This window comes from Pelecanus crispus, chromosome 11 (assembly GCF_030463565.1).
Source record: "Pelecanus crispus isolate bPelCri1 chromosome 11, bPelCri1.pri, whole genome shotgun sequence".
Lineage (NCBI taxonomy): Eukaryota > Metazoa > Chordata > Aves > Pelecaniformes > Pelecanidae > Pelecanus > Pelecanus crispus.
The window spans coordinates 27,979,729-28,237,691 of NC_134653.1; the positions used below are offsets into that span (position 1 = coordinate 27,979,729).

General features: G+C 51.3%; 10 protein-coding genes, 1 pseudogene and 5 gene segments (V, D, J or C); 9 read left to right on the forward strand and 7 right to left on the reverse strand.

Moving 5' to 3' along the window:
• Positions 1-1,611: 1,611 nt before the first annotated feature.
• LOC104033232 (solute carrier family 2, facilitated glucose transporter member 11) lies at positions 1,612-12,175 on the reverse strand. The gene is made up of 12 exons (XM_075719272.1): positions 12,152-12,175; positions 10,453-10,551; positions 9,297-9,457; positions 8,657-8,781; positions 7,626-7,755; positions 6,496-6,644; positions 5,508-5,695; positions 4,209-4,319; positions 3,457-3,558; positions 3,025-3,100; positions 2,566-2,693; positions 1,612-1,818 (listed from the first exon to the last, which is right to left on the reverse strand). The coding sequence occupies exons 1-12, from the start codon at positions 12,173-12,175 to the stop codon at positions 1,612-1,614; spliced, it is 1,500 nt and encodes a 499-aa protein (XP_075575387.1).
• A 3,167-nt stretch (positions 12,176-15,342) lies between these two features.
• Positions 15,343-28,037, reverse strand: LOC104033233 (solute carrier family 2, facilitated glucose transporter member 11-like; annotated as a pseudogene).
• A 10,172-nt stretch (positions 28,038-38,209) lies between these two features.
• Positions 38,210-56,633, forward strand: LOC104031642 (derlin-2). Of its 6 annotated transcripts, XM_075719210.1 has the most exons (8): positions 38,210-38,302; positions 38,443-38,508; positions 39,154-39,227; positions 39,729-39,822; positions 41,268-41,463; positions 41,972-42,062; positions 54,439-54,635; positions 56,600-56,633. In XM_075719210.1, exons 1-7 carry the CDS (start codon positions 38,210-38,212, stop codon positions 54,602-54,604), a joined length of 780 nt encoding a protein of 259 aa, XP_075575325.1. In that variant the 3' UTR covers positions 54,605-54,635; positions 56,600-56,633. The 6 variants fall into 6 exon arrangements, with proteins under 6 accessions (XP_075575325.1, XP_075575324.1, XP_075575329.1 ...); XM_075719209.1 differs by lacking the exon at positions 56,600-56,633 and having other exon boundaries at positions 54,439-54,665; XM_075719214.1 differs by lacking the exons at positions 54,439-54,635; positions 56,600-56,633 and adding an exon at positions 47,134-47,165.
• Positions 45,698-58,717, reverse strand: SMARCB1 (SWI/SNF related BAF chromatin remodeling complex subunit B1). 3 transcript variants are annotated; one of them, XM_075719206.1, is made up of 10 exons: positions 58,599-58,717; positions 56,769-56,880; positions 56,073-56,102; positions 54,631-54,760; positions 53,886-54,023; positions 53,083-53,210; positions 52,345-52,511; positions 51,711-51,901; positions 47,175-47,306; positions 45,698-46,214 (listed from the first exon to the last, which is right to left on the reverse strand). In XM_075719206.1, the coding sequence occupies exons 1-10, from the start codon at positions 58,689-58,691 to the stop codon at positions 46,175-46,177; spliced, it is 1,161 nt and encodes a 386-aa protein (XP_075575321.1). In that variant the 5' UTR covers positions 58,692-58,717; the 3' UTR covers positions 45,698-46,174. The 3 variants fall into 3 exon arrangements, with proteins under 3 accessions (XP_075575321.1, XP_075575323.1, XP_075575322.1); XM_075719208.1 differs by lacking the exon at positions 58,599-58,717 and adding an exon at positions 57,476-57,882; XM_075719207.1 differs by lacking the exon at positions 56,073-56,102.
• Positions 58,718-60,066: 1,349 nt separating this feature from the next.
• MMP11 (matrix metallopeptidase 11) lies at positions 60,067-78,741 on the reverse strand. The gene is made up of 8 exons (XM_075718937.1): positions 78,494-78,741; positions 69,108-69,358; positions 67,693-67,836; positions 66,493-66,626; positions 63,311-63,558; positions 62,763-62,976; positions 61,118-61,375; positions 60,067-60,200 (listed from the first exon to the last, which is right to left on the reverse strand). The coding sequence occupies exons 1-8, from the start codon at positions 78,611-78,613 to the stop codon at positions 60,067-60,069; spliced, it is 1,503 nt and encodes a 500-aa protein (XP_075575052.1). The 5' UTR covers positions 78,614-78,741.
• A 13,085-nt stretch (positions 78,742-91,826) lies between these two features.
• CHCHD10 (coiled-coil-helix-coiled-coil-helix domain containing 10) lies at positions 91,827-93,274 on the forward strand. The gene is made up of 4 exons (XM_075718882.1): positions 91,827-91,888; positions 91,970-92,147; positions 92,472-92,622; positions 93,019-93,274. Exons 1-4 carry the CDS (start codon positions 91,827-91,829, stop codon positions 93,036-93,038), a joined length of 411 nt encoding a protein of 136 aa, XP_075574997.1. The 3' UTR covers positions 93,039-93,274.
• A 7,484-nt stretch (positions 93,275-100,758) lies between these two features.
• LOC104024141 (V-set pre-B cell surrogate light chain 3) lies at positions 100,759-101,701 on the forward strand. The gene is made up of 2 exons (XM_009482781.2): positions 100,759-100,858; positions 101,104-101,701. The coding sequence occupies exons 1-2, from the start codon at positions 100,810-100,812 to the stop codon at positions 101,430-101,432; spliced, it is 378 nt and encodes a 125-aa protein (XP_009481056.1). The 5' UTR covers positions 100,759-100,809; the 3' UTR covers positions 101,433-101,701.
• A 1,318-nt stretch (positions 101,702-103,019) lies between these two features.
• On the forward strand, positions 103,020-104,752 carry LOC104023838 (vacuolar protein sorting-associated protein 29; the record flags this gene model as incomplete). Its single annotated transcript, XM_075718951.1, has 3 exons — positions 103,020-103,229; positions 103,781-104,016; positions 104,611-104,752. Coding segments are annotated over 3 exons (588 nt in total), but the record flags the coding sequence as incomplete, so codon positions are not given.
• A 608-nt stretch (positions 104,753-105,360) lies between these two features.
• LOC142594570 (Ig lambda chain V-1 region-like) lies at positions 105,361-107,910 on the forward strand. The segment is given in 4 exon segments: positions 105,361-105,378; positions 106,015-106,078; positions 106,213-106,589; positions 107,758-107,910. Coding segments are annotated over 4 exon segments (612 nt in total).
• A 10,827-nt stretch (positions 107,911-118,737) lies between these two features.
• Positions 118,738-120,756, reverse strand: LOC104031860 (Ig lambda chain V-1 region-like). The segment is given in 3 exon segments: positions 118,738-118,814; positions 120,274-120,576; positions 120,711-120,756. Coding segments are annotated over 3 exon segments (426 nt in total).
• Positions 120,757-128,093: 7,337 nt separating this feature from the next.
• Positions 128,094-129,987, forward strand: LOC142594571 (Ig lambda chain V-1 region-like). The segment is given in 3 exon segments: positions 128,094-128,139; positions 128,274-128,570; positions 129,716-129,987. Coding segments are annotated over 3 exon segments (615 nt in total).
• A 21,183-nt stretch (positions 129,988-151,170) lies between these two features.
• Positions 151,171-174,791, forward strand: LOC142594513 (immunoglobulin lambda-1 light chain-like). Its single transcript, XM_075718108.1, has 4 exons — positions 151,171-151,216; positions 151,351-151,634; positions 172,710-172,755; positions 174,442-174,791. Exons 1-4 carry the CDS (start codon positions 151,171-151,173, stop codon positions 174,765-174,767), a joined length of 702 nt encoding a protein of 233 aa, XP_075574223.1. The 3' UTR covers positions 174,768-174,791.
• LOC142594550 (Ig lambda chain V-1 region-like) lies at positions 162,112-166,828 on the forward strand. The segment is given in 3 exon segments: positions 162,112-162,157; positions 162,291-162,599; positions 166,641-166,828. Coding segments are annotated over 3 exon segments (543 nt in total).
• Positions 164,914-166,536, forward strand: LOC142594551 (Ig lambda chain V-1 region-like). The segment is given in 3 exon segments: positions 164,914-164,959; positions 165,094-165,492; positions 166,511-166,536. Coding segments are annotated over 3 exon segments (471 nt in total).
• A 13,383-nt stretch (positions 174,792-188,174) lies between the features above and the next one.
• LOC104029033 (carbonic anhydrase 15) lies at positions 188,175-195,412 on the reverse strand. The gene is made up of 8 exons (XM_075719204.1): positions 195,346-195,412; positions 193,563-193,598; positions 191,106-191,276; positions 190,640-190,800; positions 189,819-189,911; positions 189,412-189,478; positions 189,052-189,218; positions 188,175-188,393 (listed from the first exon to the last, which is right to left on the reverse strand). The coding sequence occupies exons 1-8, from the start codon at positions 195,410-195,412 to the stop codon at positions 188,175-188,177; spliced, it is 981 nt and encodes a 326-aa protein (XP_075575319.1).
• Positions 195,413-203,307: 7,895 nt separating this feature from the next.
• DGCR2 (DiGeorge syndrome critical region gene 2) lies at positions 203,308-252,174 on the reverse strand. 3 transcript variants are annotated; one of them, XM_075718571.1, is made up of 10 exons: positions 252,096-252,174; positions 231,088-231,210; positions 220,699-220,824; positions 218,209-218,419; positions 217,169-217,245; positions 214,388-214,564; positions 212,116-212,319; positions 207,942-208,094; positions 207,025-207,261; positions 203,308-206,237 (listed from the first exon to the last, which is right to left on the reverse strand). In XM_075718571.1, the coding sequence occupies exons 1-10, from the start codon at positions 252,172-252,174 to the stop codon at positions 205,996-205,998; spliced, it is 1,629 nt and encodes a 542-aa protein (XP_075574686.1). In that variant the 3' UTR covers positions 203,308-205,995. The 3 variants fall into 3 exon arrangements, with proteins under 3 accessions (XP_075574686.1, XP_075574687.1, XP_075574688.1); XM_075718572.1 differs by having other exon boundaries at positions 218,209-218,428; XM_075718573.1 differs by lacking the exon at positions 214,388-214,564.
• Between the last annotated feature and the right edge of the window lie 5,789 nt (positions 252,175-257,963).

The following is a 257,963-nucleotide window of genomic DNA, read 5'->3' on the forward strand; positions in this document are numbered from 1 at the left end:
GGATGGCTGTGCTGGGAAAGTCCACTGCTCTTGGTATTAGCTCTTGGCACTGCTACAAACACTGTTAGAGGACGGTGTGAAGATAAAATAGCAGGGGCCTTAGGGCTGTGAAAGAAACTGCCACTCAATATTCAGGTCCTTTTGCAAATTTTGTTGTGCAGCATCTGCAACAGTCAGTAGTGAAGCTCTCATTTCCAGAACAAGACAGACACAATATTCCTCGACCCCAACAACACACTCCCAGAAGATGGGCTCTCCTCTGTCCCTGACTCTTCAATCAATGAAAACCAAATGCAGGCATGAACAGTACAATGTGTTTTCCTAGTCACTGCTTTTTTATTTCTCTATCAGTAAACTGCAAAGCAAGACAAAGAGCAAGAGAGTGTCACATTTTGTAGCAATGAATACAAAAGTGAAGCCCTTTTTACCATGTTTTGTAATGAAAATGTGGAGTATTCAGAGACCTGGGGAGAGAAGCAAATACTCAGACATACAGATTGGGTTCTCCAGGAGAGGCACCACTCTTTTTTGTCTCATCAGTACCAGTTACTCTTGGGAACTCAGTCCCATTGAAACCCAGTGTTCCTCCTCTCTGACATGAAATAACTCCAGGCTGAAGAGATGTTACGTAGTCATTGCTAATGAAGGAGGAAAACCTGCCCACTGTGGATTACCCCCCTCATGATTTCCTGCAGCTCTGCTTTCTTCACTCATGCTTTCTTTCAGTGCTGACATATCCCTGTTTGTCCCAATAGAAGAATCTCCAAAATCTAGGCAATATACCTGATTACCAAGCAAGAGGTTTGGCTTGAGGTGACAGGTTGTGCTTGCATGCTTCTCTAGCATAGTAACTCCTTTACACCAGGACCTTATACCTCCTTTACACCTTTTTTTCTTCAGACGTAGCAATGACCTCCCCCCGCCCCCCCCCCCCAAAAAAAAAAGAAGACCATGCTGCAGGTCACAGAAGTGTGGTCATAAGTTCCTCAAGAAAGTCCTAATTGCCCCTATACCATGTACTTGCTCTCAAGTCTAATTGTAAGAGGCGGAAACACTGCATACCAGTTCTGCCTACTGATAGGCAAGGATTCTACTGGATTCTTCCACTGGATTAAAGAGCTAAACACTTATTTTCTTCTGGACTGAAGTTCCTTCTCTTGGAAGGCTCAGCAGCACTGACTTGTTCATCGGAGCAAATAATTTCAATGTGAAATTGTTTCTTCTGTCTTCTTTTTCTCTCAGTTTCACAAGTATGCTGTACATCTGAACCTTCCACACTCACTTCCTCCAATAACTGTGGTGTCCTGGTTTTGGTAAGAAAAATAGCAGATCCGGTGTTTTCAGCTTACACAGCTGCTAACTTGCAGGGACTGAAAAAGATCTTATTTCTTCATACACTGTGTTTATTTTTTTTCTGCAGAGGATTTAATTCAGCTCATATTTCAGCAGCTGGAGAGAACCACCAAGTGTATCCTGCACCCTGCACTGCAGGTGATTATTTTTAAAATACACATTTGCGCTGTTTATGGAGCAATGGATTGTCTCTTGCTTAGTGATGCTTCTGGGAACTACAGTAATAAAAGAGCAAAATACAGAGTGGAGAGTTTGTTATTAAAGTCTAGTAACAACCGTCACTGAACAGTTACTCTGCTGTAGGGCTGTCTGTCTTTTCTTTCCACGGTAGTTCAGGCGCTTGAACTCCTCCATGACCTGCAGCATGGTCTTTCCTTTGGTCTCTGGCATCACCAGGAAGACAAAGATAGCCATGGACAGACAGTATGTCAGGAAAATGATGAAACAGAAACTACCAAGACCTTCCTATAGGAAAAGAAAGAGACAAAATTTGTTCATATAAATTGATCTAGATTTCTTTCTCTTATGATATGGAGTTTCTGGTTTTGTATTTACTAAAAAACTTGGTCAGGGACTTAGTTGATGTAAATCCCGCTTGCGGCCACCTGGGGAATGGCACCGAGTGGCAAGATGAACTAATTCTCCTTTCCTGTTTTAAGGAGGAATGTTGTATGCTCAGCAGACATTGAATGTCATTGCTTGACAATTCAGAGAAGTACTGAGCTTCAGTTACTCTTCCTTTCTGCTCCATCCTTCTCAGTCAGAGCTAGACTGGGGAAAGTACGTAGCATGTTAGCTCTGTTCGTCCTTGCACAGTCCAAAACGGCAAAGACTTTAGTTTCCTGCTACTTACTAGTGCTGGGTGAGACCTCTGGGACTGCCCATTTTCCACATTAACCCCAAAGGAGATGCACATACAGGACAAGGGGGTAAAGAAGGGATCCCCTCATGACATTCAAATGACACCTGACAGCATTCGTGCTTCTGTCACTGCTTCCATGTTTGCCAGTGCCGCACTCTAATTGTGTGTAGAGTTAGCAGCATTTTGTGGTTTTGCTACGCTTTCACTAGGTATCTGGGCAAAAAGAAAGAGGTCATCAGAACTGCAATTAGTTTGGGCTCTGTCCTTTGCATGAAGTATTGAAAAAGAGAAGTATGCTCTGCGGGGTCTAACCTCCTCTGAACTGAAACAAAACACCCTACTTTGCTTACCACAATGAAAGGGAATAAAAGTCCAAGGATGAAGAGTTGGATCCAATTTGTAGCACCATTAAAAACATAAGCAGCTGGTCTGTATGACTGAATAAAAATTTCTGTGGGCAAGGGGCATAATACTCCAGCTGAAAAAAAATGTTGGGAAAAAAGGAAGTTTAGAAATTTTGCAAGATGCCTCTGTAACTCACACTTCATATTGCCACATAAGTTAATGGTTTTAACTGAGTTGGAAGTGTCTGAGGTGCTGCTTGGCTCTCCAGGAGGAAGGCATGTAGGAATGCAACATGAAATGCAGTTTTACCTCCTACCACAGTATGGAGGGGAACATCTACCCCTGCGCTGAATCAGGAATAGGGATTCTCACTAACTGTGGAACAGCTATGCCTGGGACCTCTCCTAAAGGCTGCAGTGAGGAAGGAATGAGTATATGAAACCATTCCAGTAGACAATACCAACCTGGCCCAATGCCAAAGCTCATGATGAAAATAAAGATGAGTGCAACAGAGCAGTATGGTACCCAGGAAAAGGAATCCTATGGTAGGAAATGAAAAGCAAACAAAATCAGAAATTAAAATTTTATCTACCCAGCTCCATTAAGAAACATTCATCACTGCTAAGTATGTCAATGTTAAACATACATCTGTTTCCTCTACTTCCAGAAACTTCACAAGGAGATAGTCTTGGCAGTGGTCATGGTTGTATAAAGCTATTGGCTTTAATCTGCATGGACATGTCTGGGAACAGATCTCTGTTAGTATGACGGTTAGCCCCCAAAATACTTCTACTTTCACCTAAAAGTGATTTGGGGGGCAGGAAATAGTAGCGATATCTGCCATACATTAAAACATGAAGATGGGACACAGCTCTAATGCATAAGTGGGGTCTTACCTGTAGTGAAAGCGTGACTGTGAGAAGCCCTAAAGCCAAGGCCATAACAGCGTAGCTTTTCCACAGTAGTGTCTTCCTCCCTGCACGCTCAATTAGGAAAGCCTGCAACCAGGAGGACATGCTATCATCTCCAAAGGACAGATCTTAAAGGCAGGCACTGGTGAGCTGCTCTGGTAGCTGCCTTCACCAGCCAGGCAAGGGATCTCTGAAGAGTTGGGGACTGGGATGTGGTACCTCCTCTGGGAGGGTGAGTAAGGGCATCTGAGGGTACTGAGCAGGACTGGGAACTGCAAGGAGAGGGGGGAAGGTAGGGACGAGCAAGGGTGCAGGGAGCATTGCCTGGGCAGAAGAGGCCTGAAGTGCTACTCTGCAGGCAAAGGATAGCCAGGGAGGACAGCAAAGTGGAAATGTTTGCACTGTTAATTGCCATGAATCCTACAGCCATGAGTCCTACTGACAAGTGGACATAGGGACTGTCATCTGCCCTTCCTACAGAGGGGAACTGGGACTCCCAAGGCTGGCTCAGGCTGGGTCATGATTTTGAGGGAAAGACTCCTCCTGTCCTCCCATAAATTGAATATAAATGCCCATGTTTGTAGGGTGTGTGGAGATGATTTTGCGTGATCAGTGCAAAGTACTATGGTTGATTTGTTGCAGAAGTTTCATTCCTGAAGCTCCTTTTATGGTAGTTCTAAAGATTGAAATGAACCATGCATTACAACAGAATGAAATTCAGCTGAAAAGCCACTTACACAGAGAACTGTGGTGAGGATCTCAGTGATCCCAACTCCCAGGGAGACATAGTGGATTTGAGCAGGGGGGATTCCAGCCTTTATAAAGACATTGTATGCATAAAAGTAAACCTGGAAAGAATAGAAATGTGTGAAGGCTGTACCCATGCGGCCATGTTTACACTAGCTTCTGTCTTTTTTGACAGCAAATAACTAATAAGGCTTTAACAAAAGGAAATCTTCTTGATTTCAGTAACTAATCCTCAAAGTTTTCATGAGCCTTATTTGTGCAGAACAGCTTTTACTAGCAGCTCTGTCTTGAACTCAGTAACAAATAGACACTTTCTCTTTTTTTGCTTGCTTTTAGCACTGCCTTTGTCTTATGTTACAGGTTATAATTCTATCTGACATCTTTCACATGTTTTAGCGTCTCGTACTTTGGATGAGGAGCATACAGAAATGCGGGCAGTACATACTAATCAAATGGTTTAAATTATCTTTCTCCATCATCTTTAAGCCTTTGCAGTGATTTTGATAATCACTATTTTTCCGGATGTAAGCACTCCTAAAGCATAAGAAATTCCACTGTTAATATGCTCTATTTCTACTGGTCCTTTGTGGTATAGTTACTGCTGCACTAGTGGAGGTAGAAAGGGGTCATATTAATCTTGAAGTCTTTCTGAATTTGAAAAATTAATCTAGATTTCGAAACTTTTATGCTTTTACTATAAGCTCATTTTATACAATAACTATTCCAATACTCAATACTATCTACTGAAACATAGATAGAGATATTTCCAGAGAAAAATCTTAGAGGGTATGTATCAGTCACTGTCACATATATTACTGGGATGTGGTAATAGTCTATAATCCAAGAAAGTGCAAAGTTAAAGGATTTATAAAGAAACTCAAAGAGGTAAGAGTATGGAAATGCACTGTCAGTGTACATTACAAACCTGACTCAGTTTGTACTGAAATGGCTGAACAATTTTGGGCAGTGCATTCTGGAGTTCAGAGACCCAGAAGAGGTTATGCTGTTCTTTACTTGTTCTGTATTTGAGATTTTATTTTATCCCCTTCCATTCTCTTATCATAACAGGGTAATCTATAGAGACGCCTTCAGATGACACTTGCTAAAACACAGTTCTCGACTTACCCCAGGTCCCAAACTTCCATGGGAAGAGTTTATAATAAACAGTAACAACAGATCCCCTCCTTACAGCCACTGTTGCAGTCAGCATTTTACTACTCATTGCAGAGCTTACTTTTTGCCAAGAAACTGTAAGCAATCTAGAAAGCAGAGAAAAGTAGCACACGTGCCACATTGACGCCAATTAACTGCATGCAGGAGCAGACAAGGAAGAGAGTGATGAGCTGCCAACGGACAGCTTTGTCACGAAAAAGATCACAAATGCTCTTAGCCTTCTCCCCACGGATGACTTCTTGTTCTGCCATCATGTCATCTATTTCAGCCATATGGTCACCATCTCCCCAGAGCTGCTTCACAGCTGGAAGGAGAGGGAGAGAGAAGATGACTCCTGGTCCAAGCTCATCATCACAGACATGAATTCAGAGGATTACTTGCTGCCTTGCAGAGTGTCTTATTTGAGCTTCAGGCTCTTTGCTTGTGTGAACTTCCTAGAGATCTGGGTTCAGATTAGACACAGATCCAGTTCATTGCTATCTGTTTTTACCCATAAATCTTAATCACAATCTCACCTTTGGCCAATAGCTGCTTACAGTGTTTCAATGTAAATAGTGTCTAAATTCTTACCAATCCTTCCCTGAATACCCTCCTGCTAAAGGTGCAATTCTAGTGCACATGCCAAAACACAGACAAGGAAAAAAGTCTAGACAAAAAGTCTCCATACAAAGAGTTCTCTCTTTTGATAGTTAAAAACCCACAATGGCTGTTTCTCTGTTTATGTCAGTAGTTGCTGTTAGGGTTACTGAAGAACTGGAATGCTTACAGATATGGCATGATAGTAAAGAGCATCCCTTTCTTACACAGAGCCAGAAGGTAACGTAACCACATGCTGACTGTTCAGGGTAGAATCTGTATTGATGGAAATACAAGCTCTGTGTGATCACAACCCTCAGAGGATCCTGGCAGAGGGTAAGGGAAATACTAGTGCCAAGACAGCACTAATATCGGAACAGAAGAGGCTGTCTTTCATTAAAGCTGAAGGTGGTTTCAGGGCCAAAAGACCAAGAGTCTTTTTCCCAGCTGTACTTCCGGGCTCACGTGGGGCTTTACTGTATTTTCCACGTTTTGCTAAAATGAATGCTTTGTGGCCCATTGCCTTACCTTTGATGCACCCCTCCTTGTCCTTTTTGTCAATGAGCAGGTAGCGGGGAGAGTCTGGGAAGAAGGGGAGGGTGAGAAGCTGAACGAGGGCAGGAAGCGAGTTGGCTGCCATGAGAATAGGCCAGAGAGCATCTACGCCAAGGACTTCTCTGAAACAAAACCAGCAGAGTGAGAAGAGCTGAGCAACCATGTGCGCTGGCCATGTGAGCACACGCAGACACAGGGTGGTCCCTCGGCCCTGCTGCGTGTGTCCTGGCAGCTCTCACCCAGAGTCTCTAGGATTTCTCAGCCCAGAAAAATTAGTATCTCAATAGGAGGCGGAAGGGAAGCACAGAGTGCTGCTGCCTGCAGCACACGAATTACACAGCGTTGCCACCTGTTGGCTCGGTTTTGAGTGCAGCAGGGCTAACTGCAATCTGCAACAGCCAAAGGCCCACGGGGACCAACAGCGTCCCTGCACAAGCGCTGAAGAAAGAACCCACAGTGGCTGATCCCTCTGCTTCTGATCCAAAGAGTCTCAAGTTACAATGAAGACAGGATCCACGGGTTATCAGCCTGGTACTGACTGTCCCAAATAGCAGCCGCTGAGTTTCCTGCAGCTTTGAGAACACCATGGCCAGAACGACACGTGTCTGGGAACGGGATGGACCATCTTTGCCACAGGACAGGCAGAAGGAGCCTGTGCTGGGGGGAATGAATCCTCCATAGATCTCTGGTTTTGCATGTGTGTTTCATGGGTGGGTGTGCCAGTTTGTGTGTATTTTCAAGAAAGTTTGGATGGATCTGACATTCCCTGCTCCTTAGAAAAAAGTAAAAATTAAAGGTCAGTTCTTACAAAAGATTGATTTCTTTCAAGCCCATTGAAATCTGTTAAAGAGTTTAATTATCTGTATTTTGATCTATCTTTGCTAGGAAGAAACGCTGTTCTTCAGGATTAAATATTTTGTATGACTTCTGTTTCCCATTCAATTAAGGCAGGAATTTGGGCTGAACTAATTCAGTCTGACTGCCTAGGATACCCTGAAAACATGCCTAAAAATAGTTACTGATTTGCCTAACCATAGGCTTTCATTGACATATGCGTATGTTTTAATAACAGAAGAAATAAAATAGGTCTCAGACCCCCTTACCTGAGACCCAGAGCAAATCCTACAAACTTTCCAACGGCAGTGGCAGTAGAAGCTGTTAAGGCAATCAGCCCACGAAGCTTCCGTGGGGCACATTCCCCAGCGTACATGAGATGGATATTCAGAACTAAACCTGCAGTGACAAATGATTGTCAGCGCAATTCAAACTCCCACAGGTCTGGTGTTTTGGAGGGGAACGTAACAGGCAAAGCATATAGGGTTAGGCTCTGAGATACTTTTTTAACCATGCTGGGTATGTGTCTGCCTGACATGAAGCATGTTCCCAGTACCGTGGCCTTGCGTCTTTGCTAAGCATTTCACTAAGCAAGTATGTTCCCCTGGAAAATCCATTCTTCATCAAGCTGGCCTTCTCTTACAATGTTTCCTACAGCCACATATACAGGATTGCTATTGCTCCCTGTAATCTCGGATTATATATTTCAATATCTACTCAGGATGCTATGTGTCTTATTTTGTGCTTGAAACCAACAAGTTAACAAATGCTATATATTTCATTTGCTCAGTGAATTAATTAATATTTATCCTCTCTCTTAATTTTTTTTTCTGGTTAGTATTATCTTTATCCAACTGCTCAGGGATCGAAAACACTGGCAGAATGTAACCTTCTGAGGCATCTAGAAATGTGAATTGCCCAGCTTGAAAACCATTCCCTTGTCTGTAATATGGAAGGCAGTATCAGCCACAACAAGCAGTAACAAAAACAACAGTGGTCAGCTTTCTATTGAGTGAGCATGGTTCCCTGAAATATTTCATGTTTTGGCTTTTTCACAAGTTGGCAGTACTTTTATATGGATTAGATGTAAAGATAAAAGAATGAGAAATGGAGATGTCACACATGATTAATTTAATTATGTTTGTGTTTTCTTTTTTAGTTAAAAATGCATTCAGCCATCAGGCCCTCTGCAGAGTGTAGTAAAAATCTGTGATCTGTATACTCAGTCTGGTAAATTCTTGTGACACTCAGTCACTGCTCTCCCAACTATTTAATACCATAGGTAGGAATGCTACTTTACCTCCACACAGTCCAGAAAGTAATCTTCCAGCGATGATCATCTCAAAGGATCCACACAGCCGGCTGAGTCCCATCAGAGTTGCACTCAGCAGAGCAGGGATATTGGTGAACAGCATCGGCTTCTTCCTGGAATTCATTTAAATTAATGTGACCATAAATATTGTCCATGTGTCATTCACAGCCTGACAGAAGTGGCATTGAATTGTACCATGGTTAAAGACTCTGTGCCAGCTTCTGAGATCAGCTGCAGTAAAGTAAATGGGAAATGGGAAGGAGAAAACTTTGTCACGGACTGATAAGCTAGTTGAAGCTTTTGATGCCTCTAGTGGACCCAATATCTCACTGAAGAACAAGCTTTCTGAGCGGTTGTCTGTGAAATTCACTTTAAAATGCATGCACTCCCCATGTGATTTCTCTGGCCTGGATTAGCTTTGGAATTTATAAGGGAGAGGGTATGATTTTCTTTGCGATCATTGGCAGATTTTGCCATTCTGTTTCTTCACTGAACTGATCCTTCATCTGAAGCAGCTCTGGGCTGCTCACAGTGCCACTTTACAAAGCAGTGTTTCTCCCAAGACACAGTCACTTATTTTTGCAGTTGTGGGTGTAAACAGAAAGACTAATGTAATCATTATTCCTACCTTCCAAATCTAACAGAAAAATATGCGGCAGACAAGGACCCCAGAAGCCCACCGATGCTGTAAATGGACACAACAAAGGACCACATCAAAGTGATCATCTCTTCACTGGGAGAAGAGCCGTATCTCTTCAGCCAGGTCTCACGGATGAAACTTTTGATGTACTTTAAAAGAAAAAGAGAAAGCAATGGACTCAGTCAACATAGTTTTCCATAACTGCACATCTTTTTTACTTCTTTTACCTACTTACTGGTCTTTTTGATACATTTCTATTGACATCTTGGTTGAAATCTTAGCCACAGTGTAATCAAAGGGAATTTTGCCACTAACATCCCTGGAGTTAATGTTTTAGCAACAAGGTGCAATGAATAAATCAATGAATAAATATATCAACAGTGAGTGCCACTAAGAGGGTGGCACATTGGTCTTTTGTTTATGTGCTAAACCCTGATAGTTTTGCTACCAAATCTTCCCCTCCATTCCCACTTGTCTGTCTGTCTCTCTTGTCCACCTGCTGCATCCTGTCTGATACCTTGGGTGAAATCCAGGTTTGACTTCAACTGACTTCAGTGAGATCAGGATTTGTCCCTTGATATGGCCCAGTGTGGGATCTCTCTGACCTACTATTCATAACCTCCATGGCACCTTCATTCTTGATGAGGGATCCCAATGTAGTGATAGTATGAGCTCAATGTCCTCAGCACCATTCAGGATGACAAACACCTCCCCTAATTTTCCTTTTCCAGATGCAGGTACCAGTGCTGACCTCAACTCTAGAGCTACAGTCCTTCCCTGTCCTATTTCACCTTACAGACAGTCACTTAGACTGGTGTGTGTGGCCAAGGACATGGTTCAAAGGACTCTCTGAGCACTGGAAAGAGGAGAATGTCTGGTGTGCAATCCATCTCAGTAAGGGGAAAATGGCTGACTTTATAGACATCACTCATCCTCCCCTTTCCCAATTCTGTCACACCAGACAGAAGTTAAAATCCAATGAAACACAAGAGCAATAGCAGCTACTCTTAGAACCAAGAAACCACAGTAAGTCTAGTTTTGAGAGCAGAAGGGAAAAAGTTAGTGATTGCAAATAGAGGCAGGAATGCATGAGAACATTGAAATCCATGCTGGTAGCTCAATTTTTTGAGCTGTCCATGCTTACCTCAGCAGGAGAATTGATAATGGAGACCTGCAACCCATACTGGAAAGTTCCACCAATGCCCAGGACAAAAGCCAGGAGGAAGAGATTGTAGCTCATTTTCTGGCAGGAAATAAAAACAGCAAACAAAGCTAGACATGTCCTGTTTTACCTTCAGGAACTCTTACAGCTTGAGCAATGTCATGCACCTCCCTCCTCTGAGACCAAGCAGGCAGCGCAGAGTGCAGTAGAAGACCACAGCTACTAAAGCACAGGACAGTGAGAAATTTGAGGAGAGACAAAGCTCATAGCTGTATCCCAGAACCCAGTTAAACACTTCAGTGCCTCTGTCTTCAGCTTTGGGCATCTTAATCTGCACTATCATAGGGTAACTAGTTGCAGGAACATGGTGCAATGGGCAAAGCATTATGTGCATGATTTGCATCTATTTGTCCTTCCTCCTCCTCCTCCTTTTCCACTTGTTATCTCACCTAAATGAATGTTTTGCTCAGTGACTTGGCTGAGACTAGGTAAACATATGGGGATTGAAGGGCATTCCTAGTTTCATAGTTTATTCACCTTTTCTTAGAACTGTATCTGATAGTAGGCTTAAGAATACCCCCACAATATAGTACTGCGATACATGCATACTCCATCCCTCCCACTCCCACTGCTCTGTTACTGAGTGTCTTAGTGATATTCCGTCCAGCAATGATGGCATGATGTTGCACTTCTATCTCTAGAACAGATCATATTCAAAGGCAACGCTGAACAATGACTGCCAAACATTTACAACCTGATTTCTAATGAAATGAATTGCATTGCTTGAATGGGCATGAAATTTATCCATGTTGCAACATTGTTGGCTTCAAAGGACTCAGCTCTAAATAAATTTGGTATTTGGCACATTCATATATTAAATTACAAAAATCTCCTGTTTGTCAAAGCACTAGGAAGAAACGAGAATCACAGTATCTACTGCCAGCCATCCCCACTATCCTCTGTGCTACAAAAAAGGCCTCACATCAGAACAAAACTCCCCATCAGCAAGAAAATCATTAAGCCCTATGCTAAGTGCAAATTTTATATTGCACCTGCAGCAAATTTCTTAGTCTCATCTCCATTCTGTATTATAACACCATTGCTTGATTTTTCTGTTGCATCTCTTGGGTCACCTTTCCAGTCTAACAGATTTTAAATTCAGGAAGATTTTTTTAAACTTAATATTAATCCTAAAATTGCTTTTTAAAAAAATCTTCATTTTATCTTTTCTGGGTATCTGTTCCTATACTTCCTTGACTGCAAAGGATTGTTTTCCATCCTTTGGTGTTTACATCTTTCAGATACTTCATTATTCATAACTCCTTTATTGTAGAGGACTTTTTCAGTCTTCCAGCCCTCGTCCATCTATTAAATCATGCAGGTTTTTTTCTGTTGTTCTGCTCTGAACTCCCTTGGTTTGTCTTCCTCTGTTATGTATCAGACATTAAATATAAATGTGCTCTTAAATCCAGTTTTCTTTGCTTTTTAAAAATAATTCCTTGCAAGATATTTGATATCTCTCAGATATGACCTCATACTATTATTTTAACCACATCTGATTCAGATTTACTTTTCTTTCTGTACTTAATTTATACAACAGGTATAATATATAGAATAGCAGAAAGGAAAAAAATATATATGCAGAAATTCTATTTGGGGGAAAAAAAAGAGAAACATATACCAACTTGCATGCAAAGGTGGTCATCTCAGCTTGCAGGCTAGGTCTTTCCTGATGCTTTCGTTGGTTACTTTGGAAAAAGTAACTCTATATATAGAGAAAGAGGAGCCTGAGATAATATTTCAACATGTGATTTCATTCTTTCTCAGTGTTTACACTCCCTTTGGTTTGTCATGAAGTTCTTGCTATTTGGTTTGTTATTATTGTGTTGGTTACTGATGAAACTGGGGATAATTTTGGTGAGCTGTGCATTCATGCCAGGTCACTAGGGAAGAGAAGCTCCAGCAGCAGCTGACAGGCAATAAGAGCTGCAGATGAGTAAAGGACAATAAAAAAGGCACTGATCAAAGCCAAAGTCCAGGGACTGGCACAAACTAGAGTGGACTGGCTTGGACTCCCCTAGTCATAGGTTGGATAATTAGTTATCACATTTAAAGGGAAAGTTCCTGACTGCTACTTTGAGCCTCAACACAGCAAAGCCTTCTGAAGCCTGACTTGATCAAGCCTGACTAAGCCTGTGCATTTAACTCGTGAATTATGGGGTCAGTTGACACTTTAAGAGTAATGGTCACTGCCTGACAAGTCTGTGTCCCTATAATATATGGTAGATGCTAGGAAAGTTGAATGTCAGTTTTAAATCCTGATTGTAAAATAAATAAATTACATCTTTACTTTTATGCATAATTCTCAAAGGGCCTCTTTATCCAGCAGTCTCCAAGATGGTTCTGTTAAAAGGCTTTTACAAGTTATTCAAACAGCTCAGGGGGAAATTCCTTCTTCTGGTGATTGGCTGCACTTGATGGTTCCCCAGGCTAGGATGCTTTGTGTCTTCAGTGTCTGGAAGAATCCCAACTGGATAGGCAGGGACTGAGCTATGCTGGAAGTGAGAGGTGGCTTGTGCAGAGGAGCACTGTTTGAGGACAGCAGCAGTAACTATTTTTCTCTGGTGTTGATGGTTATTAATCAATCCATCAGTGCATGGTGATTTGATTTGTAAACAATAATATGAACTATGAGTCTCTGAGGATCACTTTTCAAGATGTATTTGTGCTTAACTTCACATGATAAGAAAATTGACCTGAACAAGTGTCCTGTATTTTTTCAGTTGGAGTTGTTCTAATTCAGTAACAATTAACCAACTTGTCAAATGTTTAAATTAAAATGTAACCACTGTTTGTCTTTGCTTAATCAGTCTAAAGACACCTGATTTCAGGCCAGGATTTCTGACACACATACTCACAGGACTGGCTCTGAAACTCAGGAAGTCAAGTAAATGTGTATCATTTTGGAACAGGCATGTTTTATACTGTCAGGTGCAGACAGCCTCCATCCTTCCAGGGCTCTGGGGAAAGGCACAACAATATCAACTCATGGGAGTAGCCACAAAGGTGGCCAAGGTGAGAATGTCTGGACATTGGAGGAGTTCTCCTAGTTTTAACCAATTCTTCTCTGACCTGTACATCCTGGCAGTTTGTGCCAGGCCTCTCCCTCTGCCCAGGCAGTCTCTGCAGTCCATCCCCTGATTCCCAGCCTGCATTTTCTCTACTGTCTTGTCTTCTTTGCTTCAATTATGCCTCCTGTCTTTTCTCTGATCCTCACCAAAGGAATGACAGAATATTTTTACACCATCATGATGGTACCAGCACTTTTTTGCTTTGACTGTGTGTTTTACTGTTTCCATCTGCTCTCTCCAAACTACAGAAACAAAAACTATCTCTGCAGTTCCCAGCACCATGGAGTCCTGCTCTTGATTGCCTTGTCTCAAAATCCTGCATATTTAAAAACCTCAGTGTTGTCCAAGAGTGGAGATACCTGCTCTTGCTCATGTCTGTATACGAGTGACTTCTAAAATAGCAACCGCAAATGAACAAAAGTTCAGTTTTATTTTTCCTATGTTATAAACCTCAGATAGTGAAACATAGTTCTTACACAGACTCCTCTTCTGAGAAATAGATCTGCTGCTCCATTCATGCCCAGAATGACAGTAATACACTCTGGAAATGTTTATAGCCTTGTCATTCAAAAATGCTGTATTTTTTTTAAATGTAGTTAAAAAATATACCGGAAGAAACTTTAACTACTTATTTTGAAAATGTATGTTCTTCTTTGCGGCAACCATCAGTGGTTCCATGACCTTCATAGAAAAAAAGCCAAAAGAAAAGAGATGGCTTGATTATGGTTTTGAGAAGAAACTGGAAGAAACTTCACCAGTCAACCCAATGCCTATGAAAGGCAATATTAAATGAGGAGTGTTGCGCTGTTCTGTACCTAAAAGCTAAAAAGAATCAGTATCACATCTGGGTCTTTTCCAATGTGCTCTATGGAGACAACAAGAACATGCAGCAGAGAATGTTCTGCTGTGATCTAAATCTCCACATCCAAAATAAACTGCTGCCATAAGAGCTCCTCACCACACTAACCGTAGCAGAGTGCAAGTATAAAACCCTGCAAGATGCACCAGCAGCATCCATGAGAGCACTACAAACCGGACTAGAGAATTACTTGTGCTTTACAACATAGGACTGGAAGACAACAAACAAGCCATGAAGAAAAACAGTCCAGAATAAATAGTCTGCAAAACAATGCCCAAAAGTCAGTTGTATAACAAGCCACTTAGGAAGTACTAGAATTTTTCTTCCTAATCCATCTGTCACATGTTTTTATAGCTGAAAATAATTAACTGCTCACTACTGCTCAACAAGTAGGGGTCTATTTGAAATCACTTAATAACAAAACAATGGGAGCACCAAGACAAGGTACTGAGAATTTCATTTGGTGTCTGAAAATAGAACTTAATCATATTAATTTCTGTGTTAGAGAGCCCAGATTCAGGGGCAGGGAAAGAAAGGCTTCTGAGATGGAAGTTACTGTTTGGGTGGAGGAGAAATATAGAAGAAATTCAGAAGAAATTTGCTGAAGCATTGCATGGTGTTGTTTGATGATAAAAGACTAAAGCATCATTCTGTCACTCTCTAACATGGATTCTAAAATACGTATCCATTACTTAGCACTAAAAACTGAAAACAGATTATTAAACTTCTGTTGGGACCTATCCGTTCAAGTATATCTTTTCAAGATGAACTTAAGAATCTAAGAGTAATATATTGTCCTTAACCCTACTTCTCTCTTTGTGACCCTCCAAGAGAAAATAGCTACTGCTGAATTTCCCCAAGATACCATCCTGCTTTCTTCTGCTACAACATGGTGGATTTGATCTCTTCAGGGCCTTTATAAAAACCTGCATCGGTCTAAGCTTTGAAGTTGTGTTTCTTGAACTCCTCCAAAATTTTCTGGAAGGACCTTCCCTTTGTCTCAGGAAGGAAAAACCCAAAGTAGAGTGCAGTGCAGATGCAAGATCACAAGGAATGGGACGTAGCAGAAATGTGCTAGACTTTTCTGAGGAGGAGGAATAAAACAAGACAGTGTTGGTGATGTTCTGTACGATGACAAACAGGCCACTAATCCCTGTTCCTGCATGGACTAACTTCTCTCGGGGAGTATTTCTGGGTGCCTTGGTCAGGGCGTCACATGCCTGCATGCAACAGCTCCCCAGCATAGTTTGGGAGATTTGACATAGCAAGAAGAGTATCTCAAAATGTCTTTTTCTGTCTTTCTATATATAATTGTATAGAATGGGGACCCACAGTAGGAAATAAGTCAGGATTGAATATTGTGGAGTTCTGCTCCCTTTTGCTTCAGGAATCATAGAATCATAGAATCGTTTAGGTTGGAAAAGACCTTTAAGATCATCAAGTCCAACCATTAACCTAGCACTGCCACGTCCACCACTAAACCAATTAAGGGTAGAGTAGCAATTTCATGTTTCCTGGCTTGGTGGCTGGATTATTTTTTAATGAAAGTAAAAACTAGGAGTTGTTAAGATTGGAAAGGACCTCTAAGATCATCAGTCCAACCATCAACCCAACACCACCATGCCCACTAAACCATGTCCCAAAGTGCCATGTCTACCCATTTTTTGAACACTTCCAGGGATGGTGACTCCACCACCTCTCTGGGAAGCCTGATCCAATGCTTGACTACCCTTTCTGTGAAGAAATTTTTCCTAATATCCAATCTAAACCTCCCCTGGCACAGCTTGAGGCCATTTCCTCTCATCCTATCTCTAACTACTTGGGAGAAGAGACCAACACCCACCTCACTACAACCTCCTTTCACCCTAGGGAATGATGCTAGTGTCTGGCCAAGGGGAATTACATCACATCCCTAGTCCCAGCTGTTGTCAGCTGAGGACAGAGGAGGAATATCGGTCATCTATGCCTCAATCTGCTTCCAGCCTCACATCAGAAATCACCATAGGCAACATGGAGGAAGTTTGGTTTAGAGGATATTTGACCACTTTCCTCATAAAGGCACTTTTCATGGCAGTGCTATCTTGCTATGTGTCTGCAGCTTGCGATATTCCAGGCACTGTCTCTTTTCATGGTCACTATCAGACCCCCTTTTTTGTGTAAAACACTAAAGAGCTGCAGGTGATTGCTTTGCCTTGGGAACCCACCACAATGAATGGAAAGGCTGTTCTGACCAGAAATAGGTTGAACCAGAGCAGAGAGCCACAGATCATATAAGTAGCTGGCCAGGACATTTGATCAAAAACCTCTGTGGGCAGAACTGTTACACCAGCTGGAAAAAGAAATGGCAAGAAAGTTAATAATACTGTTGACATTATATTAAAAACAAGAAAACACATACTAACAAGCAAACTCAACATGAAGTGTATGAGAACAGTAAATTATTATTCAGTAAATTATTCTCACTAGTCAACAATGCCAGAACAAACCGTAATAGAGATTAACTGCAGTGGGGAATTTTTAGGTTAAATGTTAAGGACTGGCTAATTATTCATACTCTCTCATGTTAGAATGAACTGCCGGGAAAGGTTTTGTAATCCACATTATTCTCACTAGGACCCAACTGTGAGAATGGCTTATAATTAATTCAACCCTATGGTGCTGTAGGGACTGGGACAAGAAATTTCTGCCAACTCATGTCACATGTGACACTGGCAGCTTGGTTTTTTTTTTACCTGCCTTCCTGCAAACTCATGTAAGTGAAAAAAGCCTCACATCTACTCACACACCGAGCAAATGTCTGCACAAACAGAGCCTGTGTACTGCCCCCAGCCACAGAAACTAATGGATTCTGCCAAGAAAATGTATGTTAGTAGGCTAACAAATAGATGTGGAAATTGTGCTTCCAGGTATATGCAAGTAAATAATCATCAGATGACGTAGCTGTCAATCTCTAGGGTTAAAGTGAAGCATTAGAAATGCTGGTCTATAGCCCTAAAGGATTGGGTGGCAAATCAAAACCTTGTTGCCCATTTAAGACAAAAATCAGCTCCAAGTGCCATCACAAGATGGCTGTAAGGAGAAATAACACAGAGAATGGCACAGACTGTCCCTGCATAACACTGACTTACCAGGGGCATGCAAGCCCCCATGAAACAGCTGAAAACTGCTGGCAGAAATCACCTCATTCCTTTGAGTGTGCTGTGGCTAAAGAGGGTCTGAGAGTTTCCATAAGCTGCTTGCACACATCTCCAAGCCCCTGCAGTACCCAAAAGTTTCAGTGAAAACACTGCGGGAACTGACCTGATCCAACTCCAAAGCTTAGGGTATAGGCAAAAAGGCAGGCCATGCTGAGATAAGGCATCCAGCTAATCTGAATCTATAGCCACAGAGACCAACAGAAAGCCAGTGACGGTACTTACACTTATTTGCCACCACTAAACACTCCAGTCATATAAAAGGCAAAGCCCAACTCCATTCCGCTTAAATAATTAAGTAAAGTTTGTTACCTGCTGGGTCAGAGCGGCCATGAAGACAACGGCCCATCCTGACATGAAGACATATCCCCCCAGGAGCAGTGGCTTCTGACCAGCGTAGTCTATTATCATGTTCCGCACAAAGTAACACAGTGAAATAAAGCAAGATATTTAACTTGTGTTTATATTTCCCGCCTGCTCCCTCTTCCCATTTCAATAGTCTGTGCCTAGTTTGCTCTACAACCACTTCAAGGATGTTGTCCACTTCTTAGCAAAAAAAAGAAAAGTCAAAGGAAAGGGTCTGCTGGCAGGTGTCAGGCAAGAAGGGTGTTCAGGGGAGATGAGAATGTCCCAGCTGCAGCCTAAACTCTGCCACTATCCATATTGACATGAAGCAAGAGTTACACTTGTTAGAGATTTCAGACAGTGATGACGATGCAGTGTCTGACAAAATACTTCTGCGTTAACCTGTCTCAACATGAGTGCTGAGAGACTGCCTGACTCCTGTGCATAAAGGGTTTCCTTGGCATGAAAGGCAATGTAAATACAAAATTTGTAATTAACAGCCTCCTCACTGTCAACAGAGTCTGCATGTCAGCAGAGTGCATTGAGAGTCTCACACAAGTGACAGATGTGGTCATATGGGATTTTGTCCTGAGGAATTCCAGCCTCTTGGAACACCTAAGCTGCATAAAAACACAGCTGGGGAGAGAAGAGAGGAGAAAGCAGTAAAGGAAGATGTCTGAAAATACATCCCATTGTTTTTCCTGAAGGACCATGCAGAGAATGACTAATGTGCTGTCATACGGGCTATTTTGACAGAGTCCCTCTGAATCTTGCCATAATGCACATGTGTACTCTGGGAACCAAGCATCTGAGGTGTGAAGATCTTCACAGGCAGAGCAGACCACTATTCCTTCTTCTCCTGCAGTAGGAATGTTAAACCCAAGAGCTTGCACACGTGTCTTGCAATACAGTGCTGCCGCTGATAGCTGTGGCTGCCAGGCTGCTTACCGAATAAGTCCTGCAGAGCTGCATGGCACTGATCAGCACAACGATACTGATCAGCTGCCACCTTAAAGCTGGATTTTGGAACAGCTCCCAAGGGTTCTTCATTCTCTGACCTTTAACGGCAGCCTGTTCAGCCAGCATCTCTTCCAGCTCTGCACTGAGGTCACTGTTGCCTCTGAGCTTCTGCAGTGCTGCAAGGACAAGGGAACCTCTTATCCCCTGAACTTTACCTTCAGTTTGCCTGCTCTTCAGGGTGAAGGATTGAGCAGCAAGTGGTGGCTGCAGAAAGCTGTAGGACAGACTGTGTGATCATGGTGTTACCTTCACAGAGATGGCCAGTTGCAGTGCAGCCACTTGAAAGATCTGGGGGAAAGGGACTGTATATCCCTCACCATTGTTTGACAAACAATATTTCCAACCAGTGCCATTTCAGCAGCCATGCTTCTAACTCAGATCTCAAGTTACTTCCCTGGGAAATGCAGGCAATCAAGGTGGTCTTAGTACACAGCATGTATTTCTTGGAAACTAATTCCAGATGCTCTTTATATAGGGATTTGTATGATACAAATCTAAGAAAATCCCTTAATATGAATTGGCTTCAGATTTAGTCATGAGTTTCTCAGTCAGAATTTACTTCACTTCATAGTTACAAAACATATTTGCCATTGTGAATCCACTCTCCATCATCTACCAGCAGTCCTGGTTAACAGGGGAGGTCCCAGACAACTGGAGGCTTGCCAATGTGATACCCATCTACAAGAAGGGCCAGAAGGAGGATCTGGAGAAGTACAGGCCTGTCAGCCTGATCTTGGTACCAGGGAAGATTATGGAGCAGTTCATCTTGAGTATGCTCAACAGGCATGTGCAGGGCCCCTGATCAGGCCCAGCCAGCATGGGTTCATGAAAGGCAGGTCCTGCTTGACCAACCTGATCTCCTTCTATGACCTGGTGGCCTGCCTAGTGGATGAGGGAAAGGCTGTGGATGTCATCTACCTGAAGTTCAGTAAAGCCTTTGACGCTATCTCCCACAGCATTCTCCTAGGGAAGCTGGCGGCTCATGCTTATGCAGGTGTACTCTTCGCTGGGTAAAAAACCTAGCTGGATGGCCAAGCCCAGAGAGTTGTGGTGAATGGATTTAAATCTAGTTGGTGACCGGTCACAAGCAGTGTTCCCCAGGGCTCAGTTTTGGGGCCAGTCTTGTTTAATATCTTTATCAATGATCTGGATGAAAGGATTGAGCGTGCCTTCAGTAAGTTTGTAGATGACACCAAATTGGGTGGGAGTGCCGATCTGCTCAAGGGTAGGAAGGCCCTGCAGAGGGATCTGGACAGGCTGGATTGATGGGCCGAGGCCAACTGTATGAGCTTCGAAAAGGCTAAGTGCCAGGTCCTGCACTTTGGTCACAACAATCCCATGCAACACTACAGGCTTCGGGAAGAGTGGCTGGAAAGCTGCCTGGCCGAAAAGGACCTGGGCGTGTTGGTTGACAGCCAGCTGAACATGAGCCAGCAGTGTGCCCAGGTGGCCAAGAAGACCAACAGCATCCTGGCTTGTATCAGGAATAGTGTGGCCGGCAGGAGCAGGGAAGTGATCGTCCCCTCGTACTCGGCACTAATGAGGCCGCACCTCAAATACTGTGTCCAGTTTTGGGCTTCTCAGTACAAGAAGAACATTGAGGTGCTGGAGTGTGTCTAGAGAAGGGCAACAAAGCTGGTGAAGGGTTTAGAGAACAAGCCTTAAGAGGAGCATCTGAGGAAACTGGGATTGTTTAGAGAAGAGGAGGCTGAGGGGAGACCTTACTGCTCTCTACAACTACTTGAAAGGAGGTTGTAGTGAGGTGGGTGTTGGTCTCTTCTCCCAAGTAACAAGCAATAGGATGAGAGGAAATGGCCTCAAGCTGTGCCAGGGGAGGTTTAGATTGGACATTAGGAAAAATTTCTTCATGGAAAGGGTAGTCAAGCATTGGACCAGGCTGCCCAGAGAGGTGGTGGAGTCACCATCCCCGGAGGTGTTCAAAAAATGTGTAGACATGGCACTTTGGGACATGGTTTAGTAGGCATGGTGGTGTTGGGTTGATGGCTGGACTGATGATCTTGGAGGTCCTTTCCAACCTTAATGATTCCTAGTTTTACTTTCACTAAAAAATAATCCAGCCACCAAGCCAGGAAACATGAAATTAATTACTCTACCCTTAATTGGTTTAGTGGTGGACTTGGTAGTGTTAGGTTAATGGTTGGACTTGATGATCTTAAAGGTCTTTTCCAACTTAAACAATTCTATGATTCTATGATTCTATGATCGTATTTGGAATTTGATATGACACTTCCTACACGTAAAAGTTGTGGCACCATTCTCAAAAAGGTCAGGGCCCAACTCTGTGCAGAAAAGCAGGATGCAAAAAAGTATACATTCATCTGCATTCAGAATTACTGTGGTTGTTCATACAAATACATACCTAGCCACCACCTGGGCAGTATATAAGGGTCCAGCAGCTAATGCAATTGCAAACATTGATGGCACCGCATGTTTTGCACAGACCAAATATGGTCCTCTGGTTTAGAAAAACATTATCCATGGGACTAGTGACATAGCCATGGTATTGGGCTTAAAGCTGTTATATTCATTTAAGGAGGCTGGTAGAGTCAGTGAACAGAATATTAGTGTTGGAAAGAAGTCTACATTTCAATCTACTTTGGACTGAACATGCTGGTTTGTATGTTAAGAATATGCAATCAACCTTCTTTCTGTTTATCTGCCCAGTCAGTAGATGTCACGTGCTCAGTGAGAGGCTGATAGTCACCTTAAACTCACCAGATGCAGGATTCTTTATCTCCATGGTCAATCAAGAGGTATCTGGGACTTTCAGGGAACCAAGGCAGAGCCTTGAGCTGGATTAGGGCAGACACCACATTGCTAGCTAAAAGGAATGGCCAGCTTTGCTCTCCTTCTAATAGCTCCCTAGAGGAAAAAAAAAAAAACCACCATGATTTGCACAGTACATTTTACAACCTGGCAAGAGCCCAGCATCCTCTGCTGGATAGGGGCAGTGGAAAAGAAAGAAAAGAGAGGAGTGGTAAAGGCCAGGGGGGGAAGGAGGTGGGGGAAGGAGAAGAAAGATTTAATGAGTATAAACGGGGCTTCTTGCTCTACATTACCAGAGTCCAACAAGCTGCCCCAGCACCAACCCCAGGGCTGTAAATGATGCAGAAGTCAAGGCCACAGCTCCTCTGAGCTTCGCTGGGGCACTTTCCACCAGATACATGGGCCGAATATTCATGCTTACACCTGGGCAAGGCATACAAATGCTGACCTCAGCTTGTAGACAGAGGAGACGAGGACAAATGCAGTCAGACACCTCTCAATTTTGCCAGCTGGACTCTTCTGTTACAGGCCATGTGATGACTGATCTACCAGTGCTTTACCCAAACCTTTAATCTCCCTCATATTCATTGTATACACTACTAAACATACATTTCCATACTCGTAAGTAGTAGTAGATAATGAAACTGAAACCTGACAGGACCTCAGTCCTATGGTCTTTTCAGCACCAAATCCAAGGTTATAAGTGATGCTTCACTCTAGTCCCCCATTTTGGGGGGAAGATCATATTTTAAGTCACTTGGGTCAATCATTATTTCCTGGGATGAACTTCTACAAAAACTTTAAAGTTGGTGCTCATGCTGATGAGTGACTGATAACATTCTTAAAAGCAGATAAGGATCGATTTTCAGCTCAGTTTCTCCCAGGGCTTCCCTCCCAGTGTGTGGAGTGCACACAGATACTCACATGTATGACAAAAAAATGCCTGTGTATGCTTTAAAAAAAGTCCTTAAAAGCAAAATGTAAAACCTGTATATACAACTTCCTCATACATATACGTATGTGTGGTCAGACTAGAAGATGAATTGGTTTAATGCCTTGGATCATTAAATATCTTCTACTTCTAATTGATACTTGTTATCATGTTTGTCCTATTATGTTTCTCATGTTACCATACCTGCATTCACGCCAGAAAAAATTCTGCTGAGCATAATCATTTCAAAGGATTTTGCTATTCAGCTGAATCCTGACAAGACTGCGGCTGCTATGATCACAAAGATATTATTCAGCAGCAGGGACATCTTCCTTCAGAGAGAAAAGACACAGCTGTGAGCACATGTGTGTCAGGTTTACTTATCAGATAAAACATTTCACATGGCAGATTCAACTAGCCATGCCTGGAAGCTCAAGGTGGGCTGCACAGCTCCACCACAGAACATCTTGGTTACCCAAAGCCCTACATGAGGTGTCCATGTGCAGATGGCAGATCAGCTGTTTTGGTGTCTTGTTATGAAAACAGGAATCAGCATTGACAGATAATCTGCATGGCTGATGCAATTAGGGTCATCTCCAACTACCACCATGACCGCAGGGTGTCCCTGCCATGCTGACTTCGGACACACCGAAAGCTTCATGAGGTCCTCACTCGGATTCATGGCTCTTGCACTCACACACCGTTTCCCATTTGAATGGAGAGGAGTATGCCATCAGTAAGTCATGTGCGTCTTGGTCTGAAAATGCTAATTTGTTGAAACAGGCATTTTTCATATAATAATACAATCCTTATGAAACTTTTGTCAGAAAGTTTTCATGTGTTCCAGGAGGAATTTCTGTCCAAAACCAGGGGAAAAAAAGAGATCTATCGATCCATAATAGCCAGTAATTCTCTCTAGTCCTAACTCACTGCCATATCTACTCTTCAGAAGTCAGTCTTTTTCTCTCTTATTCATGATGGGATATGATTTTATTCCAAAGCAGTACAAGGTGAAATCTCTAAACTTTTCATTGGATAAGGAAGCCATATTCTTTCCAGATCTTCACAACCATGAAACAAGTGAGCCATGGGAGACAGTCCTCCAGCCCCACCCCAAACCATAAGCAGGCTTTGTCATATAAGAGGAACAAACCAAAGTGATAGCACATAGAGAAAAATTTTGGGGTCAAGAGAGAGGGAGGCAAAATCTAACTTCCTATTAGATTATGTTAGTAACACTAACAGTTTTTTTTTTTCTGAAGAGAACTGGGGGTAGACCTGTGTATGAAAGATAGGTGAGGAGAGACAGATATTTTTCAGAGACTCAAGTTTAGGGGAAAAAAAGCAACTATGGAGATTTAACAAATACCTCCTGAAATATTTCAGTCAAAAAGGTGGATACAGCCTGTGAGACATGAGGACCTGGGATGCAACAACTGCTCTTTGCAAGCACCCTCTCTTTTTCCAGTGTTGTTCCTACCAATTCCCACAGTTCATTTTGAAGAAAAATCCTTGGTCTGTTCCATCATGATTTCCTATTTAAAAGGATGGCAGAAAACTGGGCACAGAAATGACGGTGATTATGTAGGTGGTTACTGTGATACGGAGTTGAGCTGAAACCCTTGTAGCACTTCAGCTGGGTCAGAATATGATGAGAAGGTAATGTGGGGAAAAGAACTGTTCCCCATTGGGTTTTGAGACATGAAATACTGCCATATCAGGTAGTTTCTCCCTGCCAGCTCAGAATGCTAATGGCAGACTGATCTGTGATAGGAAACATGTTTTAATGATTTTTAACTACAGTGAGTATTGTGCTATAGGGCTCATAACTCCTCTTGGACTAATGGAAGCTGCAAAGCTTAAATTAAAATCCAGCACCCTCTTATGCTCCCAACCTGACAGCCATGGGACCAGCAACAACAACCCCAGTGAGTCCTGAGAGGGTATGCAGAGAGAGTGAAAGACCACAGCAGCAGTATCACATTGCTCTCCACAAGAACAGACACCTGTGTGCTCCAGCCAGGTTTTGTTCATGAATGTCTGGATGCACTGAGAGGGAAGGACCGTGCTGCATAACCACGACATACAGATGAAGGACACTAAGAAATGTAAAAGCTTCCTTATTAATATATCTGTTTATTCTGCGTTCATGCCTTCAAACCTTTGGTTGAAAATGGCCTCCAGTTCTTAGATGTGTTTTGAACAGAGGGTTAAGGGTGTAAAACTGTCGCTATTGAAAAGTTGTACTTGGTTTGTATCTGCATGTAGCTATCTTGGATAATTTAAAAATGTATTTCATGGGTCCAACTTTGAATTTAAGGGCAAAAGTCAATTTCAAAGGATGCAGGTTGGAAAATTTTAGAATTAGATTTGCTAAAGCAGTTGAATCAAGGCTTTTGCATAAAATCTTGTGACACTAGGTGCTGCTCAAGGGTGGCTCTCGACAACAAGGTCCTGTACCTCAGATGTGAATTATACAGAGGGAACAACACACCCTTCCCTTCTCACCCTCAGTATTAGCAGACTGCATATTTTCAGTGGCAGGCCACTGTTTATGGCCAGACTGAGGACACTAAGGAAGTGTCTGTCCCAGGAGGAGGCTCTCAGACTAGCAGTACTTACTGAAGTTGGAGCATTGATGATAGAGATGTTGTAACCACATTGGAAAGTGCCTCCAATCCCAGCAGCACATATTGTCAGAATCAGGATCTTGCTCTGAAGCTGAAGAAGATGGATAGAAAATGGGTGGCTTCCTTGCACAGAATAAAATGGCTTAACAGACATTTGGTCCATTTACACTTGAGTGGTATGAAGTGAGACTAGAACAGGCTACAAATGTTGTCGTAAAATGGGAAGTGCCAAAGACATGAAAACCCCCCAGATTTTTAAAGTATCTCCCTCTACTGCAGAATAGTCTTAATAATTCATTGCCATTCACAAAGAATTTGGGACTGCTTTGGTGCAAAGGCCTGCAAGTGTCTTTGGTTTAATATTTAATGTGTATGCTTACAAAAAGTCAGTGCAAAACCAGTAAATACTGGTAGAGACTGGTGTTATTGCTTCAATTAATTAAATTAATTACAAAAACCTGTACTCACATGACGAATTATTCAAGAGGCATTGCCAAGGTTTAATGACTTCTGTCTCATTTCTAGCTAAGCTCTATTAGATGGAGCTTCTCTGTGGTGTGGGGGATTTTCTCATGGCTGTTTATATCTAGTGCATTTCTGATTCATTGGCATGCTATTTCTTCTGCCTTTTCATGGTAATGACACATATTTTAGTTTAAAATAGAGTGCCTTTCCTATGCTGCTTCACACATTTACAGAGCAAACTGTTTCTCTCCTGAACTTTCTCATTAGACGGTTGTTCCTACACGTTCTTGTGTTTAGCAGTCTATAATTGCATATTCAGCCAGAATATGTTCTACATTTTCACTATTATGATATGGGTGAAATATATTGCAGACAGTGGGTCCTGTGCTGTGTTCTGGTCTCCTTGAGGTCACATTTTCATCAATATTGCCCATTGCTTATATTGCCATCTAACACCACTGCTATGCCTTTGGAAGCACAGGCAGGTGAATGGGGCTACTTCATGCAGCATCATGGGATCAGGGTGTTGGTATAAAAGTGAGGTCTCTTGCGTTTCTGAAGGGTGTAGAACAAGCTGTCCTGGCTGACACAGTATGGGAACTGAGAGCTCACTGGCAGGCTTGCAAGCAAAAAACATGCATCTCTTTTCCCCTTGCAGTAGGATGCCCTGAATGTTATAGTATAAATGGGTGTCCCACATCAGAACAACACTGGGGCTAACTGTGCAGAGCCAGGGACACTGTGTAGAAACTTTCAAAACAGTTTTGTTGATCTTTCCTCCTCTGTCATGTTTGTAAGCCTCAGGTCATTCTTGCCACTATTGCCTGGACACTTTCCTGTGTGACTTTGCCTGCAAATTGACCTACAGCTTCTGCAGAGGAGCGCAGCTGAGTGTCAGCAGCATCGTGTCTCCATGTTCACCTCACCATCAGTGAACATCCCTTCCTTGTTGCAGCCACACCACCCTGTTGGCTTGTCACTCTTTGTGTCGTCCCCCCATCCTTGTCAGTTCACACCTATTTTGTGCCTGTGCCTTTGGTTTCCCTATTGGTATTTGAGAACCTGTGACTGGCAAGCTGTGCCCTGATGGTGTCCTTGGACTGGGAGCACTGTCCCATGTCTCAAGACCAGTCTGAGCTTGCTGGAGGCCCCTGGCCTTTAGTCTGACACCTCCTGCATAATGTTCTAGGTGGCCCAGGGCCAGGATGGCTTTTGCCAGCCCCCTGCTTGCAAACCCCTCCCAGTGGGACAACTTTGTGGGTGACATGAAGAGCCCACGCTCTGTTTGCCAGCTAGTGCAGGGCACCTGAGGCTAGATTGTGTTTTGCTACATGAACATGACCCTACTGACCCAAAGCTAGGGGGCTCTTTCTGCTCTACCTGATCATTTTCTTCTTACAGAGCCATCTACCAAAGAAAAGGAAAGTTTTGCCTAGTCTCGCAATAGCTCTAAAAACACATATTCAAATAAGCTTAGATTTTTCCTTTCCTCAAAGCCTTTTCTTGTAAATAACTTCCATACCAGCCTGAGACAGGACAGAAATGAAGCCTGACTGTTCCCACCCTGCAGCAAGAAGAGGTTGAGCTCTCTCCTGTGCCAGGTAGAAGCAGGTAAGTTTTGCTTGTACTTTCCTTGGCTACAGCGGTACCCTGTCTTGTTACTGAGACCTGATCTAAGGATTGTGCACCTGATATCTCTGCTCTTCCAAGTTATTCTAGTTCTCCAAGTGAGAGAGATTTCCTCTCCCTATAATAGCACATTTATTTTTTAATCACAGTGCCTAGGGATGTAACACTCCTCCTGCTCATTTTCCTGTTTTCATTATAGAGTACATACCCTATCAGGTCCTGTATCACAGAGCTCTTTTGCGGCCATGAGCTAAAGGAAAATGGTTTGCTTCTCCCTTCAGGAGCCTCCAGACAGTTCTGTGCTCAGAACTGAGCTGTATTTACAGGGTGACCTTCCCAAACCTTCCTTAACACCAGGCTTCTGCACTATTGTCCCAGCCACTGTGGTGGCATGCAGCTGCCAGGAGAGCCATTAGTCTGTCAGCTTTATCCCTAGGACTGTGATGAGTTAGACAAATTCTTCTACAAGAACCTGATAGTACTTACACAACCTTATAAAATTAAAATTTAAAAAAATGATCTGTCAACAATAATAGTAAAATGGATGTTTTTTACCAGCCTCTGCAGCTTGTTCATCCTCTTTGGTAGGTTTTCCTCTGTCTGCCAAAGTTTCTGGTACTCTCAGCAGTGCTCTAAAGGATTATTTAAATCTCCAGCATAGGAATGTGTATTTAGTCACCCATTACATTAGGATAAGACACTTGACTTGGCAGGTGTTTTGCCAGCTGATTTACATTCTCAAAATGGCACTGCACGTTCATTAGCAAGACAGTTCAATTAATGTTTTTGAAAGCACATGACAGTCTGGGGAAATGATTCTGCAAGATCCACAGTTGCCTAAATCCTCGTGAAGACCAGTATGGTTTATGGCATAAATTCCCTCTCAAAGTGTCTGGCACAGTTGCCCAGTAGTGCTTGTCTGATTAAGTGTGATCAAAGCAGAAGTAAACTGCAGCTTTTTTTCTGACTGTCCTGGAACACAATCTAGGATCTGAAAGACAAACCAGACTATTTCCCTTGGTCCTGTCAGTGACAGGAATGAATGAACCCCAAACCTTTCAAATCCCTCATTATGCCAAGCCCTTTCTCTGTACGCCTGTCTATGTCCAGGTGACATACAGGCAATCCAGCTGTTGCGGACAAGGGACTGTTCACTGATGCACAGAAGGCTGCAGTCCTGTTCCCCCTCCATAGCCTGGCACAGAGCAAACAGCAACATTTACAGCACTCGGTGTTGTCACCAAACAACCATCTCTGGCTTTCATTTCACAGGAGGCAGAGGGCTTTGCTTTTACGTAAGCTGTGTGACTTTTTTTGCTTCTAAAGTGCATAATACATAATCTGTATTACATTATATATTATATTAAAGTGCATATTGCATAATATGTAATATATCTACATAATATGTAGTGTTGCAGGTAAACCTAGTGCTTGAGGTGGGCATGGGAGAGTAGCCTGCTGGGGGAAGAAGGAGTATCTGATCAAAAAAGTCTCAGTTCATTTTGAGTTGTCACAACCTCTTGCACAGCATTATCTTGCTGTTCTTTACTCCTTGTTCTCCCTACAGCCTCAGAAGGCAGAGAGAAGAGCCCTTGTGAGGGGAATGGGGGCTGACTATACTAAGGACTATAACTGGTTTTGTGCTTGGGAGACATCGATCAAGGACTCAACTGAGCTTCACCATAGTTGTTCAGAGAGATGGCTCTGTGGAGGTGGAGGAGCCTTCGTACGATGGATTTATGTCACACCCTGGGAGTACAAAATTGAAACTCAGTTCTTTTTTAATATCTTGGTTAAAAATTAAATAACCCTATGCAGTAGAAGGCCCTCCTGTACCCCCGGGAGGTTCCAGATAAATTCTAATGAGTCGAAAAGGTTTCATCCCACTGTAATAGCGGCATCTTCAGTGACCTTTCATCTTTGTCTTTTGGCTTATCTTTCACTAGTGTGTGAGTTTTATAACTTGTTCACTACCCATCATTTAATTGGGACAGAGTAGCTGACAGGCCTTGTGTAATGGGTTTGGCTCATGTGGTAGTTGCTTATTGTTCCAGAAATGGTTTCCTTTTCCATGTAAGCTACAGAAGGCAGCAAGGCAGCAGTAATAGCAATGACAGGCTTGCTTCTTTCTGTAAGATAGAAAGGCACTCCCCGGCAATGAGAAATGGCGTATCCTCATGAATCTTAGAGGTGAGGCCCAGTGGAGATGGAGGCATATTGCACTGCCAGCAATAATAGCAAAGCTGCTGTTTCACATAATATCTGGCCTTTAGGAGTAATCATGGTATTTTAACATACTTTCATCCTGCAGAGTGCAATTTGTGAGGGGCCTGACAGATTTCCAAGTATTAAAAATAAGTGAAACTTTTTTTTAAATGCCCCTTTGTCCCTACTCAGGTTTTACTACACCTGTGCGGAAATATAAACCTGTTCTTCATCACAGAAGGATTGTCTTACAAATGCGTTAAGTAGGGATGTGGTGCCGCACCAGCTGCAGCCACTAAGTGGCAGGAGAAGCACAAAATTTCATGTATTAGGGTCTGAAGCCAACATGCCAGCAGTTAGCTGCCTGTGGCATGGGACAGGGGTCAGAGGACTACTTCTAACAGCTTCCCAAACGATAATTTGTTTACTGGGGAAATAGACATAACTGTATGTAACTGTACAAGTTAACAGCCACTGATGTATAGTTTAGGCAGCATGTATCAAGAACAGTAATACATTCAAAAAGGAAAGCTCTAGTTCCTTCCTGCTCTCTACTCTGAATGAGACCAGGTTTGGGTAGATCTCTTCCAGGAAGAAAACCACATATTCTGTATTAGGCAAGAGCTTGCTCCTGTCTCCTAGCATCTTATAAGCAGGGACCACCTAGTGTAGGTCTTTGTCTCCTCAGACAATGGCTACCAGGTGAAGTGTCCCTGGTCGTTCTAGTCACTGAGATGTGCCATGGGAGCCTTTGAGGTAGATGGGGATTACTCCATTTCTAGCTCCTTAGACAGAGGCCAACATGTCAAAGCATGTCTCTAGTTGGATAAGAGGTGAAGGAACACAGCTCACCCAGGCAGCCTGGTTCCCATCCGTTCCCTGGGCTTGAGTACCATGAATCTGATCCATCTGTCTCATTTCTGTTGTAGTCAAACATAGAAATGCATCTTTCTGCAATGACCTGGTCAAGGACTGCCTGCTTAGACCATTGCATTGTCTTATTTTTCCAGGCAAATATGTGTACAGTCTTCTATTTAACAGAAGATGAAGGCAGTATTTGTCACAATCCAAAGGAAATCCTAGAGGCACTGGACACCAATGCACAAAGGCAGAATGAGAAAAAACTCATTCCTGGTGTTTTTATGCAGTGGTTAAACCAGAGAGCTTGCAAGCTGTGCAATGAATTGAAGCAACTGCCTATGGCAGTCTCTGGTCAGAGAAGGGAAATAGCAGGTGAGCTTATGGCAGCTCCAAGAGATGGGTGAAGTCCTGCAGGTAGGCAGTGAAATGCTGCGGACTGTGGCACAGGCTGTTCACAAGCCTCCCTGTTCCAGAAGGGGCATAAATTGGCTGTTGCTACAGCTAGATCTGTATGTGCAGCCAGCTAGCTGGAAATAGGAGTTCCTGGAGGTTGTCCTCTGTCTTTTCTAGTAACAGCCGCCTTGCTGAGGAGTAGATGCATAGATTTTTTTCTCTTACATAGCATCTATATGGCCCATGCTTTGGTGCTGACAGGTGTTCACATTGGTTGTTTCTAACTGACTTTCTGCTGCACCTTGAAAAAAACAGCATTCCCCATGTTCAGTCCTTAGGATAACTTCTCACAATTTCAGTTGCGGTTGGTGTAAACGAGAAATCTCCAGTCTCGGGTTCTGTCACCAGGGTATAACCACCTCACTGCAGTTACTCAAACTCCTGGTTTTGGGAGCCTTCACATAAACCCGGCAAGTTTCTAGCACCACCGCTGGAAACCCACCATTACCACCCTCTTCCCTCGCAGACTTTTTCACTGAACTCAAACCTGTCATAATCAAGGTGAAACATGACACCATGGCCATGGGAGAGCAGTTATTTGGAGAATGTGATGGCAGTCTCTGCCTGTAATTATCTGACTGCAGGAATAAGTAGTAATCCTACCATTAGGGAACACCATCAACACATGGTCTTTGATCTGCCATGCACCAAGAGGTTCCTATGTTTTAGAGTGTTTTCATCCCAGGATCCTCTGGACCAACTGCAATTACACTGCAAGAGGAAAAAAGGGGCCCCATTTCCATCTGTGAGGCTTGGATCTACAGGATGAATTCTGCCTACAAACACTACACTGTAAATCGCAGGAGAGATTTGGAGCTGTTCCCTGGCTGGTTGTTGGCTATCTCCCAATCTCTAGCCTGGCTGTTTCTGTAAACCCTTCTCTCTTTCCTGTAAGGACCATCACAGTGAAATACAAAATACCTCTGTCTGTTTGTCCTGACTCTTGCAGGACTCGCTCAGAATACAGAAGACAAAATGACATCATCTAGAAACAAGCAGCTTTCTCAAGAAACAGCCAGCAGGTCTGCTGTTTTTATGGTGAAAGCAGTGTTTATGGAACTTAGCTGTTAAAACAGATTTTCTTTATAGGAAATGAGAGTCCTGCTGTGACCATTATTCTGTTCACTAATGTTCCTTAGAAAAAAGCCACAATTTATGTAAGTTCAAGACCCTGTATAAGATCTTCAGGAAATGGGCTTCATTGCAGAGGTTTCTCAGGGCAGGGACCCAATGCTGACAGCTTCTGCTACCACACAGAGTCACTGGGATGCTTTCCAGACCAGCAGAGATACATAGGAGCTGAGTCCTCTGAGGACACGAGGGCTGATACAGCCAAGGGATCTAGCTGCTTTTCTTTGCCAGCTAGGATTTTTGGATGTCAGAAGAATGACTCTAAGTTCTGTGTGTTGGATCAGCAGTCTGCGTTTTCATCCTCCTGATAAGTAATAGAACTTCTCTAGGAAAACTGAGAAAGCCCAAAATACTAAAAATAATTGAAATACCCTTTTCTCAGTCAATTGTGACCTGTAGGTCATGCTGTGGCTGAACTATTCCCTTTCCTTCCTTCTTTGTGTCAGACACTGATGCAGGCAGTTAGTTGAAACTGGGTGACCTGAAGGCCAGAGAGAACAAACTGCTTGGCAGAACAAAATCTCTGTTCCTGTGTGCAAGAGAAGAGCGTATAGGCTCTGCCAAATGGCAGTAAATGTTGCTGAATGTTCCCATCAGTGGAGCGGAAGATATGTGCAGCAGTGTCAGACTCATCCTGATTTCCTCTTTAACACTCACTTCAGATAGAGCTTTTTATTAGAGCTGTCCCCTGGCTTATGGAGAGGCACCTGGACTAGGATACATAGTCCTGCCTCTGGTGAAAACCAAAGTACAAATACAGTTTCTGACTCCTTGCAGCAGTCTTCAACAGCTGACAGCACGCTCAGTTGAACGTGCTGCTGTTGTGCAGCTGAACATAGACCTCATTTTATAAGAAACAAGCATTGTTTTTCAGTTCTCTTGTTGATTTGGCCACCCTGCTTATGAAATGGATGTTACAAAATAAAGGCCCTTGAAGGATGTTCCCCACTGACAGCTGTGGGAGGTGACCTATGGTGTACAGGACAGATCACAAGGCAGAAGAATTTAACAAGAATGATTAAGCACTGGAAAAAAATAACTGCAAAGAGACAGACGTTTTCTTGCTTGATGTCTTCAACTCATGACCAGAAGCTGTTTTGGAAGAGGTGCTTTATTTGGATATGTGATCAGGCTCTGCTCAAGGAGATTTAGGTGAGATCTTCTTTCTCATGATACACCAGATGCAAAGCTGTATTTTTGAACTAAAAAAACCTAGGAAATAAACTTTGATTTGCAGCAAACCCTGTGCAAACCACATATCCTTGGAGGGCTGAGCTCTAAGTGCTATCTTTAGTTTCTTTCTAACAAACAAAAAAAAAAAAATCCCCCATCCAGTTCTGTATGATTCACCTTCTCCTGACTTTAGCCATTACACTGTGGAGTTAGCCGATTGGGACAGGAAATCCTTCAATGAAGGAGAAAAATTTATATATAGCCATTAAACATTGAAAAGTAAACATTTCAAGCGCCTCAGGCGTTTATGATTACACAGCTTATCTATGCACAGTGGGTTCCTGGAGCCTTGTTTCCAAAACTGGAGCAGAAACTCTTAGCGACTACTCTGTGGTGGATCCAGAGCTCTTGGCACCTGTTTTCCATGCCACGGAGTCTGAGAGCTGAAATAACCTTCCAGTAAGGTCTCTCTGGCTGTCATGGCTCACCTGCAGGGGAGCTCAGTGCTGCTCTTTCTGAATGTGTTCCTAGTGCCAGCACATCCGTCATGCAGCGACCTCTCGTACACTGGGGCTAACAGGGATCTCAGGTATGGCGTGTCCCGGGAAGCACTAGGCTGGGTGAGACCTTGTGCAGAGCTTGCACAGCCTCACATCCTGGGGGGTAGGGTGTCTCTCAGAGTGGGCAGTAGGGGTGTATCTTTGTTTTCAAATGAAGAAAAGAATTGGGGCTCTACTGCAGGGGGATGGAACATTACTCCATCCAAGGGGCTTGGGGTTAAGTGGCCAGGGAATGAACTCTCTCCGTTGTGTGCCCTATAGCCCAGCTGGAGGAGGTGCCGATGTGTCATCAGGCCAGGTACGACTTGCCACAGCAGGACATGTTGCAAAAGGTCATCAGATGAATTTACAAACAAAATGCCGATGGTGTCAAAGAGCAGAGGGCACATGTCACCGGCTGGACACTCATCAAGTGCATGGCTGGGGGCTGGTTTCCTGCCCCATCAGCTGCTGACGGGGGTGAGCACCCCGGCGAGGGCGCCGATGCTCGTTAAGGCCTGCGCTGACATGGCGCACGGCTCCTTTCATCCTGCGACCCCGGAGAGTGCTGTGCTGGGCAAAATGGGAGCTGCCGCCTTTAAACAAAGCATCTGTTTATTCTTTAAACAATTAGTGAGGGCAGTTAGATCTTGAACTCGTTACTGAGCCCAAAACAATTACGATAAAAACAAGTTCCAGATGGGCTCAAAAGGAGTTGTTTTTGTCTTTACTAAATTAGAATGGATTCCATGTCTTCAAGTTCCTCTGGCATTTATGGACAGGAAACATGAATTACACACAATAATTTACTACAAACAAAAGAGATGAACACTGCAACAGCCCATTTATCTTTGCTCATGTGCCTTCTTGAGGTTTATGTGCTGTTTAACTCATGGGGAGAGTTAATAGCTTTTTTCTTTGTTTTCTAACTCTTTGCTATTTTGGTTTGCAGAAACTGAGACAGGAAGCTGTTGAATTTCTGTTGCAGGCCTAAGCTTACCTGCAGCCCCAGGCAAAAGCTTGCTTGTTCCTTAAAAATCACCCCAGAAATGGGGAAAACAAAACCAGAGGTAACAGGAGGGTCCAGCAGTGATCTGTCACTGTGTATGTGCAAAACCATCCCCTTTCAGGAAATAGATGTATTTTTAAATCAAAGGCCAAATGAATCCATAGTGGCAAGTGTGCAACACACAGTAGTTCTTCTTTTCCAGGAATATTTTCTTCTGAATTGGTTTGTGAATTGTAAATGTTTACAGTACAGCAGGTTACTATTACTAAGCCTGCAGATGCAGAATGGGTAAATACTGTCTGGAAAAGAGAGCTGCCTCTAGTACCATCATGTTTCAGTCTTTCCTGTGAGTGATTTGAGCAAAGATTACAGATGGGAGTTCTTCCAATTCGTTCCTCGGGCAGCTCCAAGGGCCCCCAGACAGAGACCTTTTTCAAAGCCCACCCAAAATGGACTGAAGTGTGGGATTCAGACATATTTTTATGGAAACTCTGAGTTTCTGATGCCTTGAGTTTTGAAGCTGAGTGCACATTGCCATGAATTCAACTGCTTCCAAAAGGAAGGGGAACCCAGAAGATGGCAGGCAGCAATGGTACATCATTGCTGCTCAGACCTGTGCTTACATCTGCCTTAGGTCCCTGGGCAGGGGGAGGACAATAGGACAAGGCAGGAGGAAATCAGCAAAGGAACTCCTGAGCAGTGTTTCTGTTCTGGCAGGCCCTCATACCCTCCTGCAGCTGAGACAAAGAGTTTGGGTTTGCTTTTTTCAGGCTTTTAGTTGGATTCCATGATTTGATAGAAGGTGGCATATCAGCCACTACAAAGGTGTATAATGCAAACTCAGCTATGTGGCTAGGCTGATGTGAAGTTCTGGAAGGACATAATTCCCAAAACCCATAAAATGTGACAAGGATTGTAATAAAGACTAAAGCTGCCCCTGGGCGTACATGAAGTCAGCTTGGCTGAGCTCTGAAGGGAGTGAGATCATGGGCAGAAAGCAGCCTGGGAACTGAGATTTGTTTGGCCTCTTCCAGTATGAGATGGTGAGCTTCCCAATGCATTTCATCGCTTCCCCCATGAATCTTAGAAAAGAAGGCCTTAAGTAGAAGCTTGGACAAGTAGAGTTCTCCAGTTTGGGCTGGCAAACAAGGGAAAAGAAGAAAAATGGGAAACTGATAACTACTTTTTAGATTTCGTGCAATGTCTGATTTGCACATAGTCCTCCACAGGGAGTAAGTGGGATTGATCATTTGGATTCTCATCTCTGTGGAGCTAGTGGGACTGAGCTCCAGGATGATGACCTCCTTCCAGCAGAGAGGCTCCCAGTGTTCCTCTCTGGCCTTGGTTCAAACAAGGACAGGGCAGGAATCACAGTGCTTGACTGACTGAAGAAAAATGTGCTGGATGATATTGTTTACTGCTTCTCTAGAGGATATAAGATATATAACAGTTGGGCTTGATGATCTTAAAGGTCTTTTCCAACCTAAACAATTCTATGATTCTATGAATTCAGCTTCTGGCTGGCATTGCCCACAGGCAGTGAGAGCAGATAGGAAAGCTCTAATCCTCCATCCAAAGGAGCAGGATATTTATTCATTTATGTCATTCGTTATTCATTTATTCACTCTCAGGTCTTTGACTCGGTTGCCCCTTCTGCTGGGGCTGCGAGCTCTACGGCACGCTGAAGGGCTGAGCTGCAGCAGCAGGGCATTTGGGCTGAAATAGCCACATGAATGGAGGCAGCCCTTTGCAGAGCTCCTGGCCCCAGTGAGGAGTTGTCTTTCCTTGTAAGCTCAGCTCTTCTCACCTGCCAGAGCTCTCACATCCATCCCAGCTCCCACCAAAAGCCTGTAACAACACAGCCAAGCTTATTGACACTGCTGCAGTTCAAAATCCAAGTTCGCCCCTCGACTCCGTTCCCAGGACCCCTAATGCAGCTCTGACCTGGGGCGGTTTCGCCTTCCCCCGAGAGCAGCCAGGTCAGAGAGGGCTCCCAGCACCGCAGCACCTGGGGCACTCAGGAACCCGTCCCCAGGTCTCACAGGTGCCCGCCTGTCTCTTGTCTTCTCCTCTCTCCCCAGATATGTTGCTTTAACCTCCTGTCCCCTCATCTTCCAGCTGGGTTTTGTTCTTCAAAGGGCAGCCAGGGTGGAGGTGGTGGAAAACACAAAGACTCCCTCCCCCACCGGTGATTTCATTTCCCATTAACTGAGGGTTTAAAGGGAAATCTCAGGGCTCATTAAGGCTCTGATGACAGCTTAACCTTCTCCTGCAGACATCCAACACCAGGCCCATTCCTCCGTCTGAAACCAGGGTGGCGGTAACCTTAGACCTGACTGCTGAGCACGGCTGACAGCTCTGGAAAGCATAACCAGCACGAGAGCGGAGGACGTCAGGTTTGTGCAGACCTTATCAGCCCACCCTTTCAAAGCGTGTTTTGTCACAGATTTGACACAGCTATGCGGGGAGCAGAGACTCCGCTCTCTCCTCGACAGCTGAATGCGATCGCTCCCGCCGTTCGTTCCCCGGGGCAGCCCCGGGCCGGCGCCTGACCCCGCTGCACCCGCGGGGGCCACGCCGCCCCTTGGCCTCTTCCAGCCACCTTGCGCTGCCTCCTGCCATCCCGCACAGCTCAGGGAAGAGCCCCGTTGCTCCAACCAAGAGGAAGCAGAGGTTTTAGCACGAATTACTAAAAACCGAAAGCCCTCTGTGCATTAGCGAAGGCAAGAGCCTCTCGAGCAGTAAAGCGCCTGGCAGCCAGCTGAGGCTCACGCGGGCGCCCCAGCCCAGCTCTCAGGGGCGCGTCCCTGTTCCCCCAAGCGACCGGCCGTTCTCAGCTCGCAGGAGCGACCCGCTGACAGCCCCCGCCCCTCGCACGCCGCGGGCCCGGAGCCGAGCGCAGCGCAGCCCCCCCAGGAGGCGGCTCCCAGCGCCGGGCGGGCCCCGCCCACCGCCCCCGGGGGCGGAGCTGCCCCCGAAGCCCCGCCCACTCCCCCGTCCCGCCGCTTCACGCTTCTCTCCCGCTGATTGGCCGTCTCCTGGGAGGCACGTCATCTGCTTTGCCTCTTCCCCGCCTTCCCTGAGCCGCCTATCACTGGGGCCGCCCGCTGCCATTGGCCACGGAGGCTCGCCCCGCCCCCAGGGGGTGGCACCCCCGGGGCTCTCCCCCTCCCGGCCCGTCTCCTGCTGCAGCGGGTCCGTTCCGGGTTGGCGGCGGGCGAAGGCCGAGGGCATGAGGCGCACTCTGATTGGCCAGCTCGCTCCGCCTGTCGCGTCGGGATTGGCCGGGCGCGGCCCGTGGGGGCGTGGCGGCGGCGGCGGCGCGTGGGGGGGCGTTAAAGGGCCCGCGGCGCGGCCGAGCGCTGTTGCTGTGCACCATGGCCTACCAGGGCTTCGCGCAGGAGTACCTGGGCATGCCGGCCGTGACGCGGGCCTACACCACCGCCTGCGTGCTCACCACCGCCGCCGTGGTGAGGGGTCCCTGCGGGGGGAGGCTGCGGCGGGGAGGTCAGGGTCCCTGAGGGGGAGCTGTGGCGGGGGAGCCAGGGGGCTGGCTGGGGGCGGTGGGTGCCCGGCAGCGGGTGGCAGCCTCTCTGCCTGTCTCTCACAGCAGCTGGAGTTCATCACCCCCTTCCAGCTGTACTTCAACCCCGACCTCATCTTCAGGAAGTTCCAGGTGAGGCCTTGCCCGGGCTTTGGGGCCCCTCTTGCCCCTTCCCAGCGAGGGGTAGGTGCGGCAGGCTGGGCCCTGGGTGTCCCGCTCCCAGGGTGGGCAGGGAGTGCGGTGTGATGCCACGGGGCTTCTTTCCCACTACCCCAACCTGCTTCGATTGGTGGGAGCTGGGTCACTGTTATGGTGTCCCCTCTTGTCACAGATGCTGGGATGGAGATAACTTCTTCCAGCCTTTCCCTGCCATGCACCATCTTGGCTTTTCCTTTTTTCCTTGACTCAAAACCTGTCTCTTCTGTGACACTGAGATGTTTGGCCAGCTGATGTCAGGCGGGGTGGGGAAGGCTTTATTGTAGAGAGGCATGAACAGTGATTTACTTTGGCTCTGGGTGCTGGATCATGGCTGTTTGTCCCTTCCAGAAAAGTAGAGAAATCTTCTTTTGAGCACCTGGAGTGGCAAGATACTCTGATGTGGTCAAGGGAGGGAGGTCCTGCATGAAGATGGTGCAGCTGTCTGGTGTCCTGGGGTAGTTCTGAGTGGATGGGTGCATGACTGGGTGTCCCCAGTGGATAGGGTGATGGGCTGCTGTACATGTGATGGGGAGAGACCTGTCTGTCCACCTCCTTTTCTCTCTCTCTCTTTTCTTTCAGATATGGAGGCTGATCACCAACTTCCTCTTTTTTGGGCCCCTGGGATTCAGTTTCTTTTTCAACATGATATTTCTGTATCCTTTGGTCTCGGTGAAGCTCTCTGCTCCCTTTTTGGCTTAGGCGCGACTTCCCCCCATCCATCATCTTCCCCAGGCTGACTTGTCTTGCCAGCAGTCTAGGGCTGTGGATTCTTCCCTTGGCTCTTTTGGTCTGAATTGAAGCTATTCCCCCAACAACTGCGGCCACCTCCTGCACCACCATCTCTGCTTGCTGCAAGGCAGCCCCTGCCAAAAGGCTGAAGAAGCTGGCAGTGCTGCTGAGGCTGGAGAGCAGTGCCTGTTCTCAGGGTGAGGTCTGGCTGGAGCACAGCACATGCCTCTCTCTTTCCCTGGGGTCAGTGGTATGAAGTGAAGTTTGCACTGTTCTGCTCTGGGGCTTGGACACCTGGCTGACAGCTTCCTGTGATGAAATAGCCTGCAGTGGGCTTATTCCCTGTCAAGCTGTGCTGTGGGGACACAGGGTGGCCAGCTGTTAATTTCCTATACTGCAACCCCTCCCTTCTCTCCTGCTCTCAGGTACAGGTACTGCCGCATGCTAGAAGAAGGCTCCTTCCGTGGAAGGACAGCTGACTTTGTCTTCATGTTCCTCTTTGGAGGATTTCTCATGACAGTATCCTTTTGAGTTGGTTGAGGCTCTTTGGTGTCTTCTGAGCTGCTGTGGATAGTGTGGGGCTTCTCTGCTGGCACTCTGTATCCTGGCTGTATTGTATAGTCTGTAGCAGGCTTCTGCCTGCTGACCAGGACAGCTGGCTTGTGAACCTTCTTGGTGCCATGGGGCAGAGAGCCTTGTTGTGCCCCAGGCCTGCCAGGCTCATGCCATGAGGCTTGGGAGAGCTCTGTGGAGCGTGTGGTGGAGGGGCAGCTTCTGGCTGTATGGCACAGCTTGTACTCCTTGTCTTGCCCACCCTTGTCTCCTGGCCTGTGCCTCACCCAGTGTACTTAGAGCAGAAGCAAAATACAGGAAAAGCTGCCTGTACTTGTGTTGGTGTCTGCAGAAGCACTGATGCACCTGGCAAGGGGATGGGCTGCCCAATCCCAGAAGAGGACGTGTGGCAGTGTGCTCAGGAAGCTCAGCCTGAAAAAGGAAGCCCCTTGTTATGCTCTGTGAGAAACTGTCCAGCTGTGGCAGGGCAACGGTGTCTGAGCTCTGGTGGGTGGAGCCCACTGCAGCGTGGCTACGATTGGCATCACATGGCCTCAGAAAACCAAGCTGCAGCTGGAAGAACACTGAGCCATAAGGACAAGGAGTGGGGCGCCCACATACTGTCTGCTGTCAGCACGTCAGGCAGCGTGAGCCCAGCACTCTTTTATTGTAGGACAAAACAGTCTGGTGGGGAGAAATTTCTCCCTCCCAAGCATAAAACCTTTTCTGAATGTCTTGCTGCTGTCTTATGCAGATGGCTCAGAGCACTGCTCTCCCCACAGAGCTCTGCATGAAGCTGTGTGAACTCTTGTGGCTGTCAGCCATCCTCAGGTGTTTGGCTAGTCAGGTCCAGGTGCCTGCAACAGCCCTGCGCTTGGCTGTAGGTGGATTTGGAGTCCAACTACAACAAGGGCAGGGGAATTTTTTGCCTCTGGCTGTCTCCTTGTGTTCTGGAGAAGAGGGCTGTGACTTGCAAGAGCCATCTCACTGCTGAAATTCTTCTGTAGAAGGCAGATACTAGATGTGAGCTGGTTGTTAACATGTGCCACATGTCCCAAGTGCTGTAAGAATGTGAAGGCCCTTCTCTGAAGGTCACTTTTGATGGTCACTTTGTAGAGGTGACTATATGAGCTCCCTGGTCTCTGGTGGTTGTAGACAGCAGTTCAAGGAGTGACCAATCTGTACGTGCCACTCCAGAGTGTCTTGTTCTGGGGTGGCAGGGAGGGAAGTGTGGGGTGGGGGTTTCAGTACATCTCAGCCATCCCAGGAAAGGTTTGGTGGCACAGGCAATGTCTTGCATGCTGTGATCAGCTGCCTGTAGTTCTGGGTTTCCTAGTCACAAGGCACCCTATGCTGCCTGGAGGTGGTGCACAGGGTGGGTAGCTTTTTTTCCTTGACTCGGTAGTTCCTAGCTATTTGGACTCTTTGCCAGCCTGTTTTTCCTGGGCCAGGCTTTCACCATCATGCTGGTGTACGTGTGGAGTCGCAGGAACCCTTATATTCGCATGAACTTCTTTGGGCTTCTTAACTTCCAGGCTCCCTTCTTGCCCTGGGTCCTGATGGGATTCTCTCTGCTCCTGGGCAACTCCATCATCATCGACTTACTGGGTATGTCAAAGCTGGCAAGTGCTGGGAACAAGGACACTTTGCACTTTGCAGCCACAGTGCTCTCTATTGTCATAGATGCTACTGGGGCACTGGCACTGTCTCTTAGTTTTATCTTATTTAAGATGGGTGGGTTTCCTAAAGTGAGCTGGCTGAGGTTGCTGGGTGGCCAGCCTTGTGCCTGAGCTCTTGCTTGTGACCTGCATTTTGATGTGTCTTGCCCAGGGGCAGAAGTTGGGTATGGTGAGCTCTGCCTGACACTTGTGCTGTGTCTTGTTTCCTGGGTGCCTAGTGCTGCCTTCAGGCTGACAGGCTCCCTGCTTGCTTGTGTGCCGATCACAGCAAACAGCCTGGCCCTCTGGCACTGCAGCACAGGTGGCTCTGGTGGGAGATGGGGCATGGGTATGCAGCTGAGGGATTCTTGGAGCTTCATCCTGCTTAAGCTCCCAGCTCTGGTTCAGCTGGCAAAGGAGTCACAGCTGGGCCTGACCTTGGTGACATCTCTCCCCAGGGATTGCAGTGGGTCACATCTATTATTTCTTGGAAGATGTTTTCCCCAACCAGCCCGGAGGAAAGAAGTTGCTGTTAACCCCCAGCTTCCTGTAAGTAAAGCTGATTCTTTGTGGGCTTTTTGCTTTTTCCCAACCTGGGTCACTTTCATAGCAAACTGCAGTCTGTGACAGCGTGGGGTGACCACAGGACGCAATTGCATGCTGATAGTACCTCAGCTCAACAGTTTATGCCTCTGCTGCAGAAAGCACTGGCACTTTGCACACTATATACATAAGTACACAGGGTCCATAAAGTAGTTGCTGGTACCTTAAGCTTTGCTAGTTGAACTGGAGTGTTCTTACTGCTTGTGGAAATGCTAGGTGGAGGTAGGATTTTTTTCTGATGTATTTCTGTAGTTTAAGAAAGCAGAATGTGTTCTTCATGCTGAGGATCAAAGCTGACCTGGAGATCAAGGAAGCAGGTACTGTCATTGTTACATATTGAGCTGAGCAAAAGAACAGTTAGTGCAGGTGCAATAGGTAGGTGGCTGTGGCACACAGCCAAGCCCTGTGAAGGGCTAGGATGTTCCTAGGAGGGCTGGGGGTTTTGTCCTCAGCTGGCTTTCCTAACCTGCCTGCTTGGTGGGATGGGCATGTCCCTTGCCAGGAAGATGGTATTTGACACACCTGAAGAGGATCCCAACTATAATCCTCTCCCTGAGGATCATCCAGGAAACCAACCTAGAGACCAAGACCAGAACCAGCAGCAGCATCCACAGTAACACAGGGAACTTCTCCATGTGGCCAGATTCCTCTCTTCTGGCTGGACTTATGCTGTGGCCCAGAGACTCTACTGGAATAACACCCGTTGCCATTCTGATGTGTAATGATTCACTGTTTGTATGGGTAACCCATCTTCCCCTTGTACCAAGTGGTTCCACAGAGCTTTGTACATAAGAACGGATGAATGCTTATGGAGGTGTTCTAGGGACAGGGGCTGGAAGTTGTGATGGCTCCTCAGTTACGCAGTGGGGAATAAGTATCACATGGGGTGTTAAACCAGTTACTCCTTCTCTTGCTGTTAATGACTTGCTGTGTGCCCAGTCACTCTTGCCCTCTGTACAAAGACTAATGCTCCTGGCTCTCATTGTTGTGAGACTTCTTTGTGGGCTTTCAATGAAGTAGTACTCCCAACTCTACCGTGGTAGACTGCTGCTCAGCCTTTTCCTTTCCTCCAAGCCCCCCACTCCTTTTTTGTTGTTGTTTCCAAAGAGTCTTTACATTAAAGTCTTTATTTTTCAGTTGTGTGTCCATTTCTGCCAGGGGCAGAGGCAGCAATTCACCAGTACCCATTAGGACTTTGCTCAAAACTGCCAGGCTGCTTGCTTGGAGTTTTCTTTTTTTAGTGGGCAAAGCGAAGTTCAGGCTAGCTGGAAGATGTCCTTCCCCTCCTCTGTCAGCAGGGCTGCAGAGCATGAGAAGGGGGGGTGGGGTGGGGTGTATCTAGTTGGAGAAAGGGACACCTGGGAAAGAACAGGACACTTGATCCAGGCAGTGACTGCAAGAAACACTTGACACTAGTAATAAAGGCTGTCTGTCTACACATGCAGTGTAATTCCACCCTTGTTGAATTTTTTTAGTTCTGAAACTTAAACATCTGAATTTTAGGGGAAAACTAAACAAGCTAGTCCCTACCATGAACAGCTGTACTAAATGGATTAGATCATTCTTGCTAATGCAGTACATGTGTGTGCTTGTGCCAGACCTCAAAGCCTTTGGAGTAAATCTGCAAACACTGTATCTTGGGATAGCTCATTTGGTAATGTTGCTGTCTGCTCAGATAGACAAGCTTGCAAACCACCCCTAAAACTACTAAGAGAAATGTGAGTAACCAGCATCCAATTAAGAATGATACAGAAGCCTTATGGCAAAGGAAGATTGAACCACAGCTCCTGCCCTCACACCTCCTTTGTGTGCTTCCTGTGAGAGGTAAAAACACCTTTTCTTAGTGGAAAAAATCAGACTTCATTTGAACAAGCTATTTTGCTGCACTTAGTTTCCCTCTAGGAAGAGGATGAAAGAACTGTACAGATGGCAATCTTGTTCTAGAAGGTACAGTGGTACTAAGAGCTAAGCAGCCTCAGATTTGACAGGTACTTTGCTTGTGACCTAATAACACAGAGCTGGTGTTTCAATCCCTGGAAAAAGTTTGTCTTTAAAGTCTGCAGATGCTGTTTTAAATTGCTTCTGAGATGGGACTTTGAAATGCAAGAGCTGGGCTATGCTTTCAGTGAGAGTACTAGATTAACCTAAGGAATTGTGATTACAGAGCAAGAAAGCTAGTCCCAGCTGTTCCCTAGTAGTCCTAATACATGGAGAAAGCCAGCTGAAGTTCTCTTTCTGGGACTTGGCCCCCTGGACTGTCCTGCCTTGCCCCGGCTGCTTGGAAGGACAATTCCTACAGCCTCTCTGGGGCTTGAGAAGCAGATGGAGGTATCTGTAAAGCCACTACAGAAGCTGCAGTCCTTGTGTGGCCATACCTTGTTGTGAACTCTAGGATTAGGTAACCACAAGCTTCACAGCAATTCAAAAATTGCACCACAGATGCTAGTTTAAGGCTACAGCAGTTTCATGCTTCTTTTGGTCAAATTCCCTGAAGAGGCTGCTTGCAGAAGTACCTGATCATAACAAAGAGAGGCTGAAGTCTTCTCAGGAAGAGTTGGAGTTCTTATGTCCATGAGGCAAAATATGCATTCTACATAGGAGGCTAAGATGCAGCAGGAGTCCCAGGTTTTGTCTTGCTGAAATAACCTTTCAACCTCTCTAATAAGGAATAATGGCTAAAGTACCACTCTGGCACAGGAGCCTAGGATAAGATTGCAATGATATTATTGCTAAATTGCAAGGTTTTTTGTTTCTGCAGACTAACATCTGGAAAAAGTTCCCTCCCACCCAGGAATCGGAACTGGCTCTGCTATTACTCAAGCCTAAACACGATAAATTAAGGCCGGAAAGTGTTTTTTGACTGTGCTAGCAGTGTGGGTGGATCAGCACAGATCGTAAAACCTATTGGCTTTATCATAAAGGCCTGAACATAACTGTCAGGCTGCCAGCAAAATCTGCCCTGCTTGCAACGCTCATCAGTTCTGGCAGTGAATTGTAGGAACTCTATCAAAGAGCTGGTGTACCTCAACAGCAAGGTAGATTCTAATTATTTTTTTTAAGCAAGCTTGAATTTTTTTTAATATCACTTCAATGGATTTTCTGTTTTTAAACTCCCCAGGGAAAGACAGGTTGTTTCTACAGTTGCAAAATCCTGACACTGCAGTGCTAAGGGTATTTAAGAGACCCACTTTGCTTTGGGTGCTCTGTGTACTGTAACTGGCAGCTATGTGGCCTGACAATGACCACAGCAAAGCTCCTCGCTGAAGAGAAGCTGCAGTCGCAGTGATTGCAGGCTTCAACTTTTGTCCAGTTCAGAGACTTTGTTTTTTTCCAGATGCAGTCTTCACAGGTTGACATCTGACAGAAATGAATATTCAGTTTGTGGCTTCAGTTAAATTATTCTACCCTTGTCAAGGAAGCCAGCTGAACACCTCCCTGGGTTCATTACGGACTGCACCATGTGTGGTAACAGACCAGTCCTTTATGGAGTTGTGTGCTTTTTCTGGTTTTAAGTCTCATTCTCACTCTCCCCTGGAGCAAAAGGTGTCAGGCTGTTTTATCTGTTAAAGCACTCAGTTTCCACCATGCTTCAGGAAAACAGAATGCATGTAAGTGTTCAACATTATACCCAAAAGCATTAACATCAGGCCCTGGGACTATTCAGTTACCAGAATAGCATGAAACACGGTGAGATTCGCTACTCATTCAAACTTACTGAACTCAACCTAAGTAGTATGCATTCCTTTTATTTAAAAAGTTGTCCTAACAGTGCGTGTTGCACCTATACAAAAGAATCTTTACACTGTCCACACACAGGTATATAAGGGCTTCAACAGCTGCCACAGGTCTCAGCTAGATCACGTGCTAACGCAGTGTTCTTGGTACGTGGCATTTAGGTGGAGGGGTTGGGGGCAGAAGTCAGCAGTACTGGGAACTCTTGGCAAGTGGAATGTGTGTCCCCTTCAGGGACAGAAAGACCCCTGCCAATCCTAGATCCATTTGGGGAGAGGAGTAGGGATAAAGTCTGTAGGAAGAGCACCAGTGTCACAACAGGAAGATTACCAGGCTGGAGCAGTATTGGCCAAACGTCTCATGCGCCTAGGAGAGAGAAAGAGGTACAGTAAGTGCTGTGTTACAGTCATGTGAAGTCTTATTAAAATCAACACTTTTGGGGAGGCTGCTGCCACTTTCTGAACTCTGTAGACAGGTTTATTGTATAGGCAGACTTTTACCTGAGAGGACCCCTGTTGATAAGGCTAAGACACTATTTTCAGTAGCAGCTTTTCAGATGCTTTTGCTCATTAACTTGGATTGAACTGATCACTACTGAAAACTATTCAGACAGCCATAGCTAAGGAGCAAAATAATGATGAATCTGTTAATTAGCAGTAAAAAAAAGAAATCCTGGGAAAGAGCTGAGCCAGCATATTTACTGTTCCCACAGTGTATCTTTTGGAAAGATTCTAGCAGTTCATTTATATCTGCCGGGAGCATTTTCACCAAGTAGGAGCAAGTGCTCTCAACTGCTTGTTGAACACTGCTCAGTGGGTCTCTCTGGCAGGCAGAGCTCCTCCTGGAATCACAACAGTGCTCCCATGCTGGCAAACAGGTCAGCATCAGTCAGGCTGGACCTGGGAGCTTGCCCGTTCCTACATCAAACAGCACTTTACCCTACATAAAAGGAAGCCTTGTGGCAGGATTCCAGGTAGCATGACAGTGCATGAAACTCCAAACTCCAATATATTTGATGAATGCCTTCCTATAGAAACAAATCCCCCTGCACAAGCAGAGTGCAGGGAAAAGAAAAAATGAAGGGGGGGAGGGGGAAAGGAAACTTTGCTTCAAGCAGGAGATGGTTAAAGTAGACATTTAAACGTTTGTGTAGCAAGGTGATAACAGTTTAATATCCTGAAGCTAAAGGGATATGAGTTTCTGTTGTGGTATGCGAGTTTGAAATCCAGCCAGTTGGCTCTCAGCAGAAAAAGACAAACATCAAAGCTTTTAACTTCTGTCTTAGAGACAGGCCAGAATGAGAACTGTCTGAACGAGTGGCAGCACCTTGTATTTCTGTCCTGGTCTCTGATCTTCTTCTCCATCTCGGCATCTGTGAGGGTTTCCAGAAGAGGGCACCACTGGTCAGCATCCCCCGTGTTGCGAATGGCAATTTCCACAGTTGGCAAAGGGTTCTCGCTGCAAAGCAGGGCAGAAGGCAACGAAGCAATATTCATCAGTGGTCCCAGAGCACTCCTCTGGGTTACCAGCTCAGATGCAAGACACAAGGACAACAGAGCATCATTAACAGTGTTTCAGACTTAAGCATTCATTCTTAGCCCTGCTTAGTACAGTCTGGTTCCCAGAAGTACACCAGGGGCTGATGGTTACAGTCTTGTGGAGCCTCAAGTCTCTGGGAGACCGACTACAACCATCTCCTTTCACCGCCGGAGAGGGGTTTGTCGAAGCAACCGTGGCTGACGCAGTGCTCTCCTGCAAAGGCCATTATGGAACTGGCTGGCAGCATTCAAACCCAATAAGCACAGGCAAAGTTCATACCAGTTTATTAGTGCTGGGAGCACTTCTCCCAGAGCAGCAGCTGAGCAGGGACTGTTAACAGGGCTCTTTGTCTACCTTTGCCATTCTGCAACTCCGACTTTCTAGCTGTAGTTTGCCTAGCACACCTCTGACAGCTCTTCCCTGGCAAAAGTCTGGCTTTCTGGGAGCCTGGTGGGATGGGAGCCCGATAGTGGAACAAGCATTGTTCTCCCAATTGCCATGGAAAGGGTAGTCTTTTAGGACCTGCTATTGCAACCAGAGGCTGTGGCATAAGCAATGAAACACAAGGCTCTGTCCCAGATCACAAGATCTGCTCATCAGAGGTCTCTCTGCCCTCAGCAGCTGTATTACCACATGCACGAAAATATTTACTGCTTCACTAGCCACTTTTCAGTAAAAGTCAACAGGAACCGACCAGGAGTAGCTTCCCAAATATTGATAGTGGAGCCGGAAGCCTAGCATAAATACAGAGGAGCCTCAGAATGTAAATGTTTGCTTTGAATTCTACAAAGCGGCTCAGCCTGAGCTGCGCTAAGTGTGTCTGTGAAGAGCCCTCTGGCAGGTGTGCACACACATCCGGCCCCTTCCCCAGGGACATGCCTCCGTGCACAGGATTTCAGCACTCCCAGGCAGCCCTCTCATTCCCCCAGGAAGGAACTCAAATGCTAATCACCATGGGGACAGACAATGTCTGCATCAAAGCTATTAATCTAGAATAACAAGTCTTCAAAGTAATGCTACAATGGAAAGTTAATCCAGGGCCTTTGGTATCTGATCCTGGGAGGAAGCTTTAATCAAATCTACTTCCAGTATTGCTGATGTCCACTAAGCAACACTCAAACCCAAAAATTTCATCTTAGCCTGGGATTGCTACACATTCCAGACTAAATGCTACATCTTAACTGGCTTTTTTGACTTGATAGCGTGGTCTCTATCTCATTTACCATGCTTAACACTGAGCGCCCACTAGATGGGTTAAATGGGGGTTGGAAAGCCAGCCTCATGTGCATAACTTAATTGCAAGCCAACACAGATACCACGCTTCTATAGCACAGACTCAGAGATAAACTGAAAAAATCCTCTCTCATCTCCCAACCTCCAGAGTAAGACAGCTCCCCCTCCCCTGCTATTTTTTGATCAAGAGGACAGTGCTGCTGGCAGTGACTGAAATGCACTGTCAGCTGCAGGATTCCCAGTAGAGCAAGACACTCCTTCTGCCAGGATCCAGGCCTCGCCGTAGTGTCGTGGGCATGCCAACAGGGCAGGGAAACGTCTTCTTGTGGAAAGGGTAACTCCTCAGGCACGTGGGTTTAGTGTGTGAGAGAACCTGTGCCATCATTTGGGTCTTGAAGGCAAAACTCTGGCTATGAAGTAGGGCGTGCTGCCACTAGAAACACTCAGTTACCAAGGTGTGAAACATTGTAGCACACCATCCCCCTGAAAATCCCATAAGCATCAGTTACCTGTCTGCTTCCAGTCCTGCCCTTTCCATCCGGCTTTCAGGCTCTCCTTGTTTTGCACAGGGCAGGCCAGCTGAAAGAACTACCCTGGCTTTCATCAACTAGAAGACAGTTTCACCTCTCCCTCAGATGATTAAGAGGCACATGACTTCTCAAACCCCCAGTCCCTTGAGATACTAAGGTTCTTTTGATACATCTAAAGCAGACCCTTTCCTTACATCAGTGGAATGACTTTGGAGCAACCACCACTCCTGTGGTTTGGGAATTCAGGAACTAACCAACCACAGAACCCAAATATCATTAATCACTGTGAGGTTTCAAAAGTACTCCTTTGCTAGAAGAAAAAAGGGAAGAGGAGGACATGTTTGTACTATGACACAAAATGAGGTTTAAATTAGATGTTTTTTCCTCCCTGAACAGCTCATGTCTACATACTTTGTTCTGTTGGGGTCCCCTTCCTAGTTTTTTGTTCTTCCCCTTGCAATTATTGCCACAGTCTAAAGAAGTCCTGAAATCTGCCTGTTTGAACTACCCCTAAAAGGAAGCACTCTTTAATAACCACAGCCAGATACATGTTTTTAGAGAGAGTAGTGTGAAGTTGGCATTACCATGATATATTTGAGAGAGCCTGGGCAGCACTGACTAACACTTTACTTGCTGCAAGTTACAGAGACTGATAGGAAGCAAAGGGAGAAATGAACCCCCTCGCAACAGTTAACACGTACACAGATTAATTTCTTAACGCTGATATCTGCAATACATGGAGAAGCACAGGAAGGAGGGATAACATTTAGTGTCCGCTAAATGTGGACAAAGCCCACCTCTGATGCACCAAGTGACAAAAGTTAGGAACAAATGCCCTGTGGGTTGGGAGGCAGTATGCTAAAAAGTTGTTGAAGTAAATTAAGTGGAAAGGTAAATAAATTGTGAGTAGAAAAGAGGGCTTCCTGGCCAGCATGGTGTGAACAGGGCCACCTCTCTACTTCAAGGAGGATATAAGAAAGCTCAAACTCCTGGGAATGCTCAGGCAACAAGGAGTCCTACTAAACCTTCCAGAACTGAACTCGCTCCCTGCCATAGCTAGCTTAAACTACAGAGAAAGCCTACTTCACATTGGCTCCAAGATCTGCGTCTACCAGCGGGGACACTTTCATTCTCTGTTACTGGAGGCTACAACGCAGACAGGGCTAGCTCACTTCTGTCATGGTTATAATGCACCCAGCAGCAGGGAAGGAGAGGCAGTACTACAGGTATCAGATTCCCATCTACCACCCTCCAAGTTCCCCTAATTTCTCAGGAACGCACACCCACTGTTCTGTAGTTACAGTGTGATGTGGTTACACACTGCATCTGCAAATATCAGTCAGCTGTTGTGGATGGAATGGTAGAAGTCACCTCCCAAACTCAGTGAGGAGAAGGGACATCAGCAGGATGGACACACAGTCTAACAGTTTCAGTAAAAGAGTTTAATTCCCGTGTGGTAAAGACTCCCTTTCCATTTTCTAATATGAACCACTCTGGGGATCATTTGAGAACCAAGTAGTTGCTGTGGAAGATTTTCAGGATAAAAATAACCTCCAGAGGAAGCAGAGCGAGACTAGTGGAAGAGCAACAGGTCCAGAGCAGTTCAGTGCCCATTTTCCACAGAAGGTTGACCAGACAGGAAACCTTCGGACAGAGGAGGAGGAAGGAGCAGAGCTCATGGCAGCAGCCAGCTGCCCCACAGCCTCCAGATCCTCCTCACTTACTCCCACACCAACTACTCATTACCCTCTCCCTGAGACAGGACAGGGCTGGGCACATTTCCCTTTGCTGCCCAGGCAGGTCATCCTGCTTCCTTGAACTGACCTCTACAAAACTGGTGTCAACAGTACCATTCCCTCACTTCTGCAAATACATCATTTGCTGAACTCCCAAACCTCTTCAACTGTCACCATGACCTGAGATCAAAAAACACCCCAGCACACATTAAGGGATACTTACAGCCTGCAGACTCAGCAACATGCTGAGGATAACATCAGTACAGTAACTCACCACAGAACACTGCACAGCACAACTGGAAACGATTATCATTAGGAGACAAGTTACAAAGCTGACATATCAAACCTGACACTGCTGCATTCCAGCTGTGAGAAGGGCCTATGATCAAGCCAACTGTAACGTCAGATAGGGTAGAGAGCTACAGTTTCAATCAGTCTTAGTTCAAAACACCAAAGCTTGAGACAGTGGATGGCCCAAGTCAGGCAAAGCCAACAAAACAGAAAGGTATCTGGGGCTCATCATTAGCATACATTAGAAGAGGGAGACACAAGGTATTCAGTCACTGTTAATTACAACAGCCTTTCATTCTGCAGCAAAAGCTGACATTTCATCAATATTTGGTCGTGAAATGTATTACACCCAACAGGAAAAGACACTTGAGCACAAGCACAAAAAATTGTAAGGAGGACAGAATGGGCGCAAGCCGTAAGGACCAATTTCAAATGAAACTTTCTGCATCAGGTCAGCTGTTCTAAGACTCATTGATGCTAACGCCCATGAAGTACAAACACACACCCATACTAGGAAGATGACAGTTCTGTACCTGAAGGCATATGTCTTCTGATGCCAACTCAGCTGTCCCCGGATGCTGTAGGCAATAGTAGTGACAAACTCCCCACCCAGGCCAAGCTCTGAGCACAGCTTCAAGGCAAACTTCTCTGGTGAATTCTCCTTCTCTGACATGTCCCATTCAAACTGGTCTACAAGGGAGATGTTCCCTACGTGGATGTTTAGCTGGAGACAAGGAAAGAAACAGGTCACTTGTTTCCATTCTCGCAATAGTTTGTCAAAGGTAATTTAACTGAGGAGGCAGAGACTGGAGAAGAAAAGTAGAGAGGTAACTCCTAGTTCATTGCATCTGCAGAGCTCCTTAACCAAATCTTAATTCCAGTAGCATGAAGACAACTCAGCTTTGCTCACCAAGGTTCAGTTCTTCCAAAAGGACTCGACAATGCTTTCACTGAACTATCTCATCATCTCAGGGGCTGGCACATGAGTGTTTAGTAATCTGCCACCTTGGTTCTGTTCTCAATACAAAGAACAGAATGCAATCTGGATGCAGGACTGGCATTAAGAGCTCCTTTGCTCTGAGGGAAGCCTTTGTACTCTTCCTCTCCATAACATAACCAGAGAAACCCAAATGGTTCAGCTCTCATTCTACTGCCTTCCTGTATTACCTTAATAATAACTCGTTGGTCTGACTGATCTTCTAGGATACTGTCAGTTGGGTACGACTCAATCTGTTGTCGGATGGCAGAGGCAATAGCAGGGACAAAGGTCAGAGGATTCAAATCCAGGTCATCGCAAAGAATCTCAGAGAACATTTCTGGGGTCATTAGCTTTTCTGATACAGAACAAGAATGAACAGACACCGTTAACTTTCTTAGAAATCAAATGTCCGCCACTTCCAGAATACACAAAATTAATCCCACAGCATGACAAAGGGAATCCCAAATGCATCATCTTTTGCTTTTAAAAGGGTGTTTTGTATCAGGTTTGTAAGGACGTGCACACTGACAGAGGGACTTACCACCTTCTTTACTGGCTCCATGGAGACAACATAGCTACAGTCTAATAATCTACACACATAAAGGAGCCATACACATGAACTGTTTTGTATTTAAGGTACCTCAGCTATCAGAATAGTCTCAGACTGCTGAGCTGATGAACTGGGTCAGGAGAATAGGCCAGTTAAACTCTTCATATTACACATGTCCAGGAATGACTGCAACCCATAGAAGTGGCAGAGAATTTGCTAATAGACATGAGAGCTGAATACAGTCCAAAGTGGGAGAGCTTTAAAGTTTTGTGTATAGGGGGCAAGGACATGCACACTCATGCTTGTCCTCTCTTCCTATCTGGTGATGGATACAACTGTATCTCTCCAGCCTCAGGAAATTCTCCTTCCTACATACCGTTCATGTTCCACGTAAATGCATCTCTGAGTTTCTGCCCATCTATTTCCATATCAAGCCTGATTGGAACCAGAACCTCCGGCTGGGATGCATTCTCATGGATCACTGCTGGGTCATGGTCGTCAAAGCTAATGCAAAGAACAACAACATGGTATATGCAACTAGCACATGACACATCTGGCATCCACAGGGGGAAGACAATGTTTGTTGGAAGCAGTCCCCACACTCCAACTCCCCAATCAGTCTTTAGACAGACTCCTCAATGCAAGCTTACAGGGCTATGGCAACCAATACCAGTTTATCATCTTTATTGCTTCTATCATAATACATTCCTGCAAATAAAACAGGGAAGCTTTCCAGGATTACATTTTATCTTGGTTTCCTCAACTTTTATAATGGAAAATAAAACTTAAGTCATGAGCCACAGCAGCATTTTCCGTTGAATAAATTAAATCAAAGTTACTGGAATATGTCAGAGGCAGCCTATCCTTCACAAGGAGGGTCTGACTCCTCAAATGACAACTGCTCAGCAAATCAACAGAAAGTAGAAGGACCTCATCAGGAAAAGAATGAACCATTTTCCTGACGAAAGGAAAGCCTCCTCTCTGAGCCATGGTTGGCCACTGTAAGGAAGTGCTTCAAGATGCACAGTTTAACTAAGAACCTCCAAATTAGTGACCTGTAGGTCTTTTGTCAGTTTGAGATGAATCACAACATTGTAATAACACTAACACATCAGCACTACCCTGGCAGTGCATCATGTCAGTAACCATCCGCTTTTTGGAGGCGGGAAGCTGTCTTACCACAGAGGGAATGTCCTCTTCTTATCCCTGCCCATGCGGTTTCTGTTAATCGTTGTTGAGCATGGCACTGCATCCAGGTGATGAGAGCTGTTGGGCAGGGTTGGCACCCACTGGTTGTTCCTCTTTGCCTTCTGTTCTCTGAAGAAGGAGACTGTATGTTAAACTGCAGACCCTGAGCACCACTGCTACTACTTAAGGAATGGTATAATTTTAAACTGTAAGTCCTATTATGAGCTCCTGCTATTTTATTCTGGAACCCTCAACAATATCTTTCCACTGAGAACTCATGTTCCACACTAGCCTCTGGGAAGCCCATTCTCCGGCTCACAATTATTCACCAGATACGAATCCAGGTGCACCATTACAAATACTAGGTTCATATTTGGATTTTCCATCCATACTATAAAGGGACTGCTGATAAATGCGCCGTCTCCAGAAGACAGTACGTGCAGAGAGTGTTCTGCAACGCATCTGTTACAGCTGGAATGTAGTAATTGCAAAAAGAGCTGTATCATCAAACACTTATGTTTTTCTTCCTGTTGTACATGGGCAGTAACCCAGTCCTTACGCTCTGGAGATCTTCATTTGCCCAACACTGCAAAAGACTGTTAACACAGACTGGCAAGCACCCCCCTGCACAGTGGCCTGGGTTTATGCAATTATGCAATTTCTTGTGCTTCCTGCCCAAGCTGACAATCTTCCAAGCTGCTCTGTTCTGATCTTGGCCCTCACCGACACTGGTTACCTGAGGTAGGTGGGAGGTTCTGTGCTGATAGACACTGCCTTATACTTCTCATCGTTTCCATCCAAGATCTCTTCCACTTCAGAGGCCTTTAACAGTGTCACACTAGTGGCTAATGTTGTATAGCCATGATCTATTACCAAGAAAGATGCCAATAATTAACATGGAAAAGTACTACATAGCAATGTAGCATTAATAGGCTGCAGAGTGAAAAGCCCTCCCTGCCACTGCAGGAGGGACTAAAATAGGTTACCCAGTGGTATGAGTATGTGGCCCAAAAGTCTTTTGGGCTTCATTTATCTTCTCATAGACATTTAATTTTTGGGAAAGGTTTTGACATGGCATTTTGTACACATGGGATAAGTGGAGATGAAAAAACTTTCCACTGTCATTTCTGAATTGCCAGAAGCCTCCACTCTCCCAAACACACCAGGATGCTCTGCTACTGGGGTAGATTACTTGCACTGGAGTGACCAGAAGCCCAGCCACAGTGCGTGTCACAAAAGAAATATAATCTGGTTTTGACATCCATCTAAGCAGCAGGAATAAATGTGACTTTCCTGGGCGCAGGGCTGGAATGTCTTAGTTAATACATGGCAACCCCCACCACAAAGCCTAGAGAAGAAATACTATTCTAAAGACAAGTGCAGGATGACACCTCGGAATGGTTGCATAGTGATAGAGCAAAGATTTGCAAAAGGCATCAATATCTCTTTACCTCCTATAAACAGCTACCCTGTTTATTAAAACCATCTTTCATCTGGACTAAGGGTCAAGACACAGGGAGGGTTAGAATTACATGAGCTTCCCTCAGGTACTACCACTGGATGAACCTCGATCTTCCAGGGTACAACTGATTTATAGACTCTGGTAATTTCTGTTATGACATTTACTTAAGATGGAAGTGAATGCTACAAAACCAAAACTTCAGGAAAAGATCCTTAAATTCTCATAATTATTAGATAAACTTGAAATCTAACATGCTTTTACTTAAGGAGAGGAAGAGAAAAACAATTCTTTCCTCCCCTGAGTTGCCCTTTGCAATCACATGGTTTAGCTCTGCACACCTACATCTGCCAAAATGATGTAAAATCTCTTCCACAGCCTTCTGGGAGAAAAAGCCCAGAAAACAATAAATCCTCAGTGGACTTAAAAGGTTGGAAGTAGAGAGGCAATGATCAACAGAAAAGCTGATAAGACTTGGTAAAGGGGGAGAAATTTAGGACAGCTCTTGCTGCATTACAGACACCATCTGTATTTGAGAGTCGTGCTAAGGCTGTGAGAAAGAAAAGTTAAGCATGTGATCAGGATGCACAATTAGGGCGACCACAGGGAGAGATCAGAGGAAGAGGATTAGACATTAATATATATTGTAATAGCACAAAAGGTCACAGTGAAGATTCCTTCTCTAGCACAGCTAAGAATAACACGCAGATAAGACTTACATCTTCTGGGACTGTGAGACCGCTGATTTTCTGTGGGGGGGAAGGGAAGAAAAAAAAGCAACAGGTCAGCAGGATACTTAGAAGAAGGAGACATAAGTCCAGAATGAACAATTTATTTTTATTACGCTTTAGTCTAAAGAGTGTACAACGTCATATTGCTAAGAAATTTAACTGCTTGTTATTAGTCTCCCACCAAACATAATACCAAGGCAGCTATATTCTCACTGTGGCAGTCACATCAGTAGCAACACACCACAACAAGTTCTGGGAGGCATAAACATTCAGTCCCTGCAAGAAGCAAAGGTAAGCAAAGACGCACATTTTCAATGGGGCATCCTTGCAACATTCCCGCCTATTTGACAAAAGGGACAAAAATGCCCCTCTTTGTCTATAAAAGTCTCTTCTGGAATATGGTATTGATTTTGAGATGTGGCTTTTGCTTTGTGATGAATGCAGCCAACCCCAGGAAAACCATGAGGGCTGTTTCGATTTTATAACATTATTGATCAGCTGATGTTTGTTGTTAGGCTGAACCAGGAGCTACCAGTGCCACCACTGCAGAGTGCTCCATCACTGTGGCAATCTGAAGTGATTCGCCCAGCCCTAAACGTGCACAAACTTCTGAATCACCAGAGACAGTTTTTCAAGGCAAGATTTCAGATAAACAGTACTGGGAATGTTTACTCATCTTCTCACCATGTGAAGAGGCCACTATCTTCTTCCTTTCTTCCACTGTGGCTAGTCGCCTCCAGAGTGAGGGATATCTCTTGTACAGGGAACCCCGAAACATACGCAAGTAGTTTCCCACCTACAAGAAGAAATGTGGAGACGTGGCCTGCTGTTCCAGTATGGCCTGGTATTCCATTTAGGAGATTTTTAGCAGAAGCTGAAACAATTTCAGCTCTTTGTAATGACAAGAGGGACCCCCTAAGAGGATTTTTTTGTTGTTTTTCATGATTGACTGACTGCACTGGGTTTGGTATCACATAGCACTGCAATTCTTGCAGCAATGCAGAAAACAAAATTTTTATCAGCACTTATTTCACTAGTCTGATAGGAAAAAACTCCCATCTGTTGACAATAATCCATTTAATAGGAAAAAACTCCATTCCTTTTCATGTATTTTTGCACAACCTAACCTTTCTTTATTTCAGTTTCTGTTTCAATGCACAATGCTCAGTAGGAATTAAATCAAACCACATACCCAGCTCTCTGACAGTTATAATTTTTACTTTGAACCTCTGTGCCATCTAGACATCGCTCGAATACAGCAAATGCCCAGAGACTTGCATTTTGTTTTAAATCCTTTGAACATGTAAAGTGTGATCGCTGCCAATAATCCTCTTTCAAATTTACTGACCATCTGTAAAGCAGTTCCATTCTTGCTGGCACAAGATCCTCACCTGTGCTGAAGGCTACAGCAGGAGTTGCTGAACAGCAGAACTATTTCTATAGACTCTGAAATAAAATTTTTAGACTGGTAGTACACTGGCAGACTGCCACACAATAAAGTTTTTATTCCTTGTTTGACGAGACTCATTTTGATCTTAATATCTATGTTCAGGTAATTTTTAATCATATCTGTTGCCCTACAGTGCTCATCAAGGACAGAAATTAACGGTAGGTATAAAAGGCAACCCTTTTTCCCCTTCCATGTGTCTGGTCTGGCAATCTTGCATATTAGCTGACTGCAGTTACAGTTCTTCCTTCAAACGTCACATTTCACTTGAGAGAGCAGGAGCCTTTAGTCCCTGCTCAACCTATACAGCTGGCAATTTAACTTATCCAGTATTTCCTTTTTTGCATCAAGGGTGGGGCTAAATTCCCCCCACCCCCTGTTTCCCACTGTGATCATTTCCGTGGTGCTGAAGCACCAACGTTTCTTGCTTCAATAAGGCTGGTCTTCAGAGAGGCAGAACAGCCTCTCACCATGAGAGAATACAGCGTCAGCATATACACTGGGGTGCTAAAATGCTGCACCCTGGCATTTGTTGGCAAGACTCATCTGCACAAGGCTGAGAAGCTGAGCTGGCCGATGGTGGTGGGGTTATTGAGCACAAAGGCCTAGGTGTGGACTTAATTACCTCGCAGCACGTCAAAAAATGCAAAATTCTGAACAAGTGTGCTACAAAAATTCGTAAGTGGAGTATGAGGGAGCGGGGCCGCAGGCTGCGGTCAGGTGAGGATCTGGTCTCTACGGACTCGTGCGGGTCTCCCAGAGCCGCCCTTACCGGGAGCGCCGGCCCCTGCACGGCCGAGGCTCTGGGGCAGATCTCACCGCCCGGCCCCCAAGCAGAGCCCGGGACCCCGCAAGCGGGGGGGGGGGGGGGCAGAGAGGACCCGCAGGGGCTGGAAGGCCGCTGCCCCCCAGGCCCGGGACTCCGCCGCCCCCCATGAGGGCTCCCCTCAGCCCCCTCTCCACCCTGAGCCCACCCCCGCCGCCAGCTCCCCCAGCCCGCGGCCCGGCGCCCCGCAGCCTCCCCCCGGGCTCGCTTCCCGCCCGGGCCCTTGTGCGCGGGGCCGCACCTCGGAGCCGATCATGTAGAACTCGCCGTCCTCCTCCAGCTGGAACTTGACGGGCTTCTGCCCAAAGGTCTTGCTCAGCGCCATCATCATCATCGTGGCGGCGGGAGGGGGGCGGCGGGAGCGCCCGGCGTCCTGGGGGGGGACCTGGGGGACCTGCGGCGGCGGCGGCGAGGGGAGAGACGACGGGCGGCGCCGCGGCCTACTCCAGCCGCCGCTCCGCGCATGCGCCGCCGCGCCCCGCCCTCCCCGCTCCCGCCCCGCCCCGGCGCGGCGCTGGCTGAGGGCGGCCCCGCGGGCGGGAGGGGCGGCCCGGGCAGGCGGTGCTTAGAAAAGAGGCGGTTTATTGGCGCCCATAAATACAGACCGCGCTCGCCGAGGGCTGGGTACGCGCGGGCATCTGCACGCGTTTATCGGTGCGGTCGTGAGGAGCGGCCGGTACCGAGAGCCCGGGGCTGCGGTACCGGTCCGCCCCCCGGGCCGGCAGCAGCCCGGCCTGCTCGCTCGGGTGCCTGCAGCCGGTCACCCGGCGTGGGGAGCGGCACGGGTGGGTTGAAAGGTGACAAGGGAACAAACCGACCGCAGCCCCTTTGGGGTTTTGGGTTTGTTTGGCATAAGGTTATGTAGCAACGAGGGGTGTGCAAAGAGCTGGAGCGGGGCTGTACGGTGTCAGCCCGGTGTCCGGGCGGACCGGGAACAGCGGTACGAGACCGATCAGTGCAGTCACGAGCGACCCAGGGTGGGGAACCTAACTCAGTGCGAGCACCGGGAGCGACGGGGCAGTGTCCAGCACTGGCACCCAGCACCGTGGAAGGAAGGGGGCCCCTTGTCTATACACAAATCAGTATAAAATCCTAACGCATGCTAGTGATACAACGCAAAACTGGGAGTAGGGCTGCGGCAGGGTCCTGGCAGTTACCACTGCAGCCCTGGTGAAGTGGCCCCGGCAGCAGCCGCACGTCTGCATTTGGCCATGGGCAGTCAGCGTCCTTCCAAGCCCCTGGCAAGGCCGAGGGAGGTGTCTCCGTGGAAGGCCTTCTCCGTGGAAGCCCTCCTCCACCCAGGCCAACGTCTCGGAGCAGCAAAGGGCTGCTGTCGTGAGCTATGTAAACGTAGGAAATGCCATCAGATCAGTTCTACGTGATGAGATCCAGGTTAATTAGGAGAGCGTGATCCCATTCCAGGCTGGCTTGATGGTTTTTGGGATGCTATTGCTGGAAGAGCATGGCCACATTAAGGGTTTAGTGGCTGCTCTTGCCCGCAAAGAACATGGCCGATGCTTTTACATTGATAGCAACTGAAGCTGGGGCTACTGGAACTTGAGAGGAGCAAACTTTGTCACTTGGAACAGACACATGTTGTGTCAGATGCTGAGCCTGGAAGGAAGCCAGGAATGGCAGAGGGAACCCTCTGTGTGGCTGCTGGAGGTAAGGGTGATGAAAGGGGAGCGTGGAGGACACAAGCACCTCCCTCATCTGAAGGAGTTGGAGGAAGGTGTACAGCTGAAGAAGTCCTGGCTGATCTGGCGTGGGTAGCCCTCCAGCACTTTCACCTGGACTGGATCGAACTTCCAGTAATCTCGGCCTCTCAGGAAATAGGCAAAACCTGTGGGTGAGAGAGGAAGGGTTAGGAAAGACAGGGCTGGCACAGCTCAGAGCTCGTTCCTAGCATTTTTCTTGTCGACACTCTGCAACATGTGCGGTACCAAAAGAGAGCCTGGAAGAGCCAGGAGATGCTGCTAGATTCATTTCACTTGAACCCAGGTTTGCAGCTTACACTGTTTTAGTTTTGATGGGAGAGCAAGCAAGATTTTATTTTATATTCCTGGTGTTTTTAAATATGCTGTACTCAGGTAGTGGCCCAGCCCTAAGAGGGCAGAGGACATCTAGGACCTGAACAGGGCCTATGACAGGGAGCTTTGAAGACATGCTGCAGAGCATCTGCTGCTGTGGGGAAACTGCTCTGGGATTTAGGCTCTCGAAGCAGTGGGGAGCCGTTCTACTGCATCCTTTGGGAGGAGAGAGGCAGTCACTGCACCTGTCATCCCAAGCACCCTGGCTGTCCTCAGTGTTTCTGTGGCACTGCCCCGCTGTCTTCAGCACAGGGCATATCTGGGAGGACTAGGCAATACCAAAAGCAGCCTGGTCAGTCAGGACAGCTGCCTAGGCTGAAGTGTGGGCAGTGTTTCTGCTGTTTTCTCATCACTTTCTTTCATGAGCAGTAACAGCTGGGTAGGACTCTGTGACCATTTCTTGTTCAGAAGTTTGAATTCCTTCTATCAAACACTTAACTGTTGATTGTTGCAATTAATAATGACAAAACTTCTCACTTTTATGGGAGAAGCCTCAGTTCCCTACCTACTGGAGGGAGCTGCCTCTCTCTCTATACACTATGTGGCATGTACTATGGCTGGGAAGCAAACACTACTACCAAATGTCTAAATCTGCCCAGTTCTTCCAGCTGGGCAGTGGTGTCAGCCTGAGCATCCACCCCAGAGCAGGCCATGTCCTTGCTGCACTGACCAAACCCATCCTGAAAAGCCGCGTCGATCTCCTGAGGGACACCGCGCCAGTCGGCCATGGTCCGGGGGTAGATGTTGTCCACCTGGCGGGTGCGAGGGTTGAAGCGCCAGTAGTTGCCTCCACTGAAGATGTAGATCTTGTTCTTCTCAGCCCCCCACACCAGAGCTGCCTGCACAGGGGATGCAGGGAGGCCCAGCTCGCCAATTGGGGTGGGACCAGATACCCGTCTCTCGCCATCGTAAATCCAGTACTGAGAATCTGGTGAGGAGACAGAAAAGGGAGACAAGGGTTCAGAAGCTCTTTGACATCTGATAATTCGGCAGTGAAGCGCACAACTAGAGCTGGTGCCTTGGCAGAGCTCCCGGAGAAAGCTGTGCCTGAGAGGCAAAAACCCCACCAGTGTCATGGACACTGTCACTGACGGGTGCCCAAAGTGCCGGCAGCACAAGGAGTTGAATTCCCACCTCTGTCCAACCCAAAGGCTGTCAGTGGTGGGATGAGGAGGACTGTTTTAGCAGCTGTCTTTTCTCTATTTGTGGAAGTTATACTAACAGGCTTGGCTGGAGGGACCAGCCTCTACCCTGCAATCTCAGCTCTTGGAGGAAAACATATGTAGGCGTGCACAGGCATAAAGGGGCCGTGCGGCTGTAAAGGAGCAAGCTACAGAAACAGGGAAGAAGTTGCCAAGCTGAAATAGAGACTGGAAGCATATTTCCAGATTAGATTAAAAGGGGAATCTCTGTAATTAGCCTACGGCATGTAATACTTTCCCCTTATCTCATTTTAACTCATGGTAGGAGCCTGCCAATTTTAGCACTCTAACTCCTTGTGTGCAGGTCAGGTGCTAAGTAATCTGTTTATGCAGGAACACTGCCTGCAGAGCCACGTGCTGTGCCTTCTGGTACTCGGCTTCATGGTGCGCAGATGGGGCATGCATACCCAGGGCGGCTGGGTACCTACGTCATTCTGCAACCCCGCTATTAAATTTACACTTGGAAAGAGCATTAAAGAAAACAGTAGAGCTGAAACAGGGGTTGTTGCCGGTCTTGAACTGCAGAGATGGCCAGGGGGAGGTCTGGCCCCCCGTGGGTGATTGGTTTTTAATCCCTGTGGTGGCAGGAGGTTGCCTGGCTCTGCACACAGGCTCCCTGTAGGCTCATTCAGTCTGGGAGTGCTACAGAAGCTCTGCATCCAGGTCTCTGAGGAGCAGAGAAGATGCTGTCCATCCCCTGAGCAGGGCCTTGGGGGCACAGGCTCAGGAGTTTCACAACCTGTGAAAGTCGCTGGGGCTCTCTTCTGGCACAGGGCTTCCCAGGGCAGCTAGGGGGATGGAGAAAGGGTTTCCTTCCTCCTCCTCTGCCAGCAGCATTGCCGGGGCAGAGGCTCAAAATAAATGTTTGTGTTCCAGAGGAGGAGAATGGGATATCATAGCTGTGTCTAAAATAAAAGTGACCCCTCCTTCTCTCTTCCCCCCTCAATATCTGCTAAAAAGTTTAACCTAACAGAGAAGGAAACAAATAACAAGGATCACTGGATTGCTGAGGATGCCTAGAAGGTTTATCCTCCCAGGAACTTGTTGGGTCCTGAATACCCCTCAGTAAAGGAGATGCATTTCTGAGCTGTCTGATCCCAGTCCAGCTCTTACCTTGGAAGAACCAGATATTGCCCAGAGGGTCCTCGAAGGTGGCATCAACAGAGCTGGGGATCCCCTGCCAGTGGCGGGAGGCCAGAGCTGGGTAGCCGTCCTGCAGCTTTCCAGCTCGGAGTCGCCACACATAGCGAGACTTGAAGAAGAACAGCTCCCCTCGAATGGTCGATGCGGCGTCAAAAGCTGTGTCGCAGGCGTCGGGCTGTAGAGACTGCCAAAGCACAGTCGGTCAGGTACTTGGACTTGTGAGAGCCCCCCTTGCCCAGGCTGGGTTCAGCGGACGGGGAGTCCCTGTGTCCAGGCAACTGTCCTGCTTTCAGCCAGTTGTGGCTGGGTACGTGCTGCCCAAAGATCGCCTCCCCACACATCCCGGGCTGGCTGGCAGTGCCAGCCGGGGGGTCCGGACCTGGGCTCAGCAGCATGGGTGGAAGACACAGACACCAAACCACATGTAAGCCTGCTACTGGCCTCACGGTGAGGACAGTCCCAGCAACTGGGAACAAGCTGTGGTGTTAGAGGAGGACACAGACAAGTTGTTCACTCACCTCCACGTTGGTGATCTCGTTTGTTTCAAGGTCCGTCTGGGGAAGCTCTGCTGGCTGAGTTGGGGTTGGGTCGGGATCCAGTTTGGGTTTCCCATAGAGGTACTGGATACCTTGCTTGTCATCCTCACTCAGACTTAGTGGGTAGCGGAAGATGTAGAAAGGAGACATCAGTGACTTGGAGACAGCTGTGTGCTGCAGGCCCAGGACGTGGCCAAACTCATGAGCAGCCACTTGGAGGAGGTCAGTGCCTGCAAAGGGAAAAGATGGGAGATGCTTTTAGAATCATAGAATCCTTTAGGTTGGAAAAGGCCTTTAAGATCATCAAGTCCAACCATTAACCTAGCACTGCCAAGTCCACCACTAAACCATGTCCCTAAGCACCACATCTGCACGTCTTTTAAATACCTCCGGGGTGGTGACTCGACCACTTTGCCTGCTCGTGTGGGGGACGCCTGCCTCCTAGGCTCACTTCTACCAACTACCAGCCACTGACGATGCACTGAGGCATGTTGTAGGAGCCTAATGCAAGGGAAGAGAAATCTACCTCAACTACAGTGCTTGCAGGTTGTTGTTCCCAGGGTTTTCCTGGAGCACTGTGAGTGAATTCATACATTCAGGTACTAGCCTGGGCATGTTGGTAATTTGTAATTCTGTCACCAGGGGCTTCTATACCCCATCGGCTATCAGGAAGAAAACAGTTTTCTGTGTGCTTTTGGATAGAAGAAATTTGCCCAGAGAAAGAAGTCCAGCCCGCAGAAGTAGGTTTCAGGGTGGTAAGGTTGTTTTTTGTCCACCCAGCCTTGCAGCAGTTGTTGGCTACAGCTGTAGCATATCAGGTCCCATTTAGGTCACGTCCACTGTGGAAGACACCTGCGTTAGTGAGGATTAAAACTTGCTAATGGCCATTGTCACACAGACAGCAGAGGGAGCTCATTTATTGCTTGTGTGTGGACTGTAGCAAGAAGGTGACATTTAGAAATAAAACCATAAAAAATTATCCAGCGTCAAGGCCTCGGCCTTCTTTACCAGACTCAAATAGATTTATGGGAGATGATGTTTTAGGAAAACATGACCTTGGAGCATCTAGAAATGGAGAGGGGGGGAAAGTGGATTTCAGTATGCAAAAATGTGTCATTTGGCAGGTGTTGTTTATCTTCCAGTGGATCATTTTTTAAGTTGATAAATTTCAGGGAAAGCTGGAAGAAAGGCATATTAAGCAGCGAAACTTGTGAGCGGGGCTGTTTGTTGACAAGTCCCAGCGTATTCATTCACTTGCCTTCAGCCAGAAATCCTCCGAGCTGCAGCCCAAGTGATGAGAAGGGCAGGGATGTGAGTCAGCCAGCCTCGCTGCTCCAAGCAGGATTTCCCTGCTCGCTCCAGGGGAGCAGGTCACTTTTCGGCACCAGGACAGGACGGGACAGGGGAGATGCAGCTGGGAGGAACGCCTGGGACGGGTGGAGGCGAAGGCAAGCCCCTGTCTTCCTCCACTGGTCAGCTTTATGTTGAAGCGATGAATTTGCACAGCACTGACCCAATTAAATCGACACATCTAGGTCAGCTGAGAAAGTGGGATTTCTATGTCAGTGATTTATTACAAACTTTGAGACACTTCTGTTTAGTTTGGCAGGCTCCTCACTTGATGCTTTCCAGTGTTGGCAGATTGGCTGTGCTATTGTCAGATTCTCTGGGGGAGGTGAACAACAGCATGCCTGAGGGAGCTGTGCTGGGGAGCACCGCTGCGTCCCGCACAGAAAGTCCCTCCATGTGGAGTCCTGCTTCCTGCACGGCTCTGGGGTGACCCCGGGGCACAGACCTCCTCGTACTTCTGCTCTCCTGTCTGTAAACTGAGGCTAAGGATTTTCCCGTCTCACTGAGAGCTGAGATAAGGATTTATCCATGTTTATACCGTAAAGCTCTTTTCAGCATATTAAATGGCAATTAGCCGCAAAGAGCTTTTACAACATTTATTTATGGAAGACGTAGGTGGGGGGGAAAGGGCCATGGAATAGGGCTGGATTCTGATGGGAACTGGCATCCATTTTCAGTTCCTGGTTTGCCTCCAACACTGTGGAAGAATGTAGGAAATTCTTCAACAACACAGGCAACCCCAACGGAGGGTGAAAAACAGCAGAGCCCACCATTCCCTAAGGAGTAGAAACGCTTCTGCAGAAAGATCTGGTGCTCTGTGGTTCTTGTTTTGGGTCAGCATGAACAGGGTCAGAGACATAGCAGTCCTGTGCCCCACGCAGAGACTCAAGTTGGCATACAACTGGCAATAAAGTGGACTTTGGGGGAGCCCATCTGAGCCCTGAACATCAATGTGGACAAAATGTCTGGGAAACCCCAGAGAGGCAGGGGTTTATCTTGGACTTTGTGATTGTGTCTTTGTCCCTGTAGATAAACTGGGAAGGAATAGGAGGGGCTGACCTGGGTTAATTTTGGTGGCTCTTGCAGAAACTGATGCTTTGGGCACTGATTCAGATGGTCCCAGGCAGTACTGCAGTATCTCATGAGATACTGTGACACCAGACCCTGAGTGCCCAAGCAGAGAGCTAACAGATTGGATCTATTATTAGCAAAAAAAAAAAAAAAAGAAAAAAAAGAGTCTTGACTCGATGCGGCGTTGTTTATGGTCAGAGCATTCCCAGGCCGTGGGGGCAGAGCTGGAGCCTGGGTGGTTTCCCTTTATGGACTTGTTCAAAGAGAAAATACTTTGCAGGCAGGCGGTGAACAGTGCGTGCAGGGACTGGGACTGAGACTGTCCTTTGGAAGACAACTGTGTCAGCCAGTTCTTGAGTCCCGTTTTCCTTCATCCCTTCCCTGCTTTATTTCTAACGGCTCCTGTCAATACTGGGTGCAATTCCCAAGTGGCAGGGTGTGTGGCTGGGCAGAGGAGCCATCTCTCAGATGTGTCCCTCTTGCTCTCCCCACACAGGGGGAGCCCACTGGGAAACCAGGGTCCTGGTGCTGGACACAGGCTTTGCTGTGGCTGAAGGTTGACAAGAAAAGACCTGAATACTAGCAGCAGGGTTGTAAGTAGCAGGAGACGACCATGCACACCACAAAAATGATTGCTGCCTCTCAGTTTTACAGGGTCCCTGTTCACACCACAACTGAATCATTTCCAAGTGCCCTGATAAGCATCCTGGAGCGTTCACGCTCCCCCTGAAACAATACCGTACCCAGGTTGTTCCCAATCGTCCAGGTCTCATCATAGTCAAAATGGACATCTCCCTCCCGGTGTGTCTTGGGGAAGAACGCATGTGCTAGGATCCCTCCAGGCCCATCGAAAGGCAAGTTATCTCCATGCCAGTACCTGGAGAGAAGACACATTGCACCTCAGACAAACAGCTGTATACCTCCAGTGAACAGCATCGTATGGCCAAAGGTGGGGAGCCACTGCGAGGGGACAGCAGCTCTCACTCCCATCCCAAGTTCATCCCACCAGTGTGGATCGACTGTTTTGAGCCCTTTGGATTGCCACAAACTTGGTTCTGCATCAGGGCACTGAGGAGGCAGAGCTTGGTCACACCAAACACTGAGGAAGCAGAGCTTGGTCACACCGAGCCCTGGGGAGTTCCTGTGTTTTCTCAGGCATGTTTCTCTCCTCCCCCTGTTCAGCTTCCAGCCCAAAGCTGACCATGGAGCCTAAGGAATTAAGGAGGTAACTGCTTGAGCTGAGATTAAGTTGACATAGCTGAGCAGCGGGGGGATGCAGAGTGAGCATAGGCAAGCCCTCAGGTCCTCACTCAAGCCAAGCCTGCTGTTGACTAGTGAAGGAAACCCATGAGATATGTGGCCGCTTCAGATTGCTGAGGGAGGCACAGGCAAATACACAGCATGCACATCACATCACTGCTTGGATGGTCTCCACTGCCTTTATTAGTTTTGTGCAAACACGCAGCAGAGGGAAGTCTTTGCCCCCGTGCGTATTTTGCCAAAAGCGAATTTCAGGCTGGGAGCCAAGATTCATTTAACCAAGAAACTATATTTGTCTTTGGGCAGACAGTTACGTCGTTCAGTCAAGGGACAGGATGGAGGACCTGAAGATGGAAAGTCAAAACAAACGCTTAGGAAAACAGCCTGTGGGCAGAGAAATGTAAATGTACCAGGAAAATTAATGAACGATCAGTAATGGTACTGTGCACAGCCAGCACGGAACAGCTGCACTTACACCAAGCAGCCCACAACTCACAAAAAAAAAAACCAAACCCCAAACAAAACAAAAAAAAATCCTAATGTCTGAAGGCAGAAATATGAGCCTTCATTTAAGTGTCTAAGTTTGGTGCTGGCAGCTCTCTGCTCTGGTTAGAGGCTTGGGGTCTTGCCTGCAAGGCTGCTGCTCTGTCTGGGAGGAGGATGCTGCTGCCCACCGTGCTCACCTTGTGAAATCGATGACGATGTCAGCCCGGCCCTCCTGCACTTCGGTGAAGGTCAGTGGGGTCACATCGCTCCAGACTTTCAAAGCTTCCTCTATGGTCCTTCTCACTTTAGCTTTTACAAGTTGCCACGGGAACCTGATAATTCTGAAAAGCAACAGATACTGGATGAGGAGAGCATCAGCCGCTGTCCCATGGACACTGCTGTCATGAAGACACCAGCTGTAGGATCAGCGTCACTAGGGCTGCCACTCTCTGTCAGCACCAGAACATCTCCAAGCCATACAAGCACTGCTCCGGCACCCTCTTCCAAGCAACATGAGTTGCAGATAAATCCCATCAGTGTTGAAACCCTCTGGCTGTTGGGCCCAGAGGTGAGCTTTCTGGAGAGCTTTGCAGATCTGTGTTTTTCTGGAATGAAGTGATGCAGCATTTCCCAGGTCTGTCCCCCGTGAGTCCAGCCCCACAGAGGTGCCTGGAAGTGGTGTGATGTGATTTCTCCTCCTCAACCTCTGCATTTTTTGCCCCGGAAACCTGGACTCACTCAGAGCAGCTGCTGCCTCTTCTGCCCTCCTATAACATAAGCAGACTGTAAGGTCTGCCACAGAGGGAGCTTGCTTTCCCTTCCATTAACAGTGTTGGTGTGTGTTCGCCTCTGCTGTGTTTCTTTCTTTAACGCTGTTGACCAAAAAAAAAAAAGGAAGAAGCCTTTCTGTTATCTATCGCCTTCTAATGCTATGAGGAACTGTCTCCTGCACTTAATTAAACAAAAGATGATTTACGTGCTGTCAAAGTCCATACGAGTGTGCTCACCTCTCCATTCATCCCCCTGTGGGCAATGGGGGAGGCAGCACAACCCTCCCGCAAGCCTGTCGAGCGGATTTGCAACTGAGAACGTGTGGGGTGACTTGGGCAAAACTTTACACTGAAGTTGTGTTTATGGGAACATCAATAACAGCTGAATAAAAAGGTCTTTTTAAAATAAACTGTGAAGTGAGCTCACGGCAGGGTGGCTGGGGGCCGCAAAGGCACAGCGGGAGAGGGCCGGTGGTAGAAGCTCTGCTCGGCATGTATCAGGGGTTTGATGCAGGGAAGTGAATGCATGCGCATGGGGGTGCTGACGCGGGACTGACTGAGGGGTGACACGACGGGTGCGCAGAATGTGTTTGGGCAGGGGCGGGTGGGCAGCTGTGTTTATGGCAGCGTGTGCCTGAGGGGATGTGGAGGTGCTGGGTACGACCCTGCTGGTGGTTCAGCATGTGGCTCCCCTGCCCCACAGCTGGCCGTACCCAGTTTTAGGGCTGCCCTCCAGATTTTATGATCACGTCACAGCAAGCTGCGCTCCAGGGAACATCAGACTAAGGGGTTTGGGGGGGTAGAAGCAAACCAGCCTGACGCCCGTTTCGGGCCTCTCTTACTTGTAGGTGAGATCAGTCTTGTCCCAGCGTCCACCAGAGAGGACGAATCGCTTCTGCCGGTTCCGCCCATTCTGGCTGTCCAGTGACGCTGGGAGGTCCGGCACGCCGCACCGGGGCGGGTTCCAGCGTGCCACCTGCTCATCCGTGCCTACGGGGAAGCCCTTGGCAGGCACACCAGTCCCCACAGCGTTCACCAAGGAAGACAGCCAAGGACTCTGCTCCTTCCAGGTGTGATGCTTTCGAGACACGTCCTAAAAGGGAAAAGCAAAGCCATGGCTTCAGCGTCTGAGAAGAGAGGTTCTGATGCAGAGCGGTGGACGACTGCCCACAGCAGCCCTACAGCCCTGCAATGGTGAGTTCCACCTCTGCCTGGGGCTGTTCTCCCGCTGCTAGGGCACAAACTGCTTCCCACAAACATCCTCCGTTGCCTGGGCTCTGCTGCTGCCAGGCAGGGTCACACCTGGGAGGCACTGTGTCATGCTATGGCACCTCCTAAGCACTGGGCTATTTTTGGTCCGTTTTTCCTTGGCAGCTGGCTGGCAGGAAATGCTTTTGCAAACTGTGGATGAGAACCAGACCCTTCAAGAACGAAACAAATCACTAGGGAGTAAATTCTCTCCCTTTGCCCCACATCCTTTATTCCCTCCTGGCCCCGGGTAGAGGTGATATTAATGGGAGGAAGCCTTTAGTCCCCAGCACACAGTTGTGCTCCCCATTATTGCTCCCATGGCGTCCCCTTGCTGTCCTGGCATGGTGAGCAGGCTCTCAGCATGGCTGGGGGACAGTGCAAACTGGAGAGCAGGACACTTGGATCTTGGGGGTGACTTAGAGCCCTTCACATGGGGCAGAGAGCAGCAGTGACCGTCCCTGCAGCCCCTGTCACTGCCTGAGGTCACCGATTCTGCAGAGGGATGGACAGGACCATAGCCCCTTGCCTCACTGCGCCTGTGACTCTGCTTGGGGATAAGATCACCTAGGCTCTCCCACACTTAGTTGGAAAAGCACAGTTCCTCTTGGCAACATTAATTAGTGCTAATTAGCTAACTTCCATTGGTTTCCCACCTGACAGCAGGACTATGGGGCCACCATGAAACATAACCCAAGCGTGATCTTCAGCCTGCTGTGAGGCATGTGGGGGTCCCTGCGTCACCCTGCACAAACCAGAGGTCCAAACACAGAATTTTTGTCCCGATTCTGTGCAGGCAAATTCAAAGGTGTTTGAGCAGCAGGAGGAGCTGAGATGCCGCAGTGATACATCTCTATTCAGACAGGCAAGGCTCTGTCCCACAGGGTTCCAGAGTGAAGACCTGGGGTTTAGAGGTCCCCTTCCTCCCCCTGCAAGGAGCTGCCTTCCTCCAGGCCAGCCTTCCCGGCTGCCTTGCTGGGGACACGAAGGTCAGGTGGGCATGATGCCAGGGCTGCCATGATGCCGTGTAATCTGCGTGCTGCCGCCACTCTGTTCCCTACAATGAACCCATTCATGCGGGCTGGAATGAAGTGTGAAGCCCTTGGCATTAATTCCGCTACCGAGCTCCCGACTCTGTAATGGCCCCGTGCCTCTGAGCGACGCACGGATGGACACAGGAGCCTGGAAGGTCACACAAGGTGCAGTTTAGGTGTTTGGCTCTTCATGTGTCTGTCACCACTCCAGCCTGCTGGCTTGTCCTCCCCAGCCAAACAGACACTCTTGGTGGCTTGGCACCTGCCAGCCTTTGCCTTAGAAACCATCAACCCAGTCCTGGTGTCCCAGTGCACTTTCACACACCACGGGAACTGCACCCTCAACACGTGCAAAGAGACAAAGACATTTTACATCCTGAACAGCAAAGCCTGCCCAAGCCACCAGCTGTGGCACTGAAAATCCATCCAGTGCTTTGGTGGAAGTAGGGTGTATGGGCTGGCCTGTCCCAGGAGAGTCTGCACCGGGCTGCTCCTGCTGAATGCTGGAGCCCTGCCAGGTTGGAGGTACCTGTCTTTCTAAGAGGAGCTCTCTAAGAGCTGCCTGGCACCCTGCCTGGGCTGGCAGCTAGCACCTGCGAAGGACAGCTGGCAGGAAGAGCTGATAAGGTTCATATCCTGGCCAACATCTTGCTCCCAGCCCCAGTGAAACCCTCTGCCAAGCACATAATGGAAGCTGTGTCACCAAAGCCCAGCCTGGAGGGATGCTTGGCTCCTTGCTCCTTGCTCGAGAGCACCCACTGCCACCGGAGGCAGGTCCTGCTGCCCAAGGACATGGGGTGATTAACATGTCCGGTTTCACAGGACCAGGAGGTGCGGGACAGCTGCATCGAGGCACGTGGGAAGGAGTGGAGATGGACTCTGGGGAGAGCCCTCACTGTGGAACTGGGAGCACTGGGAAACCCTCAGGAGTTGCCCAGGTAGGTGAGTGGGCTGAGGCTGACCCAGATGGGCTTGCTCGTGTTTTTTTGTCTTGGCTATGCTAAGCATATCCCCCCATCTCCCAGGAAGGCCAGTTATTGCCTTCCAGGCTTGGGGGCACTGGCATAAACTGGAGATTATCACCCCGCTCCAGGCAGGGGCAAAGGAGGAACTGCCTGTTTCCTTCTTGCCCTGAGGGATCCCATGTTCAGGGGCAGACCTGAGGTTAGGTTTTCTCGCCCCCCTTTGCTTAACTCAAGGCCGCTGGCATGAATCCCAGCTTCCAGCCATCCAAACCCCACCTTGCCTTTGGCAGGACCCTCCCTGCTCCCGCCTGCCTGCCCTCTACCGAGACCCGGCCCTGGGAGGGGACACAGCTTGGCCCTGGGAGGCGACACAGCTTGGCCCTGTGAACGGCTCTGGGTGGAGGCAGGAGGCAAGACCTGCCCTGCTGCCCCGGGTGCTCGCTGTGCCCCTAGACAAACAGTGAGTCTCTCCCTGTCGTCACTGCACTGACATTAGCACCATGGCAGGAAAGGGCTGGAAAATGCCACTGCAGGCACAGCCGGCAAGGGGAAATGTGACGGTTAGAAACCACTTGCCAAACAATGCTCAGGAGACGTGTCAGGCTGGAGATTTCAGTCTCCTTGGCTGGACACACCTCGCTGCAGGCATTTCCCAAGGCTTAGATAACATGTCCTCTCGCTTAAGGTTGCATCCTTCCCACCCAGCGCTGAAGCCACCCTCTCCGGTGGAGATCCTGCTTTGTTCTCCCAAGCTGTGGTATAATGCCCCAAGTGTAAGCTTAGGGGTTTCCTTAGGGCTGTGCTGCTGCTGCTGCTAGTCCAGTCCTGTGAAGAGAGGATGAGGAGGGCACTGACTGGTGGGTAACTATCAAGGCATGCCCACTCCTCCCATCCCACCACAGGAGGGGAAAGGATTACCAAAGACCAAAACCAAAGGAAAGTCCCTGCAAACCAGGGCAGGCGTTCAGACCAGCTGAGTGCAGAGCTCGATCTGAGTCTCTGGCTAAGGCTGTGTGCAGCCACTTGCACTGCCCTTCCCAGTATAAGCAGCAGTTGGGGTGGCTGCCGTGCATGGGAACAGACAGCATTTAGCCACGGGAAGAGGCCAGGGCTTTGCAATAGAGACTGTGCAGCAAAATGCCTGCACAACACGAGTGCAGAGAGGCTGCCAGGCCTGAAACCAAGGGCTGAGGGCAGTGAGGACAGCAGAGGAGCAAAGCTGTATGCAGAGAGGTGTGCTGCAGGCTGGCCACAGTGCTTCTCAAAGTGCCTCTTCCTAGCAGCCTTGTGACCGAAAGGCTGAGAGGGAACAGGAGGGAGAGGACAGATCCCATGGGAAAGCAGAAACCACAGTGGAGGTGCAGGCTGCCTGCTTGGTTCCTCACAGCTTTATCAGCCCTCAAGTGCTGTGATACAACCACCACCACTTCTGGGTCTGCTGGGGCCAGATGAACACCAGCCAAGCTTCCCAGGAAGTGTCCCAGCCATCCCAAGGAGCCGGGAGCATCTTTAACCTCATTGTGTTGGGCAGCACTCGCCCTCCAGAGCCTCTCGGGAGGAGAAGCAGCTGGAGAAGCACAGCTATAGTGCAGTATCAGCAACGCTGTGTATAAAAAAACCTCAAGAGTGAGGCCAGTGCCTGGTACTGACAAACCCAGTGCTCTCCTCTGTCTGGGTCCATCCTCTGCTGCCTGTCCTGAACTTAAACTTGTCTCCTCTGTTGTATACCTAATTACCTGGGCTCCTGCCCGCTCCTGCAGCATGGACATGAAAAGAGACCCCCCTCCCTGTCAGACAGGAGTCACTGGACAAGTTACAACGCGAATCCCATCAGTCTTGGATACTTCCCCTGTCACTGGGGGCCATTTCCTCTTCTGCTAGGGGATGAGCTCATGGGTTTTCTCCCCACCTCCCTGTCCCTTCTGCTGCTGCTTTTCCATTTCTCCCTGCTTTCTCCTTCTGTTACTCAGAGTATTTGGCGAGGCCCTGGTGTTTGCTGCCTCTGGCTAGTAGCATTATCCTCCTCCTACCTATGAGCTTGCACCTCAGAGCAGTCCTGCCCTTAGTTCAACGCGTGGGGAAGGAAAGCAGAGACGCTTTCTCCTGCAGTTCTCATCTAAGACAGTTCTCACCCCATTTCTGTCCACTGTTTGGTTGCTGTGCCCCCAAGGGGCTCTGCACCCCCTTAATAGGCTGCAGCAATGTCCTGCCTGAGATCAGCACTGTTGTCGTGATGTACAGAGCACCACTGCTGGCTTTTTTGGCCAGTCTGCCTCAGCCCAGCATGGATTTGCAGGAGTTGGATTTCAAGGTGCAGCTACAGCTGATGGTTAGTGGTAAAACTGGAGCCAGCTCCACTCCAGTTAGGTTGTGTCCCAGAAGCTGACTGGCCTCAGAAGGTGCTAATGCTGCAGCCAAAATTTCATGGCAGGAACAGATTATGTTTGTGGTCTGGTCAGACCCTGAGCTAAGTGTGCTCCTGGTCGAGGCACTCTTAGTGGAAACAATGGAAACTCGGTGGAAGCAAGGCCTAGGCAAAGCCACCAGATTTATTGACCCTACCTCCCCCAGAACAAGGCAGAGTCTCTCAACCCCTCTAACTATCAATTCTTTGCATACACAAAATAATTCTGCTACAGGAATGGCTCCTTCATGCTGGGGTGCAGCCTGGTCCCATGGCAGACAGAGCCAGAGGGAATGCAACGGCCGAGGCCAAACTTTGGCCAAATGAGGCCAAATGGGAGGTGCTGCAGTGCCTGGCCGTGCATACACAGTTGGAGGTTCCTCTCTGCTCACTTCCCATACTCCATGGCACCATCAAGCACTGCCTCCTGGGGCTTGACAGTTTGTTTCCGGATTATTTGGTGGTAGTTGTTGTTGGCAACGAAAAAAGGAAAATGTTTATTTTTCCTAAGCAACGTGGAACATGAAACATTATGGGCTGCAAATGTTTATGCCCACAGACAGAATGAGAAGACCCAGGCTCTGACGTAACAAGAGAAAGCAAACGAATAAACACTGCAGGACTATTTTTATTATCAGAGACTTTAATTACGTGACAGTTTGTGAGTCTAGTCCATCAACAACACCACAACCAAGCTGCTGGTGTCACCCAAGCAACAGTTTGCCAGAAACAGGAGTACTCACAAAGCAAACAAGCCCCAGGATGCTGGGATAGCAAAAGGTTTCAAGAGCCCTTAATCTGATGACCTAGAAATGCCCTTGAAACCAAGAAAGTGCTTTAGGATGCAGCACACTCCAGGCAGAGGAGGAAGGGGCTTGAGATGTTTTGTTCATTGTGCAATTACATCTGAGCTAAGGTGAGCGATGAGCTATTGGTGCCCAGCCCAAGACAGCCAGGACATCTCCCACTGGATAAGGCCACCTGGCACAGTGCAGCCCTCTTGAGCTATGGGGGGATGTTCTACCCTTGGGGAGTGGATGCTGCTCAGATGTGCAGGCTGGGATCTCCAAACTCACTGTCCCCCTGCCCAATCTCCTGGAGATGTCGGGGGGGGGGGGTTCCCCCTCCACTAATGTTCACAGAGCCACTTTTATGAGCTAGTAATGCCTCTCTCCTGCCCAAATCCCACTAAGAAGAGGAGGTCTGCTCACCTGTCTCTTCTTGTGGGTCTTATCTGCACCAGGATCTCAGTGAACCTCTAAAAACATGTCTGTGGCCCTCAGTGAAGCCCTGAAGTGCCCCACTTTTCATTTTGCTGGACAGCTATGTGCAGACTCAGCAGTGCTTCCATTCACGTTAGAGGCTGAGCTGTCCCCTCTGTAAGAATATCCAGGAACGCTTCATTTACCTGTCTGCGTATTTGGGAGTAGTAGGAAAGAGCTGACAGCATCTCTGGTGTGAAGAATCTCTGCTGGACTATTTCTCCACGGAAGATCCTTTTTTAAACAAGACCTACACAGTGCACCCTGCCTCTGCTGAGCCCCCCAGGTTATGGTGCCAGGGCAGGATATGGGGGAAGCAAGCAAAGCGCTGTGTGAGCTGGAGCCGGGGATCCTCCCCAAAGTGCTTCTCTCCTCCCTGCTCCCTTCTCCCTCCCTGCTCCACTTTGCCAGCTGCACACCCCAAGTCTTGCCACACTGCAGGGTGTGCATGTGTGTTGCATGTGAAAGCACAAACACAACAAACCCACTGGAGAGTAACTGCTTACATGTGTCTTGAGTCTCTCCCAGAGCAGAAGATAAACATGCCTAAAATTACCCCAACACTCACTGCAGTATTTAAATAGCCAAACCAAACAGTGCAAATCAAACCCTTCCTGCGGGAGCTGTCTGAGCCCTGAGCGAGGCAGGCGGCCTCCCTGGCTCCTGGGCTGCAGGGAAGGCAGCACCGTGCTTCCAGGGGGGAACCTGCTGGGTTCAGGGCAAGAGCTGCAGGATACGGCCCCCCCAAGGGATTATGCTGGCAGCTGGGAGGGTGCCCACCACTTCTCCACGGAGAGATAGTTTCCCAGCAAATGGACTGACTTTGATTTCCCAGGGGAGCTGAAAGCAATGCAGGAATTCAGTGTCTGCGTATGCACTGCCCCGAGGACTGCAGATCTTTTGTTCTCAAGTTTTACAGTGGACACCAGACACAGCCTGTATTCTGCTCTCAGTTTTCTCTTTCTTTCTTTAGGTACTAATGTAAAAGTGAAGGAGATCTACAGAGTTTGCTACAAAGAATACAGCTCCTTCTGCAACTTGCCCTGTGTAGCCTGGCTTTAAAATGCATCTGAGCTCTTGATTCCCTCCCCCCTCAGCACTGCTGTTGCGAGTTGTTAGTGGAGCACCGAATAGTCCTGGTGCAGCATCCCGCTGCGCCAGGTGCTGCCTAGCATGGTCCTTGCCCGCCCCATCTACTAACACAGCTCGAGGAAGTCACCGTCATCTGTCTTGTAGGAGTGTGAGTCTCTTTTCCCAGTTCAGCCCCTTGGCTCCTTCCTCATTCATCACCCGACAGCAAAAGGTGCCCAGACAGGAAATTAGCTGCTGTTAGACATAGGAAAACATCTTTTTGTGCAGAGAGACTCAAGAGTAGCCGGGGAAGTGAACATGCGATGGCACAGCACAGGTCTCTAGTAAGAGAGGGTAGAGAAGGGCTGAGCCAGAAATGCATGCACGGGCCACTGTCAGCCCAGCAATCCCACTTCAGCCATTCTGTGCTGACATGTGTACCCCATCCAGGAGAGAAATGGGGTACACTGCTGTCGACTTACTTACACCATATGTGAGAGCAACCACTGTGATGCTGGCTTTACCTCAGAGGCACCAGAATGACCTTTAGAAGCCTTGACACCAGATAAGGAACCCATAAGGGCAGCTATCTGGGATGAGAGAACTGCTGTTTGAAAGGATGGGAAATCATCTGTCCCTTTCCAGCCCCCAACCGATGCAGCCATCACCTCTGCAAAGACTGAGTGAAATACATTGATTTGAAACCCCGAGCTCCACATGGCTGGTCAAACACACAAGCACAAGATGTTCCTGAACAAAACATACCTGTAGGAGCATCGCCTGGAGTTACTCCAGCCAAGAGGAAAGTATTAGCGCTCACGATGCAGAGCATTAGCCTGGAATAAGGAAGAAACCATCTCTGGGCAGCGGACTGCCAGCTGGGGGGACCTTCTTCAGGAGTATGGTGGTGGATTAGATGTACCAGGAGCCTGAGCAGACCTGGACCCCTGCATTAACTCTGTGCTCATCCAGCAGTTTGGTGTATTCTCCCCTGTTCAAGGGGTACTGGCCAAGGCAGATGAGCCCCAGCAACCTCTGCAGTCAGTCAGCAGCTGCAAGCACCAGCAAAAGGAGATGGACAGTGCATGTTGCAGCGGGACCGGACCCAAGTTCAGATGGTGTGAAACCCAGGCTGGCTCTCCCTTCCCTGGGGACCAGAGGCTGTGGGGGTCCCTCCAGGAGCAGCAGCTTCTCAGCTTGCACACAGCAGAGCGTGAGGCACACGGCAGCCCAGCCAGCGTCCCCGCAGGAACCAGCGGTCTCCAGCTTTACGCAGGTCCCTCCCAGCCCACCACTCGCTACGTTCAGATGGGGATGAAATCTGCGGAGCGGTGTCATAACGGGTGCAGAGTGCCACCGCCCGAGCGCTTGGCCTCACCTTCCTCAGAGGCAGAGTGGAGCCAAGCACAGTGACATTTTGTTTGGAATAATACAAGCACTTTGGGGGCCAAGGCTGCTCTGTGCCAAGTCCCAGCCCACAGCATATTTAGCAGCCAAGTTAGAAAGTACTCAGATGACAGGGCTGATAATAAAACCATCGACGGAACCTGAACTAATCCCCTTGCGCTGCTACTGGGCATTTGCTCTGTCATTATTTTATGGCACACTAGCGAAGCGCATGTATATAATAACCCAATTACGCACGCACACATTCCCAGCACAAGGAGCTCTCTGTCTTCTCCCGTCCCCTGAATCCCTCGCACGCCGCTGCTCTTCTCCGGCAGCGGCAATCCCTCCTGCTCGCAGCTCCATCCCAGGTGCTGGGATCTGGCAGGCATGTGCAGGAAGAAAGAGCCCTGCTGCTCCCCTCCTGCCTGCGCGTTTGATTCATCCCTTTAGTCTCGTCTCCCCATAACGCTCCTCGGAATTGCCAGCGCAGCATGCGGGGGGTGTTATTAGCAGGCAGCCAGTGCTCTGCTGCCTTTAAAGGAAGGGGGGATCCCGTGTCCTCTCGTAAACCCTCCTCCTCCCGGTCCCTGTTTTTCCCTTGCTCGCTCCGCAGAGGGGAGCACGCCTGTGAAAACTCCCCTAAAACGCCAAGAGGAGCCCGCGGAGCCGGGGGTGCCGGCATCCCGAGGGGGGATGGAGGAGGGGGGGAAAGGGGGGCGGCTCACCCCGCTCAGCGGCGGCTCTGCCGGGGGGCTGCTCCCCTCGGGGGTGCCCGGGAGACCCGCGGGAGCAAGGAAAGGGGTGGTTGGGACTTGGCGGGGCGGGACACGGAGGCACCGGGTGGTCCCGACTCACCGGCTTATGTCGGCGGGCGGGCGCGGCGGGCGCGCAGTGCAGCAAGGCGGCGGCCAGCAAGGCGGCGGCGGCGGGCAGCGGCGGACGGGCCATGCCGGGCGGCGGAGCGGGATCGGACATGGGGCAGGGGGGGGATCCCCCCCGCTAAGGCTTTTATCCCCCCCCCCGTGGCCGCCTGCCCTCCTCCCCGCGCCTCCTCCCGCTCCTGCCTTTTGTTCTCCCCGAGCCGCGGCTGTACGGGCCGGGGGGACACGGCCCCGGCGGCATCGCGGGAGGGGGGTCCCGCCCGTCCCGCCCCGCTCCGCCCCACCGCCCCCGGCGGTGGGGCGGAGCGGGGCGGGACGGGCGGGACCCCCCTCCCGCGCCTGCCCGCCACCAGCCCCTGGCCTCCGTGAATCGGGGTCCCGCCCCCCCCCGGCGCAAGCTGTGGAGGTCCCTGGGGCCATGCATTGCTCCCCGGGGGTGCTACTCTGCCTCGCCGCCCGGCTTTTGCCTCTTTTTTGCATGAGGGAGCAGCTGCTGGAGTCGCCTAAGCTGGGTGTCAGCGCTTGCAGTCCTGCAACTGGTTTCTAGCCGGATTGGGATGGCTTTACGCGGGTCGGTTTACAGGCGTCTTCCACCTCTCCTGCCTAGGGGTACCAAGGACTAAAAAAACCCAATCCTCTTAGACCCTCAGAGCCCACCGAGACCGCTCAGTCCCCATTGGGTTTCGAAATACCCGATCTCTGGGTTTAAATGCGTCTGCATCCCCGCTTTGCCTGTGCAGAGATCTGCCGAAGCCATCTGTGTGCGCCCAGCCCTTCGCTTAACCATTTGCAAGAAGGCTTTCCCTGCGCGGGATGCTGAGGAAAGGGAAGGAGGGGAACACCCCTCGTTTTGGGCATGCCAAAGCCTCCTGGATGCTCAGCCAAACGCTCAGCCAAATGCTCAGCCACCTGGAGATGCAGGCAGCAATGCACCGATCTGGTTTCTTGGTTCCTCTTTCTATGGGAGAAGCCCTGGACTGTGTCAGCATCCCCTCAGTAGACTGAGTTTAGCTGCAAATTGTTTCAAGAAATGTATGCAAATAAGAAAACTTTGATCTCCAGCTGCCAGGGCTGGTGTGCAGGGAGTGGGTAAGGCTTCCTGACATCCTGGACTGTATTACTGTTTTATTTGTCTGTGATCAGTTGTTCATGTTTTGTTTTATGGGAACCAGACTGAGGATGTAAATACTGGGTACGGTAAGCAGATGTGAGAAGAGCGAGCCTGGTCGTGGCCGTGCTTGGAAGGTGCTGCTGTGCTTAGCTAGTGGGCCGTTAGCTAGATGTCCTCGCACCCGAACAGTGTGTTTGGTGTATCCCTGAGACCTCACTCGTAAGAGGGGAGAGGGAAGGAGAGAAGAAGCAAAAGGGAAGAAGCGAGGAGCTGCTGTTCACAGGGCTCAGACTTTACACTGTGGAATTTACCCTCCTCCTGCTATTCTGGCTGTGCCCTGGGAATGCAGAGCAGATCCTACTTTCTTGCCTTGCTCTGAGCCAGACAGCTGGGTCTCAGCGAGAAAAGCTTTCCTGCCTTTGTCTCTCTTTTCTTTAGTGTCTTTTCTTTGAATGCTGGTGTCTCTGGGAGCTTGGTGCCTTCCAGCCCATGGCAGTGGACCCTGTTGGTGTCCTGGGGAAGTGGGGAGAGGCGTGGGAGCAGCCTGTGAGGCAGCGACAGGCAGCTTGGCTCTTCTTAATAAAGGGAGACTTTTGAAGGGGGTGTTCTGGGAAATACAGTCCTTGCAGAGATGGGACCGTGTGCGAGAACTGCTGGCTCCTGCCAGGGACTTAACACAAAAGAAAGTGCATGGTGTGTTTGGGATTACAAATATTTCCCAGCCGAACAAGTAGATGTTTAGCAGCGGGAAAATGGCCCATTGAGTGTTTTGGGGGTTTGTGTTCTCACCTTCTGCAGAGGGCTCTATGCACAGCCTGCAGAAGTCCTTTTTGCTAGTGCTCCTGTGCTGGGAGCCCTCTCAGCCACTGTCTGTCCGTGCAGCCCTCATCCCTACCTCAGTTTGCAGCTGGCTGAATGTACAGCGACTGCTGGCAGATGAGCACAGGGCTCCCACCCCAGCCCCAGAGTGCTGACAGCCTGACATCTGTCAGCGCAGGCGCTGTCTGCTTGCTTTCCTGCAGCTCCTGCCAGACTGGAGCCAAATTTGGGGTTCAAGGATCTCATGATGGCTGCAGGAGCTCAGTGGAAGCCTTCGTGATTGGAAGGTCCTGCCGGTCACCAATGTTGCTGATACAGCATCCCCATGCATGGCTCTTCTTGCTTGGCACCTGCCTCAATGCCTTCCAGTCCTAGCAAGTGGCAGAGCTGTGGTGGGTTTTCCAAGTCCTTCTGGACACAAGCGTTAGCTCTTCTTCCACTCCCCTAAGCCTTTCCAGCAAGGAGGGACCTTGCGAACACCTGGGCAAGTGAAGTGGCCTCGTGATGCGAGTCTCAACAGGAACCACCAACCGGGGCTAACTTCTGTCAGCAGCCCCCTCCCCAGCAGGTGTTTGGTGGAAAGAGACTGTGCAAGAGGGAGGAAGGGAACAGTGGGTCTGATTCTGCTCGGTTGTAAGCAGCAAGGAGGTGGAATAACTCTTTCAGTCCATGGGCCACTTGGGTGTGGAGCTGCTGTAAGCACTTCGGACTGAGAGGAGGTGGGGGAAGAGCTCTCTGATGAGAGCTAAGGGCAAAGGGGGGGAAGTGAGAGAGAAATTGAATTTAAATGGATTAAGCCTGTCTGTCCAAAGTCCTTTGTTTCCTGCCACCTCCCTGGTGTGACTTTCACAGCTGTGTTCTGTGTGGCTGGGGACCTGGTTTTAGGTTCCCTGCAAAATCAGCATGGAGTTTTACACCTCATGGGCATTTCCCTGTGCAGCTGGAGGAGGGTCCAGGAGCCAAATACCCAGGACAGAGAAACCCCTTTGATTTTTCTCCTCTAATGTCTTTCCTGTCCTCCCTGTAGGTGGTGGCCTCATGAATTGGTGTCTCCAGCGTCACTGCTCAGCGGGTGACAAATGGGGATGCATCCCCATCAGGCAAGTCTCTGTTCTCATCCTCTTGCTTTTGGGATTCCCCTTTTCTTTGGCCCTGGCATCTTGTTTTCTCCTGGGCAGCCAAAGTGGGTGTTTATACAGGTGGTGGTAGGTGCAAACAAGGCTGTGGGTCATGCACAGTGAACTGCCCTTGTAAACACCAGGGATCAGGAGTATGTCTTGAACAGGCCTTGAATTACTTGGTTCTCCTCCTCAGCTGGCAGCCCGAAGCATGGGCATGGGGAAGGGGGGGCAAGAAGAGGACATGGAGTTAGGGCAAATTTGGCCTTTGGGCCTGGACTCACAAGTGGAAAGGTAAAGTAATATGTAAAGTAAAGTAATATGTAAAAATGTCTGTTGGTCAGCAAAATGCTTGGCTTCAAAGCTCTTTTTAGCTTTTTAAAATCTTTTAAATGAAAATGGCTGGATTTGTGCAGGCTGTCCTGGATCCAAACAGCACACCTTGAAAATGTCAAAGTAAAATATTTTGATTTTTCTTCCAGACTTCAACTTAACTAGGCTGATGTAACAGTCTCAGTATGACTTTCCACAAAGTTTTGCTTCATCCACTACTACTTATTTTGCATTTATTTGGTTTTGCCTTTTAAAAAAACCCCCTCCCTTAACCTTAATTCTGAGTTGAACCCAGCGGTGCAGAGTCTTCCAGGTTGGGATCTGCCTGGTTTACTGCCCTCATGAAACCAAGAGGCACAGGTGGAGCAGAGCCCCTGGGCTGAGTGCACGACTACCTGCAGGGCTGCTGGGCTGGCACCGCTGCCTCCTCCAACCTAGGAACAAGCAAGATGGTGGCAGGACTGTCCTGCCCCTCACCTTGCAGAGGTGCACTGCATCTGCCCAGGGTCCAGTCCAGGAGTGGGTCCCTGGGGGAGCAGCTAAGGCAGCCACAGCCCCATCCCCTGTGTAGCTCACACTGCAGCTCACGTGGTGCCTGAGCAGCTGCGGGGTCGTGCAGCTCTTCCTCCCCCTTCTCCCCCTGCAGCCCCTGGTGCAGCTGCAGCCGGTCCTGGGATTCAGTCCCTGGGAAGCAACTCCCTGCTAGGCCGTGGTCTCGGCAGGGCAGGGGCAGGCTGCAGCCCCGGGAGAGGTACGCCACAGTGTTTGTTGTCTAATCATCTCCTGCCCCCGTGCCAGGAGCCGAGCGCACACAAACAGTGCCGGGCTCCGGTGAGAAACACTGCCTGCGAGATAAGCCAGGCAAGGAAAACACATCCATCTTCGTGTCTCTTGGCCTAGGATGGAGTTTCATCTGCTGGCATTTTCCTGGCGTAGGCTCAGGGCACACCACAATTCACCTGAGGAGCCAGACACCGGGGAGCCAGCTCCCATTCCTGGCGAGAGGTGTCAGCCCCAACTGGTGCAGATCGTGATGGTTGCGAGGAGCTGGTGGTTGAGGCCCTGTTGGTGCATGGGGAAGGGTGCTGACCCTGGGCTGAGCCCCTGTGGCAGCCTGGACTCGACTGCATAGCGCCAACAGTTGCGTTCACCACCTGAGCAAAAGGGCGAGACTCCCTGCCCACAGTCCCTGTGCCTGGCTGTGCACCCAGCACCCAGCAGAGCCCAGGTTAAGAGCTTCCAGCCGGCAGCCTGGACAGAGCAGAAATAACTGGTCTTTGGGAGATACAGAGCTGGAGTGTGAGAGCAGAGCAGAGACTTGACTCCAGCCTGCGGCTGCTCGGTGTCTGATAAGGAGGCTGCTAGTGCCGTCTTGCAGCGCTCCCAACCTGCCAGCTCTCTGCAAATGAAACGTCCTGGTGAAACGCCCCCCACCCTTGGCTCCCTCTGATCCCCTCCGAAGCTGAGCCGACACTGGAATGTCTCCTGGGATGTGATTCCCTCTAGCCTAAGGGGGACTGCGTTAATAAAACCCAGCATGAGATGATGGGGGAGGAGGCAGGCAGAGCTGGTGAGATGAGGCTTTTACGAACAAGTCGTGGGTCTGCTGGAAATGTCCCGTCCTGTCCTCTCTCCCTCCCCCTGTCCCCGAAGCCGAGCTGTGGAATTCAGGGTGTGGGTCGAGGCTTTTCTTCACGCATGTTTCTGCTCAGAGCAGCCAAGCCCCTCACCTCCCTCCTCCCCCCCTCCTCAGCACCTCCCTGGAACAGGTATCACTCCCCTGGCCCCTCTCCGCTCAGCCTCACTGCTGCTGGGACCCTCCTGCCCTTCTGCATTGCTCAGACATCATCCCAAGGGGTGCTTTTCCCATGACGAGTGGAAGGTGTCCATCCCCGGGATGTGCAGGCCAGCTTGGCAAGCCAGGGCCAGCAATAGCAAGGAGAGAGTACTCCCTGCATCCCCAGGACCAGGGGGCAACTGCGCTCACAGCCGCGAGCAGCTGGGCTGGTTGGTGCTGGGTGAGCAGATATAGGCATCCACGGGCCATCTGCCCAGCATCAGGGCAGTGCTGTGGGCTCTGACAGAATGAAGCCATGTGAAAGCAGTGAGGATGTGAGCCAGGAGGGAAGATTGACAAAAGAGCAAGTAAACTCAGTCCAGAGGAGATAACCAGGAAGAGAGGTCATGGAGATGTGGGTTTTGGTTGGTGTAAGTGCTCTCTTGGCTCCTGTTGGGATGCAAAGTGGCTCTCACAGCTATTAGTTTATGCAGCAGTGATGCAGTGCCCTGCAACTGGGAGCTCATGCTCACATGGGAAAGATCGTGTCTGTGACCCACACTGAGTTGCCATTAACAAATGTCAATGCAATAAATTGGCTGTCAGACTGTGGCAGAGCTCAGTTCCCAAGATGTTTTTTCCACTTTCTCCTGGACAGCAGTTGCTGAACTCTGAGACTGCATTACCACAAACTTAGTGTAGAAGCCTCAGATCCAGGGAAGCACCCAGAGACCAAACTGAAGACTCCAAAGAACAGTCTAAAAGGAGCACCACGAGAGCTTGTACACAGCTGGGAATGAATCCAGCATGGCATACACAGTGCCCAGCCTTTGCAGAGAGCTATGGTGTTTGCTCAGGCCACCGATTTTGCAAAGGCCAGACAAAAAGCGTGCACTGTTCCGATGGAGGAACCTGTGGATAGTCTCTGTGTTGAGCTCAGCACTCTAGGGTGGAGGTTGCAGCTAAAAGAAGAGCATTTCAGCAGAAATCTTGACAAGCCAGAGTGCCTGACTGGGCTTCCATGTGCATTTGCAGGGAAGCAAGAGGAAGAGGAGATACCACTGGCTGCTTCTACAGAGGAAAGAAAGGATGGGCTCCACTATTTCATTTCTGGCTGAGAAGAGATGTTGGAAGCTGATGGCTGGACAGCCTCAGTAGGGCAGGGAAAGCAATGTGGTGATTAAAACTCATGAGACATTTTGGAGAGCTGAGACAGAGGAGCCCGAATCATAGGTGGCTGTGAACTGTTTGTGTAAAGGCTGCAGCATCGCACAAGATCTCCAACTGCCGTACGGGCTATGTCTTTGCTTGGGAAGGGGGAGATGGGGGGAGATAGTTACTGTAATAATCTAGTTCAAAGCAGTAGCTGTTCATGGGTTGGTGCTAACAGCCTCCTAAAAGGTCATGGGTGCCTCTGCCTTACACACAGACCCCATTCTTGCTTCTGTATTTGCTCGCATGTTGTTTTACGACAGACACTTCTGAACTGTCAGCCACCCCCCGCCCCCCCCCCCCCAACCCCACCGGGGAAACCAGACCAGCCAGGGAGCAGCTGTGCAAAAGCAGAGGGAAACAGCCTCTGGGCAGACATTTGGGCTAGGAGGAAATGCCAAGCCCCAAGCTCATCGACTGGGACAGCGCAGGTAAAGCAGGGAGGCTGTAAAGGTGTGAGATCCCTCCAGGCTCTGCTCAGCACTGTTATCTCCTGCAAGGGATGTGAGCTCGCTGCTTGAGGCTCCCTGGAACTGCCTGGCAGATCCCAGCCAGAGGAGAGGCAGCAAAGGGCACTGTCTCATTGCTCAGATCCTCCAGACACACAGCAAACAAACCTGCGCTGGCTTTCTAGCCGCACTGCTTATGGGGTGCTCTGCGGCTGTGAAGAAAACAAAACAAAATCTCCAGGCTCAGGTTTGCCATCTTGTCCTGTATTTAGCAGGTGAATTCACAGAGCTTACAGTAATTGTTGTCCTCATGATCTGAGGATACACTGGAGGTGTTTTGGAAGAGGTAATCTCTTGACTAGGGCTGATTTTTGGGACACAAAAGCCCTTCTCTAAGTTACAACTAATGTCATCAGCCTTCAGCTGGGATCAGAATGTGCCTCCGGGCGTGCAAGCCCTGCTTCTGGATACAAAAGAGATTGAACTTCTGAGATGCAGCTGCCACCGGGGAAGGAGATCTGGGGAACTTCTCTTTCTACCACCTCCTCTTTCCCCACCAGGAGATGAGGGCATCCACATTCCACATTTGATACCTTGCTCCACCCACAGGTCACCAGGGTGGGTTTAAGTGGAACAGGTAAATGCAGAGATGTACCTACACCTCCCAAGACCCATGGGCATGGCTGAGAGAAGCCTATTCTGATGGGGAAGAACTCTCCGGAAACCCAGAGCAGAACAGTCTAGCTCAGGTGTGCTCCAGCAGTCAGGCCCTGGGGTTCAAATGGGAAACACTTGTGATGTGAATGGATTCGGGTCCGGAAGAGCCTTCAGACCAAAAATGGGCTAGCATGAATGAGTTAAAATCCTTTCGTTTGCTTTGTGAAATTTATTGAAAACTACATTGTTCATCTGCTGAAACTTCACAGCTGTTGAGATTGCCCTCAGGGCAAACCACATCCAAGAAATGGCATGTAGATCCTGGGAGCATGAGACTTGAAAGCTGAAACGGCACTCTGTAACGCTCCTCCCTTTCCCTTCCCTTGCCTTCCCTTGCCTTCCCTTGCCTTGCCTTGCCTTGCCTTGCCTTGCCTTGCCTTCCCTTGCCTTCCTTTGCCTTCCCTTGCCTTCCCTTGCCTTCCCTTGCCTTCCCTTTCCCTTCCCTTGCCTTCCCTTGCCTTGCCTTGCCTTGCCTTGCCTTGCCTTCCCTTGCCTTGCCTTGCCTTCCCTTGCCTTCCCTTGCCTTCCCTTGCCTTGCCTTGCCTTCCCTTGCCTTGCCTTGCCTTCCCTTGCCTTGCCTTGCCTTCCCTTGCCTTGCCTTGCCTTCCCTTGCCTTGCCTTGCCTTCCCTTGCCTTCCCTTGCCTTCCCTTCCCTTGCCTTCCCTTGCCTTCCCTTCCCTTGCCTTCCCTTCCCTTCCCTTCCCTTCCCTTCCCTTCCCTTCCCTTCCCTTCCCTTCCCTTCCCTTCCCTTCCCTTCCCTTCCCTTCCCTTCCCTTCCCTTCCCTTCCCTTCCCTTCCCTTCCCTTCCCTTCCCTTCCCTTCCCTTCCCTTCCCTTCCCTTCCCTTCCCTTCCCTTCCCTTCCCTTCCCTTCCCTTCCCCTTCCCCTTCCCCTTCCCCTTCCCCTTCCCCTTCCCCTTCCCTTCCCTTCCCTTCCCTTCCCTTCCCTTCCCTTCCCTTCCCTTCCCTTCCCTTCCCTTCCCTTCCCTTCCCTTCCCTTCCCTTCCCTTCCCTTCCCTTCCTTCCCACCATCTGCAGCTCCTCCAGTTAAATGCCACATTTTTTTCTTCCTCCCTTTTCTCATCTCTGGCTCTTGCAGTACAGTCACTTCATTTCACAGCGCTGTATTTTGGCTAAAAAGAGACTGAGGAAGGACGCAGACAGCAAGAGGTCTGTGTGGGGAGAGTGTGCTCAAAGCCCGTAGCATCCAGTGTGAGAGCGAGCTGTGTGCCACGCTGCAGTGGCGATGCCATGGAATATCGCCTACCTCTGACAGCACTGCTTTGTTATCCCTTGGGGGAATGGCGGTGAGGGAGGACTGCGGGAAACATGCCCCTCTGCTCATGAAAAATCTGTGAATTCCTTTTAGTGGTAGCAACTGCCTTGATTTTTTATTATTATTATTATTATTATTATTATTATTATTATTATTATTATTATTTGTCAGTTGCAACTTATACTTGCACAAAACTTTATAGGATAGAAAAGTAGTGCTTGCATATTTACATCTGACCTGAAAGCTCCGTCTGGACTTGGGAGACTGAAATCAGCCACTTGGCACAAGTAAAATTAGGACTAGCCAGAGCTCAAAGATGAAAATAAAAGCAGGACACGAGAAACCCACTGACTGCAATACATTCAGTAATAAATGATTCATGGAGCAATTTTGAGTAGCAAACACATCGGTAAGAACTGGAGGTTTTGTTTCTTTTTTGGGGGGGGATTGTCCACAAACAAAAATATTGGCTAATTCATCAGACGCTTTCTTCTGCTTTGAATAGTTTGCCCAGATCCCCGAGCAACCATGCCGTGCAATTTGCTGTTAACCTAAATAACTTAAATTCAGGTACACCCAGAGCACTGCCCAGATCTGCCCCTGCATGCAATAATTAGGGTTCTCCAAGTGCAAACCTGCAGCTCGGGAGGCAGTAGGTTCCATCAGCATCTCCAGATGGCTACCTGCTGGCGGCGGCCCCTGGCAGGGACAGGGCAGGGATGCGCCGCAGAGTGGCACGGCTGCGTGGAGAAGGCTTCTGTGGAAACATGCCACTCATGGGTGGCACCGTTCCCATAAGCAGGCACCCCGTGCAACTGCAGCCTGGTAAAGACAGACCTGCGCTCTGTTGCCCGATGGAGGGGCAGAGACTCATAGGAGACCCAGGGAGGCTGGGTATTGCATTCCTTACCTGTGAAATAACCCCTTGCAATCCAAACGCTTGGGGAATTCCTGGATCTCTTTGTAGCCGCGTTTCGGCTGTGACAGCGTGGGGATTTTAAGTGAGGCAAACTCTGAAGGGGTAGATTATTATCTGCTTTTAGAGCAACGGGGAGAAAACAGTTGGAAACAACAGACCTGCTTTTTACAAACCTCGTCTTACCTGATCCTGCTGCTAACAGGAGGGAATGTACAGGCTGGCCAGTGCACCCAGTTATACAGAAATGACTGGTTTTGAGTAAATCTTTCCAGAACTATTCAGGAATTAGCTGCCGTCTTTCAGATTTATACGTCCCTTAATCCAGAATTAACCTTCAAGTGTAGGCAAGCCCTAACACTTGAACTATGTAAGGAGGGATCTTCTGGAGCAGGGGAAGAGAGAGAGAGGCAGAAACAAAGCTACTTGATTGAATCAAAGATCAAATTTCGGCTGAAAAATAGGGGATTTAGGAACTTTGGCCAGGGAAGCAGTGACAACTGTTGCGGGGATATTTAGACGCAAACACGGCCTTGCTGCACAAGTCCCCTGAGGGGAGGATGGCTCCTCAGCAGGGCTCTGTGCCGGGAGACCTAAAGCAGTACTTACCACACCAGTGCTGAGGACTCTCCAGCTAGGAGCAGAGGGCTTGGAGTGGGTGGTGTGTGTGCGGGTGGAGTTGTGTACACTCAGCCTTCTCAGACAGCCACAATAAATTATCTCATTAGTAAACCCAGGGTAGCTGTGCTCCTCAGCACATACCCGGCCTCCCACAGCACAGAAAAACTTTGTGTCTAATTAACGAAATCAAAGGGTCCCCCAGATGCAGCTTAAAGGGACACGCTCAGCTTGAAACCCAGGTTCCTTCAGCAAGTTGTTCTGCGCGTAGTGGAACTAATGAACCTTGACTTCCTATGGCTGGAGGTCTGGCATTCCCTATGCTCCCTGCAAATCCATCCTCTCCTACTCTGCGGCACATGCCCAGCTTCTTCCTATGGCCAGGGACAGCCGAGGAACGAAGAGAAGCCCATGGTACGGTAGCCCCAGCCCCATGCACTGATGGGCTCGACCGTGCTCGTGTGCTGTTGGCAGAGAACTGAGCTCTCACTCCCAGGATTTTCCTCACAGTGAGGGGGTCCCTGACATCACCCTTTTCTTCCCTCCTGCCTTTTTTTCTCGTGTGTTTAAGACCTCTGTTTCCCCACCAGTGCTCATGGCTCGGTGGGATGGGACTGCATAGGGAAGGGAACCCCGCTCCCCCAGGACATGTGTCCATGTGTCCATGGCTGGGAAAAGGAAAAAAATGCAGGTGCTGCTGCTGCAGGGGCTTTTCAGTTGCATTTTTCTGGTTTTGCAACTGCTTGCCCGCCTCTCCTCTTTTATTAGTGGGCAAAAGATGGGCAAATACTGAATGTAAAATGCTGCTGCTCCAGCTGTTAAGCAGAACCGCACAGCACAGCTCCCGGGGCAGGCGAGCTCCTGAGCGCTGCGGGAGGAAGGATTTGTGGGTGTTACCCCTCAGAAGAGGAGACCAAAGTCATGTTTGTTTGAGGCACAATCCCTTTCCTCAGAAGTGTAGGAGCTGCAGCTCTCCCCCTGCCCGCCCAGCTCCTGCACCAAGGGGGTGGCTTGCTTTACAAATGCTTTTCTCTTCCCCTCGTGCTGGAAATTTGATTCTACAAAACACTTACACAGCAGCTAATTGCCAACCCCGCAGTGGCTTAGCTCTCTAATTCCTGCCAGTCAATGAACCAGCCCAAAGAGCTGGTTTCCATAACTTGCTGAATGTATGAACACACCCCTGGAGACATAACATAGCTGGGATTTTTTTTTTTTTTCCCTAGACAACTTCTGTATCCTTCTCAATTTTGGAAATTTCTTTCACTCCACAGGGCATAAGGAACATCCAAAGATGGAATGGGCAACCAGGTCCATCCCTGGGAGACATCAAGCAGACATGGACCCACAGGGGCCTCGGAGACCAGCTGGGGTGCCACGGAAGAGATGATTGTCAAGAAATTGCTTTGAAGGTAAAACTGGCGTCATCCAGCCTGTCTGTTTGTGATTTGAGGGTTCATCATCATCTCTCCGTGGATTCCTACTTCCCAACAATGTCCACACCTTGCAAAGGTTTTCTTGATCTGCTGGTTTGTATCCAGAGGGCTGCTGCAAAAATTGTTGCGCTGGCCAATGGCTTAGACCACATCATTCCTCCCCACGCTCCTCCCTGGCACCCTCTTTTCTTTGCCCCAGTTGTGGACTGTTCATCTTCTCTCTCCCAGCCCTTCATTATCCACTTCTCCTCCACCCATCATCTCCCACGCAACAGAGACCCACTCTGTCGTCCATTTCCAACAAGCCCCTTCATGCTCTTTCTTGCTCTACTCCAGACCTGGGAGGGGGAGCCTCTGAGCATTTGCAAAGCCACCCCATTGCCCTCCTTGAAGCTCTCCTTTGTCATGACATCTACAGAAACCGTCACAGCAGAGCTGCTGTGCTCTGCTCATCTCCTGCTAGCCGTGGCTCCTTGCTCCCTCCCTGCCTGGTCTGCCTGCACCCAGCTGTTGTTTCTTCACTCCTGCCTGGACTGCACACAGCTTCATCCTTCCTCGCAGGCTCTGTGGCTCTGCAGCACTCAGCAGAACGTGGTCCTCACCTGGTGGCGGGAGTCCAAAGACAAGCTAAGCCACATTTGGGCCAGAGATGGTGACTCGAGAGATGGTACGTTGCCTCATCTGCAGGTGCTAAAGTTGGGCGCAGCAGGATACCAGTTCACCCCTGAAAGTGTGTTTGTTGTCCCAGTTGGACTGCAGCATAGCGGGACAAACTGAAATGCAAAGTCAAACCTGGTTTTGGCGTGGGTAGAGCTGTGGTCAGCGTCTCCTGCGGAGGCAGAAGCCATCCCGTGAGTGTAAATCATTCCTCCTGCGCTGCGGCCCCTCTCCTGTTATCGGGGGGGTTGAAGGCCCCTCAGGCGGCCGTTCAGAACGGGGCCGTTAAACACGGGCGGGGGGCTCCGGCCTGGGCGTACAGGGCCGGGGGGGGGGGGGGCAGACCCCCGCTGCCCTGCCCGGGGCACCCGCTCCGCGCCTCCCTGGGCTGGGGGAGGCGGCACCGGCGGCCCTTTCCCCGCCTGCCCCGGGGAGCTTGCCGCCCGCCCGGGCAGGCATCAGCCCTGGGCCCCTTACTGCACTTGGCGGGGGGACGGGGACAGGCCGGGCCCCGCCGGGTGCCGGCGCGTTGGCAGCTCAGCTTCCTTGGAGGAGGCATCGCGGGTGGACGCACGATCGGGCCCGGGATCGGGCCGGGCCCCGCGGGGCGGGCGCGCCCCCTGGCGGCGCTGGGCGGCGCAGGGCCGGGCACCGCCGTCGCGGGGGGGGGCAGTGGGAGGGGCCCGGGGCGGCCCCGCCCCTCCCCGCGCACGCGCCCGGCAGGAGGCCCCGCCTTCCCCCGGCGGGGCGGGGCGGGACGGGGCGGGTCCGGCCGCGGCGGCCGAGCATGCGCGCGGCGTCACGTGGCGGCGGCGGCGGCGGCGCCTCTTAAGGCGGCGCGCGGGGCGGGGGCGGGAGAGCGGCGGGGCAATGGCGCGCGGCGGCAGGAGCGCGGGGCGGCACGCGGCGGCACCGGCCCCGGCCCCCGCCAGGTACCGGGGGCGGCGGCGGGGCCGGGCCGGGCCGGGGGGGGGTCCCCGTCCCCCCCCCCTCTGACTCGCTCCTCTCCGCAGCCCGGCCCCGGTGCCGGCGGCGCAGCCGGCGCAGCCCGGGCTGATGGCGCAGATGGCGAGCACGGCGGCGGGCGTGGCCGTGGGCTCCGCCGTGGGACACGTCGTGGGCAGCGCCCTCACCGGCGCCTTCAGCGGCGGCGGCTCCTCCGAACCGGCCAAGGCGGCGGCTCCCGCCCAGGTGCGAGCGGGGCCGGGCCGGCGCCCTTGCCTGCGTCCTTGTCCTCGCTTGCGGCGGGGCCTGGGGCGGGCGGCGGCCGTGGGCTGCGGGATGGGGGGTGAGGAGGGGCGGCGGGAGCCGGGCAGGCAGAGCCGGTCCTGGGGAGCGGGGGGGGGCCGCCGGCGCTTCCGCGGGCTGCTTGACCCGTGCGGTGAAGGGCAGACGTACAGGCAGCCCGAGGGGCCGGGGCGGTTCCTGCCGAGAGGCGAAAAGGAGCCGCTGTATTTACCGAAAGGGGTGCCTCTGCCCCCAGACCTCCTTCCCTAGCCAGGTCCTTGCCTGCAGGAGCCCAGGCAGCAGCCCCTGTACCAGCAGTCGCCCTATGGACCCTGCCACTATGAGATGAAGCAGTTCCTGGAGTGTGCTACCAACCAGAGAGACCTGACCTTGTGCGAGGGCTTCAACGAGGCTCTGAAGCAGTGCAAGACTAGCAACGGTGAGTCTGTGCCCTGTGCCAGCAGCGAGGGCACTGCTGCCAGGAGAATACTTGAGAGGGTTCAAGGTTGCAGAAGCAATCTGTTGAGGTTATAGTGCCCTTCAGAGCTTTAAATAGGAAGCAGTTCTGCCTTTCCTGTGTCCTGGAATGCGGAAGGGAACTGGAAGGGGCAGGAGAAATGATCCTGAGTGTATCTGTGTGAAGGTGAGGAGGCTGTAGGTGCCCTCTTGGAGGTTCCTCTCTTGCTGCTTTCCTTACTTGATTCTCTAATTCCTGCTGCACCTGTTAAAAGTGGATGTCAGTAGCTATGTCTTGATCTGGTCACCTTAGGTAAGTGAGCCTTTACAGCTGCTTGAATATGCCTCTAATGCTGAACTTGTGCTTTCTCCCCTGTAGGTGTTTCTTCTCTCCTGTGAAGAATCTGCCCCCTTGTAGGGAAGAGAAGGCTGGTGTAGAGCCTTGCTGCCTGCGGGGAGCAGAAGGACAGATGGGGGATGAGCTGAAGGGAGCAGACTGACCAGATAGGAGTCTTCTAGTGGTAACTCACTTCTGGACTCGTAGGGAAGGAGAGGAATGGTTGGACCTGTGGGAGTTCGGAATTCAGATAGTGCTGTATTTGTTACAGAGAAATAAAGGAGTTTATTTGGACCTATCACTTGTGCATGTTCTTTATTTAATTCTCAAGCTAAAATTAAGCTACCAAAATGTTAACAGTATCAGCCACTTGAAGGATAAGGCACAGTTGTATATTTCCTGCAAACAGGAGGTGCAGCCTAGCAAGGACTGAGCCTGCATGACTTGGCAAAAGCAGATCCACAACTGAGCTGAGACTGGATTGGCTGCACTCCAGGCAGAGGAGGGGCTGGAGAGAGGTAATCCGAGATGTGTCCTACAGTATTTTCAGTAACACTATTTTTCCATTGGTACCTTCTTCCTGAAGAGCTGTTCTGACCCTGGAGCTAAGAAAATAGGACCTGTCTGGCTGTGTGACTTGGATACAGTCAGCTGATCTTACTTAAAAGCCTTAGCAGGTTATGCAATGTTTTCAAGGTCACCGGCATCAGGTCAGGTTCAGAGTGGCTTTCTGCTTACAGTCGCTACAGCAGAACAGTCCCGTGACTGCTGCCTGCAGACTGGCCTCCAGCAGGACACCTTCCTCTTCATGTTGGTGTGAAAGAATTTTGAGGCTTCAGCTGGAGTTTCAGTGGCACAGCAGTGAAACCATGATACTTTCAGATGCTTAACTGCTGAATTTTCATGGCAGAATTAATCTGTTAACTGTTGACCTCCAGCTGTTGAATATTGGGCAAGTTATGGGCCCCTTGTTTGGATCTGGGAGGAAATCCAGGTCTAGATGGTAAAGGCTGGCAGCAGATACTGGAAGCTGGTGTTGAAAGTCCTGCTCCTTCTAAATGTCAAGACCTAAGTTCTTGGTGGTAGATAATGTCCAGAGCTGTGCCTGACCTTATCTGAGGTGCCTTGACCTTTCCTGAGAGACAGCCAAGGGAAAAAGTAGATGCCAGAGAGTCAAAGCCCAAGTCCTCTGTGTGCTGAGCTGCCCCAGTGTGAGCAGGGAGGAACCACTGTAATGAAGCTGTTTTAACAAACTCCATTTAAGAAATAAATACTAGAGTGATGTTGGTGTGTGCTGGTTTGGGTGGAGAAGCTGTTAAGGAGGACCATCAGGAGCACCTGCAGCAGGTGTGTGCTGTCTTCTGATCCATCTTGGCTAAGTGCTAGCAATGCTGCTTCTGGAGTTGTGGAGACTCTGGGTGTCTCTTGAACAGCTTTTCCTGGTGAGTGCAGTGGACAGTCCAGAAGGCCACTGCCAGTGTGGTGATGGTGTCGAAGGCAGACTCATCCAGTGATGCAGGTGCATGTGTTTGTTTGGTTGCCAGTGCAGGTGGGTTGAAAGGAGATGCAGTTTTCTTGTCACTTGGGAGTGTAGGCCATGCCATTGGGAACATGAGTGACTCCTTGAAGCAGGAGGCTGCTGCTTGTGCCTGGCTGTGGTGCTGCGTTTCCGTGGTTTGTCAGGGTGCAGCTTTGGATGTGGCAGCATGAACCTCTGAGAGGAGCAGGGGGATCCCAGGAAGAGGAGCTAAGTGGCAGAGGATTCTTGCTGAGCGGGGGATGAGTGCATGGGCAGCATGGTAGGGTGACTGAGCCTTGCTGGTGGCTGCGCTGCATTTGTGATCAGTAATGGGTCTGCTCATCTAGGGCTGCGCTTCAGCTCTGAGCTCTTCTTGCTCTGTGAGACAGGCCTGGTCCTGGCTGGGGTGCTGGTGAGGGGCTGACCCCTCCTCTGCAAGGAGCCCCTCCTCCGCTGGTCTCTCATCTGGGTGTTTGCTGAGAGCTGCTGCAGCCGATCTGTGGAGTGATCCCCTCCAGAGCTGTGTGTTTTCCTTCTGTGTTGGTCAGTTGCCCGCCCTTGGTGTGTTGAGTGAGGCTATGCCAACCTGTGAGACTGCAGCCTGGGAGAGGGACTTCTGGGTTTCCTGATTTCTCCTGTTGTCCTTCCCTCCTTGTTTGTTCCAAGGAAATGTCCCCTCTTTGCTTTGGACCCCTCCAGGCTGGGGGGACTCATGCCTGGGGTGGGAGGGCAGCAGGTGCCTGCTGTCACACTAACTAGGAGGGTTTCTGCAAACTAACTCTGGCTTCTGCTTGTCCCTTCGCTTGCTGCCTGAATTCACTTGCTACCCATGGTCTTAACCAGTCCTGAAGCTCAGTGTTGTGAGGGGGCATAGTGGAATGCAGAGGACAATCCCACGGATGGTCTACAAGGGCTGTGGTAGGGAGAGGAGTCATGCCTGCACCCCCAGCTCCTTTGTGCAGGTGAGGTGGGTGCCTGGCTCTTACCTGCTAGGTCAGGGTAGTGTTTCTCCAGGTTCTCTAGCAAGGATTCATAGCAGGTGGCTTCAGAGCTTTCTCCTCCTGCCGGCAGAATGGGAGAAATGGATTAACCTCTCTCCTGGCTGAAAACTGAAGTCAAGACTTGTAACTGGGGCAGGTGGCTCTGTTCATGAAAGGTTTCTCCTCCCCCAGAGCAGCCACCTTGGACAAACACAAGGTTCTACTCTAGCTCTTCATCTGAGCTGGCTTCTGCATCCTCAGAGCTACTGTCCAAGTGACTACTGAATAGAGCCACTCTCCAAAGCTGCATCTTTGTTTCTAGGAGGTGACAGGGTTTTCCTGTGTATGGGAGAGTTACTTGAAATGGTGTGTAACACCACCCCCCGCAAAGCAGACCCTTCTTGGTGCAGAGGCTGAACTGTGCTGTCTTGCGGAGGAACTTACGGATGACTCTGATGAGGATGTAGTGCTCCCTTTCCTGTAGGTATTTACTGGCAAATTCAGATGCAGGATTTTCCACTTTGCTCAGGTTCATCAGGGTGCCCATTTCATCCAGAAGATCGATGCAGTCTGGAGGAAGAGAGATACGGTGAAGAAGGTCCAGTGTGCCCCTGTGCGGCCAGCATGAGCCTGTGGGGTTTAGAGGTATTTTCCTTGGCAAGTTAAGCTTTGAAGAGAATCTGATGAGGTTTAGAGGGGAGGAGATTTGCTGCTCCCTTCCCTGTGTGTTGGGATGATCTGGGATTCCCATGTGACCTGTTTGTTACCCTCTGCTGCTTCTCTATGGGTGGAATGCTGGTCCCTCTGGTGACTGCTGCTCAGGAGTGCTCATACCTTCAGGCCTGCACTGACACTTCCTCTTCAGGTGAGCTGTGAGGATCAGGACGCGGCACTGCAGGTTCACAGTCTCTTGGCAGTTGGCTGCAGACAGGGAATGAGACCCGAGATATGAGTGTGGTCACCCCGAATCCAGGGGCCCCATGGACATGGTAGGAGGCACAGCGAGTGGCCAAGAAATGCCTACTGTTGTGGCCAGCAAAGGTAGAATCCCTGCGTGGCCATCAGCAGGGCTTTGAGCTGCTGTATTACAGCCATGTGTGCTGGTGTTTGGTGCTGGGAATGCTCCAGGTTAGGAGCAGGAATGAACGCTTTGATCTGGGGAAAATGGTTCTGATTCATGAAGTGTCTCTGTCCTTCATCTCATCAAACTTGAGTAGGAAAAAGCAGTGAGCCCTGTCCCTTGCCAGTCCTTTTCCACAAACTTGTCCCAGTCACAAGGGGAAGGAGCTGGAGATCGTGGCTGAGTCACCAGGGGACACTTGGGCCGTGAACTCTCACCAAGTTTGTCACGATTGAGAAATCCCCAGGGCTGATACATGTCAGTAGTCAGAGCTGGGAATCCAATTCAGATAGCAGAGGGAGCAAAGTCTTAGGACCACGTGCATCTGGTGGCTTCAGCTGCAAGTGTCTGGGGTCAGGCAAAGGCTCTTGGCCAACTGGGCAAGGCCAGGACAGGGTCTGCTTGTTCCCTCCCACCAGCCAAGGATATCTGCTCTCTGAAGCCGGGACCAGGATTTGAGCCAGGGAACCCTTCCCACACAGCCTGCAGCAGAGGAGCTCTGCTGGCAGCTGTCACTTCTGCCCCGTGGTGCTTCTGGTTGTGTCTAGATAAGCAGAGCTCCCTCCAGTGATTCCCCAGAGTGCAAGGTTGGGAACTCATCCTCGCCTCTGGTCTCCCTCCCTGCGCAGTTAACAGCTCTGCTGGGATGGTTTTCCTCCATGATTCATTGAGTAGGGGTTAAAGATCTCCACTGTTTTTTAAACAGATGAGGTAAAGAATGCTGATGTGCCCTGGCAGAGCTCTCCTGCCCCGTTCCCTAACGACTGGGCATTGCTGCAGATTGGGGTGCTGTGGCCCTCCCTGCCCCTCATGGGGTCACCACTTGGTGGTGAAGAAGATGGTCCAGGTGACCAGCTGGCCCCCAGAGCTGAGGCAAAGCCCGTGCTTTCCCCGTGTACCTCCATGTCTCACTGTAATGAACATGGCGCTTAGCGTGCCTCTTCCCAGAGCTGTTCTCCTCTGATGGGGGCCCAGGCCTGTGATGTGGGGAATGCTCGTGCCCGGGTGCTGTCCTGCAGGCCGTGGGGATGACAAAATGCCCGATGGTGTTGGTGTTAGCTGCTGGAGAGCCCAGGGGAGGGGCTGTGTTTCCAGCTGATGCTGTTGTGGTTTCAGTAGCCTGATTTCCCAGCAACAGGGAATGGCCCCCGCAGATTCCTGAGCCTCCTGCAGCTGGGGAGTGGGAAAGGGGGGGTAGAGCAGGGGCTGAGCTAAACAACAGCCTGGTGGGAAGGCTGCCTGCTCTGTGTGGTCCCAGCTGCTCTGAATTTCAGACTTTTTGCAGTCTTGTGATGTTTCCTGCCCCCCTGTTTGTCCTGCAGCTCGTCTGGGCTGTGATGGTGCCAGATCTGCCCACCCTGCTCTTAGCTGAGCCCTGTGCTGCTGCAAGGGCAGCCACGGTCTCCTCTGTGAGATGGTTGGGTGTCGCTGGAAAAACCTTCCTCAGGACCCTGCCTGCTCTGGTTCTACTCTGGAGCACAAGGTAGTTGGGGTTTCACAGCCTGGGAGGAGCTGTCGGGAGTTGTCAGGACAGCGGCTGTACCTGTGCTGCAGAGCAGGAGGAAGTCCCAGGGCTTAGCAGCAACTGCAGGGTGGTGCAACAGTGTCCTGGTCCATGTTTTGCCCTGGCCTGACACAGGTAGCAGTGCTTGGTCAGTGATGTGTCAATCTGGGATAAAACCTGCTTCATTTGGGTGTGTTCTTTCTGTTCACTGAACACCTCTTGTACCTTGTGCAGGAGGGAATAAAGCTGGCGAGACAGGGTGAGCATGGGGCTGGGCTAGTACCTGCTCTTGCACAGCCCGGTACTTTTCTGCACCCCTGGGCTGTCAGAATGATGCGCATGGCCTCTGCTCCAGGTGCATCTTCCATTTGGTGCCCAGATGTTGCTGTACAAGTGATCCTGCAGCACTGCTTAGGGGGACCTGTAGCATCATCCCCTTTTCCTGTGGAGATGCTGAGACACACGGATGAAATCTGGTCAGCAGAAGCGGAGGACTGGAATGGTGGGAACCAGTAACAACGCTGATGTACTGCATGTCCAGTGCTCGATGCTCTGTGAAAAAATTCCCTTTCTCCAGAATGCCCCTCCTTGCATGAGGAGGTGATTTCCTTCTGCCTTGGTGGGTCTTCATGTCACGCTCTGTTTAATCCATGGACTTGATCTGCTCAAGGCTTGGTGACAGGATGTGTGTGTGTGACACTCCTCACCTAGGATGCACATTGCCACCACCTTGCATAGCCTGGAGAGTGCTGGTGGGCAACAGCTGTCTGTAGTGTGCTTGTACCTGCATGGCCTCGGGGGCCTGGCTGCATGGAACACAAGCTGCTGATACACTGCAATAGCAGGGCTTCACAAGGCCAGAAGACATCAAGGCAAAGCCTCACCCTTGAATGGGCTTTGGAGCTGGTCTCATGCAGGCATTGCTGCCCACTGTAGGCTGGCTTTAATAAGCCTGATTCAGCAGGTGTGCCCGGCTTTACTGTATGTGCAGGGACTGCTGTGTGGCACCTATGTGCTCTGCATCCCCCTGGCAGGTGTACAACAGCCCTTGCTGCCCTCCTGTACTGCAGCAGCCCCTGCAGCCCAGCTGCGCAAGGTGCTGTACAGTCCCACCAGGTCTAACTGGCAACTTGCTACTGCAAGGCAGTAGCTCCGTGGCATTTGTGTTATAGTTGCTCTGATTGCCGCAGTCACTGCCTTTCAGTCTCATTTTCCCCTCACTGCCCCTAAGGGAGGCTGTGTCACAGTAAATTGGGCAAGGTTGTGTGGGTAATTGCTTTTGTTAGACCAACTGACAGCGAATGAGGAAAAAATAGATGAGCTGTTGGGTGCATCAGCCCTTGTTCAGAGCACTGTAGCGTGGCACAGCAAAGCAAGCGTCCAGCTTGCTGTGTTGCATCCTTGGATGATGGTGGTGCTTCCTCTTCGGGATCTGCCTGTGCCAGAGACATGGTGCTGGGGTGTTCTCACGAGGCAGGGCTCTGTCTCAGAGCTCCATTTGCCCCTCAAACTGAGAGCACGCATGGGCCAGTCACGTCAGGAAACACTTGCAAACATCTTTGGCTTGGGGACACCTTGGGAGCAGGGCTGGGTGCTGCAGAGGGCAGGGAAAGGGCCATCCCTGGGTGGTGATGTGGTGGCATCGGGGCAGGGGGGCCTGAGCCTGACTGTGGAGGGCAGGAGGTAGCCCCTGGTTATGGGACACTGTGAAGTGCCTGCTGACCACCCTGCTGCGAAGCACTGCCATGGGCTGGTGGCTGGAGGGTGCAGAGACGTGCTGGGGGGAGGCCAGCCCTTGACTGTGGCTGACTCTGTAATGTGGCGTCTCTGGGCCCTGTGATGGGTGTTACAGAGAGGAGGGGCTTTACGCCCGGTGAGTCTGGGAGCCTTTTGCTGTAACGGTCTGCTCTCTTTCTGCACAAGGCACCAGCTGTGCTGCAGCCATGTCTTGCTGCGCTGGCTCCCTTGGGAAATGCCTTCTTGCAGCTGAGTTTAGCAGCCACCCCCGCATGCTTGCCTGTGGCTGTGGTTTCTGAGGCAGCCCTGGCAAGGAGGCAGCGCTCTCAGCACTGTCTCGGCAGCTCCCAGCCTGTGCTGCTGGGTGGTCATTCTTGTCACAGTGACGGAGCTGCGTGGAGAAGGCAGCAGCAACTTTCCTTATAGTGCTTCTGCGATGAGACAGCTGCTAGGGGGGCTCTGGCATGTCCTGTCTTTCATTCTCACTGGTGGCAGCAGAGGCAGCTGGCTCCCAGCCTGCTGCTACCACAGGGCATCCTTGGCATGGTGTGGCTCAGGCTCCTGGCCTCCTGCGCACCTGCTGGCAGAGGGCCCCAGGCAAAAGGTCTGAGTGTAAGACACAGGGAAACCTCTCTGCTCCCCCCATCAGAGAGGAGAGATGGCCAGCGATGCCTCCCCACTGAACCCCAGTGCCCGGGGCAGAGGGTAGTTGGGTGGGCTGTGCGTGCATCGATGCACCTGGAGGAAATGGCCTAGCCTGGGGCAAAGGTGGGCGGTGGGTCACAATGCTCAGCTCTCGCCCCACTGCTCCGAGCCCCCCTCCCTGAAGCCCAGCTGCAGCAAAGCGAGCTGGAGTCCCTGAGCCCCCTGTGTCATTTACATATGCCTCACCGGCACCAGCAGCACAGCAACCTGGGTTCGTGTAGCACCACAGACCCTCTCCAAAACAGCCTTCCTTCCTCTGCTTCCTGCCATGGCCCTGGGCTTCGTGGTCCTGCTCCTGCTGGGGACGGCGGGGACAGGTAAGGGTGGTGTGGCTGAGCTAGCTGCTGTCTGGGGGGGCACTGCGGGGTGGTGGGCAGGACGGGGCTGTAAAAGGGGGATGTTAGTCTGAGCAGGGTGTTTTGCTCCAGGGCTGTGTGGTGTGATGAGCAGGGTGGAGGTTGGGTAATGGGGTTGCCTCAAGGGAGCAGGGGGACATTTTGGGGCTGAGGGCGATGGGGGACACGGCTCAGTCCATCAGTAACTGCATCCTTGGTGCGCGCAGCTTCCAGGGCTCAGCCCGTGCTGACCCAGCCGTCCTCCGTGTCGGTGCTGCCTGGGCAGACCGCTCGGCTGTCCTGCACCCTGAGCCCCCAGTATAATATCAGCGAGTTTGGCATCTCCTGGTACCAGCAGCGCCCGGGGCACTCCCTGAGGTATCTGCTCTATTACAACTCTGAGCGAGACAAGCACAAGTCTGCCAAGATTCCTGACCGCTTCTCTGCTACCAAAGACCTCGCCAGCAATGCCTGCATCCTCATCATTGCATCCGCCTGCCATGAAGACAACGGCAACTATTACTGCTCCCTGCCATATGCCTTCAACAGGTTTTAGAAACGGGCAACAAAAGCTTTCTGCATTTTCCCTTGCAACCCTGACGCAAAGCCCTCAACAGGGAGAACGGCAGCCCTAGGAAGAATGGAAAAAGACCCTCTTGCATGCTTGAGCAAGCCCAGCAGCACCTGCGTTGTGCTGTGAGGGCCAGCAACCTCCTCTTCGACCCCAAACGTCCCCCATGGAGCATTAGACAGCCTGACATAGTGCGAGTCCTGCCAGGGCTCAGCCCAGGAACACACGGGAGCAGGGATCTCCTGCTGCGGTGGGAGGATGGAGAGCTGTGCCACGGCCTGGCTTTCCTGGGCTCTTCCAGCGCTTGGCACAACGTGCGCTTGATCCTGGCTTGGGCTTCTGCGCAGTTTGGCTCACCTGATAATAAAGGTTAATCTTAGTCACGCGGCTTGTGTCATGTATGAAGTGTCCAGAGGAGCCCCTTGGGCATCTCTCTGCGGGGATGGCACCATGCCCTGGGCTACCCGAGTTAGGAGGGTGAGCCAAAGGCACGATGACATGGAGTTTGGTGGGATCTCTTGGGCCTGGAAGGAGCTGTCACCCACCCCTGGCAGAGCCCATCTTACCCTGAGAGCTGGAGACCCCCGCCACAGGTACCCCCACTGCAGCCACTGCCTGCAGTGCCCTGCCCACGGGCAGGCCTGTCCCCGCGCCGTGTGGAGCACCCTCAACGCCTCCTCACGGCTCCCAAAGCCTCCCCCCCCGGCCCCTGACTCCCTTCACCCCCCCGTCTCCCCACGCCACCACCTCCCCTCGCCCCACAGCCCCGCACAGCCCGGCGTCCCCCATAGCTTCCGAGGGGAAAAGGACACGCTTAACCACACGGGCACTTGTGGGTACTTTATAGGAACGTTTTCACACAGAAAGATAATACGTTTTTCCACAAAAATCCCACAGATTTCATTAAAAACGGCGGGGGGGGGGGGGGGGGGGGGCGGAAACACACCAAAGCGTTTCGCACCCTAGCACGGGCGACGGCCGCGCCTCCGCACTGCGCATGCGCAGCACTGCGGGCAGGCAGGGGGGCGGGCGTTAGGGCCCTTCGCAGGCGCCGCCGTCACGTGGGGAGCTGCTGGCGCTGCCATTGGCTTGGGGGAGGAGAAAAAGAGGGGCGTCACTTCCTGGTTACCTCAGCGCGCGTCAGAGTAGCGGGGTGCCCGGCGCTGTGCGGAGGAGCAGGATGGTGAGCGGCGGCCGAGGGGGCCTGGGGCCGCTTCCCTACACCGCCGGGCTGGGCCGGAGCAGCGGCCCCAAGCCCGTTGGTTCAGCGTGGGGCGGCTGCTTGGTCTGGCTCGCCCCTTTGCGGCGGCGCCCGCCGCCTTGGTCTCCCTGGACAGCGCATTCCCTCACCTCCGGCTACACGGGGGAGGCAGAGCGCCTGGCTCTCCCCGGGTGGGAGCAGGCTGGCCTGTCTGTGTGTCTCGGGCACGCTGAAGGCTTGTTTCCTCAAAGCTGAATCTGAAAGAAATCCCTGCTGGGCCTGTAATGGTTTGCCAGACTTTGCAAACGCCCTGGAGTGGCAAAAAGGTTTTGTACATTATGTTAAGTAACCTGGGTTAAAATGCTGTCTCTTTCCTCCTGCTGTGTGCAAAGTTGGTGTTAGTATTAGGGGACCTTCACATCCCACACCGGTGCAGTGGTCTACCAGTGAAGTTCAAGAAGCTGCTAGTTCCAGGAAAGATTCAACACATCTTGTGTACAGGAAACCTCTGCACAAAGGAGAGCTATGACTACCTCAGGACTTTGGCTGGGGACATCCACGTTGTTAGGGGGGACTCTGAGGTAATGTTCTTGCTGCTGTTATTCTTTGTCCTGCCTTCATGTATGCTGTGGTTGTCTTGATGAAACCTGGGGGAGTCCTTCAGCATTAGCAATTCCTGAACTGTGACTCACCAGGATAGAAAGTAGGGATGAGTAAGACTGAAAAAACAAAATTATTTTCTAGACCCTTCTTGTTGCATTTGCAGCAAGGGGGACCGGTTGGGGGCGGGTAGCATGTGCACTTGATTCATGTTAACTCTGGCACAAGTCTGTTTGCTGTGAGGCTGCTGAAGTCCCCCAGCTGGCTGTGTAGTTGCAGGAACTGGGGACTTGTGTTATGTGTGTTTAGTTACTGTTGGGTAGCCTTGAGGCTCCTAATCTCTGTGCAAACTCCTCATTCCTTGCTCTGCAGTTGCTCTTGCTGGGGTGTGGTACAAGCATCCAGTGGGTCTGCATGTTGAAAGAGACCTTGTGTTCTCAAATAATGAAAGGCAGGTCTGTGTCTTGGAATGTAGGAGCCTGAATTGTGTAGGTGAGGGCTGATTTGTAGGCTGTGTCTTTCTCCTTCTCAGAGCCTGAATTATCCTGAAGAGAAAGTTGTAACTGTGGGGCAGTTCAGAATTGGGCTGATTCACGGCCACCAAGTTATTCCCTGGGGTGACATGGCCAGCCTGGCACTGCTGCAGAGGCAGCTGGATGTGGACATTCTCATCTCTGGACACACGCACAGATTTGAAGCATTTGAACACGAAAACAAATTCTACATCAACCCTGGATCAGCTACAGGAGCCTACAGTGCTTTGGAAATGTGAGTGAGGGGGCCCTGAGATGCCCAGCACAGCAGAGCCCATAGGCATTACCTGAAATGTCTGCATTCACCTGCAAGTGTCTGACCACTGTGCTGCAGAGTGCTGGCAAGGTGCTGTGAGGAGCAGCAGGGCAGCTCTCTCCCTTCCTGGGGAACGCAGCAGGCCTCCTCCACTACGAGGGTTTTACTGAGCGCACGTGTTGGGCACGACAGCCTGGCACTGCTGTGTCTGGGGCTGCTTCCTGGGCCCGCAGAGGGGTGACTTGCAGCAGCTTCTTGAAGTCATTTTTGCCTCCTGATGTCTTCCCAGAAGCTGCGTGCTACTATTTTGTAGGAAATCAGACTTCTGAAGGCACTGCCAGCTTAAATGTCTGAGCCTGACGTGGCTTAGGCTGTTTAGTAGCCTTGAGGGCTGTTCCAGGCTAAGCGCGACTCTGCCTGAGACGCTGCTGTCAGTGCCTGCAAACGGCAGTGCTTCCCAGATCCCTGCAGCCCTTGGCAACCAGGTGTGTTAGAATACCTAAGCATAAGGTACGTGAATAGCAAGAAGTGTAAGCTCGTCGGGAAGACTGACAAAGTATGTTTTCTTTCCAGGGACGTCATCCCTTCATTTGTACTGATGGATATCCAGGCTTCCACAGTTGTGACTTATGTATACCAGCTAGTTGAGGATGATGTGAAAGTAGAAAGAATTGAGTTCAAGAAGCACGGAATCATGTTCAAACCCGCTTGTTGACTTCCCACCGCCTTCCAGCCCTTCTCTTTCCCGCTAAGCCGGAGTGGAGGCAGGCCACGCGGGGGAGCTGCTGCTGCGGCGTGTGGGACTGGAAAGCAGCCGCGACACTACTGCTTGTGAGCTTTTGAAAAAACAAACCCAAGAAAACAAAGAGAAGAAAACCCAGCCAACAAAGTCCCCCACGTTCGTCTTGGTTCCAAGGGAGAAGCTGAAGCAGAAGAAGCTGCTGATTAAGAGAAAGAGGCCTGTGGGAAATGTCCTGTGTCTAAGCAGGAGCTGCTGCTGTTCCTGGCCTGAGGGAGTCACAGAGGGCGGTGGTAGCTTGGCATTGAACCTCTTTGGTGAAAGGAGCACAGAATAATAAATGCCTCTGTTCATGTGTCTGGGCCCTGTTCATTATGCTTCTAAAAGGTGAAGGTGGGCTGGCATTTGGTGTGAGGGGGCTCCGAGGTCTGAAAGGAGGCTGCTGTTTGCTTCCTGAGATGCAGCCCTGAAGCGTTTTGGGATCTGTCAGACATGCCCAAGGACTCAAAGTGCTTCGGCAGACCCATGCCACCTCCTGCTTAGGAGCAGCACGGAAAGGCAGCGGCAGGTCTGGGAAGGGTGGTATGGAGAGCTCTGTGCAGGTGTGTGGGGCTGGGCGTTTGCCCTCATGCTCCAGAGGCTGGGGCGCTGCTCCTTGTGCCCGCGGTGCTGTAGAGAAGCGGGAGCGCCTGTGCTGCCGGAGGGATCCTGGCCCGGGAGGTCTCGGAGCACCAGCCTGCGGTGGGGGTGCGCTGCGGGCTTGTGCTGGGCTGGGTTCAGAGCCCCATGGGGAAGGAGAGCGTGGCTGGAGGAGCTGTGCTGCCACAGAGGGATGGTCTAGGGGCGGGTGATGCCGGGGTGTTTCTGCCATCCCTTGGCACATGTCTTGGCTAAGGTTGTGCTTAACAGAAGCAGAGTTGAGGAGCATTTGCCCGGACACCTCAATGCAGCTGCTCAGAGTCCTGTGGCTCCAGAGAGAAACGTGGCTGTGGTGCCCTGTTGTGAAGCAGGACCCAGTTTTCCCAGCTGAGAGGCCCAGGGAGCAGGCAGCCCAGCGTGATCTTGGTGCCTTTGGTGGGCCCGAGAGGTGGCTGCAGTGGGCAGGGGGAGCGCTGGGACAGGAGCTGCCAGTGAACATTGGGGGCCCCATTTCCACGGAGGGGCCGTGCCCCGGGCAGGTGGGGGCCTAAGAGGGAGTTGGGTCCAGGGCACAGCCCCATTTCCACGTGGGGACACAGAGCTGGTGGGATCGTGCTGTGGCCTGGGCCCCTCTCCTCCTCGCGGTGCTCGCCAACGGCTCAGGTGCCCTGGCCAGACTTGCTGCGCCTGGCCGGGGCCTTTGGGCACAGGGGCCCCGTCCCGCTGTGTGGGGAGGGCTGTGCTGGTGGGGCACTGGCTGACCCCTGTCTTCTCCCCTCTTTCCTCTCCCTCTCTAGGTTCCCTGGTCCAGGCAGCGCTGACTCAGCAGCCGTCCTCGCTGTCGGTGAACCCAGGAGAAACCGTCAAGATCACCTGCTCTGGGAGCAGTGGCAGCTATGGCTGGTACCAGCAGAAGACACCTGGCAGTGCCCCTGTCACTGTGATCTACAACGGCAACAGCAGACCCTCGGACATCCCTTCGCGATTCTCTGGATCCGTGTCCGGCTCCACAGCCACGTTAACCATCAGTGGGGTCCAACCCGAGGACGAGGCTGTCTATTACTGTGGTAGCTCCGACAGCAGTGGTTATGATGTTGTAGCGACACAGAGAGATGTGGAAGTGTGCTACAGGGCAGTTAAAAATGGTGGTTTTCTGCCCTTCTCCCTGTATTGGGTTTGTGTGGCAAGGTTTCAGTAGCAGGTGGGCTACAGGGGTGGCTTCTGTAAGAAGCTGCTAGAAGCTTCCCCTATGTCTGATAGAGCCAATGCCAGCTGGCTCCAAGATGGACCCATTGTTGGCCAAGGCTGAGCCCATCAGCGACAGTGGTAGCGCCTCTGTGATAGCAGATTTAAGAAGGGGAGACAAAAAAACCCCACTGTGACACAGAACCCTCGTGAGGCAGGCTGTGCCCCTGCAGCACAGGGAGTTTAACGGTGGAGCAGATATCCATCTGCAGCCTGGGGAGCTGGTTTGCTGGCAGGACTTGTGACCCACATAGGGGACCCATGCTGGCGCAGTTTGCTCCTGCAGGACGGCACCCCGTGGAAGGGACCCATGCTGGAGCAGTTCATGAAGAACTGTAGCCCGTGTGAAAGGACTCACTTTGGAGAAATTTGTGGAGGACTGTGTTCCATGGGAGGGACCCCATGCTGGAGCAGGGGAAGAGCATGAGGGGTCATCTCCTGAGGAGGAAGGAGCAGCAGAGATGATGTTTGATGAACTGACCACAACCTCCATTCCCCTGCACCACTCGGGGTGAGGAGGCAGAGAAAATCGGGACTGTGAATGTTCTCCTGACTGTACCGTGCCGTGTGGGAGCTGACTCTGGGGCCAGGGGCACTTTGTGTCTGTCCCTACGTAAGGTATGGCATTGCCTTGTCCCCAGCCCTGCTGCCTCTTGCTCCTGGCAGCCCCATCCTCGTCTTGCTGCTGGAGTTGCCTCTGTGCTGGGATGCTCTGGGCTGCCCAGGGCTCTGCTCCCCGTTAATGTGCCCAAACCCTGAGCGGGGCCCTTCTCCAACGCTGGCACTCCCTATCCCTGCTTCTGCCAGCTCTCTTCACAGGGCCCCAGAGCTCTGGCCTTGGGCTCTGTGTGTCTTGCTCTGGGTCCCTGCGTGGCATCGGGACCTTATGGAAGAGGGGCCCCGTGCCCGTCCTGCTGCGCGGGGAGGGCTGTGCTGGTGGGGCCCTGGCTGACCCCCATCTTCTCCCCTCTCTCCTCTCCCTCTCCAGGTTCCCTGGTCCAGGCAGCACATCCTTGGTGTCAGCAAACCTGGGAGAAACCATCAATATCACCTGCTCTTGGATTAGCAGCAGTAGCTATGATTATGTTGGTTGGTAGTATACAAAGCCTGGCAGTGCCCCTGTTATTGTGATCTACTACAACAACAAGAGACCCTTGGACATCCCTTCACGATTCTCTGGATCCAAGTCTGGCTCCACGAGCACGTTAACCATCACTAGGGTCCAAGCCGAGAATGAGGCTGTCTATTAGTGTGGTAGCATCGACAGCAGCAGCAGCAATCAACCCCAGGAGACATGGAGCCATGGGGAAGTGATACAAAAATCTCCCGCCATTGCAGGGGCCGGTTAGGAGTCTGCTGTCCCTGTTTGATGGTGGGGAAGGTGCCTACCATGGCCCTGCCCTTGCTGCCCTGTGCTGCACATGGCATGTGCCTGGTGTCCTGGCTCAGCTGTCACTTAGAGCCCCAGGCCTGTGCCCATCCCCTGTCGTTTGGGGAGGGGATGAGTGCCAGCCACCCTGCTCCTGCCTCTGTCCCTCACTGCAACAGGACCCCCCTTGTCACTGGCAGCTGCTCCCCACCAGCCTTTCACCTTCCCCTGGAGATGCTGTGAGGTGCTGTGGCTGCTGGCGGGCTTCTCACTGGCCTGGAGCTGCCCAGCTGGCACGGCTCTGTGTGAGCAGCGGTACGGAAACATGCGATGGCTCCTGCAGCCAAAGGGCTCCGTCTGGAGCCACGCACCAGTGCGATGCGTGCTGTGTGGGCTGTTGCAGAGCCCCTTGTGCTGTGGGCACATGCAAGGCCTGGCCAGGGGGAGGTGTGGGCTGAGGAGCGGTAGGTGGTGCCATGGGTGCGGGGTGGCCAGCGCAGCTGGTTGCAGGCTGGAGGAGCCCAGCTGGCCTGGGCTGCAGGTGGGGGTGCGTGGCTGTGCTCGGGCAGGACCTGCCTGCAGGAAGGTCTCTGCGCTGCTCCTGGCCATCACCGTGGGGGAGTTCAGGCTGCTGAAACCTCGGCCCCATCACATAGGCAGGACCGTGCTGCCAGCTGAGGGGCCAGGACAAAGCTTCACCTTCAAACCCTGCGATGAGGAGTTTGGGGGAGCAAGGCCCTGCTGGTGGGAAGCCCGGGCAGCTGACAGTCTACCTGCAAGGGCTGCAGGACAGGGGAGCTTGCGGCTCCATGCCCAGGGACCCTGCCCACTGGGGCTGCCCCACAGGCAGCACAATGTGCCCTGGGGATTGCTCGTGAGAGGCCTGAGCCCATCCGGAGGGCGCTGGGCTATGGGGCAGAGCTCGAAGGCGTGGGGCTTGGCACCAGCTCCTCTGCTCACCAAGCCCATGGGCAGAAAGGAGAAGGGCCACGCAGGGAGAAAGGCCACAGCTGGAATCATAGAATCATAGAATTGTTTAGGTTGGAAAAGACCTTTAAGATCATCCAGTCCAACCATTAACCTAGCACTGCCACGTCCACCACTAAACCAGTTAAGGGTAGAGTAATAATCTCATGTTTCCTGGCTTGGTGGCTGGATTATTTTTTAATGAAAATAAAAACTAGGAATCATTAAGGTTGGAAAGGACCTCCAAGATCATCAGTCCAACCATCAACCCAACACCACCATGCCTACTAAACCATGTCCCAAAGTGCCACGTCTACCCATTTTTTTCAACACCTCCAGGGATGGTGACTCCACCACCTCTCTGGGCAGCCTGGTCCAATGCTTGACTACTCTTTCCATGAAGAAATTTCTCCTAATATGCAACCTAAACCTCCCCTGGTGCAGCTTGAGCCCATTTCCTCTCATCCTATCGCTATCTACTTGGGAGAAGAGACCAGCACCCACCTCACTACACCCTCCTTTCAGGTAGTTGTAGAGAGCGATAAGGTCCCCCCTCAGCCTCCTCTTCTCCAGGCTAAACAATTCCACTTCCCTCAAAAGCTCCTCTTCAGACTTGTTCTCTAGGCCCTTCATCAGCTTTGTTACCCTTCTCTGGACACGCTCAAGCACCTCAATTTCTTTCTTCTACTAAGGACCCAAAACTGGACACAGTATTTGAGGTGCAGCCTCACCAGTGCCGAGTACAGGGGCACGATCACTTCCCTGCTCCTGCCGACCACACTATTCCTGATACAAGCCAGGATGCTGTTGGCCTTCGTGGCCACCTGGGCACACTGCTGGCTCATGTTCAGCTGGCTGTCAACCAACACGCCCAGGTCCTTTTCGGCCAGGCATCTTTCCAGCCACTCTTCCCCAAGCCTGTAGCATTGCATCTGGTTGTTGTGACCAAAATGCAGGACCTGGCACTTAGCCTTTTGGAAGCTCATATAATTGGCCTCTGCCCATCGATACAGCTTGTCCAGACCCCTCTGCAGGGCCATCCTACCCTCGAACAGATCGGCACTCCCACCCAATCAAGGGTAGGAGGGCGGGAATGGGGGGATCTGTCTCAACATCTGGGTCTGGGGGGCAGAAGGGCGTAGCTTCTGCCCCGTGCCACGTGCCCAGAGCTGCCTGCAGCTGGTGCTGCCCCGGCCCCTCTGTGCTCTGGGCGGTCCAAGTAGGATCTGTCCCTGAGCACAGGGTCCGATTTGCATGGAGGGGCCATGGCCCGGGTTGGATGGGGCTTAAAAGGGAGTTGGGGTCCGCGACACAACCCCATCGGTGTGGGGACACAGAGCTGGTGGGATCGCGCCATGGCCTGGGCCCCTCTCCTCCTCGCGGTGCTCGCCCACAGCTCAGGTGCCCTGGCCAGACTCACTGCGCCCGGCCGGGGCCTTTGGGCACAGGGGCCCCGTCCCGCTGCGCGGGGAGGGCTGTGCTGGTGGGGCCCTGGCTGACCCCCGTCCTCTCCCCTCTCTCCTCTCCCTCTCCAGGTTCCCTGGTCCAGGCAGCGCTGACTCAGCAGCCGCCCTCGCTGTCGGTGAACCCAGGAGAAACCGTCAAGATCACCTGCTCTGGGATTAGCAGCAGCTATAGCTATGCTGGCTGGTAACAGCAGAAGACACCTGGCAGTGCCCCTGTCACTGTGATCTACCAGAGCACCAACAGACCCTCGGGCATCCCTTCATGATTCTCTGGATCTTACTCCACCTCCACGGCCACGTTAACCATCAGTGGGGTCCAAGCCGAGGACGAGGCTCTCTTACTGTGGTGGCTACGACAGCAGCAGTTCTGGTCAGCATGATGGAGTCATGACTCTGCCATTCCCCTTCCTCTTGCTGCTGCCACTTGTCCTTGCAGGACAACCACGCTCTGTGTGCAGGGCTCTGGGTCTTTCTGTAGCATCATGGCCTTTGGGGAGTGGGTCCCATCCCTCTGCCCCTGCCTTTGTGTTGGTAACCTGGGACAAACGGTCCCGATCACCTGCTCTGGGAGTAGCAGCAGCTGTGCTTATGGTGGCTGGATCCAGCAGAAGACACCTGGCAGTGCCCCTGTCACTGTGATCTACAACAACAACCAAAAACCGTCAGATATCCCATCGCGATTCTCTGAATCCTGGTCCAGCTACGCAACCACATTAACCATCACTGGGTTCCAAGGCGAGGACGAGGCGCTCTGTTCCTGTGGTGCCCAGGGCGGCAGTGCTGATCAGCATCCCGGTGCCCCAAAGGGTGTTTGGGTGCTCTGGGCTGACTGTTGCTGTCCGCTGTGCGAGGGTGGCAGCGATCCTGGCAGTGGTGCTGGAGGATGTGGAAGTGGCACAGCTCCTGGCAGTGCAGAGCTGCGCTGTGGCTGGTTGCTCCTGCCTGCAAAATGTCTTGTCCTGTGGCTCAGAGAAGCTGGGAGAAGCCATTCCATCATCTTGGGGCATCCTGCTCTGGTCCCTGGGCTGCCTGCCAGTTCAGGGCTGATGCGCACCCTTCCTGGTGACAGCTGCTGTGCCTACAGGCCCTGTGTCTGCGTGAGCTGCTTTCCCCTGTGAGCATGGGGTGCCTTGGGCAGGGTCCCATGCAGAAGCCGTGAAGGTTGTGGCAGGGGCTGGAGAGCTCTCTGGAGTTGATGTAAGCCGTGCTAGCAGTGAGGGACAGCATGGGCAGAGTGCTGTGCTGGGCTCTGCTCTCCGTTCCTCCAGCACCGCAGGAGTACAGCCCTCCCTGGGCAGTGAGACGGGCACGGGGCCCCTGTTCCATAAGGTCCCAATGCCACGCATGGAGCCAGAGCAAGACACACAGAGGCCAAGGCCAGAGTGCTGGGGCCCTGTGAGGAGAGCTGCCAGAAACCGGGATAGGGAGTGCCAGGGAGATTTGCAAGTGAGGTGCAGAGGAGTTAAAAATGGAGGTTTTCTGCCCTTCTCCCTCACAGCCAAGCAGAGTTGTGGATGTGGGGCTGGGGCAGGTTCCTGTCACCTCCGCACAGCCATGGCTGTGAATATCCTCCCTTTCCTCTCCCAGAGCACTGGTGGTGACTCTGCGGCTGGGGACCATTGTCCCTGCCTCGACAAAATTCATGGTGTGGTCTTGTCTGTCACCCGACTGCCTCTTGCTACTGATGACCATGTCCTCCCACTGCTGCCAGAGCTGCCTCTGTGCTGGGATGAGTTGGGCTGGGATCTGCTCCACTGCGCGGGGAGGGCTGTGCTGGTGGGGCCCTGGCTGACCCCCGTCTTCTCCCCTCTCTCCTCTCCCTCTCCAGGTTCCCTGGTCCAGGCAGCGCTGACTCAGCAGCCATCCTCGGTGTCAGCGAACGTGGGAGAAACCGTCAAGATCACCTGCTCTGGGCTTAGCAGCAGCAGTGCTGTTGGCTGGTACCAGCAGAAGGTACCTGGCACTGCCCCTGTCACTGTGATCTATGGGAGCACCAACAGACCCTCGGACATCCCTTCACGATTCTCTGGTTCTGCATCTGGCTCCACGGGCACGTTAACCATCAGTGGGGTCCAAGCCGAGGACGAGGCTGTCTATTACTGTGGTGGCACTGACAGCAGCAGTGGTGACTGGGGTGATAAGGGCACTGGGTAATGGGGAAGTGAGACACAGAACTCAGCACTGAGGGCTCAGGCAGGTTCCTGTGCTTTCTGCATGACCATGGCTGTGACTGTCCTCCCTTTCGTGTCCCAGAGCACTGGAAGTGACTCCATGGCTGGGGAGCATTGTCCTCGTCCCTACAAAGTTCACAGTGTGGCCTTTTCGCCCATCCCACTGCCTCTTGCTACTGATGACCATGTCCTCCTGCTGCTGCCAGAGCTGCCTCTGTGCTGGGATGCGTTGTGGTGGGCTCTGCTCGCCAACTGTGCCTGTGACTGTGTCCGGGTCTGTTCTCCTCTGACTGTGGCATTCCCCATCCCCAGTGAGGGCTGTGCTGGTGGGGCCCTGGCTCACCCCCATCTTCTCCCCTCTCTCCTCTCCCTCTCCAGCATCCCTGGTCCAGGCAGCGCTGACTCAGGAGCCGTCCTCGGTGTCGGCGAACGTGGGAGAAACTGTCAAGATCACCTGCTCTGGGCTTTACAGCAGCTATGATTATGCTGGCTGGTACCAGCAGAAGGCACCTGGCAGTGCTCCTGTCACTGTGATCTACTACGGCAACAGCAGACCCTCGGACATCCCTTCATGATTCTCTGGATCCACGTCTGGCTCCACGGCCACGTTAACCATCAGTGGGGTCCAAGCCGAGGACGAGGCTGTCTATTACTGTGGTAGCAGGGACAGCAGCAGTGATGCTGTTGTACTGACACAGAGAGATGTGGAAGCAAGCTACAGGGGAGTTAAAAAAGGTGGGTTTTCTGCCCTTCTCACTCATGGTTGAGCAGGCCTGTGAGGCTGAGGCAGGTTTGTGTCCCCTCTATGAGGCGATGCTTGTAAATGTCCTCCCAATTGTGCCTCATGGTGGAGGAGGTGAGTCTGGCCCTGTGGGCACCTCGTGCCTGTCCCTACAGCAGGCATGCCATTGCCTTCTCCCCAGCCCCACTGCCTCTTTCTACTGGCAGCTACATACAGCTCGTGCTGCCCCTTCTCCTTGCAGGGCCCCAGGGCTCTGCGTGTGGCTCCCTGTTTCCTCACTTTCCTCAGTGCTATCATGGCCTTTGGGCATCAGGGCCGCGTCCCGCTGCCCAGGGAGGGCTGTGTTGTGGGGCTGTCTATTACTGTGGTGGCATCGACAGCAGCAGCAATGGTGTCTGGTGATAATGAGCAATAGGAAGTGAGACACAGACTCCAAAAGCAAAGGAAGAGTTTCAGCCCTTCTCCCTCCTGCCCGAGCAGAGTTGTGGCTGTGGGGCTGAGGCAGGCTCCTGTGCCCTCTGCACGATCATGGCTGTGACTGTCCTCCCTTTCATGTCCCAGAGACCTGGAGGTGACTTTGTGGCTGGGGAGCATTGCTCCTGTCCTTACAAAGTTCACAGTGTGGCCTTCTCGCCCATCCCATTGCCTCCTGCTACTGATGACCATGTCCTCCTGCTGCTGCCAGAGCTGCCTCTGTGCTGGGATGCGTTGTGGTGGGCTCTGCTCGCCAACTGTGCCTATGACTGTGTCCGGGTCTGTTCTCCTCTGACTGTGGCATTCCCCATCCCCAGTGAGGGCTGTACTCTCTCCTCTCCCTCTCCAGGTTCCCTGGTCCAGGCAGCGCCCACTCAGCCGCCCCCGGTTTCGGCAAACCCAGGACAAACCATCCAAATCACCTGCTCTGGGTTTAGCAGCGGCAGCAGCTATGGTGCTGGCTGGTACCAGCAGAAGGCACCTGGCAGTGCCCCTGTCACTGTGATCTACCAGAGCACCAACAGACCCTCGGGCATCCCTTCGCGATTCTCTGGATCCAAGTCTGGCACCACGGCCACGTTAACCATCAGTGGGGTCCAAGCCGAGGATGAGGCTGTCTATTACTGTGGTGCCTACGACAGCAGCAATGCTGGTCAGCATGATGGAGGCACTGACTCTGCCCTTCCCCTTCCTCTTGCTGCTGCCACTTGTCCTTGCAGGACCCCCACACTCTGACCTTGCACTCTGTGTGCAGGGCTCTGGGTCTCTCTGTGGCATCATGGCCTTTGGGGAGTGGGTCCCATCCCTCTCCCAATGCCTTGGTGTCAGTAACCTGGGACAAACGGCCCTGATCACCAGCTCTGGGGGTAGAAGCAGCTGTGCTTATGGTGGCTGGTACCAGCAGAAGGCACCTGGCAGTGCCCCTGTCACTGTGATCTATGACAGCAACGACAGACCCTCGGACAGCCCTTCGCGATTCTCTGGTTCTGCGTCCGGCTCCACGGCCACGTTAACCATCAGTGGGGTCCAAGCCGAGGACGAGGCTGTCTATTACTGTGGTAGCTACGACAGCAGCAGCAATGGTGCCTGCTGACAATGAGCAATAGGACGTGAGACACAGACTCCAAAAGCCGTGGAAGGCTTTCAGCCCTTCTCCCTCCTGGCTGGCTGTGGGGCTGAGGCAGGCTCCTGTGCCCTCTGCACGACCATGGCTGTCACTGCCCTCCCTCTGCTGTTCCAGAGACCTGCAGGTTCTCCTGGTCTCCCCCGTGCCTTGGGAGCATTGTCCTTTTCCCTGTAAAATTCTGTACCATTTGCATCATGCTCAGGTCCCACAAAATTTAATATACACCTTCTGACCATTCCATTGTGCTTAATTCTCAGTATTGAAATCCCTTCTTACCAACACTTACCACTTCAACTACATGCTTAAACCATCTTTATACCCAACATACTGATTTATACATTCTCATTCACTACTGTCCCCCCGGCTTCCTCCACATGGCCTGTGTGCACAGGACATCCTCTGGATCTTTGGAGACCTCATCATTGTCTAGATCACTGTAGATGACTTCCAGCACTGCTGATTCGCTCAGGTACTGGATGCCTTCATCTACGGTAGCCCACTTTCCTTGGCAGTCCACAAGATCTTCCTTGAATGGGTATCTTGCCCTCACACTTGAGAGGAGCCGTCTCCAGAGACTGCATATTGCTGCCTTTTTTCCAATTCCTCTTTCAATTTCCCTGTCTCTAGCAAGGGGTCCAGCTGGTGGGCTTCCTTACCTTCCAATTGCTGACTGTTGGCCCCATTATGCCAGCATCGGAGCAGCCAGGCAGCAATCCGCTCACCTGGCTGGCGGCTGCAATCTTTCCGTAGGTCTCAAAGTTCTGATGAGGTCAGGGAACGGGTGTCAGAAATGCAGGTCTGTGAATCCTGCTGATTATGTCAATTCATTACGAATGAGTGACTTTACACAGTTTGATTTAGTAAAAGTTAGAATTTACTTGTAGCGAATTGCAGAATTTGATTATAATATTTTCAATAGCACTCAATCATCAATGATTAATAAAGTGATTAGACAAAATTGATCAAAACAGTGACTTAGTTACAGATTCGAAGATGGCAAGGTTCACTCCATTACTACATAGAAGCACATAAAAGAGAATTAAATCACAATGAGTTAAAATGATTCATAAAAAGATTGCGTATATATGGAATAAAGGCAAGGGGGGGGGCCCTCCCGTTGAGTCACGAGGTTTAGACTAGACCCCCTTGCTTTCTAAACTCCTTCTCAGAGAGGAGCCTAGGTGCGGCTAGGTCTAGTCTTAGTCTCAGACTTGGTCAATGGTTTATATGGATAAGGATAATGTATATATATGCATATCTGTATATCTAGTACATAGGAAAAATATATAAAGGAAATTGGATTATGTGAGAGAGAGAGATAAATCATTTGTAGGGGATATGGAAACCCTCCCGTTGAGTCGCGAGGTTCAGAATGGCCCCCCTTGCTTTCTAAACTCCTTCTCAGAGAGGAGCCTAGGTGCAGCTGGGCCCACTCTTAGTCTCAGACTTGGTCAACGGTTTAGGAGAGTAATGCTATAAGAATAGTACAGCAATATAAAACTCCTTTTAAAATTAAATCATACATCTACAAAACTACTTAAATTGATTCATGCATGCACACTTACAATTATAAATGCATATATGAAAACAGTATACCTCTTAAAAATTCCCCTCGAGTTGAGTGAAATACTCACGTCTAATGCCTTGGCATTTCTCAACGAGTGAGAGTAGAGTCTCGAGGAGTGAAGAATATTAGCAGCCCAGGCTCCGTTGTTGATCTCCGGTAATGGAGTTCTGGTTGCAGCAGACTTTCGGAGTCTGCTAGTTGTCGCTGACTGAGAGACATTTCGATCAGAGGGAGATGCTGGTGTGGCCCGCGGCGGTCCAGGAGAGCTCAAAGGGCCTCACTTAGGACTGCCGTTTATAGGATTGCGAGATTATTGACTTTAATTACCAGTAAATTTCCATCTGAGCCACAATTCGGGTCAGCTTGTTGTTGGAATTCCAGCAGTGATGATACCACACTGTTTCAAGGCTGTTTGTTCTCGTTCCCCTCGTTAGCCATAATATGAATCTTGATAAGAACAGAGCCGCTCTCTGCTCCAGCCATGTAGGAGTTTCTGGTACAATTAAGGGGGGCTTAACTGACCAACTCGCTACACTGCGGCCTGGAATTCCTGAGATTGTAAAGCAGCTGAAGTAAAGGGGAAAGACAGAACAGAAACAAAAAGGGGGGGAGGGGGGGTGGGGTGGGGGGAGATGTACCACCACAATGGGTAGCTTCCACTTCCTGCTTGAATTCTCTCACTCCTTCCTCCAATTTCTGTGTGGAAGGACCGGCTTCTTGATCGAACCCTTCCTCTTCTTCCTTGTCCCTTACTAATCGATGCTATGAACCCATTGTTCTCCTTGTCCACTGTTTCCTTTTCACTACTGGGGCAATTACCGTAGTTGTTGTTGTTTGGGTCCCTATCCCAACCATGGTGTCCTCAGATGGAGTTTGGTCCCTGCCTCAACCACAGTCCTCTGAGAGTACTGAACAGTGGCTCGACAGGCACAGGCCAGGCCCCAGTACAGTGCTGGAAGCTGCTGGTTTTCCCTGGCTTGCCAGGGTTGTTTGCCTCTTCAGGTGTAAAGTCCCAGGTTATGGGAGGTGATAACCATCCTAGGAATCTGCCCAAATCCTTCCACACACTCTGACACCCAGGGACTGCCTGCCTCAAGGCACATTTCAGTATTGCCTCACCCAACAGTTGTCTTCTCTTATACCAAGATGAGACCAGATTCCACAAAACCCATGATATGACAACAGTATTAATTAGTAGTATTAAGCAGCTCTCGTAAGAGTGGACAAGGACCTCAGGAGCTTGCATAATAGAACCATCCACATCAGTCCCGGGTAGGGAGAGGCAGATGTATCCTCTCACCCTCTCCACAAGATAGCTCCCCCAGCACAGTAAGGCCATCAATGCCAGGGCAAAGCACATAGCCGTTATTTGGATTAACACGTTCCCCGGCTCAGCAAAATAAAGAGATAAGAAGTGCAGCCAACAAACTCTGTGACCCGCACAGGAGCTTGCAACTAAACACATACTGTAGCTACAGCACGCTTCATACAAAACTGCCTTTGTCAAGCCCCACGCTGGGAGCCAAAAAGGACTGTGGTGGGACAGGTGGGGAGAAAATGAGATGAAAAAACCCCTCGTGGGTCAAGATAAAGGCAGTGTGATAAAAAAGCAAAAGCAAAGGCTGTGTGTGGAAGCAAAAGAAGGAAACAAAGATTTTATTCTCTACTTCCCATCAGCAGGCGATGTCCCACCACTTCATGGGAAGAAGGGCTTCGGCACGTGTAGCTGTTGCTCCAGAAGACAAAGGTAAATAATGAATGCCCCCCCTTCCTTCTCCTTTCTCTTAGCTTTTATTGCTGAGACAATGTCACACGGTATGGCATCTCCCTTTGGTCACTTTGGGTCAGCTGACCTGGCTGTGTCCCCTCCCAAGACCTTGCCCACCTCTAGCCTACTCGTGAGGCTCAGGGAGGGCTGTGCTGGTGGGGCACTGGCTGACCCCCATCTTCTCCCCTCTCTCCTCTCCCTCTCCAGGTTCCCTGGTCCAGGCAGCGCTGACTCAGCAGCCGTCCTCAGTGTCAGCGAACGTGGGAGAAACCGTCCGGATCACCTGCTCTGGGCTTAGCTACAGCTATGGCTGGGTCCAGCAGAAGACACCTGGCAGTGCCATTGTCACTGTGATCTACTACAACACCAACAGACCCTCAGGCATCCCTTCGTGATTCTCTGGATCCTTGTCTGGCTCCACGGGCACGTTAACCATCAGTGGGGTCCAAGCCGAGGACGAGGCTGTCTATTACTGTGGTGGCATCGACAGCAGCAGCAATGGTGCCTGGTGATAATGAGCAATAGGAAGTGAGACACAGACTCCAAAAGCAAAGGAAGAGTTTCAGCCCTTCTCCCTCCTGCCCGAGCAGAGTTGTGGCTGTGGGGCTGAGGCAGGCTCCTGTGCCCTCTGCACGATCATGGCTGTGACTGTCCTCCCTTTCATGTCCCAGAGACCTGGAGGTGACTTTGTGGCTGGGGAGCATTGCTCCTGTCCTTACAAAGTTCACAGTGTGGCCTTCTCGCCCATCCCACTGCGTCTTGCTACTGATGACCATGTCCTCCTGCTGCTGCCAGAGCTGCCTCTGTGCTGGGATGCGTTGTGGTGGGCTCTGCTCGCCAAATGTGCCTGTGACTGTGTCTGGGTCTGTTCTCCTCTGACTGTGGCATTCCCCATCCCCAGTGAGGGCTGTGCTGGTGGGGCACTGGCTCACCCCCATCTTCTCCCCTCTCTCCTCTCCCTCTCCAGGATCCCTGGTCCAGGCAGCGCTGACTCAGGAGCCGTCCTCAGTGTCGGCGAACGTGGGAGAAACTATCAAGATCACCTGCTCTGGGAGCAGTGGCAGCTATGGCTGGTCCCAGCAGAAGATACCTGGCAGTGCCCCTGTCACTGTGATCTATAGTAACACCAACAGACCCTCGGGCATCCCTTCGCGATTCTCTGGATCCACGTCTGGCTCCACGAGCATGTTAACCATCAGTGGGGTCCAAGCCGAGGATGAGGCTGTCTATTTACTGTGGTGGCATCGACGGCAGCAGCAGCAATCAACCCCAGGAGACACAGAGCAAGGAGGAAGTGATACAAAAATCTCCTGCCATCACAGAAATTGTTTAGGTTGGAAAAGACCTTTAAGATCATCCAGTCCAACCATTAACCTAGCACTGCCACGTCCACCACTAAACCAGTTAAGGGTAGAGTAATAATCTCATGTTTCCTGGCTTGGTGGCTGGATTATTTTTTAATGAAAATAAAAACTAGGAATCATTAAGGTTGGAAAGGACCTCCAAGATCATCAGTCCAACCATCAACCCAACACCACCATGCCTACTAAACCATGTCCCAAAGTGCCACGTCTACCCATTTTTTTCAACACCTCCAGGGATGGTGACTCCACCACCTCTCTGGGCAGCCTGGTCCAATGCTTGACTACTCTTTCCATGAAGAAATTTCTCCTAATATGCAACCTAAACCTCCCCTGGTGCAGCTTGAGCCCATTTCCTCTCATCCTATCGCTATCTACTTGGGAGAAGAGACCAGCACCCACCTCACTACACCCTCCTTTCAGGTAGTTGTAGAGAGCGATAAGGTCCCCCCTCAGCCTCCTCTTCTCCAGGCTAAACAATCCCACTTCCCTCAAAAGCTCCTCTTCAGACTTGTTCTCTAGGCCCTTCACCAGCTTCGTTACCCTTCTCTGGACACGCTCAAGCACCTCAATGTCTTTGTTGGCATGGTGTCACCATAATACCAGCACTGCTGCTGTCGTAGCCACCACAGTAATAGACAGCCTCGTCCTCGGCTTGGACCCCACTGATGGTTAACGTGGCTGTGGAGCCGGACGTGGATCCAGAGAATCGCGAGGGGATGTCCGAGGGTCTGCTGTTGCCGTTGTAGATCAGAGTGACAGGGGCACTGCCAGGTGTCTTCTGCTGGAACCAGCCAGCACTATAGCTGCTGCTGCCAATCCCAGAGCAGGTGATCTTGACAGTTTCTCCTGGTTTCACCGACACTGAGGACGGCTGCTGAGTCAGCGCTGCCTGGACCAGGGAACCTGGAGAGGGAGAGGAGAGAGGGGAGAAGACGGGGGTCAGCCAGGGCCCCACCAGCACAGCCCTCCCCGTGCAGCAGGACTGGGCCCCTGTGCCCAAAGGCCCCGGCCGGGCGCAGCGAGTCTGGCCAGGGTACCTGAGCCATGGGCGAGCACCGCGAGGAGGAGAGGGGCCCAGGCCATGGCGTGATCCCACCAGCTCTGTAGCGCAGAGCTCTGTAGCTCTGCTTGACCAACCTGACGTCCTTTTATGACCTGTTGACCCACCTGGTAGATGATAGAAAGGCTGTGGATATCATTTACCTGGACTTTAGCAAAGCTTTTGACACAGTCTCCCATAATATTCTCCTTGGGAAGCTGCCAGCTCATGGCTTGGATGGGCATAGTCTTCACTGGGTAAAAAACTGGTTGGGTGGCTGAGCCCAGAGAGTTGTGGTAAATGGAGTTAAGTCCAGTTGGCAGCCAGTCACGAGCGGTGTTCCCCAGGGGTCTGTTTTGGGGCCAGCCTTGTTTAATATCTTCATTAATGATCTGGATGAGGGGATTGAGTGCACCCTCGGTAAGTTTGCAGATGACACCAAGTTGGGTAGGAGTGTCGATCTGCTGGAGGGTAGGATGGTCCTGCAGAGGGACCTGGACAGGCTGGACCAATGGGCCAAGGCCAACTGTATGAGGTTTAACAAGGCCAAGTGCCGGGTCCTGCATTTTGGTCACAACAACCAGATGCAATGCTACAGGCTTGGGGAAGAGTGGCTGGAAAGCTGCCTGGCTGAAAAGGACCTGGGGGTGTTGGTTGACAGCCAGCTGAACATGAGCCAGCAGTGTGCCCAGGTGGCCACGAAGGCCAACAGCATCCTGGCTTGTATCAGGAATAGTGTGGCCAGCAGGAGCAGGGAGGTGATTGTCCCCCTGTATTCGGCGCTGGTGAGGCCACACCTCGACTACTGTGTCCACTTTTGGGCCCCTACTACAAGACAGACATTGAGGTGCTGGAGCGTGTTCAGAGAAGAACAACAAAGCTGGTGAAGGGTCTGGAGCACAGGCTTTATGAGGAGCGGCTGCGGGAACTGGGGTTGTTTAGCCTGGAGAAGAGGAGGCTGAGGGGGGACCCTATCGCTCCCTAGAACTACCTGAAAGGAGGGTGTAGTGAGGTGGGTGTTGGTCTCTTCTCCCAAGTAGTTAGCGATAGGACGAGAGGAAATGGGCTCAAGCTGCGCCAGGGGAGGTTTAGGTTGGATATTAGGAAAAATTTCTTCACGGAAAGGATTGGACCAGGCTTCCCAGAGAGGTGATGGAGTCACCATCCCTGGAAGTGTTCAAAACATGGGTAGATGTGGCACTCTGGGACATGGTTTAGCCTAGTCTACCCTTAATTGGTTTAGTGTGGACTTGGTAGTGTAGGTTAATGGTTGGACAGGATGATCTTAAAGGTCTTTTCCAACCTAAACGATTCTATGATTCAATGATTCTATCCCTGCATTTCTTTACCAAGACGGTGGTCGGACACTGGAACAGATCTCCCAGAGAGGTAGTTGGTGCCCCAAGCCTGTCGGTGTTATAGAAGCATTTGGACAATGCCCTGAATAAGCTAATGCCCTAAAACTGCCCCACCATCAAATGGGGACAGCAGAAGGTCCTAACTGGCCCCTGTGATGGTGGGAGATTTTTGTATCACTTCCCCATTGCTCCGTGTCAGTGTGGCAGCAACACTGCTGCTGTCGATGCTACCCCAGTAATAGACAGCCTCGTCCTCGGCTTGGACCCCACTGATGGTTAACGTGGCCGTGGAGCCAGATGCAGAACCAGAGAATCGTGAAGGGATGTCCGAGGGTCTTCTGGTGCTAGCATAGATCACAGTGACAGGGACACTGCCAGGTGTCTTCTGCTGGTACCAGCCAGCATAAGCATAACTGCTGCTGTCAATCCCAGACTTGATGGTTTCTCCCAGGTTCGCTGACACTGAGGGCGTCTGAGTCAGCGCTGCCTGGACCAGGGAACCTGGAGAGGGAGAGGAGAGAGGGGAGAAGATGGGGGTCAGCCAGGGCCCCACCAGCACAGCCCTCCTCGTGCAGCGGAACGGGCACGGGGCCCCTCTTCCATAAAGTCCCGATGCCATGCAGGGACCCAGAGCAAGACACACAGAGCCCAAGGCCAGAGCTCTGGGGCCCTGTGAAGAGAGCTGGCAGAAGCAGGGATAGGGAGTGCCAGCGTTGGAGAAGGGCCCCGCTCAGGGTTTGGGCACATTAACGGGGAGCAGAGCCCTGGGCAGCCCAGAGCATCCCAGCACAGAGGCAACTCCAGCAGCAAGACGAGGATGGGGCTGCCAGGAGCAAGAGGCAGCAGGGCTGGGGACAAGGCAATGCCATACCTTACGTAGGGACAGACACAAAGTGCCCCTGGCCCCAGAGTCAGCTCCCACACGGCACGGTACAGTCAGGAGAACATTCACAGTCCCGTCCTTGGACAGGGACAGGAACTTGCCCCAGCCCCACAGCCCTGCTCAGCCACGAGGCAATGTGGTGGCTTGGCCCTGGCTGGATGCCAAGTGCCCACCAAAGCTGCTCTATCACTCCCCTTCTCAAGTGGACAGGGGAGAGAAAGTAAGGACAGGGAGATCACCCAGCAATTACCGTCACAGGCACAACAGACTCGACTTGGGGAAAATCAGTTTAAATTATTACCTATCAAAAGTGACTAGGGTTATGAGAAATAAAACCAAATCTTAAAACACCTTTCCCGCCCACCCCTCCCTTCATCCCGGGCTCAACTGCACTCCCAATTTTCTCTGCCTCCTCACCCCGAGTGGTGCAGGGGGATGGGGAATGGCGGTTGTGGTCCGTTCATCAAATGTCATCTCTACCACTTGTTCCTCCTCAGGGGAGGACTCCTCACGCTCTTCCCCTGCTCCAGCGTGGGGTCCCTCCCACGGGACACAGTCCTCCATGAACTTCTCCAATGTGGGTCCTTTCCCATGGCCTACAGTTCTTCACGAACTGCTCCAGCGTGGGCCCCCCATGGGGTCACAAGTCCTGCCAGCAAATTTGCTCCAGCATGGGCTCCTCTCTCTCCATGGGCCCACAGGTCCTGACAGGAGCCTGCTCCAGTGTGGGCTTCCTATGGGGTCACAGCCTCCTTCGGGCAAATCCACCTGCTCTGGCGTGGGATCCTTCCCGGGGATGCAGGTGGATATCTGCTCCCACGTGGGCCGCCATGGGCTGCAGGGGCACAGCTGCCTCGCCAGGGTCTGCACCAAGGGCTGCGGGGGAATCTCTGCTCCGGCACCTGCAGCACCTCCTCCCCTCCCTCTGCACTGACCTCAGTGTCTGCAGACTCATTCCTCTCACATATTCTCACTCCAGCGGCAGTTTGTGTCCCAGAGGGGTGTTTTTTGTCTCCCCTTCTTAAATCGGCTATCACAGAGGCGCTACCACTGTCGCTGATGGGCTCAGCCTTGGCCAGTGGCCGGTCCGTCTTGGAGCCGGCTGGCATTGGCTCTATCAGACATAGGGGAAGCTTCTAGCAGCTTCTCACAGAAGCCAACCGTGTAGCCCCCCTGCTACTGAAACCTTGCCACACAAACCCAATACAGGGAGAAGGGCAGAAAACCACCATTTTTAACTGCCCTGTAGCACACTTCCACATCTCTCTGTGTCGCTACAACATCATAACCACTGCTGTCGGAGCTACCACAGTAATAGACAGCCTCGTCCTCGGCTTGGACCCCACTGATGGTTAACGTGGCCGTGGTGCCAGACTGGGATCCAGAGAATCGTGAAGGGATGCCCGAGGGTCTGTTGTCGTTAGCATAGATCACCGTGACAGGGGCACTGCCAGGTGTCTTCTGCTGGATCCAGCCATAGTAGCTGCCACCACCAGAGCAGGTGATCTTGACGGTTTCTCCCAGGTTGGGCAATACCGAGGACAGCTGAGTCAGCGCTGCCTGGACCAGGGAACCTGGAGAGGGAGAGGAGAGAGGGGAGAAGATGGGGGTGAGCCAGGGCCCCACCAGCACAGCCCTCCCCACGCAGCAGGACTGGGCCCCTGTGCCCAAAGGCCCCAGCCGGGCTCAGCAAGTCTGGCCAGGGCACCTGAGCCATGGGCGAGCACCGCGAGGAGGAGAGGGGCCCAGGCCATGGCGCGATCCCACCAGCTCTGTAGCGCAGTGCAGGAACAGAGCTCCTGGGGGTCATCCCTGCATTTCTTTACCAAGACGGTGGTCAGACACTGGAACCGATCTCCCAGAGAGATCATTGGTGACCCAAGCCAGTCAGTATTATAGAAGCATTTGGACAATGCCCTGAATAAGCTAATGCCCTAATACTGCCCCACCATCAAATGGGGACAGCAGAGGCTCCTAACTTGCCCCTGCAATGGCGGGAGCATTTTGTATCACTTACCCATTGCTCCGTGTCACTATGGCACCAGTAGAGCTGCTGCTGTCGTAGCCACCACAGTAATAGACAGCCTCGTCCTCGGCTTGGACCCCAGTGATGGTTAACGTGGCTGTGGAGCCAGACAAGGATCCAGAGAATCGCGAAGGGATGCCCGAGGGTCTGTTGGTGTTCTGGTAGATCACAGTGACAGGGGCACTGCCAGGTGCCTTCTGCTGGTACCAGCCAGGACCATAGCTGCTGCCGCTGCTAAACCCAGAGCAGGTGATTTGGACGGTTTGTACTGGGTTTGCTGAAACCGAGGGTGGCTGAGTGGGCACTGCCTGGACCAGGGAACCCGGAGAGGGAGAGGAGAGAGTCAGGCGGTCAGCCAGTACCTCACCCGCACAGTCCTCACTGGGGATGGGGAATGCCACAGTCAGAGGAGAACAGACCCGGACACAGTCACAGGCACAGTTGGCGAGCAGAGCCCACCACAATGCATCCCAGCACAGAGGCAGCTCTGGCAGCAGCAGGACAAGGTCATCAGTAGCAAGAGGCAGTGGGATGGGCGAAAAGGCCACACTGTGAACTTTGTAAGGACAGGAGCAATGCTCCCCAGCCACAAAGTCACCTCCAGGTCTCTGGGACATGAAAGGGAGGACAGTCACAGCCATGATCGTGCAGAGGGCACAGGAGCCTGCCTCAGCCCAACAGCCACAACTCTGCTTGGCCAGGAGGGAGAAGGGCTGAAACTCTTCCGTTGCTTTCGGAGTCTGTGTCTCACTTCCTATTGCTTATCGTCACCAGGCACCATTGCTGCTGCTGTCGATGCCACCACAGTAATAGACAGCCCCACAACACAGCCCTCCCTGGGCAGCGAGACGCGGCCCTGATGCCCAAAGGCCATGATAGCACTGAGGAAAGTGAGGAAACAAGGAGCCACACGCAGAGCCCTGGGGCCCTGCAAGGAGAAGGGGCAGCACGAGCTGTATGTAGCTGCCAGTAGAAAGAGGCAGTGGGGCTGGGGAGAAGGCAATGGCATGCCTGCTGTAGGGACAGGCACGAGGTGCCCACAGGGCCAGACTCACCTCCTCCACCATGAGGCACAATTGGGAGGACATTTACAAGCATCGCCTCATAGAGGGGACACAAACCTGCCTCAGCCTCACAGGCCTGCTCAACCATGAGTGAGAAGGGCAGAAAACCCACCTTTTTTAACTCCCCTGTAGCTTGCTTCCACATCTCTCTGTGTCAGTACAACAGCATCACTGCTGCTGTCCCTGCTACCACAGTAATAGACAGCCTCGTCCTCGGGTTGGACCCCACTGATGGTTAACGTGGCCGTGGAGCCAGACGTGGATCCAGAGAATCGTGAAGGGATGTCCGAGGGTCTGCTGGTGCCCCCATAGATCACAGTGACAGGAGCACTGCCAGGTGCCTTCTGCTGGTACCAGCCAGCATAAGCATAGCTGCTGTAAAGCCCAGAGCAGGTGATCTTGACAGTTTCTCCCACGTTCGCCGACACCGAGGACGGCTCCTGAGTCAGCGCTGCCTGGACCAGGGATCCTGGAGAGGGAGAGGAGAGAGGGGAGAAGATGGGGGTGAGCCAGTGCCCCACCAGCACAGCCCTCACTGGGGATGGGGAATGCCACAGTCAGAGGAGAACAGACCCGGACACAGTCACAGGCACATTTGGCGAGCAGAGCCCACCACAACGCATCCCAGCACAGAGGCAGCTCTGGCAGCAGCAGGAGGACATGGTCATCAGTAGCAAGAGGCAGTGGGATGGGCGAAAAGGCCACACTGTGAACTTTGTAGGGACGAGGACAATGGTCCCCAGCCATGGAGTCACTTCCAGTGCTCTGGGACACGAAAGGGAGGACAGTCACAGCCATGGTCATGCAGAAAGCACAGGAACCTGCCTGAGCCCTCAGTGCTGAGTTCTGTGTCTCACTTCCCCATTACCCAGTGCCCTTATCACCCCAGTCACCACTGCTGCTGTCAGTGCCACCACAGTAATAGACAGCCTCGTCCTCGGCTTGGACCCCACTGATGGTTAACATGCCCATGGAGCCAGATGCAGAACCAGAGAATCGTGAAGGGATGTCCGAGGGTCTGTTGGTGCTCCCATAGATCACAGTGACAGGGGCAGTGCCAGGTACCTTCTGCTGGTACCAGCCAACAGCACTGCTGCTGCTAAGCCCAGAGCAGGTGATCTTGACGGTTTCTCCCACGTTCGCTGACACCGAGGATGGCTGCTGAGTCAGCGCTGCCTGGACCAGGGAACCTGGAGAGGGAGAGGAGAGAGGGGAGAAGACGGGGGTCAGCCAGGGCCCCACCAGCACAGCCCTCCCCGCGCAGTGGAGCAGATCCCAGCCCAACTCATCCCAGCACAGAGGCAGCTCTGGCAGCAGCAGGAGGACATGGTCATCAGTAGCAAGAGGCAGTCGGGTGACAGACAAGACCACACCATGAATTTTGTCGAGGCAGGGACAATGGTCCCCAGCCGCAGAGTCACCACCAGTGCTCTGGGAGAGGAAAGGGAGGATATTCACAATTACTTCTCTGCTCCTGCCGACCACACTATTCCTGATACAAGCCAGGACGCTGTTGGCCTTCTTAGCTTCCTGGGCACACTGCTGCCTCATGCCAGCTGTCAACCAACAGGTCCTTTCCCACTGGGCAGCTTTCCAGGCACTCTTCCCCAAGCCTGCAGCATTGCATGGGGTTGTTGTGACCAAAGTGCAGGACCTGGCACTTAGCCTTTTTGAAACTCGTACAATTTGCTTTGGCACATCACTCCAGCCTGTCCAGACCCCTCTGCAGGGCCATCATACCCTTGAACAGATCGACACTCCCACCCAATCGAGGGTAGGAGGGCGGGAATGGGGGGATCTGTCTCAACATCTGGGTCTGGGGGGCAGAAGGGCGTAGCTTCTGCCCCGTGCCACGTGCCCAGAGCTGCCTGCAGCTGGTGCTGCCCTGGCCCCTCTGTGCTCTGGGCGGTCCAAGTAGGATCTGTCCCTGAGCACAGGGTCCGATTTGCATGGAGGGGCCATGGCCCGGGTTGGATGGGGCTTAAAAGGGAGTTGGGGTCTGCGACACAACCCCATCGGTGTGGGGACACAGAGCTGGTGGGATCGCGCCATGGCCTGGGCCCCTCTCCTCCTCGCGGTGCTCGCCCACGGCTCAGGTGCCCTGGCCAGACTCACTGCGCCCGGCCGGGGCCTTTGGGCACAGGGGCCCCGTCCCGCTGCGCGGGGAGGGCTGTGCTGGTGGGGCCCTGGCTGACCCCCATCTTCTCCCCTCTCTCCTCTCCCTCTCCAGGTTCCCTGGTCCAGGCAGCGCTGACTCAGGAGCCTTCCTCGCTGTCGGTGAACCCAGGAGAAACCGTCAAGATCACCTGCTCCGGGGTTAGCAGCAGCTATGCTGGCTGGTACCAGCAGAAGACACCTGGCAGTGCCCCTGTCACTGTGATCTACAGCAGCAACAGCAGACCCTCGGACATCCCTTCACGATTCTCTGGATCCAACTCCGGCTCCACGGGCACGTTAACCATCAGTGGGGTCCAAGCCGAGGACGAGGCTGTCTATTACTGTGGTGGCTGGGACGGCAGCAGTGCTGGTGAGGGTCATGGTGAGGCTGAGATTACTTTTGTCCCTCCTGTTCCTTCCTAATCCTCCCTGGTGTAGGGAAGAGCTGCAGAGGGTCAGCAGCTGGTGCCCTTTTGCACTTGTGCCTGTTCTGGCTCTGCCTGTGCAGGGTTTTGTCTGCGTGTCCGTCCTGGTGCCACCTCCCCTCTGGTGCTGGCAGTGCAGTGTTGGGGTGTGGTGCTGAGCAGCTCCTCCCTCGCCCCAGGGACCTGCACGCGGTTTCCTCGGGGCAGTAGTGCTGTGCTGCTGGGCAGGGAGAGTTTCTGTCCCTCTTGTGCCTGAGAGCTTTTCCATGGAGACGAGCAGAGCTGGGGTTTGGGGGAATCCCTAGGCTGGGTATGGAGCCACTGTCTCTGCGAAGCTCTGTTCATTGCAGGGCTATGCTGTAAGCTACTGGGCACTATGTCCCCCCTTTCCATTCCCCAGCGAGCACTCTGGGCCTGGGCTGCATTTGGGGATGTTCCTGACTCATGCCAAGGGGAGCAGAGGAGCCCAAGAGACAGAGTCTACATGCCCTGGGCGCTTTGTGCTGCCATGGGGCCGGGAGGTGTGTGGGGAGAGGGTGTTCCTTGGGGCACATTTGGTCTTGAAAAGGCCCTAGTGGAGCTCATGCCCCCTGCCCAGGCAGTCCCCTGTGTCTGGTGGCCATAGCAGTGCCTCTCACCAGCCCATGCTGTGCCGGAGATGCTCCCATTCCATTCCCTCTGTCACACATCACCTCCCCATGCAGCTTCTCAGCCACCGGGGACCCTGTGCCCTGCAGTCCTGGCCGCTGGCCTGGACGTGGCCCCATCTGGGGCATGGGCAGGGCTGTCTCCAGACTGCCGCAAATGCTGGGTGCCCACGGCAGGCCATGCCCCTGGGCTGCCCACTCTGAGTGACAGGCCTGACGTGTGCCCCGAGGGGCAGTGGGCAGGGAGAGGGTCCAGGCTTTGGCTGCAGCCACCCCTCAGGGAGGGCCTGGGCTTGGGGCTGCACCCAGGGTGTTGCATCTGTGTGCTTGCATGCAGAGGAGTCCTGTCACTGTCCTGCTGCCCGGGCAGGGCCATGCTCCTGGGGCACTTGTGGACCTCCATCTTCTCCCCTCTCTCCTCTCCCTCTCTGGTCTCTAGGCAGGGCTTACTCAGACGTACGCGTCCCCAGCAGTAAACACCTGGATCTACTGCTCCAGGGTTAACAACGGCTATGGCTGGTTCCAGCAGAAGATACCTGGCACTGCCCCTGGCACTGTGATCTACAACAGCGACAGGAGACCCTCGGGCATCCCTTCACGATTCTCTGGATCCAAGTCTGGCACCACGGCTACGTTAACCATCACTGGGGTCCAAGCCAGAAACGAGTCTGTCTATTACTGTGGTGCCTACGACAGCAGCAATGCTGGTCACTGACTCTGCCCTTCCCCTTCCTCTTGCTGCTGCCACTTGTCCTTGCAGGACCCCCACACTCTGGCCTTGCACTCTGTGTGCAGGCCTCTGGGTCCCTCTGTGGCATCATGGCCTTTGGGGAGAGGGTCCCATCCCCGTCTCACTGCCTTGGTGTTGGTAACCTGGGACAAACGGTCCCGATCACCTGCTCTGGGGGTAGAAGCAGCTGTGCTTATGGTGGCTGGTACCAGCAGAAGGCACCTGGCAGTGCCCCTGTCACTGTGATCTATGGCTACAACAACAGACCCTCGGATATCCCATCGCGATTTTCCGGATCCATGTCCAGCTCCATGGGCATGTTAACCATCAGTGGGGCTCCAAGGCGAGGACGAGGCGCTCTGTTCCTGTGGTGCCCAGGGCGGCAGTGCTGATCAGCATCCCGGTGCCCCAAAGGGTGTTTGGGTGCTCTGGGCTGACTGTTGCTGTCCACTGTGCGAGGGTGGCAGCGATCCTGGCAGTGGTGCTGGAGGATGTGGAAGTGGCACAGCTCCTGGCAGTGCAGAGCTGCGCTGTGGCTGGTTGCTCCTGCCCTCAGAATGTGATGTTGGCGCTGCTGCTGTGCGTTTATTCACTGTTGGGTAGCCTTCGCACCAGAGGGCCAGCTCTCTCCCTTCCTGGGGAACACAGCGGGGCTCCCCCACTACCAGGCTTTTACTGAGCGCACGTGTTGGGCACGACAGCCTGGCACTGCTGTGTCTGGGGCTGCTTCCTGGGCCCGCAGAGGGGTGACTTGCAGCAGCTTCTTGAAGTCATTTTTGCCTCCTGGTGTCTTCCCAGAAGCTGCGTGCTACTATTTTGTAGGAAATCAGACACTGCCAGCTTAAATGTCTGAGCCTGACGTGGCTTAGGCTGTTTAGTAGCCTCGAGGGCTGTTCCAGGCTAAGCGCGACTCTGCCTGAGACGCTGCTGTCAGTGCCTGCAAACGGCAGTGCTTCCCAGATCCCTGCAGCCCTTGGCAACCAGGTGTGTTAGAATACCTAAGCATAAGGTACGTGAATAGCAAGAAGTGTAAGCTCGTCGGGAAGACTGACAAAGTATGTTTTCTTTCCAGGGACGTCATCCCTTCATTTGTACTGATGGATATCCAGGCTTCCACAGTTGTGACTTATGTATACCAGCTAGTTGAGGATGATGTGAAAGTAGAAAGAATTGAGTTCAAGAAGCACGGAATCATGTTCAAACCCGCTTGTTGACTTCCCACCGCCTTCCAGCCCTTCTCTTTCCCGCTAAGCCGGAGTGGAGGCAGGCCACGCGGGGGAGCTGCTGCTGCGGCGTGTGGGACTGGAAAGCAGCCGCGACACTACTGCTTGTGAGCTTTTGAAAAAACAAACCCAAGAAAACAAAGAGAAGAAAACCCAGCCAACAAAGTCCCCCACGTTCGTCTTGGTTCCAAAGGAGAAGCTGAAGCAGAAGAAGCTGCTGATTAAGAGAAAGAGGCCTGTGGGAAATGTCCTGTGTCTAAGCAGGAGCTGCTGCTGTTCCTGGCCTGAGGGAGTCACAGAGGGCGGTGGTAGCTTGGCATTGAACCTCTTTGGTGAAAGGAGCACAGAATAATAAACGCCTCTGTTCATGTGTCTGGGCCCTGTTCATTATGCTGCTAAAAGGTGAAGGTGGGCTGGCATTTGGTGTGAGGGGGCTCCGAGGTCTGAAAGGAGGCTGCTGTTTGCTTCCTGAGATGCAGCCCTGAAGCGTTTTGGGATCTGTCAGACATGCCCAAGGACTCAAAGTGCTTTGGCAGACCCATGCCACCTCCTGCTTAGGAGCAGCACGGAAAGGCAGCGGCAGGTCTGGGAAGGGTGGTATGGAGAGCTCTGTGCAGGTGTGTGGGGCTGGGCGTTTGCCCTCATGCTCCAGAGGCAGAGGCCGGGGCGCTGCTCCTCGTGCCCGCGGTGCTGTAGAGAAGCGGGAGCGCCTGTGCTGCCGGAGGGATCCTGGCCCGGGTGGTCTCGGAGCACCAGCCTGCGGTGGGGGTGCGCTGCGGGCTTGTGCTGGGCCGGCCGCGGGTGCGGAGCCCCCCGGAGAAGCGCCCGGGCGGGAGGGGAAGGAGAGCGTGGCTGGAGGAGCTGTGCTGCCGCAGAGGGGTGGTCTAGGGGCGGGTGATGCCGGGGTGTTTCTGCCATCACTTGGCACGTGTCGTGGCTAAGGTTGTGCTTAACAGAAGCAGAGTTGAGGAGCATTTGCCCGGACACCTCAATGCAGCTGCTCAGAGTCCTGTGGCTCCAGAGAGAAACGTGGCTGTGGTGCCCTGTTGTGAAGCAGGACCCAGTTTTCCCAGCTGAGAGGCCCAGGGAGCAGGCAGCCCAGCGTGATCTTGGTGCCTTTGGTGGGCCCGAGAGGTGGCTGCAGTGGGCAGGGGGAGCGCTGGGACAGGAGCTGCCAGTGAACATTGGGGGCCCCATTCCCACGGAGGGGCCGTGCCCCGGGCAGGTGGGGGCTTAAGAGGGAGCTGGGTCCAGGGCACAGCCCCATTTCCACGTGGAGACACGGAGCTGGTGGGATCGTGCCGTGGCCTGGGCCCCTCTCCTCCTCGCGGTGCTCGCCCACGGCTCAGGTGCCCTGGCCAGACTCGCTGCGCCCGGCCGGGGCCTTTGGGCACAGGGGCCCCGTCCCGCTGTGCGGGGAGGGCTGTGCTGGTGGGGCCCTGGCTGACCCCCGTCTTCTCCCCTCTCTCCTCTCCCTCTCCAGGTTCCCTGGTCCAGGCGGCGGTGACTCAGGAGCCGTCCTCGCTGTCGGTGAAACCGGGAGAAACCGTCAAGATCACCTGCTCTGGGATTGACAGCAGCAGCAGCTGGAGTGCTTATGCTGGCTGGTACCAGCAGAAGACACCTGGCAGTGCCCCTGTCACTGTGATCTACAACAACAACCAAAAACCGTCAGATATCCCATCGCGATTCTCTGAATCCTGGTCCAGCTACGCAACCACATTAACCATCACCAGGCTCCAAGGCGAGGACGAGGCGCTCTGTTCCTGTGGTGCCCAGGGCGGCAGTGCTGATCAGCATCCCGGTGCCCCAAAGGGTGTTTGGGTGCTCTGGGCTGACTGTTGCTGTCCGCTGTGCGAGGGTGGCAGCGATCCTGGCAGTGGTGCTGGAGGATGTGGAAGTGGCACAGCTCCTGGCAGTGCAGAGCTGCGCTGTGGCTGGTTGCTCCTGCCTGCAAAATGTCTTGTCCTATGGCCCAGAGAAGCTGGGAGAAGCCCTGCCACCATCTCGGGGCATCCCGCTCTGGTCCCTGGGCTGCCTGCCAGTTCAGGGCTGATGCGCACCCTTCCCTGGTGACAGCTGCTGTGCCTACAGGCCCTGTGTCTGCGTGAGCTGCTTTCCCCTGTGAGCATGGGGTGCCTTGGGCAGGGTCCCATGCAGAAGCCGTGAAGGTTGTGGCAGGGGCTGGAGGAGCTCTCTGGAGTTGGTGGAAGCTGTGCTAGCAGTGAGGGACAGCATGGGCAGAGTGCTGTGCTGGGCTCTGTTCTCCATTCCTCCAGCACCGCAGGAGTAATGCCCTCCCTGGGCAGTGAGACGGGCACGGGGCCCCTGTTCCATAAGGTCCCAATGCCACGCATGGAGCCAGAGCAAGACACACAGAGGCCAAGGCCAGAGTGCTGGGGCCCTGTGAGGAGAGCTGCCAGAAACTGGGATAGGGAGTGCCAGGGAGATTTGCAAGTGAGGTGCAGAGGAGTTAAAAATGGAGGTTTTCTGCCCTTCTCCCTCACAGCCAAGCAGAGTTGTGGATGTGGGGCTGGGGCAGGTTCCTGTCACCTCCGCACAGCCATGGCTGTGAATATCCTCCCTTTCCTCTCCCAGAGCACTGGTGGTGACTCTGCGGCTGGGGACCATTGTCCCTGCCTCGAAAAAAATTCATGGTGTGGCCTTGTCTGTCACCCGACTGCCTCTTGCTACTGATGACCATGTCCTCCTGCTGCTGCCAGAGCTGCTTCTGTGCTGGGATGAGTTGGGCTGGGATCTGCTCCACTGTGCGGGGAGGGCTGTGCTGGTGGGGCCCTGGCTGACCCCCGTCTTCTCCCCTCTCTCCTCTCCCTCTCCAGGTTCCCTGGTCCAGGCAGCGCCCACTCAGCCACCCTCAGTGTTGGTGAAACCAGGACAAACCGTCCAAATCACCTGCTCTGGAATTAGCAGCGGCAGCGGCTATGGTGCTGGCTGGTAACAGCAGAAGGCACCTGGCAGTGCCCCTGTCACTGTGATCTATGCTAGCACCAACAGACCCTCGGGCATCCCTTCATGATTCTCTGGATCCACGTCTAGCTCCACGGCCACGTTAACCATCAGTGGGGTCCAAGCTGAGGACAAGGCTGTCTATTACTGTGGTGGCTACGACAGCAGCAGCTCTACTGGTGCCATAGTGACACGGAGTAATGGGTAAGTGATACAAAATGCTCCCGCCATCGCAGGGGCAAGTTAGGAGCCTCTGCTGTCCCCATTTGATGGTGGGGCAGTATTAGGGCATTAGCTTATTCAGGGCATTGTCCAAATGCTTCTATAATACTGACTGGCTTGGGTCACCAACGATCTCTCTGGGAGATCGGTTCCAGTGTCTGACCACCGTCTTGGTAAAGAAATGCAGGGATGACCCCCAGGAGCTCTGTTCCTGCACTGTGCTACAGAGCTGGTGGGATCACGCCATGGCCTGGGCCCCTCTCCTCCTCGCGGTGCTCGCCCATGGCTCAGGTACCCTGGCCAGACTCGCTGCGCCCGGCCGGGGCCTTTGGGCACAGGGGGCCCAGTCCTGCTGCACGGGGAGGGCTGTGCTGGTGGGGCCCTGGCTGACCCCCGTCTTCTCCCCTCTCTCCTCTCCCTCTCCAGGTTCCCTGGTCCAGGCAGCGCTGACTCAGCAGCCATCCTCAGTGTCGGTGAAACCAGGAGAAACTGTCAAGATCACCTGCTCTGGGATTGGCAGCAGCAGCTATAGTGCTGGCTGGTTCCAGCAGAAGACACCTGGCAGTGCCCCTGTCACTCTGATCTACAACGGCAACAGCAGACCCTCGGACATCCCCTCGCGATTCTCTGGATCCACGTCCGGCTCCACAGCCACGTTAACCATCAGTGGGGTCCAAGCCGAGGACGAGGCTGTCTATTACTGTGGTGGCTACGACAGCAGCAGTGCTGGTATTATGGTGACACCATGCCAACAAAGACATTGAGGTGCTTGAGCGTGTCCAGAGAAGGGTAACGAAGCTGGTGAAGGGCCTAGAGAACAAGTCTGAAGAGGAGCTTTTGAGGGAAGTGGGATTGTTTAGCCTGGAGAAGAGGAGGCTGAGGGGGGACCTTATCGCTCTCTACAACTACCTGAAAGGAGGGTGTAGTGAGGTGGGTGCTGGTCTCTTCTCCCAAGTAGATAGCGATAGGATGAGAGGAAATGGGCTCAAGCTGCACCAGGGGAGGTTTAGGTTGCATATTAGGAGAAATTTCTTCATGGAAAGAGTAGTCAAGCATTGGACCAGGCTGCCCAGAGAGGTGGTGGAGTCACCATCCCTGGAGGTGTTGAAAAAAATGGGTAGACGTGGCACTTTGGGACATGGTTTAGTAGGCATGGTGGTGTTGGGTTGATGGTTGGACTGATGATCTTGGAGGTCCTTTCCAACCTTAATGATTCCTAGTTTTTATTTTCATTAAAAAATAATCCAGCCACCAAGCCAGGAAACATGAGATTATTACTCTACCCTTAACTGGTTTAGTGGTGGACGTGGCAGTGCTAGGTTAATGGTTGGACTGGATGATCTTAAAGGTCTTTTCCAACCTAAACAATTTCTGTGATGGCAGGAGATTTTTGTATCACTTCCTCCTTGCTCTGTGTCTCCTGGGGTTGATTGCTGCTGCTGCCGTCGATGCCACCACAGTAAATAGACAGCCTCATCCTCGGCTTGGACCCCACTGATGGTTAACATGCTCGTGGAGCCAGACGTGGATCCAGAGAATCGCGAAGGGATGCCCGAGGGTCTGTTGGTGTTACTATAGATCACAGTGACAGGGGCACTGCCAGGTATCTTCTGCTGGGACCAGCCATAGCTGCCACTGCTCCCAGAGCAGGTGATCTTGACAGTTTCTCCCACGTTCGCCGACACTGAGGACGGCTCCTGAGTCAGCGCTGCCTGGACCAGGGATCCTGGAGAGGGAGAGGAGAGAGGGGAGAAGATGGGGGTGAGCCAGTGCCCCACCAGCACAGCCCTCACTGGGGATGGGGAATGCCACAGTCAGAGGAGAACAGACCCAGACACAGTCACAGGCACATTTGGCGAGCAGAGCCCACCACAACGCATCCCAGCACAGAGGCAGCTCTGGCAGCAGCAGGAGGACATGGTCATCAGTAGCAAGACGCAGTGGGATGGGCGAGAAGGCCACACTGTGAACTTTGTAAGGACAGGAGCAATGCTCCCCAGCCACAAAGTCACCTCCAGGTCTCTGGGACATGAAAGGGAGGACAGTCACAGCCATGATCGTGCAGAGGGCACAGGAGCCTGCCTCAGCCCCACAGCCACAACTCTGCTCGGGCAGGAGGGAGAAGGGCTGAAACTCTTCCTTTGCTTTTGGAGTCTGTGTCTCACTTCCTATTGCTCATTATCACCAGGCACCATTGCTGCTGCTGTCGATGCCACCACAGTAATAGACAGCCTCGTCCTCGGCTTGGACCCCACTGATGGTTAACGTGCCCGTGGAGCCAGACAAGGATCCAGAGAATCACGAAGGGATGCCTGAGGGTCTGTTGGTGTTGTAGTAGATCACAGTGACAATGGCACTGCCAGGTGTCTTCTGCTGGACCCAGCCATAGCTGTAGCTAAGCCCAGAGCAGGTGATCCGGACGGTTTCTCCCACGTTCGCTGACACTGAGGACGGCTGCTGAGTCAGCGCTGCCTGGACCAGGGAACCTGGAGAGGGAGAGGAGAGAGGGGAGAAGATGGGGGTCAGCCAGTGCCCCACCAGCACAGCCCTCCCTGAGCCTCACGAGTAGGCTAGAGGTGGGCAAGGTCTTGGGAGGGGACACAGCCAGGTCAGCTGACCCAAAGTGACCAAAGGGAGATGCCATACCGTGTGACATTGTCTCAGCAATAAAAGCTAAGAGAAAGGAGAAGGAAGGGGGGGCATTCATTATTTACCTTTGTCTTCTGGAGCAACAGCTACACGTGCCGAAGCCCTTCTTCCCATGAAGTGGTGGGACATCGCCTGCTGATGGGAAGTAGAGAATAAAATCTTTGTTTCCTTCTTTTGCTTCCACACACAGCCTTTGCTTTTGCTTTTTTATCACACTGCCTTTATCTTGACCCACGAGGGGTTTTTTCATCTCATTTTCTCCCCACCTGTCCCACCACAGTCCTTTTTGGCTCCCAGCGTGGGGCTTGACAAAGGCAGTTTTGTATGAAGCGTGCTGTAGCTACAGTATGTGTTTAGTTGCAAGCTCCTGTGCGGGTCACAGAGTTTGTTGGCTGCACTTCTTATCTCTTTATTTTGCTGAGCCGGGGAACGTGTTAATCCAAATAACGGCTATGTGCTTTGCCCTGGCATTGATGGCCTTACTGTGCTGGGGGAGCTATCTTGTGGAGAGGGTGAGAGGATACATCTGCCTCTCCCTACCCGGGACTGATGTGGATGGTTCTATTATGCAAGCTCCTGAGGTCCTTGTCCACTCTTACGAGAGCTGCTTAATACTACTAATTAATACTGTTGTCATATCATGGGTTTTGTGGAATCTGGTCTCATCTTGGTATAAGAGAAGACAACTGTTGGGTGAGGCAATACTGAAATGTGCCTTGAGGCAGGCAGTCCCTGGGTGTCAGAGTGTGTGGAAGGATTTGGGCAGATTCCTAGGACGGTTATCACCTCCCATAACCTGGGACTTTACACCTGAAGAGGCAAACAACCCTGGCAAGCCAGGGAAAACCAGCAGCTTCCAGCACTGTACTGGGGCCTGGCCTGTGCCTGTCGAGCCACTGTTCAGTACTCTCAGAGGACTGTGGTTGAGGCAGGGACCAAACTCCATCTGAGGACACCATGGTTGGGATAGGGACCCAAACAACAACAACTACGGTAATTGCCCCAGTAGTGAAAAGGAAACAGTGGACAAGGAGAACAATGGGTTCATAGCATCGATTAGTAAGGGACAAGGAAGAAGAGGAAGGGTTCGATCAAGAAGCCGGTCCTTCCACACAGAAATTGGAGGAAGGAGTGAGAGAATTCAAGCAGGAAGTGGAAGCTACCCATTGTGGTGGTACATCTCCCCCCACCCCACCCCCCTCCCCCCCTTTTTGTTTCTGTTCTGTCTTTCCCCTTTACTTCAGCTGCTTTACAATCTCAGGAATTCCAGGCCGCAGTGTAGCGAGTTGGTCAGTTAAGCCCCCCTTAATTGTACCAGAAACTCCTACATGGCTGGAGCAGAGAGCGGCTCTGTTCTTATCAAGATTCATATTATGGCTAACGAGGGGAACGAGAACAAACAGCCTTGAAACAGTGTGGTATCATCACTGCTGGAATTCCAACAACAAGCTGACCCGAATTGTGGCTCAGATGGAAATTTACTGGTGATTAAAGTCAATAATCTCGCAATCCTATAAACGGCAGTCCTAAGTGAGGCCCTTTGAGCTCTCCTGGACCGCCGCGGGCCACACCAGCATCTCCCTCTGATCGAAATGTCTCTCAGTCAGCGACAACTAGCAGACTCCGAAAGTCTGCTGCAACCAGAACTCCATTACCGGAGATCAACAACGGAGCCTGGGCTGCTAATATTCTTCACTCCTCGAGACTCTACTCTCACTCGTTGAGAAATGCCAAGGCATTAGACGTGAGTATTTCACTCAACTCGAGGGGAATTTTTAAGAGGTATACTGTTTTCATATATGCATTTATAATTGTAAGTGTGCATGCATGAATCAATTTAAGTAGTTTTGTAGATGTATGATTTAATTTTAAAAGGAGTTTTATATTGCTGTACTATTCTTATAGCATTACTCTCCTAAACCGTTGACCAAGTCTGAGACTAAGAGTGGGCCCAGCTGCACCTAGGCTCCTCTCTGAGAAGGAGTTTAGAAAGCAAGGGGGGCCATTCTGAACCTCGCGACTCAACGGGAGGGTTTCCATATCCCCTACAAATGATTTATCTCTCTCTCTCACATAATCCAATTTCCTTTATATATTTTTCCTATGTACTAGATATACAGATATGCATATATATACATTATCCTTATCCATATAAACCATTGACCAAGTCTGAGACTAAGACTAGACCTAGCCGCACCTAGGCTCCTCTCTGAGAAGGAGTTTAGAAAGCAAGGGGGTCTAGTCTAAACCTCGTGACTCAACGGGAGGGCCCCCCCCCCTTGCCTTTATTCCATATATACGCAATCTTTTTATGAATCATTTTAACTCATTGTGATTTAATTCTCTTTTATGTGCTTCTATGTAGTAATGGAGTGAACCTTGCCATCTTCGAATCTGTAACTAAGTCACTGTTTTGATCAATTTTGTCTAATCACTTTATTAATCATTGATGATTGAGTGCTATTGAAAATATTATAATCAAATTCTGCAATTCGCTACAAGTAAATTCTAACTTTTACTAAATCAAACTGTGTAAAGTCACTCATTCGTAATGAATTGACATAATCAGCAGGATTCACAGACCTGCATTTCTGACACCCGTTCCCTGACCTCATCAGAACTTTGAGACCTACGGAAAGATTGCAGCCGCCAGCCAGGTGAGCGGATTGCTGCCTGGCTGCTCCGATGCTGGCATAATGGGGCCAACAGTCAGCAATTGGAAGGTAAGGAAGCCCACCAGCTGGACCCCTTGCTAGAGACAGGGAAATTGAAAGAGGAATTGGAAAAAAGGCAGCAATATGCAGTCTCTGGAGACGGCTCCTCTCAAGTGTGAGGGCAAGATACCCATTCAAGGAAGATCTTGTGGACTGCCAAGGAAAGTGGGCTACCGTAGATGAAGGCATCCAGTACCTGAGCGAATCAGCAGTGCTGGAAGTCATCTACAGTGATCTAGACAATGATGAGGTCTCCAAAGATCCAGAGGATGTCCTGTGCACACAGGCCATGTGGAGGAAGCCGGGGGGACAGTAGTGAATGAGAATGTATAAATCGGTATGTTGGGTATAAAGATGGTTTAAGCATGTAGTTGAAGTGGTAAGTGTTGGTAAAAAGGGATTTCAATACTGAGAATTAAGCACAATGGAATGGTCAGAAGGTGTATATTAAATTTTGTGGGACCTGAGCATGATGCAAATGGTACAGAATTTTACAGGGAAAAGGACAATGCTCCCAAGGCACGGGGGAGACCAGGAGAACCTGCAGGTCTCTGGAACAGCAGAGGGAGGGCAGTGACAGCCATGGTCGTGCAGAGGGCACAGGAGCCTGCCTCAGCCCCACAGCCAGCCAGGAGGGAGAAGGGCTGAAAGCCTTCCACGGCTTTTGGAGTCTGTGTCTCACTTCCTATTGCTCATTGTCAGCAGGCACCATTGCTGCTGCTGTCGGAGCTACCACAGTAATAGACAGCCTCGTCCTCGGCTTGGACCCCACTGATGGTTAACGTGGCCGTGGAGCCGGACGCAGAACCAGAGAATCGCGAAGGGATGTCCGAGCATCTGCTCTCACTCCAGTAAATCACAGTGACAGGGGCAGTGCCAGGTACCTTCTGCTGGTACCAGCCAACATTGCCGCTGCTGCTATCACCAGAGCAGGTGATCTTGACGGTTTCTTCCAGTTTGCCGACACCGAGGACGGCTGAGTCAGCGCTGCCTGGACCAGGGAACCTGGAGAGGGAGAGGAGAGAGGGGAGAAGACGGGGGTCAGCCAGGGCCCCACCAGCACAGCCCTCCCCGCGCAGTGGAGCAGATCCCAGCCCAACTCATCCCAGCACAGAAGCAGCTCTGGCAGCAGCAGGAGGACATGGTCATCAGTAGCAAGAGGCAGTCGGGTGACAGACAAGGCCACACCATGAATTTTGTCGAGGCAGGGACAATGGTCCCCAGCCGCAGAGTCACCACCAGTGCTCTGGGAGAGGAAAGGGAGGATATTCACAGCCATGGCTGTGCGGAGGTGACAGGAACCTGCCCCAGCCCCACATCCACAACTCTGCTTGGCTGTGAGGGAGAAGGGCAGAAAACCTCCATTTTTAACTCCTCTGCACCTCACTTGCAAATCTCCCTGGCACTCCCTATCCCGGTTTCTGGCAGCTCTCCTCACAGGGCCCCAGCACTCTGGCCTTGGCCTCTGTGTGTCTTGCTCTGGGTCCCTACTGAGGGGCCCAAAACTGGACGCAGTATTTGAGGTGCAGCCTCACCAGTGCCGAGTACAGGGGCACAATTACTTCTCTGCTCCTGCCGACCACACTATTCCTGATACAAGCCAGGACGCTGTTGGCCTTCTTAGCTTCCTGGGCACACTGCTGCCTCATGCCAGCTGTCAACCAACAGGTCCTTTCCCACTGGGCAGCTTTCCAGGCACTCTTCCCCAAGCCTGTAGCATTGCATGGGGTTGTTGTGACCAAAGTGCAGGACCTGGCACTTAGCCTTTTTGAAACTCGTACAATTTGCTTTGGCACATCACTCCAGCCTGTCCAGACCCCTCTGCAGGGCCATCATACCCTTGAACAGATCGACACTCCCACCCAATCGAGGGTAGGAGGGCGGGAATGGGGGGATCTGTCTCAACATCTGGGTCTGGGGGGCAGAAGGGCGTAGCTTCTGCCCCGTGCCACGTGCCCAGAGCTGCCTGCAGCTGGTGCTGCCCTGGCCCCTCTGTGCTCTGGGCGGTCCAAGTAGGATCTGTCCCTGAGCACAGGGTCCGATTTGCATGGAGGGGCCATGGCCCGGGTTGGATGGGGCTTAAAAGGGAGTTGGGGTCTGCGACACAACCCCATCGGTGTGGGGACACAGAGCTGGTGGGATCGCGCCATGGCCTGGGCCCCTCTCCTCCTCGCGGTGCTCGCCCACGGCTCAGGTGCCCTGGCCAGACTCACTGCGCCCAGCCGGGGCCTTTGGGCACAGGGGCCCCGTCCCGCTGCGCGGGGAGGGCTGTGCTGGTGGGGCCCTGGCTGACCCCCATCTTCTCCCCTCTCTCCTCTCCCTCTCCAGGTTCCCTGGTCCAGGCAGCGCTGACTCAGCAGCCATCCTCGGTGTCAGCGAACCCAGGAGAAACCGTCAAGATCACCTGCTCCGGGGTTAGCAGCAGCTATGCTGGCTGGTACCAGCAGAAGACACCTGGCAGTGCCCCTGTCACTGTGATCTACAGCAGCAACAGCAGACCCTCGGACATCCCTTCACGATTCTCTGGATCCAATTCCGGCTCCACGGGCACGTTAACCATCAGTGGGGTCCAAGCCGAGGACGAGGCTGTCTATTACTGTGGTGGCTGGGACGGCAGCAGTGCTGGTGAGGGTCATGGTGAGGCTGAGATTACTTTTGTCCCTCCTGTTCCTTCCTAATCCTCCCTGGTGTAGGGAAGAGCTGCAGAGGGTCAGCAGCTGGTGCCCTTTTGCACTTGTGCCTGTTCTGGCTCTGCCTGTGCAGGGTTTTGTCTGCGTGTCCGTCCTGGTGCCACCTCCCCTCTGGTGCTGGCAGTGCAGTGTTGGGGTGTGGTGCTGAGCAGCTCCTCCCTCGCCCCAGGGACCTGCACGCGGTTTCCTCGGGGCAGTAGTGCTGTGCTGCTGGGCAGGGAGAGTTTCTGTCCCTCTTGTGCCTGAGAGCTTTTCCATGGAGACGAGCAGAGCTGGGGTTTGGGGGAATCCCTAGGCTGGGTATGGAGCCACTGTCTCTGCGAAGCTCTGTTCATTGCAGGGCTATGCTGTAAGCTACTGGGCACTATGTCCCCCCTTTCCATTCCCCAGCGAGCACTCTGGGCCTGGGCTGCATTTGGGGATGTTCCTGACTCATGCCAAGGGGAGCAGAGGAGCCCAAGAGACAGAGTCTACATGCCCTGGGCGCTTTGTGCTGCCATGGGGCCGGGAGGTGTGTGGGGAGAGGGTGTTCCTTGGGGCACATTTGGTCTTGAAAAGGCCCTAGTGGAGCTCATGCCCCCTGCCCAGGCAGTCCCCTGTGTCTGGTGGCCATAGCAGTGCCTCTCACCAGCCCATGCTGTGCCGGAGATGCTCCCATTCCATTCCCTCTGTCACACATCACCTCCCCATGCAGCTTCTCAGCCACCGGGGACCCTGTGCCCTGCAGTCCTGGCCGCTGGCCTGGACGTGGCCCCATCTGGGGCATGGGCAGGGCTGTCTCCAGACTGCCGCAAATGCTGGGTGCCCACGGCAGGCCATGCCCCTGGGCTGCCCACTCTGAGTGACAGGCCTGACGTGTGCCCCGAGGGGCAGTGGGCAGGGAGAGGGTCCAGGCTTTGGCTGCAGCCACCCCTCAGGGAGGGCCTGGGCTTGGGGCTGCACCCAGGGTGTTGCATCTGTGTGCTTGCATGCAGAGGAGTCCTGTCACTGTCCTGCTGCCCGGGCAGGGCCATGCTCCTGGGGCACTTGTGGACCTCCATCTTCTCCCCTCTCTCCTCTCCCTCTCTGGTCTCTAGGCAGGGCTTACTCAGACGTACGCGTCCCCAGCAGTAAACACCTGGATCTACTGCTCCAGGGTTAACAACGGCTATGGCTGGTTCCAGCAGAAGATACCTGGCACTGCCCCTGGCACTGTGATCTACAACAGCGACAGGAGACCCTCGGGCATCCCTTCACGATTCTCTGGATCCAAGTCTGGCACCACGGCTACGTTAACCATCACTGGGGTCCAAGCCAGAAACGAGTCTGTCTATTACTGTGGTGCCTACGACAGCAGCAATGCTGGTCACTGACTCTGCCCTTCCCCTTCCTCTTGCTGCTGCCACTTGTCCTTGCAGGACCCCCACACTCTGGCCTTGCACTCTGTGTGCAGGCCTCTGGGTCCCTCTGTGGCATCATGGCCTTTGGGGAGAGGGTCCCATCCCCGTCTCACTGCCTTGGTGTTGGTAACCTGGGACAAACGGTCCCGATCACCTGCTCTGGGGGTAGAAGCAGCTGTGCTTATGGTGGCTGGTACCAGCAGAAGGCACCTGGCAGTGCCCCTGTCACTGTGATCTATGGCTACAACAACAGACCCTCGGATATCCCATCGCGATTTTCCGGATCCATGTCCAGCTCCATGGGCATGTTAACCATCAGTGGGGCTCCAAGGCGAGGACGAGGCGCTCTGTTCCTGTGGTGCCCAGGGCGGCAGTGCTGATCAGCATCCCGGTGCCCCAAAGGGTGTTTGGGTGCTCTGGGCTGACTGTTGCTGTCCGCTGTGCGAGGGTGGCAGCGATCCTGGCAGTGGTGCTGGAGGATGTGGAAGTGGCACAGCTCCTGGCAGTGCAGAGCTGCGCTGTGGCTGGTTGCTCCTGCCCTCAGAATGTGATGTTGGCGCTGCTGCTGTGCGTTTATTCACTGTTGGGTAGCCTTCGCACCAGAGGGCCAGCTCTCTCCCTTCCTGGGGAACACAGCGGGGCTCCCCCACTACCAGGCTTTTACTGAGCGCACGTGTTGGGCACGACAGCCTGGCACTGCTGTGTCTGGGGCTGCTTCCTGGGCCCGCAGAGGGGTGACTTGCAGCAGCTTCTTGAAGTCATTTTTGCCTCCTGGTGTCTTCCCAGAAGCTGCGTGCTACTATTTTGTAGGAAATCAGACACTGCCAGCTTAAATGTCTGAGCCTGACGTGGCTTAGGCTGTTTAGTAGCCTCGAGGGCTGTTCCAGGCTAAGCGCGACTCTGCCTGAGACGCTGCTGTCAGTGCCTGCAAACGGCAGTGCTTCCCAGATCCCTGCAGCCCTTGGCAACCAGGTGTGTTAGAATACCTAAGCATAAGGTACGTGAATAGCAAGAAGTGTAAGCTCGTCGGGAAGACTGACAAAGTATGTTTTCTTTCCAGGGACGTCATCCCTTCATTTGTACTGATGGATATCCAGGCTTCCACAGTTGTGACTTATGTATACCAGCTAGTTGAGGATGATGTGAAAGTAGAAAGAATTGAGTTCAAGAAGCACGGAATCATGTTCAAACCCGCTTGTTGACTTCCCACCGCCTTCCAGCCCTTCTCTTTCCCGCTAAGCCGGAGTGGAGGCAGGCCACGCGGGGGAGCTGCTGCTGCGGCGTGTGGGACTGGAAAGCAGCCGCGACACTACTGCTTGTGAGCTTTTGAAAAAACAAACCCAAGAAAACAAAGAGAAGAAAACCCAGCCAACAAAGTCCCCCACGTTCGTCTTGGTTCCAAAGGAGAAGCTGAAGCAGAAGAAGCTGCTGATTAAGAGAAAGAGGCCTGTGGGAAATGTCCTGTGTCTAAGCAGGAGCTGCTGCTGTTCCTGGCCTGAGGGAGTCACAGAGGGCGGTGGTAGCTTGGCATTGAACCTCTTTGGTGAAAGGAGCACAGAATAATAAACGCCTCTGTTCATGTGTCTGGGCCCTGTTCATTATGCTGCTAAAAGGTGAAGGTGGGCTGGCATTTGGTGTGAGGGGGCTCCGAGGTCTGAAAGGAGGCTGCTGTTTGCTTCCTGAGATGCAGCCCTGAAGCGTTTTGGGATCTGTCAGACATGCCCAAGGACTCAAAGTGCTTTGGCAGACCCATGCCACCTCCTGCTTAGGAGCAGCACGGAAAGGCAGCGGCAGGTCTGGGAAGGGTGGTATGGAGAGCTCTGTGCAGGTGTGTGGGGCTGGGCGTTTGCCCTCATGCTCCAGAGGCAGAGGCCGGGGCGCTGCTCCTCGTGCCCGCGGTGCTGTAGAGAAGCGGGAGCGCCTGTGCTGCCGGAGGGATCCTGGCCCGGGTGGTCTCGGAGCACCAGCCTGCGGTGGGGGTGCGCTGCGGGCTTGTGCTGGGCCGGCCGCGGGTGCGGAGCCCCCCGGAGAAGCGCCCGGGCGGGAGGGGAAGGAGAGCGTGGCTGGAGGAGCTGTGCTGCCGCAGAGGGGTGGTCTAGGGGCGGGTGATGCCGGGGTGTTTCTGCCATCACTTGGCACGTGTCGTGGCTAAGGTTGTGCTTAACAGAAGCAGAGTTGAGGAGCATTTGCCCGGACACCTCAATGCAGCTGCTCAGAGTCCTGTGGCTCCAGAGAGAAACGTGGCTGTGGTGCCCTGTTGTGAAGCAGGACCCAGTTTTCCCAGCTGAGAGGCCCAGGGAGCAGGCAGCCCAGCGTGATCTTGGTGCCTTTGGTGGGCCCGAGAGGTGGCTGCAGTGGGCAGGGGGAGCGCTGGGACAGGAGCTGCCAGTGAACATTGGGGGCCCCATTCCCACGGAGGGGCCGTGCCCCGGGCAGGTGGGGGCTTAAGAGGGAGCTGGGTCCAGGGCACAGCCCCATTTCCACGTGGAGACACGGAGCTGGTGGGATCGTGCCGTGGCCTGGGCCCCTCTCCTCCTCGCGGTGCTCGCCCACGGCTCAGGTGCCCTGGCCAGACTCGCTGCGCCCGGCCGGGGCCTTTGGGCACAGGGGCCCCGTCCCGCTGTGCGGGGAGGGCTGTGCTGGTGGGGCCCTGGCTCACCCCCATCTTCTCCCCTCTCTCCTCTCCCTCTCCAGGTTCCCTGGTCCAGGCAGCAGTGACCCAGGAGCCGTCCTCGCTGTCGGTGAAACCGGGAGAAACCGTCAAGATCACCTGCTCTGGGATTAGCAGCAGCAGTGGCTACAGTGCTTATGCTGGCTGGTTCCAGCAGAAGAAACCTGGCAGTGCCCCTGTCACTGTGATCTACAGCGGCAACAGGAGACCCTCGGACATCCCATCGCGATTCTCTGGATCCAGCTCCGGCACCACAGCCACGTTAACCATCACTGGGGTCCAAGCCGAGGACGAGGCTGTCTATTACTGTGGTGCCTACGACAGCAGCAGTGCTGGTCTCAGGGTGACACCGTGCCACAGGCAAGCGATGCCTTGAGTGTCAAAGAGATCATTTTTATCTCCTGCGTCCCCTCAGCCAGGCAGGGCCCTCTTGCCAGTTTTGGGGTTTTCCCTTTTCCCTGCCAGTGCCCTTCCCCATGTCCCCTGTGTCTCAGGGCTGTGACTATGTCCCCAGTGTTGGGGCCCTGGTGCTTGAGGGCCCCTGGCTGGGCTCGTTCCCACTGCCCAATATCCACGTGAGGGCCAGGGGAGCCTGGGACAGTGTTAGGAGCTGGAGTCAGCAGAGCTGCCTTGGAAAAGCTTTGCCACGTTTCTGCTCGCCCAGGCTGAGTCTGGCCCAGGGCCCTGCGGCATTGCAGCCGCCCCCGGTGTGCGGGGCTGTGTGCGTGGCTGTTTGCCAACGCAGGGGAACCTGAGGCACTGCAGCTGGGCAGGGAGACCTTCTGCCTCAGCCCCTCGCTCTCACATGGGTCTGGCTCAGCCGTCCCTGTGTCCATGTCCCTGGGGCAAACCACCCAGATCTGCTCCAGGAGCACCAACAGTGCTTATGGCCGGTACCAGCAGAAGACACCTGGCAGTGCCCCTGTCACTGTGATCTACAACAACAACCAAAAACTGTCAGATATCCCATCGCGATTCTCTGAATCCTGGTCCAGCTACGCAACCACATTAACCATCACCAGGCTCCAAGGCGAGGACGAGGCGCTCTGTTCCTGTGGTGCCCAGGGCGGCAGTGCTGATCAGCATCCCGGTGCCCCAAAGGGTGTTTGGGTGCTCTGGGCTGACTGTTGCTGTCCGCTGTGCGAGGGTGGCAGCGATCCTGGCAGTGGTGCTGGAGGATGTGGAAGTGGCACAGCTCCTGGCAGTGCAGAGCTGCGCTGTGGCTGGTTGCTCCTGCCTGCAAAATGTCTTGTCCTGTGGCCCAGAGAAGCTGGGAGAAGCCCTGCCACCATCTCAGGGCATCCCGCTCTGGTCCCTGGGCTGCCTGCCAGTTCAGGGCTGATGCGCACCCTTCCCTGGTGACAGCTACTGTGCCTACAGGCCCTGTGTCTGCGTGAGCTGCTTTCCCCTGTGAGCATGGGGTGCCTTGGGCAGGGTCCCATGCAGAAGCCGTGAAGGTTGTGGCAGGGGCTGGAGAGCTCTCTGGAGTTGATGTAAGCCGTGCTAGCAGTGAGGGACAGCATGGGCAGAGTGCTGTGCTGGGCTCTGCTCTCCGTTCCTCCAGCACCGCAGGAGTACAGCCCTCCCTGGGCAGTGAGACGGGCACGGGGCCCCTGTTCCATAAGGTCCCAATGCCACGCATGGAGCCAGAGCAAGACACACAGAGGCCAAGGCCAGAGTGCTGGGGCCCTGTGAGGAGAGCTGCCAGAAACCGGGATAGGGAGTGCCAGGGAGATTTGCAAGTGAGGTGCAGAGGAGTTAAAAATGGAGGTTTTCTGCCCTTCTCCCTCACAGCCAAGCAGAGTTGTGGATGTGGGGCTGGGGCAGGTTCCTGTCACCTCCGCACAGCCATGGCTGTGAATATCCTCCCTTTCCTCTCCCAGAGCACTGGTGGTGACTCTGCGGCTGGGGACCATTGTCCCTGCCTCGACAAAATTCATGGTGTGGCCTTGTCTGTCACCCGACTGCCTCTTGCTACTGATGACCATGTCCTCCCACTGCTGCCAGAGCTGCCTCTGTGCTGGGATGAGTTGGGCTGGGATCTGCTCCACTGCGCGGGGAGGGCTGTGCTGGTGGGGCCCTGGCTGACCCCCGTCTTCTCCCCTCTCTCCTCTCCCTCTCCAGGTTCCCTGGTCCAGGCAGCGCTGACTCAGCAGCCGTCCTCGGTGTCAGCGAACGTGGGAGAAACCGTCAAGATCACCTGCTCTGGGCTTAGCAGCAGCAGTGCTCTTGGCTGGTACCAGCAGAAGGTACCTGGCACTGCCCCTGTCACTGTGATCTATAGTAACACCAACAGACCCTCGGGCATCCCTTCACGATTCTCTGGTTCTGCATTTGGCTCCACGGGCACATTAACCATCAGTGGGGTCCAAGCCGAGGACGAGGCTGTCTATTACTGTGGTGGCACTGACAGCAGCAGTGGTGACTGGAGTGATAAGGGCACTGGGTAATGGGGAAGTGAGACACAGAACTCAGCACTGAGGGCTCAGGCAGGTTCCTGTGCTTTCTGCATGACCATGGCTGTGACTGTCCTCCCTTTCGTGTCCCAGAGCACTGGAAGTGACTCCATGGCTGGGGACCATTGTCCTCGTCCCTACAAAGTTCACAGTGTGGCCTTGTCTGCCATCCCACTGCCTCTTGCTACTGATGACCATGTCCTCCTGCTGCTGCCAGAGCTGCCTCTGTGCTGGGATGCATTGTGGTGGGCTCTGCTCGCCAACTGTGCCTGTGACTGTGTCCGGGTCTGTTCTCCTCTGACTGTGGCATTCCCCATCCCCAGTGAGGGCTGTGCTGGTGGGGCACTGGCTCACCCCCATCTTCTCCCCTCTCTCCTCTCCCTCTCCAGGATCCCTGGTCCAGGCAGCGCTGACTCAGCAGCCGTCCTCGGTGTCGGCGAACGTGGGAGAAACTGTCAAGATCACCTGCTCTGGGCTTTACAGCAGCTATGCTTATGCTGGCTGGTACCAGCAGAAGGCACCTGGCAGTGCTCCTGTCACTGTGATCTACTACGGCAACAGCAGACCCTCGGACATCCCTTCGCGATTCTCTGGATCCACGTCTGGCTCCACGGCCACGTTAACCATCAGTGGGGTCCAAGCCGAGGACGAGGCTGTCTATTACTGTGGTAGCAGGGACAGCAGCAGTGATGCTGTTGTACTGACACAGAGAGATGTGGAAGCAAGCTACAGTGGAGTTAAAAAAGGTGGGTTTTCTGCCCTTCTCACTCATGGTTGAGCAGGCCTGTGAGGCTGAGGCAGGTTTGTGTCCCCTCTATGAGGCGATGCTTGTAAATGTCCTCCCAATTGTGCCTCATGGTGGAGGAGGTGAGTCTGGCCCTGTGGGCACCTCGTGCCTGTCCCTACAGCAGGCATGCCATTGCCTTCTCCCCAGCCCCACTGCCTCTTTCTACTGGCAGCTACATACAGCTCGTGCTGCCCCTTCTCCTTGCAGGGCCCCAGGGCTCTGTGTGTGGCTCCTTGTTTCCTCACTTTCCTCAGTGCTATCATGGCCTTTGGGCATCAGGGCCGCGTCCCGCTGCCCAGGGAGGGCTGTGTTGTGGGGCTGTCTATTACTGTGGTGGCATCGACAGCAGCAGCAATGGTGTCTGGTGATAATGAGCAATAGGAAGTGAGACACAGACTCCAAAAGCAACGGAAGAGTTTCAGCCCTTCTCCCTCCTGGCCAAGCAGAGTTGTGGCTGTGGGGCTGAGGCAGGCTCCTGTGCCCTCTGCACGATCATGGCTGTGACTGTCCTCCCTTTCATGTCCCAGAGACCTGGAGGTGACTTTGTGGCTGGGGAGCATTGCTCCTGTCCTTACAAAGTTCACAGTGTGGCCTTCTCGCCCATCCCACTGCCTCTTGCTACTGATGACCATGTCCTCCTGCTGCTGCCAGAGCTGCCTCTGTGCTGGGATGCGTTGTGGTGGGCTCTGCTCGCCAAATGTGCCTGTGACTGTGTCTGGGTCTGTTCTCCTCTGACTGTGGCATTCCCCATCCCCAGTGAGGACTGTGCGGGTGGGGTACTGGCTGACCCCCTGACTCTCTCCTCTCCCTCTCCAGGTTCCCTGGTCCAGGCAGTGCCCACTCAGCCACCCTCAGTGTTGGTGAAACCAGGACAAACCGTCCAAATCACCTGCTCTGGGTTTAGCAGCAGCAGCGGCTATGGTGCTGGCTGGTACCAGCAGAAGGCACCTGGCAGTGCCCCTGTCACTGTGATCTATGCTAGCACCAACAGACCCTCGGGCATCCCTTCACGATTCTCTGGATCCAAGTCTGGCTCCACGGCCACGTTAACCATCAGTGGGGTCCAAGCTGAGGACAAGGCTGTCTATTACTGTGGTGGCTACGACAGCAGCAGCTCTACTGGTGCCATAGTGACACGGAGCAATGGGTAAGTGATACAAAATGCTCCCGCCATCGCAGGGGCAAGTTAGGAGCCTCTGCTCTCCCCATTTGATGGTGGGGCAGTATTAGAGCATTAGCTTATTCAGGGCATTGTCCAAATGCTTCTATAATACTGACTGGCTTGGGTCACCAACGATCTCTCTGGGAGATCGGTTCCAGTGTCTGACCACCGTCTTGGTAAAGAAATGTAGGGATGACCCCCAGGAGCTCTGTTCCTGCACTGCGCTACAGAGCTGGTGGGATCGCGCCATGGCCTGGGCCCCTCTCCTCCTCGCGGTGCTCGCCCATGGCTCAGGTGCCCTGGCCAGACTCGCTGCGCCCGGCCGGGGCCTTTGGGCACAGGGGCCCAGTCCTGCTGCGTGGGGAGGGCTGTGCTGGTGGGGCCCTGGCTGACCCCCATCTTCTCCCCTCTCTCCTCTCCCTCTCCAGGTTCCCTGGTCCAGGCAGCGCCCACTCAGCAGCCGCCCTCGCTGTCAGCGAACCCAGGAGAAACCGTCAAGATCACCTGCTCTGGTGGTGGCAGCTACTATGGCTGGATCCAGCAGAAGACACCTGGCAGTGCCCCTGTCACGGTGATCTATGCTAACGACAACAGACCCTCGGACATCCCTTCACGATTCTCTGGATCCAAGTCTGGCACCACGGCCACGTTAACCATCAGTGGGGTCCAAGCCGAGGACGAGGCTGTCTATTACTGTGGTAGCTCCGACAGCAGTGGTTATGATGTTGTAGCGACACAGAGAGATGTGGAAGTGTGCTACAGGGCAGTTAAAAATGGTGGTTTTCTGCCCTTCTCCCTGTATTGGGTTTGTGTGGCAAGGTTTCAGTAGCAGGGGGGCTACACGGTTGGCTTCTGTGAGAAGCTGCTAGAAGCTTCCCCTATGTCTGATAGAGCCAATGCCAGCCGGCTCCAAGACGGACCGGCCACTGGCCAAGGCTGAGCCCATCAGAGACAGTGGTAGCGCCTCTGTGATAGCAGATTTAAGAAGGGGAGACAAAAATACCCCTCTGGGACACAAACTGCCGCTGGAGTGAGAATATGTGAGAGGAATGAGTCTGCAGACACTGAGGTCAGTGCAGAGGGAGGGGAGGAGGTGCTGCAGGTGCCGGAGCAGAGATTCCCCTGCAGCCCTTGGTGCAGACCCTGGCGAGGCAGCTGTGCCCCTGCAGCCCATGGCGGCCCACGTGGGAGCAGATATCCACCTGCATCCCCGGGAAGGATCCCACGCCAGAGCAGGTGGATTTGCCCGAAGGAGGCTGTGACCCCATAGGAAGCCCACACTGGAGCAGGCTCCTGTCAGGACCTGTGGGCCCATGGAGAGAGAGGAGCCCATGCTGGAGCAAATTTGCTGGCAGGACTTGTGACCCCATGGGGGACCCACGCTGGAGCAGTTCGTGAAGAACTGTAGGCCATGGGAAAGGACCCACATTGGAGAAGTTCATGGAGGACTGTGTCCCGTGGGAGGGACCCCACGCTGGAGCAGGGGAAGAGCGTGAGGAGTCCTCCCCTGAGGAGGAACAAGTGGTAGAGATGACATTTGATGAACGGACCACAACCGCCATTCCCCATCCCCCTGCACCACTCGGGGTGAGGAGGCAGAGAAAATTGGGAGTGCAGTTGAGCCCGGGATGAAGGGAGGGGTGGGCGGGAAAGGTGTTTTAAGATTTGGTTTTATTTCTCATAACCCTAGTCACTTTTGATAGGTAATAATTTAAACTGATTTTCCCCAAGTCGAGTCTGTTGTGCCTGTGACGGTAATTGCTGGGTGATCTCCCTGTCCTTACTTTCTCTCCCCTGTCCACTTGAGAAGGGGAGTGATAGAGCAGCTTTGGTGGGCACTTGGCATCCAGCCAGGGCCAAGCCACCACATTGCCTCGTGGCTGAGCAGGGCTGTGGGGCTGGGGCAAGTTCCTGTCCCTGTCCAAGGACGGGACTGTGAATGTTCTCCTGACTGTACCGTGCCGTGTGGGAGCTGACTCTGGGGCCAGGGGCACTTTGTGTCTGTCCCTACGTAAGGTATGGCATTGCCTTGTCCCCAGCCCTGCTGCCTCTTGCTCCTGGCAGCCCCATCCTCGTCTTGCTGCTGGAGTTGCCTCTGTGCTGGGATGCTCTGGGCTGCCCAGGGCTCTGCTCCCCGTTAATGTGCCCAAACCCTGAGCGGGGCCCTTCTCCAACGCTGGCACTCCCTATCCCTGCTTCTGCCAGCTCTCTTCACAGGGCCCCAGAGCTCTGGCCTTGGGCTCTGTCTGTCTTGCTCTGGGTCCCTGCATGGCATCGGGACTTTATGGAAGAGGGGCCCCGTGCCCGTCCTGCTGTGCGGGGAGGGCTGTGCTGGTGGGGCCCTGGCTGACCCCCTGACTCTCTCCTCTCCCTCTCCAGGTTCCCTGGTCCAGGCAGCGCTGACTCAGATGCCCTCAGTGTCAGCGAACCTGGGAGAAACCGTCAAGATCACCTGCTCTGGGACTAGCAGCAGCAGCAATGCTGGCTGGTACCAGCAGAAGACACCTGGCAGTGCCCCTGTCACTGTGATCTATGCTAGCACCAACAGACCCTCGGACATCCCTTCACGATTCTCTGGATCCAGCTCCGGCTCCACGAGCACGTTAACCATCAGTGGGGTCCAACCCGAGGACGAGGCTGTCTATTACTGTGGTGCCTACGACAGCAGCAGTGCTGGTCTCAAGGTGACACCGTGCCACAGGCAAGCGATGCCTTGAGTGTCAAAGAGATCATTTTTATCTCCTGCGTCCCCTCAGCCAGGCAGGGCCCTCTTGCCAGTTTTGGGGTTTTCCCTTTCCCTGCCAGTGCCCTTCCCCATGTCCCCTGTGTCTCAGGGCTGTGACTATGTCCCCAGTGTTGGGGCCCTGGTGCTTGAGGGCCCCTGGCTGGGCTCGTTCCCACTGCCCAATATCCACGTGAGGGCCAGGGGAGCCTGGGACAGTGTTAGGAGCTGGAGTCAGCAGAGCTGCCTTGGAAAAGCTTTGCCACGTTTCTGCTCGCCCAGGCTGAGTCTGGCCCAGGGCCCTGCGGCATTGCAGCCGCCCCCGGTGTGCGGGGCTGTGTGCGTGGCTGTTTGCCAACGCAGGGGAACCTGAGGCACTGCAGCTGGGCAGGGAGACCTTCTGCCTCAGCCCCTCGCTCTCACATGGGTCTGGCTCAGCCGTCCCTGTGTCCATGTCCCTGGGGCAAACCACCCAGATCTGCTCCAGGAGCACCAACAGTGCTTATGGCTGGTACCAGCAGAAGACACCTGGCAGTGCCCCTGTCACTGTGATCTACAACAACAACCAAAAACCCTTGGATATTCTGTCGCGATTCTCCAGATCCCAGTCCAGCTACGCAATCACATTAACCATCACCGGGCTCCAAGGCGAGGACGAGGCGCTCTGTTCCTGTGGTGCCCAGGGCGGCAGTGCTGATCAGCATCCCGGTGCCCCAAAGGGTGTTTGGGTGCTCTGGGCTGACTGTTGCTGTCCACTGTGCGAGGGTGGCAGCGATCCTGGCAGTGGTGCTGGAGGATGTGGAAGTGGCACAGCTCCTGGCAGCGCAGAGCTGCGCTGTGGCTGGTTGCTCCTGCCCTCAGAATGTGATGTTGGCGCTGCTGCTGTGCGTTTATTCACTGTTGGGTAGCCTTCGCACCAGAGGGCCAGCTCTCTCCCTTCCTGGGGAACACAGCGGGGCTCCCCCACTACCAGGCTTTTACTGAGCGCACGTGTTGGGCACGACAGCCTGGCACTGCTGTGTCTGGGGCTGCTTCCTGGGCCCGCAGAGGGGTGACTTGCAGCAGCTTCTTGAAGTCATTTTTGCCTCCTGGTGTCTTCCCAGAAGCTGCGTGCTACTATTTTGTAGGAAATCAGACTTCTGAAGGCACTGCCAGCTTAAATGTCTGAGCCTGACGTGGCTTAGGCTGTTTAGTAGCCTCGAGGGCTGTTCCAGGCTAAGCGCGACTCTGCCTGAGACGCTGCTGTCAGTGCCTGCAAACGGCAGTGCTTCCCAGATCCCTGCAGCCCTTGGCAACCAGGTGTGTTAGAATACCTAAGCATAAGGTACGTGAATAGCAAGAAGTGTAAGCTCGTCGGGAAGACTGACAAAGTATGTTTTCTTTCCAGGGACGTCATCCCTTCATTTGTACTGATGGATATCCAGGCTTCCACAGTTGTGACTTATGTATACCAGCTAGTTGAGGATGATGTGAAAGTAGAAAGAATTGAGTTCAAGAAGCACGGAATCATGTTCAAACCCGCTTGTTGACTTCCCACCGCCTTCCAGCCCTTCTCTTTCCCGCTAAGCCGGAGTGGAGGCAGGCCACGCGGGGGAGCTGCTGCTGCGGCGTGTGGGACTGGAAAGCAGCCGCGACACTACTGCTTGTGAGCTTTTGAAAAAACAAACCCAAGAAAACAAAGAGAAGAAAACCCAGCCAACAAAGTCCCCCACGTTCGTCTTGGTTCCAAAGGAGAAGCTGAAGCAGAAGAAGCTGCTGATTAAGAGAAAGAGGCCTGTGGGAAATGTCCTGTGTCTAAGCAGGAGCTGCTGCTGTTCCTGGCCTGAGGGAGTCACAGAGGGCGGTGGTAGCTTGGCATTGAACCTCTTTGGTGAAAGGAGCACAGAATAATAAACGCCTCTGTTCATGTGTCTGGGCCCTGTTCATTATGCTGCTAAAAGGTGAAGGTGGGCTGGCATTTGGTGTGAGGGGGCTCCGAGGTCTGAAAGGAGGCTGCTGTTTGCTTCCTGAGATGCAGCCCTGAAGCGTTTTGGGATCTGTCAGACATGCCCAAGGACTCAAAGTGCTTTGGCAGACCCATGCCACCTCCTGCTTAGGAGCAGCACGGAAAGGCAGCGGCAGGTCTGGGAAGGGTGGTATGGAGAGCTCTGTGCAGGTGTGTGGGGCTGGGCATTTGCCCTCATGCTCCAGAGGCAGAGGCGGGGCGCTGCTCCTCATGCCCGCGGTGCTGTAGAGAAGCGGGAGCGCCTGTGCTGCTGGAGGGATCCTGGCCCGGGAGGTCTCGGAGCACCAGCCTGCGGTGGGGGTGTGCTGCGGGCTTGTGCTGGGCCGGCCGCGGGTGCGGAGCCCCCCGGAGAAGCGCCCAGGCGGGAGGGGAAGGAGAGCGTGGCTGGAGGAGCTGTGCTGCCGCAGAGGGGTGGTCTAGGGGCGGGTGATGCCGGGGTGTTTCTGCCATCCCTTGGCACGTGTCTTGGCTAAGGTTGTGCTTAACAGAAGCAGAGCTGAGGAGCATTTGCCCGGACACCTCAATGCAGCTGCTCAGAGTCCTGTGGCTCCAGAGAGAAACGTGGCTGTGGTGCCCTGTTGTGAAGCAGGACCCAGTTTTCCCAGCTGAGAGGCCCAGGGAGCAGGCAGCCCAGCGTGATCTTGGTGCCTTTGGTGGGCCCGAGAGGCGGCTGCAGTGGGCAGGGGGAGCGCTGGGACAGGAGCTGCCAGTGAACATTGGGGGCCCCATTTCCACGGAGGGGCCGTGCCCTGGGCAGGTGGGGGCTTAAGAGGGAGCTGGGTCCAGGGCACAGCCCCATCGGCGTGGGGACACAGAGCTGGTGGGATCGTGCCGTGGCCTGGGCCCCTCTCCTCCTCGCGGTGCTCGCCCACGGCTCAGGTGCCCTGGCCAGACTCGCTGCGCCCGGCCGGGGCCTTTGGGCACAGGGGCCCAGTCCCGCTGTGCGGGGAGGGCTGTGCTGGTGGGGCCCTGGCTGACCCCCATCTTCTCCCCTCTCTCCTCTCCCTCTCCAGGTTCCCTGGTCCAGGCGGCGGTGACTCAGGAGCCTTCCTCGCTGTCGGTGAACCCAGGAGAAACCGTCAAGATCACCTGCTCTGGGGTTAGCAGCAGCTGCAATTATCCTGGCTGGTACCAGCAGAAGGCACCTGGCAGTGCCCCTGTTACTGTAATCTACCAGAACACCAACAGACCCTCGGGCATCCCTTCACAATTCTCTGGACACAGGTCCGGCACCACAGCCACGTTAACCATCAGTGGGGTCCAACCCGAGGACGAGGCTGTCTATTACTGTGGTGGTAGCGACAGCAGCAGTGGTGATTGGGGTGATAAAGGCACTTGGTAATGGGGAAGTGAGACACAGAACTCAGCACTGAGGGCTCAGGCAGGTTTCCGTGCTTTCTGCACGAACATGGCTGTGACTGCCCTCCCTTTCGTGTCCCAGAGACCTGCAGGTGACTCCATGACTGGGGACCACTGTCCTCGTTCCTACAAAGTTCACAGTGTGGCCTTCTCGCCCATCCCACTGCCTCTTGCTACTGATGACCATGTCCTCCTGCTGCTGCCAGAGCTGCCTCTGTGCTGGGATGCATTGTGGTGGGCTCTGCTCGCCAACTGTGCCTGTGACTGTGTCCGGGTCTGTTCTCCTCTGACTGTGGCATTCCCCATCCCCAGTGAGGGCTGTGCTGGTGGGGCCCTGGATCACCCCCATCTTCTCCCCTCTCTCCTCTCCCTCTCCAGGTTCCCTGGTCCAGGCAGCGCTGACTCAGGAGCCGTCCTCGGTGTCGGCGAACGTGGGAGAAACTATCAAGATCACCTGCTCTGGGATTAGCAGCAACAATGGCTATGCTGTTGGCTGGTACCAGCAGAAGGCACCTGGCAGTGCCCCTGTCACTGTAATGTACAGCTACAACAACAGACCCTCAGATATCCCTTTGCGATTCTCTGGATTCACGTCCGGCTCCACGGGCACGTTAACCATCAGTGGGGTCCAAGCTGAGGACAAGGCTGTCTATTACTGTGGTGGCTACGACAGCAGCAGCTCTACTGGTGCCATAGTGACACGGAGCAATGGGTAAGTGATACAAAATGCTCCCACCATCACAGGGGCAAGTTAGGAGCCTCTGCTGTCCCCATTTGATGGTGGGGCAGTATTAGGGCATTAGCTTATTCAGGGCATTGTCCAAATGCTTTTATAACACTGACTGGCTTGGGTCACCAACGATCTCTCTGGGAGATCGGTTCCAGTGTCTGACCACCGTCTTGGTAAAGAAATGTAGGGATGACCCCCAGGAGCTCTGTTCCTGCACTGCGCTACAGAGCTGGTGGGATCACGCCATGGCCTGGGCCCCTCTCCTCCTCGCGGTGCTCGCCCATGGCTCAGGTGCCCTGGCCAGACTCGCTGCGCCCGGCCGGGGCCTTTGGGCACAGGGGCCCAGTCCCGCTGTGCGGGGAGGGCTGTGCTGGTGGGGCCCTGGTTGACCCCCATCTTCTCCCCTCTCTCCTCTCCCTCTCCAGGTTCCCTGGTCCAGGCAGCGCTGACTCAGCTGTCCTCGGTATTGCCCAACCTGGGAGAAACCGTCAAGATCACCTGCTCTGGGATTAGCAGCAGTGGTTATTATGGCTGGTATGAGTAGAAACGGGATGGTGCCCCGTCACTGTGATCTACCGGAATGACAACAGACCCTCAGGCATCCCTTCACGATTCTCTGGTTCTGTATCCAGCACCACGGCCACGTTAACCATCACTGGGGTCCAAGCCGAGGATGAGGCTGTCTATTACTGTGGTAGCTACGACAGCAGCAGCAATGGTGCCTGGTGACAATGAGCAATAGGAAGTGAGACACAGACTCCAAAAGCCGTGGAAGGCTTTCAGCCCTTCTCCCTCCTGGCTGGATGTGGGGCTGAGGTAGGCTCCTGTGCCCTCTGCATGACCATGGCTGTGACTGCCCTCCCTGTCCTGTCCCAGAGACCTGCAGGTTCTGCTGGTCCCCCCCAGTGCCTTGGGAGCATTGTCCTTGTCCCTGCAAAATTCACAGTGTGGCCATGTGTGGCGGGTTGGCTTTGGCTGGATGGTAGGTGCCACCAAGCCGCTCTATCACCCCCTCGTCAGTAGGACAGGTGGGGAGAAATGAGATGAAAAAAACCCTCGTGGGTCAAGGTAAAGGCAGTTTAATAAAAAAACAAAAGCAAAAAAAGAAAACAAAGACTTTATTCTCTACTTCCCATCAGCAGGTTTCACCCAGCCACTTCCTAGGAAGCAGGGCTTTGGTACATGTAGTGGTTGCTCCAGAAGACAAATGTAAATAACAAATGCTCCCGCCTTCCTCGTCCCCTCTCGACGTCATATGGTATGGAATATCCCTTTGGTCAGTTTGAGTCAGATGTCCTGGCTATGTCCCCTCCCAAGATCTTGCCCACCCCTAGCCTACTTGTGAGCAGGGGGGGAAAATGTTGGAGCTTTGATGTTGTGCGAGCACTGCTCAGCAGTAGCCAAAATAGTGGTGTGTTATCAACACCCTTCTACCTACCAATACGAAGCACAGCACTATGAGGGCTGCTGTGGGGAAGATTAACTCCATCTCAGCCAGATCCAATAGACCTTGTCTGCATCCCCACTGCCTCTTGCTACTCATGACCACGTTCTCCCACTGCTACCAGAGCTACCTCAGAACTGGGGAGTGTAATGCTGGGCTCAGCTCCCCAAATTGGCCCGTGACTGTGGTTGGGTCCATTCTTCTCCGACTGTGGTATTCTCAGTACCACTGCATGGGGAGGGCTGTGCTGGTGGGGCCCTGGCTCACCCCCATCTTCTCCCCTCTCTCCTCTCCCTCTCCAGGTTCCTTGGTCCAGGCAGCGCTGACTCAGCAGCCGTCCTCAGTGTCAGCGAACCCAGGAGAAACCGTCAAGATCACCTGCTCCGGGATTTACAGCATAAGCAGCAGCTGCAATGCTTATGCTGGCTGGTACCAGCAGAAGGTACCAGGCACTGCCCCTGTCACTGTGATCTACGACAGCAGCAGCAGACCCTCGGGCATCCCATCGCGATTCTCTGGATCTTACTCTGGCTCCACATCCACGTTAACCATCAGTGGGGTCCAACCCGAGGACGAGGCTGTCTATTACTGTGGTAGCTACGACAGCAGCAGCAGCAATAAACCCACGGTGACACAAAGCAATGGGGAAGTGATACAAAAAGCTCCCGCCATCGCAGGGGCTGGTTAGGAGTCTCTGCTGTCCCCGTTTGATGGTTGGGCACGTGCGCGCCATGGCCCTGCCCTTGCTGCCCTGTGCTGCAGATGGCTGTGCCTGCTGTCACAGTTCATCTGTCCCATAGAGCCCCAGATCTGTGCCTGTCCCCTGTCATTTGGGGAGGGCATGTACAGCACTTGGGAACGTGCCATTCTCCACGGCCACTTTACCCACCCCTGGGGTCCAAACGGAGGCAGAGGCGCTCTCTGACTGTGCCGGCTGGGGCACCAGTGATGTTCAGGGTCACAGTGACTCCCAGCACTGGGGAAGTGAGACACAAACATTCTGTTGCCCCAGGGCCCCTCGGGTGCCACCTGCTGCTGCTGCTGCTGCAGCTGCTTGGATGCGCTGGTGGAGCACCATATGTGCCTGTGAGGCGGCTCCTGCCGTGGGGCACGTGCTCTGCTCCAGCAGGTCCCCTCCATGCTGCCTGCAAGGCAAGAGCCCCCCTGCAGCCCTGCCCTGCCTGTGCCCATCGGGTCTCTGTGCCCCGGGCGCCTGGGGGATGGCAGCGTCGGGGACAGGGAGGCGTCGTGGCTGTAGGGGCATTTCTTGTGGGCACAGCCCCTCTTGGGCTAGCCACATAGCTGCTGAAGGTGGCCACGATCCCTGCGCCCTGGGTTGGAGCAGGGCGGGCCAGTGGCTGTCCCAATGGCTGCGAGCAGAACCCCTGGTCTGCCCTGGCTCTGGCTGCATTTGCCCAGGGCCGGCCCATTGGGGTCTTGATCAGCTCATGGAGAGGCACTGCTGGAGCCACAGGGCTCGGTGCCAGGCAGCTCCCCTTGTGCTGGGTACTGGAGACCTGGGAAGAGCAAAGGTCTTGAGCAATGGGCCTGGGCTGGCAAGGGAAGAGCCAGGGCAGAGAAGCAGCAAAGCAAGAGGGTACCGCAGGTGCTGGGGCTGGGGCAAGACCCAGAATCGCTGGGGCTGGAGGTGCCTCTGGAGATCATCTCGTCCCACCCCCCGCTCGAAGCTGGGTTGGCTACTGCAGGTTGCCCACAGGCTTTCCAGGTGTGTTTTGAATATCTCCAAGGATGAAGACTTCACAGCTCTCTGGGCAACCCATTCCAGTGCTTGACTGTCCTTGCAGAGAAAAAAAGTTTTTGCCATCTTTAGGCAGATTTTCCTGTGTTTCAGACTGTGCCCATTGCCTCTCGTGCCGTCAGTGGACAACTCTGAGAGGAGCTTGGCTCCATCTTCTTTCCTGCCCCCAAGAGATATTTATAATGTTGATAAGATGCCCCTGGGGCTCCCCGCCTTGGGCTCAGCCATCCCAGCTCGCACTGCCTCTCTCCGTACAAGTGATGCTCTGAGCCCTTCATCATCCTCAGGGCCCTTCCCTGGCCTTGCTCCCATCTGTCCCCATCCCTAGCTGGGGAACACAGAGCTGACACAGCACTGGGCTTGGCCTCAGGGTGCTGAGCCAAGGGGAAGGATCCTCTCCCCAGCTGCTGGCAATGCTCCTGCTAATGCAACCCACAGGCGCTTTGCTGGCTCCTCTGCACCTTGGTGTCCCCCCAGACCCCTGGGGCCTAGGGTTAATGGTTGGAATGGATGATCTTAAAGGTCTTTTGCAACCTAGACAACTCTGTGATTCTATGATTCTGCCACAGGGCTGCCAGCCGCTCAGCCCCAGTGTGCCCGGGCAGGGGCTGCTCCCCACAGGGGCAAGGCACTGCATGGCTCTTGAAAGAGAAGGGGCAAGGGCAGCACTCACTGCAGGGCCCCAGGTGCATCGGGGAAGGGCAGGAATGGCCAAGGCCTGTGTGGGGCCAGGAACACGTGTAGGAGAGGAAGATGTGGAAACTGGGGCAGGGGGTGCTGTGGGTTGGCGTCGTCCCAGCCCCGTCACTGGGAGCTGTGAGCACCATGTGCCCCCCTACCCCAGCAGCCGTCTCTCCTGCGCCCTTTAGCCCTGCCATCCCTCGGCCTGGGCTGGGGACGGGGGGGCCGTGCTGGCAGGTTTCAGGCTCTGAGCTGGGATGTGTCCCCGCTCCGTACCCGGGGACATGCCCCGCTGCATCTGGGGTGGGGGGGCTGGGCGGGGAGCGGGGAGGGAGGTGGGGAGAGAGGTGTGGGCAGGATCTGTCCCTGAGCGCGGAGTCAGATTTGCATGGAGGGGCCGTGCCCTGGGCAGAACCGGGCTTAAAAGGGAGTTGGGGTCCGCGACACAGCCCCATCGGCGTGGGGACACAGAGCTGGTGGGATCGCGCCATGGCCTGGGCCCCTCTCCTCCTCGCGGTGCTCGCCCACGGCTCAGGTGCCCTGGCCAGACTCACTGCGCCCGGCTGGGGCCTTTGGGCACAGGGGCCCCGTCCCGCTGCGTGGGGAGGGCTGTGCTGGTGGGGCCCTGGCTGACCCCCGTCTTCCCCCTCTCTCCTCTCCCTCTCCAGGTTCCCTGGTCCAGGCAGCGCTGACTCAGCAGCCGTCCTCGCTGTCGGTGAACCCAGGAGAAACCGTCAAGATCACCTGCTCTGGGCTTTACAGCAGCAGCGGCTGCTATGCTTATGCTGGCTGGTACCAGCAGAAGGAACCTGGCAGTGCCCCTGTCACTGTGATCTACAGCGGCAACAGCAGACCCTCAGGCATCCCATCGCGATTCTCTGGATCTTACTCTGGCTCCACATCCACGTTAACCATCAGTGGGGTCCAACCTGAGGACGAGGCTGTCTATTACTGTGGTAGCTACGACAGCAGCAGCAGCAATAAACCCACGGTGACACAAAGCAATGGGGAAGTGATACAAAAAGCTCCCGCCATCGCAGGGGCTGGTTAGGAGTCTCTGCTGTCCCCGTTTGATGGTTGGGCACGTGCGCGCCATGGCCCTGCCCTTGCTGCCCTGTGCTGCAGATGGCTGTGCCTGCTGTCACAGTTCATCTGTCCCATAGAGCCCCAGATCTGTGCCTGTCCCCTGTCATTTGGGGAGGGCATGTACAGCACTTGGGAACGTGCCATTCTCCACGGCCACTTTACCCACCCCTGGGGTCCAAACGGAGGCAGAGGCGCTCTCTGACTGTGCCGGCTGGGGCACCAGTGATGTTCAGGGTCACAGTGACTCCCAGCACTGGGGAAGTGAGACACAAACATTCTGTTGCCCCAGGGCCCCTCGGGTGCCACCTGCTGCTGCTGCTGCTGCAGCTGCTTGGATGCGCTGGTGGAGCACCATATGTGCCTGTGAGGCGGCTCCTGCCGTGGGGCACGTGCTCTGCTCCAGCAGGTCCCCTCCATGCTGCCTGCAAGGCAAGAGCCCCCCTGCAGCCCTGCCCTGCCTGTGCCCATCGGGTCTCTGTGCCCCGGGCGCCTGGGGGATGGCAGCGTCGGGGACAGGGAGGCGTCGTGGCTGTAGGGGCATTTCTTGTGGGCACAGCCCCTCTTGGGCTAGCCACATAGCTGCTGAAGGTGGCCACGATCCCTGCGCCCTGGGTTGGAGCAGGGCGGGCCAGTGGCTGTCCCAATGGCTGCGAGCAGAACCCCTGGTCTGCCCTGGCTCTGGCTGCATTTGCCCAGGGCCGGCCCATTGGGGTCTTGATCAGCTCATGGAGAGGCACTGCTGGAGCCACAGGGCTCGGTGCCAGGCAGCTCCCCTTGTGCTGGGTACTGGAGACCTGGGAAGAGCAAAGGTCTTGAGCAATGGGCCTGGGCTGGCAAGGGAAGAGCCAGGGCAGAGAAGCAGCAAAGCAAGAGGGTACCGCAGGTGCTGGGGCTGGGGCAAGACCCAGAATCGCTGGGGCTGGAGGTGCCTCTGGAGATCATCTCGTCCCACCCCCCGCTCGAAGCTGGGTTGGCTACTGCAGGTTGCCCACAGGCTTTCCAGGTGTGTTTTGAATATCTCCAAGGATGAAGACTTCACAGCTCTCTGGGCAACCCATTCCAGTGCTTGACTGTCCTTGCAGAGAAAAAAGTTTTTGCCATCTTTAGGCAGATTTTCCTGTGTTTCAGACTGTGCCCATTGCCTCTCGTGCCGTCAGTGGACAACTCTGAGAGGAGCTTGGCTCCATCTTCTTTCCTGCCCCCAAGAGATATTTATAATGTTGATAAGATGCCCCTGGGGCTCCCCGCCTTGGGCTCAGCCATCCCAGCTCGCACTGCCTCTCTCCGTACAAGTGATGCTCTGAGCCCTTCATCATCCTCAGGGCCCTTCCCTGGCCTTGCTCCCATCTGTCCCCATCCCTAGCTGGGGAACACAGAGCTGACACAGCACTGGGCTTGGCCTCAGGGTGCTGAGCCAAGGGGAAGGATCCTCTCCCCAGCTGCTGGCAATGCTCCTGCTAATGCAACCCACAGGCGCTTTGCTGGCTCCTCTGCACCTTGGTGTCCCCCCAGACCCCTGGGGCCTAGGGTTAATGGTTGGAATGGATGATCTTAAAGGTCTTTTGCAACCTAGACAACTCTGTGATTCTATGATTCTGCCACAGGGCTGCCAGCCGCTCAGCCCCAGTGTGCCCGGGCAGGGGCTGCTCCCCACAGGGGCAAGGCACTGCATGGCTCTTGAAAGAGAAGGGGCAAGGGCAGCACTCACTGCAGGGCCCCAGGTGCATCGGGGAAGGGCAGGAATGGCCAAGGCCTGTGTGGGGCCAGGAACACGTGTAGGAGAGGAAGATGTGGAAACTGGGGCAGGGGGTGCTGTGGGTTGGCGTCGTCCCAGCCCCGTCACTGGGAGCTGTGAGCACCATGTGCCCCCCTACCCCAGCAGCCGTCTCTCCTGCGCCCTTTAGCCCTGCCATCCCTCGGCCTGGGCTGGGGACGGGGGGGCCGTGCTGGCAGGTTTCAGGCTCTGAGCTGGGATGTGTCCCCGCTCCGTACCCGGGGACATGCCCCGCTGCATCTGGGGTGGGGGGGCTGGGCGGGGAGCGGGGAGGGAGGTGGGGAGAGAGGTGTGGGCAGGATCTGTCCCTGAGCGCAGAGTCAGATTTGCATGGAGGGGCCGTGCCCGGGGCAGGACTGGGCTTAAAAGGGAGTTGGGGTCCGCGACACAACCCCATCGGTGTGGGGACACAGAGCTGGTGGGATCGCGCCATGGCCTGGGCCCCTCTCCTCCTCGCGGTGCTCGCCCACGGCTCAGGTGCCCTGGCCAGACTCGCTGCGCCCGGCCGGGGCCTTTGGGCACAGGGGCCCCGTCCCGCTGTGCGGGGAGGGCTGTGCTGGTGGGGCCCTGGCTGACCCCCGTCTTCTCCCCTCTCTCCTCTCCCTCTCCAGGTTCCCTGGTCCAGGCGGCGGTGACCCAGGAGCCGTCCTCGCTGTCGGTGAACCCAGGAGAAACCGTCAAGATCACCTGCTCTGGGGTTAGCAGCAGAAGCAGTGCTTATGCTGGCTGGTACCAGCAGAAGGTACCAGGCACTGCCCCTGTCACTGTGATCTACTGGGGTGACAGCAGACCCTCGGACATCCCTTCGCGATTCTCTGGATCTTACTCTGGCTCCACAGCCACGTTAACCATCACTGGGGTCCAACCCGAGGACGAGGCTGTCTATTACTGTGGTAGCTCCGACAGCAGCTATACTGGTGCCACGGTGACACAGAGCAATGGGGAAGTGATACCAAAAGCTCCCGCCGTCGCAGGGGCCATTTCGGAGTCTCTGCTGTCCCTCTTTGATGGTGGGACACGTGCGCGCCATGGCCCTGCCCTTGCTGCCCTGTGCTGCAGACGACTGTGCCTCGTGCCCCATCTCGGGCATCCCTTAGACACCCAGGTGTGCGGCCATGCCCTATCACTTTGGGAGGAGACAGGATAGGATAGGATGGGATGGGATGGGATGGGATGGGATGGGATGGGATGGGATGGGATGGGATGGGATAGGGTAGGGTAGGATAGGATAGGACAGGGCAGGATAGGAGAGGATAGGTTATTTCAGTTGGAAGGGGCCTACAACCATTACCTAGTCCAACAGCCTGACCACTTCAGGGCTGACCAAAAGTTAAAGACTGGTTTTTAAGGGCATTGTCCAAATACCTTCAAGACACTGACAGGCCTGGGGCATTGAGCATCTCTCTAGGACGTCTGTTCCAGTGTCTGACCACCCTCTCAGTAAAGAAATGATGGGATGACCCCCATCTGCCCTGCCCCTGTCCGACGCTGCAGGGCCGAGTTGCCCCTGCGCTCCCCGGCTGGCACCCAGGGCCCTGCCGGGTGCCTCCCTGCCCTCCTCCCAGCCCAGCTGTGCCACGAGACCCCGGGGCATCACCCCCGGCGGGCTCAGCCCTGCTGTAACTGCGGCCCCAGCACCCAGAGGTGGGGATGTGCCATGGGCTGGGGAGCTGGGCCAAAGCTTTGCCTTCAAACCTTGGGAAGGGACGTTTCCCGTGGGCGCAGCAGCTGCAGGGCCGTGCGCGAGGCTGCTGGGGCAGAGCAGGGCTGGCTGGGGGCTGCTCTGTCGTGCTGCCAGAGGAGGCCGTGGGCTGCTCCAGCGTTGGCTGTGTTTGCACCTCTTGCCCTCTGGGAAGCCCCTGGCCCTAGGCAATGCCCCAACACGGCCCCACAACAGCACGGGGCTGCCCAGCAGCATGACCCCATCCCCATCCTGCTGCGGGATGGGGGTTCCCATCTGGAACTGGGGGTACTGCTGGGCACAAAGGCGCTGTCTGCTCCATGTCATGGGTTGCTGCTTGTTTTCAGCTTTGACATTTCCTGCATCCACATGAGAGTGATGGGCAGGAGGCACGGGCTGGGGGTGAGGGTGTGTGACAGAGCTAGGCTGTGGGCAGGGCTACTGGCCCCACGGGGACTGGTTTTGTGGTGTCGGGAGCTGCCATGTGGGCAGCCGGGTCCCAGGTGGCCTTGTCCCCCAGCTCTGTGCCCGGGACCATGGTGTTGGGGGGAGGGCCACGTGCCATGGGCTGGGGCTGCACTGAGCACCCTGACAAGCCCTGTCTCCAGCCCTGCTCCCCTCACCCGCTGCAGGTCAAGGTCCAGGTGCTCATCAGTTGCAGATAATGTTCAGCTGAGGAGCTCAGAGAGATGGAACTGGGGGCTTTACTCCTGCCTTTTCCCAGCCCTTTCCCCATGGAAGAGCCTAGCTGGACCCAGCTGGACCCCCACATTCCACCCCAGTAGCAATATACTGCGCAAGGGCTTGTCCTTTCATCCCTGGCACCGGCACCAGCTCCTCTGCTCCCCGCAACCCGTGGGGGAGATGTTGGAGCTGCGGGCGCTGCCTGGCCCTCTCCAGCCCCCCTACCCCAGAAGCCCATCTCTCCCACGCCCTTTAGCCCTGCTATCGCTTGGCCTGGGCTGGGGACAGGGGGGGCCGTGCTGGCGGGTTTCAGGCTCTGAGCTGGGATGTGTCCCCGCTCCGTACCCGGGGACATGCCCCGCTGCATCTGGGGTGGGGGGGCTGGGCGGGGAGCGGGGAGGGAGGTGGGGAGAGAGGTGTGGGCAGGATCCGTCCCTGAGCGCGGAGTCAGATTTGCATGGAGGGGCCGTGCCCTGGGCAGGACCGGGCTTAAAAGGGAGTTGGGGTCCGCGACACAACCCCATCGGCGTGGGGACACAGAGCTGGTGGGATCGCGCCATGGCCTGGGCCCCTCTCCTCCTCGCGGTGCTCGCCCACGGCTCAGGTGCCCTGGCCAGACTCGCTGCGCCCGGCCGGGGCCTTTGGGCACAGGGACCCCGTCCCGCTGTGCGGGGAGGGCTGTCCTGGTGGGGCCCTGGCTGACCCCCATCTTCTCCCCTCTCTCCTCTCCCTCTCCAGGTTCCCTGGTCCAGGCAGCGCTGACTCAGCAGCCGTCCTCGCTGTCGGTGAACCCAGGAGAAACCGTCAAGATCACCTGCTCTGGGGTTAGCAGCAGCGGCGATGTTGGCTGGTACCAGCAGAAGGTGCCAGGCACTGCCCCTGTCACTGTGATCTATGACAGCAACGACAGACCCTCGGGCATCCCTTCGCGATTCTCTGGATCTTACTCCGGCTCCACAGCCACGTTAACCATCAGTGGGGTCCAACCCGAGGACGAGGCTGTCTATTACTGTGGTAGCTACGACGGCAGCAATGATCCCACAGTGACACAGAGCAATGGGGAAGTGATACAAAAACCTCCCTCCATCACAGGGGCCATTTCAGTGTCTGTGCTGTCCCCGTTTTATGGTGGGGCATGTGCGTAGCATGGCCCTGCCCTTGCTGCCCTGTGCTGCACATGACTGTGCCTGGTGTCCCAGCTCGACCATCACTTAGAGCCCCAGATCTGTGCCTGTCCCCTGTCATTTGGGAAGGGGATGAGTGCCAGCAGCCCTGTCCCTGACCCACACTGTGGGTCCAAAGTCCCCTGCAATCCCTGGCTGGCACCCAGGGCCCCGCCAGGTGCCTCCCTGCCCTCCTCCCATCCCAGCTTCTGCAGGAGCCCCCGGGCGCTGGGCTCCTCCTCCTCCCAGCCAGTGCTGATTTTAGCCCACAAAGTCAGCAGTTTCTGGAGTTAGATGTTTGCACAAGCCATGCCAGGGCAGTTTCAGGATGGTTTGTGCTGCAAGGGTGCTCGGCACATCCTGCCCTTTCCCTTTTCATTTGCTTCCAGGCATGATTGGGCAAGCCACATGGCAAGAGCAGAGTTCCTGGCATAGTCTCCACTGCTCAGCCCCGACAGCTGGGACACAGCAGTCGTGCATAGTCTCCCCAGTACCCTTCCAGGACCAGCACCCCCTCACCTGCCCCCACTCCCGCTGAGGCCACGTGCCAGGAAGGTGCTGAAGGGCCAACACCCCTGGTATGTCCAGCGCAGCATCAGTTCTCCTCCTTGCCTCCCTCCAAGGAGAAGAGATGGACTTTTGAGCTGAACATTGTTCCCCTTTACTATCCTTCCCTAAAATGGAACTGAAACCCCATCAAAGTCTCAGAAATGCTCAGAAACTGGTCATCCACAATAGATGGTATCAGCTTCAGCTAAATGCTTTGCATAGACAATTTCAGTGATTGTTTTGGTTAGTTTCAGCCTTTGCACCAATGCATAAGCCTAGCCAGAGGCAAACCAAACCTCTGAAACAGAAAGTGCCTTGAAGCACAAAATCTTCGAAGCATCATTTATTTTCTAGTGACTCAGGAGATTCACTGACTCTGCATCTTTCTATAACCACTTGCACAAATTGCTGTATTTGAATATTTTCAAGTTCAATTTAAGTTGGTGCTATTGAAATTCAGGGCTCCAAGAGCTTGTTTCTCCGAGCCGAGCACCCTGTGCCCTGTGAGATTGGCACAACACCGGAAAAACACTTTACAAAGCAGCAGCCAAGCCTTCCCTGGGGAATTTGAAGTTAATTGGTCTTAGCTGAAAACCATCCTGGCTCACCCCTGCCTTGGCTATTGCAGCTGCATGTAGGCATCCACATCCCTTGCATGCTTTTCTCTGCTAGTCCCAGCTCTTCCTCTTTACCAACAGCCTCTGATGCCTCCTCTCCAACCCTCTTTGCGTGCCCTGGCCCTTGGCAGATGCTCCCAGGAACCCTCACCCCAGGGCTGCTGCTCCAAGGGGCTGTGAAGGCAAGGGGCTAATAGGGTGCTACCAGAAGCAGCAGCCTGGGGGATGCAGAATGGGCAGCGGCAGCTCTGTGGGAAGGTGAGTTCTTGGGAGGGTAGGGGATACTGCTGGCAGGGTGCTTGGAGCAAACCTGCAGGTCTCTGCGATCTCCCTGTCTCCTGCACAAGGAAAATATGTCTGCCATGCCCTTCTGTCCATGCTGCTCCTCCCTGCTGCTCTGGAGCTGGCTTAGCTGGTGGAGAAGCACCATCCTCTGCCCCCCGATGCCTTGGGAAGCAGCCAGCACCTCAGCAGAACCGTGTGAGATGGGTTTAAGTGCTCCGCTTGGCACCAAAGGCTGCTCCAGCACTGTCCAGCTCAGCTCCCAAAAGCAGGAGGGTGCCCAGGGCAGGACTGGTAGCACACAGGCTGCCTGCCCTCCACTGCCTGTGCTCACCCTGGCAGTAACACGTTCCCCCTCAGCGCATGCATGCACTAGGACCTGCTGCTCTCACTCACCCTTTACTTCGTGCTTCTCGCACCCCACTTGGCCCCCTGGCTTGCCCATAGCCCAGGCCATGCTGCCCACTCAGGGCTGCCCATGCTTGGTGCATCTCCGGCATCTCTGCATGGCCCAGCCCAGGGAGGAGTGCTGCAGAGGAGTGCTGTGGTGCTCAAATGGGATGAAGCTGGACCTGGTGAGCTGCCAACCCATCCCCAGAGACAGGGTGGGACTGATTGTAAGGCCGCCAAAGGCAGACTGGCCCAAACTGAGGGGGGACCTTCATTAAAACTTGTGACCTAGTGAGCGTTTTATATGGGGGATATTTGGAGGGGCATTGACATGTGACTTCAGCCAAGACCTTGGCCAACGGTGGTACAGCTGCTGGATATCCCTTGGGAGAGATGGGTAGGGGGGAAGATACATAAATACCATCCCTACTCCATCATCCCCAGCAAGTGGCATGGGTTGGGCTTGCTAGCAGAGGACAGGATTGTCTCTTCATGCCTCAATGGCACTCAGGAGGATGGCTGCCTCTTCAGCCTCCAAAAAGCAGCATAGCTGAGTCTTGGCTACAGCTGCACACGTGTGTGGCACAGGGCCAAGACGTGGGATGCTGATGATGGGGAATCCTGCAGACACACATGCTGGGTGTCCTCCAGAGAGCTGGGGCCTCTTACCTCCAGGGCAGCCTTTTTAGATTGCTAGGCTGAATATTAAAAAAAATAAGCTGACCGCAGACATCTTGAGCTATTAGCTCCTTTGCTGGTGGTGGGAGCTGCACTGAAAGATTCCAACAAGGACCAAAACCCCTGCGGGTACAGCCAACAACCAGTACATGGCCAGCAGCTACCTGACAATGAGTGCCACCGACTGGAAGAGCCATGAGACCTACACCTGCAAGGTCACACATGAGACTGGTACCATTGAGAAGGTCCTGAATAGATCTGATTGCTCCTAACCTCACTGGGCAACAGACAGCCCTGGCCCTGGTACATCATATCCCTGGGCACAGTGCTTCACCACCTGCCCCATCCCTGTCCCCTCCTTCTGTGCAAGTCTCTGCCGTCTCTGTGGGCCCTTCCCTCTCCCCGTGCCTGAATCCCTCCTATCTCCCCTGCCCTGTCCTCTCATCCTGGGCATCATCCAAATAAACCTTGAGCCAGTGCTGGCACTGCATCCACATCTCCCAGTCCTTTCTCCTTGGTCAAATATGTTCATGACCCTGCAACAAAACACGGCCCCAGCTGGCTAGGAGCTTAACTGCTCACTCCCACGTCTTGAGCTTGATGGGTTGGTGCATTTTCCCCTGCAATGGCCTGTGGCTGGTCCTTGGGTGTCCCCAGCCGGCTGCTGCCTTCCCTCCACAGGTTTCTGCCCCACGTTCTGTTGCACCTGGAGAACAGAGCAGCAGCCACCTCAGGTGCTGGGGCTGCACCAGCCCTGAGTTTGGTCCTTGGGCACTGGCTTGATCTCCTGCAGCAAAGGCAGGGGCTAAATTAAGTCAGAGAAAGCAGCCAGCCAGGGCTCCTCCGCTGCAGCACCCAGTGCTGGCAGATGCCCCTAGTCCTCCCCTCCGCCTGCAGACCAGACCCCCCAATCCAGGCAGGGCACTGAGCATTAAAACCTGTGATGAGCTCTGTTAGGGCAGAAATAAAAAAACCCTGAATTTGGCCTTCAGTCATCACCTACTAATGCAGCAATAGGCGCCTTCAGCAAGCATCCCCGGGTGTGAACCTCTGTGATGGCTGGCAGGCTTCGTTGGCTCAGGGGGACTCTGAACTCCCCCACACCAGAGCCAACCCTGCACCAGTGCCTTTGCCAGCGCCAAGATGCCAGGTGTGACAGAGGGAAGTGCTTATTTACCCTCAGTGGGACGGTCCAGCGCCCCATGCCCAGCCCTGAGCGCAGGGCTGAGCCCTGGTACAGTGGCAGGTGCAGTGCGACGGCAGCCAGGGCTGCACCGCTCCCCTGCTGCGGGGTGCCCCAGCACAGGGTACCCTGACACAGCTGCCGTAAGGAGGCTCGCCCACCCACCAGGCACCAAAAACCATGCCCAGGTAAGGCTGTGGGCTGTGCCAGGGTCTGGCTTTGCCCTGGAGAGCAGAGCCAGGTTGCAGGGAGGGCACAGGTGCTGGGTGGTTGGGTCCCCTGTGAAACTACGGCACCTATGCCAGCGCTGGTGTTTCTGGGCGGGGGGAAGGATGGGTGGAAGGTTTATTCATGAGGTTTACCTTCACGCATACTGTCCAATGGCCGGTTGTCCCCATTTGCCCTGACCGCAGCCACGGTGCGGCCTGAGGGGTGGCAGGATGGTGGCTGGTGCTCCCCAGGGCAGCCCACAGCCACCTGCATGGCAGCAGCGCAGGCCAAGGCAAGGTGCTGCCTGTCGTGCCTTCGGGGCACCCAAAGCCTCCAGCAGCCCTTCCTCACCTGGAATTAACATCCCCACACCACAGGCAGGGACATGGGCTTGTAATGAGCACAAGGCACGCGGTCCTGGGTAGCAGTGGGTCTCTGGAGCAGCCAATGACACAGCCACAGCTCTGGAGAGCCCAGCCAACGCAGTCCATGTGGGATGGCAGGGCCAAGGCCACCCATTTTCCTGTGGCTCCTTCAGCAAGGACACACAGTCATCCCCACATGGCTGTCCTGCTGCTTCTGCCTTGCCACATCCACCGGGGCACATCCAGCACCGTGCATCCAGCCTGCTGCGTCCATCGGGACACCTCCATCCTGCTGCATCCATCGGGACACCTCCATCCTGCCGCATCCATCAGGGCATCTCCATCCCATCACCTCCATCCTGCCACATCCATGGGGCCCAGGACTGCTCCTGCCATGGGGCAGGAGGTTTTTGTATGGCCCTGTATCACTGTGTGGTGTATTCGGGCCCGGGACCACGCTGACCGTCCTAGGTGAGTCGCCGACTTCTTCTCGGTCTTTCCTTCCCCACCGCGAAATTGTGACCATTTGTCGATTTTCGGTGATTTGGGGTTTTTTTCTCGGACTTGGCGCTGGGCTGGGGTCTGCCGCCGGTTCAGGGATGGGCACTAAGCGTGGCGTTGTGGGCTGCGTCTTGTCCCTGCGGACTCGGAGGGCTCTGGTGCGCGCCACAGAGGATTGGGGGCTATTTTCGTAATTGAAAGATCTTAAAATTTGGCCAGGAAATGTGTCTAAGGTCTCAGAGAGCCTATTTCAGAAACTCAGATTTAGGTGTCTAAGAAAGTAAATTTTTGTCTTTGTTAAAGAAATTAGTCATTAGTCTAAGGTCTAAGGTCTAAGTCCTCAACTCAGTCCCGAGGACTAAGTCTGCCGCCCTTGGTGAGGAGCAGGGGCTTCTCTGCGGCATCCCACGGCCGAGGGTGCAGGGACTGCAAAATGGCAGCCTGTCTTTGGCTGTGAGTGGGCTGAAGTTCCTTTCAACTTTGTGTTAAAATGGCACGTCCCCAGAATCTTAACCAAAAGTTTTCAGGGGTATCTTAAAGAGTCCGTTGTCCAGGTAAGCCGTGTCAAAAATGGAGATTATTGTGTTGAAAATGCTGCTGGGAACATAATTTCTCTATTTTTGTCTGTAATTTTTTTTTAAATTTGGTCAAAAATACCAGTCTGAACCAAATTACTGGGGGTGTAAGATCAAGAAAAATGTAGTTTGCCAATTTCTTCAGCAGAAAGTTTTTAATGGCAGAGTCCTCCTGGTTTTCGATTAGAAATAGAGATAGAGACAGAGACAGAGACATTGTGCATTTGGGGAGGCAGCAGAACCACCTCAGAAAGACCAAACATCTTTTCTCTGTCTTCCTTCGCGTGATTTTTAGTTGTGCCTTTTCTGAGACAAGTCTGAAAGTGTCTGAAAGCAGAGCAGAAAACGGGATGGTTTGTCTTTGAAATTTTGATTTTTAAAAGAATTGCCTTGCAAAGGGAAAGAAATGGGTTTATGGCAACTAACCAGAGATTTTGTTTTATATGTATATTATATATATGAATATATATATCATATATATGTATATATATAAAAATGTGTATCATATATTACACATTTTTATATGTGGAAAATATATATAAATACATAAATGTGCATATTATATAAATTATATATAATTATACCTATATTTATATACTGATATATACTATATACATATGTAGTATCTTGTATATTTATGTATGTAATATATAATATACATAATTTGATGTACATTAGCTGTATATATAGATATCTATAATACATAATGTATATATGCACATATATACACATATAGTGTATATATACATATAGTACATATATAATATATATACTAAGTATTCATGGGATGTATGTGTATTACACATACATATACACATATATTTTTTTATATATACATATATAAGTATATTTATGTATATACATATATATGTACATTTATATATATACATATATATAAAAATATATAGGTAGATGTATCGTAAATCTAAATACATTAGAGTTATAAATGATAAACTCTTAGCTGTGGGGAAAGTGGGGAGTTTCTGGGCAGTGCCAGCTGAGGCAGGCAGGGCAGGCAGGGCAGGGGCTGTGGCAGGGCACAGGGTCCCCCCTGACCCTGCACCGCTCTCTCTGCACACAGGCCAGCCCAAGTCCGCCCCTGTTGTCCACCTCTTCCCACCATCCACGGAGGAGATCTCGGCGCAGAACAAAGCCACCCTGGTGTGTCTGCTGGAAGACTTCTACCCCAAAGCCGTAAAGGTGATCTGGACAGCCGATGGCCACACTCTCTCCAGTGGCGTCGAGACCAGCCAGTCCCAGCGGCAGACCACCAACAACAAGTACCTGGCCAGCAGCTACCTGACGATGAGTGCCTCCGAGTGGAAGAGCCACGAGACCTACACCTGCAAGGTCGAGCACGAGGCCGGCAACGCGGAGAAGAGCCTGAACAGATCCGAGTGCTCCTAACCCTGCAGGGACCTCCACGTGCCCGGCAGCCCCTCACCGGCTCCCTCCCTCTTCCCCGCTGCTGGGGGCAGCGGCTCCCCCCCTGCTACAGATGTCTCTCCCCATGTCCCCCTGTCCCCTGCTCCTGCCCCCCCACCCTGAGTGTCACACAAATAAACACCGACACTGAACTAGCGCTGGCTCAGCATCCCTGTCTCTGTGTCTTTCCAACACGCCTGCCGCCCCCGCACCGGCCAGCATCACGCCAGTGGCACCAATATAGAGGAGGGTGGGATGGGATGGGAACACACACGCATGCACACACACGCACACACACGTGTATTTCTGGGGGTGTCCAGGACTCACTGCAGCTCTTGCTCAGCCGCGGGGACCTCGCTGAACCCCCCTGGTACTGCCAAGACCAGGGGATGAGCAGCTTGGGGCATTAGCCTGGCCTAAGCTCCCATGCCGGTGGTGAGCACATGGCCCTGGCTGTGCTGGCCTTGTCCCTCACCCACTGGCCTCTGGTCACCAGGTCCCTTGCAGAGACATGTGGTTTGTGATGGGGCCATGGCCAGCCATGTCCCTTTGATGGCCAGCCTTGGCTCTGTCCCCATTTCCTTGGTCACCCCTGTGTCCCCCAGGATGGGGGTGCCGGTGTAGCCGCTGGGGCATGCACATGCACTAACCTGTCCCTTGCACCCTGTGCCACGGCAGGCTGGGCCCCTGCGTGCCGCATGCCCCATCCCCGACACAGCCCCAATGAAGTTTCCCTGCGGCCCTGCACGTAGAGCAGCTCACAGCCACAGCTGTGCCGAGCGCGCCAGTGCTCAGCTGCAGGCGCCCCATCAGAGCTGCCAGGAGCCACTGCAGGGACAGGGGATGGGAGCACCCGGCCATGCTGTGTGCAGTTCTGGGGGACATGGCCCCTCCACAGCCTCTTGGTAAAGAGGGAACGGCCCCGCCACATCCCCCTCCCTGTTGGTGCCAGTGGGGTGCCGGGCCCCACCAGGCTCTGGGTTGCCACGTGTCCCTGCAAGCGCCTTCTGGGGACACAGAATCATAGAACGCTTTGGGCTGGAAGGGACCTTTAAAGGTCATCTAGTCCAACCCCCCTGCAATGAGCAGAGACATTTTCAAGTGGATCAGGTTGCTCAGAGCTCTGTCCAACCTGACCTTGAATGTTTCCAGGGATGGGGCATCTATCACCTCTGTGGGCAACCTGTGCCAGTGTTTCATCACCCTCATTATAGAAAATTTCTTCGTTATATCTAATCTGAATTCACCCACTTTTAATTTAAAACCATTAACCCTTGTCCTATCGCTACAGGCCCTGCTAAAAAGTTTGTCATCTTTCTTATAAGCCCCTTTAAGTACTGAAAGGCTGCAATAAGGTCTCCTCCTTCTCTTCTGCAGGCTGAACAACCCCAGCTCTCTCAGCCTGTCCTCATAGGAGAGGTGTTCCATCCCTCTGATCATTTTCGTGGCCCTCCTCTGGACCCGCTCCAACAGGTCCATGTCTTTCCTGCGCTGAGGACTTCAGACCTGGACGCAGTACTCCAGGTGAGGTCTCACCAGAGCAGAGTAGAGGGGCAGAATCACCTCCCTCGACCTGCTGGCCATGCTGCTTGTGATGCAGCCCAGGATACGGTTGGCTTTCTGGTAAAGGGGCAGGGGACAGCCCCACCACATCCCCCTCCCTGGGCTGTGTCAGTGCCAGTGGGGTGCCCAGACCCACCAGGCTCTGGGTTGCCACGTGTCCCAGCAGGCACCTTCTGCGGACACCTCTCAGGGCACAGGAGGGATGAGCAGACCCCCGGCGGCCTGGCCATGGGTGTGACCCCCAGTGAGGCACAGAAGTCAGCCCCCCTCAGGGCAGCCCCCATGCCCATCCCAGGGACCTGGGCCCCCACCACCGCCATGGCTCCTCCCTGCACCCTGCCAGCAATCGGCTGCCTTGGGAAGGCTGGGGGCCAGCCAGCACCTTCACCGTGGGATGGGCATTCCCGCGTTGGCCTTGCCTGGGGCAAAGCCCCCAGCAACTGGCAGGAGAAAGCACTGCTCTCTGCCGCACTGCCAGCCGTGTGTCCTCCCTGCTGCGTCCATCTGTCCTGCCCACCCCAGTGCTTCTGTCCTGTCCACCTCAATGCCTCCATCCATCCTACCCACCCCAACGCTTCCATCCATCCCCGAAAGCTCTGATGGAGCTGCCCACCCCAGCTCTTTAATGCTCTTTTTTACCCAGCCATTCAGCAAACATTTGAGGATTTCTCAGGAACTGAAGCCAAAACAAAACCAAAAATCTGCCAAACTCAAGCTCTACAAGATCTAAGGGGGCAGTTTCTGCTCTCTGCATTGTTCTTGGTCTGGCAAAATATCTAAGGGAGTGGAGCCTCCCAGGAAATGAGCACTGCACCAGCAATCCCAAACTTGCCAGGAGACCAAACACCAAAGAGAAACTTTGAGTGGAATTAAGTTTCTTTCATCCATCTCTTGCTCACGTGGACATGCCAGGGTGGGCAGTGATGGCCTGGACATAGTACTGGTCTTGCTGCTGGCAAAAGGAGCCCCGTGTCCCCCACCACTGGTGGGGACCTCCCAGCGATGGCAACACAGTGTTTTAGCAGTTCAGAAGACTTTATTCTGATGGGAAGATGCTGCGAATTACTCAGATAAGGTGCTTTTTCCAGCATGTATTTCTGCAGGGTGTGCAGCTCTCCAGCCAGCTCTGTGTCCGCAGTCATATCCGCAGCACCAGCCCAAGGCTCCCACCTGGAGCAGCATCCCCGTCCCTGTTGCCATCCCTCCCCATTGCTGTTGGAGCTCCCCACTCCATCCTGTCCCCATGCCCAAACCTCTCCCCCTTGCCCTGCCTATGTCCCCTGCACCCAGGCGTCACCTAAACAAACACTGCCACCAAGCTCATGCTGGCTCTGCGTAGACGGCCATGACTTCTTCACCCCGCCACCCCATTCGCAAGCTGGCATTGTCTCCACGTGCACTAAAATCAGCTTTTGCCAAGCAGCAGGGCTGTTTGCAGCGGCCATTTCACTCTCGCTGCCTGGCAACGCTGCAGCCCCTGGGGACGGTGGGGCACTTGAGGTGCACTGAGTGCCCCAGGCCTCAGCCAGCCTGTCTCCCTGCCCGCACACCACCAAAGGGGGTCATCCCAACTGGTGCAGGCAGGGGCTCAGCCCCCGCAGCACAGCCCCACTCTGACCCCCAGCAAAGCCTCACTCCTCACTGTGCCTGGGGCCACCCCAGGGTGCCCCACTCTGGGGCTGCTGGAGTTTCCCCAGCTGCACCAGGCATTTTGTCCTTGCCAGGGGACAGCTCGAGCCTTCCCCAGGCACCCCAAGCAGCTCCAGGAATGCATGCCAGCCCTGTGGGGATGGGTGCCAGCCCTGTGGGGGCCATGGGCACTGTGCAGTCCTGGCAGGGCACAGACAGGAGGGCCAGGGGGGGACATGAGCACTGGTCTGCCCCAGCCCTCCTTCCCTCCTGGTTTTTGGCAGGGAGCTGGCAGCAGAGCCTGGACCCCACCACAGGTGCCAAGAGGCACCTCATGCTCCAAAACAACTTTATTGGCTTTATTCTGCTCCCCAGCTGGGCAAGGGAGACCCTGCCACAGCACAGACCCATGCCTGGGGCAAACCCCCTATCCATCACCCTGCACAGGGGACTGCGCCAACAGAGGCAGTTCCAGTGTCCCTGCCCATGTGTGGGGTGACAGGCTTGTTGTTTTCCTAGGAAACGCCATCCCTCCATAGCAAACCCATACCCAGGCTGGATCACAGCCCCCTGGGCTGCCACTGGCTCCAGGGAAGGAGCCAGCAGAGGGATGGATGCTCAGCCTGCATTGCAGCAGGGAAAGGGAGGAAGGGCGATGGAGACACCTGTCCTGATGTGTTTCAAGATGAGCTCCTTTAAGACACAGTTCCCTGGGCAGAGAGAGCCTGCAGCAGCAGAGTCGGCAGAGTTGGTCCTGGGGAGCTGCGGGGCTGCGGCAGGGGGTCTGGGAGGCGAGGGTCCCTGCAGCATGGCCGCACGCGCCCAACCTGGCTCATTGCTGGGGGACATGGACTCAGAGACGGCACCAGCTCTTTTGCCCCGGCATTGAGCCCCTTTCCACAGGCAAGCGAGGTTATTCCCCAGCAAACCCCATGCATCCTCATCCCCGGACTCATGGTGCTGCCGGGGCTTTCACGGGGGAGAGCTGCTGCCCAGGTTTCTGCCAGCCAGAAATGCCCAGGGACTGAGACCTGTTGCCAGGAAGGATGCTTGCTTTTTTTCCACTGAAAAAGCTGAAGTCTCAGTAATTACTGATTCCGGTAGTTGGCAAATCACACCCTTAAGCAGTGGTTGAGGCTGGAGTGAAAGACAGGGTAACACAAGAGTCCCCATTCCAGCCATGCTGCCAGGTTTTACCCTGCTAAATGCCACATTTTGAGGGGGTGGCTGGTGGGGAGGGGGACAGCAGGGCAATGCTTTTATGGGGCCTGAAATCCATCTCGACATCCCATGGGTAAAGGCTATCCATCGGTTACAGGACATCAGACTGAGCTTTTCATGGGTTCAGTTTGGGGCAGGTCCTGCTGGGCCACGAGCTGGGGTCTCGCTTTGGCTCAGGTCTGGGCAAGCAGAGCACAGGCATACCTCTCACTCCTGGGGCAGGATATATCACTAATTATTGCTTAAACGATTTTGCTAAATTCTTTCTGTAAGCAACAACTGGCAAGGAAAAACCTGCTGAATTATAGATCAGTGGCCCTGGCCCTCCCCAGGGCCCCCATACGCCCCCACCGCCCACAGCATGGCAAATTTTCAGCCACCTTTTTACACATAATGAGTCCTTCAACAGGGCTAGAGAGCCGCTGTTGGGAATCACACTGGGATGTGGGGCCTGATCTAGCCCCCAGTGGGGAGGGAAGTGGTGCCTGGGAAGAAAAGGCACATCCCACTCCCACAGCCACCCTCAGTGGGATTTTCTGGTGAGCAAATGTGCTCAGCGAAACCGAAACCTGCGCCTCTCCCCAGCTGCAGCTCTCAGTCTTGCTCTGCCGTCTCCGGTGCTGTAATTTTAAACAGTAATTTAATTTTTTGTTTTCCCGGCTCACCATTAATTTTAAATGGAGGGGGATCTAATTTAGTCAATGAGATGCTTCACGAAGGCTTTAATTAGCTGCAAATAGAGGCAGCGGGTCTCACGGCGGGGTCAGGGCTTGGCGGGAGCTGCGCTCCCAGGCTGAGGCTTGCAGGCGAGAGCTTAGCAAGGCCTTCAGGGGGGTTTAATAAACCCCGGTGTTTAGATTCTTTGGGCTTTGGAGGGGTCCCATAGCTGAGACCAGAGGGAGGTATGTAGGGATGCAGGTAGAGGGGTGTGGGGCCACGGGAGGTCTTGTAACTCTTGCCCCAAAACAACCTCACCCAGCTCCAGAGGGCAAAGCTCTGCTCCGGTCCCTAAACCCTGCCCTGGGGCAAGGGCAGCTCCTGCGCCCATGGCCTTGCACTTGGGGGTGGCCATGCCAGAACCCCTCCACAGAGGCCACCTCTGGCCAGGTTTGTGCCTCTAAAACCAGCCCTGGTTTGCTTTTTTTTATTGCATATTATTTGGTGATTTCCCCAGGCCATAGCGAGCCCCAGCATCTCGTGCTAGGAGGATTTGGGGTCTCCCTTTGTGGGGACGTGGCAGGAGCAGAGTGAGTGCACCTGGGGGCTGATGAAACACCTCGTCTGGAGAGACATGGGCGACGTGGCGCAGCCGGAGGGGCCGGGGGGTCCCGCCCGCCCTCCCCACCGCAGCTGCAGCCACCCAAACAGCCACCATTCTTGGAGGTAGCAGGGCTGAAACTCGAAAGCAAGAGCTGGGGATGAAAATAGCCCCAGCTCAGGCTGGGGAGAGCGGGGCAGAGCCAGACCTCACTGGGGTGGCCGTAGGAGGACGTCACGAGTCCCCCTGATTTGGCTCTGCGGCTGTGCCAAGCTCAGGTGACGCCCAACAGCCTCTGCCCTGCCTGAGCCGGGGGGTGCAGGCCCTGAGCACCCAGAGTGGGCGCTGGTGGCTCCTGCACCCCGTCCCAACATCCCCCCACTCACGTAGCCACCTCCTCCGAAGGGTCTGGGGTAAGGCTGTGCAGAGCCCAGGCTGTGCCACGCCAGCCCTGGCCCCCCCCGGCCCCCCCAGCCGGCACCGCCGTGCAGCTGTGCGGCTGCGGGGCATCCCCCAGCTAAATTTACTCCTCACTCACCACAATCTCCAATCAGAAACTCAAAGGGGGGGGCCAAAAAAAGGAAGCGAAACCATCTCCAGTGGGTGCTGACGTGTGAAGGCGAGCGGGTGCCACGCAGACGAGCCCCAAGTTGTCTCAGCACCAAGATGGTTGCTGGCTCTTTGCTGTGGTGAGCTTTGCTCCTGCCTCTCTGTCACCTCGTGGGGCCGTCAGCCACTGAAGCAGGGGGGACAGGTTTTGGGGCAGCCTGAAGCTGCCAAAAATTGGCAGGGTCGGTGGGTGGGGGGGGACCAGGGGCCCACTGGGGGCTGGTGCCGGGGCTGGCGGGGCTGGGTGCCTGTGCCAGGGTGCAAGTACCCAGCCCGGCGTCACCCCTCCTGACTCCTGGAGGGTCGCTGGCAGGGCCCTGCCCAGGGGGGTCTCACCCAGCAGAGTGGTCCCTGCCCCAGTGTGGGGTGTCCCAGCTGCTGCACATGCACATGCATGCACACGCATGCACACACTTGCCAATGTGTGCACACAAACTTGCATGCACACAGTTGCATATGCATGCACACACACACACACTCCTGCACACCTCCCCGTGATCCCAGAACATCCAGGCCCCCCAGTTGGGCACTGCTGACTCCACACACATGGGGTTCAAGGCCAGGGGACATCCCAGGGACCAGGGAACAACAGGGACCAGGGATATCCTGGGGACATGAGGATATGCTGGTGCTGATACTGCTCAGCTCGTGGCCTTGTCCCCCTGTACCACGGCCACAGGAGGACCAGCCTGGGGCCTCCTGCTACCACCCCACTGCTGGGTCACTCCAAATCCTCTCTCATTAACTGAATTAAAACAATCAGTCTCTTCCTCCTGCCAGGCAGCCCCTTAGGTGGGCTCGTCCATCAGTCTGACCTGCCATGAGATGCATGGGGCAGCCTCCAGAATCCCACAATATGGGGCAGATTTCCCTGAATTTGGGAAATAAAATAGAGCTTTTGACTGAATAAAATGTGGGTTATAAATTATAAAGTACAGGTTATGAATTATAAAATACTATGAAACAACCCCTCAGGCAGCCCTGACCCAGCTGGGTACAGCCACAGAGCCCAAAGCTGAGCTTTATCACCCTGCAACTGAAAGGGAATTAAATGAAATAAATAAATGTTTGAGGCTGGCGTGGTCAAAAACACGACCTGAGCAATCAAGCCCACTTGTGAAGAAGAGAGCATTTGCATAGTTCTGTCAAAACAGCAACCGCCGGGGCATGCAGCTGGCAGCCGGCAGGAAGGCACCGGGAGGGTTGGCCAGACCCCTCGCTGGGGTTTTTATTTATATGTGTATTAAACCCTAGCCACAGCCTGGGGAGAGGTAAACAGCCCCAAAGATAAATGCTCAGGCTTGCAAACAGGTTGTAAACAAGCTGAACCAACTCAGAAATAAACACCTTTCAGCTGCTTCAAAATATTTATCATCTCAAGTTTAGCATGATAATAAAATAAACCTCCCAGCGGAGCTTCAGCCCTGGTCTGGGGACCAAGCAAACCTTTGTTTTCTGCTCATATTCGGTGTAAACAGCCACGTCTCCCCAGGCAGGTGTGCTGATAGAGAGGTTTGATCACAGGGCTGGTACTACCCATCTGGAGAAATATGGTCATTAAGTTTCAGCCCTTGTTAGGACTCCCAAGATGGGGGTTTTTTAGCTTAATGGTAAGAAATTTCTAGGTAGGGAACACTGGTGGCAGGCTGACAGCAAGGCAGTGGCAGTGGTGGCTGACGGGTGCGATGGAGGTGGCTGCTGCGATCCTGGCCAGGCCCTCGGGAGGGAACAGAAGCGTTTGACTCAGCCAGTTAGGGAGGACTTTAAGCCAAATTTGGTTTTCTCCCCCTCCACAGCCTGCCCGGGTGAGCGGTGCCAGTGCCACAGCTTTTGCTGCCAGCATGGGGGGGACCGGAGGGGAAGGTGGGGTGCACCCTGGGGCTGGATTCTGCACCCTAGCCAGTGCCACCCTCACCGCCAGCCTCCCCACCCTGAGCAAATGACGCTGGCCCCAGCTGCAGCACAGGCCCAGCCCTTTCCCCTTCTTCTGCAGCCATGGCGGGGGAAGAACATCAGGTTCAAGCATTTCAGCCATGTTTTGGGCACTTACGGCCGGGCACCCCAAGCTGGCTGTGGGCAGGGGATGCCGACACGCATCGCCGGCCTCCCGGCTGAGCTGGTGCTCTCCCCAGGCAGGTGTGCCAACCGCAGCCCCGCTGCTCGGGAACAGCCTTTGCTAAAATTATAGCCTGGCCGAAAACAAGAGCCTGCTTCGGCCAAACACCAGCTGGGAGACAGGAATAGCCCCGGCCCCGGCACGCACCGCTTCCTCGGCACAAACTTTCCAGCACGTGGCACCCAGAGCATCACTGCCCGGCTGTGCCACAGGCAGGGCTGGAGGCGGGAAAAGCCATTTTTCAGCCCCATTTCAGCAATGGTTCTTGGGTGTGTGGGGGTTCCAGGTCCTTTTCCTGGGCAGCCAGGTCAGCCCAGCATTCCCAGCATGAGGTACAGCACCTCCCCAGATTCGGGGTCCCAGCAGGCCACATGGTGTGTGCTGAGCCCTCAGGGTGGTTTTGCTGTCCGGCTGTACAGAGGGCCCCAGCTGCCAGACCCTGCCTGGTGCCACTACCGTCCTCTGCCAGGGGCACTGTGGCCGGCTGGGATGGGTTCCCCAGGGGATGGGGACCCTGAGCACAGGGGTATCAGCTCCCAGGGCTCCTGCCAGGCATTTCAGGCCCCTGCTGCTCTTGGAGAGCCACAGCCTTGTGCCCTTGATGGACCCCCTGGGCAGGCAACATCTGGCCCCACTGCTCCGGTGCCCCTCACAGCCTGGCCTGGTGCTGGAGTGGACTGGTGGACTGCAGGCATTTGGGGCTCACTGTGGCTGAGCAGGTCCCACCATGCTCTGCAGCTGAAATCGCCACTCATGCCTGCTGGGCCTGTGGCCACCCTGGGCTGGACCGGGCACATTTGTGGGGTGGCCTGTGGGTGCAAGGGTGCACCCGCAGCCTGTGGGTGCAAGGAGCTGGGGCTAGGCCGTGCAGCAGGGCAGGGGGGACTGGGGCACAGGGGGAATGTTGGGACACGAAGGGACACGGGGGCACAGACAGCATGGAGGACACAGGGGAAACATGGAGGAGGACGGGGGGCACAGTGGGAAACAGGGGGACATGATGGGATGCGGGAAGAAACAGAGAGCTCAGTGGAGGAGGTAGAGTGGGGGCACGGGGGCCGGGGAGAATGGGGGCCAGGGAGCACGGGGGCACAGGGGCCAGGGAGCATGGGGGACAGGGAGCACGGGGAGCACAGGGGCCAGGGAGCACGGGGGACAGGGAACACAGGGAGCATGGGGGCCAGGGGGCACGGGGAGCACGGGGGACAGGGGGCACGGGGAGCACAGGGGCCAGGGAGCACGGGGGACAGGGAACACAGGGAGCATGGGGGCCAGGGGGCACGGGGGCCAGGGAGCACAGGGAGCACGGGGAACAGGGGGACAGGGGGACAGGGGGCACGGGGGCACAGGGACCAGGGAGCACGGGGGCCAGGGGGCACGGGGGCCAGGGGGCACGGGGAGCACGGGGGCCAGGGGGCACGGGGGCCAGGGGGCACAGGGGACACGGAACACAGGGAGCATGGGGGCCAGGGGGCACGGGGGCCAGGGAGCACAGGGAGCACAGGGGCCCGGGGGCACGGGGGACAGGGAGCACAGGGAGCACGGGGGCCCGGGGGCACGGGGGACAGGGAGCACAGGGAGCACAGGGGACAGGGGGACAGGGGGACAGGGGGCACGTGGGCACAGGGACCAGGGAGCACGGGGGCCAGGGGGCACGGGGGCCAGGGGGCACGGGGAGCACGGGGGCCAGGGGGCACGGGGGACAGGGAACACAGGGAGCATGGGGGCCAGGGGGCACGGGGGCCAGGGAGCACAGGGAGCACAGGGGCCCGGGGGCACGGGGGACAGGGAGCACAGGGAGCACGGGGGCCCGGGGGCCCAGGGGACAGGGAGCACAGGGAGCACGGGGGACAGGGGGCCTGGGGAGCACGGGGAGCACGGGGGACAGAGGTCCAGGGGGCACGGGGGCACAGGGACCAGGGAGCACGGGGGCCAGGGGGCACGGGGGCCAGGGAGCACGGGGAGCACGGGGGCCAGGGGACACGGGGGCACAGGGGCCAGGGAGCACGGGGGACAGGGGGCACAGGGGACAGGGAGCACGGGGAGCACGGGGGACAGGGGGCACAGGGGACAGGGAGCACGGGGAGCACGGGGGACGGGGGCACAGGGGACAGGGAGCACAGGGAGCCCGGGGGACAGGGGGCACAGGGGACAGGGAGCACGGGGAGCACGGGGGACGGGGGCACAGGGGACAGGGAGCACGGGGGACAGGGGCACAGGGGACAGGGAGCACGGGGAGCACGGGGGACAGGGGGCACAGGGGACAGGGAGCACGGGGAGCACGGGGGACGGGGGCACAGGGGACGGGGAGCACGGGGAGCCCGGGGGACAGGGGGCACAGGGGACAGGGAGCACGGGGGACAGGGGGCACGGGTGGCGGTGGCGCGCGGGACGGGGCTGCCCGGTGCCCGCACAGCCAGGAGGCGGGCGCCCCCTGGCGGCCTCCGCAGCGCTCCGGCAGCTGCGCCCTGCCAGGCTCCGCTGCCCCGGCGCCCCCTGGCGGCCCCTGTGCCCCGTGGCGGCGGAGCGGCGCCGGGCCCGGCCCGGCCGGGACACGGGAGGGGGCTGCGGGGGAACACGGGTGGCGACACGGGGGCGGGGGGGGGGGGGGGGCACGGCTAGCCTGAGGTCCCCGAGTCGGTGGCTGCCCGCGGGCACACGGGCCGAGCGTGGCCCCACGCCTGAGGTCTCTCCCCGGCCTGACGCCCCGCACGGCGGCGGCAGGTGGCCGGGGCCGTGACCCGGCTGACGAGGCCTTAAGGAAAGGGCCGCACACGGCCCTGAGCGAGGCTGCCGCTTCCAGCCGGCGCCAGCCGGAGCCTGGCGGGAATCACCGCGCTGGGCCATGGCCGCCACCACGCCGGCGGCAGGCGGCTGCGGCAGCCCGTGCTCAGTGTCCGAGAGGAAATGGGCTCTAGCTGCGCCAGGGGAGGTTTAGGCTGGAAATTAGGAGAAATTTCTTCACGCAAAGGGTAGTCAAGCGTTGGAACAGGCTGCCCAGAGAGGTGGTGGAGTCACCATCCCTGGAAGCGTTCAAAAAACGGGTAGATGTGGCACTTTGGGACATGGTTTAGTCTAGTCTACCCTTGATTGGTTTAGTGTGGACTTGGTAGTGTAGGTTAATGGTTGGACAGGATGATCTTAAAGGTCTTTTCCAACCTAAACGATTCTATGATTCTATTCTATGATTCTATGATTCCTGCGTCTGCTGCACGCCCAGCGGCACCCGGCACCCCAGGGCACGAGCACCAGCTCTGCCCTCCCCTCTCCGCACTAGGGCGGCTGCTCCAAGACCCCCAGACCTGAGCTCTGGGGCGGGTGTACAGAGCCCCAGCACCTGCAGGTGGGGCTCATCCCCAGCACCCCGGCGTGGGGATCACAGGGTCTTCCGCTGGGGCCCTTCACCCCTGGAGTTGCCTCTTCCCTGCTGTGGGCTTCAGAGGGAGCCCAAGCCTCGCGCCAGGAGGATGCTCAGGCCCCCTGCACCCATGGGTGCCACAGCCGCCCCTTGGGCTGGAGACCTGCACTGGCAGCAGTTTCCCCCCAGAAATGATGAAAACCTCAACCTGCCACACTCTGCTCCCAGATAACAACCTGTGCTCTTACACCCATAATTCAGGAGGAGACGGGAACACGCCTCGAGCTTCAGCACATTAATTATGAACCACCCCATTCTCCCGGGCCCTGGCTCTGCCCCTGCCCTATCAGGCAACGCAGGAGCAGCGCTGGCAGCTGCAGCTATTTTTGCCAGCGTAACATTAGCTCCCTGGAAAGAGCCATCGGTTCCCTGCATCCTTGTCCTGGTTTCAGCTGGGATAGAGTTAATTTTCTTCCTAGTAGCTGGCATAGTGTTGTGTTTTGGATTTAGCATGAGAATAATGTGATAACACACTGATGTTTTAGTTGTTGCTAAGCAGTGTTTATACTAAGTCAAGGACTTTTCAGCTTCCCATGCTCTGCCAGCAAGGAGGTGCACAAGAATCTGGGAGGGAGCAAAGCCAGGAGAGCTGACCCGAACTGGCCAAAGGGCTATTCCATACCATATGACATCATGTTCAGTATATACACTGGGCGGGGGGTTGGCTGGGGAGCAGTGATTGCGGCTCAGGGGCTGGCTGGGCATTGCTCAGCAGGTGGTGAGTGGTTGCATCATTTGTTTTTGCTGGGTTTTGTTCCTCTCTTTCTTTTTTGTTGTTTACCTTTTCATTACAATTTTTTATTATTGTTGTTGTTATTTTCTTTCAATTATTAAACTGTTCTTATCTCAACCCACGAGTTTTCTTACTTTTGCCCTTCTGATTCTCTCCCCCATCCCACCTGGGGGGAGGCTGAGCAAGTGGCTGTGTGGTGCTTGGCTGCCGACTGGGGTTAAACCACAACAGTCCTGCCCCAGGACACTGAGGGGGTCCTGTGTCCCCGAGGACAGCCCCATCCCTCCGTCAGCCAGCCCTGACCCTGAGGAAAGCAGGGCAGCGTCTGCAAGTACAGGGTCTGCAAGGACCCTGAGCCACCCACAGGGCCAGGATTTGGCCCTGAGGATTTATTGCTCAGGGATGAGAGGGGGAGTCTCATACCCACCTGCAGAGCCCTACACAGGGTCAGCGTCCCCGAGTGCCACCCAGACACCATCCCCCAGCTCCCTCCCCTCCCCCATGCCAAGCACCCCACCTCAGCAACACCGAAGGGACACAGAGCCAAAGAGGCAGCGACCCACAGCCACCGGCGAGGACCTCGACTTTATTCCAGCACCTCCAGCATCCCCTCCTGGTGACTCCCACCACCTGGCTACAGGGGCATCACAGGGAGGCTCCGGACTTGTGGAGATTCACCTCTGCAGACATCCAGGTTTGCAAAATCTTTGCCCAGCTGAGGTCTCAATGTGCTTTTTTGTTATTTTTTTCCCATTTACCCATGAACCAGATGTGTTGCTGCCCTGTCACCATTGCAGCAGGGTGATGCTCGTGTGAAGACTGGTGAAAGGCTGGGCCAGACCCTATGGGGTTGGCGAGAAGGGGCCGAGCAGGGCCAGGAGGAGCAGGGGGGAGAGGAGCTGGTGGTGGCCCCCATGAGGAGACCCACCACTGGCTGTGGCTGCCCTGGAGGCAAAGATCTTCCGGCTGCGGAGCGGCTGCGGTGGGCGGAAGTTGTTGGTCATTTTTAGGAGCGTGGAGCCAGTGGCTGGGAAATGGAGGGTGCTGACGAATGCCTGCAGCTGTGCAGGGGGAGAGGTAGGGTGGGCAGCTGCTTCGCCGGGCTCCCTGAACCCCACCTGCTTGCAAGCCCCCTTTTGTGCTGCCCCGCTGCCAATGGCACAGAACCCATGGCATGGCCCCGTGCTGGTGGGCGTCCTCTGACCACCACTCACCGCTCTCCCAAAACCAGACACGAAAGGTAAGTACACGAGCCAGGGCCTTGCAAGGATCAGCTCTTGAGTTTTAAAGGAGCTAATTGTGTTTCACTGCCTGTGCTGAGCACTTAAAGAGCAGCTGGCCCACGACACCCTCAAGGAAATACGTCTACTAAGATGCTTGGGCAGCAGAGGAGAACTCACACCAGCCAGCCAGGCAGCCGCCCACCCACCCACCTCCTTGGAGCATCTTCTGAGCTCCAATGGTTCACTCCCATTTCACTTCCTGAATACCGGGGCTGGGTGGGAGAGCTCTATGTGCAGGACTTCTCCCCACTGGCAGGTGGCCATGGCTCTGTTACTTAACCCTCATAAAATTAATTAATTGCCAGGTTGCTGGGAGCATTATTGTAGAGATGACTTTCCCTGTGCTCTTGCTTAGGGGTCAGGGAGAGCAAGGAGAGGGCTGCCCGGGGGCTCCAGCCCTTTGGGCGCTGGAGCGTGGGGCTGCACACACCGGTACCTGCTCCTGGCCGATCTCCACCGGCTCCTCGAAGACAGTCCAGACAACAACCTCACTGCAGTCAGGGGTGGTGAGGGACCCCTGGTAGCGGTAGTACCTGGAGAGCCGGCCGGCGCGTGGCAGCAGGGTGCTCAGGCGGAAGGTGGAGGCCAAATCCACTGAGTCCCCTGCAGGGTGAGACACGGGCACTCAGCCCATCCTGTGCCGGGGGCACGGTGAGGACAGCAGGGCCACCCCCAGCAGTTTCTCTTCAGCCAGACAGCCCCACGGACTGGCAGGTCCCCCCCAGGGTGCACCCCTGCCCTCCTGCACTGGGGTCTCTCCCCTTTCTGCCCCTGCCCCAATGAGGAGGCGACTCACCAGCGTGGGAGACGTTCCTCAGCCCTGCCACGATGGTGTTGTAGTTGGTGTTAGGGGTTTCGGAGACCTGCGGAAGGGGAGAGTAAGCAGCTGGGGCAGGGCAGAGCCGGGTCATCCTGCACCGTCAAGCATCTGCAGGCAGAGCCAGCCCCGGCCCCCCATCGCCACAGAGCAGGGGTGGGGATGGGTGAGCTCCCAGCTGGCACCCCCTTGCACGAAGCCGGCGGGGGGCGGGTCATGGCACCTTTCACCACTGAGGTTCCTCAGCACCTCCTGGCCTTGACCCAGCCTTCCTGCCCCTTCTCGCTCCCTCAGAGCAGCCGTACAATGCTCCACCAGCTGCACCGCGAGCAGCCTGTACCCGGGGGGTCCCCTCCCACCAGCAGCATGAGGCCCTGCAGACCCACCTGGAAGAAGAAGCCAAGGACGGCCAGCCCATTGGGATGCCCCTTGGCCTCCGCCAGTGTCCGGTACTTGACGTTGATGTGGACAATGTGCAGCTGGGGAAAGCACGAAGGGGTCAAGTGTGGGCAACTGCCCCCAGCCGAAACCCTGGCAGTGGGGCACTCGTCCATGGATCTCCCTGGCCAGCCTGGGGCTGCCGGACGCTGAGCCAACCACCCCCCAGGCCCTCCAACCACCCTCCTTGTCCCATGGGTGCTTCCGCAGGGCAGCCGCTCAGAGGATCAAAGCACCCCAATGAAGCAAGCATCCTTTGAAGGGGGCGGGGAAAGGGAGCCAGCAGTCCCAGGGCACCCTCCAACCGCAATACATAAATTTTACTCTCCTCTGGCAGATAATTAATATTTTAGAGGCGCAGAGCCTCTTTCACCCAGAAGGATCTCGACACGCTTGGCACAGCATGCTCCTGCGCGCTCTTGCTTGCATTCACTGACTCAGCGTGCAGTCCTGGCGGGGCGCAGAGCCCTCCAAACCCTGCTAAGTGCCTCTGACAAGGCGGCTTGGACCATGCACAGTAAAGACAAACCTTGAGTCTCATGTCAGCTGCTTTTTAACCACCCAGGTGCCCTGTGCAGTGGCTGTCCGTATCGCACCATCAGCGCAAGCCTGCAGTGACGGGGAGCACGGCCGAACCCACCGGTGCAGTGTCACCAAGCCCAGTCACCCTGCTGGGTGGCAGCCTTGGGATGCACCAGCATCACACCTACCCATCACACCAAGGACTTGGGCCACCCAGAGAGCCTGGTGGGTGCTTTTTCTTGCCTACCTCCATGGGGAGTTGGCGCCCATCGAGGGTGTGCTCGGAACCGTTCCCAGCCAGGCTGCCCCAGTGGAAGTGGAGCTGCAGTGCACGGTACGTGCCGGGGAGGCCTCCGCCGCTGATGGTGATGTGCTCAGAGGCCGACTCGCTCGCCAGGCTCACCATCACTGGAAGGGCAGCAGGAGAGTGTAAGGGTGGGGGTAAGGATGGGGGGCAGCTCCATCTCTCTCCCCTCAGCCCAGCAGACCTCAGGGTTCGTCCTTCCCAGGCTTCATCCCAGCACTAACACAAACCTGTGGGGCAGGAGCTGCCCCAGGACCCTGCAGCTCAAGGGCAGAGAGCAACCTGGAGCAGCAGCAGAGCTGAGCCCCAGCCAGGGCAGTGCCTGGGGGAGCCAGGGCAGTGCCTGGGGGAGCCAGGGCAGTGCCTGGGGGAGCCAGGGCAGGGGAGGGTGCCCGGCCGCAGCACGCACCTGTGTGCCCGTCATTTGCCAGCCTCCACTTGCCCGGGGGAGCCTGGTCGTAGCCCTCAAAGAGGATGTCCCCGAGGCCACCGTCCCGCTGCAGCCGGCGCCTGTCGATGTTCACGGGGGACTGCCTGTCGCCGCCGCACGTGGCTTTCAGCTCCTTCCAGTGGCTGGGACCTGCAGAGGAGGAGCAGGGGCACTTGGGCAGCCACTGAGCCACTGCTGCTCCCAGGGGGACACAAGGCTGAGGGTGGCCGGGTCCCCAGCCAGCCCTGCTGTCCCTGCCATGCTCGCCTGCATCCCGCGGGAGCTGCCCTGCCCAGCCAACCTTCCTCCCTATTGATGAGTGGGGGCTTATTGCAGCCTCATCCATAATTCAGCAGGATTTCCTCACAGGGCTGGGGGCTATATTTAGCCTGACAGCAGCATCCGTCCCTCCGCGCTGCCACTGGTGAAGGACAGGCTTTTCTCCCAGCCCCTGCTGCCATTCCCTGCAAGCAAGCCCCACCTGAGGGGCTGCGCCAGCCACCGTCCCCCCACGGCCCCTGGGCTGGGGCTCACGCCAGGGCTGGGCAGCGGGTTGCTCTACGCAGAGGCAGCAAACTACCCCATACAGCACCTGTGAGGGAAGGACAACTGAGAAGCGGGGACAGAGGACTTAAGGCCCATTCGCAGAGCACACAGTTTGGGTTTTAACCACATTTTACCCTACTCATACTGGTTTTGTCCAGTTGTGGCAGGTCACAGCACATCCTGGCCATGCAACTCATCCTGGGGCAAATCCCATGCGGGGTGCAAGGTGACAGCGCGATGCCCATCAGCAGCTGCTGGGGTGGGGGGCTCACCATGGCAGGAGCTGGGTGAGACCGCAGCAGCACTGGCAGCCGGCTGGGCCTGCTGCAAACCCACCACACTGCCTGGGCACTGTGAGTGGAGGTCCCCACAGCTGCCACCATGGCCAGGCCCCACACATCCCGTACCTGTGGCTCAGTGTCCCCATCCACCCCAGCACCATCTCTTCTTGCAATGCTCATTGTGGTCCATGGCCGTAGGACATAGCCAGCCACCCTGCTGGTCACTGCTCCAGTGCAGCTGCTGTGACTCCTAGCTCCCTCGCACGGTGGCCCCGGGGCAGCCTGAGCTGCAGATGCCTGGAGCAGAGGTGTTGGCACTGGGCACTGCCAGCAGCTGGCTGTGGTTCCGGCAGCTGAGCTGTGGTTCTGGCAGTGGAATGGGTGCTGCCCTTGGGTCTCCAGCCCCATCCACCCAGGGCACCCCCAGTCCCAGGGGAGCTCAGGGCATCCCTCCGCAGGCACCGCTGGCTCTGCTCTGGTGCCCATTGTGGTGGGCAGCCTTTGGCTGGCCCACACACCGTTACCCCCCCGTATGCCCTACAACCAGGGTCTGCGGGCCCCTTCCCCCAGCAGTGCCCCATGGCTCAGCTCTCGCCTTTACCTACCTTCCTCTTGCGCAGTCAAAACCACAGACACATGCTCCCCCCCACCTCCTGCCCCTCAGTCTCAGCCCTGTCTCCTTCCCTTCTCCTCTCATTACTCCAGGCAGCTTTTTGCCTGGAAACCCCAGGAGCTGCAGCCTGGCCGTGCCACCACCCCCCCCCCGGCACAGGGCTACTGGGTGACCCCACAAATTATCCAGTGCCTTCATTAAGGGACTGTTCCCCGCGGCCCTGCTGCGGGCACGTGGCCAGCTCCATGCTGCCCAAGCCGCTTCCCACTGGCCCTGCTGCCCTGCCAAAATCTGCCCTCGCTGCCGGCCTGATGAGGTTAATTTGCAGGTGACACCAAGTGTTGGTCTGGCAGGAAAAAGCAGAGGCCAGCGATTCACGGCCGATGTGCCACAGTGGCTGGGCACAGGGTGCGTGCATCTAAGAGCTATAAAACAGCTGGGCCGTAACGGCTGATTAAATGCTCGTTGATCCTTAATTAACCTTTTACAAGTTATTTGCATGCTTCGAGACAAAGCGTCCCCAGCCACGCTTCCCTTCTCCGGCACAGGCAGGCAGGGCTTGCTGCCTGCCCAAACAGAGCCATCCCTCCTCGAGCCAGGCCCCTGTGTCCCATGGACCCCCAGTGCCTGCACCTAACTGGGGTTGCTAATAGCATATTTTAAATCAGGGCTTTAATTTGCTTCTGGTGAAACAGGGGAGGCTAGTGCTGCCCAGGGAGCACCCACACCTGGCTGGGGTGGGCGGCCAGGGCCGAGCGGCTCCAAAGGGGCTCAGGCGCTTGTCTCCAGTCTCTACACCAGCACAGCTGAAAGTGAAGCACCTCTAACCGCTCCCACCTTGGTGTGATATGGGTGAATTCGCCTTCTCCAAGCCACGCTCCCCATGGTAGCCTCGCTGATGGTGCCCAGGGTGCCCTCAGCCGGGCACTGTGGGGAGATGTGGGGCCAAACCCTGCACAGCCCCAACACCCCCATCCCACACATGGCACTACTCACCGCATTCGGGGTCCTGCGAGTCATAACACCACTGCCCTGCGGGAGAGAGGAGAGCTCAGGGCAGGTGATGGACACAGGTACCCACTCCCCAAACCCACCCACGGCCTTGCCCAGCCCCCTGATGGTGAGGGCACCCCTCCTCACAGCCAGGGGTCCCGCCAGCGCTTGTGTTCATCCCGGTTATTCCTGGCACTGGTGTTTTCACACATTCGCACCCTCCCTACCTCCCCCAGCCGCTCCGCAGGGAAACCTCCCTCAGCATTGCTCCACTCCGCTCCGAGGCGGCCAAGCCTTGCTGCTTGCAGGGCTCCTTCCCCGGCTCCTGTGGGGCCATCCCTCCCTTACCCATCCTGAGGAGCCGAGGCAGCCCCTTGCCCCACATCTGGGTGAGCAGGGAGCTGAGGGGGGGCTGCTGCAGCCCTCCCCGGTGCTTCCGTGGCTCCCCGCGAGTGGGCTGGCAGCAGAAGGTGGTTGCTGGGGGCTGCAGCAGGCAGGGGGTGGCGGTGGGCAGGCCTGCGCCCACGCCGCGGGACGACGGCTCGCCCCGTCACTCATCACTCAGGGCCACCTCAGCCGGAGCTGCCGAACTCCCACCAGCATTGCTGCCCGTGCTCAGGGTGGCTACAGGGACCGCACGCTTGATGCCGGGTGCCGGTGCAGCAGATGCGGGGCTCCTGAGGGGGTTGCTGAAGGGATGCTGAAGGGATGCCCAGGAAGCCGAAGCACAGCTCCTGCTGCATGCACAGCCGCCCAGGGCCATCAGCTCTGCAATGGAGCCGGGGAGCGCACCTCTTCCCTCCTCAGCTCGCTGCCCTGCTCCTGGCAGGAGGCACATAGCTGGTGCCCGGGGTGCTGTCCAGGTCCAGTCTACGGGAACAGTCCCTGCCGATGGCTGAGGGGCAGTGCCAGCGGGCCGGCTGCAGGCAGGCTGAGCCACACTCTCGTGCCAGCCGCGGCCGCTCAGACCAGCAGGACGAAGGCAGCCCTGCCTGCCTCCACCTGTGCTGCTTGAGGCCCCAGCCTGCAGCACCGCATCCAACTCCTCGCTACAGCAATACAGGAGACACCAGCCCCAGAGGAGAGCCGGGAGCAGGACAGTGCAGGAATCAGAGGGTCCCCAGGACAGGGACCTCAGGCTTTCCTCCCTGTCCAGGGGGAAGCTGAGCTCCTGGGAGAACCTCGGATCCTCACCCACCAGCCCTCACCCGACCTCGAGCATCCTCCAGCAGGAGCCAGGGCAGCTCTCACTGCCACCAGCCTGGCCAGAAAGTAGGTGAGCACCCCAGCGCCTCGGCCCCGGGACAGCAGCTCTGGTTTGCTCGGAGGTTTCATCCTCGTCAGTGTTTCCTCGTGGTGCAGGTCTGTGGGGCAGATGGACTGAAGCCCAAGACCCAAATGCCCACCCACTCTGAGGGGACCCCGGCCTGGACACCTCCTGCCAGGACAGACAGCCCCAGGCAGGCTGAGACCTCCCAGAGCCTGGTGGCACAGCGGGGACCTCCTCCAGTGGGGAGGAGAGTGGTGGGAGGGCAGGAGATGGCTCCTGGGCCAGACCGGGTCCCCCAGTCCCTGCCTCCAGCCCTGCTGGCATGGCTGCCCCCAGCACCCCAGCCCCGCATCACCCCCCAGCACGTGGGAAAGGGAAGGGAATAAACAGGGCTGGCACAGGTGCACCCCAGCCCGGCACCCCGCGACCCCCCATCCTCTCCCACCACGGGGACCACCCGTTCCCTCCGGCCACCTCAGATGCCCGGGAGGAGGGTGGGCAGGTAAAGCATCTCACCTCCCGCGGCTGCTCGCACGACGAGAGGCAAAGTCAGAAAAGTTATCCCCAGCCCCTGCGTCCCCATGCTGGCGGCAGGGATGGGCAGCAGCGGGCAGGCAGCCCCACCGCGACGCCCCGTCCTCCTCCGCAGTGCGCCCGGGCAGGCGGCGGGGCTGGGGCGGGAGGCAGCGCTGCCAGCGCCCAGGCAGCCCGGAGAAATCCTCCGCTCCAGCCTGTGCACTGCTGTTAAATATTCATCACAAGGGCTGAGTTTTTAACTCCTCGGCTGCTAGGAGGGAGCTGGGGGGGAGCGGCCCGGCCCCCAGCCAGCCCCTCTACGCTGTGCCAGGCCCCTGCCTGGGATGCCAGCCCAAGGGCAGGCAGCAGGGACAACGCAGGGGAGCAGGGGGCTGGCAAAGCCCGGGGGTGCAGCACGCTGCCCGGCCTGCTCCCCTCCGAGGGGTGAGGAGCTGGCCCCTGGGTACCATCCTGCTCTCCATCCCCAAAGCAAGGGGTTTAGCAGCATCCCTGTTGTGCCCCATCCCACCCCCCGCATGGTGCCGTGGGACCATGGATGGGCTTGTGGGGGGCTGTCGGAAAGCAGAATAGGCTGGGGGCACCAGCTCTGCCCCATCCCCTCCCCACTCTTTGCAGGTACATGCTGTGGGACAGCCTTTGTGTCCCCCCCCCCAGCTTTGGCAACGCCCCCCAGCCAGCAGCAGGTCCTGCATCCCCCGCACCGCACCGGGAGAGCAGCGGCTCCCATCAGGGATCTGATGTGGGGCAGCCAGTGCCATGGGGACCCCTGGGCCGAATCCAGCTCATCCCCACACATGGGCCCAACAACCCCTCCCCAGGCAAAAGCCAGTGGGTGCCCAGGGCGCCTTGGCCATGGTAACTGCAACCCCCAGGCTTGGGGCACAGGTGTGCTGTGGGGGACCCTCAGCCCCCAGAGTCACTGAGCAGCAGCACACTGGTGGGGCAAGATTCGGCCCTTTCCCCTCCAGCCAGCGTGAGGCCACATCATGCCGCAGCAGCTCAGGCTCTCACAGCCACGCAGCGCCGTCCGGCCAGGGCAGGGGGGCAGTGCCGGGGCACAAGTCTCGGCACCCACCCCGGGCATCACAGGAGCCCAGCACGGGCACCCTGTGCCGGGGGACACAGTTGTTTGGCTCCTCAACACGGAGGCAGCACATGCCGTCCCCATTGCACCTGTCCAGGCAGGTCCCACGGGAGCCGGTATCTCGCCAGCGGAGCTACGCTCCCGCAGCAGGGAGGTAGGAAGAAGGATGAAAACACAGGAACGTGGTGTTGTCACATTCTCCTAAAATATCCCTGCCCTCTTCAGGCAGCAGTAGAAAGGAGGCCACGGGGCCCAGCCCGCAGCTCCTCTCACCGGCGCTCGGCCCTGCCCAGGAGCGCTGCCGGGACACTGCCAGGATGAACAAACCCGGCAGCAGCGCGAGGGCAGCAGGAAGAAGCCTCCTGCTGCCGGCTTGGCCAGGGATGGGCTCTGGCTCAGCGGAGCTGCTTGGCTGCCACGTGCTGCAAGGGGACAACGCACCCGGTGGGGCTGGTCCACGATGGGGGCTCTTTGGGGCGCCTTCAACCCCCCCAGGCAGAGCCAGCCCCAGGCAGGTGCCTGGGCAGCACCGAGCCGCGTGTTTGGGCACCGGCACTGGGCACGGAGGAGGGCGGCAGCACAGGGCTCCCCTGAGCAGCTCTGGATTTGTGCCATGGTTGACGCTTGGCCCCTGCTCCAGAGATGAGGTAGTTTGCAGAGGGCTGCGATCATCCTTCCGGAGCAAGCTGCAAAGGGCGGGCGGGTGAGGCGGAGGGTCTCACCAGGTCCACAGCCTGCTGCCGATTGCTGCCAGAAAGGAGAGGAGCTGCGCCAGCACCCAGGGGAGACTGAGACCGCCCGTAGAGATGTGAGCCCACCAAGTGGCACAAGCACCTTTGCCACCTGCCCATGGTGGGACAGCCTGTAGTGCCAGGCAGTGGGGAAGAAGTCCAGACCCTCGGGGCTCAGGAGCCGATGGGACCCAGCACCCCTGGGCTATTCCCCCCCAGGCATTGACCAGGACAGAGGTGCTCCCCAGGACATCCTCTCAGGTTTTCAAACTTCTCCAGTGGTGATTTTTGGCAAGGAGGGTAAGAGCAGAGGCATCACCGCAGAGCAGCACCGTGCTGCAGCATGTGACCTGACACGAGGAGGGAAGTCCCATGTCCCACAAAGGGCCCTGCCAGGGCAAGGAGCAGCACATCCTGCCCAGGGTCCCACGGGGTCTGGAGAGCCTCACACAGCTGGAGGGGGATGCAGAGCCCCAGCAGGGCTCAGCACAGCCCCGCTGAGGGGCCAGACCGGAGTGAGGAGGGAGAGGGGGCACCAAGGCACGTGGAAAGGCAGCAGCAGCACCAAAGTGCAGCACCGTACCCTACTCCCCCCCATCCCCGGCTGCCCTGCTCCCCAGGGCGCACTGCTGGCTGCTGGCACCAGGCAGGAGCAACCTCCAGTTTCTATAGGAACCAGATCAAACCTTGAAAGAGCAGCTCTGTACTTGCCCGTCTCTTGCTGCCACGGTGGTATGGAGCCGATCCTGCAGCTCTGCGCTGTCCTCGTAGGGAGAGACCACGTCCATCATCCTGCCACCACGGAGCCAGGAGGCGGCTAAGGTCCCCACAGACATGCGTGCTCGCAGCACCAAGGGCAAGAGCCACAATAGGGGAAAAAAATACCGCTGAAAAATAAAAATAGTTACTTCAGCTGCAGCCATCGATCAGTCGTGGGCACAGTGCCACCCTGCTGGGAACCCCCGCCACGCGTACCGTCAGCAAGCGCTGCACCAGCACACAGCGGAGGTGCCAAGATCAGCTCCTGGAGGTAAATCCCACGCTGCCGCCTGGGAGCCCAGCCGGGGACCTGGGCTGATAGGGACAGCAACAAGACAAGGACTTGAGCTGCCAGAGCATGGTTCACATCACCCAGGGACAGGGGCCCAAAGTGTTGTGTCCATCCAGAGAAGCAAGTGCAGCGGGGAGGTGAAGTTCAATGGGAACAAATACTCCAGCCACATCTGGTTTTCTGTTAAAATCTTTGACCTCTGTAATAAGCTGCCACTAGCCCAGAGAGAAAGCTGGGAGCAGGGCAGGGAGTGCAGCCAGTGCCGGCACAAAGGAGGCACTGTAGCTGGCAGATGTGCGGTGGCCGCACGCCCCTGCACAGCCCCTTCATTCATCCTGTGCTCCCCCTGTCACCAGGGCCAGTGATGTCTCCCCCCGGCCGGCGAGGCCGGCCAGCCCCCCACAGCCTGGCACCCCCGGGGTCACTGCCAGCACAGGGCCCCTATGTGTGTCCAGCCCGCACCCCCAAGCCCCTGGAATTCTCCCCGGGGCTGAGCACCCCAGACACACCATGCTGAGCTCAGCTACTAATTACCCTCCCAGGAAAATGTATTTTAAGCTGGTAAGAGCTGACAGCAGAAGGCTGCCCAGCAATGCCCCTGCCACAGCATCCAAGCATCAATGCTGACAGCTTCCCCCCTTACACGGGGTGCAGGGGGACACATGGCTGTGAGTGGGGGTGGTGGTGAGCCCCGAGAGCAGCGGCTGTGCTCCGGGCACTCCGAGCTGCTTCCTGCAGCCGCAGCATCTCCCCTGTCCCCAAGCAGCGAGAGGGCAGGAGGGAAGGGCAAATCGTATCTGCATGGGGTCTTGCAGCATCAGCAGAGCCCCCCCAAGCGCTCACAACACCAATCAGCTGCTATAGAGACGCTTGCCCCCCCCCCCCAAGACCGGCAGCAAAGGAAGGGCTGCATCCCCATTGCCCTCAGCTGAACCAGCATCTCCCAGCCCAGAGATGAAGCTCTGGGAGCTGCACTGGTTCAGGTCCAGCAGCAACGGAGGCGGCTGCGGTGGCAGCTGCCCTCTGCGGGCACAGGAAAGGGAGAGCAGAGCCCTCCACGGCACCCACGGTGACAATGACTCTGCACGCTGGACGGCTTTCAGCAATGAACACATCCTGCGGCCACGAGCAGGGCACGGGGACAGCTCAGCAATGCTGCGGGGACTTGTTCCGCAGCACTCACAGCAAACACTGTGAGCTCAGCAGCTTGTAAAAAAAATAATGAATGCTTCTAGGACCTGAGCTCCCAGCCCGGAGCATGGGCAGGCATCACCGGGGCCAGGTCTGGATTGTGGAAAAAGGAGATGCTGCTCTTTCCCTGTGCCTGAAAACAGCCCCTCTCACGGCAGGCTGGGATCAGAGGGTCAATTCAATTTTAACTCTTACACTACTTCCCCCAGGTAAAGCAGATTTGATCCTGCATGACTCCAGAAAATCTGATAGCAGCACTTGTACTGCAGGCCATCCACAGAGCTGTCACCAGACGGGGTTGAGGACACAGGGGCTCCGTGGTCCCGCACTTGCTGCCCGGACGCTCCAGGAGAGAGGCGGGGGCAGGTGCCAGCAGCACAGCTTTCCCCACTCCAGAAGGACCCATCCTCTAGCCAGCACGCTAACCATGCCAATGTCTGGAGCATCCAGCCGTGTTGCTGTCAGTACATGCTACAGGGCAAGTGATTTCCACAGCAGAGCTCGGCCCAGGGGAGGGGACAGCAGCGATGCCGAGCACTCCTTGCTGGGACAGAAGAGATGTGGCTCCGACTCGGAGTTGGTGTTGCTCCTTCCTGTATCCCACCAGCCTGCCAGCTCCAGCTGCAAGCCTGCGTTACTAAACCAGCACAACTATTTAAAGAGGCTTATTTACCCAGCAAGGCCTTTTGGGGGAATATTGCCTGCTATCAGCCAGCTTTTCTTCAATAATTTAGAGTTACAGGCTCTTTCAAGAGAGGCAGCATCACCTCCCAGCTCACTGCAGGCCAAGGGGGCTGGGGGGCAGAGCTGCCTCTCCCACTGCACACCCCAGCGGGTTTCATTTCCCCTCAGCTCCAAAGGGAATTGCAATCGCCCGTGACATGAAGCAGCTGGGGGTTGGTTTGAGCAGAAACGCCATCTGCTGTACATCTACCCGCAAGACAGACAGGGCCCAGCACCGGACAGAAACCCCCTCACACACCCCAAAATACAGCTCTCAGCCAAGGCTTCTCCTGCCAGCCCACCCAAGGCCACCCCAGGGCCCTCCCTCCAGCCCCCGTAACACACAGAGGGTGTAAAACACAACTGAGGGAAGGGTGCAGTACCAAAAACTTTCCTTTAGAAATTTGATGCAGTTTGGAGCTCGAATTTTGGAATAGCTGAATAGGTCAGGACAGCTGGACCTCTCGTCAGGCTTTTCCACCAGCCCCCCCAGTGCCTGCCCGGTGCGCGGAGGCAGCACGGCTCAGTGCTAACGCTGTCCCCCCCCGACTCCACGTCAAGTCTCCGACTGACTTGGTTCATTCCCCAGAGCCCTGCTGCCCCACATGCGGAGCTGGGGGTCCAGAACACCCCTCCCATCCAACACAACCACCTGCACCTCCTGCCCAGAGGCTTGGCATCTTCCCACAGGTTTGGAGAGGGCAGCAGGAGTAGGCTGCACTTCACCTTCTTGGGTATACAGCCAAGCCTTTCTTAAAATTACAGTAATATAGGTAAATTCCACTGGAATTTGTGCACAAAGGGACTTCGCCAGCCTCCCTGCTTGAAGTTAAATGCGTCTATTGATCTTTTTGCAAGATCACAGCTCAGAAGTGTGATTTAGTAAGACCTTCCTTTGCAACGCTGAGGAACCACATCGATGCAGAAATCAGGAGACATTGCAACAGGCCATTTCTCTTACAGAACACAATTTATTTGGCATTTGGATGAAATGTTTCTCACAGCATCTTGAGAAAAAAAGAAAGATTAGTGTCAACCCCTAAGAAAGAAGTTAAAACAAAAAAAAAAAAAACAGTGTCACAGGGACTGAATTATTGTAGTATCAAATTTAAATTCTACATGGTATTTCACAGAATATCAAAATCTTTTATACACTGCCACAGTTAAGTCCAGTCACAAACCAACTACACAGGAGAAGCCTGCAAATGCAGCGTTGGCTAAAATTATTTTCCAGGAGAAGGTAAAAAGTAGTGTCTCATTCTCTCTCACAGCCTCCCAGGCATCCGCCAGCCCGACACTCAGGGTACGGCGCAGCACAGCCACACACGCAGCCTGCAAGCGCAGCATCTCTGCTGGCATGAGCTCCAACCCACTCAACGTTCAAGGTGCACAATACTGGAAAATTAAAGCTATGTCGTACCGTAGCAGGCAGGTAATGCAGGCTGTTGTTAGGGGAAGCAGATCTTTACTGCTGAAAGCATCTATTCCAAAGAAATGTGTATTTCATTTGGAACTGGGGAACATCAGAAGCAAAATGTATGAACTTTGATTTGCCTCCTCTACACTAATCTGCTCTAATTTTAGGGTCCAGCTCCCAACTTGCAAGGGAAATTTAAAAGACATTTCTGTATATTGCATGTTCCTTAGCTAGGGAGAAAATAGATGTTTCAGCAACTGAAAAAAAAAAAAAGAAAAACAAAACCAACACGTGTGTTATGGATTGCGTGAGGCAACATTAAAACTTCAGTGCTTTGCAACTGAAAATCCACATCTGAAAGGTAAAAACATCTTTAAAAACAGCTTCAAATTTATTTAACATTACATGGGAAAAGAACAGTAATTACTGGTCTCAAAACCATTTTCTTCCCAAGTGAAACTCAAGAGACTTGTGAACAGGCCATCACCCCATGACACCTGTGGAAGCAGAGCACCCGCCAACTGTAAAATTAAGCCTTCAGAAAAAATTTTCCACCTACTTCATTCTTCTTCTAGATTAGTGTCCTGCCATGAATGGGTAAAGGAATAGTCTGAGGCTCAAAACTAGACAAGACTGAACATTATGCAGACAAGCTCTTTGAACATCTGAATGACAGTTTTGATCCTCTAGCATAGAATGAAACCCACCGTCCTTCTAACATTACAATACTCTACAACTCACCTAGTAAAAAAATTAAGAGGCTGCTGTGAGACTGTGTACGGGTATCACTGATAACACCGATCGAAGTGAGTTTCTAGGGCTGTTCTTGAAGGAACAGCAGAGATCTCAATATGGCACCACAGTACATCGTAAGGATGGGGAATCTGAGGAGTGGTTTTGTCCGAGGCCACAACGGGAGGTGTGAGACCTGCGCAGAACACAGTGCTGCGACTTTATAACTACCATGGTCAAGGACATCCCAAGAGAAATGCACTCTGCTCACACGCGCTGCTGGGAATGATGTGGTAACGCCATCTCCCCTGCTGGGTCTGAAGGGACATTTGGGATGCACCAGTAGTTAAGAAAAACATCCAGAGAAGTGAAGGGGGGTGGGGGGGGGGAGAAAATCAATGCACAAAATAACTCCAAAGACCTCATCAATCTAATGGCAACCAAAACAGAAAGGTCGTCCTCAGGCAAGCATCAACTCTCTGTAACTGGCGCTCAGGACAAAGTGCTTACCAGTCACCTTGCCAAGGGCAAGGAAGGTTTGCTGAAGAGTCAACTACTGTCAAGAAAACTTACTCTTCCCCAGTTGGTCCAGAAGTCTGAGTAGTTGTGACGTTTTCTGCTACAAAAGCTCTTACTCCAAGAGAAAGTACTCAATGTGAAACAGCTACATTTAAAAAGGGAAAAAAAATGACAATTTGACTGCCAAATCAGAAGCTCACCGAGAGGTAAACGAGCTGTACTTAGTGAGCTGCTCCATTCAAGGCAAAGTTTCCCTTGTTTACAGTTAAGATGAAGAAGGATAGGGGGAAAGAGAGAAAATAGCAGCCTCCATGCCAATATACAAGTGGGAAAGGCTCAGAAGCAATGGGGAAAATATCACACCAAGGCTTCTACAAAGAAGCCTCCATTTGGAATAGCTACAACCAGGAGCTACCATGAAGTTGCTAGTTGTAACAGAGCTTATTTTCAAATAAAGTTCAGCACAGAACCAAAAGTAAAATAAAAAAAAAAAAAAAAAAAAAAAAGGAATCGAACAGATTCCTGCAGTGTTAGGAAAAGTGTGAGGTAAGGTATCTGTTCACCTCAGCCACAAAACACAGCTTCAGAGACTAAACCAAGCCAAAAGGCCTTTTGTTATTGCGCTAGGATACTACAAAGAACAAATATTCCATCTGGCTTCAAAAGAAATTGGAAGTTTTCTATTTTGCACTGCTAACAAAATATTTTTCAGGAACAGATTGTAGTACCATAGACTTTGCATCCTACTTAAGTGTACACTATCACAGCCTGTCCTACAACAGAGTGTAGCCAGCTTGAGAGAAGTATTAACCCTAAGAGCCTAGTTTATATCCCAGTGCTTAGCTTCACCTAGCTGGACGCAGCGCAAAGATTACCATCTACAGTATGTATAGATATATATATATATATACCTCACCACCCAGAAACACACACACACACGCATTCATACCTATAAAACTAAAGAAAAATCAGTACATACAATGTATAAAACGTATGAATGTGCTCAAAAATGCACAAAACCCGCTTTATTGTCATACTTCAGAAATGCTCAATAACGCATGGTTCTGACTACTGCTATCCACCCACTTCATAAGACCAGGACTTGAACTTAGAGAAGGAGACGGTAAGAGATCCCACAGGGTGGAGAACTGCTCCTCTCGTTTCATACCACTGCTGTTAGAGCCAGCCAAACCAAAGAGCAGCACGCGGGTGGTGGTACGGCTCCAGGCGGAGAAGCTCCCTAACAGTGCTTCCTCCCACTCGTGTGCCAGCAGTGCACCCCAGAACTGTGATTCATGCTCTCCGATGGATTCAAGATTGTTAGCAAGTGTCTGAATATCAAGACACCAAATATGATCTCAGAAACAGAACTCACAGTTTTCTGTGCAAAAGGAGTTGAATTGTCAAGACCAATCCCCATGTACAGTATAAGCCTATAGGCAGGACACAGAATAGAAAGTAGCAGCATATTCAATGGGGAAAGAGTCAGCTGCACTGGGAAACCACAACAGTGGGTTAGGATTTGTCATACAAGTATGATTTCTCACCATTACTAGAAAAATAGATCACATGCACACCCCCATGCAGTGCTTTCTTCCTGTCCCTCTAGGCTTGTACCCTTCATAAGGTAACAGGAGAACACTCACAAGGGGCATTCTTTATAAATTCCTTATAATTCATCTCATCTGCTGACTGCTACAGTAAGTCAAGGAGAAGCAGAGGCAAGAGGAGGATGGGGGAAAAGGGTAAATTATTTGTACACCAAAATCCAAACTTAAATTTAAAATCACCTGTAAAGATTATTTCGCATTCATTATCAAAACCAACAGTGCTTGACTTTGGGTTTAGTGAGGGAGTGAATGCATCTTTTTGCCATCTATAAATTAACTTAAGAGTTCAATCTGAGGGGGAAATTTAAGATGACATATCAGACTGAAGCAAACTGCTTTACTGATTTAAGTACACTAACCTCATTACAACCCCTCGTGGGACCTGGATAAATGGTTTGGGGGGCATGGGGGAAATCCCTAGAATAGGGTTGGCAATTCATGAGACTCTGATAAGGAACAAGTGTCCAATTAGAATTAAACATCACATATAGTGCATGTTGATCAGCGTTTTTAAATGGTATTTGTAGAACTGTAAAGAAGTGAAATGGAGGGGAGGGAACACACTTACATGCTAAATATAGCATGCAATAAGAAAAGCAAGAACAATGATCTTTATCCAGGCCAGTCTTGTGCAACTGTTCACTGTAACGGAGTTAAACTACAAAGAAAAATACCTCAATCTTCCTTATGGGATTATAACAAACAGGGGCTTTATACAGTGAAGTCAGACTGCATCAAAGTTAATTGCTTCCCGTCTCTTCCCTAAAGTACTACCTAACTCATATGAGGATTCTACCAAAGGGACACAAGCATTACATAGACCCAGTTTTCTTTACGGGCCAGAAGTTTACCCGACAATATGAGATTTTGCAGCTACCAAACAACAAATAATTGTAATTGCAAATCCTAGTTTTCTTAGTACCCACTTGTCACATATTGCGTAGATCATTCATCCTCCAGTCCCTACAGTGTTCTGAAACGGCAAGGCAGATCAAAACATGCAAATGTTTTATACTGTGTAACTCCTACTAGGTGGCAGGTGTTTTAGCTCCTCAGTGTTCCCGCTCTGTAAAACAGGCCCCCAGCCCTTTCCCCTGCAGTTCCATCTTCTCTGCCTTTTTCAAGCGTAGCACTGAAGCAAGAGAGAAAGCAATTGATTGAATGGTGACTGCCCCCACCCTCCTTTTCCATCGTCTGTTCCCTGGATCCAGTGGTATCCAGCCAAATCCAAGCAGCTTTTTTCTGATGTAGATTTTGTTTCCTCTCAAGTTAAGGAAAAAAAAAAACCTACCCATACTTTTCACCTCCTTAGAAGTCAAAGGAATTCTCTGCACTCTTCTCCATAGCCATGGAAAAAAAGAGCAGTTATACAATCCATATTTACAGGACAAATCGATTAGTGAATGAATAACAACAGCCAAGAAACGAGAGGCACAATCCTAATCTAGAACATAAAAGCAGTGTTCAAAAAACAAAGTGGAGATTCCTTCTGAAGTTCAAACCACCGATTTGTTTGTCTGTGCAAACAGTTGCTAAAACTATTTCTGACCAACAGCCGGCTTTCTACTCCTTTATACAATGGTATTGAGAGAACAGTGGCTGTGACGGCTGCCCGTAAGAGTTTCTGCCGGAGTGTTTTCATTTAGCGGTGTGTCAGGAGGGACAAGAAAGGTGCTGCTGTCAGCAGAGTCTTCCAGTTCCACTGGAGAAGGACCAACTGAGGGAGGAAGCGATCCCTCTGTAAGCTGGGGGGATACATCACAGTTTCCTAGTGATGGAGGACTGCTTTGCACAGTCTGAGAAAGAACTCCATCTGCAAAGGACAAAAAAATAAGCAGAATCAGAATGTGAAGTATATCATTTTACATTCCCAAATAGATTCACTGTCTGTATTTCTGGAAGCTCTGAGTTTTTCCTGGTTTTGCATTAATGCACAAAGAGATGACACTGCAAAAGAAGAAAATTATGTAGCAAAAATAAAACTTCGATATATAAATAAGATACTTGCACTAATCAGGCTCACTTATCTTGTGAGATATGCTGCTATAAAATCCCGAATTGGAATGATTTCTACAGTATGTAAATATCACAGCTGCAAAACTGAAGAGGACTGGGTGAATCATTAGAAAGTGATATTTTTGGTCAATTTTTGGGGGGTGTGGGTGGGGGAAGCGGGGAGGAGAGAAGACACTGGATATATGTTACTCGAAAATCTCTCGTACTTGACATTTGTTCTACTTTTTAACACCAGTCTCTATAGACCTATCTCCAAAAGACCAGAAAAAGTACCAGCACAGTGGAAACTCGATAACCAGGTAATCCATCCAAGGTAATGCTTGAAAATAGGTAAGGTCTAAGACTTAAAATGCTTGCAGCATGGATTTGACTTGTAATTCAGGTGATCCAAAGAATCTTTGAGAAAAACCAAGCTTAATGATACATTTTAACAAAAGACTTTTCCATCACAGAAATAGGAGATTTTATCAAGAAATATATTTTCCCATCACAATCACTAAAACACATGATTATACTTAAAAAAAAAAAATCTACCCTCTAGCCAAAATGAAAAAGAAGAAGAAGAGAAGTGAATGCCTGCATACCTGGAGTGGAACAAAGGATGCTGTCTGGATTGACAGAAGCCTCATAAGGAGGAGGCGGGTCATCCGGATGTTGAATATCTGGATACTTGTAAGCGGTATAGGGTGGAGGCGGATCATGGAAGTGAAATGCCCCACCTTCCCCATCATCTGAAAGGTGCAGTGGAGTAAGGCCAGTTCCAAAACCATCGGGACCATAATCAAAACCAGGCATCCTGCGACCCAAGTTAAAATGATGCACTATTTCAAGAGAAGAAAAAGAAGTAAGTGGCCTTATCCCATGCTTTCTTCTTCAATGTAAGGCAGATTTCAACACCTTTTTCCATTTTTCACACCCAAGGAACTCATGTCTCCTGAAGACCTAAAAAAGTCTACATAACCTATACAAGTCAACTCCCTGCAGTTACACGATACCTAGGCCCACCTGCTCCCAGCCTGTTTGTCCTGCATCACATCTAAATTTGAACCTAACCTCTTCAAACAAAGGAGTTCGTTCACACATAGGAGATATTTCAGATTTGGACCACATACAAACAGAAAGTATTTTTCCATTATCGGCTAAAAAAGTTCAAGTTTGAAGAACCTACCAAGACACACACACAGAGGCACAGTCAAGCAAGACCATGAGATTTCTCACCTTTAGGTACATCAATCTGTCAATAATAAGCACAAGGCACAAGATAAGTGCTGATATCAAAGTTTTTCTTTGAATGTGGAGTGGTTCAGAGAACCAAAACTTGTACAAATCATGACTGGTTCAGCCATCCAGCGCGGAGCTACACTTGGGTGTGGTACTGACTTAGAATCTCTAACCAGAATTCCACTGATGTTTTCCACAAATGTGTATTTCTTCTGCTCTCTTTATTCTGAAGCATATACACTACTTAGATAAAGACTCTTTACAGGTACAGACTACTTACAATTTGCTCCAATCAAAGACTCTATGCGCTCTCTCCGCCTCTGGCGTAGCCGGTGGACCATGAAAAGCAGCAGAGAGAGGATGAGGAAGGAGGAAATGCAGCTAACGATCAGACGCATTCCACCAGCCATTGAGTCAAACAAACTGTTGCCATCTGTTACACAAAACATATAAAAGAAGCCTGTTACTTTTGTTCAAGACTCATTTTTCTTCATGTTCTTCTGTCAGTAATGGAGAGATAAATGCTGAGTGGAGATTCATTAGCCTGGTTTAACACTTCTCCATATTTCAAAAATGTAAGAAAATTACTAACATCAGACGATTTATCTATTTATTGCAAGAAGATCTAAACGTTTCTAAAAATGTCTTAATCAGCAAAAGGGACAAAATGTTGGTGGCTTCAGGTCTCTGAAAACGGGAAAAAGGAAAGGTTAATGACATTTTGCACATCCACTTATCCCCCTGGCATGGCTGATGACGATATACTAAAGAGAACAGCAGGCCTGTAAGCAATGGGAAAGGCCTGAGAACTGGCATATCTACACACTACTTCTACATGATTTCTGACATCTTAACTTTTACATTTCCGACAACAAAATCTCTAAACAGGGTCATTATCACCAAGATGCAGTCATCTAAATTCCATGTGTCATTGGTACACTGGTCAGTACCACTAAGTGATAGGAGCTAAAAACACCTTAAAAAGGTGAATCAACGTGATGATCATCTTTCAGGAACTGAAGAGATTAAGGTAAACAGGAGTTAAATCTTCTCCTAGAATAACATAGCAAGCAACTGGCAGAACATGAAACACACTGAGGAGCTTAGGACTTTGAGAGCTCTATACCATTGCTAACCAGATCCACACTTGGAAGGCTGTTGTGGGCACATTATCACTGTTCTACCAGTGCCAGACATGAGAGGTATTAATTTTTCACAATTCAACTAATCACACTTCGCTGTGCTTAAGTAGCATGTGCACATACAGATACTCTACACAAAGAAAAATGACTGTGCTGTATTCTTTGCACCAATTTCCCATTAAAGAGCTCTGAATGAGAAATGCACCCAGGTTAGGTGTGGATAAGAAACAGATGAAGGGGCTGCACAACCTGATCACCTACTGCTACAGGACACAAGCACTACCAGGTACAAACCCTTCTCCCCAGCCACCGCACTTCCTAGAGCAACCAGCCAGATCCTGGCCACCTCTCCTCTCCCGCACCCACCACAGCTGCAAGAGCTCTCTCAATACTTTTCCTTTCACTAACAGCAGCTAAAGCTGTATCAAAGATTCCTTACAAAAGAAAGCTAAAAGCCTCACAAAAGTTGTAAGTACTGACTTGCTACAAATGCTAGTAACAGAAAAATCCACCTAATTTATACATCGTTAAAGTACGTGGCTAACAGGCTAGTATTTATTATGTATATTATATTATATATCTTGGCAACAAGAAATTCATTTAATAGTGCACTATGTGTAGAGCTCGAACATTACACAGCCTCTCAAATCTGGCTGTGCAGTACAAAAGCCTCTGTGCTGTCAAACCTTTTAGCAACCCTTACTGCCAGAGCTTAAACCAATGCAGTCACACACCTACCAACCAATACACCCTCCTGAACACCACAGACCTGCCGTTGTTCATCCTCCATTTTACGGCAATGCTGACCTCATGAACATCATAAATCAGTGCTAATAACTGCCTTAAATAAAGTGACTTAAGTAAAACATACACAGAGGCAAGCATGAAGCAATCTTGTAGGCAGAAAGCCTGACTTCCACGTATTCTCTTTAGGCCAGCTACAACTGTACTTCTTGGGCCTTCTGGGGTGTCTTGGGCCTCTACCACACTGCTCCCAGCCTGTGAGAGCTCATAACATTCAACCTGTTTGGCTGGATAAACTATTGTCAAGTGAAGTCCTAGATTTTAAAAAAAAAAAAAAAAAAAAAAAAGACAAAGACCCAGCTTGTACAGAACGAGATAAGTCATCACAGAGATTTCCAACGCACATAAATACAAATAGATTATTTCAGAAAGGCTATTTTACACTCAATATAGTAGTAATACCCTGTAACTGCACCAGTTTAGTCATTAGAAAAGCTTCTGCACCATCAGCTCTTTCAAAGTATTTTATTTCTTTTATTATCTTTTCACAAGTAAGAGTTGCAGGTCTGTCTAAACAAGAGCCACACAGAAAAATTATTTTCTGCCACATCCATGGAGCAGCAATAGACAGACTACCGTGGTTTCAGCATCAGATTTTCCTCTGCTATTTATCTTCAACTAAATGAGGAGAAGCATCTTTCAAGAGAGTGTAGCTGTGACTGCTCAGCTTACTCCTACCACTGAAAAATTCCCCTACTACCAAGTCCTTGAGTAATATTCGTTATCCACTTGTAATCATTGCTCACCCACTCACACTGTGAGAGCTGATTACCTGCCAACCCAACAGCAGGATTTATCTCCCCCCAGTCTCTCCTTGGGTGATTAATTTACTTACTGTTGATTAGTAAACTGTTTTCTTTCCTTTGCAACAGAGCTTAGGGAAGAGATATGTGAGAATTGGACAAAGATAAATACGTGCTGATTAAAGAAAGTAATTCATTAATTTTGTCATCTGGAATAGTCATTTATCAACACCCAGAAGGAAAACTGAAATGCTTCATTTAAAAATTTCAGTGTTTATCACTAGCTGAAGTAACTTCATTATGAAGGAAGTTTGACAGCTGCTTGATGATTCTTCTCTGAAAAACTAAGTTACTAAAAAAACCAGAACACTTCAGGCAAGAGTATAATGAAACAGTCTTATTTAGCATCAGTACAGAAAGAAGAGCTTAAGGATCGGAAAGGATGTGGTAAAATACACTCTTCAAATCAGCATTCATGAAATAGTTAAGACCCACGGCAATAAGCAAGGATTAAAGAATAAGGCACGAGGTTATCCCAGGTCATCTTATCCGCCTGCTGGATGCTGCTTTGCTGACACTGTTCCTGAAGACAAAAAAAAGTGAAGACAAAAATCTTAACTCTGCTGATAAGAGTGGGAGAAGACTCCTGCTTTTTCCCCACTCTTTCACCAACCAACCGGCAACACTAGGTACGAACATCTGTTAAGCTTAACCCTCAGAACGAATGTGAATGACAGTAAGGAGGAGCCAGTAGCCTTCAATGATTAACTTCTGTAGTTAAGACAAGTAGGAAAGACTGCTAATTTGGAAGCCAATAAGCACCCTTTTTTGTAACAGACTGAAATAGAAGCCTCTGATGGGAAGAGTTGACCTTCCATGTTTTCCATAGGAGTTCAGAACAATAGTTTCTTAGTGCACGCACAGATAAGATTAGGTTCTTTTTTTAAAAAATACCAGAAATAACAGTATCAGAGAATGGTTGAGGATGGAAGGAACATCCTGAGATCATCTAGCCCAACCCCTGCTCAAGCAGCGTCAGCCAGAGCAGGTTGCCTAGGACAGAGTCCAATCAGGCATTGAATATCCCCACAGATGGAGACTCCACAAGCAATCTGCTCCAGTATTTGCCCACCCTCACAGTAAATTCCAGGAAAGATACATTTCTTTTTGCAAGTCTCTTTACAGAAAAATACCCCCCTCCAAAAAAAAATCTACATCCCCAAATGGTGACTGACAAACAGTTCAGAATCAACAGAAGACTTTACTGATCCGAAACAAGAAGCCACACTAAGATGACAAATCCAGTAAGCAAGGTTGCATGTCCCAATTATTATTGAAACTCTATTTATAAACTTTGCTTCCCACATGATCCCTGCAAACTTCCACACACATAAATGCTCATGTCCAGAAAAAGATGCTTAATTAGTGCTCAAGAGAAAAGTCTTGTCTTTTCATGACAACTAAACATGACAAAGGAACCATGCAAGATGCCCTAAGAAAAATCTACAGTAGTATCAACCTCCATACAGAAAATAAGCTACTGCTTCCCCTATACAAGTAGCATCAAGGATGACTAATTATTTCTAGCCACAGACTCAAGTGTTTAATTTCCTGTGATTTAAGATCTTTCCCCACCAGGGGGTTTGTACCCAGCAATGCTGAGGCACTGAAAGGATGCATCATTTCAAACAAAGTTATACCCAAAGATAACCAAGTTGAGCACTGAACTGATTTTTCTTGACAAACTGTAGCAGTCAACTCTTACCTGGGTCTAAACATGTAAATTTGCAGCACTCCTTAGGGTCCTTGCGATACTGCTGACACCCCTGGGGCCGTTCACACAAAGCAGCCACGCACATTTCAGGTTCACCGTTGTGACATGTGCAGCTCAAACAGGGATCATTCCCTTTTGGAGTGAAATAGTAGCCTTCATCAACAATGTTGTCTTTGATATCAACGCAAGTCTGGCCTAGAACAGAAACGCACATCAATATCCAAGTGTCTGTGAGCCTGCCAGGCAGGAGTCCAGTTTATTCTGTTACATTAAGTGATTTGTAAACATAAGCAGACCACCAGTTAAAAGCCACATTAAAGCAACTTTGAAAAGGGATCTCCAAGGAGCGGGGAAGGTAATGGATAGTCTGGAGGCACGCAGGGATGATTTACTGCTCAGAATTGACAAATTGAGTTTTAAGTATTTAATGGAATTGACACACTTTCAGGCATCTTCTCCAAGACACAGGAAAGCAAGTGGTCTGAGAAGTTTAAGCTTCATTGTCAACGCTTACTGCAGCTCCCTCTCTCTCTCCTGGTACTTAGGAAAAGCTGGATCTTCTCTGGACCAAACCTGAAGGACACTCTTAACAGGCCAGGCCTAAAAAAGGAAGCCAGGCAATAGTACTTCCACTGCCCTAGCTGCATCTTGATCCCCACCCAGCAGAGGAAGCTTAAGTGCGTTCTGTCCACTGTCCTTTCCTCTCTCTGACCTAAAGGCAGGTACCAAAACCAGAGAGAGGGAACAGAGACAGCGCTGGGACCTGCCAGCTGAAGCAACTGCTCAGGGAGGGTGGCCTGCCCCCTCCACCCTACGCACAGGTCAGCTGGGAGGGTCCACAGGAAAGTTCAGACTGGAAGAAACCTGAGGAGGTCTCTAGCTCAATCTCCTGCTCAACGCAGGGTCAGCTATGATGTCCCAACAGGTTGCTCAGGGTTTTATCTAATCTGGTCACAAAAACCTCTGAGGACAGAGGCTGCACAACCTCCCTGGGCACCTGTTCCACTCTTGACTACCATCACAATTAAAGTTTTCCCTGGCATCAATTCATATCTCGTTTCAACTTAATGCCCTTTGACTCCTGCCACACACCACTGTAAAGAGCCTGGGGCTCCATCTTCTTGATAACCTTCTTGTAAGTACTGGCAGGCTGCTATCAGGTCCCCTGGAAGCTTTCCCTTCTCCAGGCTGAAGGAGCCCCATTCCCACTGCCTCACCTCAAAGGACAGGCGCTTCAGCCCACATCACCATCTTGCTGGCCCCCACTGAACTCGCCTCAATTTGTCCAGGTCTTGTCAACATTTTTCTTGCACTGTGAGGCCCAAAATTGGACACAGCATTCTTCTGCTCAACTCATACATCTGATACCCTCACCCTCTGGTTAACGTTTCGGCAGAGCTATCGCCTTCCTTACAACATCATCCTGAAAAGATGACCAAAAAGGTAATCTTTTGATCATCATTTTGATTAAACACATGTCTTTCAATATCAGATTCCAATATTTTATTACATCTCAAGGTAGACAAGGCAATATCCTGTCTTCCTAATTTTCAATATTTCAGGTGCAAAAGCAGGCAGAGGAGGGCTGAATTTTCCTCCCTTGCCGTTCTGCAAGTCTTTTTCCTGCTTTAAAGAAAAAGCAAACTAGAAAAACTTCAAGAACAGCAGTAGAAGTTCAACAACTTTTCTCCTTCTTGCAAAGAAGCACCACCTATATCAGGTATCTTAAATATTATCTGAAAATACTGAAAATACCTCTGTTGGCATAAAGCCTTTTGGAGTAAAGAAATGTGAGATACAGAATGAAAGCCATTTTTTTCACTTTAAGTCAGTAGCTCCACTTGCTTTCCCCCCCCCCCCCCCACTACTTCTAATAATTAGCTGGGAAGAATTTAATAGAATTTGCTATATTCAAAATAAACCGGAAATAAGTGTTTCCTCATTTTCATGGCAAGTTAATAATTTAAGAGTGATATTCGCTAATAAGGCATGCTTTTTTTAAAACTTCTTTTTTTCTTTTTTATTTCATTTTGGGGCTGATATAGCTGCTTAACAATAATTTTTTAGTGAAAATCTGTACTGTGGCTGACGACCACACATTATGAAACTCTTATTTATTTAAACCAAGAAAAAATTTAACTCGCCCCCTTTTTTTTAATTCAGTGGGCAAAAGGTAGAAAGGATAACTAATCAATTTCCCCATATTTGTTATATGCATATTTAAACATGCAATACAGTTAACACTGAACTAAGATCAACTTACTCCTTTTGCAGAGGAATGAAGATTTCTCATAGCAGTTTTCAGCATACCAGCTGTGTAAACCATGGTGCCGAAGGGTAGGAAAATGGAAACACTGAAGCTGGGCACAAAGAATGTTTTCATTTTCAGACATAGCCGTACCAAAGATAGGGTCAGGGGGTAAAAATACTTCTGAAGAGCCTAGAACAAGATGCATTGGTATAAGGAGCCTGTGGGTATGCAAAGCTTTAGAAAGGCTCTGTAATGCCACTCATTTCATGCATACCAACTCTGCTACAAGGCTACTGTCCTCTAGCTTTAGCTTCCATTAGCAACATTCCTCCGGGGGAAGGCAAACAGTGGGGAGGGAAGGGGTGACTCAGACAGAAGAGGCTGCTGGTTTCAAAGTACTGGATAATTTTGTCATTCTGCACCAGTAGGAGTGATGTTCTCATATCTCTACAAGTGCTGCTTTCCAGAGTCCCATGGGGTTTGCCTGCCAGTAGTAATGCGCCCCTTCAAACAACACTGAGTTTGTCCACTCTTGCTACTAGTGGAGCAAGAACCCATACCCATCTTGTACCTGGCACTCCAAGCCCCTACTAGTGCTTCCAAAGATGTGTGTGCATCTATCCTGTGCAGGGCACTGCAAAGCCGCTCCCCCACGTCTCATTCCGAGTGCAGAGCAGTGCTATGCAGAGAACAAGGCTGCAATGCTGCTTCTGCTGCTGCAGTGGTGGTATGGACTATTGGTCCTTTCAACTCGCATAATCATTAAGAGACAGTATTATGATGGGTTCCAAACAGTGCAAGAGGTGTACAGGGCATTTTATAACTTTTAAAGTGCTGTTTCTAACCAGTGTCTTGCTTCACCATTAAATCTGCTGGTATGCAAAGTTTTAATGGGATTAATAGGAGACCAAGACACAGCAATTATAAAAATTAGCCTATTTTCTATGTTTTCAGACGCCTACTTCCCAAATCTGAGTGCTTAAACATTGATTTTAACAGCTCTTGCAGTTCGCATACTACACAGTCTTCTCACGTGATGGTCCTTTCAAACACTGTTAGGTATGATGTTTTGGGTTGTTTTTTTTTTTTTTTAAATGTAACTAGTCTGCTATCATTTTTTTGAGGGCTTACCTTCCACATCTCCCAATAATGGATTAAAAGTTCCAAGCTATAGGACCCTAAATCACTTTTCAAACAGACACCAGGAATTCAGAGTCTACCTCACTACAAGTCAATGAAGCTTAAGTAGTTTTTCAGAAGCTACTGAATACCACTATGTACTGTTATGTACTTTATTTCATATAGGTATCCCTTTATTAAATAGAAAGCTTCCAAACAAAAGAATATATGGTATTGAGAAAGCTTAAATTTATATAGTGCATCAAATTAAATAAAACTTACGATAAAAACAGGTATCATGATTTTTCTATAGTTTATCCCTCCCTGGTTGTAAACACTCTGTCAGCAGATGGCAGTGCAGTCATCTTTCCAAAGCGCAAAGAAAGGTCCTTCTAAGGAGAATGCTTCCCCCCTACCACCCCCCGCTTTGGCTTCACAGAAGAAACCTACCTATATAAAGAGTTTTGTCCAGACCAGAGATCCCTATTATGAGAAAAAGTTGGACTTTCCTCCCTCCCTTTCCACTGCTGTCCCAAGACATCTTTAGGTTCTTTACTTTAAGAAACTAATGAAAATGTTCCTGCCTCACAAGAAGCAGTTTCCTCTGAATACTCAGTCAACTCTATTCCCTTAAATGACAAAAGAAGTCAATATTTTTGTGCATAGCAGCACAGTAAACAAGTACTGTCATCAGAAAACTATGCAGGGTTCTACTACTTCTCATGTGTCAAAGGAAGTATTTTTCAAGATGCAACCGTTTAGCAAAATTCTGTTCATAATTATGTATCTGTACCTAATGGACAGTTTTCCTTCCAGATTTTCCATTACTGAAAATTGTGTATGAGAAGAAAACTATTCAGATTAGTTTTCAAATCCTACACTGGAATTCACAGTGCTGATGCTTAAAAAAACCTCTTTGTTTTCAATTTTCCATTATCTAAACCAGTACAGCATTTAGACATTCAATTCCACACATAAGAGTTCATATAATGACTTTAAGATTAACTAATCCATCCCCTGAATTAATTAAAAATAAAAGGTATAGAAACGTAGCTTTGCATTTTCAGCAGAGGGAGCTGCTTGTTTTGCAACTGAAAAAGTTCAGCCCGTGATGCCTATCAGATTGATGTTCAGTTTCTCATATAAACTGGGATTTATTTCTGGGATTAGGCAAATTTTATCTGGGTTTAAGTAAACTATCTGAAGTACTTTAAAATGAAAAAAAATCTGAGTAATTGTGCAAAATTCAAGATTTGGTAAAAGTATATAAAAATCTACCAATTTTTTAAAAGCTAAAACCCCCAAATATCATACACTAGTCTGTGCAAATACTAGAATCAGGAATCAGCAGTTCATTCAGACACTCACCACAAAGAACAAGGAACTACAGAGTAGTTTCCTTTTTCTCACCTTATCAAGGGGAAAGACCAAATAAACCAAAAACCACATTCTTCCCACAAAACATCAATGTGAAAAACTACAAAACTTCTAACTGAAAAAATAAGACGTATATCGAGTATTAAACTCTTCCGTTTTGATACTGTAAAGCGAAGTAGTTCCCCTACACTATTTCAATGCTACCACCAAAAGAAGTTATGTTGTTCTTGCAAATTATATTCATGCTTTAAAAGTTTCCATGGGCCATTTAACTAAGTAATAATTTGAGAGGTCTACCTTTATAAGCTACTTCCCAGTGACCTTCTAGAGAGTGATTTCGATTGGTGATCACATACTGATATCCAACCCAGAACCTACAAAAAAAAAAATTAAGTCAGATTGTAAAGATACAAGCCAAAAAACATACTAACAAATTAAAACAAATTACACAGAACCTTCCAATGTCTTTCTACTTAAAAGCTAACTTTCCAAACATGCTGATGACATTAACATTTCAGCCCATACATGGGCAATGTAGAGAGAGACACTACAGTTGATGAATAGAGGAAAATATTTGATAGTTTTCTATGTTTACAAAAGGTAACTCACCAATGTCTTTTATTTCTATTCATAATAAGTACCTTATTCTGTTGTTATAGCAGCACTGCAGTATCTCAAACCCAAAAACACACAAAAGCATGCAGAAGTCAAATATTTTATAAACATACACAACTTATGTCAGACTTTTCCAGATCAAACCATCTAACTTTCCAGAGACACAGATGCACCATTACTGAACCACTCTGGCTATCTGCCATAGCAGCCCATGAGACTGACAAAAAACCCACAGGCAAAAAAAGGAATTATGTTTGTTGTGAACTAACAGAATGAAATATCTGAAGCCACCAGAACATAGTTTGTGCAACTCAAAATGGCTTTTTACTTCATTTTTATCTCAAATTTACAGTCTTTGTTAGAACTACTGGTACTTAACAGAAAAAAAAAATCTGTTGAAAAACTTAAAAGAATTATTTCTATACAAGGTAGTGTAGCAGTAAGTCATTGTAAAATCCATCTTCCCTGTTGCAGTTCAAGAATACTAGTACGTTGCTGAGACAGCCTGAAGATAAAACGACTGCTGAATTGTAGCCTATCTGTTAATGTTAATTAAAACATAAAATACAAATGACCACGGCCAAACAGCCAACCAGCATGCTCATACTGGGTCATTAACCTGAAGTCAATTTACCATTAGATTTTTTAAGCAAACTGAACTACCAGCATTTGTACCGCCCCCTCATGTAATACGGGATCTTTGTCCTTTCTTTCCTACTCACCTACGCTGGTCCTTCCTTACAAATGTTTTTTCTTCCAAGTCCCATTCCTGTGCCAGGATAAACCTTAGCTCCTGGTCTGCAGTGAAAGTGGCAAGGGATCCGTTCACCCGCTGACATGTCTGCACGGCGTCCCAGTAGTTCTCCCCATTTAAATACACTCTATAACAGCTGGCTGTGCCCTCATAGTGGTGCCATCCTGTTGGGCACTTTCCTAGGAAACATGAAGAATAGAAGGGAAACCATTCCCCCCAAATTAGGATCTTCAAGATAATGCATCCTAGTCAGTTTATGACAATGCAATGCATAATCACTTGGATGTGTACACACAACATACTCTGTATACTTCACCTCACCAGGAGGAGATGCATGCATTACAGATCACAGATTTACTTTACTACAGCTTTTGATAAAGGAAAATTTTTTAAATGTATTTAAAAAGATGCAACTCCTAGTAATGTTTCATTGTACCATAACAGCCTTTAAAGTCTTTAATTAAGACTGATGATCTACTGTGGAAGATATTTCCTTGCGGGTCTTTATAAATCCAATCAGTTCAATCAATCCAAGTCAAAACAGGCAGCAAGAAACAGGAAGAAAAAAACAGAGGTGGCCAATTTAATGATTCTATCTTTCTATTAGGTGGTTATCAATACATCCAACTTGCTGTGAAGTTTTCAACCTACTTTTACAAACAGTCTTAGTAGTAATCACATAATCCTGCTCTCATAGTCTATCACTAAAGACCATGGGGGTCCTGGGGCAATTGTTGTTTGCTTTGGAAAAGCATCACTGCAAAGTGGATCTTTAGGAAGTAAGAAGGTGATGGTATGAACTGCTGTCTCTGCTTTCCCTCAATTAACTCTCAATTGAGGGCATACACAAAAAAAGCCTTGAGGCACTTCTGGATGAAACAGGCCCATGGACTTTTGACTGGCATCCTTGGGGGTGATGGGTAACTAATAGAGAGAATCAGAGACAGGCAGATGAAATTTAAAACAGACATGAAATACAATTTTATAGCACCTCCATTCACAGTATTAATTTTGCACAACACCTAAGACAGGAACTTTAAATTCACAAACTGTTTTATGTTCATTGCATGCATTCACAGAGTTCCTGTTCTCAAGCCTCTTTATTCTCTTCAGAAACAGTGATCTTTATCATGAAATGATAATATACAAACTTAGATTTGAAGCCCTTTAATTAAATATCTTTCCTTATTCTCCATTTATATGGTGTCTTTTAAGATCTACTGTTCACATCACTAAGATGGGACAGAATACAGTATCAATCAGACTGCACAGCATACTAGATATTGCTGTCCAAATTGCTTTATTGTCCTCTATAAATTTTACTAACATAACTTAGCTACCAGAATCCATGACAAATCAAAATACCTATTTCAATAAGCATTTCTGTCCTCAAAAAAACCAACCCAAAAAGGTGAATTTTTAATTTTGCTGATCACTTGTCTTTTTCCAGAAGATCACCATAGTCCAAAGCAATCGTTCCCAATTACTGCCATACTGTCTTCCCCCCTATGTCCCCTTCCTAACCTGTCCCATCCCTCCCTCCAAGGCTAATCAGTGCTGTCTCACATTCCCAAAGCACTGGATGATCCCTGGAGCAAAGAGGGAACCAAGATAAGAGGGAAAAAGCAGGGGAGACTTAGATGTTTTGGGCCTGGAGAGATTCAGAGGCAGCAGTCACTACACGCTATGATCAGGGGAAGGACACTTGCAGGACATCTATAACACTTTAGATAAAGCTGGGACTAGGATGTCGGCAGTGGCACTAGTAGTGCTGCAGGTGAGAGGGTAGGATGACATCGAAGTGATATTTTTGAAGATTCCTGACTGATTGATGGGAGTAACATGGCAAAACCCATTCAAGTGCTACATACTTCCTTGACAGACTTTGTCTTCAGAGAAACAAGTGAAGAATTTCTTTAAGTTTCTCACTCCCTAAAGAATATTTTTCCTATTAAAAAGGATACAAAACTCACAACATCAGAGATGCACTTAACTAACTAATAATAGTGCAACATCTTTAAGATCATCTTCAAAATTACTTCAGTCAAGAGCAATCAATTTTGGTTTCCCCCCACTCTCCAGGGGAACAATCCTACACACAAGCTCACACCAAGAGACAAGGGCTAGACTATCACCCCTGCTGCAGGCTGAAACCATCACTTAAACCACAGGCTTAAGTTTTCTGTAATTGCAATGAGTTATAACAGAAAATTGCAACTCGGGTTTCACAAAACCAGGATTACTAGGGAATTAGAATTCTTTGCATGTATTGGCCTGCTATATAAACTATGCAATATAACGGGACATATATAAAAGAAGTGTACAAAAACCTCAAAAAGTGCTGCACATAAATAAAATCTGGTCAAAAAGCTATTAATTTCTCCTTAAAAAAAAAATAGCCTAAATTGCTACATGAATTAGCAGAAAGATGGCCCAGATTTCCCAGTCTGCAACTTACTGCTAAATCGGACAGGCTGTGCCACATTGACAGTGTGAAAGCGGGTTGTCTCTCCTCCTCTCCCTCGATTGTGCCTGGAGTCCACATTCTCCTTCCCATGGTAAGTTCGCTGGTCCCCTGTCAAGCCTGGGGACCAGAAGCAATAGTCAGTACTGGTGAAAGATGCAAGCAAAGACAGATTTCATTTTATTAAACTTTCTCTGGGTTTTAATTCAAGACATATATGATAAGTAACATAGTCAGGTAAACCAAGATGGTAGATCCCTGCAATAACAGCTTGGCCATTTTACATGGTACAAAACCAAAATACTTACAATTGAAAAGAACCAACATGCCATTACATGAGTCTTGCAGAGTAAGCTAGATATTTTGGCAGATTCTCAACAGCCTGCAGTTGTACACAAGACTCGACACTTGTCATTTCAATTGCTGCAGCAAATGCATCATCCCCAGTGCATTTTATCTGTTCCTGTTTACAGGACTACCCACTCTCCAGCTGCTTCGTTTCTCTGTTGTGTGTTCAAGGATATAAGACAACTCCTCCAATACATTTTCCAACACATTCTCTGAGATCTAGGACAAAATTAAAGCCAGGAAAGGAAACCTATCTTCAGCCAGAAGAACAGGGGTTTTCATTCACTCTCAAGCTTCTAAAGGAAATGTTAGTTCATTATTTCTGAAACAAAAACCATACACACCCTCATCTCAGTGTCAGGGCTTCTAACAGGTATATGTGACAACTGGATTCAGTAATTTAGGAAGAACACAGTGAAGACGTTATTCCAGAAAAGGGGCTGGGAGGCTCCACATGCCTACGAGGAGTAGATAAGGAGTGCACAGTTCAGGTGGAGACACGGCAGGATGAGCCATAGCCAGCAAAACTAGCAAGATCCTAAGTAGGAAGGCTGGCACGGTGGTGGGGAGAAACCTTTGAGAAAGATTAATCTGGAAACAAGGGATTAACCTTAAAAAGAGAAAAATTAAGGACCCAAGAATGTAAGCATTAGAAATATCCACTAGTATGTTATTTAATAGTTCTAGATGTTCTTAAAGGTAATAGAGTTTAACCAGCACAAAGAGCTATGCAGACATTCATTGCTATATTAAAAAATCAGCTTATTTTCCTTTAAAGCTGATTAGCTCTATTTAGCCTAGCTAAACCAAATAAACCAGTCATGGTCCCAAATAAAGAGAAGCTACACAGTCTTCTTCAACAGGTTTAACTACATCTGTTTGAAATATATTCAAAACTATGTCAATAACTTTAAAAAACAAGAGGTCCACAGCAATTTCATGATTATTTAAACCCAGACTTGGAGACTGTTTGGTATATCACCTGGGGAGAAAAGACCTCCAGAAGACCTACCATCAAACAACGCACTCCTTGGACCAAATGTTAGCACCAATGAGCAAAAAAGAAAGAAGAAGAAGAAGAAGGAAAAAAAAAAAAAAAAAAAAAGACTAGCTGGAGCCCAGGAACAGCAGAGTAGCTTTGCATTCATCTGGCTCTAGCATACTGAGTTTGCCCTGGGTTAATGGGATAAGCAAGGGATATTTAATTATCATGTTATCCTAGGAATTACGTGTCTATTGAGATCACCCATTAAGAAATGGCTGTGCATAACACACTCACATGGCCTTACAGGAATAAAGTAGTAATTCTACTGTTCAATATTAGAATACGCTATTTATCACAGGCAAGAAGTTAGTGCCAAGAAATTCAGTTAGCGTACATTTCAAAGGACACAAAATGGTAAAATAATTTGACAGTGAAGATCACTGATTATTTTTTATTACTTTAAAGGCCAATCTATTTTTAGTTTTAGAATTTGACTGTTCTTAATCCTAATGGTTCAGTAGCAGTATTTACACTTTGATCTTCAGAGTGATACTGAGACACTAAAAAAGCAAATCTTTAATTAGAGTAAGACTTTAAAAATAACACTAACTAATGTAGAATGCTTTATTAAAGATGAACCGAGCTCAGCATGAGAAGCTTGATTTTCCCATGGCATTAAATGGTAACAACTAAACCCGAAGAACCAGTAAGAACCAAACACACAAAGAATTAGTTCCCTTTCAGAAGTGAGAGCAGATGCAACACCATATGGCTGACCCTCCACGGCTAAACAGAACGCCCACCAGGACTTAACAATTTACCTCCCCTGGGAATAAAACAGAAGTTCACAGGTTTTAACATGCAAGGTTAAGAAAGGGTTACTTGGGCTAACATCTTAAATTGACAGAATTTATGCCAGATGCTTTGAAAAATAGCAACACAGATCCCACACAAAGTGAGTTAAATCTGTCCTCACCCAGGAAGCAGGACACTCATTCCTTCCTCAGCATCTGCCTGTGTCAGCAGACTCACCGCTGAAACCAGGCAGGACTGAAGAGGCAGAAAGCAGCCACCACAAGTCACCTCTCCTTCAAGCCCAACACTATCAGCTGCTTAATAAACTGCTGCTCTTCAAATAACTAAATTGCTTCATTTGACCTGAATTTTTGGTCTCTGAGAAAAGCAATGATGACAAGTTTTTCCAGGGCAATAAAGAAAGAGATGCTAACAAGCCTCTAAGTCACTTGACTGCCATGAAAAGCCGTTGCAGATTCTGGTGGCAAAGGTGTAATTGGACTGCTTTTCTATTGTGCTTTTTCAACACTCTACAGAACAATTTTCTATGTACTTTGCTGTTCCTGCTTCCTTTATAAAAATATTTTTATCTTTAAAAATAAATTAATAGTGCCATGGACTAAGCTTTAAGATAACAACCTGAGCACTACGGGCACAACCTAACCATGTTTGAGTGTTTCAGAAAGGAAAAGCCATCATTTTTATTGCTCATGTGCATACTTAATATTCTGAAAGCTATCAAATTTTGGATTTTCCAAAACCTTTATTCTTCTACATACTACAACCACAATCAATAACAGCAACAGTAGTATTTTTACTAGCCAAGACAGATAGTTCTGTTTCATAGAATCGTGTACATTGGAAAAGACCTTTAAGATCATCCAGTCCAACCATTAACCTACACTACCAAGTCCACACTAAACCAATCAAGGGTAGACTAGACTCAACCATGTCCCAGAGTGCCTCATGTACCCGTTTTTTTAACACTTCCAGGGATGGTGACTCCACCACCTCTCTAGGCAGCCTGGTCCAATGCTTCACCACCCTTTCCGTGAAGAAATTTTTCCTAATTTCCAGCCTAAACCTCCCCTGACACAGCTTGAGCCCATTTCCTCTCATCCTATCGCTAACTACTTGGGAGAAGAGACCAACACCCACCTCACTACAACCTCCTTTCAGGTAGTTGTAGAGAGCGATAAGGTCCCCCCTCAGCCTCCTCTTCTCCAGGCTAAACAACCCCAGTTCCCTCAGCCGCTCCTCATAAGGCCTGTGCTCCAGACCCTTCACCAGCCTTGTTGCCCTTCTCTGGACACGCTCCAGCACCTCAATGTCCTTCTTGTATTGAGGGGCCCAAAAGTAGACAGAGTATTCCAGGTGCGGCCTCACCAGCGCCGAGTACAGGGGGACAATCACTTCCCTGCTCCTGCTGGCCACACTATTCCTGATACAAGCCAGGATACTGTTGGCCGCCTTGGCCACCTGGGCACACTGCTGGCTCATGTTCAGCCGGCTGTCTACCAACACCCCCAGATCCTTTTCAGCCAGGCAGCTTTCCAGCCACTCTTCCCCAAGCCTGTAGCGTTGCATGGGGTTGTTGTGACCGAAGTGCAGGACCTGGCACTTGGCCTTGTTAAATCTGTTACAGCTGGCCTCGGCCCATCGATCCAACTTTGTTGGATCCTTTGGCTTCGTGCAGTTATACCAGAAATTTAATTTGCTTGTTAGCTGGTGGGGAAAAGGGAAAAATGGGTTCAAGGAAAAATTCATGGGGCGCAATTTTTTTCCTCCCCTCAAATGCTACGGAGTGGTGGACACGAGCATCCTCCAATCTGTTTCCAAATGGATCAAGTCATAATTAGTATTCACCCAGATCCTTCCAATTTACAGTTGCTATCTAATTTACTCTAGCACGATTACAGTTTAAGTATAGTGCTATACATCAAGTAAGTTGCCCAACAATGCTGATTCTGTGACTATTTTCAGTTGTTTAAAACTTCATGCTACCAATTCAGAATGGAAGTTTGCCATGCTGGATGGCTCCTACTACATTTTCTATTGGTAAACTTTTTCAGATCTGAATGAAAACAGTTAAACAATTGTTCAGAACAAAAATTGAGAGATTGGAAGGGGAAGACATTTTGCTTACATTTCTAACTACCTTTTTGTTGAACAAGTGCTGTCACTGCAGCCTGCAAAACACAGCCCTGCTAACTCACAGGAAGAGCTTTGTTTCACGCATATAGGTTTTGCTGTTGCTGTTGGGGGGACAGAAAAAATGAGGGGACAAATGCAGTCAAATTTAAGTCTGAAATATGAGCTTGCCCATAGAGGCTGGAAGGAATTCACAGTTACATTGTCCATGCTCTTCTGCGTACATCCATGGAGATTACTCTGCAGCATTTATCCACAGGATCTCAGTGACGCTTTCTTTGCATGTCGTGTCTCATTAGGGGAAGCCAAGCACACAAGCAGAGCAGAAAGCTCTTTTTTCGTCCCTCCCAGTGCCTCCATCATTAGAACCAAGTAAAAGGAAGCAAAAAGCCAAGTAGTGCAAATGAAACGTGAGCCAAGGAGCTGAGACCACACAAAAGTGAGAGCTGGCACCAGCTGAGATGGGAACAAGCTAGAACATACGCGTGCCGAGCAGCACTGCATGGGGGAACAAACATAACGCCAAATGGAAAACTGTGTTCGGAGGAGCTAGAAGAGAAACTGCAATCTGCCACACATGCCAAGGTCTGCTTCGCACCAAAAAAAAGGGCGGGCAGACAGAAGACACTGACTGTAACATAGAGAGGTCCTTGTAGGGACAGGGCTCATATAGGGGCGAATACTGGATTTTGAGGAGTTGAACTAGTTTCCAGAGTTACTGTGTCACAGATGACAAGCCACTCAAGCCAAACCCTTCACAAGGATGGATGTACTATGTAAAATTATGTCAAAATTAAACTGTCTGTGAAGCAACCAGGTCTTGTCATATCTTATTTGTTCCAAGATTTGAGTTGCTCCTGTTTAAACACAGAGATTCTCAAAATTTACATAAAAAGCTGCCTTGTCCCCTAATCTTCAAATTTACTGTCCAGCATATTACCTACTAAAAGCTTAGAAAGCTTTTCATTCCATCTGGTAATTTGAGAGGTGAAAGAACACTGGGATTAAATCCAGTTTTGTGCCTAAAGATTTGGAAATACCGTTCAGAAGTCCCCAGAGAGGAGTGATTCTTCTCAGATCAAGCAGCTCCATGCTTTGCATTATCAATTGTATTATGCTAGGAAATAAATGCCAACCAAGAACAGCATCCTGCTGTGCTGAACACTACTCAAAGTAATAGATTGACAGTAAAGAGCTTACAATTTAAACACCATGAAGTAGTAAAAAGGATGCATCATACAAGAGTTCAGCAAGGGCTCAGAAAAGGCGTGGAAATGATCAGAGGTTTTTATCATTATTATCTACCTTTAAAAAAGGAGATGTACCAAAAAGTGCACAGATGTCAGTCACTTCAACCAAACACAATATCCTTGACAAAACAAAACACAAAGCTATTTATGATCACTGCAAAACAGTGTGCTGCAGCTGCTGCTTTGACAGTTACTGCCCATACCTTCAGCTGGCTCCACAAAGGAGACCTTGCAGACTCAAAGATGATATAGTGCATATGTGCTGGGGCAAGTGACCTCCAAGTCTGCACATTTCTTCATGATACAGTATCTGTGGAAGTCCTTAAGAACAGCATACAAGACAACATTGTCAAGATCAGCATTTACAGTTAGCTTCCTAGCAAGCCAGGAAATATGAAATTAATTATTACTCTACCCTTAATTGGTTTAGTGGTGGACTTGGTAGTGTTAGGTTAATGGTTGGACTGGATGATCTTAAAGGTCTTTCCCAACCTAAACAATTCTATGATTCTAAGATTGCTTCTGTATGAAATTAGGGTCACAATCTCAACATAAAAACATATAAAACTGTACTGTTCACCACGGCACTGCAGGGCAGCTCATACTACTGCTAGCCACTGCTTGCAATGGCTGCCCCAGGACCACTGCCACCAGGATGGCCAGCTGTCCAGTGCTGCCTGTGGCCTCAGGCTCGGGGCAGGGAGGTGGGGGGGGCGGACCCTAAGAATTCAGCTTGCTGAAACTTTCCAGTGTTCTTGCTTCTGACCAAGCAGGTCTAGAAAACAGTACTGAGAAATAGTTAATAAAGGAAGACTGTGGCATTAGGCAAGGGTGTGTACTACAGGGCATGCTGAAGGTTTTCAAATTCAGATGCTGGGAGAAGCCCAAGGACAGCTGACAGCACAATCTAATCACTTGTTCCTGGGAAGAATTGAAGAATTCCATTTTTTAAAAAATAAATAAATGAAGGAAGGAAGGAAGGAAACAGAATGATCACCAATATAACTGCCAGCTGAAAAACTGGTATGGATAGCATTTATGAAAGGCACTGGAATTTAAGACATCCATACTCTGTTCACATGTAGCAGAAACAAACATCAGGCCTGTAGCATAAGAATAAAACACAGGTAAATAGCCAGAGCTGTACTAAGCCCTACTCCACTCGTACTGCTGAAAATGAGTTTTGACCAGAAGACCTGCAAAGACGGTAGGATATCTGGAGAAGCTGATCTGATATTCTGGTAAAAGCTGGAAATCCAATGAGCAGTAAAAGGCAAACTGCAGAGCCCTTCCTTCTTCGGGGCTTAAATACAGAACTTTTATAAAGGTGGAAAAGTTATGTTACTACTTTGATTACTTGTATAGAACCGTAAGAAGAAGGGAGTAGAAACAATAAATCCCCATTTGTAAAAGTCCCTGTTTAAGATCTTAATGTCTGTTTCTACCATTTCACAGAATAGACCACTTTGGGATAAACTATTTTTAGGATCAATTACTGATGATATGGAACAGTACACAAATTTCATGAGTCTCCACTGCTTAAGTAGAAAAGAGTGGCAGGCACATGCTACATAAACCCTCCCAGCAATTTTTAGTATGCTTACAAGAGCAAGCAGCCAACAGTTTTAGTCTACCAGAGAGATGAATTGAGGGTAATCACTGCTGCAGATTCCACTAACATTTGCATGACTAGTGGGAAGGGCAGGGGGAATAGCACTTTACACATCGCAAGTTTGGGACTGAAAGGAATTCCATGTTTTAAAGGAAAATGGTCATTCTGAAAAGAGACAGTACGAACAAAAACAACTATGGTGACTATCTTCAGAGAAATATATGGTCTAGCAAAAATAGACATTTCATACACTTATTCAGATTGTCAATGAGTTAATGTCTGACCTACCTGTGTTCTGAAAAAAAATGCCAGAAGAAATTATTCTAACAAAAAAGTCTTAGGGTTTGGGGTGTTTCTTGTACTTCAGACAACACATGATTACCAAACTAATTTATCAATTAACAACACTCTTATTTTCATAGGAGCTTTGTTACTAACATGAATGAAATCAGGCCTAAAAAAAGTGAACTAAACCAACAGTGCCAAATAACTTACAATGGCTTTGCATTAAACCTTTGAAAATACCAACATGACTAAGTAGTCACTGAAATACACCTTCATCACCACCACAAAACCCTAATTCACTGCCATTGATCTTTTCCGAGTTGCTCATGTTGGAGTGTGCCATTAGTAGCTCAAAGGCTGAAAAGTAACAAGCTTCCCAACCATATTCTGAGCCCTTTCTTGCAAGCTTTTAATCCTTCAGAGAGATTTCATACCTTTTAATTTAAAGATATTTTAATTCTCCAAGTTTCACAAGTCCAGGTGGCTTCACAAACTAGTTCTTTTAGTGTTCAGTCTGCCTTTATTGAAATTAAGAACCTTAATTAAAAAACTATTTAAATTTAGCTGAATCATCTCACAATTGCTCATCTAAATCCAAAGGTATTTTCTAAATTTAAAGCTGCATCATTTCTTGTTAATTCAGTGGCCAAAGAAGAAAGTTATCACTCCTAAGTATGACTATGTGCTACTATTATTAGTAGCATTAGCTCCCCAATCAATGTCCCAGGACTTAGTCTCTCCCATGACTGACCACATATGTATTGCTTTCACCAACATAAGAAAACCGTGCCCTTCCAAACTTATTCTGGCCTCAGATTTACTTTCATTGATGCTATTCCCTTTTATACTCCAGCACACCATTCACACGCACACCAACCTGTCCTTATTCTTGACAGTTCTGAGTAACACATGCCCTTCAACACTCATTTCAGGTCACAACACTATCCCACCAATTTTTTGTTACAAGTGTAATAGTTTTTACATCTGACACCAGTAGTTCTTGTTCCTCTCGTTTACTGGCTACACTCCTTGCATTACTGTGCAAATAACTCAGTTCTTTCATAAATGCCACACCCAGCTTTCTGGCTGCTTTCCTGAGCACAGCCTTTAAACCAATTACTTATCCAATTACTCTTCTCATCAAGTGGAATACTTTCCTTCTCTATGCTGCCCATCATTTTCCCCTCTAGTATTCTTTATGTATGTTATTCTCCTCTTCCTGTGTACAGGCGTGGCGCTGAATCAAGTCTCTCCCACATATCTCCTTTAATTTCTTAACTTAAAGGTCTTCTCACCATGTCAGGCCAGACAGTCCAGTGAGACCTACACCCCAAACACAAAAGCAGAGCCTATCTACCGAGAAATGTTACTTTCATAAAATTCTCTTCCTAGAGATATACCAAACATTCTTTGTCAACATCACCCTGTTGCACCCTCCATGCAACAACTTAAATTGCTGACTAATACACTAGGCAACAAGAGAAGATAAAAAAACTGTTTTCTACGAATGTGGATGTTCCTATATTCCCAAAAGTGAAGCCTTCAGTGCTTTTTGAGTAAATCCAAACATTAACATGACTCTGGTCTCCCCTAGCCGTTGACTTCCATTAACCTCCAGAATTTTATTAGGTCCCTAGTTTTTCACATTTGGCCAAAGTTAGCTAAAAAGGAGGAAGAATAACAGCACAACTATAAAATCATCTTTCTTTAGGACATCCACATTGTAAAGAATACCCTTAAACAGAGTATCAATGGCACAGTTTAATTTTCTATGTCACAAGAAACTACGTACAGCTTTTTCCCCCCATGCTGCAAGTAGATACACTCAAACTAGCCAAAAGCTTTCTAAAAAGAGCACTGAGCACATTCTTTTAATTATTTGTGTGTGCCACACACTGGGGAGGTGGCTAACTATAACACAGTTTCAAAGTTTGAGTGTTAGATTTACTTCTCTAATTCCATTAGAAAATATGAATATTTAGAAGAGCTTGCTTCTATACAATACCGATGTTAACATTTTGTAGCACATCTCTAAAATAGCTCAAAACTCAGAATGACAGACTGAATGCTGTGATGACGATGCTGCAAAGTTCATGTGATTCTCTCCCAAGCAAATTAAGTAGTTTAGTGGCAAAGAACTTCCTAAAACAGTTTTTGAATGTAAGGTAGTCACACTGTAGAGACAAAAGTTTTGAATTTTGCCACAGTTGAATTCATGCTTTCAGATTCCTGCTTCATTGTTCTTAAAGAAAAAAAAAAAAATTACAGGTCCATTTTTAAGACACACAGAAAAAGAGTTGCACTGGCCTGTTTTTTGAAGAACAAATGAAAATATTCAAAACTGTGATTATACATTCACAATCAAAAATTTTTGTTTCCTTGCTTTTTTAAAGACAGCTCAGTATCCAGTAGCTTTAGCAGAGAACCACTGCTGGTGATAGGCTCCTGAAAGCATATGATCACAGGAGTTTATGAAGAGTAAATATACCAGCTTGTCTGGCAGAACAAAGTTCTCCACTTAAGCACAAGAAGCATAATCAGAACAGGGAGCAATAAAACAAGCTCTCTACTCAAGTCCAACAACGTCACCCAGCACAGTTTGAGTGATATACAACCAAAACAGTAATTCCAAATTTAACCACAGGCCTATGTGGCATTTTGGTTTAATGGCAACATGATTTTTTCCCTTGTCATTTTTAGACTACAAACTCTCCTCATCTTCAGGATACCTACTTTGCCTGCAAGAATGGAAGGATAATTCAGACAAGCAAAAAACTGTTTGTAGCATTGGTTGCATAAAATTAAGAGAAGCCAAATCGAAGTTTGTTAATAATGGGTACAGTTCTACCAAACAATCTCCACTTTCAAATAAAAATGAGCAAGCAATCTTAAAGAGTCAAAGTACTTCTGCAAAACAAGCTGACACTGGGATAAGCAGTCTCCTCAGCTTTACTTACCTGGACAGTCAACTTCATCACTCTCGTCCTCACAGGTGGGCCATCCATCACACTGCCAATTTGAAGGGATGCACTGGATGGTACCACTCCGACACGCAAACTGCCCTGGGGTGCAGCGGAGCTCTAGGAAAGAATAAAGTTGTGCTTTGTTTGAAGTGTTATTTATTCTTGCAAGTCTATACATACATTAATTATCCATCATGTAACGTATCACTGAAGCGTAATGGACAAAACCTCTGGATAACTCAGCCTGTTAAAAACTGCTTCATTTCAGATCGCTTCCGTGTTTTAAACTGCATGTTTGTGGTTTTAGACTGGAGGGCTGGCTTCCAGCACCTGGTAAATAATTCTCTCGGACATCCATAGTAAAAACTTCCTGATAAAGATACCATGTGAACAGCTATCACCATAGCGTTACCCATTTACTTCTTGAGGGGCTGAGGACTACTTGTTCACTTTTCTCAGAACCAAAGTTCAGCAAAAATACACTACAGCAGTTAAGTGCTAGATTATGCAATAAATTCAGAATCCTATTTCCATTCCAATCACTATGTATGCCAGGACCCACTAGACTTGCGCAAATTCCAGCCTGATTTAGACCCATTTCATAGAACTATTTGTAAAACAATTTCTATATCCATGAACTTGTTTTCACTTTCTAGCTTAAGCTCTTTTGTAGAATTTCTCCATACAAATACATCCTTTACAAGAAACTGTCAATATCTGCAAACATGTAGTTCCCACTTCTGCAAGAGTACTGCCTACTTACCATCACTATACTGTCACACCTAATTAGCATTATAAAAAGTACAATTTTTTTTCAAAGCTTTTTTATAACAATTCCATCTATCAAATGCCAGAACCTAGTAATTCAGCTTCATTTTGTGTCCCTCAAAACATTTTGCAGGGGGAGGGGGGGGCATATCTGTCTACACAAGTGAACAATTCTAAGCTTGTTTACAGATGGCAGGTCTACAAGTCGCCACTAGCATCCATAGGCTCACTTTCGCACCAGACTATCACCGTTCATCTTTCTTCTGGATGGTGGCTGTCAATTTGCCAACCAATGGTTTTGAAAAATTTAGCACGTTTTCCTCTCAGCGAGTTACAATAATCCCAGGTAAGCTATGTCTGGAGAACAAGCACCTTTTTAAAATAAAATAAAATAAAAAAAAAAAAAAAGGGGTGTTTTAAGTAAAACACACTCATCCCTGATTTTGAAAGAATCAAGTAGGTAACTGTTTTGCAGGGAGAAACCTCTAAAAGAAAATTTAAAATACAGGTATATATTCGCTCATCCACCATTTACAACCTAAGAAGAGAGCTGTAATTGCAGTTGTTACCATCTTAAAACACACGTCTAAACTAAATCAAGACAGAGGTCACATTTAAGTGTTCAGGCAACATGACCAGCCGTAATAAAACCAGTCATCATGCACTCTCAATAAAAGCTGTACCTGTACACCTAGTAATTGGTATAGGATATTGATAACAGGCTTCTGATTTGGTATTAGACTGAAATAATTTCTAGTACTGGTTTCTCTTCAAAGCACAGACCTGTTCTTCTTGAAAAATAAGTTCTTCTTGAAAAAGTAGGCACATTGTCTTAGCAACCACCTACTCAGAGCAAACATTCAGGTCACAAAATGGCTAAGAACTCACACAGACCTGCCAGACTACTGATGGCAACAACAGACCTTACAGCTAGACATGAGTATTCTCACCCATTTAGAGTTTTCCTCAGTCCAAACAGCTAACAGTGAATGAGCACAGGGAGAAATGTAAAAAAAAAAAAAAAAAAAAAATCACCACACCAAGCCAAATCTACCAGCTTACGTCATAATGATCCCCCCCCCCCCCCCCAACTATAACTTAAGTAATTTATTTAGTCCAAAGAGGGAAAGGGGGAATAAAAGGTTAAGATTCACTTGCCCAATATAGCAAGAGAAAAAAAATATAAAATGTATCTTTGGGGGGGGTGTGGTGTGGGTGTGGAAACAAACACCAAAACAAACACAAAACCTCAAGCTGAAATTAAAACTATTCCAATTTCAAGTTCACAGAGAAGAGTCAACTCTTCAGTAAATCACTCTAGCTTCTTTCACCACTTTCATGCTATGTCAGCACGCAGTGGGAGGTTTCTTAGAAAGTTCTACTATCACAGTTTCAAGCACAGAATTTACACTGGAGCCTGTGGTAGATATTTTAACACGTGAAAGACTGTCCTCAGCCCAGCTCCAGGTTTTCATTGCATCCACCTGCAGTTATGGCAAAATCCAATTCAAAATTCAGTACTTTAAATAAACAATTTTTTACTGCTTTATTTTAATGGAAGTCACGCGCACACCCTGTGAAGAAAGCTACTCTGCAGCCCTCTGGTTTCACAGGCAGCATCCACCAGGAAAGCACAAGCCAACATGCACATGGGAAAACGATGTAAAACCAGTAAAGAACGCTTTTGTCTCTCTACAATTTCATACATGCTATTACTATTTTATGTACAATTACATATGACTGGTTCAGATAAAAGGATGACTCCATCCCAATATTATGGGCATTAAAAAAAATGCCAGTTACATGCCATGATGTCATTACTTCCTGTATTACAGACACTCCTCTCTGAAGAATGTGGACACATGGAATAGTACAAAACATTTCTATTAAAACACCACTCAAACCAGCTGAGCAATTGCTCCCAATGGAAACCATGCTATATCAGGTGCACTAATTATTTCAGACCAAGGAACACGAACTGCTATGCAATTTTATTGCAGAAGGGAAAAAAGTGACACCAAAAGACTTACTGTGAAATGAAAATGCCCATATTCTGCAAACGCTGCCAGTAACACCTCCTGAGCCATCCTAACCCAGGGCCCGTATCCCCACGCATTACTGAACTACCTAAATCATCGTGCAGTTTCTGGAAGAGTTTCATCTTAATTGTTTTGCTTCCACATGCTGCCTGTTGTGGTTTAGCACAAAGAGAAACAAGATGCAATCATCTGAGAAAAATCTAACTGCCTTTCTCACTTGTGCTCAGGGTGGGTTTGGACATACCCAATGGACTCTTTGAGAACTGATGCTTAAGATCAGCTGTTTTGGAAACCCCCTGCCACTGATGGAATACAGATTTCTACTAAGGCCTCACCAGATGCATACTGGCGGGCTGTCATCTGGACAAGAGAGAGCAGTGGGCGGCATACAGCAGCACAGCACAGCCCTGCCCTGCAGCACCCAGCCAAGGGCAAGGGCCACCTGCCGACACCATCCCCTCGGCCCCGTGCGCCCCACATGGACTGGTGCACCAGGCTCAAGACTCCCACAGCAGAACACAACAGCTAGCCAGGGCAGGAGCCTTCAAAGGTAAAATACAGACATGAAAATAGATGAAAGCCCATAATGAACATGGGGGATACTCGGCCAAGGAACAGGAGAAATCTGGGAGAGGCGAGGATGCACAGGATAGGTGCTAGTCTCCACAACCCTGTCAAGCATTTCATTTCAGTAGCCTATTTTTAAGTCAAAACAGCAGAAAAATGAAGACATTTCAAGCCTATTTCTTTACTGCAGAAAAGGCGAGTCATGCTGCCAGCAGAACAGGATTCATGTGCAGCTCTGAAGACATATGAGCAGTAGCAAACAACAGTACAACACAATGTAATCATCCATCTTTCCTGAAATGTGATTACGTACTAAGTGTAACACACGCTCAGACTTTGTACTTTTGAGAAGCGTGGTAATTAAGAACTGTCTCTTCACCCATACAAGATTTCCAGTTCTTCAAAAGAATAGCAAGGTTTCAAAAATACCAGTACCACTTCTGTCCCTAAAGTCAGATATCCCACACTGTTCATAGCTATCGATGGTAATTCACAGCAAGAAAGGATGAGAAAAGTATCTTAAACTATCACCTCCTAGCAGCACTAAAAACACTTATTTTCCACCAGCTGTTAGAGCAGAATTATTTCGTATTTTCAATATTGTTAGAAAACACGTAATGGCACGAGTTCAGCTATAAGCAAGCAAGCAGCTGTTGCAGCAGAGGCACCGATACAACGTTAGCTAATGGCATCAACAACTGCTTAGAAGTGAAAAAATGGAAATGCAACCATCTCCAGCATTCACGTACGATGTAATGAGTTACGTCAGCAGTATTATGATTCACATATGAAATTCTGAAAGAAAAAGAAGTCTTTTATGTTAAGGATCAGATGCAGTCTTCGCTATGCTACAGCACAAAATTTAGTACACTGCAATCTCATTTTAGAGCAATTAAATTCATCTGGCATTTGCTGGGAAGAAGGGAGGCACATAAAACACTGGAAATAGCAGCAATTGTAGTTTTTGCACTATACACAATATAAACTTGCAAAACATCACGAAGTTCAAGCAGTGTCAGAACATGAAAACACTTCAAGCAGCAAGGTGTCATTACACAGTCTCTTCACTTTATCGTCTCAAAGCACTTCTACAGTGTTAACCCTCAACAATCTTGCCAACCACTGCATCCTTCTGCCAGTGGTTACAATGGAGTACTGAAAAAATACATAGCTTGCCAAAGGCTACAGGTAAGATTAGCCTACGAGTCTGCGCTTCCATGCTTTCATGACAACACGGTGTTTCTTCCCTAGAACACAAGCAACCTGCCGGTTCACCAGCACATGCCTACCTACCTAAACAAACATTTGTCTTTCAGAAATATGGACAATTAATAACAATGTATTCTCTGGTAACACTTCACCTGTTCTCTCTAGCAACAGTTTATTAAGAGCTACAAATTAGCCAGAGGGAGCAAGAAACTCCTTAACTTTTTATATGAAGAGGAGAAGAAAAATTGAAATAATGTTCAAACCACGTATCAGTTCTACAAGCTTAATATATAACCCAAGATAAAACCTGCTGTCGAGTGAAGGCCAAAAAACCCAATACCAATTTGTTCTGACGCATTATTAGATAATATAACCTGCCCATGAGTCACTCACCTGAAAGAAGTCTTGCCAAAGCTAGTCGTGGACCTGTAATTTGAAATTTAAAAGAAAACTTACAAAACAGTTGGAAACTTAATTAATCAAACACCAGAAATAACAGGCAAGACTAAATAAATTTAAACAGTGCCATACAGACAAGAAGTCTTCATCTCCTTTAGCTACCGAACATTATTTTTCTAAGTTTGTCAGTGACAAAACACACAAGATTTTTGACTAATAGAAAAGCCTAGGTTTCATACAGGAAAAAACTATGTTTTCAAGGTGGTTGCTCACACTCTTGTAGAAAGCTTTTGTTCCAAAGATTTTTCCCAATTACATGTTGAATGCCAGGTGTTTCACAGCACTCATCATGTATTTCAACATAGGGCTCAATTAGCTTTTAAAATTTTCTTTACAGCATGCTAATTTCCAGATTTTCTGCTAAGTACTCAAAATAGACATTTACAACAAGCATTATCCATAGGAAGGACTTCATGACAGATGAATAAAATACCCACCCACCCAGCTTCACATGTTTCATAAAACAAACACCCCTTTGCCATTATAAAGTGATACCGGAAGCCCTTTCAGGTTTAATCATCTCATATAATCTTTCCATGTAATTGAGAATGTTTTCCTTCTGGAGCCTGAGTGCTGGGAAGTCACAGTGCATCCTTCCAGCAGCAGATGCACACTTGGTCAGCGTGCTGCCCTGGGCATTACACTATCTGCAACCTGTATTTTCTGCTTCATTTTAAGTCTTTCAGAAATGCGTTTGGACTAGGACACCTCCTAATTGCATTCAAACTGGCACTAATTTCTTATTCATCTTCCTCTTTTTTATGCAAGAGATAAGGGATAATTAGTTACTCAAAATAATTATTTTATTTGAAAGAAAGGTGGAGAGGATCTATATCCAGGATCCGAGATGACTTTTCAACACATTAAGTCTCATTTTAGAGCTTCCAATAGCAAGTCAAGACTGTAATAGACACATGAGAGAAAGTGTTGATTCAGTACAAGTTCACCTTGCTAGTTCAGTTTTCTGAATAAATTTGATGAGTTGGCTTTGAAACAGCAAGCTTCAGATCAAATGAAGCTATTGTCTATCCACATTAATTCTAAGTCAGATCAGCTGCGGTTTGTCCCCCTGCAACCAGAAAGATCACATGCTCCAACTAATTCAGCAGAAATATAGTGGTACAGATCCAGTATCAATAAATGTGGAACTGGAGCCTCATAATAGTTGCCTGCCAATGAAGCTAGAACATCTACTAATGTGTTTAATTTATTTTTTTAAATATTAGCTCCAATAGAAGACGTTTTCTGATATGCTGGGATTCCACACATCCCCTCAGAGGCAGAACAGCTAGTTTCAGCCCTGTGCTACCAGAAGCTGCCCTGTGAACAGAGCTGGGACCTTTACCTCCATACCGTAGGAAAAGCCTTGATTACTGACCAGAGTCACAGCTCTGACCCATAAAGACCTGTACCAGGCCACACCAGCACAGGGATAAAGGAAGCAGCAGGAGTGGAAATAGCTCTCACAAACAGGCAAAAAACAGCAAGCTGTAAAAATTTCTGCCAAGTGACAGAAGCCAACTGCTCATGAACCTCAAAAAAGCACCTCTCGTCAAAAAAGCACCTATCTAAAGCACTATTTACTCATCAAAACACATCTGCAAAGATAAGCTGGTGAGTGAATGAGAATGCTTTGATACTGCCTTCCCAGGATTATTTATCCTCCCTTAATTCAAGACAGAGATATAAAAGGAACTCAGCCCGAAGAAATACTACATCCAATAAAAATGCCAGAGGCCCTGACTCTTACACCTGAGGTATAATAAACATCTCCTGTAAAGCATTAGGTGAGCACATCAAAGTTTTCAAAAAAATCGAAACTTCAGCCTTGTATTTCCAAGACACTGAAGTTCACCGCTACAGGAACCAGGGGAAAAAAGAAGACTAGAAAGCCCAATCTCTTCTAAGGTAGAAACGTATCCCTGACAGACAGAAGATTCCCCTTACTTTTAAACCATGTGTTCTTAACTCTGATACATAAACAAAAAAACTCAATGCCTCATCAATTCACAATTTAAGAGGTGGGTAAATGCATGAACCTATACAGATGAGGAGCCAGAGCTCTCAACGAAAGCCTCAGAAATGTAAGTCTCAATTCAGGAGAGTACTTTGATACAAAGATTAAATTCAGTGAACTGCAATCACTGATTGTGAAAGTTTGGGTTCTTCTGCTTGCAATGACTTAATTTCTCTTTAATAAAAGAGATTCACCAGTCAGTAAAGTCTGATACATTAAGATATTCTTTTAGTAACTAAGACTATGGATGCACGTTAGGTTTTAGCATTTACATAGGTAGTATAGATTTGAATCTATTTTCGTTTTTAATAGAAAGAAATGCTGCTTTTCATTTGCTACGCTAATTGTTTGTTCTTGTCTGCTAAGCTTCATTTCTACGGAAATTGAAATTTGATTAAATGCACAAACCCAGCATTTCATGTTATTTCAATTATAAGCTATTACTCTAACTGAAATGCATATGTTGGAAAAGATAAGCTTGAAGTACGTGATTTGGTTTTGTACGTAAGCTTTTAACAAACAATGGCAGTTTTGTGTGTACCTCACATGTACTTCACTTATTTTGGTCACATTTCTCAAGACTGGATCCGGTAGATCCTCTGGCATCATTTTTATTTACAGACTGAAGGAAAACAGAAAACAAAAACTCCTCCTGCTTTCTCAGTGTAAGTCACGCATTGTCCCAGACCAGATGAACCAACCTGTAAGAAAATATTCTGTTCAGATTTCAAGAGGCAATTACAGCTATCAAAAGCTGATTAAGCATCAACAAAAACTCTAACTACAGGTGCTTAGGCCAGTAACTCTTCTTATTCAGATTTTAACTTGTCCAACAGGTCTTTCTTATATTTTACAATACCAAACTTACATACTTGAGACCTGTACCTGTATGTTGCACTACTGTTTTGTATTTTAACACATTTAAGTTTACTAAAATTGAAATTTTTTTTCTTAAATCACTATATCTATATATCCTGCCACATGCTAAATTGTACAAGCATGATCAGATCCTAGCGTCTTCAGCAAGAAGCCTAACCCCCTAAAGTCCTTAGCTCCTGAAGATTTTACTCTGTATCAATGCTCTATAAATGCCTGCAAACAAGCATCAGAAACAAAACAACAAAAGAAACACCACACCCTAATCATCAGCTCCATATCTAATATTTATGCTCAAGAGGAAGCATAGCATAACCAATATTTCTCTAGACTTATATTTACTGAAGTAACAGAAACTTTGAAATATTCTTAGTATTTCAAATACAACAATACTGCAATGGTACTCTGAATTTAATCCTCAGCAGAGATGTGAAAAAACTGTCCGTAAGCTAGTCCTCTGCACTCGAAAAGCAGTTTTCTTAACTTAGACTTCTCTCGAGTCCACTGCTGAAGTTCACCGGAGCAGGTACCATACCTCACACAAAACTGCTGACAATCTGCCAGCTTGTAAACAGCACAGCAGTCCTGCCCAGCCTCTGCTCCTGGTGGCCAGAAGTCTGTTGCTGAACAAAGTGTCTTCAGTGACAGAGAAGCTGACTACAAACTTGAGGATGTTCTGACACAGTCTTTGAATGGGTTTTCTTGTTTTTAACTTGTCTCTGAGGTATCACTGATCCCACGCAAAGGCTCTGCTCTCAGGCAAGTGAAGCCGTACCCAAGTGGTATTTCCCCTCAGCTCCAGATCACGGAGAAAGTTTCACTATCCATTCATCTCCCAGCGAGTTTCTTTATGTCACCTGGTGAATTTTACTTCCATTACCTGTTTTTAGATTTATCCTTACCCCACCCACCGCTGCATTCAGTGTACCAGAGTGAGCACATAGCAAAGCCACAGTAGGAGAAAAACACACTATGATACCACCACCTTATTTTCAGTGAAGAAAACTATTTGTTAAGCTCATGAGTCACCATCAGACAATTATCCATTCCATAGATTAAGTTTATTAAAGGTTTCTCAATAAAATTGGTTCTGTTTACTGTTCTTCAAATTAAAAGCCTACAGAAGAACAGAGAACTCTAATCTTCACGTTCAGTTCCACATTAGATACAATGCTCAGCCATTCATCTGTGCTACTGAAAATGTGCCTAAGCACAATCCTTAGGTCAGGTTGTTTTCATTCGTCATGACCAGAGTGTGTGCAGGAGGGTATGAAAGCACAATGGCAGAGCCCAGGAAATCAAAAGGGCCCTGTGCTATGCACAGGGCCAAACACAACCCACACCTATTCTCAGACTTAATTCCAGCTCCTGAAAAATTAGAGATTCTGGAATTATAATCCCATTTGGTAGAAACGCATCAGTTCAAAAAAATAAATAAATAATACATGTTAGAGGCAACGGCACTTTCTGCATGACCTCAGCGTGCAATTTTATGAAGTAATTAAAATTGTGACAGCATTCCAGCTGAAAACTGTAAATCCTTAATGAATAACTCTAATGAACATTCTGTATTACTCAGTGTTCTGTCACAGTAAATTATGCTAGATGGCCCCAACATCCATCAGAAGGTTTGACAGCACGGTAAGGAATGCTGGCAGTCTCCTTCCCCTCATCCCCTCTCATCGATATTATACCTACGCTCTGCACGAGCTTGGAACTGACCCAGTTTCTCCTTGCTCACAAGTGTCATTCATTGCAATTCATTGTCTGCTCTTTGTCTGGAGGGCAGACTCAATGCCAGTAAGGATTAAAAAAAAAAAAAATTAAAAAAAAAAAAAAAAGCTAAGGCAGTGCAAGAGACCCGGCATTCAGCCAAAGCAACAACATCAGAGCTTCTTGAATGGGAACCCTGGCTATGATTTCCTAAGACTTAGAAAATACAGACTTTGTGCTTTATGAATGTGGACACTTATTCCTAAGGCTAAAACAGGAAAAAAATGTATTCCCCATTCCCCAGTACTGCTAAAACCAAATTTGCTACTTGAAATAAGCCAAAAGAATACCGTGAATTAGGCAGTGCAACATTCCAGACTAGAAAACAGTTTACTGTCATAGCAGTGAGGATACCAGCTAAGCAACAGGCTTACATTTTCCTCCCCACTAAGAAACTTGTATTATGATAGTAAGCAAATAGGCAGAAGGGAAAAGCGTAATACAGCACTGGCACAAAGAGCATTCAGTACCAACAAAACCAAAGCCATGGGTCCACAAGAACCCTTTCATATGGCTCAAAATTAAAGCCTACAGTTCCTCTATACTAACAACCTTGTTGAGGACTTCAGACATTTCGTACACTCTTAGGTGGGACTTAAGTCTTTTAGTACAACAGTGACAAAGTGACCTAAACCTATGCAGCACCAAATTTTTGTCCCTTTCCCTAAAGAAAGCCTGAGCGGTAAGTAGCTCAGTGAAACTGCCAATCACACCTCACTAACCAGTTTTACTCAAGCTTAAGAAAGAAGTCAAGACCAGAAAAATACAGTGTGCAGTGCAAGTTTTAGAAAGGAAAAGAATAAGGAAAGGAAACTACAATGACCGCCTCAAACTTCAGAGGGCAGGAAACCCCCACATGGCTTGCACTGTTCAGCAGCTGCCAGCCCACCAGCACATCTGCGTGTCACGCTGTCACCGTGGTGGGGTGGCTTCCCAGCTGGCAGCAGAGGGATGTGGTGAGCTGGGGTAACCGAACCCTTGCACGAGACCCTGCAGGACTCCCAGCTTCCTCGTGCCAGAGGACGTATTTTGGACAGACGGAGGGGACCTGGGGAAAGCACAGCCTTATTAAATCAGTGGTGTCAGGCAAGGCTACTACAGCAGAGGAAGTACAGGGACACAGGAGACAAGCCCGTTGGAGTCCAGGTTTCATTAAACCCCACTACTTATGAAACATGCTCATGGGTGCTAGGAAAATAGCAGTATTCCTCACACAGAATGTAAATACAGTCACACACACAACATATTAATTCTCCTAATAAATGCAGCAACCAAAAAAAAGTCCATTAAGAATGACATCAATAGTGAAATACTCAGCAAGTCATCAATTCTGTCCAGAAAAGAGCACCATCACAAACAGTACTTTCTCTCCTACAATCCATATACCCAGGTCAGGACAGATGGATTATCCCACATACACCACAAATACTTTAACTACATGGGTACCTCAGCTTAGCTACTTCCAGATTCCATCCTCAATCCTCACCTCAAACCTTCACCTTATTCTAAACACAGCTTTTATGACAAGATCCTCATACTCCATTGCATCTAAATACTCTAAAACATCATATTAATGTACACATACTCTTCTTGCTTATTTGCAGTTATTCACAAAGCTGGGGTCATTCTGAACAGGGAGAAAGCATCTGGTTCTCAGCTCTGTCTTCGCAAGTTTTCAGCATTACCTGCACGTCTTTCCTCCCTGCAGGCATCTGCACTGGTCTTTCACCAGTACAATCTCCAGTACATTTCAGAGTCACCTCTGGGATGTCCAGAACCACACAGCGGTGCCAACAACCCTAGAAGGACCAATCTGGTAATCAAAAGTATTTCAATATGAGGAACTTATTTTTTTTTTCCAATTTCTGACAGTCTCTGCACAAACTGCTTGTTGGAAAGCCTTTAAGAAGCAATCTAGAGAAACTACCGATAAAAGTAATCTAGAAAGTACTGCCATATCTTAAGCTATTAACTGGTAGCTGCCTACCCAAAATACCCCCAAAAATCTAGGCATGTGAGATAGTACCTCTCCTCTTCCAACCATATTATCAGGATTAGAAAAGTACACATCCTACCAAGTCAGTTTGGACGAATATTTGTTCCTGTGCAAAACAGGTTTCACTTAAGAAGGATCACCGGGGAAAGAAGCTGTATTCCCTTTGACCAAATAAACTGCAGGTATTTAAAAAAAAAAAAAGCTAAAACCCAACAAATACTCTATAGAGATCAGAGTTTTCCACAGAGGAAAGAAAAATTTAAATCCAAAGTTTTACACAAACTGTATTAGTATTTTCTTTAGATCAGGTTTCAACAAGAAGAGTATTCAGATGAAACATGATAACAGCAATTCAAGTACTGTCAGAGCAATCAAGGCTAATTTGTAGCCACCATTAAATTGAAAGTAGGAATTGCCAGATTTCAGCAGTATTAGTTATCAAGTACATTTACTTTCTACAAGACAACACATGTTCCTACTTTGCAGGAAAACAAAAAAGTTAACATCTCATCTTTTTTTTTTTTCCCCAGTACAGAATTCAATAGTATTTAAGATTATCCTTAAACTTTCATCACATGAGCAAGCCAAACAAATCTAATGAAAATATAGAATTTAAGGCCAAGTAGTATTTCAAATACCTTGCTGAATTAAAACATGAGGAACTGTAATAGTCTTTAATGCCAAACAGGTGACAAAATCCTACCTATGAAATCAGATACTTTTTAAACCCTCCACTCTCCAAAAACTAACACCATTTCTTAATTTCAAAACCAAATGAACATGGAAGAAGCTCTCTACAGGGTCCTAAGGAAGGACACAGTCTTAAACAAGAAGCGTGGTCTTAAACAAGAATCTAACAATTCAGGGAGACGGGAAACCTGCACGTAAGCACTACTGAAATGCAGGTCATACTAAAAAAAAAAACCAAACCCTTGTGCTCGTTTCATTTTTTTTTCTTCACTTCTTGTACAAGACTTGATGAGAAAGCACCTAGAACACTTAAAAGCAAAAATTCAATATACAGAAATATTCTGACCTCGAATATGGAAAACCCATTTTATCCTTCGCACAGTAGCTGGTGCAGTGGCTGTTGTGTACGAGAGCAAATGGCTCATGCTTTGAATAGCATTCCCCTGCTCAACTGAAGCCGAACACAGCAGGAATGCAGCCAATGTTAGTCACTGCTGCATTTGTCCACGTTGTACGAGATACTGTGCTTTCTTCTTCCATGGTAAAACAAATACCTGAACAGCAATTTCATACACCAACCCCCTAAGTTTAATAGTTATATCAGAAGCCAGCAAATAAAAGTCCGACCCATTTATAAAAAGGCATTTAAACCTTTAAGAGTAGTTTTCTCATTCCCCACACCTTCTAACAGCTCAAGTACTGCCAGCACTCTTCAGCTCCTCATCAGATTCTATTATGCACGTGTGTCAGGTACTATCCCATGAAATTTGATCTTTGCCATTTTTTTAGCTGTGACATCAATAGAAAAATTACATTCAACTCCATTATTGCTCAGAAAGACACAGATGAGCACTGATATACTACAGCACCCGTGGACGATCTCTCTCCAATCTACTTACTACCAGAATCGAGGGGGAACGATGCTTCTGATTAAGTCTTTGTACTTAGATCTCTCTCACTCCTGCAAGATCCACAATTTTTCATAAAGATTTTTTCCAAGATCTCATTAATAGAGTACATATGCTACTTGGGCACAGAGTAGCAAAATGCAAGCAGGTGTTAGAAGCAGGATTATTTGCTTTCTTTTAAAGTGTATAAAAGAAGGCATGTTACTTTTAAGTCAGAAGAAACCTTTTTATTTAAATTGCTAAAGAGATATTAGCACAGACAAAACATACAGATACTGAAGGACAACACTAACTCAGTTTTATGTAACATTCTTCTCACTCATGCAAAGGTGGTGCTTGACACCTACCCTAGTTTCAGCCCATCTACCTTCCCACAGAGATCTGAGGGCAGAGCTGGGCTGGGAGAGCCACAGTCCAGGCTGGAGCTGACCTCCCTCCATACAGATCTAAAGGCTGCGCTCACCCACTTCAAACCTCAGCTGCTGTCGTATTGCCCACTCTGCAATGCAGATTTGAGTGTCAAAACACAAACCAATGCAGGCTTCAGCATTTCAAAGTGACACCTGAAGCCCCCTCAAGAAAACACAGTTGCAGCCAGCCCAGAACACCCAGCATCGTTCTACCAGAAACAGTACTTCATTCCATTTTTCTACTAGCTTTGGTTCCCAAGTAATTTCACTGGCTACCCCAAGTAACTGGTCTCATAGTGGGAAAGGTACAAGGAAGCACAGCAGAGGAGGTATATGAAAGAGAAGGCAACACAGGGAAAAAAAGTTACACTAATGAAAACATGACAAAGAAAAACAAGTAAGTTAAAGGACAGAGGAGCAGGGAATGTCCCCAGAGCAGCCACCAAAAGCTAATTCTACATTTCCACCCACCAAACTGGCTGACAATTGCAAAGCGCTAATCAATAAACAGAAGCTAAATATAATGGTTAGATCAACCAATTTTAATTAACTAGGAAGCTGAATGTTATTTTGTTTAGCTATAGTTAATGAGGCAACTCTCAACTTCTATTAAATTGAAAATTGTATTTCTAAATAATCTAAATGATAGGCATCAAACACTAATAACAACTTCCTTAGGAGTTCCGTATAGCAAATACCATTAAAGTGCTGTACATCAAACCCAGAATGAGCAGGCTGACCCTTTAATACAAAGACAAAATTAAAAGTTTCCCAGGAAACCACAAGATGCCAGAGGATTTCACAGTTTGGGGAATGTGGATTAAAGGTTAATCCCAAACTCACATTTTTAAGCAACCCGGTTGCTAGAGTTCTGCTACAGCTCATCAATGACTTCACCAAACTATCTGTGATTTCTCTTCGACTCAATAGGTCCTCTACAAAACCACCACTGGAAATACAATGCAAAGGTGTGAGCCTGCCATGCAAGGCTCTTGAATGGTACATAAACCCTTCCAGAGAGTGGAAAGCCAGGAAGGAATGGGCACCACCAGGCACCTCCCACACTTATCGCTGCTGAAAAACTGGTGGGTCCTGGCACCTGCACAGTCTTGGGGAAACGGCAAACTGTTCTTTGTAACTGTAGCATGAGGGGGACACATGCACGACACTGTATTTAGACAGGAAGAATAAGCTGCAACTGCAGAACAAGCAACAGACTAGCAACGAGACTTACCAAAAGAATCTGGTGTTTGGAGTCTCTATCATAGAAAAACATTAAAAATGTGCTAGACAAATACCCTTCAAGAATTGCCTGGGTTTAGATTTTGTTTTGGGACAGGAAGACGGACAACCCCACCTCTTAGTACCCCTTCTAGCCATAATTTTCTATCAGTCTACTCAGAACAAAAGATTAGGAAGCCTTTTCCCATCACAGGTTAGCCCTTGAAATCACGCAGGCAAAGATTAGCAGAGCCTCTCATCAAGCCTGCCATTAGCCACGATCTGGTTTTTTTCTATCTCAAGGACTTCCTTGTTCAGTCTATCAGTGCAGGAACCCCTCACACTCTTACTTCGTTTCAAAATACAAAACAAACTCAAGCACCCAAGCGGTGCTGAAGGGCAGGAGCGGCGATGCCACTGAGCTGTTTCCAGGTTCTGCTCTGGCCACACTTCAGGTACCAGAAGTTCGATTCGGGATACAGTGGCTCTGCCACGGTGCAACGCATATGAGCACAACGGGAAGTTCTGCTAATCACGAAAGAAGTTATTTATATGTATCCCACAGGATGAAACCAGACCTTATAAAAGTTGCTAGAAATAACCACGTAAAAACCCAGAGACCCAGGCATTATTCAAAGATGGATTCTAAAGGCGGTTACTACTCCTGCATTAAAATTCAACACCAAAACCAGCCCTAACAAAGGTAATTTCAGGGGACGGAATAATTCATTGAAGTCTTGGCTGGTTTTCTGACATTCGCTAGGGGATTTTACATCTTTCATACTCAGCATCTGAAATTCCTCTCTCCAAGCTAGCTGTGCCTTTCCCCCCTAACTACTGAGAAAGAAGTAGCGCTTCCACAGCTGCTTCCTCCCGCTACAGAGAGAAGATGCAGCAGTGCTCTCTTCTCCATCACTTCTGCTTTTCTGGCCTACCCTTCCTCTACTCCCACACCTGCCGCAAGGACACAGAAGTCACATGTCTGCAAATCCCCAAGTTCCCCTCCTGTTTTATTACTTCTCAGAACCAGAGCGATGCATGCAAGCAGCCCTCTGCCTACTGACGCCTTTCTTCTCCCTTACTTTGTAGCCTCAGCTAGTAGCAAACCCACTCACACCTCAAAAATTTTGCCTTATAATTAACATTAGGAATTACCAGTCTTAAAGTATCAGACCTGCTAATAAGGTCTGATACCTTGTGCCTTGTCTCTCTGCTACACTGATAGCAGCCGCAAGAAAGCCTTTTCAAATCCATCAGCCTCACTTTGCAGCACATAACAGCAGCAAACAGCAGAGCACAGGAACACCAGGAAAAGAGCACACTAATATGTAACAGTAGGAAGCAAAAAACCAACCCCTAAAACCAGTGGATTAAGTAGTAAGGGGATGAGGGGGGAACATAAGACTGGAAGACAGGCCAGCCCTACTTTCAGCTAAACTAACTCACAAGGTGTGATAAAACCCCTTCTGCCCCTCACACCTAGAAGCCCTCACTTGGGAATTCAGCTAAATACAAAGACAGGGACTGTAGTTAGCAACAACATGGAACTGAATAAATATTACCCACCACAGCTCTCACTAAGGTAGAGACAGTGAACAAAAAGCAAAATAAGGGCTTCTATTTGCCTACCAACGAACTCCCTTTAGAGCAGAGGAACGCTGGGCCCAGGTCACATTTTATGACTGATATATTTGGGTGTCCAATCAAATTAACTGGTACAATTCAACTAGTGAAAACCAGACATATTCAGTCACAGCGCACAAGTGGATCACCTTGAAATGATGTTGATTGTGGGTTTGTTTAGACTTCTACTCCAAGGAGCTCTGCTTTGCATTTAAGGCCTACAACTTTTGACTAAGTGACCAGAAAGAGTTAGCAATTTAAACACACTTGTCAATTGTATTGTGTCAAGATACCAACGCCCCACTAGTAAGAGCAAAACCGCCAGCTGCACACAAGCAAGCACCAAAGCATATGAAGAGTTCAAACTTTAAGCTAAAGTTGTGAGGCTTTTTAATTAAACCACTTGCACTGACAAGTCTTTCTAAACATTGCCGATTGGGTAAGTTGTGCAAAATTTTCAAAAAACAGAACTTGGGTAATAAAATTACTTCCTCTATCTGGCTTTGAAGTGGAAAAAAAGAGCTGCAAGAATGAGAACTCAATTGGCTTTTAGCTGCCTGGCAAATGCTCTAATAAGAAAGCCCGATGACCTACATTCACAAGGCTCTGTACTAAACCACTATTACAAAATCCAATATAAAGCCTGACCATGTTTAAGTGTTTTCCATTAGCAAGCAGCAGTATCTTGTTAGAGAAATATGAAAACATGTTATTGCCTTTAGCGATGATGATCTTAATTAATCCTCTAAACACTATTCTGAAACATGTCATCCTGATCGTTCCAGACTGTTTAAGTTCCCAATGTTACATAAAGACACCAAAACCTTTGCTTTTTGATTGTGCAATGGGATATTAACAGAAACTTCTTACCTACTCTCAAACTGTGCTGCAAAACTGAATTCGTAACAATTTACATCTCTGATACTCTTTCGACAACCGAAAGAAATCCACTGGTGTTCAGAAACTTGGTCTAAATCCAAGCTAGCACTAGTACAGTTTATTGTGACTCAGTTAACACGCAATGAAATATTCCTTCACATAAAGACAACAGCTCTCAGCCAGCTAGTCAGATAACCTGAAGCAGATGTTTTAAGTTGTCCCGGAAAAGATATTACTAAGCCAAACCCTACTGTGGTAAATATCCCCCAAAACAAGTGTCTGAACACCAGATATAATCAATTCAGTAAGTCTTTAAAGGAAATACTAGGTTAGTCCTTCACTGTACACCCATATAGTTGGAAAAGACCGGCACATTCAGCTTCAATTCACATTAGTAGCTTCCAAACGCATAATGAGTAACACAACTCAAGAAAAAATGCCCTACTTAAAAATAACTCTTTCAACAATGCATTATAAAGCAGGCAACTAGTCAAAATAAGCAACTTATGGTCAAAACACTTAGAAAGGGAAAGAGGGAAACACTGGGACAAAAAAATCCAAGTGGAGATTCTCAAAGGCACAAGATTACCATTAAAAGTCCACAGGCTCAGAAAAATCTCACTGCCCACAGTACATTCAGGAACCCAAGTCTCCACAGCTAGGGCTGATGCCATGGTATGTTGGATGTACCTGACGCTGTTAGCGATGGCAGCAGCATAAAACAGACTCATGTAACCAAGACAGAAAAATCAGGAAAAAAAGGACATTTTAATTAATTTCTCTCCTAATTTACTAAAACCCACCTCACCCTAAATGCAGAAAAAATAGGTCCACGTAAAATCACTGCCTTTCAGATTGCCTGAAAAGATACTATAGTTGAGAAGGCTTAAAAGGTTTTATTTATCTGAAGAGCACAGCAAGAACATGGGTACAAAGCTAGTGTCAAATTAACATGGAAGTACAAAGAGGTGCCTGATTCGCTGGGACTGAATTGTGAAGGGACTACACATTCATCTCAGAGTACATAAAACCTCCCATCACTCTGCAGCACTCATTTGATAGCTCCAAGTACAGATTTAAGCTAAGCAAGCTGCAGGCATCCTTCCTAAACCAGTAAGACGGTTGCTACAATACACAGGTTTAAAGAAGCAAAAAGAAAAACAAACACCACTAGGAAAATAAATTCTAAGACCAAATAATCTTCCCTTTCTGAGGAAATCCATGCACCTCCCCAAAAAAGACAAGGGAGACTTCTTCACCATCGATTAAAATTATAAATTTGATTCTGTACATTCTCTGTACTTGCATGAACCAGATTTTCCCTATTTGCACCTTTTGTTTCAGGATCAATCCACATACTATTTAATCTACTAAATGGGTGATCCATTTGAGATGGTAGATTCCAGATATTAAATGAAGCAAGCAAAAAGAAAACAATGTTGGCCAAAAGATGCGAGACCACCCTGAAGCAATGGGCTCTCTTCTGAGGAGGAAAGAGAGGCATCACCATGGACAGCTCAACCACCACACTCATCCAGAGCCTCCAAGTAAACAGGATGTATGAGTGTATTCCAAATGGAATTCAGAAATTCCTCATACAGCAAGGAATTCCAGCTGCAACACTACATCCAGTTGGATTACTTCACGTTAAGGTTCAGAAATACATATAGTTCAAGCAAAATTATAGGAATGTATATGGAGTTGCCATAGAGGAATCCTAATGCTAGAGGTTTCAAAGCCAGTGGTGTATAACCTGAGCAGATGAGTTAGGGTTTGTTCACAAGAAGGATGCTTCTGCCAATGTGGCTACAGCACCACAAATCTCTAAAGTAGATACATTACAGCACCAGCGAAAAAAATTCATTTGCCTTAAAGAAGCAAACCTCAGTGAAAAACCTGTCTTCATCCATCAAGCATCAGCTGCTGACAGAGATTTGATATCAAACTGGAGTGACAAATGTTCTGACACAATATGGAAAATTCCATTTTCTAATTTCTAGAAGGCTACAACACTCAACACCAACAGAGTTCATGGTCAAATCTACCTACCTGTAAAAGTACACAGACAGCTATGAATCTCTGCTGAACCTTTTCAACCAGCAATTCAGCTGCCTGTAGCACTTAGTGCCAGCTCTAAAGGAAGTTGCTTGAAATCAGTTTTACATAGTATCTTCTCCTACATAAAAGCCTCTAGCTGTAATAATACTAAGTTAGCAACTCCATAGGTTTTTTGGGGGTTTTTTTGGCTACTTAAGAGCATATCATAAGCCCTATATATACACTGCACTGCCAAAAAAACAAGCTAAAACAAAACAAGGCACACACAGAGCAGTTTCAACATCTAAGTTAGTTATTTCAATAGACTGCCTACACTGACCCAATTGTGTTTCAGCCGTACGGCGAACTTGCTTAAACGCAGTTTACTAATACTGTTACGTTTTATTAGTCTGGGTCATAAAAGTTATTTTGAAGAGAAAGAACAAGGGGATTTCAAAGTTACAATAACACCACCGTCATTCTTACTCTCCTATTTACAAAGGAGCAAGTATCACCCAGGAGCAGTCGCACTATGTGACGGGAGGACAGTTTCCAAACCTGCAAAGCCACTCCAGGCAGCCTCACACCTTGGCTACCAATGCTCTCTGGCAAGAGCAGCCCAAGATACACGAGGGCTCTGCCAAGCTCCAAGCGAGTTCAACACCCGAAAAAAACCTCCAACTGAGCGATGTAGCTCAAAAAAGCAGGCATTTTCAACCAGCAAACACCAACGATTTCTTGACAGTTAATCATCTTAACATGTTAAAGCACCATGCCTAGCAGCTACCACACAAACTCCATCACTAAATTATTTCCCTAAAAGAAGCAAAAACAGAACTAGGAAGATGACATACGAACCGAGATGAAACAGGGGTTTTTATTCTTTTTGGCATGATCATATGGCACTTTGAAAGTGAGGTTTTTGTGTTGTTTTGTTGGCACCCAAGGCCCACAACATCAAAACAGTTAAGGAAGAAGCACCTGAAAACTCAGTCATGCCACCACATTTCCACTGCTAATTAACTGTAGGGTTATGTAGTTTTCTACCTAAGCTTTCAAAGTTTAAATTATTTTTTTTTTACCCTAACTCACAGCCCTCTCAAGACCCAGCCAGCCAGCACGGGGGACCGACGTTTCAGCCCATGACTCGGCCAGGTCACATCTCTTTTAAAAAGTGTACCGAAGCGGCAGAGATGCCGTGGACAGAACCATAACCAACCCCTGAGCCTGGGACCGGCTTTGGGCCATGGCGACCCCAGAGCCGGACCCCTCCCGGCGCCCCATCCCCGGCGGGGGGGAAACGGCACCGGCGCCCCTCCGCACCCGTCCGCGCTGACCTCCCAGGGACGCTGCTCACCGGAGGCCACCCCGGCCGGCCTCCCGCGCCCACGGGCGGCTCTCGCCCGGGCCCGCCGCTCGCTCTCCCTCCAGCCCCAGGGGAGCCCCGGCGCCCCCCGCACGGCTCTGGGCCCGGGACCCGCCCGCAGGCTGAGGAGGGAGGACCGGCACCCCCGGCCCCGCCGCCCCTACCTGGCCGCAGCGGCTCGGTGATGCTCAGCACCAGGAGGAAGAGGAGGAGGAAGGTGCCGCTGTCCGCCTTGGGCACCATTTATCCTCCGTTCATCCTCCCCCGGCGCAGCGCCACAAACCCGCGGGGAGGGACGCGAGAGGCGGCGGGAGGAGGGGCCGCCGCCGCCGGGCCCGCGGGGGGCTCCCGTCAGCACCGAGCTCTTCCCCTCCCCCGTCCGCCGCCGCCCCCGGGCGGGAGCCAGCGGCCCTGGCTGCGGCGACGGCTGCGGCGGGAGCAGCGCGGGGGTCGGGCGGCGCCACGCTGCGGGCCGCTCGCCTGGCTCCGGCGACGCACAAGATGGCGGCCGCACCTCCCCACCGCCTTCCCCCCGCGCCGCCACGCCCCCCTCCCCTCCGGCGCCGCTCGGCCAATCGGCGGCGCGGGGGCGGTGCCGAGAGCCCGTATCTGCACACGCCCCGCCCACAACGGGGATGGGCGGGGCCGAGCGGGGCGGGGGTCGGCGGCAGCGGGCACGGGCGGAGGGCGCGGTGGCTGCAGCCGGGACGTGCGGCTCACCGGCGGCTTCCGCCCCCCGGGACGGCCTCCACCGGTCCCCTCTGTCCCCCCCGGGATGGCCTTGCCCGGTCCCTTCCGTCCCCCCGGGGGGGGGTCATCGCCAGCCGCCTCCGTCCCCGCAGAATGGCCTCTACCGCTCCCCTCTGTCCCCACCAGGACAGCTCCCACCGGTCCCCTCTGTCCCCCGGGATGGCCACTGCCAGCCACCACCGTCCTCCCGGGGTGGCCTCTGCCTGTCCCCTCTGTCCTCACCGGGATGGCAATGCAGGCCCCTCCATACCCCCAGGATGGCCTTGCCCAGTTCCCTCCATCCCCACTGGGATGGCCTCCACCGGTCCCCTTTGTCCCCCTGGGACAGCATTTCCCTGTCCCCAGCTGGGGTGGCCTTTCCTGCTCACCTCAGTCACCCCCAGACAGCCTTTCCCCATCCCCTCCATAACAGCCTGAAACAGCCTCTTCTGTCCCCCACGACAGCCTTTCCCTGTCCCCTCCATCCCCGCTGCGACAGCCTTTCCCTGCTGCTGCGGAGACTCCCCAGCACCGTCACCCTGCCTGTCCCTGGGGCACCAAGCACTGGGGTTTCCCAGCCCCAGCAGGCTCCAAGGTTGACCACCATTTGCCTGCTTCATTAATCTGCTCCTGCCTGCCCACCGCAGGGTGAGACAGTCCCTGTTTTCACATCTGCAGGGGTGATATCGACAACCAGCACCCCATGTTGGGATGCCCCCAGTGCCAGGGCCCTGGCCATACCTCCTGGAAACACTGCATTCCCAGTTCCCAGGCCCAGACAGAGGGGAAACCCATAAAGAAAACTAATTGTGCAGCTCAGATCATTGTTAATGGCCCTGCAAATGACAGGTGCCTTTAGGAATTTGACCCTGGGTGTTGCTGCGCATCAGGCTGAGCAGGGTGGTGGCTGTCCTTGACAGGGAGCCCAGCCTGAGGAGGTGGCACTATCCCCAGTGCCACAACTCCCCTCGTGCCGGAGGCCAGCCCAGGTGGCATTTGGAACAAAAGGCAGTTTTACCTCCAGTGCCCACCGCCCAGATTGACCTGGAATTTCCTCTGATGATGGGAAGCAGACAAGCAGTGTTTGGGCAGCACCAGGGCATGGCAGCCAACCCACAGTGGCTGCTGCGGTTGCAGGGAACTGGCACCTTCCTCTGCAGGGAATTCCAGCTTTTCAGTAAAGCCAAAAGCTAGGGAGCTGCCTGGGAATTTTTTATATTGTTTTGATTTTGTTGAACTAAAGTATCTGGAAGTATCTCACAACAAAGTACTTTTCACTTTTATGCTACAATGTGAAGTTCTCAAATTAAACATGGAAATTCCAGTAAGGACTATTTTAACCCAATCATATACTCCCCGTTTCGCTGTTAGTACCAGTTACTCACTAAACCCAGCAGCAAACCTCCCTCAGGGGCATTCCCAATGGATGTACAGATACCTCTGTTCTCACGTTGCTTCTGCCTCCCCCCCAGCCACTGCCCGGGCTGGACGCTGGCTGCCGACCCACATGCAGAGGGACAGGGGCTTCTGCGGGTTTTCTTGGGCACTCGCTGCCTCCGGCCCCACAGGAGCTGTTGCCATGCTCAGGTCAGCAGCATCAGAGAGACGTTATTCCTAAAGCTAAATGTAAAGTTTGACGTGGCAGTGGAAATTGGTGCCCACAAAGACCGCAGAGCTGGGATAGCAGCAAGCGTCAGCCATGGCTCCATCACCCAGAACTGCGAGCCCTGCAGGGCCCCAGAAGGGCTGCGTGGCGGGGGATGCGCGTGCTGGAGTGCGTCACAAGCAGCGGAGGATTGCCTGAAGATTTAGGCCAAACCCCATTTTGCCAGCTCTCACATGCTGCCAAATGCTGTCATGATCTGAATGTTCGTGGGGACCTGAAGCGTGACAACATCCTCCAGCACGAAGGCACAAGCGTCAGATTCCCCAGCTTTGTTCCTCCCAAGGGATGCTGTGGGGAGAGGCTGTTTTCAGCCCAGCTTCTGCAACGCAGCCACATATGCTGACCCCAGATTGATCCAGGACATTCCTTATCCGCCCCAAGCCCATGACACCTCATCACCCATGTATAAGTAAATGCCCTGCAGTGCCTCTGGCATGAGAGCAGCTCTCCCGTTGCAGATGGGGCACATGCTGTTTCTCCCTGGCTTTTGACCCAAGAAAACACAGACCTCGTTTCCTCACGCCACAGCCCACAGTGTCCTGCCGGCTCTGAAAAGAGGCAGGTCTGGAGCACGCACATGTGCCAAGCGAGCACCACAACCTGCACAGCACCTCTGAGTAAACAGGCAATAAATGGCCCAGCAACACAGGAGCACAAAGGTGAAGGGTAAGAGGCACCCAGTTCCCTGGGCTGTGCCATGCTGAGCAATGTAACGCTGGCAGAGACCGACATTACGATCCCATCAATGCCCTGGCTGAGCCACAGGCAGGTGCGAGGCAGGGCCGCCCCGTTCGGCCGCACCGGCCCCAAGCCCCCAGGCAGGAGGGCCAGGGCACCGGGGGGCTGCGCCGGGGAGAGCCGGGGCCAGCACGATGCCCCGGGCAGGAGGGGTGAGGACAGAGCATGCTAACAAAAACACAGTGAGTGCCTCTGCCCAGGCCGCGCGGCAGCTGGCACATCCCAGGCACTCCCAGTTTCCTACTGGGAGCAAGTGTTTCTCTAACCAGTGAGTGCAGATCACCTGTGCCCAAAAAGTGGCAGAGAAAAGCTGCCGTGCCTGGGAGGAGCAGAGGGAAGGGGCTCATGGGGAGGGTGGCCAAACCCAGCTCTCGCCCTGGCCTGACTCTGAGCTGGGGTTTGCAGCTGGCTGCTGTGGGGCCAGCTGTACTGAGTTGGGATTGAGGCAACAAATGCAAATACGAGAAAGTGGGAATTGCCCCATCTCCCCCTCCCCTGACTGAGTGGATTCATTTTCTTTGGTTTTGCAGAGAAATAGCCCAGTCCTCCAAAACAACAAAGCATCTCCAACCACACCTTCCCTTCCGAGCTAAATAATCAGAGAAGCAGAAAGCAGTGCAGAGAGCCCCAGCCCTTACTGGAACCTGCTTTCAGGTGGGTGCAAAGCTGCAGCCTCTGCACACCCCCTGCACCATGCAGGGGTGGCTACTTCTGCCCCAGGGAAATGCTCTCGGCCCTGAACGTGAATTGCAGAGGGAACCAGCTTGGGGCTCAGTGCCTTTAGGAAGTCCCATTGCTGCAAGACACGGCTCATATGGGCTGCAAGGGATCAGCAAAACTAAGCTGGAGTGCAGCCTCCTGCCCCAAGGCAGTAGCCTCACTGCTCCCATGACCGCTCTGGCCTGGCTGTTTGCTCAAAGTATGGCATGGGGTGATTGTAAGAGTTTCTCTTCTCACTCGCCTCACCAAACTCTGTGTTGCTGCTTGTCTGCTGCTTAGCATTTTCTTACCTGTGCCCCACAAAGAAAAGAGCAGCAGTCATCCCTGGTGTAATTGGTGTTTTGCTTCTTTAAGGCAGCTGAGTCTGCCTTCTCCATCCAGGTTACAGCAACTCATCCCTCATCCTCACTGGCTCTTCACTAACGGTTCTTGCAACTTTCTCTCTAAGAATTACATCCTGCTGTTCCCCAAATCAGCCATAATCCCCTCCCCCCCTTTCCCATCCACTTATAAGAACAAGAATCCCTTGTGGTACCTCATCTTCTTTCCTACGTAGAGCAAGGAGCCAAGCCCCCCTGCACATGCAAGCACCCACAGACTCTGCACGCGCCGATGTTATAGCCCCGTGTCGCACCACGCGGCCCCAGGTCCACTGGGGCTCCCACGATTTCTTGCGAGCAGCCGGTAACCCACTGCAGCCAGCCCTGCCACCCAGGAGAGCCCTGCTGCTGCCGAAGCTCGCTGCCAGCTGCCTCTGCAGCATTAGGAGAGCTCCGGGTGCTATTCTGGCTGAGGGAGAAAGCATGCTTGGGCCTTGCACACAGGAAAATGCAGATATACAGGAACAGCAAAATGAAAATAACTCTCTGAAAAATGTAAGGGGGGGAAAAAACCCCACAAGTCATCAAGAACCAAGATGTTTTTTCACACTGGATTTGGCCCTTTAAGGCACATTATCTGCTAGGGTTACAGCAGCAAAAATATCTGGCAACAAAGAGTTTACTGCTTCCCTAATTACAGATAGCAGGGACTGAACTGCAGCAGGAAGCAGAGACCAGACACTGCAGCAGGCGTTACAAGAATAGCCCATCTGAAGAGCACTACATCCCCTTCAAGAGATCCAGTTTTAGAGCATTGCACTGAAAATAAATTACATTCCCAGCAAACACATGAAGGCCCTTCAGTCTGGCAGAATCGAGACTGTGATTTTAGTAGGGCTGTCTAGGTTAATTCACTTGAGAGCAAACACAAAACCAATGCCATCCCGCAGGATATTTAATCCAATCTGCTTTTAAGCATGAATTGCATAACATGGAACTAAGGAACTAATCATTCTCAGATATCATATTCCCCTCTCTGTTGTTCCAGCTACATCTTGGTATGAGCATGACCAGTTTGAAATGCTGTGGAAGATGCATGCCCCATCCTGCTTCCAACCCACATGTACACTCCATCCACGGTCCCTTGAACACTGCCCAACCTTTACGTGCATCCCATGCCCAGAAGAGAGACCTCCTGCACCCAGCGAGTGGGTAGGAATCATCTAAGAAGAAGATGGAGGAGATCAGGCACCGGGCTTGAGACGCACGCTGACCAAAGCCTTCTTCTGTACATTCAGCCCATATCCCAGCTTCCCTCCATGTTCCCATGCTTGCTTTTCTCTAATCCCTCCCTTTCTCTAACCTTCATCTCCTCCCAAAATACACCTCTCTCATTACTTTTTCCTGTTGGGCCCAGTTTTCCTACATTTGTAGACAAATTCGGTGTTTCTGATACCTCTCACTGGGTCACCTCCACCTCGCCAGGTTCCACGCCCTGGGTGGTCCCTGTGCTCCTCAATCATCGGTGAAGCTCAGCCATTTCCCCAGGTGCTCTCTGTAGCGGTCCAGCAGCTAGCTACCTGTTACCTGCTGCATCTGGCCATCTCTCATGTCACACCTACTCCTTTCTCCTGGTCTGTTCAGTGACCCAAACTGCAGGCCAGGGCCTGACCATCTGCCTGCGTACCCTAAGAGAGAGCTCCTACATTTCATGGAGACAAGCAGATCATGTGATCATTATGAAATAAACAATTAGTTTTTAAAATTACTTAAGAACTTCATTGTTATTTAGCCAGTTCACTCCTTAAATAACATCTCTGAAAGCATGGAAACATTAGTAAATGGATTCCCTTTACATT

Excerpts from the sequence above, each read along its gene's own strand:
- LOC104033232 (XM_075719272.1), bottom strand. The coding sequence starts at position 12,175 with ATGACCACCTTTGCATGCAAGTTG. Across the intron at positions 3,101-3,456 it reads CAGTCACGCTTTCACTACAG|GATTCCTTTTCCTGGGTACC; the intron begins GTAAGACCCCAC and ends TTCCTACCATAG. Across the intron at positions 2,694-3,024 it reads GAGCTTTGGCATTGGGCCAG|CTGGAGTATTATGCCCCTTG; the intron begins GTTGGTATTGTC and ends ATTTTTTTTCAG.
- LOC104031642 (XM_075719210.1), top strand. The coding sequence starts at position 38,210 with ATGGCCTACCAGGGCTTCGCGCAGGAGTACCTGGGCATGCCGGCCGTG. Across the intron at positions 38,303-38,442 it reads TGCTCACCACCGCCGCCGTG|CAGCTGGAGTTCATCACCCC; the intron begins GTGAGGGGTCCC and ends TGTCTCTCACAG. Across the intron at positions 42,063-54,438 it reads CTGTTAACCCCCAGCTTCCT|TAACCCAGTCCTTACGCTCT; the intron begins GTAAGTAAAGCT and ends GTACATGGGCAG.
- SMARCB1 (XM_075719206.1), bottom strand. The coding sequence starts at position 58,691 with ATGATGATGATGGCGCTGAGCAAGACCTTTGGGCAGAAGCCCGTCAAG. Across the intron at positions 56,881-58,598 it reads TCTACATGATCGGCTCCGAG|GTGGGAAACTACTTGCGTAT; the intron begins GTGCGGCCCCGC and ends TTCTTCTTGTAG. Across the intron at positions 54,761-56,072 it reads GTCTCACAGTCCCAGAAGAT|ATCATGGCTATACAACATTA; the intron begins GTAAGTCTTATC and ends TCTTGGTAATAG.
- MMP11 (XM_075718937.1), bottom strand. The coding sequence starts at position 78,613 with ATGTCCGATCCCGCTCCGCCGCCCGGCATGGCCCGTCCGCCGCTGCCC. Across the intron at positions 63,559-66,492 it reads GACGATTGGGAACAACCTGG|GCACTGACCTCCTCCAAGTG; the intron begins GTACGGTATTGT and ends TTCCCTTTGCAG. Across the intron at positions 61,376-62,762 it reads CAATATCTGGTTCTTCCAAG|ATTCTCAGTACTGGATTTAC; the intron begins GTAAGAGCTGGA and ends TCTCCTCACCAG.
- CHCHD10 (XM_075718882.1), top strand. The coding sequence starts at position 91,827 with ATGGCGCGCGGCGGCAGGAGCGCGGGGCGGCACGCGGCGGCACCGGCC. Across the intron at positions 92,148-92,471 it reads AGGCGGCGGCTCCCGCCCAG|GAGCCCAGGCAGCAGCCCCT; the intron begins GTGCGAGCGGGG and ends CCTTGCCTGCAG. Across the intron at positions 92,623-93,018 it reads GCAGTGCAAGACTAGCAACG|GTGTTTCTTCTCTCCTGTGA; the intron begins GTGAGTCTGTGC and ends TCTCCCCTGTAG.
- LOC104024141 (XM_009482781.2), top strand. The coding sequence starts at position 100,810 with ATGGCCCTGGGCTTCGTGGTCCTGCTCCTGCTGGGGACGGCGGGGACA. Across the intron at positions 100,859-101,103 it reads GCTGGGGACGGCGGGGACAG|CTTCCAGGGCTCAGCCCGTG; the intron begins GTAAGGGTGGTG and ends TGGTGCGCGCAG.
- LOC142594513 (XM_075718108.1), top strand. The coding sequence starts at position 151,171 with ATGGCCTGGGCCCCTCTCCTCCTCGCGGTGCTCGCCCATGGCTCAG. Across the intron at positions 151,217-151,350 it reads GGTGCTCGCCCATGGCTCAG|GTTCCCTGGTCCAGGCAGCG; the intron begins GTGCCCTGGCCA and ends CTCCCTCTCCAG. Across the intron at positions 151,635-172,709 it reads ACTGTGGTAGCTCCGACAGC|TCACTGTGTGGTGTATTCGG; the intron begins AGTGGTTATGAT and ends TATGGCCCTGTA.
- LOC104029033 (XM_075719204.1), bottom strand. The coding sequence starts at position 195,412 with ATGGGGACGCAGGGGCTGGGGATAACTTTTCTGACTTTGCCTCTCGTC. Across the intron at positions 191,277-193,562 it reads CTCGCAGGACCCCGAATGCG|GTCCCAGCCACTGGAAGGAG; the intron begins GTGAGTAGTGCC and ends CCTCCTCTGCAG. Across the intron at positions 190,801-191,105 it reads GGCAAATGACGGGCACACAG|TGATGGTGAGCCTGGCGAGC; the intron begins GTGCGTGCTGCG and ends CTGCCCTTCCAG.
- DGCR2 (XM_075718572.1), bottom strand. The coding sequence starts at position 252,174 with ATGGTGCCCAAGGCGGACAGCGGCACCTTCCTCCTCCTCTTCCTCCTG. Across the intron at positions 231,211-252,095 it reads CACCGAGCCGCTGCGGCCAG|AGCTCCGCTGCACCCCAGGG; the intron begins GTAGGGGCGGCG and ends ATTCTTTCCTAG. Across the intron at positions 208,095-212,115 it reads ATTTACATGTTTAGACCCAG|ATGGCAACAGTTTGTTTGAC; the intron begins GTAAGAGTTGAC and ends TTTGTGTAACAG.